General features: G+C 45.7%; 1 protein-coding gene across 1 annotated transcript; it reads right to left on the bottom strand.

The window, feature by feature from the left end:
• Positions 1-47309: 47309 nt before the first annotated feature.
• TPCN2 (two pore segment channel 2) lies at positions 47310-283504 on the bottom strand. Its single transcript, XM_086959528.1, has 25 exons — positions 282914-283504; positions 239464-239519; positions 228185-228261; positions 206893-207070; positions 203333-203449; positions 161210-161316; positions 145271-145343; positions 134093-134192; positions 131709-131774; positions 128568-128632; positions 125049-125152; positions 120114-120195; positions 117243-117329; positions 112901-113020; positions 108729-108788; positions 108515-108643; positions 107338-107387; positions 89019-89118; positions 77672-77743; positions 64687-64760; positions 63269-63362; positions 61520-61602; positions 57338-57419; positions 50350-50441; positions 47310-48344 (listed from the first exon to the last, which is right to left on the bottom strand). Exons 1-25 carry the CDS (start codon positions 283056-283058, stop codon positions 48266-48268), a joined length of 2292 nt encoding a protein of 763 aa, XP_086815654.1. The 5' UTR covers positions 283059-283504; the 3' UTR covers positions 47310-48265.
• Positions 283505-288358: the final 4854 nt, after the last annotated feature.

Raw genomic sequence — 288358 nt, 5'->3', positions numbered from 1 at the left:
GTGTTTCCTAGTTCCTAGCCGCTCCGCGCGTGTGTGAGTGTGATGCAATAGAAGGTTCATGAGTACATGGTTTGGATGAGTCAGGCGCGCAACACCCATTGGACTTACCTGGCTTCAGCCCCCCCCCCCACTCCCCCACCCCCACCCCCCCCTCCGTCGTGTGTGGCAGCCCGGGATGAGACAGATCCCGGGCACACACAGATCCGCACCCGAACGTTTCACAGGTCTTTAAAAGACCATTTGAATGTTAATTGGGCCTTGCAGTCGTTTGACCCCCTTCTAAGAGCCCCTGCAGCTCCACTCTGCCTACTGTTTAAAGGTTCAGCCCCCCCCCAAAAAAATTCTTAGGCCCGCCCCCCGAAATTCGGCTCTAGTTGTGCCTCTGGGATGAGTGGTCAGTTGGAATGAGTGGGGCTCAGCAGGAGGATGCTGCTCCCGGTGGGGTTGTACCATCTTACTTGTAACTGAATAAACCTATATATTCTACACTACTGGCTAGTTTACCTACACAGGCCTTTCTTCGTTTACAAAAGTGGCGACGATTTTTAAAAGAACCATGCGTGAAGAGCCAAGAAATTACACCAGAAACTAAAAGATGGCCAGAGTCTGAAAAGAAGCCTGACAAGAAGCGTGAGCAACGCCATGGATGCCCCGCCATGACTACCACAACAGACAGCCTACACATTGTATGTTTTGGGCGTTGGACTTTGTGAGGCTTGAAATCTGCCAGACTACAGTGAGCCTACATAATTGAAGAGCTGATGTGTGACCTGATGTGCAAAACTTGCCAGCTAACCGACACATTACTGAAATGCTGTTTGACCTACGGGGGCTTTAAGACAGACTGCCTGCATAATGGAAGTTTTGGGTGTCGAATCTTAAGGATATATAATCTTACACCCTGCAGTCATCTGTGATTAGAACAGGCAGCACTTATTCTATGAACAGCCAGTAACCTTGATTTGGGAAGTGCACTTACAATGAGCAAGAGCTGTGACTGATTTTGCTGAGGAGAGAAGTGTGCTTATGCAGGATCAGCAGAGGTAGTAGGTACAAATATTTGGGAACTGTTAACCCACAGTAATGTGTCATAGAGAGTTGTGTGCATCCTCTGTTTGTAGAAATGGTATTCAGGGGCATTATTTGAGCCCCAGGGAGCGTTCACGCGTGACAGGCCTGCTGCTTTGTGTGTAACGCTAGGAAAAAGGGCATGTTGTGGATAATTAGAAGTTGTTCTTAATCAAGTGGACTGCTAAAGACTGTACTTCTATAACGGTAAACAGTATTTAATTGCCTAGTCTGGGGTAAAATTAACAGGCCTTCCTAAAGCAGTGTATAAGATTACACTATTCTGTACCAAGTTCGTCGATAGATCACAAAGTGCTGGTGTCTCATGACCTAAGTAGTTAGACAGAGTTCCTTAGATGGGCTAGTCTTTAAAGTGCGTGTGCTTTTCTATCTAATTTCTAGTCGTGGATGTCCTAAACCTCGCACTTGCAAATTGTTTTCAATTGTACTAATCAGGTAAAGAATCTTGACATTTTTTGGGAGTCTTCCCAAGTGGAGTTAGTGCTAACATTGTTGGTCTAAAGGCAGGCTGGTCTTTTCCACGTTATGCCATTAAAACTTAGATGCCAGAAGTCCATAAATGTGACTTTGGGTGTTTCAAGGGATGTATGATGTTAGCACGCACACTTTTACCACGCATACCATTACCACGCATTTTTTACAACGCGATACCTTTACAACGCATAAATGTGACTTTGGGTGTTTCAAGCTGCCGTCGGGCAATGCCCTGCTAACGTTATGTTTTGTTGGTCCACGCACTGCATGCTCTTGTGCCTTTTTGTTACTAAATCGAAGAACTTTGTGAGCCGGCAGTTTAGTTTTGTTTCGACTGGATTAAAGCACAGTTTAACAGCCTGCCTGCAGGTTCGAATACCGTGCTGCTTAAAATATGGACGAAACAGGCTATGCCTGACATCCTTTAGGTTAGGGCAAAAGCAAAGAACACGAATAGTGTCTTCCTTGCTGACTCCACATAGGTGGCAGAACTGCGGGCTGTCTTTCCTTTCCCAAGGGAGCAGATGAGGAGTGATCGGGATTACTAGGAAGAGTAGCTTAAAAAAATGTTTCTTTCGTCTTTATTCTGACTCTGGTTTTAAGGTAAGATTGTAGTAGCAATATTCTGTTGTTGCTTAGCGTTATCCAGACATGTGCTTTTTTGGCGAGTGCCTCCTTGTCCTCGATGCGGATATAATTTGTGTTGATTGTTTCACGATTATTTTAAAAGACGAAAGGTCGGTAGGGATGTCCTAAAGTGTAGTGTAGTTCCTATATTCCCAATAGGCTCTGCGTATTGGAATAATATATCCTATAGATTTGACGTAGGACTTATGTCTACTAGGTCTCTATTGAATATACTAGACTTAATTGTGATTGCGAGCTAGCTCAGAGGGCACTAGAGACTTTCTCGAATAAACAAGAAGGGATTAGTTTCTGACAACCGTAGAAACATGACAAGTTTGTTTCCCAAGAATAAAAAGTATCTCTAGAGTCGCGGAGACAATAGATGGATATTTCACTCAGTCAATCGTGCATACTTCGTTTCAACAGAGGCGCAGAGAAAATAGAGAGACAGGCGTTTTCAATAAAAGTATTTATTGAACAGTCTTCTTTCTCTTGCAAGTAAAGTGTGCTGCTACAACCGTTATACTGGTTGCAAAGTATAATGCGTACGGTAAGAAGAGTATTATAAAATAATACTGTAAAAGTATGGTATGGTTTCTGAACCATAAAATACATACATAAATAACAAAGACTAAAAGTACTCAACTGGTGCTTATAAAATACGCCTACCCAGATGTACCCAACCGAAGTCTAGTACGAGGGAAGAAGTAAGTATGGTGTAGCATAGGTTTAGTTTGTTTAAGCCAAGAATCTATCCAAGATTTTTCTTGGGGTCTAATCAGTTCCGTACCTTGGTTTTAGAATGGAGGAGGTCTGGTACCTCTGTCTCTCTCGGACTCGATTTCCCAACACCCCGCAAGGGTAGCTTGGAAACACTGAAGCTAGATTCTCAGCGAGAGAAAGGCAGCCTCTCTATTAGTTCGTCAGCTGGAGGGTCAGCTTCCTTCGGCACTTGCTGTAGCGAGCTGTGTCGGGCAAGTAGATAGTCAAACTGCTCCTGAAACACTGTGTGTTTGCTAGGGCAAGTGTAGGCATATTTATACCTTGAAGATGCCTTGTTTGATGTATGGTTGGACATTGTAACTTCATCAAAGAACCCAAAGGGAATGGTAGTTCTTTGAAAACGCCATGATTTCTAGGACAAATCAATATTCAAGCAAGGGGAAGTCCCTGACTGCTGATGCTGAGTTTTCCAAGAAATCGTTGTGGCTTTTTGGAACTAGTAGAAGTAGCCATGCCTGTATTTGAACTGGATGGGCTATGTCTAAATATGGGAATGATTTCTATGCCTATATAAGGGCAAGGTGAATTGTACCTACATAAGGGCATGAATCAGGTAAATTACACTAGGGTACTAGGTGGTGGAGTAGCTCTTCCCAGAGTTTGGAGCTTAAGGACCCAACCTTCGCGCTGCAAATCTTGTGCCAGCTGGTTATGTATGCGCCCCTTCTATCCAGTGCTTGATTTAGAAGGCCAAATTCCAGCCATATTTGCACTGGGGAAACGTATTTTGGCAGTTTGAAAATTGCTCTGTACGAGTTGGCTATCACTGTGTCCAGTATTACGTCATCCTTTCATTGAAGGGATTCACTCCTGTACGTAAGTGTTGGGTGCAGCTTTGCACGCCGTACCTGCAAGGGGTCAAGCGTTAAGGCGGTTAGTTTGTCTTTATTGATTTTATTGCCAGATATGTCGCAGTTCCCTTACCCTGCTGGGACTCCAATTGGGGTTGGAATGTGTTTTGTGATCCATAAGTATTCTCAAGTATTTATAGTTGGTTACCAATTCCAACTCTTAACCGTTTAAATGCCAGTTGATCTTTTTCAAGTAATTTACTGCCATGATCTTAGTTTAAAAAAATATTTTTTACAGGCATTATCTTTCTGAGAAGGTATAGGTTACGTTCAAAAGATGTTGAAGGCCGACAGGGGTCCGGCTTATCAATATCAAATCATCCACGTACAGCACATTTGACAGCGATATTTTCCCCAGTTTTGGTGCATACGAGGGACATTTGTCGAGTTTTCCTGGTGGGTCTGCAAGGAAAAGATTGAATAGAAGCGGGGCTAGAACGCAGCCCTGCTTTAGCCCTTTTGTAGTCGGAATTTGTTTAGAAAGATCCATTCCAGCTCCTAGTTTTACCTTAATCCAGGTGATCGTGTGCAGTAGTTTTGTCTGTTCCAGAAGCAGTTTCCGTATTCCCCGATTTTCGCCAGAGCTTGAGGTGGTCAACGTGATCGTTGGCAACAGTGTAATTGATGAAACAGAGGGATAGGTGGGAACTGGCCTCTTTTGCTGCATCCAGTGCCATGATGTCTGTTGTGGTCCCTTGGCCCCAACAAAAACCTGTTCGGTTGATTGGGATGGAGCTTTTGGATGCCCATGATGTTAACACCTCCAGTATGGTTCCTGTAAAATGGTTTGCCTCTACATCAATGAGGGCAATAAGCCGGTAGTTGTTTTGGAATTGGGCTTATTATTCATCCTAACCAGGACTCCGGTAATAATGTAGTGTCCTTTATGTCTTTAAAGACCGGTATTAATGCTGCACTCGAAAATTTTGCATCAGCTTTATACAGCATTGGTGGAATGCAGTTTGGACCAGGGGCACCTTTAGGTCTGCCCCTGGCTATTTGCATCCTAACATCAGGTGGTGTAGGGTGATAATGTTCAGATTTGGCAGGGGGAGGAGAATTTAAGCCTGGAACCAGTTCCCCCTCCCAGAAGGCTATCGCTGTTCATTCTGGGTCTGGGTCTTGCAGCGTGACTGTTGTGTAGCTATTGCCTGTTTTTTCCCTGTTGGTGTCGCAGCTGCGCTCCGTCGTGTTCCCCGTTTCCTTGACGAACTTATCTTTATCGGCAGTTATACTATTAAAATCTGTGAAAAGGTATCCTGCCCATGCTTCCTCCATTATATTGGAGTTCATACCAGGGTTGTTTGGATTCTTGATTCTTTTAATTATTTGCCAGAAATTGGCACTGTTTTTTTGTTTAACTTCATGGAGCAGCTTGGTCCATAATTCATCATTTTTTTCTTTTTTTCTTTTCCCATTTCTTCCTCTTTAACAGTGCCTTCGCTTTCCGGAGTGCAATTTGCAGGTACTGATTTATTGGATTTTTGTGCATCTATCTCAATGTTCAATTTCTGGTTTGTTTTAGCTTTTTCGATTCTGGACTAGCTGGTAATCTAGTCAATACTCCCTCTAATTGGCATAGTCATTTCACTGTCCCTTTCAATAATTTGTCACCAACAGTCGCTGTAAAACTTTGCCATGCATCAACTGGTTTTGTTGTAAGACCTGCTCCTTGGGTATATACAGGTACATGCATCAATATTGCTTTTTGCGATTCCTTAATTGCGAAAAATAAGGAATCGCAATTAAGGAGTTGCAAAATGCAATGCATCAAGAAATCGCTAAATAAATTGCGATTTCATTAATATTCCTTAATTGCGACTCGCAAATTGCGAGTCGCAATTAAGGAATACCTCCCCATTCATTCCTATGGGCCTAGAGGCCCATAGGAAGGAATAAGAAGACATTCTCAATTTGCGATTAGCAAGTTCAAGTTCAGGAATTTGTATAGCGCACTGGAGAAGTGTGGCTCAGGGGTTAGAGGCGGCAGACCCGGAAGCTGAGATCGGCCCTGGACCAGGGTTCAATTCCCCGCCTCGGCGGGTCTTGGGCTCAAAAAATTCCACGGACTCGATAATTCTCGCTCCGGTGCCTTCTCAACTCATGGGTTCACACTCTGCGACTCTGGGCAATAGCTTGCTTAATCTCCACAACGGCCCCTCGCGGCGGGATGCCTGGCTTTCACCTTGTGGATACCCTGCCGGGGTTATCTCACAGGAGAATACCAGGACGGGTTCCCTAAGCAAGCGCCGGGAAACCCTTTGTGGGTAGCTGTGCGCTATATAAGCTCAAATACATTTACATTTACATTTACTACTCACCCAGAGGGTCTCTAGGCGGTTGAGGGATGGTGGGTGCGTTATTTATCGAATAGCCAGGTTTTTAGCTGCTTTCTGAAGGAGGGGTGGTTCTGGGTAAGGCAGAGGTGAGTGGGGAGAGAATTCCAGGTTTTGGCCGCTAAGTAGGAGAAGGATCTTCCTCCCATGGTGGTTCTGTGGATGCACGGAATTGCAGCGAGGGCTTGATTGGATGATCGTAGTTGGCGGGTGGGTTTGTAGAAGGACAGTCGTGTGTTGAGGCATTCGGGTCCTAGGTCGTAGAGGGCCTTGTGTGCGTGGGTGAGGAGACGCAACGTTATTCTCTTGTTTACGGGGAGCCAGTGGAGTTCCTTCAGGTGACCGGAAATGTGAGCTTGACGGCGGATGTCCAATATGAGTCTGGCTGAGGAGTTTTGGATGCGTTGGAGTTTTTTCTGTAATTTGGCTGTGGTTCCGGCGTAAAGGGTATTTCCATAATCCAATCGGCTGGTTGTCTTTCTTGTTTCGGTGGGGATCCAACTGAAAATTTTTTTGAGCATGTGAAGGAAGTTGAAGCATGAAGATGAGACGGCATTGACTTGTCTGGTCATCGAGAGTGAGGAGTCTAGGATGAAGCCCAGGTTACGTGCATGATCTGTAGGTATGGGTGCTGTACCCAGGGCCAGTGGCCACCATGAGTCGTCCCAGGCAGAGGGGGATGATCCTAAGATGAGGACTCCGTTTTGTCAGAGTTTAGTTTTAATCGGCTGTTCTTCATCCATTCGGCCACTTCTTTCATTCCTTCGTGTAGATTGGTTTTGGCGGTGTTTGGGTCTTTGGTGAGGGAGAGGATCAGCTGGGTGTCATCTGCGTAGGAGATGATGTTGAGGTTGTGTTGTTGTGCGATGGATGCAAGGGGACTCATGTATACATTGAAGAGGGTGGGACTGAGGGATGATCCTTGTGGTACGCCGCAGATGACTTCGGTGGCCTCTGATTTGAATGGGGGGAGGCGGACTCTCTGGGTTCTTCCGGCGAGGAACAAGATGATCCAGTCCAGAGCTTTTCCTTGTATTCCGACGTTGCTAATGCGTTGTATGAGGGTGCTATGACATACTGTGTCGAAGGCGGCGGAGAGGTCAAGTAGGATGAGGGCAACTGTTTCTCCGTGGTCCAGTAGCGTTTGGATGTCGTCTGTAGCTGCGATGAGGGCGGTTTCGGTGCTGTGTTTAGCTTGGAAGCCGGACTGTGAGGGGTCGAGGGAGTTGTTGGATTCGAGGAAGGCGGCGAACTGACTGTTGACGGCTTTCTCAATGACTTTGGCTGGGAATGGGAGTAGTGAGATGGGGCGGTAGTTCTTAAGTTCAGTGGGGTCTGCTGTGGGTTTCTTCAGAAGGGCGCTGAGTTCGGCATGTTTCCAGCTTTCCGGGAAGGTAGCGGAGTTGAAGGAGCAGTTGATGACATCGCAGAGATGGGGTGCGATGATGGAGTCTGCTTTGTTGAAGATGTGGTGGGGACATGGGTCGGTTGGAGAGCCTGAGTGGATGGAGTTCATCAGGCGGATGGTGCCTTCAGTGGTGATTGGGTTCCAGGTGCAAAGGTTGTGAGGGTGCTGTTTTGGTTCGGAGTGGGTGGAGTGGACTGTTCTTCGGACTGGTTTTCCGAATCGCAAATTGAGAATGCGATTTCAAGGGTGCAGGGGTGTCCAAAGGACACCCTGTTGCACCCCTGAAATCAATCTGTGCACATATGTTGTGCACACACATGTCCTTAGGGCATGTGTGTGCACAACATGAAACTTTAAAAATTGCAAAAAAGTGCATTTTTCAAAGTTTTCGCAAATTACCATGAGGTTCAACCTCATGGTAATTTGCTTCCCCTAATTGCGAAATCGCAATTTTTTAAAGTTTCATGCATTGCATATAAGGAATCGCAAAATGTGATTCCTTAATTGCAATCGCAATTTGAGAATTCGCAGATATTAGCGAATTCTCAAATTGCGAGGGCCTTCACCCTTCATGCATTCCAAAAGCAGATTTTTCTATTGCAAACGGCCGATTTTTGCGATTCGCACCGTTTGCGATCGCAAAATCCTTTGATGCATGTACCTGATGGTGTTTTAGTCATGAGGGGTACTGCATTAATATTGCTGGGGTTGCATGGCAACTGCTTAAGGTTTGAGACTCATTCGATGTTAACTCCTGCGTGTGGCTCGATCTTGAAAAGTGAATTGGCTTTTGTCACTTCTTGAGGCAAGTGGTCACTGTGTTCCTTAGTCCCTATTCTGTAGATTGCCACTTTGCCAAGCATATTTAGCGATGTATTACTCAGCATTAGAGTAGATGGCTGTTCCAGGGTCTTTCAGAAAAGAACATTTTGTATAGGTCTTGGGCTGGTAGGTGCACAGCTTTTTTCTCTGGGGCATTAGAATGTTAGTTGATTTTGAGCCGTGGGCATAATACGTGCGCCTCTCCGCAGATGAACTTATAAAAACACCCCTTCTAGGTGATATGTAATCATTTGTATTTGTGTTTGCAGTTATACTTATGCTTGTGCTTCTGCTTGCCTTGTCGCGAACGTGGTCATGGTCGTGTTCACACATGATCTTTGTCATGGATCATCTCTAGTTGCAAGGCTACTTTAAGATCAGTTTTCCTCCTTTTTGACTTAAGTTTTGGCTCTAAAAATGCTTGCCTAACTCTGCCAGACCTCATAGCCCCCCCTTGTTGTTTTGCTGTTGCCAATACTAAATCAGGGCCCCAGCAAGGGGACACGGTTAGTTCACAGTTGGCTCCTGGTTGGCTCCTGGCTTGAACACTGTTGGACACTATTGGATACTACTGGTGCAGTTCCACATAGGGCGCGCTTGGAAAAAGGCCCGCGCTAGGCAACGAGACGCAGAAGCAGGGCAATAGTGTATTGCTGATCCCCCCCCAGTTGCTGGCGAGTTGGTGAACTAAAGTTGAAGTTTAAGTTATGAGAGGCAGATGAGGGGTGAATGAGATGATGGACAGAAGACAGAAGGGCAGAGGAAGGATTAGCCGGTACTCATGCATGTACGTTGTGCAGGACCTCCGGTGAGAACAACAAAAACCGCACTGCACCGGTCTGCTCTATGCTGCCCCACACAGGTCTTCTTACTGGCGGTAAGGTTTGTAAGGGCGGCAGGGTCGAAAATGCAGGCTGCCGGTTTTAGATTTCTGGCCTCTAAATTGAGAGGCGGTGAGAGGCAAGCTGAATGGCCGGGGCTTGCAAGCTCACAGTGGCCGGCTGCATGAGCCGCATGAGTTGCAGGCTCCTCTCTCTCTCTGCACCCGCTGATCAAGCCAGTGGGAGATGCAAGAGAGCAGTGGCTATGGTTATAGCAAGCTTCAAGAGGCCCCCCTTAAAGCATAGGGGGGGGACCTGGCCACTATATAGTGAAATGAAGGAAAGGGAAAGATGTTGCAGTGGCAGGCAGGAGCGCAAGAGCAGGGCACACTGGGCACCTTGAATTAGGTTTTTGTAGGGAATTTCGAAGATTTGTTTCGTTTTATTATTAACACAGATTAGTACATGGACTTGGCAGAAAACCACAAAGTCCCTTAATGATTTTCTTTAGGGGTGAGTGTGTAGATAGAGGAGTCGGGGGGAGAAGGGAGTGTGTGTGTGGTTGTGTGGGTGTGTGTGTGTGTGTGTGTGTGTGTGTGTGTGTGTGTGTGTGTGTGTGTGAGCACGTGTGTAGATGCACCCTTAGCTACTGAAACCAAAATAAATCATTATCTTGCAGTCAAAAATGGTCAAGTTAAGTTTCAACAGATAACACACTAACGTAGAATATTGAGCAACTTGAAAATAGGTGCATCTAAGCAATATATAGCAGAACCTTTGTTCTGCTTCTGATGGTTTTTAGGTAATTGTGCAATGATAGCAGATCAGTCCAAAATTAATCCAGTTCAATGCAGCATTTCCATCCGTCTGAAAGAGGATCTGTATGTCGTCAGCAAAAGTAGTCAGTGTATGGCGAACCCATGATATTAGTCTAGCCAATGGGTGTAACTAGGCACTTAATAACACTGCACTAAAACAGAAGTCTTGTAGATCTGCAAAAAAAGCCCAGAAGGAGGACAGAATAGGAGGCAGCATGAGGCAGTGGTAACAATTTTCCAAAAAATCCATAATCTTCCAGAAAATGATGAAAGGCTTGCCTGTAGGCACTGTGGGTTAGTGCCTGGCACGGAAATCTTATACTATATGCAGGTCATGAGTTTTAAACGCTTAAAACCCATCCCCAACGTTCATTCTATCGGGGTGGATTAACAAAGTAAAATTAAGGTGAGAGATATAAACACCTAAGCCATAGAAGGCATGGCATGAACGACTATGATGGCACAAGGATCTAGGCAACAGTTTTGTTATCCTGAAAATCTGTTGTTATTCCAGTGCTGCTGGACAGCCCTGACCTGTATCAATTTCAAGAGTCTCAGCATTGGATTGATAGACACTGAAGGGTTTTGGCCAACTAATGTATATTTCTTTCATAGACATAAAACCTACCTACAGTCACTATACGTGAGCTACGTATTATGTAATGCTTGCAAACGTCCAATTTATCAGCCTGGGTGAAGGTAGGGATAAGCAGACAGAAACTGCCATTATGAAGATTGTGACTACTGCTGTCTTTGAGCAATGCAAATACTTTAATGCATATGGGTGTATCCGCGGGAGTGTAACCAATGTTGCAGTATGGAAAGCACATAAATGTTTTGCATGACCCAATGTTGGATGAATGTCCATGAGAGTGACAATATATAGAAACTGCTTGAAAGGCAAGATTATCTACCTGACTGTATGCATAAAAAGCTATAAAAAATTGATTTAAAAGAAATAGAGGTAGAATGTAGATACAACAGGTTGTGGTGTAGATGTCTAAGAAAATACAAAAATACAAACATTTGGAGGTAACAAAGTTAACTTTCTAGATAGGTGAACTTTGTGAATTGAGGTAATATACATTTTTATAGTCAATTGTGTCCCCCAACGTGAACCCCACCGTCTCCATGTACGAGCTTAAAGTGCATGTAACTTCCCTCCTCGACCTGCTATGAAGACGCAAATACATTTGCGTCCAACGTTAACATGTCCTCTTTCAGATCCACCATGAATGGATTGATAATTCGGTTCCTAAGTATGCCTTGCCAACGTCTTTTCATGGTGCACTTTCACGTTTTTCCTAGTCCTGCAGAGCTAGGCCCTGATTTCTGTCATCGAGCCCTTTCTGTTCTCTGCCTCCTGAAAAGCTGCAACGTGGGATGCCTCCCTGACCTCTGTCCTACTCCCTGCGCGGCGAGCGGTGCCCGGCTCGGCCTGCTTGCCTGCCAAAGACAGTATTTTGCCTTCAAGTTATCAGTATAGCCGAGTTCAGCTCCTCGAAAACACATTCCAGTCTAGTAGAATAGATAAACATTTCCCCGGCTGCAGAGCAAAGGGCCCGGCCTCTCTGTCTCCATGCAAGTAATTCATTGCTCCTGTTACCATGGTAGGCCCATGGCCCCTCGCATTACACGTAGACACGTAGTCACATATGCACGCATTAATAGTCAGTATAGAGTAGCCTTTGCCCAAGAGACCTTTTCTTCTAGATAATATAGTTCCCCAAACACATGATATCAGATATGATTTAGGAACGAGTTGATCTGACATGCCAGACTTCTGTCTCTTTCCTCTAGTGCTAAATGTCAAGTCCCCTGCACCCTCCAGTCTCACGTCAGTCACACGTCATGCTGCTGCGCGCGCAGCCTTGCTACAGATTTCTGCTGACACTGCAAGATTCCATTATGTATCCAACCACTTGTGACACTTTCATGTGACGTTTCTAGCACACACCTCTGTGTACGCCCTAGTGCACGCCTTCTGATTACGTATTGCTACGCACATGTGTTCTTATCTCGTTTCTCTCAGCTGTTACGCCTTCTGTATTCCTCACCATTATGTGCATTAACTATAAAAGTTGTACTCTGTCAATAAAGTATGCTCTATCCCTTCCTGATCCTTTATGGTGAAAGGAACATGATATCCTGGTTCGAACCATTCCATTTTATGGAATAAAAACCCTTATAACTCAGATGCCACGGACTTTTGACTCTTATTTTCGATTGAGTTATTTTATTGAACTTTACTGCATAGAAATTCAGCCGGTAAATACTTATTTACCACATTAATTTGGCGCCCGAATAGGGACCCCTCCCCCACCCCACGCGCCGGTAGGTGCGTTGCAGGCTTTGCCCCCTGCCCCAGCCAAGACGGACAATTACGCGTACCCGCAGGATTTCCTGTATCTCCCTCAGGCCTACGGAGGTGACGGAGACTGCGATCAGCACCCAGACGAGGCGGTGAGGAGTGCGGAGGATCCCGACCAGAGCCCAGCCAAAGAGAACAAGGTCCGAGGTATCTAGAGGCCCACCAGTTCCGAAGTATCTACGTCACGAGTCGAGTCCAGTCCGGTCCGGTCCAGTCCAGTCCAGTCTCCGAGGCCTTCCGTTCCGTGCTTCCCGGTGAGTACCGTTGCTGGGGACGTATCTAGACGGGTGCATTACCATGTATCCGGTAAAGACGGGTTTGGGTACACAGACCCGGTCTGCACTGTTTTAGCAGTGTATCTGTACTGTTTAGCAGTATATCAAGACATTGAAGGGTTCGATTTTGTTCTCGTTTTAGAGTTCTAGGGTAGTCAATATGTGTTCAAAATGTTTTTATGTGATTAATATCGAGGTATGAGTGACTGTTTGATATACATTACTGTGTTTCTGTGTCAAAAGTGTGTTCAGGTTCAAGTAAGTATCGAATATCAAGATGCCACTGTTCAGCAAATTAAGACTGATAGGAACTAGGAAAGGGATACTAGAGGAAGCAATTCCTGTCCCACCCAGGGACACTCCCGGAAATTTTATGTACCATAAGCATGGCTTAGATGCCATCTTATACCTAGATTTATGGGCCGATTATACTAAGAACCTAGAAGAGAAATATAGATGGCCCGTTACAGGGACATGGGATGCAGATTGCATCATGAGAGTAGAAGAAGCACTATGGAAAAAGAAAGCCAGACAATCTCAGAAGGATGCCATAGAATTGTGGCGTAAAGAATCGCATAAACGAACAGAAAAGGAATTTAGAAAAGCAGAAAAACATAGGGAAGACTCAGAAAAAGCCAGAGAAAATGAATTAGTTGAGGAAGGTATACGAGTCAAAGCAGAACAAGTAGACCGACAGCGAAATACTCTTGCGAATGGTATGTATCCTCTTTTGGCCGAGGGTTTACCTAAGGCCACCCCGGAAGTACCGAAAGATCTGCCCCCTCCATTAGTTCCGACTAAATTACGCCACAAGACCGCAAAGGTCATATTCCTTTCTTCCTATTTAGACGACGTAGCTCCCGCATATACAAATGCACGTGTCCATGCACCACCTGCTGACGGCAACCTACCCCAAGATGATCTACACCCACTTCCGCAACAACAAACTCCACCCCTTCAACGTCCTGCGCCTGTTCCCCCAACACTTCCCGCACCTATTGTTACTCCCCCTCTCGTTCTTCCTGGCATTCATCCACTAAATCCTTTTGGACCTGGCACCTCAGGAGGTGCGACAGGAGGTTTTCAAACACCGCCACCAACACATCGACTGACTTATAGGGATTTAGCAAAACAACGTACACCTCAAACAGCGAGTTACGACATTCTTAAAGAGCCCCTTACAGACTGTAGATATGATCCAGTACCCGGTAAAGACGACAGAATGATGCTAGCATCAGTACGTCTACGACGAGTTGCAAACTATTTAATGTTACTACCAGGAATGATTGATCATCTAGACAGAATATATCATTTTGTCCAAACGGGGGAAGGTCCTGAAAGTATTGGCGAGGCTATGGCATACCAGAAAGTTGATACTCAAGGTATGATATTACGCTTCTTCATAAACTGCTTGATAAGAGATCAAGATAGGCCTGGTGTAGACAAGGAAGAGATGAAAGCACTTAACAAATGGGGTCAGAATATAGCAGACGGAAAGCATGATAAACAGAGTTGTATAGACAACATGTACAGAAGGATCCGAAAAGCAGTAGTACAAATACATGAAAGAAGAAAGCCTGAAAGAGAAATAGATACAGACAAGAATGAATCCTCGGAGGAGGACGAACAACCAGAAACCACAGCAGAAACATTGCAATTACCAGCTAGAGAAATGATAGCATATGTAGGGAAGGGGAGACCCTTTAATAATACAATACGTCCGATACGTCCAGAAAGCAAGAGACTTTTTCACGCTGCCATGTCAAATCCAAGGACCCCTGAACATTTGTTTCAGGCTACCGATAAAATACTTCAAGAACGAATGGGTACCATGTACTCGATTCCATGGATGAACAAGAACTAGCCCGGTCCGCCGTACAATGGGCTGACAATTCTAGTACGTATAATGATGATGCAGTAGCTCAGACTTTTTTGAACCTTTCCCCTGATGAGCAAAAATTAGCTAGTGTATACATGATTCAGCATCTCATTACCTTGTTTAAAAGCCAACATTCTGATCCAGGTCCCTTACCGGATATATTAATAGAACTGCTCTCTAATAGATGGAGAGGCCTAGGTACTGATTTAATTAAAGAAATTCTAGAACATAGACACAAGTATAGTGCTTTTCTGAAACCACAGTTTATGTCAGCTCCACCACCCTCAGAAAGAAAAATGTTTTACTTTGATAGACAGAATCCCTTAAGAGAAGTACATCCAGTAAGAAAAGATGATGACACATTAGAACGTGTATTTGTATATACACCCCTCACTAAAATAGAATTGCTAGAAATGAAGAAACTAGTACCCTGTCACGATAAAGACCCTGCAGGTTTTCACCGAGAAATTAAAGATATGCTACTCATGGGTGACTACACGTACTCAGATATTATGAAAATGTTAAAAGTACTGTTGCCTGCTGGCATTTACGAGAAACTCAAAGAAAAAGAATGGGAGGTGGGAGATAAAAAGAATAATTGGACCGAAATAGAAGATGAGGAAAATGGTCGCACTCCAGGGTTAGGCCTTGGGGAAAAAGCTAAAGCATTACCAGGATTAATTGTACAGGTTTTGCCAAGTTTATTGACAACGAAAAAGGAAGACTGGGACGCAATCTCAGCCTGTAAACAGAAACACGATGAAGACACTAGTGATTTTTATTCTAGATTCGAGAAATGTTTTATTATTAATAGTGGCCTGAAACCAAGTAGCGAGTCATACCCGCACTTTTTTGTAACCAAATTAGTCGAGAATTCCCTGCCCCAGGTTAAGAACCGTGTATATAAAGTCGAAAGCACATGGCAAGCAAATACGCCATCCCAAATGTTACAAATGTTACAGTACCACCAGAATAGAATTAGAGAAGAACAAGATCACGAACAAAGACGTATGAAAGATACGAAAATGAAAATGCTAGTTGCTCAGTCAGTCCCAGTTGACGGTCAGAAAAGGGGTATGACACAGTCTAATAATTCGGCGGCTCCCGTTAAAGGGACATGCAACTATTGTAAACAGCCAGGTCACTATGTAAATGAATGTACAGTCCTGAAACACAACATAGCCACAGGTAAAACTAAAGAGAGACCCCGTCAGCCTAGACAGGATCAGATCCAACATCAGGTCCAGCAACATGCTCCACAGAACACCCAGCCAATGCATGCTCCCCAACAGACAGTACAGACAGTAGCGGTACCACAACCACAGCCTATTGCCGCGACACAGCAAGTATCACTACAGATGTACCAGTATGCACAATCTGATTATCCCGATTATCAGCGATACACATGAAACAGCCTAGAGAGGGAGGTTGGCTTGCCTCTTATTGAAATCCCTGTAGATCAAGAGGGTCCTTATGTACATAGTCAAGTATTAGGAAAGGATAGAAAGTTTCTGATTGACACAGGGGCAAGTCGAACAACAATAAGTCACGATGAGGTTCCAGGGGCACCCCTCTCAGGCTCACAGAATGTTTCCCTTGGTTTTTCAGGACAGCCTATTGTTAATGAAGTATCGAAACCTGTTCCCCTAGCAGTTGGTCCATTGTCACGCACTACAGACTTACTACTCACGAAGTCATGCCCGGAAAACTTGTTAGGTATCAAGACACTGAAAGCTCTAGGAGCTGTAATATGTTGTTCTCCGGAAGGAGTTAGACTGTTTTTACGTGACTTCAAGGGTCACTATGTGTTACGAGATTCTGATGACAGATTGAAAAATGTACCAGAACATTTGTGGGCGAAAGGCCCAACAGATGTAGGTCTGTATGTACATTACACCATACCGAGTGACACTCAAGCCAGGAGTTGTACTGCCCCGAATCCGACAATACAAGTTACCACCCGATGCTGTAGTGGCTTTACTGGAAATCATTGAAGAGCTCATTGCACAGAGAGTGGTTGTCGAAACCGACTCCAATCTATGTAATTCCCCTATCATTCCGATTCTTAAACGTACTGACCCGAATGCACCACCAGTTTATCGGTTGGTGATTGATCTGCGAGAATTAAATAAATGCATTGTGCCACAGTACCCTGTGGTCCCCGACATCTCATCCTTATTGACTGCTATTGATTCAGAGGCAATGTTCTTTACTGTAATTGACCTCAAGAACGCCTTCTTCAGTGTCCCCATAGATCCGGAGAGCCAATATCTTTTCGGATTCTGTTTAAATGGCCGAAGCTTCAAATTTGCACGCGCACCTCAAGGATTCACAGAAAGCCCCAGCATCTACAGCCAAGCATTGAAAAGACAACTGGACAGTATTCAAATGCCAGTTAACACTGCCTTGCTGCAATACGTCGATGATCTGCTGATCACCGCTCATAGCAAACCTGAATGTGAACATGCATCACTGACGGTTTTACATTTCTTAGCTGACAAAGGACACAAGGTGTCCCCTTCAAAGTTACAATTCTGTGTTCAGCAAGTAGTGTACCTTGGGCACTTGCTGTCCAAGAGGGGGAGACAGCTAACACCTGACCGTATCGAGTTAATTGCACACTTACCGCAACCCACGACACAAAAGGAAGTGCGGGCCTTCATCGGCCTCACCTCTTACTGTAGGCAATGGATTCCCCAGTACGCATTTCTAGCCAAGCCACTTATACAGTTAACAACACAGGAGGCAGCGACTTCGACTGTCCTCCCTTGGACTCAGGAACACACACAGGCTTTTGATGAATTAAAGAAAGCATTATGTCAAGCACCAGTTTTAGCAACACCTTGTTACAGCAAACCTTTTACGCTCTTTGTTACAGAACGTGATGGCACAGCTTTGTCTGTCCTCACACAAGACCAAGCAGGTTCACATAAACCTTGTGCTTATTTTTCGAGTACATTAGATCCGGTAGCCCAGGCTCTGCCTGCGTGCTTAAAATCAGTTGCAGCAACAGCCCTAGCAATCCGACAAAGTGATTCCATAGTGTTAGGACATCCCCTGACAGTACAAGTTCCACACTCTGTGGAAGTTCTTTTAAATAGAACACAGACCCAACACTTGACTATAGCACGACTGACAGGTTATGAACTGACATTGTTCCAGCCACACATAGAAATCAGACGCTGTAACATACTCAATCCTGCCACATTGTTACCTTCGAACATTACAGATCCGGCTCCACATGACTGTATAGAGATCATTAATGCAGTAACTAAGCCCCGACGAGACTTGACAGATGTTGCACTGACTAACCCAGACCTGACACTTTACGTGGATGGTTCATGTATGAGGACAAGCACAGGCGAATTAGTGGCCGCATATGCAGTGACCACTGAAACTGAAGTCAAAGAAACACATCGCATTGATACACTGTCTGCTCAAGCTGCAGAACTCATTGCTCTGACCTGAGCCAGTATAATAGCCAAAAACAGGAATGTTAACATATACACAGATTCACGTTATGCATTTGGAGTTGTACACGACTTCGGTGTACTCTGGCAGGAAAGAGGTTTCTTGACCTCTCACGGAGCCAAAATCCAACATGGTCCCCTCATTCAAGAATTATTGGAAGCAATACATCTGCCTTCAGCCATAGCTATCATGAAGTGCAAGGCACATACTAAAGTTACCGACACCATTTCCCAGGGTAACGACCTGGCAGATCGAACAGCAAAACACACAGCTCTGACTCATACACATGCAGCTGACATGACAAAGACAATAGTTCTGACACCGACACATTGCATGACAGTTAAGGATCCCGCACTAGATGTAATTGACATACAGACACATGCTACTCCAGATGAAATAAAGAAATGGACTGAACTAGGAGGGATCCAGACAGATCAGGGATGGATGACGAAGGGAAAAGCCACATGGTTTCTCCCCGACTCTATGGTTCAAGTTATGATCAACACTGCACATAGTCCAGCACACCTGGGAGAAAAAGCCATGTTAGACAGTTTACAGAATCTCTGGTACAACAAACATTTACGAGCAGCAGCAAAACAGAAAGTGCGTACTTGCATGATCTGTTGTCAGTTCAATCCAGGTAAAAGCATCTCCGTAGAGCAAGGTGGATTCAATCCTCCCGATTACCCTTTTGAAGTCCTCCAGATGGATTATATCCAGATGGAACGATGTCGAGGATTCAAATATGTCCTCGCAGTTGTTTGTGCACTTTCCCGTTGGACAGAAGCATATCCAGTCCCAGATTACACTGCTCCGACCACTGCCAAGCAGCTGGTTCGTGAATTCTTCCCACGGTACGGTTTGCCTTGTGTCGTGTACTCAGATAACGGCCAACCATTCTCGTCCGAATTAATGAAGCAGGTTTCACTCCTGCTAGGATATCAGTGGAAATTCCACTGCGTCCGACATCCCGAGGCAGCTGGTCTCGTGGAACGCCACAATCAAACACTGAAAACACGTCTTGCAAAAATCTGTGCCGAGAAAGGGGCAGACTGGATAGTCGCATTGCCAGTTGCATTGTTTTACATGAGAATGGTTGCACACTCTAGAACAGGGCTATCCCCGTATGAGGTGGTCTTTGGTAGGCCACCGAATATGTGGGGGACGCCTATGCCTCGTAAAATTACTGATGTTGATAGTAACATGTTGACAGATTACCTTGCCTCCTTGATGTCTGCACTACAATCTTGTCGTTCACAGGTAGCTGCAGCCTTTCCCGACAACACCGAGGTGAAGCCGCACGAGATTACACCGGGGGACTTCGTTTTTGTGGGTAATTTCGACAGGAGAAGTCCGCTGGAGCCCCGCTGGCAGGAGCCGAAGCTTGTCTTATTGACCACGAGGACGGCAGTGAAGTTGGAGGGCCGCAAGGGATGGGTCCACATGAGTCATGTTAAAAAACTTTACGGATCGCCGCCAGAGACGGACTCTTCCTCCCCCTCTAAGGACTGCCCAGATTTCAGTGACTCTAAACTCCCCCTGGTAGAGAAAACTCCTCAACAGGAATATCGTTTAAAGCTGAGGTCTAGCAAGTCAGACAGTTTAATTGTTTAAGTACTCCCCTAGGTGAATCGGTTAGACAGTTCCTGACATGTACCCGTTAGACCCCAATAGAGAGAGAGATAGACAGAAACAGCTCAAGAAACGAGAATATTGTAAATCTCTTCGTAGTCACTGTATTGTGACATTGATTATGTTTTTTCTGAGTCTTACGATTATTGCTGCAAGTTTTCTGCTACACATGTATTTCCCTCTTTCCATACATGCACATTTCTTTTCAAACAGCACTGTCGAGCATACCTTCAGCGAATTACCCCCGCATGAGTTGTCTTACCGACTTGCGCTGCGCAACAATACTTTTATCAGTATGTTACATCATTCTCATCAGACCAGCAATGCTACCAATTGTTGGATATGTGGCCGACTTCCTCCCTATCAGAAATACAAAGGAGTCTTGCCCCTCTTCCCGTATCCGTTCACACATAATGGTTCCTGTGGTGCCTGGTTTAGTTTAATAAATTCTTTAGACTCTGCGTCCATAGTCTACAAAGGCAGTTGGGTATGGGGAAATCTGAACACAGTTCTGCATAAAGCATGTTACCCTAACAAGGAGGGTCTCCCACAAAGGACAGGGACCGATGTAGAAAATGAAGTACATGGATTAGGTAATTATACACTCAACCTCATGATTCTAAATGTTCAGTCTGATACAGGCCCAGACTTACCCTCTATGTCAGTATTACCCATCAAAGGCGAATTATGTGTCAGAAAGAATGGTTCAGTACCTCTAGGTCATAGTAAATGTACTACTGTGATCGAATTCAGTGATAAAGGCAAGTCTACATTCAAAGCTACCCGCCATTCCTATTTCATTTGTGGTCATACAGCCTATATACGTTTGCCACTAGATTAGGATGGGACATGTTACATTGCATTCCTTCTGCCACCTGTTTTTCTAGCTCCACCTGATTATCATAGAAACTCCCATCTAGTTCATAGACCCAAGAGAGATCTCCCGCTTGTCGACTATACTGAAACGGCATGGGAACGATACACAGATTTCAATAAAGGTTTCTTTCCCTATTTAGGTGCTGTCTTTAATAGTAAATCTATACGTCACTAAACCAGAACCCTCGAAGCAGTAGTGAATGAAACTACTTCCGCCCTAGGTAACTTGACCGAGGAACAGTCTGCTATGAGACTTGTCATTCTTCAAAATCGTCTCGTCCTTGACGTTATCCTGGCCGATAGGGGCGGGGCCTGTAAAGTCCTCGGATCGAGCTGCTGTGTTTTCATTCCAAATAATGCACCGTCAGTATATAAAGCCATTACACGTCTCCATAAGATTGCAAGTCAGATACATCAGAATCCAGGTACCTGGACTTGGTCCGGTTGGTTCTGGAGCGTGTTATCAGCCTGGGGATGGAAAGTCCTATCCTTCCTCGGAATAGCCCTTCTCATAGTGTTCAGTTGTTGCCTATGTTTACAATGTGGGCCGGCGATTTGCGGCTTGTGCGCCACATCCTGTTTTCCTCATCCAAGTCCACGTTCTAAATCCCGCCTGAAAAAGAAAGAGCAAATGATGTTATATCAACAAGTAGATAAACTAATGAGGATAGATATATCATGAAGGGTCCGTAGGGGACAAGGAGGGAATGAGGTAATATAAATTTTTATAGTCAATTGTGTCCCCTAACGTGAACCCCACCGTCTCCATGTACGAGCTTAAAGTGCATGTAACTTCCCTCCTCGACCTGCTATGAAGACGCAAATACATTTGCGTCCAACGTTAACATGTCCTCTTTCAGATCCACCATGAATGGATTGATAATTCGGTTCCTAAGTATGCCTTGCCAGCGTCTTTTCATGGTGCACTTTCACGTTTTTCCTAGTCCTGCAGAGCTAGGCCCTGATTTCTGTCATCGAGCCCTTTCTGTTCTCTGCCTCCTGAAAAGCTGCAACGTGGGATGCCTCCCTGACCTCTGTCCTACTCCCTGCGTGGCGAGCGGTGCCCGGCTCGGCCTGCTTGCCTGCCAAAGACAGTATTTTGCCTTCAAGTTATCAGTATAGCCGAGTTCAGCTCCTCGAAAACACATTCCAGTCTAGTAGAATAGATAAACATTTCCCCGGCTGCAGAGCAAAGGGCCCGGCCTCTCGGTCTCCATGCAAGTAATTCATTGCTCCTGTTACCATGGTAGGCCCATGGCCCCTCGCATTACAAGTAGACACGTAGTCACATATGCACGCATTAATAGTCAGTATAGAGTAGCCTTTGCCCAAGAGACCTTTTCTTCTAGATAATATAGTTCCCCAAACACATGATATCAGATATAATTTAGAAACAAGTTGATCTGACATGCCAGACTTCTGTCTCTTTCCTCTAGTGCTAAATGTCAAGTCCCCTGCACCCTCCAGTCTCACGTCAGTCACACGTCATGCTGCTGCGCGCGCATCCTTGCTACAGATTTCTGCTGACACTGCAAGATTCCATTATGTATCCACCCACTTGTGACACTTTCATGTGACGTTTCTAGCCCACACCTCTGTGTACGCCCTAGTGCACGCCTTCTGATTACGTATTGCTACGCACTTGTGTTCTTATCTCGTTTCTCTCAGCTGTTACGCCTTCTGTATTCCTCACCATTATGTGCATTAACTATAAAAGTTGTACTCTGTCAATAAAGTATGCTCTATCCCTTCCTGATCCTTTATGGTGAAAGGAACATGATATCCTGGTTCGAACCATTCCATTTTATGGAATAAAAACCCTTATAACTCAGATGCCACGGACTTTTGACTCTTATTTTCGATTGAGTTATTTTATTGAACTTTACTGCATAGAAATTCAGCCGGTAAATACTTATTTACCACAGAATTATAAATAAACATACAATAATCCTTAACCAAACAGTGCTCCCTGCTTGACACTAACCCCAACATTTTTCTTACTCACATCATATTGTCTCCTCTGTAACGTTGATCCCAAACCTTCTGGTTACACCACTCTTACATTACTGAAGCCTTCCAATGCACTACTCGGGCTTTCTATTACTCTCACCATTAACATCTCAAATAACCTAACTTTAATCCCCACCTGTTACCCCAAACTTTACCTTCCTTCGAGCTACACTTAGCCCTAACACAACCTCTAAAGTTAAGCTAATCCTATTTGAATATATTAACTTTTATCTACTCTGTTTTATTTTGTCACTACACATTTAACTGTAAATTTTCTTGCAAGCTATAGCTATAACGCAAAGTTATGAATTCATAAGAATCTTTACATGCACATCGGTGTCACCATGATCATACCTAATGTACCTACAACTGTCAATGTACAACTGAACAGCCAATAAGAAAAAACAATATTCACAAAGGAAATACATGGAAAACGTGTAACTCACAATGGAAAACATCACTACATGGTTCCCTAAATGCCCTGGCAGAAAAAAGGAAAGGACATTGACTTAGACAGTTGTGGGCGGTGAGCAACGCATACTCTCAAGAACAGTCCAACAAATACAACAAAACAAGCAGTGGTACCAGTCTGCAGAAGCCCTTTACTAACAGAACAGCATGACATGTTATGTTATCAGTATTTTTATAGCACACTATCATCTGTGAGGATATCCTAGCCCTTTGGCAGGTGTGTAAGGCTGGCCTTGGGGGTCTTACGTTAATAGCCAGGTCCTCAGGTTCTTGAACCTGAGGGGTTCTACAAGGGGAAGGGAAGAGTAGGCTCTAATATGGAGGGGGATTTTCTTCCACTCTTTATTAGCATGAAACGCAACTGCACAACATCCTGATCTGCTCTTGCGTGTGATATGGGCTAGTGAGACTACGACTGAGCGGAGGGACCAGGTAGGTAGGTGGAACTGCAAGCAGCTGTTTAGGTAGGTTGGCCCTTTGTTGTGTAATTCAATTTAAGTTTGAGTGAGAAGCTTGAATCGTGCATGCTTATCTATTAGCAGCCAGTAGACTTCCTACAGGTTTGGTCTGATATGACACCTATATGGCTCCTGGGTACTGAACAGTCAGAAGTCTTTTTGTGAGTTGGTTTGTTATTCCTGCAGAGGAGGTGTTATCATTGCCCAGTCTGCTGTTGATGAGGGCTTGAGTGATGGTTTTCCTGGTGTTTTTGGGTAGCCACTTGAATATCTGTTTCAACATCCTAAAGGCGTGGAAGCAGTGTGACGAAAATGTTGACTTGTGTGGACTTTTCCAATTTGTTGTCAATAGTGATTCTGGTGTTTCTTGCTTTCGTGCTGTGGGTTTGAGATCTACACTCCAACAGTGAAGCATCTTTCCAAAAATCACCTTTTCTGTCTTATCTGTGTTCAGCTTGAAGCAGTTGGACTTCTTCTGGTTGGTCACTTGAGTCATGCATGCGTAAGTTGTTCCTGGTGCTGAGTGTTTTGTCCAAGAGGGACAATATCAGTTACATATCATCTTCATAGGTCAGTTTGTTGATGATGTGTGGGCAGATGACGTTGGCTAGTATAGTTATGCAGATGTTGAAGAGGGTTGGGTTGAGCAAGAAACCCTGGAGGACTTCACAAATCAGTTCCAGCGCTTTTGATGAGAATGGTGGCATATAATAATAATTATAATACAAATAATTAAATGTATCCAGCACATGGTTACTCCAACTCGGGCGTCCCCGCACTAGCATTGCCACTCAAATGAGCCTACGGGTGTGAAAACAGATCACTATCTAAATGTAACATGAAAAATTAATTTAAACTTAGCATAGACTATCTCAGGATCTCAGAAGGTAGCCAGGAGAGTGTGAAAACCCCTCACCACGATGTGTTCAGTCAGTCTAAATAGATATGTTTTTAAATTCTTCTGAAAGGTTGTTTCGGAATGCTCCTGGCTCACATAATGGGACAGTGTTCCACATTTTAAAGAAATAGCCTCCCATGCATTCTCTTTTATTGATAGGGGCCACAACATATCCAGTACCAGCTGACACAAGTCTTCGGTTGTGCTGAAAGGGTATCACCAGAGGGAAGAGAGAGCAGGGTCCTTTGCCATTTTGATTTTGAAGGCATTTAACGGAGGCTAACATTATGCAAATCTCCTTTATTAACAGCTCCCATCAGCAACAATTGAAGAAAATAGAACTTCAATAACATTCTAATAGGTTGAAAAGTACCTCCGCATGCTGTTTTCTCCCTCCTTAGTGGCTGCTATACAAGATAAGTACATATTTTATACTACTAATACTTACTATGTGTTATTTTATCTTGAGATATCCCACCATCTTTTAGGAAAATAAGAATAATATCCCCTATAACCCTGGTACTATCACGTTCTACCAGGTTATTGTGTAATTTCCCAATGTCTTTTCCTAACCCTGGGACGGAGAAGGGTTGTTTTTATATCTAACGTCTTAGAGCATCGGTATTAAAGGTCCTACTACCTCCGTCCCTCAGCTTTTTTCCTCAGCACCTTAAGGCTGAGAAATACGCCCTTCCTGTGGACCGATCTTTTCTTTTAAAGACCGGCCCGTGCCATTTGTTGCTTCAGGGCCTGCTCTCTATGAAAAGCCTGAGCTCATGCTCCCTTGCCATAGCAGCTGGTGCTTCTAGAGAAAAAAAAATGAAACCTGCAGGTCTCTCTCACGTCAAAAAGAGATAAACAAACTAGGGCACAGCAATAAAGAAAGAACCTCACATTTAAAGGAAAGACCCTTAGGAGATGATCAGGCTAGCTCTGTACGAGACAGGGGCCATTTTATGAGATTGGGACACCCTGGTAAAGACACTACAGTGGCCATTTTTACTGATTTGGCAAACTGCTTGAATTCTGACAGTTGTAGTCCAACTAACTGCCAGAGAAGCTATTTCCTTACACTGAGCCGTGTAATCTTAAATAATATTTACCTTCTGCCATGTCCCTTGAACCTTCAGAGATTGCTATGAAGGATCGACTGTAAGCACTTAATAAGGTGCTGGATATGGTAATGGGGTCACTGGATGACACAATTAATAAATAACGGGAGCTTCTCTCCAAAAAGGGTTGGCTGGTTGCTGTCCCACGACACCCCGATGGGGCAGCTGAGGCTGCTAAGGCTCAGGGTGTTTAAAAAAAAAAAAGAAAAGCCTCAAAAGATATTTTCTCCACGCTTTGGCGGTGACAGGGATGGTTCCTCAGGCACTGCAGATGGGCAAGAAAAAGGCCAGAAGTACATATTTCGATTGATAGCGATGAAAAATTGCAGGATGAAATTAACCTAACCTACTCCTCCGACTCGGATATGGATATTGAGGAGATAAAGGTGAGGAATATGGTTACAACTGACGAGGCATCAAAGGCCTCTGAGTCAAAAATAGACATTGTGAACCCATTCAGAGAGAGTATGTTTGACCCGCTCAACATCAAACACCCCTTGTCTCCAGAGTGGGTTCAATCGCAGCATATTGCGGAGTACCTCTCCTTTTGACTTAGGAAGGAAATCCCAATTGAGGTCAGTTCCCATCTTAGATCTGAATGCCCACGTCCCTCCCCCTGGATAAAGTTGTGACAACCCTCAGAGCTAGACGCAAAGGTGGTGGCATTTATCGCCAAGAGAGTAAAGGTATCAATAAGGCTTCAAGTCCTGCCAAGACAGTCTACTTCATATTACTAGCCCACTCACAAAAATGTTTGAGACGGCTGAAGTGGCTTATCTTGAAAACATCCTCATTGACCCCATGGAATTGCGCCAGTGATCTCAAAGAGCCACCTACCTCTTGTGGAATGCAAATACTGCATTCTCCAATGAGAAAAGTAAAAGCATATTGCTAAAAATAGATCCCAAATTGGTCAAACTAGCCACTAGAATAGGAGGAGCTGCCTCCCAGGGTCTACTCTTTAGGCAAAACTTTATCAGGGACATGGCTTAGTACATGGGCGTAGACAGACAGAATAAATACTTTTATTTGATTTAATAAAAAAACATAAAAGGGTGGAAAATTACCATACATGAAATGTACATTTTGGAATAAAAACAGATGAGTATAAAACATACAGACAATACCATAAGTGAATTTCTGGACGGGTAATACTAAAACTTATTAAGTTAGTTAGTTTTCCATTTTTTCCAGTTCTGTTGCTGCAGGTTTCAGGAATTTTATGGCTCTACAGGACAGTTGGATTGATAGTTCTCCAAGGCATTGCATGACAGCTAGACAGCTACTCTACCTGACCTTATTTGTTCCTTCCTAAAGTCTTCCCGGAGGACCGTTCTTCGGGTCTCTGCCAGGGAGGGGCAGATGCATAGTAGATGTAGAAAAGACTCTTCCCCTCCTCCACATAAGCAGCGTTCCTTGGATTGCCTGGGGTATTTCCATTTTGGTGGCAAGTCTTTTGATAGAAATGACCCAGCCGCAGTAACGTTAGGTAGTGCTTTTTCTCCAGGAAAAAGTGGTCTAGCAGGTATTTTGGGGTTTCAGCTCCTGATAGCCTTGTATCATGGGCCAGGCGTTTATTTTTTATTTTTTAGAAGGCTGTTTTGTCTATTAATAAGGAGGTCCTTTCATTTCCTTGTTGACTACAGTTTTGAAACTGGAGTAGGTGGGGAGGGTGAGCCAGGCCTCCTCTAGCTGCAATGCAGCGAGGGAGTCCTTCAGAACACTGAACGTCGAGTTACTTAGCCTGGCTTGGGTTTTGATTTCCTCCCAGCAATGATGCACAAGGGTATTATCCTCTGCATCCCTCATTCTCCAGTCGTCTTTGGCTAACATGGGAGTAATCCGCAGTACTAGAAAGACATAAAAAAGGTTTTCCAGGGTAGAGTTTTTGGCAGTACCAGGAGAACACAGGGTTGTTGCCTCTGGAGTGGCCAAATCTCTTCAAGACCCTACCTGGGGCGTGGCGCAATATCTGCACACCCAAACTTTGCTCCATCCTCATCATTGTAACCACAGAAACAAAGACCTTGCGGGAGATGCTTCAGAGGTGAGCGCAAACAAAGAGGCATTTCAGCAGGTAAGAACTATGAAGATGCTTCCTGTATCCCTATGAAGGTGGGAGGCACACTAGCTCAATATTGTCGAAACTGAAATTTGGTGACTCAGGACCCTTGGGTCCTAGAGACAGTAAAGGGATACAAGTTCGTATCTACAGTATGAGAGGGAACGGAGTCAGTTTTAGAAGCCATATCTTTCTAGTGGAGAAGGACAAAGGGATGAGACCAGTGATAAATGAAAAAGAGTTGAATGAATGGGTGGTCTACCACCATTTCATAGTTGAAGGAATGTACTTCCTAAGAGATGTTCTAAGAAAAGGGGATTGACTAACCACACCAAAAGTCTCTCTAATTCACCTGAACGGGAAGACTTAGGCAATTCTGCAGTCTCCCCTATGGACTTGTCTCATCCCCTTGGTGTTTCACCAAGGTTCTTCAACACGTAGTGAGATAGCTGTGGGAGAGAGGGGTGAGACTAATACTTTACTTAGAGGATATAAAGATAATGGCACAGTCCAGAGAAGTAGTCTCACACCACACAGATCTTACCATGAACCTACTAGAACACCTGGATTTTATCATAAATAGGAAGAAAATCTTGCATGGTACCAAGCCAGGAAATTAGTTATGTCATAGACACAATAAGGGCTGAATTAAAATTACCTGTGGAAAAGTTAAGGAAACTTCACAAAGAATTGAGGCAACTCTTACGGAGAAATACATTTCCCATGAGGGCTCTTGCAATGATCCTAGGCCTTCTTTTCTCAATAATCCAAGCATTCTACCCCGGTCCCTAGTACTACTGGCACTCCAAAGACTCAAAGCTAAAGCCTTGAGAACATGTCACTCATTCTCAAATGCTGTCTGGACCTGGATTCAGAATAGAATTGGACGCGAGTTCAGAGTCATAGGGTGCAAGATGTGGCGACTCATCAGCAGGAGGACGCTGGACAGATCAGGAAAAGGAGTTGCTCATCAACTGCTGCGAATTACTGCCAAGTTTATTTGCAATTCGCTGCTTTACCAAAGACTTACGAAGTGTTCTGTGATGTGACGCATGGACAGTATATATGCGGTCAGATTTGTCAACAAAATAGGGGGGTCCTCACTCCGAGGGTCTTGCCGTTTTAGCCATGGGCTTCTGGAGTTACTGTCTGAGCAAGGGCATTTCAGTAGCAGCAGAGCATATCCCGGGATTGAGAAACTGTGTTGCGGATTAGTTCTCCCTGAATTTCAGAGACTCCAGCAATTGGAGGTTAGACAAGGACATTTTCCTCAGCATTCAGTCGACATGGGGACCCTTTGGGGTGAATCTCTTTTGCGGACAGACTGAACACTCAACTATCAAAACTTTTCATCTGGTAGCCTAACTCATAGGCCTTGGGGTGGATGCTTTTCTTCAGAATTGGCAGGGCCTAGCACCATATGCTTTTCCTCCTTTTATCATGCTACCAAGACTACTGTCGCATGTTCACAGGAACACGGTGGTCACTGTAGTGATAACACCACTTTAGAGGTCACAAGCCTGGTTACCAATCCTACTAGAAAGGAGCATAGATTTACCAATTTTAATTCCAACTTTCAGTTAAATAATTACAGGCTCAGAACCAGAGTCAGATCTTCTTGTAGAACAAGGAACAGTGACGCTGATGGCCTAGAGGATTTCAGGAGGCAGTGGCAGATTCCAGGCCTTTTGGCAGACACTTTCAGGCTTATATCGGAGTCATGGGCACCTGGCACAAGGAAAGCATCTAGAATGGCTTGGAAGAAATGGGTTTGTTGGTGTCTTCGTAGGAACTAAAATACAATATCAAATTGTTCAGTACATGTAGTTAATTATTTACATCAGGACTCTCTTATAGACAGGGCTCGAGTCGGCGGTAGACGCAGGTACACAACCTCCCCCCCACTCTTTTCATAGGGTGGATGCCGTCCCCCCTGACAAGAAGTTGGGCCCCACAAAAATATGCTGAACTTATACCAGTGTCATTTTCAGACACCAGGACACGTACAGCAGCACCTGCATGTTGCCTGCTTTCCATTCCCAGCAGCAACGTGCAGGCAGCGAGGGAGCCTTTTTTCACCTCCAGCTAGGCCGAAGTTAAGGGGCCATATAGCCTCCTTTTTTTGTGTGTATATGCCAAATGGTGGGCGCCTGTAACCTTACATTTAAATGTAAATGCCACAGAGGGAAACAAAGGCACACAGCTTGCCTTCTCTTCACAGGTACAGGAGAGGCATGCTTCTGCCTTTGTTCTGTCCCTGTATATAAATGCAGACACTGTAAGACTGTCAGATGGGTTAGTCTATCCCAGTATTTACACAAATAATTTAACCCCTTCGATGCTGATGACGGCCCCCAGCCGTCATGCACTACGGTGGGCGTGTGCTGATGACGGCTGGGGGCCGTCATAAACCCGCCCACTCGCGATTCTGCCGCACAGACGCAGAATCGCGGCTGCGCCAAAAGGGTTAAATAGCACTATTGTATTTATTTTATAGCGCTACACCGTAACGTCATGAGGTAATTTGCATATTGTCTTTCTTGGTCAGTCCCCCCACTACTTTTTATGTGACTTCTGCCCTGCATATAGAACAGTTAATGTGTACAGTTCGGCTATTGCAGCAGATGAATGCCTTGTAGACGGAGTCTCTGTAAGACAAAACTTACTGACTAAAACAATCAAGCGAACTATGCAGATACTAAACCCACCTCTTGCGAAATACGTTGCATTATGGGACGTTAGAGATAACATACATGTCTTAAAAATTTGGGGCAAGAATTCTGGGTTAATTCTGCGCAAAGAAATAGGACCTTTCCAGGGTATCAGGACTTTTTAGTTGAAAGACACACACTCTTAACAAAGTTGGCAGTGTGCAAGAGTGCATGGCTTGTTACCGAATCAGGCAGTGAAGCCTGAAAACAGAGCAAGGCGAGTTGGTTTTTCGCCGACATAACACAATCTGTAGCTACCTGTGAAATATTTTTCCTCCACAGAGCTATAGCTTTCCAGATTAACTAGAGCCATTACGAAATAAGAGGTACTAATGGGAGGCCCAAAAATAAAACATATCTTGCTAGGATTTTCTCCTCGCTGCAGAATTTAAGGAAAAACAAGGCCTCGGCCAATTTCACGGCAGTGATCTACACATTAATATACACACATGCAATGCGAGTGTACCATGCTACTATTTATTTACCCATGCCGCTGCACCCAGCTGCGTGCGGTGACGTGCACTGCTGCAAGAGCAAAAATGTTAAAAAGTTACTAAACGCTTCAAACAAAAATATTATTTGGGAAGAATAGTTATGTACATTTAGTCAGAGATGTCCAACACTATTTATTATCTATGTAAACAAGATACATTTGGATCAATTGTGTGTAAATGTGTAGATATTCTGAAAATGAGATCCAGATAGGACACCGTTTGATACCTCTGATCCAGTCATTCTAATAACATGCCTACTCGTGAGAAAATGGCCTCTAGCTGGGTCCCTGCTTCCGTCTCATTATTGCCATTCCCTTGTGAGGTGCATCACCCTGTGCACACGGCTGCGCCAGAAAACACATTCCTATTTGTGTCTGCCACATTGGGCTCACATTTTTTGTTAATTTAATTTCCTTTCAAGGAGGCTGAGCGCGCCGCTTTCATCGTGTCTTTGAGTGGATTTGCAAAAGTTCTCTTAAACATGTGCCCACAAATCCCGCAGTGGGAGTTCACAATAGGCACTTGAATAGAAAGACTGAAGAAGCCCCTTTGTCTCCGTTCAGGTATACCTGCTCTGAGGGGAAGCCATGTTTACCCAGGAAGTCTTGTAAGAGACTCTGTCTGTGTGTGGCGACAGCCCCTACGGCAGTCTGCGAATGTCCCACATCACTTAGTAATAGATGCAAAGGATGTTGGCACGTGCGCACCTTTTTTTTCTTCTAAAAGAGGCGTAATACAAAGTAAATAAGTGGGAGAAATGAAACGGTATCTTCCTTTGATAAAGGAATGTTAAGCAACAGCGTCAGCCACAATCTGCAGGGCCGTGTGCACAGCTGCCGCTGTGATGTGTTCTTGTAGCTGGCAGCAGGTGAAAAGATAAACCCTAGCAACACAAAAGAGAAAAAAAAAGCCTTAAAAAATTGTAAATTCCGATAACCTATCCTAAAGCGTGGAGAGGTGCGCCCGACCTTGCAGCTCGGGTCGTTGAAAGAAAAATAACTACGCATTATTTCTTTATGGGCTGGAGGACTGCACGGCAAACACTGGAAAGAGCTGCAGCTGGTGTTGACCTGTCCATTTCAAAAGATTTATATCTTAAGGGCGCCGCGTGGCCGCCGGGCAAAGGTCAAGGCCCATCCACTTCCGCTTCTTGACGCAGGCACGTTCCCCGGGCGGCACGTGCTCGCCGCGCGACGGTCTGTCTGCAGTGCAGAGCTGACACGTGCTAGGAGCAGGCCTGACTTTGCCACCTGCCTCTTTTATATGTCTGATGTTATTCTTCCATACATGCCAACATTGTATAACAGCAAAGTGGAAGATTTCAAGACACATTACCGGGAGAAGCCGAGGCAATACAGGCAGGAGATAACCAAAATAAAGCCATTTTTGGCATAAAAAAATCGTGAGTCTCCCACCGTGATTGGGTATATTGACGTGTGTATCTTTGAAGCACCGTGTCACAGCGGAACGGTATGTAGTTTGCTTTTAATTGTTGAAGCAAGATTGGTAAACATATAATCACGGCAGATAGTAAAAATGAGTTTATTGTGCACTAACTTTCAGTGGTTATTTAAGAAAGCTTAGGCAGTGCGGTTTGCCAATCCTGTGCTTTTGATGATTTATTATTATTTTTCTAAAGTCCTCATACGCCAAAGATATTCTCAGAGTACATTTTGTCGATACAATCCGCTACGCAGCAGATTAACATCGCCACCTGTCATGGACTCCGAAGATCTTAATGGATAAATCTTCCGCAGATACCCTAAAAAAAAATGGTCAGTTCAGGTCTTCCATCTTGCCATCCATGGGACTGATCCGAAGGTATTTTGTTCTGCAAAAAGGCATAATCATTGGACAATTTAGGTCAATGCTCACAGCTTATCCAACCAGGCAATACAGGGGATCCAGAAATGCTTTTTCCTTTTCCAATTTACCCTATCTAGGTTCAATGTATGTTTGATTGCATTCATCCAATCTAAATAGGGTGGTACGGTATCTTTTAACCAGGATTTAGACATTTCTCTACGAGCGAGTATAATTAAATAGAACAGCTTGTTAACGTCTCAAGAAAGTGATTCATAATTAGAAAAGGTGCCAAAAAAGATTAGTATTCCGCTCACCTGTATGTCAAAATTAAACAAAATTTCCATACCTTCACATACCGCACACCAAAAATTATGCCAAACAGGGCACGTTAAAAACATATGAAGATCATCCACTTTTTCCTGCTGGCACTTTGGACAGCAGGGAATAGTACCTTTCGAAAATTTATTTTTCATTTTGTTCTTATACATAACTTTTAAGGATGCTGGAAATTTCAATTGTGCAGTTGCGCCCAACTGCCTGAAGGGGTCTAATAATTTGCCTAGCTCCCACTGTCTAGTTGCCGTTATTGAAGAGACATCAGACCTGATCTGGAAAGTGATCCCCTCTTCTGATAAAGAGCTGCTTTTTAAAGCCCTATTAAGAATCTCATCCTTTAAAGTATACGTCAAGAAATGTATCAAAAACTTTCTTGGTCTGGTTTTGTTCGGATTCAGTCTAAATGGGTCCCTATGGACTCTCTGAATATCTCTAATGAGGTCTTGCTCCGAAGCTTCCACCGCAGTCGCTTGTTTGATGAGTTTAACTACAAATTCGGGGATGTTACTACCTTCAGCCCCTTCCAGAACTTTCAAAAGAAGAAGGTTGTTTCTCCTCTGAGCGTTTTCAATAGATTCTAGTTTTTCTTGATAGCCCTGCTCCCGTTGTCTTAAGTCATCGATTTTCTGTGTGTGTTGGAGGGCCAGGGTTTTCAAATCTGTGACTGTTGATTCAAGGGCCGTAGTTCTGACAGCTAGTTAGTCGTACTTTTCCTCTAGCTTTTCACAGAATTATTTAATTTCTTGTTGCTTCTTTTCCGAGACCCCAAAACCATTTCTCATCTCATGGCTTAGTGACTGCAGTATTAGCAAAACCGATTAGTCACTGGAAAGCCCCTCATCATCTTTATCCTTCCCCCTCAGTATCCTGGCTACTCCTCATTAAAGGAGTATACCCCTGGCTCTTGACCTCTTCATAATTGAGCGGATGATCTTTCCCATCCTTAGACGTTGTATCCCCATTACAAGATGTGAAAACTAAACATTAAAAAAATTCTAGGCTGAAAAAGAAGCCTAAATCCTTGCATTCTGGCCCTGCTTTCTTGGTACCCCTGGTTTCTTTTCCTTTTGGCAGCTCAGTATGAGACTCTAGCTAAGATACATTTAGAATTCCTAAAGGAAGCTGCACGCAGTAGTAACAAACTGGAGCCTTTTTTTCTACAGGCTCATTAGTAAATACATAGGTCACACTTCTAGTAGAAGATTGAGAAGTAAAAACATCGATGGGAGAGGCAGTCTAAGCACCACACTCTTCGGACAAGATAGCACAGATTCCACATGTGTAGCTTCATGCCTCCCCCTCTCTCCCCCCCCCCCCAGGTAAAGAACATTGCCATAATCCAGGCACGAGATAACTAAGGCCTGGACAACCGTCCTTTGTGTGGAGTCAGGGAGCATCTAGAGAATTTTATGAAGCCGTCTCAGGTTGGGGAAAACAAATGGCGGCCACCCTCACCACCTGCTGCCGCATAGAGAGGTTCTCATCAATAAGAAAACCAAGGTTACGAACTTGGCCAACGGGTTGAGGGAGAGGACCCATTTCTTGGGGTCAGTGTTGGGGGCCCCATAGGTCCTTGCATTTGCCCAGGATGACGACCTCAGTCTTGTCCCCGTTCAGCTTCAAAAAGTTATTACGCATCCATTCTGATACTTTAAGCAGTCCCTGTTTAAGGACTGAGATGTCGTTGTCTTCCATCGCGGAAAGAGAAAAGATGATGTGTGTCGTCAGCGTATGACAATAGAAAGACTAGCCTTCTCCACGATGGTGGCTAGCGGTCTAACAGATATTAAAGAGTACTTGACTCAAGATAGACCCCTGGGGTACTTCATACACTGAAGAACTTATTTTGTAAGAAGCTTTCGAGGAAAAGACCTGAAAAGTGCGGCCACTAAGGAAGGAGGCAAGCCAAAGCGGGACCCTTCACTCCCAAGGACTGGAGAGAGTCAAGGAGAGTGGAATGCGACCCAGTATCGAAAGCCACACTCAAATCGAGTAATACGAGTGCTGTTGTCTCTCCGCGATCCATACAATGATGCAATCTCTCAGTGACTCCGAGATGAGTCGTTTCTGTAGGAGTGGTAGGTCCTAAAGCCCGATTGGGACGGATGCAGGAAACCCAAACTCTCTACATAGTGAGCTAGCTGATTATAGACCTGTCTTTCCAAGATCTTAGAGAGCACAGGAAGCAAAGAGATAGGCCTACAATTAGACAATGTCAAAGGGTCAGCTCCAGCCTTTTTTAAGAGTGGAATAACCATTGCGTGCTTCCACTCAGGCGGGACAAAGGCCTCTCTCAATGAGGAATTAAGAAGCTCTTTTAAGAAATTAAGAGAGTCCGAGCGGAGTTGACGCAATATTTTAGTTGGCAAAGGGTCACGTGGAGAACCCAATTTAATACTTGTCAAACAGTCATAAAAATATTTTTTGTCAAATAGTAGCAAGCCACTTAATTTAGCTGCCGAGTCAGTGTCACTTACATGAGTGGAGTCCCAAGTCGGCATGGATCTGACAGGGAGGGAGCGAGGAGGAGCCCAAAGTACCATAGACAAGCTTAACCTTCTCGATGAAAAAATTAGCAATTTTATCACATTGGGCCTCATCGAGGATCGGAGGAGATGGAGTAGTGTCAGAGCCTGTCAACCTCTTAACCACCAAAAAAAAGTGCATGAGCACTTTTGGGCCTGTATGACAGTGTTAACAATAAAAGTGGCTCTGGCCAATTTGCACGATTGATGATAATCTTTAAGGGTTTTTTTATAAGCAGCTTTACGGGTGGGAGAGTAGGATTCCCTCAATTTCCTCTCAAGGGCTTTACACTTCGATTTAATAACTAAGGTTTTCCGTGAACCACGGAGTCGGAGGACGGTGGGGCATGGTATATTTGGACACAAGAGGCAAACTTGTATTTACAGGTGTGGTGAGCCAAGTCAATACCACAGGATCAAATAAGGACAGTGGCAAATTAATATCCAGCCGGTTCTTGGATAATAGGATGTTAAAGGTCTCAACATTCAATTTTCCCCAGCGTCTAAAACTCTCAAAAGAATCCGAGGAGACCCTGCTCTCAACCCCAGAAATCTCCAGATTGAATTGAACCGCAAAATGGTCCGTCCATTCCAAAGGAAGAGCAAGAAAACTGCAATAAAAAGAGATTAGAAAGAACGGGGTCAAGCAAATGACTTGCCACATGTGTGGGTCCTGAGTTACATAAGGAGATGTTGAGGGCCTCCAAGTCAGACAGAAAAGCACTGCTGATATTACATTGAAAATTTTCCTAAATGTAGATTAAGATCCCCAAGAATGGTAAAATTAGCGGCTTTCAGTAAAAGTGGAGTATTAACATCTGAGAAGGAGGCTGCCCATTTACCTGGGTTCCCCGGGGGGCAGTATATCAGGCGACCAGATAGAGTCAGCTGCGAATGAACTGCAAGTTTGAACGGAAGCAATATAGAGCAGGAGTCAGTAATATTTTACGACTCATTCCATCCTGGGGACCTACTCCAAGGGGTATCTTGCTTTTAAGCATTGCACCTAGTGAAAATCAGCAACACGGGCATTTAAAACAGTGAATAGGGAGGACACAGATCTTGCACTTGAAAGAAGGTCTGGGTCTAAGTAACTTTAGATCAGTGGCAGTATAGCTTATCAATTTGCCGTTACTAACAGGATTTTGGGCAGAGTCTCTGGTCGCTGGGCACGACAGAGCACGGACGGGCTTGCCTCTGGTGCGCCCGCAGCGCGCGCTAGCATCTGCCCTCATCAATAGCAGCACAGAACAACTAGCGCGTGAACAAAGATGGCACTCGCCCGGAGCCTTCAAAACTGAAGGACTACCGGTGAGACGCGGGCCACACGAAAATACAAAAGTGCAAATGCAAGATAAGAAAATAGAAGCAAAAAGATTAAAAACACTGAAGACTAATAAAGAATTATTAAAAACGAAAATCTCAGTAATGTGTAAAAGGAGTTAAAGTACTCCTGTAATTCATTTTAAGGTGCGAGTATGCAGGCAAAAAGTAAAAGCGACCTGGGAACAACCTAATCGGCAAGAACAGCAATTTTTGATCTTTGTGGCAATGTCTTTCCTAATGTCTTTTAAACATGTTGTATAGCATTGTGATTGTGCAGCATGGCTAAACGTAAAGTTGGAATAAGTGCTATGATGTACCCAGGGCTGGCGCTGTTTAGCTTATTTTTCCCCAGACATGACGGTCAACAGATAACGGGGTGCTGTGCACAAATTAAGTGGGGGCGGGAGCGGAAGAAGCAACACAGAAGTGGACGGTGGGTGAAGTCGTGGGAAAGAAGCAACAGAGAGAAGAATAGGGTGGGTGGGCGGGTTGACGGAGCAACACAGAAGAATAGGGTGGGTAGGTTGGAAGAGCAACTCTGAGAGGGGGTGGGTGGGCGTGTTGAAGGAGCACTACGAGAGGGGTGGGTGAGTTGAAGAAGCAACATGGAGAGGGGGTGGGCGGGTTGAAGAAGCAACACAGAGAGGGGGAGGGTGGCGGGTTGAAGATGCAACACAGAAGGGGTGGGCAGGTTGAAGAAGTGTCAAAAGAAGGGGGTTGGGACCAGGAGCCGTTGTTTAAACAGGTCCTTCACACAGGGCTCCTAGAGAACTGTGATGCAAAAGGTATGCAGTTCATAGAGGGGACAGGGGAGAGACAAGTCTTTCTTCATGAGGCCCTCACACACCCCGAAGGAAGTCATGCTACATCATTGGGCTTTGCTACTCCTTGAGCCGGCACTGCAATGCCAGACGGGCTTACCGCAACGGGGCTCTTTGCCGGAGATCTTTTGAAGAAGCCGTGGGTTGCGTGAGGGTAAGAGGGCAAGGTAGGTTTAGTGCACAGGAAGTGGATCTTAAAATAAGTCTGGATTAGTCATATTCAAAAACAATTTTAATGGTTCAGGTAGATCCGGCTTAGTTAAAATGTGTGGACACCCTATGTTCCGAGAGGTGTCGCTGTGTGTTGACTTGTTTTGTGACCTTGTTGCTCCTAACTAGTCGTATGGCACTTCATTGGGACTAGGTGAATGAATGGTGCACTACAAGTGGTCTGGCTCATAAGGGGTCAGGAGGTAACCAGACGCAATAGAGTGAAGCCCTAGTAGACCTATACTGGCCTGGCAGTAGAAGACCCCCAGTATAGAGATCTATGGTCAGACGGGTAAGAAACAGAGCACGTCGTAGCTCTGATCTGCTGGGTGGACGGCAACTGGCTGAGATCCTACCCTTTCACCTGTGGGGGTGGGTGGGCGGGTTGTAGAAGCAACACAGAGGGGGTGGGTGGGCGGGTTGAAGAAGCAACACAGAGAGGGGGTGGGTGGGCGGGTTGAAGAAGCAACACAGAGAGGGGATGGGTGGGCGGGTTGAAGAAGCAACAGAGAGGGGGTGGGTGGGCGGGTTGTAGAAGCAACACAGAGAGGGGGTGGGTGGGCGGGTTGTAGAAGCAACACAGAGAGGGGGTGGGTGGGCGGGTTGTAGAAGCAACACAGAGAGGGGGTGGGTGGGCGGGTTGTAGAAGCAACACAGAGAGGGGGTGGGTGGGCGGGTTGAAGAAGCAACACAGAGAGGGGGTGGGTGGGCGGGTTGAAGAAGCAACACAGAGAGGGGGTGGGCGGGTTGAAGAAGCAACACAGAGAGGGGGTGGGCGGGTTGAAGAAGCAACACAGAGAGGGGGTGGGTGGGTTGAAGAAGCAACACAGAGAGGGGGTGGGTGGGTGGGTTGAAGAAGCAACACAGAGAGGGGGTGGGTGGGTGGGTTGAAGAAGCAACACAGAGAGGGGGTGGGTGGGTGGGTTGAAGAAGCAACACAGAGAGGGGGTGGGTGGGTGGGTTGAAGAAGCAACACAGAGAGGGGGTGGGTGGGTGGGTTGAAGAAGCAACACAGAGAGGGGGTGGGTGGGTGGGTTGAAGAAGCAACACAGAGAGGGGGTGGGTGGGTGGGTTGAAGAAGCAACACAGAGAGGGGGTGGGTGGGTGGGTTGAAGAAGCAACACAGAGAGGTGGTGGGTGGGTGGGTTGAAGAAGCAACACAGAGAGGGGGTGGGTGGGTGGGTTGAAGAAGCAACACAGAGAGGGGGTGGGTGGGTGGGTTGAAGAAGCAACACAGAGAGGGGGTGGGTGGGTGGGTTGAAGAAGCAACACAGAGAGGGGGTGGGTGGGTGGGTTGAAGAAGCAACACAGAGAGGGGGTGGGTGGGTGGGTTGAAGAAGCAACACAGAGAGGGTGGGTGGGTGGGTTGAAGAAGCAACACAGAGAGGGTGGGTGGGCGGGTTGTAGAAGCAACACAGAGAGGGGGTGGGTGGGCGGGTTGTAGAAGCAACACAGAGAGGGGGTGGGTGGGCGGGTTGTAGAAGCAACACAGAGAGGGGGTGGGTGGGCGGGTTGTAGAAGCAACACAGAGAGGGGGTGGGTGGGCGGGTTGTAGAAGCAACACAGAGAGGGGGTGGGTGGGCGGGTTGTAGAAGCAACACAGAGAGGGGGTGGGTGGGCGGGTTGTAGAAGCAACACAGAGAGGGGGTGGGTGGGCGGGTTGACACAGAGAGGGGGTGGGTGGGTGGGTTGTAGAAGCAACACAGAGAGGGGGTGGGTGGGAGGGTTGTAGAAGCAACACAGAGAGGGGGTGGGTGGGCGGGTTGTAGAAGCAACACAGAGAGGGGGTGGGTGGGCGGGTTGACACAGAGAGGGGGTGGGTGGGTGGGTTGAAGAAGCAACACAGAGAGGGGGTGGGTGGGTGGGTGGGTTGAAGAAGCAACACAGAGAGGGGGTGGGTGGGTGGGTGGGTTGAAGAAGCAACACAGAGAGGGGGTGGGTGGGTGGGTTGAAGAAGCAACACAGAGAGGGGGTGGGTGGGTTGAAGAAGCAACACAGAGAGGGGGTGGGTGGGTTGAAGAAGCAACACAGAGAGGGGGTGGGTGGGTGGGTTGAAGAAGCAACACAGAGAGGGGGTGGGTGGGTGGGTTGAAGAAGCAACACAGAGAGGGGGTGGGTGGGTGGGTTGAAGAAGCAACACAGAGAGGGGGTGGGTGGGTGGGTTGAAGAAGCAACACAGAGAGGGGGTGGGTGGGTGGGTTGAAGAAGCAACACAGAGAGGGGGTGGGTGGGTGGGTTGAAGAAGCAACACAGAGAGGGGGTGGGTGGGTGGGTTGAAGAAGCAACACAGAGAGGGGGTGGGTGGGTTGAAGAAGCAACACAGAGAGGGGGTGGGTGGGTGGGTTGAAGAAGCAACACAGAGAGGGGGTGGGTGGGTGGGTTGAAGAAGCAACACAGAGAGGGGGTGGGTGGGTGGGTTGAAGAAGCAACACAGAGAGGGGGTGGGTGGGTGGGTTGAAGAAGCAACACAGAGAGGGGGTGGGTGGGCGGGTTGTAGAAGCAACACAGAGAGGGGGTGGGTGGGCGGGTTGTAGAAGCAACACAGAGAGGGGGTGGGTGGGCGGGTTGTAGAAGCAACACAGAGAGGGGGTGGGTGGGCGGGTTGACACAGAGAGGGGGTGGGTGGGTGGGTTGTAGAAGCAACACAGAGAGGGGGTGGGTGGGAGGGTTGTAGAAGCAACACAGAGAGGGGGTGGGTGGGCGGGTTGTAGAAGCAACACAGAGAGGGGGTGGGTGGGCGGGTTGACACAGAGAGGGGGTGGGTGGGTGGGTTGAAGAAGCAACACAGAGAGGGGGTGGGTGGGTGGGTGGGTTGAAGAAGCAACACAGAGAGGGGGTGGGTGGGTGGGTGGGTTGAAGAAGCAACACAGAGAGGGGGTGGGTGGGTGGGTTGAAGAAGCAACACAGAGAGGGGGTGGGTGGGTTGAAGAAGCAACACAGAGAGGGGGTGGGTGGGTTGAAGAAGCAACACAGAGAGGGGGTGGGTGGGTGGGTTGAAGAAGCAACACAGAGAGGGGGTGGGTGGGTGGGTTGAAGAAGCAACACAGAGAGGGGGTGGGTGGGTGGGTTGAAGAAGCAACACAGAGAGGGGGTGGGTGGGTGGGTTGAAGAAGCAACACAGAGAGGGGGTGGGTGGGAGGGTTGTAGAAGCAACACAGAGAGGGGGTGGGTGGGCGGGTTGTAGAAGCAACACAGAGAGGGGGTGGGTGGGCGGGTTGACACAGAGAGGGGGTGGGTGGGTGGGTTGAAGAAGCAACACAGAGAGGGGGTGGGTGGGTGGGTGGGTTGAAGAAGCAACACAGAGAGGGGGTGGGTGGGTTGAAGAAGCAACACAGAGAGGGGGTGGGTGGGTGGGTTGAAGAAGCAACACAGAGAGGGGGTGGGTGGGTGGGTTGAAGAAGCAACACAGAGAGGGGGTGGGTGGGTGGGTGGGTTGAAGAAGCAACACAGAGAGGGGGTGGGTGGGTGGGTTGAAGAAGCAACACAGAGAGGGGGTGGGTGGGTGGGTTGAAGAAGCAACACAGAGAGGGGGTGGGTGGGTTGAAGAAGCAACACAGAGGGGGTGGGTGGGTGGGTTGAAGAAGCAACACAGAGGGGGTGGGTGGGTGGGTTGAAGAAGCAACACAGAGGGGGTGGGTGGGTGGGTTGAAGAAGCAACACAGAGAGGGGGTGGGTGGGTTGAAGAAGCAACACAGAGAGGGGGTGGGTGGGTTGAAGAAGCAACACAGAGAGGGGGTGGGTGGGTGGGTTGAAGAAGCAACACAGAGAGGGGGTGGGTGGGTTGAAGAAGCAACACAGAGAGGGGGTGGGTGGGTGGGTTGAAGAAGCAACACAGAGAGGGGGTGGGTGGGTTGAAGAAGCAACACAGAGAGGGGGTGGGTGGGTGGGTTGAAGAAGCAACACAGAGAGGGGGTGGGTGGGTGGGTTGAAGAAGCAACACAGAGAGGGGGTGGGTGGGTGGGTTGAAGAAGCAACACAGAGGAGGTGGGTGAAGAAGCAACAAAGAGAGGGGGTGGGTGGGCGGGGTGAAGAAGCAACAAAGAGAGGGGGTGGGTGGGCGGGGTGAAGAAGCAACAAAGAGAGGGGGTGGGTGGGCGGGGTGAAGAAGCAACACAGAGAGGGGGTGGGTGGGTTGAAGAAGCAACACAGAGAGGGGGTGGGTGGGTTGAAGAAGCAACACAGAGGGGGTGGGTGGGCGGCTTGAAGAAGCAACACAGAGGGGGTGGGTGGGCGGGTTGAAGAAGCAACACAGAGAGGGGGTGGGTGGGCGGGTTGAAGAAGCAACACAGAGAGGGGGTGGGTGGGCGGGTTGAAGAAGCAACACAGAGAGGGGGTGGGTGGGCGGGTTGAAGAAGCAACACAGAGAGGGGGTGGGTGGGCGGGTTGAAGAAGCAACACAGAGAGGGGGTGGGTGGGCGGGTTGAAGAAGCAACACAGAGAGGGGGTGGGTGGGCGGGTTGAAGAAGCAACACAGAGAGGGGGTGGGTGGGCGGGTTGAAGAAGCAACACAGAGGGGGTGGGTGGGCGGGTTGAAGAAGCAACACAGAGAGGGGGTGGGTGGGCGGGTTGTAGAAGCAACACAGAGAGGGGGTGGGTGGGCGGGTTGAAGAAGCAACACAGAGGGGGTGGGTGGGCGGGTTGAAGAAGCAACACAGAGAGGGGGTGGGTGGGCGGGTTGAAGAAGCAACACCGAGAGGGGGTGGGTGGGCGGGTTGAAGAAGCAACACCGAGAGGGGGTGGGTGGGCGGGTTGAAGAAGCAACACCGAGAGGGGGTGGGTGGGCGGGTTGAAGAAGCAACACAGAGAGGGGGTGGGTGGGCGGGTTGAAGAAGCAACACAGAGAGGGGGTGGGTGGGCGGGTTGAAGAAGCAACACAGAGAGGGGGTGGGTGGGCGGGGTGAAGAAGCAACACAGAGAGGGGGTGGGTGGGCGGGGTGAAGAAGCAACACAGAGAGGGGGTGGGTGGGCGGGGTGAAGAAGCAACACAGAGAGGGGGTGGGTGGGCGGGTTGAAGAAGCAACACAGAGAGGGGGTGGGTGGGCGGGGTGAAGAAGCAACACAGAGAGGGGGTGGGTGGGCGGGGTGAAGAAGCAACACAGAGAGGGGGTGGGTGGGCGGGGTGAAGAAGCAACACAGAGAGGGGGTGGGTGGGCGGGGTGAAGAAGCAACACAGAGAGGGGGTGGGTGGGCGGGGTGAAGAAGCAACACAGAGGGGGTGGGTGGGCGGGGTGAAGAAGCAACACAGAGAGGGGGTGGGTGGGCGGGGTGAAGAAGCAACACAGAGAGGGGGTGGGTGGGCGGGTTGAAGAAGCAACACAGAGAGGGGGTGGGTGGGCGGGTTGAAGAAGCAACACAGAGAGGGGGTGGGTGGGCGGGTTGAAGAAGCAACACAGAGAGGGGGTGGGTGGGCGGGTTGAAGAAGCAACACAGAGAGGGGGTGGGTGGGCGGGTTGAAGAAGCAACACAGAGAGGGGGTGGGTGGGCGGGTTGAAGAAGCAACACAGAGAGGGGGTGGGTGGGCGGGTTGAAGAAGCAACACAGAGAGGGGGTGGGTGGGCGGGTTGAAGAAGCAACACAGAGAGGGGGTGGGTGGGCGGGTTGAAGAAGCAACACAGAGAGGGGGTGGGTGGGCGGGTTGAAGAAGCAACACAGAGAGGGGGTGGGTGGGCGGGTTGAAGAAGCAACACAGAGAGGGGGTGGGTGGGCGGGTTGAAGAAGCAACACAGAGAGGGGGTAACACAGAGAGGGTGGGTGGGTTGAAGAAGCAACACAGAGGGGGTAACACAGAGGGGGTGGGTGGGCGGGTTGAAGAAGCAACACAGAGGGGGTAACACAGAGGGGGTGGGTGGGCGGGTTGAAGAAGCAACACAGAGAGGGGGTGGGTGGGCGGGTTGAAGAAGCAACACAGAGAGGGGGTGGGTGGGCGGGTTGAAGAAGCAACAAAGAGAGGGGGTGGGTGGGCGGGTTGAAGAAGCAACAAAGAGAGGGGGTGGGTGGGCGGGTTGAAGAAGCAACAAAGAGAGGGGGTGGGTGGGCGGGTTGAAGAAGCAACAAAGAGAGGGGGTGGGTGGGCGGGTTGAAGAAGCAACAAAGAGAGGGGGTGGGTGGGCGGGTTGAAGAAGCAACACAGAGAGGGGGTGGGTGGGCGGGGTGAAGAAGCAACACAGAGAGGGGGTGGGTGGGCGGGGTGAAGAAGCAACACAGAGAGGGGGTGGGTGGGCGGGGTGAAGAAGCAACACAGAGAGGGGGTGGGTGGGAGGGGTGAAGAAGCAACACAGAGAGGGGGTGGGTGGGCGGGGTGAAGAAGCAACACAGAGAGGGGGTGGGTGGGCGGGGTGAAGAAGCAACACAGAGAGGGGGTGGGTGGGCGGGGTGAAGAAGCAACACAGAGAGGGGGTGGGTGGGCGGGGTGAAGAAGCAACACAGAGAGGGGGTGGGTGGGCGGGGTGAAGAAGCAACACAGAGAGGGGGTGGGTGGGCGGGCAACGGGGCTCTTTGCCGGAGATCTTTTGAAGAAGCCGTGGGTTGCATGCGGGTAAGAGGGCAAGGTAGGTGTAGTGCACAGGAAGTGGATCTTAAAATAAGTCTGGATTAGTCATATTCAAAAACAATTTTAATGGTTCAGGTAGATCCGGCTTAGTTAAAATGTGTGGACACCCTATGTTCCTTGAGGGGTGTCGCTGTGTGTCGACTTGTTTTGTGACCTTGTTGCTCCTAACTAGTCGTATGGCACTTCATCGGGACTAAGTGAATGAATGGTGCACTACAAGTGGTCTGGCTCATAAGGGGTCAGGAGGTAACCAGACGCAATAGAGTGAAGCCCTAGTAGATCTATACTGGCCTGGCAGTAGAAGATCCCCAGTATAGAGATCTATGGTCAGACGGGGAAGAAACAGAGCACGTCGTAGCTCTGATCTGCTGGGTGGACGGCAACTGGCTGAGATCCTACCCTTTCACCTGAGGTGGTGGGTGGGCGGGTTGAAGAAGCAACACGGAGAGGGGGTGGGTGGGCGGGTTGAAGAAGCAACACGGAGAGGGGGTGGGTGGGCGGGTTGAAGAAGCAACACAGAGTGGTTGTATGGGAGGGTTTGAATAGGTAGCACGGAGATTGGGTGGCTGGAAGGGTTAAAAGAAGCAACAGACGGGGCGATGGGTCGTAGGATTAGCAGAGAGATTGGGTGGGTGGGAGGGATTTGAAGAAGCAGCACTAAGATTTTCAAGGAGCAGCACAGAGATTGGGCGGGTGGGAGGGTTTAAAGAAGCAGCATGAAAATTGGGAGGGTTTTCATTAGCAGCACAGAGATTGGGCGGATTTGAAGAAGCAGCACGGAGATTGGGCGGGTTTGAAGGACCAGCACCGAGATTGGGCTTGTGGGAGGGTTTGAAGAAGCAGCACCGAGATTGGGCAGGTGTGATGGTCTGAATAAGCAGCACGGAGATTGGGCAAGTGAGAGGGTATGGAGAAACAGCACAGATATACTTTAAAGAAGCAGCATGGAGATTGGGTGGGTTGGAGGGAGGGTTTGAAGAAGCTGTACAGCGATTGGTCGGATAGGAGGGATTGGTTTAAAGAAGCAGGATGGAGATTGGGCAGATGGAAGGCTCTGGAGAAGCGACCCAGATTTTTTGTTTGAAGATTCAACATGGAAATTGGGCGCATGTGAGGGTTTGAAGAAACCGCACAGAGATTGGGAGGGTTTGAACTAGCAGCACAGAGATTGGGCGGGTGGGATGGTTTGAAGATGCAGCACGGAGATTGTCCGCATGTGAAGGTATGAAGAAACAGTACAGAGATTGGTAGGGTTTGTAGTAGCAGCACAGAGATTGGGCGGGTAGAAGGGTCTGAAGAAGCAACAGATTTTTGTGAAGAAGCAACACGGAGACTGGGTGGGTGTAAGGGTTTGAAGAAGCAACACAGATTGGGTGGGAGAGGGTTTAATGTAGCAACAGAGATTGGGCAGGTGGGAGTGTTTTAAGAAGCAGCATGGATATTGGGATTGTGGGAGTGTGAGGAAGCAACATGGAGTTTGGGCGGTGTGAGGGTTTTAAGAAGAAACACAGATTGGGCGGTGGAGGGTTTGAAGATGCAACATGGAGATTGGGTGGCTGGATATATAATAGGGAAAGAAGAAATCGTATCTATATCACAGTGCAAGCAGCAGATTAACCCTAATCAAAAAGAAGCAAATCTGTGATTGGTCCACGCTCCAGAGAAAGAAAAGTAAGTGATGCCCAGCACGAGTAGGCCGATATGGAGGCAGCAAAGAAGAGTGACATTTAAGTCAATGAATAGAGATCACTGGGCAGGCTCCAAGCAATTTATTGTAAACACCCCTCGCAGTGACAGTGTTGGTAGGCAAGACCTAAAAATCGCGGGGAGCAGGGTTAAAATCTAGTTCAATGGCCGAAACCAGGCCTAAACTCCAGGTGTTAATTCATAATCCCACTTGAAAGTCAAACCATAAAACTTAATCCATAAGCCCATGCCAGTCTCAAAGTCTAAAAGCGGTACAAAGGGGGTGGTGATGGACGGAGCATCTGAATCAATCAAACACTCACGCCCAGTCAAAAGATCTGGGTTTAATCCATCACCGTTCTTTAGCCCAGTCTGCCACCCCAGTTCAGACATGGCTATATGCAAATCAGTCCGACCCTGTGCTTCATGGGAACAGTCCAGCCCGAACTGCCAAGCCATGTCTTCCCTGGACCGGAAACAAGCTTCCGAGGACCGGTTTCTGGCATTCCAGCCGTCTTTGGCCTGGCTTGCTTGAATCCAGTGGCAAAGTGAGCAATGGACTCACGTCTGCCATACTAAAAGCTGCCAAAAGCGGTCCAAAAGAGGGTGGTGATGACCGGTCTTCGGAAGCTTGCTTCCGGTCCATGGAAGACATGGCTTGGCAGTTCGGGCTGGACTGTTTCCATGAGGCACAGGGTCAGACTGATTTGCATATAGCCATGTCTGAACTGGGGTGGCAGAGTGGGCTAAAGAACGGTGATGGATTAAACCCAGATCTTTTGACTGGGTGTGAGTGTTTGATTGATTCAGATGCCCCGTCCATCACCACCCCCTTTTGTACCGACTCTCGAAGTCAAGCCAGGTAAAGGTCAGAACACAGACTAATAACGCCTAAATTCCTCAACGTTTGAAATCTAGGCTCACAGCTTGCCATAATGCGATTAGACGTCTAATGCTAGACTTCAGGGAACACAGAGGAAATCAAAGGTTTGGCTTAAGCTAGGGACAGCTAACTAGGTGGTGCACATAATTGCAGCAGTGCCTTCACCAAATACTGTTTACAGAAATGTGCTTGCAGACCTTCATTTAAACAAGTTAGCATCGTATCAGTGAATCAAGTGTACTGCCACCGCTGATTATACCTTGAAACCAGGCGTGACCTGTGGCCACAGCGAAAATAAATAGGCAGATTTACCCTTACAAGTCAGTGGGTTATTGTAACAGCTAGTAAGGGAGAACATTAGTCAAGTGGCAGGGCAACATCATCTTGTACATTCTTGGGACTGAAAGAATTATTGTCTCACAGTGTAAAAAATATAATTTTATTATTATCAGAGGGACTACAGGTCATATCAGTAAATTCCTCAGACTGAAAAGGTGAAAGATGAATCAGATAGTGTTAAATAAACTAGGCTGACCTCTTGAACCAAGATTATTGGAATTATAGGACTGCAGGTATGACCTATCATCTCCACATTGCATTCTGGGATATGTAGCAAAGTGGGTTTTAATTCAAGTAGTAGCCCCTGACTCCAGGCCTGGAAAAATCTGCCCATAGTGATCAGTGACTACATAAAGTGGTAAAATATTTTCTTACAAGATGAAGTAAGCCAGTCTAATGAACTTTTCTAAAACCAACATATACAGACACAAATGTATCTGTTTCGATTGCCCCACCCATGTGTAAGGCCATCACTAGTAGTGACTTATAGCGATAAATGTGCATTCTTAAAGTGGTTAGATTAAATTTAAAAGTTAAAGTGCTTAATATTTGCAATACTCTAGACCCCAAGTCAAGATGCACATGCAGTCTTTAAAAAATCAGAGGCACTAATTGTAACATTTTAAGAATAAAACCTAATACATCTGTACACCTAAAACAAGTAGCATTCTTCTCAATGCCAGTGGAATTCCAAAGAAAGTAAAAACAGCAGCATTGCAACCCCAGCCAAAAATGTACACTAAAATCAATAGTATTGAAGTTTGTAATTCTAAAATAAGATGGTATCCAAATGAGCGTCACTGAGCTTCTGTACGCAAACCAGACTATTCTTGTTCCTCCTATTCGTCACCACAGAAGGAGGATGGATTTGGTTGGCTTGGTGGGTTTGCAAGACCCAAGTCCAGCCAAACATTGTGTCCATTGTTTCAAGTTTGCTTCCCAGAAATCACTGCCTTTTGAAATCTGAATTTACTTCCGCACTATATTTCTGTGCCCAGCCCTGGCATCACCGACGGGCGAGCATCTTCTGGAGGTCACCGCGACAGATGCAGGTGTGGGTGATGATGAAGCTGGTCCATCAGCTCTTCCTCCGTTGGTTCTTCTAGATCCTCCCTAGAAGTGGATACAGGTGAAGTAGAGACATTAAATAGTCTGCATGTGTCGGTATATACAGTATTTGGGTAAAGAAAACCTTAGTAACAATGCTTAATCAAATCAGTGCCTCATTTTCATGCCAATCAAACCTACTTCGAGGTAGATCATGCCCACAGATCTTGTCACTGTACACTAGTCCATTTCTATCATACTGAACTTCAATTATTATTGTCATCTTGGGTCAAGTAAGTAATTTGATGTAGAACCTCTTTGTTCGGCTAGTTCACAGCTCAATATTCTTTTTCATAACAGGGAACTTGAAAAGAGAGGCCTGGTCAACTCAATTCCTTATTCTCCTAAGCGGTGTGAAATGCTAACAGGTTACATGCCCATTGTCCCCCCATCCTTACAGACTTGGTCACTAGCCGTGCTATACTGTATAGGAGCTGCTTTTACAGCCTGCCTATTCACAGAACTCTTTCTCACACAGGGTTCTCTCGCTTGCCCTCTTCAAATGTGAACTCCCTTTTGTAATATCTTCCTCACAATTTTAAAGAAGACTTTGAATCCATAACTCTGCATCCTTCCCGTTGCCAGGGTGTTAGGTAACTAGAACCATTCTGGTTTCACAGACACACCAAACCACATCCATCACAGAGTTTTCCAAATCTACGGAACACTGAAACCCTCTTACTGACCCCAGGCTGGGGCCTAGATGTATCAAGCCGTTTGCGTATCGCAAAGTCCGAAATTCACAGAATTTCGGCCTTTGCGAATCGCAAACGGTCTATTTGCATGTTTTGGCATGCATCAAAAATTTGCAAATTAAGGAATCGCAAAAATTTGCATTTCCTTATTTTGCCATAGCATTTAAGGAATCGCAATTTTGCAATTCCTTAAATGCTATGTATGTAGCATTTTACAATTGCAAATTGGTTAAAAAAAATCGCAAATTAACAACAACTTATAGTTGATGTTAATTTGTAAATTCTTTTAAAAATGCACAATTTGGCATTTTTGAAGGTGGCATGTGACGCACACACATGCCCATACCATAGGGCATGTATGTGCGCCATATGCACACACATGTACATTTCAGGGGTGCAGCAGGTGTCCTCAAGACACCCCTGCACCCTTGAAATTATTCTCAATTTGCAATTAGCAAATTGCGAATTGCAAATTGAGATTAATTTCACAATCATTCCTATGGGCCTCCTGGCCCATAGGAATGAATAGGAAATTATTCCTTAATTGCGAATTAGCAAATAAGGAAGATTAAGAAATCGCTATAAAATAGCGATTTTTTACATACATCCCATTTTGCGATTTCTAAACAGCGATTCCTTAAAAATCGCTATTTAGAAATCGCAAAATGGAAACTTGATATATCTGCCCCTAGGTGTCTTACCTTGTTAGAAAGTACACTCCTTGGCTTTGTTGAGGGTACTCATAACCTCTGTGCATGTAACTTTAGTTCCTTAACACAAGAGGGGTTCCACTACCTTTCCAATCATTGGACCATGGTTCACCATACCAGACATTAGGTTTACTGTTGTGTCTTTTTGCAAACAGCCTCTACTTTTACTAGTGATATGTGACTGATGTACACTTCAGCATGTCTGATTGACCAGTTTCTACAGTAATTGCATTGCATTTGATACCATCTGTAGACTCTGCCTGACACTACATTGGTCCTATAGTGTTTTTATACTCCCAGGGAGCACTCTGAGATAATCCATTCATTCATTCATTCATTCACCCATTCAACCTAGCAATGGCACGTTGTAGCTCACCTGAAGTCCTCAGATTTTAGGGTTTCCCTCTCACCCGAGGGATTAACTGTCCTCAGTGGAGTCCAACTAGTTTGGACAGGATACCAGGAACATGCAACCCCTCATTTCCTAACCATTAGAATGGCTCCGGGTGATACTTTAAGGATACATCAAGAATACTTTTGATTCAGTAGAGCGTTTACAGTGAAGAATAAAGAGCAGTTGCATTTCCGTGAACACAGGCGACCTACCTGAACATGTACTGAACAGTCATGTGATACTCGTAGTGCTGGGACTCGGTGAGGGAGTGTCGCTGGTTGCGGTCCCATTTGTGAATGAAATTCTAGAATAGAAAAAAACAGTGTTACAATGTGCTAATGGATAAGCTGAATTTTGTATACAACTGTAATAAAGTGACTCCAGATCCAACTATGAATATTTTGGCAATTTATTAAGAGAAGATCCAAAGGAACAAGAAGCTCAGATGAAGAAATTCTTCCACTAACCCAGAGCGAGTGCCATTATTTGGAATCTTGGAACGTCGACTGATCTAAAAACAAAGTGAAGTGGCAGCAACTCACCCAGGAGCACGAGACACTTCATGCAGAAGAAGACAGTAGAATCGTACAAACATCTCAACAATAACATTTTTAGACCTAATGAACATTACATGGAGATAGCTGCAAGATATGTTGACATCTGTGCACTACCATTCAAAACATTTCAAGTGCTGAGCTCACTGAAAGTGGATGATCCACTGCAGAGTCCCCACAATGCACAGGACATGAGTCACTAACAGGATACATGAGGCCAGTAGACCAAGAAGGCTCTGAAATATCCACACTGGAACACAGAATTGGGCCTGAAACAGCAGTATCATACTCTGAATGCACTAGTTCTCTGCAGGGGTGGAAGTCTGTATGCCACTATACTTTGGATGTCCCTGTAAAAGCAATCCTCTGCTCTGGCTAAAGGTGGCATTGGGCCATCCTGAAAGAAAACCCCACAGGTGGTCTGGGATTGACTGAGGCGAGTCTGCCATCCAATAGTTGAGGTATGGGCCACCATTTGAAGAGGGGCTGCAGCCACACCATCGCCTTCATAAGTACCTGGGGGCAAATATGAGGGTGAAAAGTAGAATGGTTGTTTCTTGGGTGCCAAGAAGAAACAAAAGTAGCACATTTTGCCCCTCTCCACTTCGGGGACTCTTCTCCAGTGTCTTTTTGGTCAACCTCTTTGGCAAGGAAGGAGGCTGGTATTTCTGTATTCTAAGTAAAACCAGGCAGGCGGGGAGGATGAAAGAAAGCACAGTATACCCACATCATACCATATGTAGAACCACTGATCTGTGGTAACTACACACCAGCATGGCAGGCAATGTATTATGGCCCCTACTTGCTGCAAATGTCCTACCGAGAAGGAATCTGAGAAGCTTGGCAGCAGTTCAGGCAGGTGAGGCGGAGGACAGACCTTACTGATTGCCATATTCCCTAGAGCGACAAACGCTTCACCGGCTGCCGAAAAGGCAGAGATGGCTGTTTCCGGGCTATGACAGTCCCTAAAAGTAACCTCTAAACTTCCAGCATTGTTGGTGGAACTGGGAAGTAGAACATAGTAAGCCCAAGGAAGGGGCAGTATGCTGGGTATCTCCGAACCACTCCAACTCTGAAACTCCCTTGCTTCCAAACAGCTTGGAGCGGTCAAACAGCATTTCCATAAGAGTTGCCTAGAGCTTACCCAAAAAGTGTGCGGTGTGCACCCACAAATTACAGCAAATCATCACACTAGTGCCCATGGCACGGCAAAAACAGTACAAGGTCTCCCGACAAGCCCAAAAATGTACTTGTCCTTGTCCTGCCTGTCTGGAGAAGAAATTTTGAAATTCCTCTGGGAGGGCGGGAGGCTCTCACTAGTCCTATCCCAACAAGAAAACTGCATCTGGAGACCTTGATACCAAACTAGCAGTAGAGGAAACACTCTTAGTGAGAGTGTCAATATGCATAGAGTCTTTGTGAGGTTCGGCAATAGAGAAGGCATTCAAAATCACCTGGTTCAGCGAAGCCTGAACAAGGATCTCCGGGGAGGGGGCATCAAAAAGGCTAGATACAACAAGAGCAGGTTGATGACATCTAGCGCAGAAATTGATTTTTCTAAATCCAACTCAAATTGGTCTTAATTGCTTGAAAATACAGGCATTGACACAAAGGCACTGCCAGACCCTTTTCCCACACCAAGGCCTGTGCTTTAGTGATTTCATAGCAAGATGTCACTTGTGATTTAGCCAAACTCTGCTCCAGATCTGAAACTAAGCAAACACAAAGATGATGGACGGAGTGCTGAAATATTTCAGACACTCACCCCCAGTCACAGATCTGGGTTGAATCTATCATCATTCTTTAGCTCACTTCGGCACCTCAGTTAAGATTCAGCTATATGCAAATCAGTCTTGACCCTGTTCCTAATGGTAACAGTCCAGCCTGAACGGAAACAAGCATCCTGGGACCGGTTCCTGGTCCCATGCTCTCCATGCCACTGGAGGTAAGCTATCCTGGCTGATGTTGGCTGAAAGCCCAAAACCGGTCCTAGGATGCTTATTTACAGTCCAGGGAGGATCTGGCCTGGCAGTTTGGGCTGGACTGTTCCCATTGGGCGCAGAGTCAAGACTGGTTTGCATATGGCTGGGTCCAAACTGGAATGGCATGCCGAGCAAAAAATACATTGAATTAGGCACAGATTTCGGGACTGGGGTGAATGTATGACATAGTTCTGCATTCTGCCCATCAATTGTTCTTTTCCCAGATCTGAAACTGGCATCTCTAGTATCAAGGCCAGTGACGAACTGGTCATAACAGGATGGAACCAGTCAGTGAGCACCGGGAGGGCCCCACTGGTGAAGTCCTTCTGGTGGTCCAGGAGGACGTAGATTCATCTGGAATAGCTGCATCTTTGCCTCCTTGTAGATCTCAACCTGCCGCAGAGCTGAAGATGGCCTGGAATATTCTGGGGGCATTAGCTCCAGCTGGGTCCTTGGAGTGGTATCTGAGCAATCTCTTCCTGGAGAGATAGTGAAGGGGAGATTACTCTCGCCAGGATGTAATCTGCTGCCGCCAAATCTTGCCTTTCAACTGCCTCTTGAACTTAGTCAAGGACAGTGATCTGGGCTCGAACTAGGAATTGGAGTGTGACAGGTCTGGCTTCTTGTGCTTTGAGACATACAACCACAGCTTCTGCTCCCGCTCCCTGATGGCTTTCGGATGCAACAGGGAAGTTCTATTACATGGTTGAGCCCCGTTTTGATGCAAGACACGAAAGGCAGTGGTCATGCGGGTCTAGAACAGAAATATGCTTTTGCAGCTGCAGCACAGCCAGAAGTCTGTTCAGGGAGACATCTTAGTTAGCTCATTGGAAGAGGTGTGGCGCAGCAGCCAGGGTGCCAGACTCTGGACCACAGGGTTCACGGTTCTATCCCCGGCGGCAGGTTAGCCCAGCACCATGTGACTCTAGGCAATAGCTTGCTTAATCTGCCCAGCTACCCCCAGCGCCGGGACACCACTCCGGAGGTAGCTGTGCACTTTACAAAAAAATACTGGCATTGGGAAAATTTTATATCTGAGGCTGATCAAATGCCAATAGAAGTTCAGGAGCCGAGCTCCTGATCCATATCCAAGGCAGTGGGAAAAAAACGGAGGCAGCGTGCAAGCCAGAGCCTGGACAAGCCCACTGCACAAACAGATGGAGCCACCTATTACAACAAAGCAGAAATCTCTGGATATAGTTTATGGATCCAGTCTGGCCCTTGGAAATTCAAAATGTGGGGATTTAAAAGGTGAGGAATCTGCGATTAACTGGAGTATCCACCAGGAGATGTTACCAAAGTTATGTAACTTGTTCTTTAACTGCAGAAAACCTCCAAAGCGTTTATATTTTGTCATTGATAAGCATGTGAGTATTATGTGGTTTGTGTGTTTCATATTGGGAATAGTATTCGAGGTGCGTATGTGTGCCCTATTTTCACCCTTAATATAGAAAAATAAAAGCCTTTGGAAGTGAGTTAATATGAAAGCTGACCGGTCGCTAGTGTAGCCCAAGCCCGCCTTTAACTTATAGAAGCAATATCCACCATCCCCACAGCCAAAGATTTATCCAGAACTATTCATGCTTGGAAGAATTAAAGATCCCATCTTACTCATTTAGTATGTTTAAGACCAATGTAATGTGTGGTTGTGAAACCTCTCCACCGCAACCCATTAATTGCAAATTTCCTCACAGATTTTCACATTTACTGTTTTTATACTTTTGTCTCCAAGTCCTTTTAAACAGTACGAGCACTGTACTTCAATTTGGCAACTATGCTGCTGCATAATAGGACAGGCGTGCAACATTAAGAGGTGTCAGGTGGCTGAAATGGAATGATGACAAAACACTAATAAGATGCACTAGAAGCTAACCACATCCAACCACTTGTTACAAATTCACTCTTTACGACTTGGAGAAGCCAGGTAGTGGACTCTTACATGAAAGATTTCATATAATGTGGGTGTGTGCAAGTGTGGGGGGTTGGGTGTGACATTTATTATTACAGTGATAGTTGTGGCTGACATAATTTTATAAATGTTTTCCTATATATCGTTTAAGAATTTGTACTCCGATATTTATTAATTCTTACCAATCAAGAGTTCATAGCTTATAGGGGTTCATCATTTTTAATGCTCCTGTGTAGGTGATAGGCAGATAGTTGCTGAAAGTAATTTGCTACATTACAGCAATGTGGAGGCTAAGCCCCATACGTGTTAGAATTACTACAAGAACAGAGTTCATTTCTGTCGCTGGCCTTTCCATATTAGCAACAGATTGAGAGTTGAAGTCTCCTTCTGCACAGCATAGGTGCTGGCAGCAATGGTAGTTGAAGACTCCTTTCTTCTGCCAAGGCCAAGGTTAAACAAAAAGGGGGGGGGGGAGAGAGAACTGTAAGGAAGTTAGTCACAGGAGCAATCCTCCACCTTCAAGTTTTATTACACAAAGGACTCAGATTGTTACATGGTTGCAGGTCACACAGCAAGAGTGCACAGTACATCACTAAAAGGTGTGCTGGACTGTTACAAAGCAAAGATTCCGCAACAAAATTAGCTCTTCAGATTGCACGAAAACAACTCCTGCTGAAACCCAGGGACACATGGGTCGTCAAGCCTTTGGCAGCAATTGCTGCAGACTCTGCTGCCTGGCGGACGCCTGTGGGGCTTTTAAAGAGGACTCACCCTGAGCTCATCTATGGGCCTCCTTTTCGGCAGATCTGAATGGTGCTGGAGAGAGCCTGACGGACAGGGAGTTATGGAGAACCTATCAAGACATCAGCAACTCTGGAGACTGGTGTGAAGACAATTAGAAAAACACTTCCAAAACATTTCTGAAAGATGGGGCAATGTTCTAGACCAACATAGAAATGCTTTACCCTTCCTGCTCGTGTCCTCAACCGAGAACTGTCACTGCTGGAATTCTGCAGATTCTTCGTGAGCAACTCACTGTGCCTTTACAGCGGCAGAAGCGGATCCAAGCACTGTGACTCAACTTCCTTGGCATTACACCATTTCATGACAGGCACTCTGTCACATGGCTGTATTCATCACTTTGTATCACATGGCTCAATCAATCATAGCATTTGTATAGCGCGCTACTCACCCGGAAGGGTCTCAAGGCGCTTGGGAGGGGGGGGGTGGGGTCCGCTACTGCTCGAACAGCCAGGTCTTGAGTTGTCTCCTGAAGGCGAGGTGGTCCTGGGTCAGCCGAAGGTGGATGGGGAGGGAGTTCCATGCCTTGGCCGCCAGGTAGCATAATGATCTGCCTCCGGCGGTTGCTCTTCGGATGCGTGGTACGGCGGCGAGGGCGAGGCTAGTAGACAAGTAGCTGGCGGGTGGGCGTGTAGAAGGCTGTATTCTTTAAAGCTTCTACCACTAAGTGCCCAGCTTGAACTCACCAGGTGCAACTACCATGTGAGGTGACGCTTGTGTTTTTATCCACTTGCCTATCAATTGTTCTGAATTCTTTGTTAACAGTGCCCTATATTCCTTTTCTTTTGGTGGGATTTTGTTTATGACAAGCTGAATGTGTAATTGTAGAAAAATTCTTTTAAGTAAACAAAACAAAGTCCTATCTCATGTAAAGCGCTCGGATACCTCCGGGTCTAGCGAGCTCTATATAAAAAATTTCAAATAAATAAATACATGGTTTCAACCTTTAATACCTCTGTGACACAATTTACATAACAGTACAGTTCAAGGCAGCAAATATCACATACACAATCCTACAGAATACAGCAATGCTACCAAATACGGATCCAGTGACAGCTTACAGGAAATCTAACTCTCCAGGCTATCCTGTGGGAAATGGCTCATATGTTTCCATAACCTTGGCAAAGCAATCATCTGCCCTGGCTGCCATTAAGCTTGTCATAAACAAAATCCCACCAAAACCATCTGCCCTGGTGAATGTCTATGCCTGTATGTGGACTCTAATACCATGTATTTGGGTTTTCCTCGTTTCGGCCACAAATGACTAAAACAGCATGCCCGTGAGTGATAGATGTGAAAATATATGACTGACAGAAAAAGGAAAAATTGTATTCATACCATACAAGTCTATATTATGCTGTAGTAGGATACATTTCAATCAGTCTCATGTTGAGTAACATCTTCTATCAGAGAAATACCCATAACCTAAGGTATCTATAAACAAATGAATGCCTATCATAGCAAATGGTAAAATGCAGACTTGTTTACCTACATTTCTAACTATGAACATCCTTTAGCAGAGGAGTCTCTTAGCAAGGTTGCTGTGATGTGCCCAAAGCAATTGTAGGACCAAGACTTTATAAACTTCAGAAGTCACGACTTCTGGGAATTTGACACGTGAAATATGCATAAAACTCCAAATGTCATTTGGAAAAAGTTAAGACATAGGTTTAAGCAATCAGGTTTTGGAATAAAAAGTGGCTTGAGAGCAAGGAACTTATGCAGCACTTGAAGAGGAAGTCGTAGCAAACTGATGAATTGGAGAACATAAAAAAATGTGAGACGATCTATGTGCTTGGTGGCTAACACAGAGTGATTATACATTATTAGAAAAAAAGAATATACATAAAAAGAGTGATTAGTAGGACATGGTTTATACGCTGTAGAGAATCAATAATCAACTATTGTGGTACGTACTCTTCTGAATTCATGTTGCATGGAAGCTGGTCCTTACCTCAAGTATCAAGGCCACAAAGAGATTGATCCAGATGACGGAAGACATCAACCACCAGGCGACAAAATACAGCTTTGACCACCTACAATAATACATTTGAAAATCTGTCAGATATTAGTTGTTTTTGCCAAAGAAAGGGATTACATGAATTGTACAAGTGGCTCAGTCATTTCCATATTTATTGTTCATCTGCAACTCGCCCCAATCGTACAAGTGAGATATCCTTCTCTCAATAGGATGAAGGAGAAGAAGCAATAACGCAATAAAAATTGAAATGCCCAGAAACATGCGTTTCTGTACCAAAGTGAATCCTTCTACATAGTATCAAATCACCCTCAAAACATTGGACTTGTGCTATACCTTCAAATAGCCTCTGCATCACAAGCTGAAAAAAAAGGTGAAACAGATGCTAAATCAACAGGCATCCTAACAAATCGGTGTTCCCCCTGTGGCAAGTAAGATGTTTCACCAGATGATGTAGTTTTATTTGATTATATAACTTTTATATATAAAATAAAGAAATATTTAGTGTGAACATGATCCCAAGGTAATGTCAGAGTGCTCCACAAGTAAGGGAGGGAAGACAAACATGGATGTACATGCGTCAAATAAACATATCAAACGTGACCGTTACAAAGGGTGCAGAGAACATCGCAATAGCTAAAAAAAAAAAAAAAAAAAAAAAAAAAAAAAAAAATCACAAAACTGGGAGGGGAAGAGCAGAATAATTAAGGAAACCAAAAGATCAAAACCCATTTAAAGTAAGAACTTGTTCATGAGGAACCTTTTTACTTCCAATTTGAAAGCAACCGCGGAGGAGATTCTGCTTACTTCAGGTAGGAGAGAGTTCCAGATCCTCTTTGCTGAGCCGGAGAGTGCTCTTTGACAGATTCTCTTTTTGCAAAAGATCTGAGGTTTCAGGAGCAAGGAGTTAGCACTTCTTGACGGTCTACCGACTCCAGATAATTCTAGCATTTAGGTAAGATACCTGGTGGTTTTGAAATGGAGGGCTTTGCGAGACAGGCAGGCAATCTTAAGCTGTATTTTTCATTCAAAAGGCAGCTAGTTTAGAGATTATAAGACTGGGGAAGTGAGTATTTCTTTTTGTGCCCATAGTCAGTCTGGCCGCAACATTCAATGAGGCACTAAGTGGGGCCAAGGTATATTTAGGGGGGCCACAGAGTGTAGCACTGCCATAGTCTAGCCTTAGCAAAACCAGCGCTTGGACCACTTGCTTGAAGTCAGCTTATGGAATGAAAGGTTTGAGATTCCTGAGTAACCTCATCAAGTGAATCACTCCCTTGCACACCTTGCTAATAGGATTCTTCATATTTAAATGCTTGTCCAGGGTGAGTTGGCGAGATTTGGCGGAGTCAATATTGTGGGCGGAGCATATGAAGGCACTGAGATGGTGCATCCAGAGGTCTAACTTGGCGGTATGGTTCGGAGGAGAAATGAGAAGGAATTCAGTTTTGGAAGTGTTGAGCAGGAAGTGGTTCTCGGTTAACAAGTTTTGAGTATTCAGGAGGGTAGTGTTGTGTATAATCAGATTTTCCGGGGAGGAGATTTTCTGTTAGAATTGCGTGTCATCCGCTTACATGTGGAAGAGAATGTTCATTGAATTTAGTGCATTAGCTAGTGGTTCCAAGAGTAAGTTGAAGAGTATGGGAGAGAAGGCGGACCCTTGTGGGACCCCATGGATACTGGCATGGGCTGGGAAAGAGTGGTTCAACTTTATTCGTTGGGATCTGTGATCTAGGAAGGACGTGAACAATTGCAATACCAGACCAGAGAGGGCCATTCTGTGCTCCAAAATATATAAGAGATTGCCGTGATTTACAGTGTCAAACGCAGAGGAAAGGTCAAGGAGGATTAGGAGGCAATATTTATTTCAGTCGAGCATTTTTAAAATGTCATCATAACATGAATGAGAGCCGATTTGGTGCTGTGCCTACTCCGAAAGCCAGATTGGTGTTGGTCTAGGAGTTGGCAATTCTCAATGTGAGGGCAGAGTTGTGATTGGATACATTTTTCAAGGAATTTTGCCAGAGTAGTGATGTAGGAGACAGGGTGGAAGTTGTTAAGGTCAGCACCATCAGCATTAGTTTTTTTTAGTATTGGTGAAACCTGGGCTGCTTTTAGGCAATCAAGGAACGTACCTTGAGTCAGTAAAGCATTATTAATCTTTGTCCAAAGGGGGGTGACAACTTCCTTGATTTCTTTGAAGATGGAGGGTGGTAACGGGTCACTAAAGTGATTGGATAGGCTAATACTCTGGAGAATCTGGTTAATGTCTCTTTCACTGAAAGTAGTAAAGGTGCCCCATTAGGCATTATTCTTGGTGTTCAGACTAGTTAGTTCGAGCTTTCCTACGAAGGCCGGAGGGTGCGCAAACCCATCAGATGGCAAAAAAGCCATCTTAGAATCCAGTATTGAGGAGTCTTGACTTCTCAGTAAAGAAGGCAGCCAGAGCATCGCAAGAGTGTGGGCCGAGTCCTGGGTTAGGGTGATAGGAGCTTCCACTGATTAACAATTTCAAAGAGGTTCTTGGGGCGATTAGAGGCTTGATTAAGTTAGGATCTGACAGTCATCCTTGGCGCTCTTGATTGGTTTGTTATAAGTGTTCCTTATGATTCTAAGTACTGTAAGGAGATCCGAGGACGGTTTGGAACTTCAAGATCGTTCAATTGCCCTTTGGTTGCGCCGTTCAGAATTTAGGTTGTCATTAAACCACGGTTTGGAGATTTTTGTTGAAGCATTTTTTTTGTTGGAGAGGTGCTTTGGAATCCATGACACTTGAGGTAGTAGAGTTGTAAAAGTGTGTTAGCAAATGAAACTTTGACATGTCCGCTTGGGAGGTAGAAGCAAATTTACATGGGTTGCTAGTTCAGCTGTATTGATATGTCTAAGGTCCCTTTTCCATATCTTCTGCATCTACGGTTGAACCTTCCTCAGGGACACCTCTCTGTTAATATAATAGATGCTGTGATGGTCAGACCAATCAAAGAGGTTAATGTTATCCAGTGTGATGGTGTTTCCTTTAGAGATTATGAGCTCGTGATCACATAAGAATGATTTAAGGCATGTAACAGCTTTGTCAATAGGGTTAGACCAGTAAAGGTTGAAATCACCGAGGAAGATTTGGGTCACTACAGGATCGACATTGCCGGAAATGATTTTCATTACTTGTTCGATGAAGAAGAGATTGTCCCCCCTCCCCCGGGGGGTGATGGATTGTATAAAGTTTGCATACAGGGATGTGGGTACTTAAGATGTTGATACAGAGGTATTCACTGGAGGAAAGCGTAGAGGACTCAGAAAAAGAAACAGAGAGTGTACTCCGATGTATACAGGCTAGGCCACCACCCAGCTTCAACTCACTGTCATGTGAAGGAGGCACTAGAAGGTCTAAGATAGGAGTCAAAGAGGGATTCAGCCAGGTTTCAGTGAGGATGAGGATATCAATATAATTGTGTTGAATGAGGTCGAAGCTATCAGGGGTGGGTTTACTGGCTGATCTGCAATGGAGCAGTACACATTTAGGACGTTCCGGTGTGAGGGGGAAGGTGTCTGCGTGATGTTTATTCGCTTGATGTTGTCTTTATTTAAGACTCTGAGGTTGTGTTGGGGTTCTCTGTTCAGGTTAGCGTGAATGGCTTGAATTCGACCGAGAGGAGTCTTGTTGGAGTCTAGGGTAATGGAATAAGAGAGATGAGCAAGTAACTGATAACATTAGATGCAAGACCGGACTTCATCCTTCTAGGCTGGGAGTGGGGACTCTGGGCAAATTACCAAGGGAGAGGAGATAGCTGATCAAGGGGAGATGCTCAATCAAGAGAGCTTTCAGATCATGAAGTTCAGCAGTAAGAAGGTGCAACTGGCGGGCTATCTCATCAAGGCGCGCCACCAGGTCTGGAAGCTTGGTGAGGGTTAAGGATGTGTAGGGGGATCCGGTAGAAAGGTGGGGCCATGTAGGAAGCCGGAGAGGACTTACAGGGGTAAGTCCTCTCCGGCTTCCTACGTGGCCCCACCCCTCTTCCAGATCCCCTTACACATCCTTCACCCCTCACACAGCTTCCAGACCTGGTGGCGCGCCTTGATGATATAAGCCAAAAAGTCATGCATGCACATACATTCCTATATGGAAAGTATAATGAAAGCAGGAGGATAGTCAGCACTTACGGTGTTGTGTATCTTGAGAAGGCATCCAGGAATACCTGCCAGTTATTCACCACCATCACATCCCACAGGGTCACAAGAGCAGCCTGAGATACAAGGATACAAAAAGAGAAAGGAGGAGCGAAAAATGGGTCATTTGTTGATTCCCTCGGCTGCTAGCCAAATCTGTACCTAAAGGGGCATATAGTAGGCTGCCAAAGTAGCTTGGCTGTACATTAAGGAGGCCGGCCATATCGGGCATATTCAACAATGAGCATTGACAGACTTGTAAGCAAAAAACAGTTCCATATGGCTGGGACTATATTGTTCAGAAAGCGAATTTGGAGAAACAGTTGCCAGCGAGTACTATTAGGTACTACTCACCCACATAGTAGTTAAAGCAAGATATTATTTAAAGTGCTATGAATAGGCTAATTGGGGAGCCAAGTGCTGGAAAAAAACTGTGGAAAATAGTGCAAGAAAAAACATGTAGTTCCTAAAATTCTACCAACACCTATATTTTTGTATTAACTTCCTTTAAAACAGCAGTTCTCGGACCACAGAACAGCACATAGAGTACTTAACGCATCTGCTATTCTAGGGCCCGAGGGACTTCTTAGCAAGATTTTCAAGTACTAATCGAAAAATACAATAACACACAAATAAAAAGACCGAAAAATACCAGATTAAAGTAAGTTGAAAAGGTCAGATCACAGAAATGATACCGCAAAAACGTCAGGCAAAATGTTGCACTGCTCCCACCTGAAGGTTGTGAATTGTACCAAACTCACGTAAAACTCATCCCATGGCCATGTTCACTGTGTAGATCATTTCAGAATCCTAGTAGCTGGACTTTAGACAGGTGGGAGTTTCCTCAACACCTATTAAAATGCAGTGGCAGCTCCTCCGCTATGATAGAGGAGCTTCGACCCACTGCTTTTAAGCAGTGGGGACCAGAAACATAAAATAATAATAACTTTGAGTTTTCATGTTATGCTGCTTCCTGCTGCTTTGCTTGCGCCTCTGCTCTTGGAGCAGGGAAGGAGTGGTTTTCCCATTCCTAAGTGCACAATGACTGTTTGGTCGGCCCTCTCAGGCTCTCAAACCAGTAATGCGCATCTTCCCTGTTCTCTATGCAGGCTGCAATATAGCCTACATGGAGAACATGCCCAGGCCCCCATTTCCTGGTTGAGCGCCAAAACAGGACGCTCAAAACCAATCAACGCTGCAGCGTTGTGATAGGTCAGGGGAGCCTTAGTGCTTTCCAATAACAAGGCTGCATTGCAGCATTGAGATAGGTCAGCGGGGCCTTCTTCCTGTTACTCGATGTGCAAAAGGAGAGCAGGAGCAGAGATGCTGGACCTGGCCAGCGGCAACGTAAGTTTATTTACCACCCCCCATCCCTGCCAGACACCCCCGTGGTCGATACTCCCACCCCCACCCCACCACCCACAAGCCATGCCGGCCACCATTGTAATACGCTCAGGAGTACCTGAAATTTGTATAGGTGTTTTTCCAATTCCAACACCTATTGGTGATGAGGCACTATGTTTTGTAAGATGTTTAGTACTTTCTTAAAGTTCCAAAAAAGCCCTCCGAAGCCCTTATGTCCTCATTGCAAAAATAGAAGCCATCTCCACAAGGGTGCTAAGTGATCTAGAGAATCTCTGAAGCATAGCTTTCCGGAAACTGCCAGGGAGGAATTTCAAGTACAAGACTTCAAACTAGAAGATCAAGAGCAAAAAATATATATATATATACAACCATACTTACAGCAAAATCATCGAAGTTGTTTGGCCAATACTCCAACTGCTCAAAGGTGCCGCATTGGCTGGTGAGGTTGTTAGTTGTTGAGTTTACAACAGTGCTGCAAGATGAGAACAGTGCACAATGATGTTTCTTTCCAATGACTGCCAATGTTCAATAGCAAACAGACTGTATTGACAAACCTTTAAAGTACAAAGGCAATCAAGTTACTCGTGAAATGTTTTCTGGGCTAGATAGGATCTGAATGAAGTCATTCTAGGTTAAGGGTGAGCACACTTAATATCATATTTGGACTACTGTCAATCAATGAATCAAAGGCAGGAAAAAATCATCATATTATTCAGTCCGTCTTCCAGAACGAAGAGGGACAAGCGTCTTTTAATAGGGAAGGGAATGACTCCTTAGCAAGTCACCTCTCCTAAGGTGAGGCCACTGGGTTGGACTTCATTACAGCTCTAGCGAATGGAGAGTTGCTTCAGATGGTCTGTACTTGGGGGAATGTTTTCCAGAACAGGACCAAAACAGGATCTGCTCCTGTGGCTTTCTTTGATCCAGCCACATTCATCATTATAAATATATATTTGCTGATTGTTTTGTGACAGATTAAACCTATAAAAGGCTAAAGAATCCCCCATAAGCAACACAGATCTGAAAAAATAAGGCTGTCAACAAATAACCTATACATTTCGTCCTAGCGCCTTGAGCACCTGACGGGTGAGTAGAGCGCTTTATAAACCCCTGACTGATTGAATGATTGAACGTCCATCTAAGTGTGCAAAGGTAAGCGGTCCACTCATCCCAGAGATCTTCAATATATAATCATTTAGCTTTAGTAGAAGGGGATAAGGAGGTTAGGCTAATCTGTCTTATAACATGAAAGGGCTTTTCTAATGGTATGTGCTTTGTTTACCATGCAATCACTTTTTTCTATCTATTGGTTTTCAAATTGTAATGCAACTACTGCATCTTAGTGCATGATAGTTTAAAACTTGCTCCTTGTCTCTTTTTTATCTTATGTAGAAAAGTGTTGAGTCGAAAAGCGAAAGGGTGTGTCCTGTTACCGCAATCTCGAAGAGGAGTGGGTTGTGTTCTGGGGTGCCAACTCACTTGTTTCTCTGGAAAGGTGAGTCAGACTCTGGCTTATAGATACGGAGGTAGTGAGGTGAAACACTCCCTACTTGCTGATGTTCTATGGTCCCAAGCGTAACTCTGTTACTGAGCAGAATCCCTGCAACATAAGTCGATTCTTCTAGCCCTCCCTTCTAGTGAAAATTGGGTCATTAAGACGATCCACATACTATGCAAAAATGTATGCTACATTTATGTTGGAATATAATTATTTTAACAGACGTTAAAATTCCTAAAATTTACACAGTCATACATTTGAATCCATACAATAATTACGTTGCTTGGAAGAGCCTTACCTTCCATTTCCTGGTGGCACGACAGCACCTTGGAAAAGCTCGATGCCAATGATGGCAAATGAGTAGTAGACCACCTTAAAAGAAGAACAGTATATATCAAAGGCACACAAATTTCCAGCTATTTAAAGATTTGCACAGCTCCATTCTGTGCATAGCATTTAGCTACCATTTCCATTAGCTCACAATACCCATATATACTATGATGCTATTTATATAGATACTGGTGCAGTGTATTTCAAATAATAAATTGTGCATCTTGATTTACAGAGTGAAAAGCTGCCTAATTTGAGATCAGTACCTCATAATTCACCCCTCAGCCACACTAATCCTATATGGCTGTTATGCCAGGATAGGCATAATGTAATCTTTTACATAACTTTTAACATAATGGCATATTTAGTTACCATAAGTAAATGAAACCCCCGCTGTGCACAGCCTTTGCCCATGCCCGGTTGGCTTCAGGAATGCAGCTAACCCCAGTTTAGTAGTTGGCTACAAGGCCTGGGCGGGGGCCAGGATCTGTGGCCACCCCCCCACCTCCCCCAAGGCAGCCAACCCCACACTGCACACGGGCTTCGGCCATGCGCAGTGGTCATATGGTCTGGGTAAATGCCAGATTTATTTTATTTTTTTAATAAAGGGGAAGGGGTGGAGAAATTCCATCTCCCAGGGCCATACATATTATCTAAAAGAAGGAATGCCAGTGCACACCCCCTCCCAAACCCTTATTATGCCCTGGGGACACATACCCATGGGCCATTTCTAAAAAATAAAAGTCTGGGGGTCCGCGCCCCTCCTTCCTCCAGCCATTTTGCCCTGGGAAGCCCATCCCAACGCCCCCCCAGTGCTGCAGATATCTAAAAGAGGGGGGGATACACAGACCCTCTCCATGAGCCATTATCAGGCCCAGGGAACCATCCCCATGGGACAATTATTTAAATAGAGGGAAGGGGGGCATGTGTCCACCATCCCCGGGCAGATTTCATCCCTGGAGACCCCATCCTCCGGGGCCCAGCGTCATCTGTATAGGAAGGGGCACATACCCTCCCCCTTCACCAGGCCAATTTCAGCCCCGGGATCCCATCCACCGGGGAACTTCATTTTTAGGGGGAAAAGGGAATGCAGCCCCTCTCTCCGGGCCTATTTCAACCCCGGGGACCCAATCACCCAGGGCCCCGCACAGTTAATGGTGGGTGCCCTTGTGCCTACCCAGGCCACTCACCAAACTCTTATTAGGGCACGGCATTGCTTCCGCCAATAAAGAGTAGCTCCTACGGCACCTCCCAACTGACAGGAGGAATGTTTTGATTGGCTTCCCTGCCTACATTAGTGCGTTCAATATAAGGCAGCACATTTAAGATTTGCTCATATGGGTTTGCAACTGTCTGTATGGCGGTGTATGTGGGTTTGTGAGTTGGTGTGTGAGTGTTGTAGTGGGTCTGTGTGGGTGTGTGAGTGGGGGGTGTAAATGGGTCAGTGAGTGTCTGAATGGGTCTGTGGGTGAGTAAGTATCTGAGTAGGTCTGGGAGTGGTTGTATTTTTTTTTTTAATTTATGGCCGAACTAGTGGATCCACCGTGATAATACACAGGGGGGCATGCGGAGGGTCGCGTCAGATCTGCGACTCTGCCCAAGTGGAAAAAAAAATGTGGGGGCAATTTCTTGCCAAAAATGGATCCCTCGCAGGCCCCTATATTACAACCATGGGGTCAGGGTACCTCTACCCTAACCGTAATACATTTGTGAATTGTCATGCCTGGGTTCGTTCCCCAATATGTAAAATAGCAGCTGCTTCTACTGAGGTTGTGACCAGCCAATCACGGCACTGATGTCAGCATGTAGATTCGCAGAGCGCCGTGATGGATCTGCGTCCCCAGAAATACAAATTTGATTTCCCTTTAATATTTCATAAACAACTGAACAGGTTTGCACCAAATCACAAAAAGTTCTGTCTAGAAAGATTTAGCTTTCTGACAAATTTGGTGTAATTCAATTCAGCGGTTCACGCTGGAGTCATGTCTAAAATCTCTATGGAATTAAAATTTGAAATATATATATATAATTTTTTTTTTTTACTTTTTCCCCTTTTTCTTGGCCTCCGATTGACGGATCACCCTGAAACATTCCCTGCACAACTTAACACAAGAGGGCATTTTATTTTTCTTGAAAATTAGACAAACCGCACCAAACTTATTAGCAAACCAAAAAACGCATTTCAGATAGAAAATCGGTCCAAACTATAATCACCTACTGGCAACTGCCTGTAGGATGGAGAATATATATCTTATATTGGGTGCTCCAATGTGTCTGGACACAGCTATACCACTCTGAAGAGCTCGTAGTAGAGTGAAACACATGTCAGGGGTTGCTTTTACTCATTTCAGGTTGGCTTGGTTGGTATTTTACCAGTTCAGAGCTGTAATGCTGTGCCTGGAGTGGTAAATGGCTTTTGTCATTTTACAGCTCAGCATGGACGGCACTGTGCTACTCCTATGCTTAAAGACTTTGTTGTAAAAATGGCAAAAAACGTTGTCCCTTTCTATTTCGGCGTGGATGGCACTGTGCTAATCTAATGCTTAAAGACTTTTATAGAAAAGCAGACATTTGAGGTGGGCAGCTCTAGAGTGTCGCTGGTGTTGAGTGCCCTATGCAGGAGCTGCTTTCCACCTAAACTTGAGAACTACCCAGATTTCTATGCTGCTTTTTTGCATATATATATATAAGCTCCTTTTTCTTATTTCATAAAGAAAAATGCACTTGTGGGGGTAGTTGAAACGATTTTTGATCACAGTACAACAAATATATACATATATATATACATACATATATACATACATATATACATACATATATACATACATATATATATACATATATATATACATACATATATATATACATACATATACATATACATATACATATACATATACATATACATATACATATACATATACATATACATATACATATATATATATATATATATATATATACACACACATGACGAAGCTGCAAAGCGAAACACGTCTGTCGGAGGTGAGGAGTTTGTAATAAAGGATTTTGGAATTGGATACCTGTGTGCTTGCCATCTTTCAATTCAAACGGAGTTGAACAGTGTTGGAACATATATACACATATATGCGCACAGATATCTTTCCGCACTTCAATATTAGCCACCTTTCAAATATTGCAGCCTACTGGTAATTAACCCATTCCGTGCTCATGATGGAACCACACCGTCATGAGTCACGGGCGGCATGTGCTCAGGATGGCGCGCTTCCGTCATGCAACTACCGCTCCGCCCCAAGGCATTAATTCCCCGCCTGGGCGGGCGTATTAATGAGCGGGCGGGGACGTGACGGAACAACGCCGTCATGAGCACACGCCGCCCGTGACACATGACGCCGTGGTTCCGTCACGAGCACTGCAGCGCTGCGCTCACCCTCTAGCCCCCCGCGCCGCGACAAAATTCACGCAGTGGCAAAGGGGTTAATACTAGGAACGGGTGGAAGTTCGTTCCTGCTCTAGTAGGAAGGCCAGTAGCTAATAGGGGTAACCTACATTGCTGTGCCACGGTTCTGTGGAGGGGCGGGGAAGGGGTAGTCTGTGTGTGGTGTATGTGTGTGTGTGTGTGTAAGAGATATTTTGGTGTGGTTGTGGGTAGAAATCTAGTCTATGACTTCGTCACGATTGTCTACCTAATTTGGTTTTCTGATGTTTGGAGGATGTGGCATCCTAAGGCTAATTACGCAGTGCATCGGTCTGTTATCTTATGAAGTGCATGCTTTTATACCGGACCACAAAGAGCGATAGCAAAGTCGCAGGTCAAGTTGCTCTCCAACTGACACTGGACAGATGGCCCATTGGTTCAGCACTAGTAAAAACACTAGACAGTAGTACTCATACAGAGTTTACTGTTGAATACAGGAATGCTGCTCCAAGAGTGCCATCTGGTGGCAGTCAGACGAATAGCACGCGAAATCTGCTCGCGTGATAAAACTGCTTAAGACATAAAAGCACATCAATAGTGAACAATGTATTCGTGAGATCTCGCTCCTGTTGTAACCTGTTACAAGCACCACCTGTTATTTTTTTTACTGTTTCGATTGGTTCATTTCCTTTGTACGTCTGCTTCTTTTCAAGCTATGCCGATATTTGCCTGCATTCTTTTCTTTAATCTGCTCTTTGATTTTTAATACATTTTCTGACGTCTCTTCCTCGTGCCATTGTTTCTTTCTTCGAAACTTTCCATCTACTTTCATCCTCCTCAAAACTTTTCTTTTTGTCAGCTGTTTTCTTCTAACTTTTTGTGAACCTTTGTAGCTCAGACCTTTTGTTTTGCTGCAAAAAACATGTCCGCAATTCCTTTTTTCCTGCTCTTACACTTGTGCAGTTCTCCTACCCTGCCCCCTTTCTTTTTCCGCCTCTAACTTTTCCTCTTTCTCGCTCATGTGTACCGGTTCCCCTCACTGGGGTGATATATTTGGATCAGATCTGGACGGTCCTGAACGCACTATCTGCACCACTTGGATCCCCACAGGAGGGGCCGCTTTTGCTTGCGTGACTAGTTTTTATTGCAAAGTGCAAAGGCTTGCACCAGCATATTACACAAGAACTGAGATCAAGAGATCTGCAGGGTGATGGCCGGAAACACAGATGTGTGTGAGTGAAGGACAGTGGATTTTTGAAAACGCCCTTAAAGGGTCACGAACAGTCTCTAATGTTGCTACTGGGTAGAGTTAATGGCCAAGGTCGTTGCTCAGATGCCCAAGACGGTCGGTCCGGCCGACCCCCAAGACGGTCGGTCCGGCCGACCCCAAAGACGGTCGGTCCGGCCGACCCCCAAGACGGTCGGTCCGGCCGACCCCCAAGACGGTCGGTCCGGCCGACCCCCAAGACGGTCGGTCCGGCCGACCCCCAAGACGGTCGGTCTGGCCGACCCCCAAGACGGTCGGTCTGGCCGACCCCCAAGACGGTCGGTCCGGCCGACCCCCAAGACGGTCGGTCCGGCCGCCCCCTAGACGGTCGGTCCGGCCGACCCCCAAGACGGTCGGTCCGGCCGACCCCCAAGACGGTCGGTCCGGCCGACCCCCAAGACGGTCGGTCCGGCCGCCCCCTAGACGGTCGGTCCGGCCGACCCCCAAGACGGTCGGTCCGGCCGACCCCCAAGACGGTCGGTCCAGCCGACCCAAAGACAGTCAGTCGGGCCGACCCAAAGACAGTCAGTCGGGCCGACCCAAAGACAGTCAGTCGGGCCAACCCAAAGACAGTCAGTCGGGCCAACCCAAAGACAGTCAGTCGGGCCAACCCAAAGACAGTCAGTCGGGCTGACTCCAAAACAGTCAGTCGGGCTGACCCAAAGACAGTCAGTCGGGCTGACCCCAAAACAGTCAGTCCGGCTGACCCCAAAACAGTCAGTCCAGCACCAGCTGCTGAAAAGGGAAGCACATTTTGCAGGGGATCCTGCTAGAGTAGAATTGTAGATGGCGGGTACAAGTCTTGAAACCCTTCAGTGGAACTGGTTATGCTAAAGAGCTCGGGGTCAGATACCTCAGCGGGCTAATGCGCCCAATCTAGAGATCTGTGCTTGACCTCGTGATCATAGTATGAGGGCAGAAGGTACACTCATACTTTCACCCTTCTGTAAAATAAGTGCCATTGAGTTGGATAACAAACAGTTATACAGCTCCAAGTTGCCCCACGGGGTGATTGTGTGCTTTACAACTACATAGGTTATGTTGTATTAAGTATAAATAGAGCTCTTCCTTAATTCTAATCAGGGTTTCCAGTTGGTCTCTCGGGATGAAATTGAATTAAGGCTGCTAGTGCAAGGACAGATCTTTACATTGGCCTAGTTACCAGTAGTGGCTGGCAGGGAGAGGGGATCGAGGGGTGGATCAAAAAAACAAACAATTAAAAAACACACCTACCTTTTGATTTCTCTCTTCTGTCAAAGCTACTCTTCCTGGCGAGTCCCCAAAGGAGGAAGCACACAGGCTCCCCTATGCCAATAACAACGCTGCAATGCAGCATTGTGATTGGTCTGACTGCTGTGGTTTGGCGCTCAGACAGGCAGTGGGAGCTTGTGCATGTTCTCCACCTAGCCTGTGAACATGCAAACTGCGCGTGACTGTTTGGCCAGCCACAAACAGCCAGTCAAGCGCACTTAGTGTGCCACCACTCCTCTCCATGTGACACCAGCCCCACGCCAACCCCACAGCTACGAAAAATAGGATGATAACTTATTACATTTATATTTTTGTCCTTTTTTTACAGCTCTGAGAGCAGTGGGGTGACGCTCCACCGCCTTAGGAGCAACTTCGCTTGTTACATCCATCATGGGGCCAGTCTAGGGAGGTCTAATCGGACTCACAGCGGCACCCTTTCTGCTGCAGAATTCCACCCAGTAAGGTTGCAAGCTCACATATGTTGCCCGAAGGCTTGCACAATTTGAGACGCTAAAAGTGCCATACATGCCCCCTCTGCTGTACAACGTAAACACTAGGTCGCTGTGTGACATTATCCTAAGACATTCCAAAGTGCCACCAGTAAGGCCCAGATTTTGGCTTCTTTTTATGGAAAATATCAGGCCACCTTGGAGCACAAGTGTGCCAAGAGAAACCAGAAGGAAACCAAAGATTAGAAGAACTAGAGATGACATGCAGCCGAGCGAGATGAACCCTATAATACAAGCCAATTGAGGCAAGGGTCTACCCACAGCAAGTGTTGCGGAACAGTTACACTAGAGCCAAAGAATGCAGCCTTGGCCCCAGTCATGTCCCAAAGGCTCAGCATCTTGTACTAATGATCCGCGTCGTTGACTGAAAGCCCTTAAATTACAATAATATAATTAGTGCGACATGCTCCATAGACACGTATGTTTTGAACGAGCGCATCTTGAAGGTGCTTGAATGCAAAGATGCAATTCTAGCTGCAAATAGATGCTGCTCCCGGTGAGCTGTACCGACTCCCAGTAAGGTTATGTTGAGTTAAGAGTAGCCTTCGTGGCTTACAGGGGCTTTCGGCAATTCGGGAGCCAGGATGTCTTCAGCGTACATAGCTTAAAAAAAACAGTGTCTCAAGTAAAATACCAAATTATCAAACCTTCTATAGTCCACCTTTTTGATTCCAGTTTGTACTCCTCTTGCCAAATATACGTCGGGTGAACATCAGGTTAGAAACATTTGTCAGGCGGTAGTCCTCGTCCTGGCCATTTAAGAACTTTGTTTTCATTGAAGTGTGAACTGCATCATCTCTATGCTTTGCTTAATATTACATTTATATAGAGGGCAGTATTGCACTAACCATAAACTACTGAAACTTACTAGAATTCTCAGAAACATTTTGTGATTCTCTTCCGTATCCTTGTTGAATCGAGATTGGTTCCCAAAGCTGGCTAGATACATAATCTGCATCAGCAGAGGAGGCTCTCAGCTCCGGCTACGAACCGGGCAAAGCGGGACAGCAGTGGATGCAAGAGACAACTTCTCTCCTCCACCACAAACAGCTCAGCGCCCGGGTGGGTGCCATTTTCTATGGAGAAGCTACGGGGCTCACTGGGTCGGTTCAGGGGCAGACTGTGGGTCTGTTGGAACACCGAGAGCCTGCTTTTGGCTGCCGCTTAGCCCGCACGCACAAAGCCACCACCCACAGTGTGTTTAACTGGGCTCTGGTGAGAGGCCCCCTCCTCCTTCCCTTTAAACTTTGTTTTAGACTTTGCTGCCTCCCGCTCTGCAATTAGCTGCCTTGGCGCATCGGGTCTTTCTTCCTGGACCCCTGATCTCCAGATTAAACTCCTCTGCCCCAGCTCCTCATGGACCATGTGGCTGTGACTTTGCTGCGGAATGCCTTTCTCCCCCCGGACGTGCTGGCTAAGGCAGCCCTCTTCCTTGACTTTCGGACTTGGACCTTTATGCTCCTCGCCATTTTCTTTTTATGACTCTTCTTCTACCTTTCTCCTCTGCCATTTTAGTGATCTCTGACCTCCCCCTCTGTCCCAGCGACCTTTCTTTTGTCTCTCCTGTTGCCTCTCACACACTCCTCACTGTCTTACTCATTACTATCTGCTTCCCTCTCTCGTTTGTCTCACTTTCCTGCCCTTCTCTGTCCCTCCCTTGGTGCTGTGACTGCATCCCCCCTCCGACCCCACTTAATGGAACTCTGCTTTTCTGTATATAGAGATAACTCTACTCATTAGTATATGCAGTAGACCTTTGTACTCTCTACCATTCCTATGTGACTCAGAGTATATCCATTCATATCCCTTCCCTATGTAATCACCAGTCTCTTCTCTGTGTGACTTTACATCTAGTACATTTCAATTTTTTTCTGTGTGTATCTTTTATGTAACACATGTAATCCTAAGTCCTTACGTTTTGCAACTGGTTCTTATGTAGAGCGCTCCAACACCTTCAGGTAAAGTTTGCGCTATATAAAATCGCATTAAATAAAATAAAATAAATAAATAAATAAATCTTTTTACCCCAGTCCGTGCAATATTTCTTTACAGGTGGCCTTATAAACGCCAGATCAATGTGCAAACATAGCCAGGACATTCACGATCTTATCATTGACCATGACCTTGATTGTCTCATGATCACTGAGACCTGGCTCACTGATGACAGTAACCCCGACATTGCCATTGCCCTCCCTCTAGGCTTTTCCCTCCATAGACAGGATAGACAGAAAGGTAGAGGAGGAGGTGTAGCAATCATACTAAGTAACACCTTTAATTGCCATACTTTTTGCCTCGACCCTCTCACCGATGCAGAGGGACTAGGCTTTTCCATCAAACTCAGTCATTCTCTCTCCCTCTCCGGTGGCCTAATCTACCGCCCTCCTGGCAACGCTACTAAATTCCTCGACTCCCTGAACGACGCTCTTGGGCACTTCCTACTCCGCTACCCACATTTCACCCTACTGGGGGATTTCAACCTGCACCTCGAGACCCCAACCGACTCTCATACTAGAAGCTTCCTGCAGACATTGGAAATTTTCAATTTACCACAAAACGTGAAGCTGCCTACCCACTCCCTTGGCCACACCTTAGACGGGGTATGTTCCAATTTCCCGTCCATCACCATCCTGCCCCCTTTACCTCAGATCTGGACCGATCATTGCTTGATCCCTTTCCACATCGCCAGCCACTCCCCTCCTTCCAATAATAAACACACTTTCCACCACGCCCCCTCCACAAATTGGAAAACTGTTCAGAAAAATCTTACCCTTCATCCATTCTCCCCCACCAATACCCCCTCCCTTTCCGGCAACATCGATAGTGACGCTGTTTCCATCAACAGCTGGCTTTCACAAGAAATCAACAAACTATGTCCACCTAAGAAACTGAATAATACTTCGAAAAATACGAAAATCAAAGCCCCCTGGTACACACCTGACCTAGCAGCCGCACATCTACTCTGCAGGAAAGCGGAGCGCAAATGGCGAAGAACTTATGATAACGACGACCGTAGTCATTACATTCTACAGAGGAAAAATTATCTCTCCTCCATCAAAACAGCTAAAAGAACGTATTATGTAAACGCAATTAAAAACGCCAGCCAAAAGCAAAAAACACTTTTCTCAATTGTAAAAACCTTCACCAACCCCAAAGCCCTCCAACCTGAAATCCCTCCATCACAGGAGCTCTGTGACAAGATCTCCGACTATTTCGAGAACAAAATCTCTTCCATTCAAAAAAACTTCCCCCCCTCCCCTCCCGCACATGTAATTCCGGACCCGGACAATTCGTGCGCGACTGCTAACAGTCTCAAAAACTTCACCCCGGTGACTATCTCAGACCAGAGAGGCGATCCTCTCCTGCAAATCGGGCTCCCCCTCCGATCCCTGTCCCCCTAAGATCCTCCATCTTATCATCGATGAAACCAACCCCATTATCAATAAAATAATCAACCTCTCCCTCAACTCCGGTGCTGTTCCACTTTCTTGGAAAAAAGGAGTGGTCAAGCCGCTCATGAAAAAAGCGAACAAACCCCCTACTGACTTGACTAATCTCCGCCCCATCACTCTGCTACCCGCTTTGGGTAAAATTACAGAACAGTTAGTCCATAAAGAGCTGAAGTCCTTCCTAGACTCGCATAACCTACTGCATCCCCAGCAGTCCGGCTTTCGGCCCAAACATTCTACCGAGACCGCCCTTATCGAGCTGACCAAGACTATTAAAATCCTTCAAGACCAAAGGAAGAAGGCTATCCTGATCCTTCTCGACCTCACGGCGGCATTCGATACTATCTCTCATTCCATCCTGATCAATAGACTTAAGGATATCGGCATCACCAACTCAGCCTTATCCTGGATCAAATCTTTTCTCAGTGATAGGTACCAAACCGTCACCCTTGGCCCCTTCCAATCCAATGAGAAAAAGGTATCCTCCGGAGTCCCTCAGGGATCCATCCTAAGTCCCCTTCTCTTCAACATTTATCTCATTCCACTTCTCACCCTCATAGAATCGTTCGGCATAACCGTTACCTCCTATGCCGACGATACTCAGCTCATCATCCCCCTAGATGACAATTCCAACAAGGCAGAGCTCAATTTTAAACACTGCCTAACAGCTGTTTTTCAATGGATGGATGCCAACCATCTACGCTGCAACTCAAATAAAACCGAGATCCTCCCCATTGGAAAGAATGCCTCTTTCTGCCCTGCCTTATGGTGGCCTGACAACTCCACAGCCCCCCCTCAGACGGTCTCGTCAGCCAGAAACCTTGGGGTCCTCTTCGATTCCGACCTCTCTTTCGACCTCCACGTCTCGACTGTAGCAGGAAGATGCTTCGGCATAATCAAGTCCCTAAGAAAGTTCTTTGAATTTCTCCCCCTAGACTCCAGAAAGACTGTGGCGGTAGCCCTCATACTCTCTCGAGTAGACTACTGTAATGGTCTTCTGGCAGGGACTAAGAGGTCTACTCTCTTGAAACTTCAAAGTGTTTTGCACACTGCTGCCCGCCTTGTCTTAAAACTTCCACGCAAATCATCAATCTCCGCAGCCCTTAAAACCCTGCACTGGCTCCCCTTGCACAAGAGAATACTCTTCAAAATTCTCACCATAGCCTTTCGTGGATTCAACAAAACCGGCCCCTCCTATTTGTCCAGACGTTTCCCTCATTATAATCCGAGTCGCCCCCTACGATCTTCTCATGAAAACTTCATGACCCCCACCAAGTACAATCTGAAGTCTAAAGGCGGAAAAACCCTCACCACCTTAGCCATTAAGGCCTGGAACAGCATGCCTAGACATCTCAGACTTCAGACTCTTGAGAAGCCTTTCAGAAAGCTCCTCAAAACCTGGATTTTCAATCTTCCCGATGACTGGACAAAGGCGGCCATCTAGTCCCCCTCTCTTTTCACTCTGCGATCTGGCTCAAGGACTGACAGCGCCATGATGCTCCTTCCGGAGCGAACGCCGCGCTCTACAAATACCCTTCCAAATTCCAAATTCCAAATACATCCCCCCTACTACCTCCAACATGCTCTAGAAAGTCCCCCTCTATGTGAAGCACTGACACTCTTGGTTCGTGCAAAAACTAGTAAATAAACAGACACAATTTTGGGGAGGCAAAAACAGCTTTCACAGGGTCACGTAAATTCATAAAGTATCTTCTAAAGTAAATGCACAGGTTTTAGGGTCCCCCTGCTGCGTGATAGGTGTTTGAAACCTTCCTGGATGAATAACACAAACAAAAGAGAATAGTTTTTATAACCATAAGTTTATTTTTTACACTTTTCCTCCTTCACTATGGAATCTGCAATACTAGTCAAACGAAAGTAACATTTCCTCCGTCCACCCAGTGTAATAATCTGTAAGACGGACACAATTTTCTGATTAATTCTCATGTGAGCATCCTTTCCAGATCGTTGAAACGCTTCATGGAGTCTATTGAAAAGATTCACCGTAAAAACGACTGCTACGTCTGCTTCCTCGCTTAAGATGAGGGTACATCAGTGGATCTGCTCAAAATGGCGAGATTATGGAGTTGGCATGATGGCATGCCTGCAGCTTTATCTAGAGTGGACGGCAGGGTGGGCTTTATTTTGTAGTGTATTTAAAGCCTTTGCATAGTTATCGATGTCAGAAACATGCAGTATTGCATTATATGCATTCACAGTTCTCTATATTTATATGTAAAATAAATGAGATACCAGTATTTGTAAAGCGCGCAGCTACCTCCGAAGTGGTGTCCCGGCGCTGGGGGCCCTCAGGAAGATTAAGCAAGCTATTGCCCAGAGTCACATGGTGCTGGGCTGGCACCGGGGATCGATCCGTGAACCCCGTAGTCCGGAGTCAGGCACCCTGGCTGCTGCGCCACACCTCTTCCACAAACATACCTTATATGTGTTATTATGAACGTTAATTAAGTAATTCCCTATGAGCCATCTGTAATCAGACGTATCGTACAACGTACTTCTACAACCACACCTGACGATTACTGGTAGCCTCTTCCACTATTACTCTGTTACATTCTCTGTGTCAACACTGAGCGACGCCGCCCTTCTTGGGAATGCTGCCTGATCAATACGGTACTGTCTTCGATTATGATATGATGATCCCTGTTTTGGTGTTTTTGTCACGCCTGTTCAAATTCTCTTCACACGTAGATGATGCCGCCCTCAGCTGAGGTGTTGCCGCACATTGCACTGTTCTAGATAATGGCACCAATTTTACTATTCGCTTATGATATTGTCTTATTTAATCTATGCTCATTACATTGAAATATCACCACCCTCTTCCTGGGGAGGTGCTGTATCTTGCATTGCTCTTGTTCTGTTTTATTTTACATGTTTCAACGTATTACTATATCCTCTCCAACAACTGTAAAGCGCTCCGATACCCGTGAGGGTCAGGTTTGCTCTATAAAACGTTTCAAAACAAAATCAAATGTGATCTTCTCAGTGATGAGTCTGAACCAGTCCTCCAGACGGTGAACTTGCAAGCCAAATTACTGGGTGACAAAGGGAAGCAAACTTACCACCAAGATCCCTGCAAAGGCGCGGAGATTCTTGATTAAATCCACCAGAGTCCCAGCCACCAAGGCCATCATCTGAAAGACAACACAAGATAGAGGTAATGCAGAAATCTGGGAATGACAAGTGATCGGTAATGCAGTCTTTATATTTTACAACCGTATGGTTGAAATATTGCGGTCAGTGAAGGAAAAAAGACTGATAATACCGAACATGGCAGCATAGAATGTATCCATTTAAGAGGCAAAGCAGCAGTGCAAAGATCGGACGAGTATCCCTTTATCATGCCGAGTCGCGATATGGAAGGAGTCTGACTAGAGAACTTAAGTCTACATTTAATGCGCGGTTAGTCCAGAATGACCTTTAACACCACAAAGGACAGGTACTTATTATGTAAATCTATTTCAGCTACTGTAAGACCAGAAAATGCATTTACATGGGTGACCGACGCCTGTCGTACACTAAGGACTCCACTGTTAAAACCTCATGCGCTAAATCATTTTTTAACAAAAATGTTTAGATCTATTGATCGGCAAACAAACCCTAAATTCAGCAAACAAACTGTAAAATATATATTGATATACAAAACTGTTCCAGTTATTATCCTTTTTTCAATGCACTCCCTTATGAGAAAGAACCTTTAAGCCGGTACAAATACTGCTAGAAACCACAAACATATCAAAAACCCTCAGGATGAATATGCCTGGTAGTGTGATAACCAGTGCTTAATTTGTGCCGGTGGTTGCATGTGATGGGCACTGGCACTCATTTTTGGAGACTGCGACTTCAATCTGATCATCAGACTTTGACTCGGAGCAAGACAGAAAGGCGAAGAAAGGAGGAACAGACAGATAGTAAAACACTGCGATCATCGCTTACCGAAGGTAGGTCTGGAGATCCCCACCAGGATCACAAGGAGCACGTGAAGCAGAGTAGGTGCCTCATCATGCCATGTCCCCTGCGATGCACCTTGCTCACTATTGAACCTTTGCGGAGGTACGTGTACCTCCGCTACCTCTGACCATAGGTTACTGTGAAACCTTAGCCCACTCACCACGAACACTTGTGATAACCGGGATTAAGTGTCTGGCCAATTTTTGCCCAGGTTTTTTACTCCTCTAATCCACTAGTTTAAACACCGACCCTAGCGGATTCTGTATGTCTTTCTCCCCCCCGTGTAGGAGCTTTTAGGCCCACACCCAGCCTGTAGATTACTCGCTGCCACCGGTAAATCATATCCTAATTAAATTGTTTGTTGGATACATTCCTAAAGAGACACACTTTACTAATAGCATACCATTATCCATAGGTGCCATCTCCCCACTCTTTGGTACTCATATAGATCCCACTTCCAAGACGTTAAGTCTGCTGGTTCCCTTAGGGGTTAAAACGTCAACATTGTCCTTTTGTTTGTGTCACACTGATGACAGAATTTATATCTGCATCTTTCGGTTATGATTTCACATTTTTGTGTTTGCCAGATAACTGGCAGGATAGGTTGTCATCACGGATTGCTGATTGATATATATGCACTACCTTCCCTTTACACACCACCTGCACTTATCCCAACTACGCACCCGGCAATTCACATTGTATGCACCTGTTATTTTTTTTAGCAATTCTCGGCACCAGCACGGGAGCCACGGTTGCATCAAAATTATGCATTTTTTTTTCTATTTCTTACTTTTGATGTAATCGTGGCTCAGTGAAGCAATAGATTTAAATATAAAATGATTCAAATAATTTTACTTAAATAATGCTTCAAGGGAGTAGGTTTGACGCATCACTAAAGAAAAAGTTACTAACCTTCACTAACTTTTTTTTTCAGATGGATACTAGATCTTCTGGTACATTCCACACCTTATGAATCCCCTCCAGCGACGAGATCGAAGCCAGAATTTTTTTTCCCTAGGAACAGACCTGCATTGCTGCCATGTGGCAAAGCTTCTACCGTAGTTTTGTGTGCCCAGGGCGTGACAACACTGGAGTATATATGGTGCTAACTGGCACATTTATGTTGGTTCCAGGTACTTTTTTGCACCCTATAGAGGCGCGCCGAAAGGCACTGAAATCCCACAAGTTACATTGACAATAACTGTAGATAACAAATTGCATAACTTGGAATCTTATTAATGATAGCACTGATTCAAGGGAGGGTGGTGAGGAATGAGCCGAAGATAGTTATCCCACATAAATATGGTCACCAAAGATTAATAAATCTTCTTGCAGATTCCTCACCTCATGAATGAGTCTGAAGAAATGCCCTCCAGGTGTATCGCATTGAGTAGTCTCAACAAAACCACAGGCCTGACAAAGTATATATCATCGCGAGCCTCAGCCATGAGGCAATAATGCTTAGCAAAAGTATGTGAGAATGACCATGTGGCCGCTCATCAAATTTCAGACACTGGGACACCAATAGTGAGGGCAGTGGAAACTTACGTGGCTCTCATGGGGTTGTCAAGGCCAAGGCACAGCAGAGCTTAATTTGAAAGGTAATATATGTGAGATAATGCACTTTGTTGCCTCTTTTCAGTTCTAAGCGCCTGAGAAGCCCACAAAGAGCAGTTTATGTAACAAACCAGGCACCTGGTATCTAGTTTAGGCAGAGGGTCCTCCTCCTTGAAGGTGTAAAGAGAGTACAGGAAGAAAGGTGGAAGAGGGATAGACTGGCCCTTGTGAAATGCTGACACAACTTAAAACAGAATGCTCTTAAAGGTAGCCCATCTGAAAGGGCCTACGGGTTCATGGACTATGTTGTAAGCTCTCGCCACCAAGAAAGTAATTGTGAGCATATTTGTACCAGGCATTGTACATCGACTCGAATGGAGATGCCATACAAATTCCAATCCTACTGTGGAACAATGAATTGAGTGATGAGAAACCAGTGAAGTAATTTTCAGGTAGAGAAACGCAAATACCAACTAGAATAAAGAAGGTCTTGATGGCAGAGGGCCAAGCTGGGCGAAAGACTGTAGAAACTGCAAAACACTACAAAGGAGGGACAGAAAGAGTCTCCAGTGTTCAGACTTCGTACTCTTTCAACATATTCCGGCAATTGCAACCTGCATAAACGGATTTAAAGGAAGTTTATTTTGGGAGCAGCCAAATGAATATCAGCTACTTCTGCAGGTAATCAAAAGCCCTCTGACACCGCTCAATCTCCATGCATGCAGCTGCAGTGTTTGGGAACTGGAACAAATTAAGTAACCACCCTGACTGGGATAGGGAAACCGGGCCAAGTGCTAAGCTTCAACAGGTCAGTGCACTAATTAGTTGTTCCTGGCCCCCTTGCACTTTCTGCAGGAGTCTGGACAGAAACAGGATAGACAGGAAGGATGGAACAAACTCCATGACTTAGTGAATCTAAAGGCAGACTACCTCAGGGAACCGCTCTGTGGGAGCTGTAAGTCACCAAACCGAAAACACTACCTTTTGAGAGCCGTGGTAAAAAGATCCATGGAAATCTGGGAAAGATCAATTCTATCACTTCGGGATGAAGTACCCACTTGTGGCCCTCTGGCGAGAGGCATCTCAGAGTATCTGCTGTGAGATGGGCCACAACACAGAAGAGGACCCTTTGCCAAGCTCTACCTCAATTCGACATTAATTCCCAACACAGGGTTGAAGACCCTACCAACACTACTCGGTCTGTTGATTTCAAGGGTGGTGGTCCTGTACGGCAGAACTGAATACTGCATCCTAATATGGAAGTGAGGAAGGCCTTCAGAGAAAGGGTGATTGGTCACAGCTACAGCACGTTTATGAGCAGATGCAGCTCTGAAACTGAATCAAGGAGATGTGTAAGATGTTTGTTAGAGTTTGACTCAGTATTAGGCAATGATGATGCCAATGCTACTCATGCTTTTTGCGCCATCGCAGTGCGTGAGCAGACTTCCTCCGAAGAAGGCTCCGAGGGGTACGAATGTCTCCTTTCTGGGGAGGTATTTAAGCCACTAGCATTTTGTATTTCCAGGAAAAGACCAGCACTAGTATTGTCAGGAGGGATGCGATAATCATCCTATGTGCCGACAGTCTGTTTTGCTGCTTTTTCAGTGCCAGAAAATCTAAAAAAGCTCCTCCATCCAAGCAAATCTTTGATGGCTAAACCCTAGCAGAGCATCCCCCAGGACCCAAAGCACACTTGTCTCGCTGTTAATTTCTGGTGATTTTAAATGAGGAGATTGTGCAGAGGTTGGATGTAAGGGCAGTGCCAGTGACCACTCACATGGCACAGGATTGTAAGCATCAGCTTTTTTGACAACAGCATCAAGATCACGACAGCCAAAACTGCCAAACCTAATGTAACAGGCAAACCCATGGGGAGTGGACTAGATGGTAGTACAGCTATCTTGAATAAATCCAGCATGGCCTGAGAACGGTTTTACCCTGTACAGGACGAGCAGATCAAGTAGGGAACGCCAACTACTTTCATATCAGAACTGTATGCGATGATGTGAAGACCAGTGACGGAGTTAGACTGGGCAACTTTTGGCATGATTTCCCCTGTCTTTTTTGCTTCTGACATCCTGTTTGGCTGTGTACAAGTGCTCCATGTGGAAAATGTAATGGTAATTGGTCTCTCAGTGATTGGTATATTTGATTTACTAGTAAGTCCCTAGTACAGTGAAATGTATGTTCCCAGGGTCTGTAAACTAAAAATTACTAGTTGACTTGCAGCACTAATTGTGAAACCCAAATAAGCAGCGTTGGAAACATGTCGCAGAATTGCCACAGCACTCTCTGTGTGCAGTTTTAAACTTTGATTTCGACCTGGCAAGTGCACCCACATGCCAGACGCAAACCTTCCATTTTAGTACATGTCCTGAACCCCTTAGGTATGCCTAAGGTAGACCCATAGGCAGGGTGCATCGTATTTTAAAAGGAAGGATAGGTACTGTTGTGTTTCTTTGTGGGTTTTTTTTTTTTGAGTTATGTAGCACAAACTCGACCAGAAGGTCACAGATTGCTTTATATGAGCACCAGTTGAGTTACAGAAGGACAAATGATTTTTGTTAGGAGCGGGGAGATTAAGTGATTTGCCCAGAATCACAGGATGTAGATCATCCTCGCCGAGACGCACACCCGGTTATCACAGAATCCCGGTCGACTGCTTTAGTAGTTAGGCCACACCCTCTCCCAACTGACCTGGTAGTGAAATAATTTCATTTTTCACTACAGCAAGGGCTATTTCTCCCATAATTTAGCATTGGAGCAGCAATGTAACATGGGTATCTTACAATTAGGAGTGGCTAGAAAGTTGGAGTTAAGGGCCTCTGGACTCACCATTTAAAAAGACATCTTTAATTAGTAATATTTTTTAATTTGCAGGTGTGAAAATGCCACTTATAGAGAGACGGTAACGTTTAAGGAGTTAGGTCCCGGGACGTGAGGGGGGCTGGACCCTTTGATAAATTGTAAATATACAAATTGCTCTCCACACACTTGTTTTCTGCTTATTGATTTTAAGCACATAAATCAGGACTACTTCTGAATATGTGGGTTTATTTTAGTTTCACCCTTTGCTTTTCAATATCAAGTACAAAAGTTCAATTTATAGCATGTTTGAAAAAGACACGCAACATGAAACATTAAATGACAGATATACAAATCAATAATTACCAACACATTAAATCCAAAACATCAAATTTGAACAAACATGAAACATATATGCACATTATTATCATCTGACGGCAACATCAATTTTTAGAATGCCGATATCAAAAAAAGATACTTGTTAGTATATTCTGTACAGTCATTGAAGGACAAACAAGTTTCGAAAGAGGGCCAAATGGATACGAATAAATGAGTCCAAGTTGCAATTAATCCTAATTCGTGGCCTTCTAGATGCCGACGCGTTTCGAACCCGCTAATTAAATAAACGGGATCTCGTCAGGGCCTTGTCACTTCAGTATCTTTTGTTCTGTGCAAAAAAGGAAGAAGAGAACACCTTAGTTCTGTTGTTCCCACCCATTTTTAAACAAATCACTACACCTCTGCCTGTGAAGAAATCTGTACCTGTAGCGTTGTGGCCGGGTTCATACAGGTTCAACAGCCTTCTTGTGTTTGTTACTGTTTTTGGGAACCCTGTGGGGATATTTGTAGCTATTAGAAAGTTCAGGGTTGGTTGGTGATCACCCTATTTAATTAGCGGTGCATTAAACCATATTTTTTACCTGCTTTTTAATGCCGCTGCTCTTTAAGAAATGTCCTCTGTCCGTTTAGATTGTCTATTCTCTGATCTTTATCTGCTCTCTCTGGCTTCCGCTCCCTATTTATTAAAGAAATTAGAGTTATTTAGAAGAGATAGTCTCTCTTATTTCTAAAGTGTGTGTACCAAAAAGGCATCTACCTTGAGGGGGCGTCCCTCGGCGCGCGTGGATTTACTCTTCTGTTGATGCGGGAGGGATTTTTTCAATCTATTCAAAAAGAAGGGGAATTGTGTTAGTCTCATGTGCGCTTGCGTTTTTCGGGAGCAGCATGTGAGAGTGTCACGGTCGATGCTGTCTCCTACCTTTGATTAGAGGAGCGAGGGGAGGCATCTGGCAGTCTGCAACGCTTCTATCGCTCTGAGCTTCCGCATTGAAGCCGGCGTTGAATTGGAGCAACCATATGGAGGTCAGCGTCATGCATTCTCGTTGATGACGCGATCCGGGAATTGCATATAAAAAGAACCAAAGTCTAGGCCAGCGTCTGGTCCGCGCTGATGTACGAATCCAAAAACCTAAAAGTGACCTGCTCTCCCAATGGGGTTTGAAACCGATACTGGGACATCACAAATGTGGGAACTGTGTCTCCTGCGATACCACGATTGAAGGCATTGAATTCATGCACAAGAACACTAAATGGAAAAATGTAGGTTTCACTAATTGTCGGACAAGAAATGTCGTATACGCAATTCTATGCCCGTGCGATAAAATTTATATCGGAAAAACAAACCAACAAGTGAATACCCGCATCACACAGCATAGATCTAGACTCAAAAATAAGGTAGCGAATGCACCCATGGTACAGCATTTCACAGAGGCCAATCATCGAGAAACCGATTTTAAATGGACTGTACTGTATAGCATCAACCCAAATAAATGTCCCCCTGACACTGAAAGTGTCCTCTTGACAAAAGAGGCATACTTAATCCTTAAATTTAACAGCACCCAAAGCGGGTTAAATACATTGTCAGAAGTCTCCAGGCTGTAATCTCTCGGAGGATGAAATACTGCTTCGCACGAGTCACCACATGAGCGAGGGTCTGACTAACATTAATGGAAAGCACCCACACGGACACCCTGAACTACAGATCCCAGAATTCCCGGATCGCGTCATCAACGAGAATGCATGACGCTGACCTCCATATGGTTGCTCCAATTCAACGCCGGCTTCAATGCGGAAGCTCAGAGTGATAGAAGCGTTGCAAACTGCCAGATGCCTCCCCTCGCTCCTCTAATCAAAGGTAGGAGACAGCATCGACCGTGACACTCTCAGATGCTGCTCCCGAAAACGCGAGCGCACACGAGACTAACACAATTCCCCTTCTTTTTGAATAGATTGAAAAAATCCCTCCCGCATCAACAGAAGAGTAAATCCACGCGCGCCGAGGGACGCCCCCTCAAGGTAGATGCCTTTTTGGTACACACACTTTAGAAATAAGAGAGACTATCTCTTCTAAATAACTCTAATTTCTTTAATAAATAGGGAGCGGAAGCCAGAGAGAGCAGATAAAGATCAGAGAATAGACAATCTAAACGGACAGAGGACATTTCTTAAAGAGCAGCGGCATTAAAAAGCAGGTAAAAAGTATGTTTTAATGCACCGCTAATTAAATAGGGTGATCACCAACCAACCCTGAACTTTCTAATAGCTACAAATATCCCCACAGGGTTCCCAAAAACAGTAACAAACACAAGAAGGCTGTTGAACCTGTATGAACCCGGCCACAACGCTACAGGTACAGATTTCTTCACAGGCAGAGGTGTAGTGATTTGTTTAAAAATGGGTGGGAACAACAGAACTAAGGTGTTGTGCTCTTCTTCCTTTTTTGCACAGAACAAAAACTACTGAAGTGACAAGGCCCTGACGAGATCCCGTTTATTTAATTAGCGGGTGCGAAACGCGTCGGCATCTAGAAGGCCACGAATTAGGATTAATTGCAACTTGGACTCATTTATTCGTATCCATTTGGCCCTCTTTCGAAACTTGTTTGTCCTTCAATGACTGTACAGAATATACTAACAAGTATCTTTTTTGGATATCGGCATTCTAAAAATTGATGTTGCCGTCAGATGATAATAATGTGCATATATGTTTCATGTTTGTTCAAATTTGATGTTTTGGATTTAATGTGTTGGTAATTATTGATTTGTATATCTGTCATTTAATGTTTCATGTTGCGTGTCTTTTTCAAACATGCTATAAATTGAACTTTTGTACTTGATATTGAAAAGCAAAGGGTGAAACTAAAATAAACCCACATATTCAGAAGTAGTCCTGATTTATGTGCTTAAAATCAATAAGCAGAAAACAAGTGTGTGGGGAGCAATTTGTATATTTACAACTTATAGAGAGACAGCATTTTCTTATTTTTACCATACAGTGAATCTTCCGGTCTGCAGAATACACATCTGAGTTAGAATGACAGTTGGGCTGTTTGTGCATTCACTCAAGACAGTCCCACAAAGAGAGCTGAGGTTCGTCCTGTGTAGTCTGATTTCCCATCACTAGCTGATGGGTCTTCCTGAGCTAGAGTGGTAAGAGGTGTGACATCGACACCTGAATAGGGCTGTGCCTGCCTCACACAAAGCCATCTACACCCCCCTGAAGTGTGTCTGAATCCAGGGCAGGGAAAGGCAGGGTCTTGTGCACTACAAAGACTGTCCTATGAAGTTTGCCTACTTTAAGATTAAAATAGGTGTAGGTACTGGTCTTGTGACCTCATATCCTCGGAACACTTCTAGGTTGAGACTATTCTGCCAGGAAGACGAGCTGGATAGGATAGGAGGTTACTGCCACTTTGCTGTTTGCTTTGCGGTGTTGGCCTGCTGCTTTGCTGCTTCTGTCCTGGGAGTGAAAGGACTGGACTTGCTTTCTACATCCTGCTTTCAAGGTTCTACAAGGGCTTAAGTTGAGCTTACCTCCCATTAAGATGTCTCAGGGCCATAAAAAGACCTCACCTGCCCGTACCTGGGCTCTTCTGTGAGAGTCCTGACTTACCAAGTGGTGCCAAATCCAGTTAGAGGGCCCATGAAAGTATATTCTGGCGATTTCAAGGAGAAAATCCTTGCATCAACTCACATTGTCATTCGAGTCAGCGTATCTCTGCAATACTCTGCCTGCACAGATGCCCTGCCGGATACATAAACCGCGGCTTACAACATAGGCCCCAGCTTTCTGTCGTAGCGCATCAAAAGAGCAGCCGCTACATGAGTTACAAGCACCGCATCACCCAAGGATGTGATGCACCCCTCTAACTCCAACGCAGCACCTGCATTATCGCTGTGGAATCAACGTAGTGCAACTTGATTTTTGACATATTGTCATTCGGCGCCGATTTCTTCATAGTCACCGACAGCAGTAAGGAACGGACACGTCATGTCCACAATGGACGCATTACTTCCCCTGAAACAATAAGGAACCAACGCATCACCTACCCAGCTAGCAGTAAGGAACCAATGCATCACCTCTTCTGTAGCAGTAAGAAACTGATGCATCACCTGATTTTTCGATGCTTCACCTCCCCGGCGCCTTGCAGCATCCTTGTTTTTTGATGCATCTATGGTACTTTGTCCAAAATAAACCAACCCAATCATTTTTATGGACTAAACTTGTCTTTTAAAAGTGATATCTTGACTTGTGTATGTTGGATGTGTGTGTGTGTGTGTATGTTGGATGTGTGTGTGTGTGTATGTTGGATGTGTGCGTGTGTGTATGTTGGATGTGTGCGTGTGTGTATGTATGTTGGAAGTGTGTGTATGTATGTTGGAAGTGTGTGTGTGTATGTTGGAAGTGTGTGTGTGTATGTTGGAAGTGTGTGTGTGTATGTTGGAAGTGTGTGTGTGTATGTTGGAAGTGTGTGTGTATGTTGGATGTGTGTGTGTATGTTGAATGTCTGTATGTATGTTGGATGTGTGTGTGTATGCTGGATGTGTGTGGTATGTTGGATGTGTGTGTGTATGTTGGATGTGTGTGTGTATGTTGGATGTTGGGTGTGTGTGTGTTGGGTGTGTGTGTGGTGTGTGTTGGATGTTGTGTGTGGTGTGTGTTGGATGTTGTGTGTGGTGTGTGTTGGATGTGGGTTTTGTTGAATGTGGTGTGAGGGTGTGTGTGTGTGTGTTTATTTTACACATTGCCATTGGGAAAAGCCTGACTGCTCTGTGTCAAGCTACCAATGGGGTGAAGCTCGGGTAATCTTAGCTGTGCGGCTCCCTTACTCAGAATAGAGTGAGGGTTCCTATTTGAACAGGGGGCACACCTCTGCCAACTAGAGAGCCCATTTCTAACAATGGGGAACTGCATCACATCTCTATGATCATGGTTGCAAGACCATTTCGTCCAGCAAAAAAACTGTACTGCCAATGGCATTTTTTGTGGTTTCATTAGAAAGACTACTTGGGTCATCATACTCTGTCAGGAAACTTGCCTGATGGGGATAGTGACCACTCTAGGGAATTTCTACAGGCCATATCCAAAAATACCTGGGCCTCTCATTCTCGAATGGCCTTCTAATCCTTCAAGGAGCAGGAGTCGCAGTTCGATAGATCGTTATTGAATCTAACACCACATGTAGATATCTGGCCAAGGGTTTTTTACAGCATTTTCTGCAGAGTTACAACCCGAAACAGACTGAGCGATAGACCAACGTTGATGATGCCCAGTAAAAAGTTAATTGATGACAGCATGTGTGGTGGAGAAAACTGTAATTACAAGGGCAGCGCCACAGCATTATTTGAGGTAAAGGGCAAAGAGTAGTGGTAAGTTCAGAAAGGGACCAGGTGTGGTCGGAAGGGACAGTCAGTACTTGTTGCTTTGCTCGCTTGTGAGGTGGCACTATGTAAAGATAGACAGGGATGAAATTAAAGGTAGAACAATGGTCTAATGAGAATTGGAGTTGCAGTATGCAGACATGATAAGGTATTAGATTTGCCACATACCCAACTACAAATTAGAGGACAACAGAGCAGGTTTGTGCACAAACTGTGCAATGTGGGCAACCCCCCACCCAATTTTTTCTGCTACCGTACATCTAAAGTTCAACATTATGCTGTAGCAGCAGGATTCCCAAAATCTAGATCTGATGATGGACACCAGAACACTGGCTCAGTTTTAAGCTTATGAAATAGTACAATAAGTGGCCATTACCGTCATATTTGGGATGATCCGCAGGAACCGGAAGACTATGAACATATTCACCAGCCGCACCATCTCCCAAAGGGACAGGACCCCCATTACATCAGGCTTCCTACAACAAGGATTGCATGTTAGACAGAAGCAATACAGTGAACAACACCACCCACCTCTTCAAACAAGTCCACACCTCCACAAGACAGACACTTCATAAAGCCACACTACTACCCTCTTAAGACTACTTAAGAGAGCAAACAGACCCAGCCTCATTTGGAGCAGCAGAGACATTACTGCTACAAAAACCAAAATGTCAATTCTACATGAGACTTCATCTAATGTTGCTACAATAAATAACTTTGTGAAGCATATGTGTTCCCACCTAGAAATACTCCTCCCCAACTTTCAAAATGTACAGAAGATACATCTGTGTCCACCATACCCCAACTCTCAAGAGAAATGAGGCCATAGTAGAACCATAACAGCCCTACTACACAGAATACGTTAGTGTGTGCAGGCTATGAAACCACCACCTCATGCACACAAGCCAAGAAACAGAAAATTGGGGCTGCACAACAATCAGCAGAATGGTAGTTAACAATTGATGCTTTTTGCACAGAATGAATGCATGAATGAATAGGTTTCCATATAAAATTTACCTTCATGGCACGGGCTAAGCTGCAGCGCTACCCGCTAGCTACGGCCGCACAATGTGTGCAGTGTCATGCCTTTGTGACCGGGTGGAAGGCTGAGAGTGAGGGGGAGATCGGGAAGCAATCCCTCATGAGCGGCCAACGGCGTGTGTGTGCCGCAAGGTTGCTCCAAGGGAACGATCCAGCAACACACTGAGGTAGGTTCGTGAGAGGCCTGCCCTGGATGATGTGTGCATAAGAGGCCTGGAATTTTTTTTTTTTTTTAAAAAGAAACAGCTGCATTGAGCATGGGGACCATAACAGCAGAAGAGAGGCCTTTTTGAAGCAGGGTAAAAAGAGGATAATTGGGGAACCAAAAGCAATGAAGCAGCAACCAGAGAACTAGCGCAGAAGGTGTATGGCACTCGCATAGAGAGGCGCAGAGACGGGACAGCACTGTGCATGTAGACTGCTCAAAAGTGGCAACACTATACAAGCGAGCCTGCATTATCCAGGATGTGTTCTGACAGATAGTCCTGCCATGCCATGTCTGTGCAATAAACAACAAACACCACCCCCACCAGCTACCCACTCTTTAGTCACTGAGCTGCTGCCCTTCAGCGAGCTAGCGCACCCTACGACTCCCGTGCCACGCTGGCGGCAATGGGTCAGACGCCTACAGCACTGCTTCCAAGCCTACTGGGAAAACATACAGCGCCATCAAGAGGTCTAGTTAACGCACTTAAGTACAACCTTAACACACCGCACAACACAGGTTCTGGTGTGGATTTAGAGTTCAACCCCCCCCCAGGTCGACCCTGCCAGGGAGCATTTCGAGCTGCAGCAGGCTAAGCACTGGTGGGCACATGCTATATAAACCAGCAGGACGAAATTAGAGCCCAACTATTTCAAGGCTATAAGTAGCGGCCCTCCATAGACTCATTCAACCAGGGTACAGCATGGAAGCCATACTAATGTTGGCAAGGTCGCACAAATTGGCAGACAGCTGGGCCAATGAGGCGAGGCAGAAATGGTACAAGGGACAGTCCAGGCGTGCACGAACCACACCGTTAGCTCATAGAGGAGCAAGTATGCATCATACAACGATGGCCTGCAGCACCAGAGAGATGATGGTGTGGCAGCTGTGGCCTTGATCACAGAGTACCTGTCCTGCCCAAGGCCAGTCCTGCTCCAGATGGGGACACATGAATCACTGCACCAAAGTGTGCAACAGCGAAGGACAAGGGCTCCGGACAGATAACAGAGGCAAGGTGAGATACACTTTGTGGCAGCTGTTGATCGAGAAGGATGAGACAGAGGGCACATCAGTGTGTGGCGGCCAGAGACCATACATGGACGAAGACAACAGCTAGGTATTTACCACATTTGCAGGGAGAGAAGAAAACAGGAAGTGCTTCTGTCAATGTAATGCACTCAGTACAATTCGGCAACCTGCTAATATGCCTCAAGCTAACGCCAACAAAAGCGAGGATTTACACATATGGTGGTACGAAGCCACTGCCATTAAAATGAGTGGTGGAAGTCGCAGTGGCAAGCGACTAAGACAACACAAACACAAAACCTTGTTACGGAAGGAGGCACCAGTAGGCTGTTAGGTTGCCACACAGCAGAAAGCCTGGGGCTCGTCTTCTTTGTCGGACAGGTCCACGCATCACATACTATAGCATCATACTGGAGTTCCCTCAACTGTTCAAATGGCTAAAGGGTACTTAGGTTTGATTACATACTGATGAGACTGTGAGAACAGCATGTCGGCACTGGCGGGTCCCATTTCACCTGTGGCTGCTTGTGAAAAAGGAGCTGTGGAACCTAGATGAACAAGGAGTGACTGAGGTGGTCAACTCCGTAGGTCTCACCCATTGTGATTGCACCAAAACCGAAACAGCCAGGCACAATCGGACTATGCATAGACTTGCGTCTCCCAAATAAAGTCATCCAAACGGAGCAATGCATAACCCCCACATGGTGGAGGACATTGTGGCAGACATGAATTGAGCCCATGGTTTTCCAAACTGGACTTAAATGCTAGCTACCATCAGTTAGAACTAGAACCAGCCAGTCTGTGCATCACAACCTTTTCAATCCACATAAGTCTCTGATTGTATTGGAGGCTGAACTTCGAGGTCTCATCAGCAACAGAGGTATTTCAAAACACCATCTGGGAAACCCTCTCTGGACTGGTGGGAGTCCTGAATATGATCAGTGACATACGGATATTCTAGGATACCCTTGAGGAGCACCATGTGAGACTCAGCTATGCTTCAACAGATGCCAGACTGTGGTTGACTTTCCATCGTCAAAAGAGTTCCTTTTATGAAAATGTAATAGAGTTATTTGGAAAACCTCTTTAAGGAAAGGGCTGTGCATTGACCCAAAGACAGTGGCGGCAATTGGATAAGTATCCGTCCCTCGTAATGCACCAAGTTGTGGAGTTTCTTGGGTATGGACACTTATTGTGGGAGATTCTTCACTAATTTGCTAAACCCGGTCTGAGCCGCTGAGGACACAAACAAGAGCTGATGCTCTTTGGGAGTGAGACCTGCAAGTGAATTTGGTTTTCCGCCAAGTAAAAGTAGCACTACTGGCAGATGTCACAATGGCCTACTTTAATGCAAAATGTCACACAGAGCTGGTGGTTGATAAGAGTCCAGTGGAGCTTGGAACAGTGCTGCTGCAGGAGAAGAGTGAAGGATTCTGGGTCCAGATCGTATATGTCAATACAGTGCTGTCAGACACAGAAACCAGATACGAGCAGGTTGTAGTGTTAGGCGCTGGCCATTAGATAGGCATGCCTACACTTCCCCTTATTCCTCTTTGGGCAACTGTTCCAGGTAATAACTGACCACAACACTCTAGTCCCTCTATTTGCAGGGACATCTAGGCACATCCCGCCTCGCATCATGTGGTGGGCAGTGCAGCTTCAGCCCAACCAATTTTAACTACTGTACAGCCCAGGAATCAACAGTCCAGCTGACTATATGTTACGCCATCCACAAGGAGAACCTGGACGGAGATGGCTGAGTAATGCGAAGGGTGGAAGACTTCTTGAGGATGGTAGTGCAACGTACATATCCAAGAGCGCTGTCCATTGCAGAGATCAAGGAAGCAACACTCGCTGACACAATCAATCAATCAATCATTGCATTTATATAGCGCACTACTTACCCAGAGGGTCTAAAGGCGCTGGGGGGGGGCCTGCTACTGCTCGAACAACCAGGTCTTGAGTTGCTTCCTGAAGGCGAGGTGGTCCTGGGTCAGGCGGAGGTGGGTGGGGAGTGAGGGAGTTCCATGTCTTGGCGGCGAGGTAGGAGAAGGACCGCCCCCCTGTGGTGGCTCTACGGATGCGGGGGACGGCGGCGAGGGCGTGGCTGGTCGATCGAAGCTGGCGTTTGGGAGCGTAGAAGTTGAGGCGGATGTTGAGGTATCCTGGGCCTTGGCTGTGTAGGGCTTTGTGTGCGTGGGTGAGGAGACGGAAGGTGATTCTCTTGTTGACCGGGAGCCAATGCAGATCCCTCAGGTGTCCGGAGATGTGGCTGCAACGGGGGATGTCCAGGATGAGTCGTGCTGAGGCGTTCTGGATCCGCTGGAGTCTCTTCTGGAGTTTGGCGGTGGTTCCGGCGTAGAGGGTGTTGCCGTAGTCCAGACGGCTGGTGACGAGGGCCTGGGTGACCGTCTTCCTGGTCTCGGTGGGGATCCACCGGAAGATCTTACGTAGCATGCGCAGGATGTTGAAGCACGACGAGGAGACGGCGTTGACTTGTCTGGTCATGGAGAGGGAGGAGTCCAGGATGAAGCCCAGGTTGCGTGCGTGGTCTGTTGGTTTGGGTGCGCTGCCTAGGGCGGGGGGCCACCAAGAGTCGTCCCAAGCGGCGGGTGAGGATCCCAGGATGAGCACTTCCGTCTTATCTGAGTTTAGTTTCAGGCGGCTGTTCTTCATCCATTCGGCTACCTCTTTCATCCCTTCGTGAAGGTTGGCTCTGGCGGTGGCGGGGTCGTTGGTAAGGGAGAGGATCAGCTGGGTGTCGTCAGCGTAGGAGATGATGTTGAGGTTGTGCTGGCGTGCGATGTCTGCGAGGGGGCTCATGTAGAGGCCATTCTCAAATGGCCAAAGAAGCGCTCCTGAGGCAGTAACAGTGCAATTTCCTGGATGGGGGCCAAATCGCTGGAGGAGAGGGCACACAGAACTATGAGCCAGCTCTGGCACATAAAAAATGAACGGGGCACCAGCAGTGAAGGCCTGCTACTCAGGGGAGGGAAAATCATACCGCAGAGCCTCCAGGCCAGAACTGTCAAGTGGCTCATCAGGGCCTCCAAGGAGTGCTATAGACTACAGCAAGGTAGAGATAAGGTGTGGTTCCCTGGCATGGACGCATTGGTGGACAAAAAGTGTGAGGAAGCCACTCCTGTGCGATCAGAAGCAGAGATACGGACCAGCTCCAGGTGTCACAGAAGAACCATGTCTTTAGTCCCAAGACAGCATGGCCTTCTGGAGCTTCTCGGATGTCTGGCTAACCGCACTAATCCTGGACAGCTACACCAAGGACCCGGTGGTTGAGGTCATACAGTCCACCACATTTTCCAAGGTGATGCCAATTTTAGAGAAAGTGCTCGCCGTGGTGGGACTACCAGACGAAGTGAAGACGGACAATGGGCCTCATTCAAGAAGCACGAATTTAAGGAATATATGCAGTTACTAAGCATTAGAACGTGACCCTTCAATGGCCAAAAGATAATGGAGAAGTGAAGCATTTAATGCGCACCCTGTATAGAACGCTCAGGGTAGGGGTGGACATGGAGTGTTGCCTCCATCGGATCCTACAAGCCTATCGACAAACTCCCCACAGAATGACAAACTGTGCACTATGGTCACTGTCCAGCAGGGACACAGAACAGCGGACCGCAACGTGTCCTGGTACAAACGAGTGAAGTCCTTGGCTGGGACTGGAGAAGAGAACACTTGTTTCAGAGGCAGAGGTGTCAAACTACTGCCCCAAAGACACCCAGAACACCTTCAGGCCTGTGGGGCTATCACAGTCAACAGGAAGGTGCGCAGGGAAATCTTGCACCAACACCACACCAGCGGCAGCCAGAAGGGAGTAGTCCGGAGCCAGAAGTATGGAGTTTGCCCCCAACCCATCAGCAAGTCAACTACTGAGAGACTATTGCAGCGTTATGATTGGCTGAGGAGAGCCTATGCTGCTTCCTGTTCCAACAGAAGAGAGGCGGCGGCTGGCCAGTCGGTCGACAGGTAAGTGTTTTTTTTTTAATGCATCTACCCCCAACACCCGCCATTCCCCGCCCCCCCCTCCCCCCCCCTAGCCGTTCTCTCCTCCCCTCCCCTCACTATTGGTACACGGGACAAGCCACAACTGGTTGAATACAATTTGCAAGGGATGTAGAATGCCGCTCGGCCTCTAAAATACTTTGTTGCTGCTTTCACATCCCCAGGGTCAGGTGCGGCGCAAATGTATAAATAAATATAGAAGCGAGTGCTCGTGGTTACTCCTCGGAGCTGTATACATTGCGTGCAGGTCACTTTTTATGAGCGGTGCTATATGCTGGTTAGGCCTGAAACTTACACACCCTATGCCGTCCGCATTAGTCTCATCCAATCTTAAGAGTGGTGGGATGAAGAGGAGGTGTGGCTCTTCCTACATAAACACTACTGCATTAAGTTAACACTGTTCTAAGCCATCAATGTATGCCTACCTCCTGCAGTTCAACAAACCTCGATAAAACTAATACTGTTCTGCAGCAAAAAAACATTTAAATGTTTACACATACACACCTAGGCAAAAGATAGGAGAGGGAAGGGACTGGAGTAGAAACAGGGCAGAAAAGGTAGAGTGTTTCTGGAGCACAGGAATGAGGTCATTGCAGATTCTATATTTGCAAATACGCTAACGACATTTGCTAATGAGCCACTTTCAATGTTTCACAAATTAAATAAGAAAATATATATAGTGCTTTGAGCTAGTCTTCTACCTGTGTCTAGGGACACTCTATGCAGTTTGTATATTTGACGTTAGTATCTGTTACATTCATCAGCCTGTAACTCACGGAGGTAAACCCTGCCACTTCTACTCAGTTTGATAGGATTTCTTGGGCTAGGGCACCACTAGAGATTGCAACAGAACCAGGTGCCACTGAATGAAGAGGGCGAGTAGATGCTCTGGTCCATAGCAGACTGCTCTCTGTCATCAAATACCGTCTTCTGTCCCTCGGCACTGGTCTGACCTTCGTCAATCACTCGGGCACCAGGTGCGTTTACAACATAATTAATCATTTTAGCAGCTTGAATAAAAGATGCTGTCAACAAGGCGACCTGTGCTGTACAATGCGACACACTTCCATAAGATGGTTGCCGTCCAAGGATTTATCATAAAAAATGCATATTAACTAGTGTAATCCATTAATGCACAGAAGGGACCATTAGTTAAGCTTACCAATCAAGTGCCGAGGGCAAAGCCAGATGAGTTCCACTGTGCATCAATTTATTGGACGGTGCTCCCACCTGCGTTCTCGAAACACAGAGGGGGTCAACACTTTGCTTATTTTGAGCTGATGGTTTCAGGTGTTCAGCGCAGGCACTTAATTGGTTTTCAGTGTTCGGCACCAGCACTTATTTGGCAACACTACACTTATGACAGTCTGCCGCATGGGGGCGCTCCTCAGCTAATTTAGAGACAAGCAGAACGGTTGTTAAGGAATACAGTATGCTTTAAAATTATTAACACCTGCCTCCCCAGCCTTTCCTTTAGCTTTGGGGACCTGGAATAATCTAAAGTGACCACTTGCAGGCGAGAGAGAGGGTTCGTAGTTGTTTTGGGACCGCCATTGGCAGCGATGTCAGGGGCGCGGGTGGTGCAAGCTGCAGTGGCCCCCAGGTCAGGGCCCTGGCACTTAATATTTTACAAATTAAGCACTGGCAGAGAATCACTTCGCCTAATGGGCAAAATTCCCTGAAGAGTGACCACTTCGGCTGTAGGCCGAGAACTGCATAGAAACAGGCACAGTACTAAGTGATCCAAGGTAGTGGGTTTGAAGTACGTTCATGGGACACCTTTCACCCAGGTGAAAGGCAGAGACAGCGCAAGGCCCACGGTGTCTCCTCTCACGCAGCAGTAATGTGCTAGTTTTCCACCACATCACACCCCCACGAGTGACTCAGCGTCCACCATAGCCAGTTTCCATCTCATCAATCGCATCCGACGGTCACTCGTTTCCGTGACGTCACTGGCGTGCGTCAGAGAGACCGGCCGGCACTTAATTCTTGGAAGAGGAGCTTAGGCAGTTTGCGACTGTCCGGAGGGCAGCGCAGAGAAGGGAAAGAGACTTTAAATAGGTGCAGGCGCTAGTGTGTGTTCACAAGTGAGATTAGGAAAATCAATACCGCCACCTGCCCTCCCAGCCCTGCAGTGCAGTGCAGTGCAGGTCGAAAGAGCCGACATCCTGGTCCAAAGCTACGCAAACTTCCGCGGAAACCTCCACACCTTTACTAAATTGAGAGATTTCACGCGTGCCCACGTATGCTCAAACAATGTCAGTTTGTAACAATTTGTGTCACAAAAATTAAAACATATTCGTTCTTATGCAAGCGTTTATAGTAAAACGGACAGCTATGCTTGCAGGGGAAGGGTCTACATTTATTTGTAATCTTTGCTTGTTCTGATTTGTGGATATTATCTTGTAACGTGCAGAAAAGCTTAGCAGGGGCGAAGTGAAACAAACCTGGAAACTTTGCCAACGGCGAAAACAAATAACTTTGGAAATTTTTGCCAGCTCGACAACGTAGCCTGTACCCCGATATCACACAAGACCCAGAGAGGACAGGTCTTGTGTGAGGGCACAAGACCCAGAGAGGACATTTCTTGTGTGAGGGCACAAGACCCAGAGAGGACAAGTCTTGTGTGAGGGCACAAGACCCAGATAGGACAAGTCTTGTGTGAGGGCACAAGACCCAGAGAGGACATGTCTTGTGTGAGGGGGCACAAGACCCAGAGAGGACATGTCTTGTGTGAGGGCACAAGACCCAGAGAGGACAAGTCTTGTGTGAGGGCACAAGACCCAGAGAGGACATGTCTTGTGTGAGGGCAAGTGCATTAAGCAGGAAAAGGTTGTTAGTCACCAGCCTGTATGATCTGTAATTGGCTGCACACTGCTGAGCATTATGGTATTATTGTGGGTCAGGGTGGTTAGATAGGAGTTGACATTCACATTTATGAGTCTCTATACAATGTGTGTAAAGTCAATATATAGGAAGTGTTACTTAAGACACTGAGGGCTAACAGGTGTAGTAGTCAGAAGTCATTCATACTGGTAGCCATTGTGTAGCATGGGTGGTGGGTACACCGGGTTGATAGACCCGTGGCTCAATATTCTTAGGGGTGCAAAATTTTGAAAGAAAATAATTGTGGTGGAAGGCACATGAGTCACGTCGGTGCTGTTGTCTGTCAGCAAGTGAGGTCTCACCCACCTTTCTCCGCAGAAGGGCTGCACGGAGCTGTGCGCTCATGCAGCTCACATGGCTGCGGGGCAGGTGGAGGGCTGCTCCCGCTGTTTTCCAGAGGCATGGGAGCAGCGCTGCCCAACAGCGGAACGTCACTAGTGGTACCACAGCGCAGTACAAGGGATTAATTTCTGCTTTTTGGCAGGCAGAAGGAGCATTTCAAGCCCATGTTACGCTGGTTTGGAATGGTAGGTCGAGTCACCCGGGGTGTGGCATTTATTCATTCATCCATCCTTCAGTCTTTCACCATTCATTCTGTCATGCCATCTGTATACCCATCCATATCCAAACCTATCCAACCATTTCCAAACCTATCCATCATCTATCCTTCATCCAACATTTAACTCATCCATCCCTTCTACCACCCATTCATTCATCTATCCACCCTTTCACCCCATCCATCCTTTCACTCATCCATCCACACTTCCACCCATCCAAACAATTACCCTTTCACCCATTCTTTCACTTACTCATCCATTAATTCACTGTCACTCATCTTTCCATTCATTCACCATTTCCCTAATCCATCCATCCTTTCTTTCTTCCAGCTCTTCACCTTTCCTTTCACTCATCTGTGCATTATTTCACTCATACTTCCTTACATCCTTTTCACTTATCCATACACCCTTTGACCCATCTGTCCTGTCAATCATCCATCCATCCTTTCCCTCATCCATCCATCATCACTGTCTCTCCATCCCCCATTCACTTAGCCATCTCCTCACCCATCCTTCCATCCACCCACCCACCCACCCATCTACTCATGAATACATCCTTTGACCTGATCATTCATCCATCCTTTCACTCATCCATCCATCCTTTTGCTCCTCTACCCTCACTTTCACTCACTCACCCATCCTTACATTCACCCTTTCACTTAACAATTCATCAATCAATCCATCCATCCATCATTAGACTCATCCAATCATTCACCCATCATCCACACGTTCACTCATCCATTCACCCTTTTACCCATACATCCACCCTTTTACCCATAAATCCACCCTTTTACCCATACATCTACCATTCCAACCATACATCCACCATTCCACCCATACATTTATTTACCCTTTCTCTTATCCATCCTTCCATTCACTCATCCATCCATCCATCCATCCATCCATCCAATATCCATCCACCATTTCACTCACCCATTCACCATTTCACTCACCCATTCACCATTTCACTCACCCATTCACCATTTCACTCACCCATTCACCCTTTCACTCATCCATCCATCCATCCATCCTTTCACTCATCCATCCATCCTTTCACTCATCCATCCATCCTTTCACTCATCCATCCATCCTTTCACTCATCCATCCATCCTTTCACTCATCCATCCATCCTGTCACTCATCCATCCATCCTTTCACCCATTCCTCCACTCACACAACTTTTCACATTAATTATGAGTTGAGCCTTTGCGAAGTTGCAGACAGAAGAGGCCCACCAAGAACGCCACCCCAGCTGTAGTTCTTAAAGCAAGGGAGGAGTGGGAGAGGGTTCACCATTTCCCGGCACGTATGCAATCTGAAAACTTTGAAGTCATGAGTCATGCATGATATATATTGGCGGGTCGTGAGGTCACTGTGACATGGTGTTGTTTCCAGGGCTTTAAGTGGGATGAAAAAACTGGGGTGGGGGGGTGGAGACTCTCAAAGGGAGGTTTTCAAATCCATTAAGGTGGGTTAAAACACAGTAGCTAAAAATTGGTGATTAGCATAGTGTGCCGCCCGACTGGTATTCTGCTACTTCTGGTATTGCATCCAGATAAATAATACATTACGCCTACAACAAGCCAGTACTATTGGCTTGGTCGATGGTTGTTAGTTGCATAAAATAAAAAGTAGCAACGATGGCTTCGTTGTATATAATTTTGAAAAGGCTTCAGTTCTAAAATGATGACTATGAAAGAATTATTATAACCCTTTCTTTAACTACTTCTGCTGGTTTCTTTTCATGAACTGGATTCTGTAGATTTCTTCCATCTGGGGAGATGTAACATTTTTCTTTATGTCTGGTTAAAACAGTAAAAACAGAATCCGCTGCCCTAGATCGAGACAGTAGGAGGCCCACCACATGTGTTAACAGCCTGGACTGGCCCGATGTCATTCTGTATGTGACAGTCAACCGCACACAGAAGGACATTGGGCAGTGTGGGGCTGCTCTTGGTCTCAGAGGTGGAGTGCAAGACAGCCCCATCAGGGCGCTGAGGCTTCTCGCAGGGGAAGAGCGCTGCTCCCTGAATGCCCAAACATTGCGGACAAAAGGCATCCGTAAAAGGGATCATCCCGGACAACGGATGTGAGATCCAAATTGCAGCCAGTCCATGAAATGTATTGGCGGTTGGTCACCCTAGAGCCAAGTACTGGGCACCAGAAGGGGTCAACGCTCCTCTAATGTTCTTGCAACAAGGGTTTGTATGGTACATTGCACTTACATACATGGTGCAGACCTGCACACACACTTCACTTTGGAATTTAGTTTGTAGAGCACTGCAGACCAACATAGAACCCTGATTTATAAGTAACAAACAACGCATAGTATTAGAGCAGAATTATGAACCTAGAAAAGAAGCCGGCATTGTCAGAGCTAATCGATATGACTTCCCTATTAAGACCCAACTAAAATATTTTACAAAAGCGTGCTGCAATGAAAAAAAATTGTTCTATGTATAAAATGTGTATTCATTGAAAGTAGCTGTGAGATGTAAAGAGTTCCTAGTGCAAGGCAATGGAAATACTCCATAGTGCGGAATGATACAGCCAAAAGGTTGTTGGGAGCCAAAGCACATTATGTATAGTTTAAAGAAGTGGGAACAATAGGTGTGAAGACCGCTATGCTGTCATGCTAGACCTAAAAGTATGGGGAGGAAGTGAGTGGCACAGTAGATCAGTATTTCCCAAACTGTGGGTCACAGACCGATTTTTTGTGAGTCGCAAAAGTCCATGCAATAAATGAATATGCATTTAAAATTTGTGTTTATATGGTCACCTTTGACGAGCCACAAAGACGGAGGCCAAATGACAAGCTATTTCTTATGAAAAATTACTACGTTTTTTTTTTTTAAAACACACTGCATTGTTGTTTACAAACTCCTCTCACTTTGCACTCAGAGAAAGAAAAGTCAGGTGAATTATGCGACAGTGTTGCTGGGGTACAGGGAGCGTGAATAAAAAGACCATATGAGGTAATTTTTTAGTAACACAACATGTAAATACCTGTAAATAAACTGTATACATTGAGCAGTCAGGAAAGCAAAAGTGTACCACTGTGTTGGAAACAAAGATTATAGGTTCAAAATAAACCTAAACTCTAGTTGGTGTTAAACAAATTATATCAACTGAACCCCGATTTCCACACAATATAATTTGAGTGAAATGCAGTTTATCAGTAAAACTGTAGGTCTGTGCAAATTTAGTGTTAATTTGAGTGGAAAGTGTGATGCGTGTAAATGACAATAATTCCACACAATGCTTCAGTTACAGTAAAAAAATGGTCCTCCTCATGTCCATCATAGCGAGGTGGGGTCACAAATATTTGTAGCTCTAAAAGTTTGATAGTGGTTCTAAAAAGTTAGGCAAGCATTGCAGTAGAGCAGCCAGGCAGGTAAAGCAGACTGACCACTTAAGGGAGATTTGTTTAGAGCGTAGCGCCTATGGATCAAGCAGGCAAGCTGGAAACAAACTCTACCGTCCTAAGGAAGCCGATAAACAGGTTTGATGGTGGTAATGTCCTTAAAAGGCCAATCCTGTGTGGAGAATACAGTTTTCTTTGCCCATTTCCACATCTCCAAATCACCAATAGGCGTAGTATAATGTTTATTTGATGAAGTCAATTGGGGTTTTGAGACTTTTTGCGACATTTATTTTATGGGCCCTTTAAATTATTTTTGAAGCATTTTTTTTCCTCTGGTATCATAGTGCGGGATGCCTGAAATCCAAAAGAATAGCTCAGTGGGTTAATGCATGTGCCTCATAAAAGAGCACCGTCACTGATCCTGGCTGCTGCAACTCAACCTTCCACCCTTTGACAGTTAAAAAATGAGTTGCACTTCTTACTTACAGAGAAAAAAAATACAGGAGCTTGGAAGCAAATTTTATGAGGGAACAGGTTGCTTTTGGCATAGCAGAGGTCTTGGTGAGGAAGCGTGGTGGAATAAAGCCAACTGCAGTCTCAGCGTGGTCCTCACCCTCACCCCCACAACCTTCAGGGCTTCTTGGCAGCTGCACAGGGGTGGGCACAGTTTTGCAGGAGCGCGCATGAAGAGCGCTGCTAGTACCTATGATGAATGAATCTATTACCTCTGATGAGTAGCTAGAATATAGAAGTACAGCTCGGTACCATGCTCCTGCATTTATGTACTGTTAAGATGGCCACCAGAACTACTATCTGATCCCTGCGGGCCAGAGTCTGGCTGCTCCAATAAGCACAAAGTTCACAAAGGGAACATCCACCTCCCCAGGTGGAGGATCCTTTAGAGATCCCATTTTATCTATGTGAGCAAGGTAGATCTACCATGATCCAGGCTGATCCAACACCAGGACTGAAGTAAGCAAGGGTATCCTTGAAGCGCTACCCTCCTGGACAGCGGCATCTCTTGGACAGCACCAACGCGCCAGAAGAGCTTCTGTTGTGTATAATGCACACAGAGTCAACCCCAGATCCCATCTGCCCATGTCGAGGCTAGGTCTCGCCTGCCTATCATTACAACGGTTAAAGAGGCTTGTAACTAGAAGTCTAACTGCTCAATAGCTCAGTGGAGCATGTTGCATGCCCAATGGATGGCGCCGCACGCCACTTGCTGAATACGTTTCCGCTACTAAACAGAGGGCAACAGGAAACTAGTTCTCACAAGGGTGCAGATGTTTACTCATCATTTACTACACCCAAAAAGTGTATACTCCCCTCATGACTTTGGACCAGATGCCAGTCCTGCACATCTAATTTGCTGTACTAGATCCATCCAAAACATTTTTTCCCCAGGTTAGGTTTCATGTCAGTCTCTCTAGCAGCAGATACAGTATCAATGAGAGTTAGATCGGAGTGACCCTTCTTGGTACAATAGACTGGTGGCCTCTTTTGCCAGTGTATTTGGGCCTGCATCCACCATTGGGTATGAAGAGGTGCAGGTCCCAGGTCCCAGCGAGGGGCACGCCCAGGTCCCAGCGAGGGGGGACACGCCCAGGTCCCAGCGAGGGGGGCACGCCCAGGTCCCAGCGAGGGGGGCACGCCCAGGTCCCAGCGAGGGGGGCACGCCCAGGTCCCAGCGAGGGGGGACACGCCCAGGTCCCAGCGAGGGGGGACACGCCCAGGTCCCAGCGAGGGGGGACACGCCCAGGTCCCAGCGAGGGGGGACACGCGCAGGTCCCAGCGAGGGGACACGCGCAGGTCCCAGCGAGGGGACACGCGCAGGTCCCAGCGAGGGGACACGCGCAGGTCCCAGCGAGGGGACACGCGCAGGTCCCAGCGAGGGGACACGCGCAGGTCCCAGCGAGGGGACACGCGCAGGTCCCAGCTCCCAGCGAGGGGACACGCGCAGGTCCCAGCTCCCAGCGAGGGGACACGCGCAGGTCCCAGCTCCCAGCGAGGGGACACGCGCAGGTCCCAGCTCCCAGCGAGGGGACACGCGCAGGTCCCAGCTCCCAGCGAGGGGACACGCGCAGGTCCCAGCGAGGGGACACGCGCAGGTCCCAGCGAGGGGACACGCGCAGGTCCCAGCGAGGGGACACGCGCAGGTCCCAGCGAGGGGACACGCGCAGGTCCCAGCGAGGGGACACGCGCAGGTCCCAGCGAGGGGACACGCGCAGGTCCCAGCGAGGGGACACGCGCAGGTCCCAGCGAGGGGACACGCGCAGGTCCCAGCGAGGGGACACGCGCAGGTCCCAGCGAGGGGACACGCGCAGGTCCCAGCGAGGGGACACGCGCAGGTCCCAGCGAGGGGACACGCGCAGGTCCCAGCGAGGGGACACGCGCAGGTCCCAGCGAGGGGACACGCGCAGGTCCCAGCGAGGGGACACGCGCAGGTCCCAGCGAGGGGACACGCGCAGGTCCCAGCGAGGGGACACGCGCAGGTCCCAGCGAGGGGACACGCGCAGGTCCCAGCGAGGGGACACGCGCAGGTCCCAGCGAGGGGACACGCGCAGGTCCCAGCGAGGGGACACGCGCAGGTCCCAGCGAGGGGACACGCGCAGGTCCCAGCGAGGGGACACGCGCAGGTCCCAGCTCCCAGCGAGGGGACACGCGCAGGTCCCAGCTCCCAGCGAGGGGACACGCGCAGGTCCCAGCTCCCAGCGAGGGGACACGCGCAGGTCCCAGCTCCCAGCGAGGGGACACGCGCAGGTCCCAGCTCCCAGCGAGGGGACACGCGCAGGTCCCAGCTCCCAGCGAGGGGACACGCGCAGGTCCCAGCTCCCAGCGAGGGGACACGCGCAGGTCCCAGCTCCCAGCGAGGGGACACGCGCAGGTCCCAGCTCCCAGCGAGGGGACACGCGCAGGTCCCAGCTCCCAGCGAGGGGACACGCGCAGGTCCCAGCTCCCAGCGAGGGGACACGCCCAGCTCCCAGCGAGGGGACACGCCCAGGTCCCAGCGAGGGGACACGCCCAGGTCCCAGCTCCCAGCGAGGGGACACGCCCAGGTCCCAGCTCCCAGCGAGGGGACACGCCCAGGTCCCAGCTCCCAGCGAGGGGACACGCCCAGGTCCCAGCGAGGGGACACGCGCAGGTCCCAGCGAGGGGACACGCGCAGGTCCCAGCGAGGGGACACGCGCAGGTCCCAGCGAGGGGACACGCGCAGGTCCCAGCGAGGGGACACGCGCAGGTCCCAGCGAGGGGACACGCGCAGGTCCCAGCGAGGGGACACGCGCAGGTCCCAGCGAGGGGACACGCGCAGGTCCCAGCGAGGGGACACGCGCAGGTCCCAGCGAGGGGACACGCGCAGGTCCCAGCGAGGGGACACGCGCAGGTCCCAGCGAGGGGACACGCGCAGGTCCCAGCGAGGGGACACGCGCAGGTCCCAGGTCCCAGCGAGGGGACACGCGCAGGTCCCAGGTCCCAGCGAGGGGACACGCGCAGGTCCCAGGTCCCAGCGAGGGGACACGCGCAGGTCCCAGGTCCCAGCGAGGGGACACGCGCAGGTCCCAGGTCCCAGCGAGGGGACACGCGCAGGTCCCAGGTCCCAGCGAGGGGACACGCGCAGGTCCCAGGTCCCAGCGAGGGGACACGCGCAGGTCCCAGGTCCCAGCGAGGGGACACGCGCAGGTCCCAGGTCCCAGCGAGGGGACACGCGCAGGTCCCAGGTCCCAGCGAGGGGACACGCGCAGGTCCCAGGTCCCAGCGAGGGGACACGCGCAGGTCCCAGGTCCCAGCGAGGGGACACGCGCAGGTCCCAGGTCCCAGCGAGGGGACACGCGCAGGTCCCAGGTCCCAGCGAGGGGACACGCGCAGGTCCCAGGTCCCAGCGAGGGGACACGCGCAGGTCCCAGGTCCCAGCGAGGGGACACGCGCAGGTCCCAGGTCCCAGCGAGGGGACACGCGCAGGTCCCAGGTCCCAGCGAGGGGACACGCGCAGGTCCCAGGTCCCAGCGAGGGGACACGCGCAGGTCCCAGGTCCCAGCGAGGGGACACGCGCAGGTCCCAGGTCCCAGCGAGGGGACACGCGCAGGTCCCAGGTCCCAGCGAGGGGACACGCGCAGGTCCCAGGTCCCAGCGAGGGGACACGCGCAGGTCCCAGGTCCCAGCGAGGGGACACGCGCAGGTCCCAGGTCCCAGCGAGGGGACACGCGCAGGTCCCAGGTCCCAGCGAGGGGACACGCGCAGGTCCCAGGTCCCAGCGAGGGGACACGCGCAGGTCCCAGGTCCCAGCGAGGGGACACGCGCAGGTCCCAGGTCCCAGCGAGGGGACACGCGCAGGTCCCAGCGAGGGGACACGCGCAGGTTCCAGGTCCCAGCGAGGGGACACGCGCAGGTTCCAGGTCCCAGCGAGGGGACACGCGCAGGTCCCAGGTCCCAGCGAGGGGACACGCGCAGGTCCCAGGTCCCAGCGAGGGGACACGCGCAGGTCCCAGGTCCCAGCGAGGGGACACGCGCAGGTCCCAGGTCCCAGCGAGGGGACACGCGCAGGTCCCAGGTCCCAGCGAGGGGACACGCGCAGGTCCCAGGTCCCAGCGAGGGGACACGCGCAGGTCCCAGGTCCCAGCGAGGGGACACGCGCAGGTCCCAGGTCCCAGCGAGGGGACACGCGCAGGTCCCAGGTCCCAGCGAGGGGACACGCGCAGGTCCCAGGTCCCAGCGAGGGGACACGCGCAGGTCCCAGGTCCCAGCGAGGGGACACGCGCAGGTCCCAGGTCCCAGCGAGGGGACACGCGCAGGTCCCAGGTCCCAGCGAGGGGACACGCGCAGGTCCCAGGTCCCAGCGAGGGGACACGCGCAGGTCCCAGGTCCCAGCGAGGGGACACGCGCAGGTCCCAGGTCCCAGCGAGGGGATACGCGCAGGTCCCAGGTCCCAGCGAGGGGACACGCGCAGGTTCCAGGTCCCAGCGAGGGGACACGCGCAGGTTCCAGGTCCCAGCGAGGGGACACGCGCAGGTTCCAGGTCCCAGCGAGGGGACACGCGCAGGTTCCAGGTCCCAGCGAGGTGACACGCGCAGGTTCCAGGTCCCAGCGAGGTGACACGCGCAGGTTCCAGGTCCCAGCGAGGGGACACGCGCAGGTTCCAGGTCACAGAGAGGTGACACGCGCAGGTTCCAGGTCACAGAGAGGTGACACGCGCAGGTTCCAGGTCACAGAGAGGGAGTGTTATCTAATCTTCTGACATTCAAGTCAACACTTAGAATTTCGAACACATTCAAATCCAACACCTTACAATTTGCCTCCCCCCCCACAGTAAGTACATACTCAATATATAACTACTGAAACTGCTGCATCACAATAGTTCTACAATTGCAACTCACACAGAAAAATTGATTAGTAAGTCAGGTTTTGACAGAGACGATATACACTATGTGTCAGCACAATGCATGAGCATGGCAAGCACCCACGAAAAGTCTTGCAACAGCTTGATCTCATAAAACACCCAATACATTATCTCGGGTGCTAGACAAGCCAAAGCACACATCAAGCAGAAATCACAACTATAGCACAATTACTTGCATCCATAAAAAGAAAGCACATACCAGCCTGGATGAGGAAAACTGTACAGTGCAATAGTTGCGATCTCCAAGACCTTTAAATGACAAAAGAACATGAGTCAGAGCCACAGGGGGTACTGTATGTCCTCTCCATCAAACAGTGTGAAGAGCACTCAAACAGGCAAACAGACGAGAAACAGCAGCTACAGAAATAGATCACGCGTTGAAAAAGCTTTGGTGGGTATCAAGGGGAAAAAGGATGAAAAGCATCATGAATTTAGAATATAAATCTGCTGCGATCGATCACAAGGCGAATGATCAAATTTGGGTGAGCAGGAAGAGAATTTAGGGGCATCATATACAAATGTCTGCCGATCACATTGCACCCCTCATTTGATACTGTGCCTGTGAACCGATAGCTACCAACATAATGTGTCCACACTTTACGAAGTGTATTAGTGGTGCTTGGCTGAGGGGAGATGAGAAAACAAGGGGTTGGCAACGATTAATCGCTAGCCCATCCCTAAATCATATGGGGAGCTGGAGTTCCAGTGTTGAGCCAACACAGAACTGGTCACCAGTTTCCTTGGCAACGCTACTGTGAGCAAAAGAATGAGCAGTTGGTACCAATGTAGTGATCCATGGCAGAGTGAAGTATTGAGAGCTCCGGCTTCATGCGATCTCACTGTCCAGGCCACGACTCCGTGTCGCCAATACATAATGTCAGAAACAGTGCTTGAGCACTTCATGCACCATCAGGAGGGCTCACTAGACTTTAGAAAACATGGCAGGTTAGAACACCTCTTGAAGATGAAGGGGTTTGATTTTACAGGTATTCAAATATTGTGTACACCGTCTGTTAAAGCCTAACTTGGTGAATATCCAATGCTTGTGGGGATTTCTGTCACAGAGGGTGGCTTTGAGTGCCAACCGGATGAACAAATTTTGGTTATCGACAGTCATATTAGAACCGCAATAAAACGCAAATGAATAAAGCCGATAACATAGCAGACATGTATCACGTATGGTGCAATGGCGGTTATAGGCGTGCACGTTTGTCGATGGAGATATGGGACAGTATTAGAAGCATTTAGTTGTGAAATCGCGTGATGACAGTTAGGTTTGCATGACTATAGGGAGGTCGTGATTGCGCAATGTCAGACGCGCGGGATGGTAGTGTGGATGACTGCTTGTTTGTGAAACGAGATGATAAAGAACCTACCACCAGTATGACCGTCAGCAGCCCATCAAACATGTTACTTGGGTACGATACGTAGTTCTTGAATCCCAGCGAGAAGATTTTCAGTGCCATTTCCAGACAATAGTAAACAATGAAGAAGCAGTTGATCGCCTTGGGTTTAAAACAAAGTAGCTGGTTAGCACGAAACCAGAGGCAGCAAGGATAGCGCAAACAAATTCAGATAAAGCACGCTTACCCCCAAAAAGAAGTCATCCCGTTCGCTCCCAGGCTTATCCGCATCGATAACCAGCACCACCTGTGGCAGAGGAAAAATACAATTGTACTTTCCGGGTGGTATCGAAAGTGCAGAATACACCTGAGATCTGATATATACACACACACACACACACACACAAACACACACACACACACAGGTGGAGTCTGGGTGGATGGACTTAGGTAGGAGAAGGAGGATCTTAAATGGTTATGAACAAGTAGGTACAAGCGCCTGCAGTCAATGCACCGGGACTGCAATGCTCTACACTTTGCAGCAAGAAAGATTGAAACATCTTGTGATCTTAATGGACTCAACTGAATAACCCGTATTCACTAGGATCAGGTTATGAGGGCAGCAGATGGTCGTTAATGCCCTGTAGTAACCCGCAATGGGCAATTCAAGCAGTCAATTACCGGATCTGTGACCACACAAGGCAAATAGTCACCAAGATCCACAATGCTTCCTGAGAGCAAGCGATCACCTGAACACTGCATGGTCATTGTCACTGTGCCCACCAGGCACATGGGAGGCAGAATCACGCAGGCTGCACCTTTTTGTCCAGAAATTATCCCTTGCATGTCTTGTCCACCCACCACCTGCAATCTAATGCAATGCCACCCTTCGCATAGCTTTGATCTATTTACAAATGCTTCATTCTTGTCCAGTTTCCAGTACATTAGAAAATATTTAATCATTCTATCAAAACATCGCTCATTGGAGAACATTCTGAAGATACTTACCCTTATTTCTGGGTTCTAGCGCCTCCACCGTGTCCCTCAGGTAAGTAAATTGTTCCTGCCTAAAAAAATGCATATGTATACACCCCAAAAATAGTTTGTCCACTTATCCCGTTATATCATTACGTGGAACCAAATCAAGGTAAGATTAGTTTAATATTAGATGAAGCTTATTAGAGCACAAACAGAGCCAAGTCAATGTCTAGATGCTAGCTTTAAACTGTCATATTTGGATTTTATAAACGGAAAACTATGAGCTTGTAAGTTTAGTGAAGAAAAACAACCTCGACAAAGTAGTTTGGAAGGAAATTCAATCAATTAACGAATTCCCAATGCTATAAAGAATGATCTTGAGGTGCTTCCTGAACTGGGTTGACAACGTGGATTGCCCGAGGTGGAGGGGTAGGGTGTTCCAGTTCTTAGCGGCCAGGTAGGCAAAGGATCTTCCTTCTTCCGGTCTTGAGGAACCGTCGGACTGAGGCCCGGATGAGGTGGGCAGAGCAGAGTTGTCTAGCGGGTGTGTGGTGAGCGTGGTAGTGGTTCAGATATTCTGGTGCTGTGTTGTGGATGGCATTGTAGGCATGTGCTATGAGCTTGAAGGTGATTCTTTTGTTAACTGGGAGCCAGTGGAGGTGTTGTGTCATGTGGCTGCAGCGGGCGATGTCAAGGACCAGTCTGGCTGCGGCATTCTGAATGTTCTGTAGTTTCCTGAGCTGTTTCTGGGTGGTGCCGGCAGCAAGTGCGTTGTAGTCAAGTCTACTGGTGAGGAGTGTATGTGTGACCATCTTTCTGGATTCTGTGGGGAGCCATTTGAATGTCTTTCATAGCAGGCGGTGAGTGTGGAATGAGGATACTGGGTGGATTTGGCGGTTCATTGAAAGTGAGGAGTCCAGTATGATGCAGAGGTGCAGGCGTGGTCTGTAGGGGTTGGAGGGGTTCCTAGTGTGGCGATCCACCAGGAGTTGTCCATGTCTGAGAGGGGCCAGGTCCCAGGATGAATACTCTAGTCTTGTCAATGTTGAGCTTGAGGCAGCTGTCTTGCAGCTAGGTAACAACTGCCTCCATTCCGTTTAAGTTGATTCTGGCGGCTGTGGGTATGTTGGTGATGGAGATGATCAGCTGGGTGTCGTCAGAGTTGACTATGTGGCTTCTCACAATGTCTGCGAGGGAAGCAAAGTAGATATTAAAGTGGGTGTGGCTCAAGGAGGAACCCTGTGGCACTACACAGCTGATCTCTGTAGGTTCTGAGAGGAATGGGGGTAGTCTGACTCGCTGTGTTCGGCCGGTCAGGAAGGACTGGATCCAGACCAGTGCCTTGTCAGTGATGCCAGCATCGTGATTAGCATGCAATGGGAGATGGTGTCGAAGACAGCAGAGCGGTACAGTAGGATGAGGGCTATCAATGGGCCCTGGTCGAGGAAGGAGCAGATGTCATGGGTGGCGGTGAACAGTTCAGTCTCGGTGCTGTGGTTACTACAGAAATCGGATTGGTAGGTGTCCAGGAAGGGGTTCTCTTCGTTGAACTTAGAGTTGGGAGCTGATGGCTTTCTCAATGGCCTTGGCTGGAAAGGGGGAGAGGGAGATGGGTCTGTATTATTTGAGGTTTTCAGGTCGAAGGACGGTTTCGTCAGCGGGGGTTGGTCTCTACGTGTTTCCAGTCAGGTGAGGTGCCGGTTTCGATGGAGCAGTAGATGGTGCAGCGTAGCTGGGGGATAATGGAGGCTGCTGCTCTATGGAAGATGTGGTACTGGCAAGGATCCAATGGTGCTCCTGAGTTGATGGTCTTCATGGTCTTGAGCGTATCATCTGTGGTGAGCGGAGTCTAGTTGAGCACGATCTGTTGGTTTGAGTCGCGATAGCGTGCGGTGGTGGTAGGCGTATGGTGGTGTCTTGGGTGTCAAAGCTGTTGTAGCTCTGTATGATCTTGTGGTAGAAGAAGGTGCAGAGTAGATTGCAGAGGTCATGGGAGGGTAAGATTTCTGGTCTCGCTGTTTGGCCTGGCAAACGTCCTGATGAGGTTGAAGAGTTCTTTGCTATTGTGTGCTTTGGCGTTTATTTTGTCCTGGAAGGTCGTTTTCTTTGTGGTTTTGAGTAGAAGGTGGTGTAGGTTGACAGCAGATTTGAAGGTAGCGTGGGTTTATGGGGTTTTGTTTTCCCTCCTTCTCTTCTTGAGCCGTGGACAGGTGCCTCTGGACCCTTGGAGGGTAGCAGTGAAGCAGCTGTCTACCTTGGAGTGTTGTTTGCCTGGTGTCTTCTTGAGGGGTGCCAGAGTGTCGGCACAGTTGGATATCCATTGTTGAAGGTAGCAAGCTACAGTGTTGGGGTCTGTTGGTGTCCATTGGTGTTGGCAGAGTGGTTGTGCTAAGACGTTCTTTAATGGCATTGTTCCAGCAGTGGCGGGGTGAATGAGGGTGATAGTGTACTGTGGGCTTGGTGAAGGCGAGATGTATGCAGTGGTGATTGGTCCAGAGGCATTCGGTAATGTGGCTGTAGGTGATGTTCCCACTGACTGAGAAAATGGGGGTAGAGTGTCGTTCTGGATGTATGGGTCTGTGCAGTCACTAGCTGCTTGAGCTCCAAGTTGATGTTTTTTTGGAGTTTGAGGAAGTACTTCCACCTACATGATAACCATTTTATGTGTTGTATTATTTAGGTGCTCTTCCTCAGTGTATGTTTAAATACTGTATAGTTCATCTGACCCTTTGGTAACCCATTAACTGAACATACATTTAAATCTGCATTTTGTTTTCTTAACAGTTTACATGTGAATATCCGTTTCTTTGACTGACCCACTGTGTGCTATGTTAAATTAAATTTGTAAAAAACCTATAATGATGTGCCTCTACTTTAGATCCTAAACAAGAATAATTTGAATGAAAAGAGAAGTGTAGAGATAATTTCCTTTGATTTCTGCTAAAATACACAAAATGTTTACACTTTGATACAAGATGACATTTTCCTAGCTGAACCAAATGGTCCAGGAAGCATTCTTTCCTTCTAGTACTTGGGAGCAGTCACACATTTGCATGTTAAGGTCTGTCGTAGCAGCTGACCAGTGTCCCAGAGTCCTAATCGCGTTAGCATTGTGGGCGCTCTGCAGTTGGACAAGTTTGGTTTTACAACACATGATCCCATTCTAAAAGCTACGACCAACATTAACTAGCACTTGGAGCCCAAGTCATTGTGTGGGGAATTGTCGGTGAGTGAATTAGAGCAAGAGAGTGCAGGGGAACGAAAACAGAATTATCTTGTGGAGGCCGGAGAGAGGCAATGTAGTAATTTTACAGGGACTACCATGTGGTTTATACATTTGAAGCCAAAGCTCGTCTGTTGACCAAGTATATCAATACCCTTTAGACACCCAACATGGTTCCATCTAGGTGGAGAAGCACCAATCGTCATCATAGTACTCACACAGATGGAAATTAAGTTGGCAAAGGCGATGAGGTTGCCCAGGTAATCGAAGTAAAGGTGGCTGCACATAGACTGCACCTTTTGCAGGAGTGCAGACTGGTACACAGGTCTTGGAGGATGCTGAAAAGAAAACAGAGGGGGTTAACTGCCAGTTAACATTACAATACAAAATTCAGAATACTAGGCATGTGGCTTTTATGCGCTCCAAGCAGAGCCAGGAGTTATCGTCCTGGCTATGTTTAACTGAAATACACTGTAGACAATGAAATGCGATGCATTATACATTAAATAAAAAAAAAGTGCTACCTAGAGAAATCAGCAGAAGTCCCACCAACTTCTGTGAAATAAGAGGTGCTTTTTTTACCCCTTAGAACATCTTTGCTCAATGAAATCCACTGCAGCTTTCTGGTGCAATGTCAGCATCACTCACATGGGATACCCGAGCATCCAGCAGAACACCTTAGACAGAACACAGCAACTGTGGTGCAGGGCTATCATGGACAATGGCTTGAAAAGAGAACACCGCCCTGATGGCCCCGGGCTGGTGAAATGCCACGCTGGTGAAGCTTTTGTTAAATATTCAAAATTATAAAAATCTGGCCAAGAAAACCACACAGGAAAGCAAGTAACGTGAGAAGGGAGTATGGTATGTGGGGGTGAAAAGAGATATCATGACATAGGCTCCAGGAGAAGTGACAGGATACAGGTGCATATACTCTAATATAGAGGGACTAAGGTATGGATAGGGAATGATGTGCTAGGATACAGATAGGGGGAATAGTAGGAGTTTCAAACAAAGAAAGTGTTTTCCATGAAGCATGGGGCGGCAATGAATGCACAGACTAATTCGGAGAGAATGCACTTACCCCCAAAAAGAAGTCATGTTTAGTCCCAGGCCTAGGATCTAGGTAAATAGTTCTCAATAGTAGTAGCGGTAGAAGAAAATAGACAAGGTTAGAAACATTAGGTAGGGTACAGGCAGAAATAGGGGTCTACGGTAGCGACAGAGCTAAGGGCTTATTGCAGGGTGACCGGGATAAAGAAACAAAAACAGATAAGTAGGGGCAAGGAATAGACTTTAGTATTGGTAGATGGATAATAAGTGGATCGAAAAGAGGGGAAAGAATTGCAGAGATATCTTAAGGATTTTGGGGATCCTGGGACAGACCTTTTTTTACAGTGGCGGCTGCCAACAAAAAGTGGTGAGGCAGTGAGCAGGAGTGAAATATATAGAGTATTTTAAATTAGGAATTACTTACTGCACCCTCTTACAGCATTGCGTCACACTGCACAGCTTCCCACCCAAATCCAGACACTGCTTGCACGCTAAATGAGGGCTGCGCTGGGAGTGGCCTCTTTAAGCTGAACGAACGCTCGCTCAGGCACTTGGAGTCTGTGCCTTTTCTCCACCTGGCTGTACAAGACAGCTGGATTGGGGAAATGTAAGTGCACATGTTGGTTCGGCTAGCCTAAGATGGCCAGCCAAACAGACATGTGTACTTCTAAAGGACAATTCTCCTCCTCATTGCTACAGTCTTAGATGATGGACCTGCCCTAGACTCAGGCCACTCGGCTCAGCCAAGGGAAAATAAAATGATAAAACAGTAGAATGATAAAAAACGATTTCTTTTCTCCTGGCTCCGAGCAGTGGGATGAAGCTTCTCCACCATAACGGAGGAGCCACCCCAGCTATTTTAGGGGCTCCAGTTCAGAAAACCTTTGAATTTATGATTCAATTTCCGCTCTTTCATTACATTTTTTTTTCCTGGCTACTGACAGAGGGTAGGCACATTGGTCTAAAATAAATTCTAAATGTGTTTACATCTAATATTGAGAAATAGTTATCTGTGCTTTCAATATTGTAACACAGCAGCAGCTCACTAATATTATTGCAAATAATTACTGTGAACTCCCTCCCATTTCTCCTATGTGCGGTCCTGTTTTGCTAGAAAATAAACTTTTTTTCTGGATTTTGTATGAAACAGTTCTCCGCAAAATGTCTAACAGACTTGCACTCATCACCCACATTGAAAATAAATTAAAGGAAAGCGGTATATTTGAAAGAAAAAAAATTTAAAAAAAAGTTGAAGAATTATTTACTATCAGGGCAAAACTCTCAGCAGACCAGAGCTGGCTCTCTCAGGAGCCCCCTGAAATGCTGGGGCCCTGGGCCGGAGCCCAATATGTCCATTGCCCATGCTCTTGAAGAATATGTGAGAAAGAAGATGGTATGGGGATCACTACGAAAAGATAAAACAATAGATCAGTGATGGTGGAAAAAAGGGCTGTACATAAGGTCTTCACGATTCAGAATTAACCAGGTGGCCATGGACATCTTTGGAATGCTATTAATTTGAAGACAGGCTCTTGTTTCCAAAAATCCTTTCAAAGTTGTGATATTCCCTGTACTCCAGTGTTTGCATCAGTGGTCTACCCAGCCTCCACATTAGCAGCTAAAGCGGGGGTTGCCGCTGTACCGGATGGCCTGTAAGCCCGGTCTTTTTAAAACCGTGATCATTTCTTTAGAGTTTCTTCAGTTTGCATGGACAGATGGAAAGTCATAAAAATCACTTTATGGGAAAACATGACAGCGATAAGTGGTGTGGGCTTAGGGATGCCAAATAAGACCAGCGCGGGGACAGCGAAAGAAAAATTAGAGAGAAGCAAGAAAATGAAGTGTATCAGAAAATTGAGGAAAGAAAGATCATAGTGTAGATGGAAAGAATATACAAAGGAAAGAGACCAGAAAGGAATGGCAAAAAGAGGGAAGTATGAAATTATGGAACACAATTTAGAAGGAAGGAATAGAGAAAGGAAGTTAAATTGAAAGCAAGATTGAAGGAGGAACGAAAAGAAGGGTACAACGGGTAGAGATGGGATAATGAAAGGTTGAAAGAGGAATCAAAGGGAGAAAATATAGAAGGGTGTAAATATGGGCTGACAGAAGAATGAATAGAGTGGTAAAAATAGTGGATATGTGAAAGCAGGGACTGGTAGTTGAAAGGATGGACTGACAGGATGAATGAATTGATGTATCATAGAGGAATGTAAAGTTGTAAGGAATGCTTCATGGGAATCTCATGCATGCATGCTACACTTGTTGGGTACCATTAGGGGTATGGGCAAAAGTTGGGGGGTTAATTTCTGGCTACTCCCTTGGCCTGATTAAATATTCCAGAACTTTCCATAAGCCTGTCCAGCACTTTATCTAATCAGTCAAGAGTTGCCAGGGGGGCGGGGGGGGGGGGAAAGAGGGGATGGGTCAATCCGAATCACTGACTCTAGGCTGTTCTGGTTTCATTCATGTGAAATCTATTCATCCCTACCTCATGATTGCTGCTTGTCCAAGTCATGGATTATATTTGGATCCTACCACCATGTGCAGGATTAGAGGAGCAGCAGAAAGAAAAACTATGTTCTTCCAGACTCCCTTGTGACCCCACTGCAATATTTCAGATATTACACTTTCATTAACAGCAGAATCTCATGAACTACAGTATCTAGATTACCTCTATTAATCCTGAATACAGCAGCGGCTCCTCTGTCAGGGCGCAAGAGAGTCGGCCCACTGCCGAAATCACTGCTCCCGGCCAGTGTCTAGAATCAGGGCAGGGGTATTGCTGCTGATTGACGGCAGGAGAGGAGTGGTACCCACTCCTGTTTAAAGTGTGCATATCACTTTGGCTGGTCTTGGCGATGGCCAGTCTGACATTGAACTTTAAACCTCTCCAACCCAAGCTGTCTTAGCCAGGTGGAGAGCAGGATCAGGCCCACAGTGGCTGAGGGAAGAGTCAAGCCGCCAGCCCCCTGCAGCCAATCCTGGCACTTCTCACATGCTGCTTATTATCAGCAGCATGAGAGCAGTGTCTACATTGGTAGAGAGGAGTTAGCTCTGAAGCAATGGAATCCCACAGACTGGAAGCACACGGAGGACCAGAAGAGGCGAGCCAGTAGGCAAGTAATAGTTTTATTTTTAATTTTATGGATATGACAAACTGACGGGCACTCTGAGAAAAATCGCTGTTTATAATGAGCAAGGATTGTGAACTTAGGCACGGACTCAGAAAGGATTGTTGATTTCCAATATTTCCTGTCAATGGGTTACAACGATTGCTTTTTTCCTCCTCACCGGATATATAAGCTGCCACTGCCTGAATGGTCAGAAACAATTGTTACAGGTATATTCACAAAAGCCAACAACAAGATCTTTACATTTAAGACAGAAACAGAAAAATAAACACAGAAAGAGCTACACATGTAGGATTCACCAAGACAGACAAGGTGTTTCAAAAAACTTACAGCTTACAACGTTGACTTTCAGTGGTTTTGACACTTCACTCACCTCTCTCACTGTGTCTCTGTCCAACTCAATGAACAGTTTCTGGAATTGATCAGAGGAAATTAGCCCGTTTGAGGAGGCCCGCACGTGCTGCAAGCAGAAGCACAGAAAAATAGTATTGTTTTAAAAGCAAGTCCTTTCCTTCCAAACTCATATAGAACATATTCGAAATACAGGCTCGGTGGGAGATATTAAATTATATCTTTTTCCACATTATTAATTGTGCAAACAACACACTGATTCTTTAACAGTTGACCTGGAGGAATAGAGAAGAATTGATTACCCACTGCACCGATAGACAAATGAATATACAGTCTTCCGTACACCAAAACAAATTCCACATATCTTCTAATCCATCTCTATATAGATTATGTTGCATATGCATCAAAATAGTCAATAGCGATTCTTTAATTGCGATTAAGGAATCGCAATTAAAGAATCGAGATTGCCTATGCTTCTAAGAATCGCAAAAAAAATTGATTCCTACACATTCCTTGATTGCGACTCGCAAGATGCGAGTCGAAATTAAGGAATGGATTCTCATTCATAGGAATCAATGGGAATTGCACGTGCAATTTGCGTTTTAAGGGTTCCAAAGGACACCCTGTTGCAGCCCTGAAAATTCCATTTATCCACATGTTGCGCACACACATGCCCCAAGGGCATCTGTTTGTATCACACAGGACTTTGAAAAATGCACTTTAGTGCATTTTTAAAAAAAATTGCAAGTTACCATCAACTTTAGATTGACAGTAAATTGCAATTCCCATTTGATAAATCACACATTTTTATTGTTTAATGCATTGCATTTAAGGAATTGCAACTTGTGATTTCTTAAATGCAATCACAATTTAAGTAATCGCAAATTTTCCAATTCCTTAAATTGCGATTTTTGCATTTGGGAAGATGCATCCCAAATGCAAAAATACCGGTCGCAAAAGGCCAGATTATGCGAATCTGCCAGTTTGTGATTGGTTTTTATGTTGATGCACGTGGCCCTATGTGACTTGCCAAACAAAGCAAGTGCATTACAGCTTTTAAAAAAAAGCAGATTAGCTTTTCAGAACTTGGAAACAAAATATATAAAATGGGAAGAAATTAGGAAATATGTTCTGTGTACATATTTAGCATCAATAGTAGCCCCGTAATTATTTCTGTTTGTTAATGCTCAGGGTTATTACAGCACACGATGGGCACCGTGGTAGTCGCTTTGTTATCCATCTAATTGAGATTTTATAAATATTAATCTTAAGTGGTGTTAAATATCACTCTAGTCCGTATTGTTATAACATGCAATATTTCATATTGTGGTATCGAAAATCCATATTCCTAATAACATTTTGTCTGAACAGACACACACACTAGGATTTCTCCAAACTACAAAACAGACCCACCCATACCAAAAATTAAAGCGGGCATTAACGGACCCCCTTAACAAATGTAACCGTTCTAAGTAGCATGTTTGTGTAAAATCACTATCACCTGAGACGTCCATACAAATGGAACCAGAGGTTTTTCAAAGGAAATATACTTCATAACAAACTCCTCGCTTCATATTAACTCGAGTGTATTATGTATTTTGTGTTCACATTGTTCACGTGGGTGAGGAAGAGGATACTCTGGCACAGTAAACCAGGGAATGATGTGTGGAAGGTGCAGTGCTTCCGGAGAACAGATGCTTCTCGACTAGTAATTGGAGCAGTGATGGAGGGGCTGAGCCTGTACCCTGGGATGCTGAGTAATAAGACAAAAGCATCACAAATATAAGGTTGTAGTTCAAGAGCTGCCAAGGTGGATCTCCTCCTCAGATTGCACATCCCTCTAATCCGTGCTTAATTTGTGCCAGTCTTTTGGCACTAGCACTTAATTCTCAACACTGCACTTATGACAGTCTGTCACATGGTGGCGCTGCTCATCTCATTTGGAGCAGCACTGCTGTTTATGAATACAATATACATTAAAAATAAAGAACACCTGCCTCCCCAGCCATTCCTTTAGCTTTGGGGACCTGGACTAATCTGAACTGTAGGTGAGAGAGATGGTTAGGAGTTGTTTTGGCAGAAATGACGGGAGCAATGGCGGTGCCAGCTGCACTGGCCTCCTGATCCGGGACCTGGCACTTAATATTTTACAAACTAAGCACTGCCTCGAATGCTTCATTTCTGTATGGTCAGTACTGCTACCATACCCTGGCTTGCTTCATCAACTGTCTTTTAGACATACTTATGAATAGCAGCTGACTTGGCGCACTTATATGTGGGTCTGTCCCAAATACTCCCAGGGACCGACCCCATACTTTTTGCTGCTGAACTTCATTTGCCATATTTTGGGTGTGGTAACTAACCACAGGATTCATGTTTCACATAAAGACAGAAGCCCTTACAGTGCCAAGGGCGTTCGTGCCACCTCCCCGACAGGTTAAGGGGCTTTTATTGCGTCTGATTACACACTTGTGCAAGCAGTTGAGTTTTTGGGAGGATGCGGTGTAAATTAAATTTCGCATTATGTACTATTTGCAACATTTCGCTACTTTTTGCAGGCGTGAAGTCTCACGTTTTCATTAGGGGGCGATAGTTTGAGCAAAGAAATCTATTGGAAGGGTTTCTCCTTGTAAAAATCCCTCAACGTATTTTGGGCAACTTTAGACCGTGAGGTATGCCCTACAATTCAATTATACGCAGGATACCACATTGTGAATTTAGTAAAGTTTCCTGTTAGTTAATTTTTTTTTAAATTGAAAAACACAATTTTACTCACATTACAAACACATTTGACATGGATCCCCGTTAGAACCAGTAGGTGTCGCTAACAGTACCATTCATGCAATCAGAACAAAATTATAAGCATTCTATAGGATAGAACGCTGAGGCCTACCTGAATGATGGCAATCTTACAGTAAAACTCCATGTCCACCTTCTGCAAGACTTTTAAAAACATCTCGCTGTTGACAGCAGCTCTGTCCAAGACACAAATTCAAAATAAACAAGGAGACCCAACAATGATTGTATCACGTGCAATAATTAAATGTTTATAATATGCCGGTGGGACGATGAGTTTCCATTTTTATTGCCAGATTAATTTCATAATTGCAAAAGGTTCATTGTCAGTCAGGTCATATAGAAACTTCCTCATTGCAGTGCCATGCATCCTTCCATTAGATCGGACGACTACGTCGTTTGCACCCAACTTTTGAAAATTAAAAAAAAAGTTTGTTCGAACCACTATGACGGGACCAAACTACACAAAACCACTCGGAGGTTAGAGTTGGAAAAATAAGCCAGGGAAGGTAGTTGGGCATCTGAGCGTAGTATTGATTGTTTAAATGTAATTCCAAGTTTACATAATTGACCCAAAGTAGGGAAACAGTGCAGTAACTGAATAGATTTGAGTGTGGTAAGAGCACCGTGGCTAAAAGTCCAGCTGTAGGCATGTCACTTTCAAGACAGATGTAAAGAACATTTTTTAACGAATAGAGAAATCTTTCTAAGAATGAGGCGGATGAAATCGTTTTGTGTTTCGTGCTAGATGGAAGGACTTTAACGTTTCAAAATTAGGATGCACGGTCTGTGTTCTATGCGTGTATGTGTGTTTGTTGCGTTTTCGTTCTGTTATAATTAGGGCTTCCGGTTCTAAGGAAATTCATCTGTATTTGCCATTTGCTTTACTTTATTTTGACATCTTGTCATAACGTTCCACTACAAACATACAACTTTCGACGTGTATCTCTTTTAACACAATAAAAGCATGAATTATATTTGCCCAGTCTCATTTTTATCTGTATTTATCCAGATTAATTTGGGGGTTTGTGAAAAATGTTAGCTGAAACTAGTAGATTTCCACATTTATTTAGCCAATAAATGTATACTCCTACTTGAACACCTGACAGGTTTCAATGATGTGAATCCCCATAACTGACAAAAACAGTAAACTTGTATGAAAACATTTGCATTTTAGTTTCACCCTTGTACACGCCCACTGCTCTTTAAGCATCATTAAGAAACATTCTCATTTTTTTATTTACTTACCTCTCAATGCACAGAACTATTGACCTAGCTGTCATGAGTAAGCATGGGCGGAAAATCCGTTACGCTCGTGGATTTTCGGTAAATTCGCAATCCGCGAACGCTCGCGAATATACCGAAAATCCGCAAATTCGCACGCAGCGGATTTTTTTTCTTTGCGGTGTAAGTTCGCAATTGCGAACATGTAGGTGCGGCGGGCAGCAACAATCTCGCACTCGCGAAATTACAAAAATTGCAATTCTGCACAAGAAATCTACTAGCAAGCAGCATAGACCTTCTGAAAATGTTGATTTTTATCAGAATAACTCCTCAGGTTGACATTTGCCTGCACTTTTTTGGATTTGAGGCCTTTTGGATTAGAAATCAACTTTCTCATATAAGCTTGGTGGGGCATTACAGTTGCTGTAATGCTGTTCTGCAGAAAAACGAGTTTTGCAAAAGTGAAAGCAGGTTCAAAAGTTCAAGCTCATCATTAGTAACCGTTCCCTGTAGTGCTTCCTGACAAGGGCCCCTCCAGAGTTCAGTTGCTAATTGCAACAATTGTATGACCCTGCTCTGACCCTCACAGCAGGCTCATAGAATAGCTACAAGTAGGCCACAAAGGTCCTGGAAAAAAAAATTGCACTGCAACAGAAAGCAAATTACAAATAAGGAAGCAGGTGCCAGATTGGAATTTTAAAACAGTTACACATTAATAAATCAACCCCAAATTAATTCATGTCAGTTGAAGCAGGCAGGTGTGCTTGCTTTTTCCCCCCATAATCTACATTGATGATGAACCAGAGGGTGGCATTGATGTACCAGAGGGTGGCATGAGTGAAACAGAGGGTGGCAGGGGTGAAACAGAGGGTGCTGGGAACCTGTGATTATGAACCAGACGTAGAAACAACAAAATCGTGACCGTTGCGAGCCGACATGTAAGTTCGCAATTGCGAACTGTTACAAAACCCTCGCGAACTGTCAGAAATCCTTGCGAACTGGCAGAAATCCTTGCGAACACAAAAAAAAAATCTGCAAATTCGCGGATTTTGCGGATTGCGAGTTCGCAAATTCGCTAAATTCGCGAACGCCAGATTCGCAAAATTCGCCCATGCTTAGTCATGAGTGGCAATATTTAAAATCACTCAAAAACCTAATTTCTGTTTTTATCCACGTTAAACAATAAACAAACAGGGAAATAGATGGCTTTGTCTGTATTATGTGTAAAAATGCAAAACTGGGAACCTTGGTTCTTATACAATACACATGTAACCTGTCCATGTAAACTAGTTTTACTGTTATTTGATGAATTATCTTCATCAGCAACGTTTTAATTATGAAAAAAACTCCAGACACCCATTGTCCTCTTTAGCGGTCATTTCAAATTCTTTTCAGCACTTTCCTTGGTAACAGGACCTAGTGTTGGGCTCTAAAACAAAAGGTCTGCGGAGTAAAAGAGGAACTACTCAGAAGGTGGCAAGATACAAGCACTCTCTCCTTGCAATGTCTTCATCGCTTCCTTGCTGTAGGTTGTTCATGTAGTTCTTCTATTAACCAAGATGTGCTTATAAAACCAGAATATACACCTAGTGTGTCCATGGGGGGTTCTACCTGCTGCAGGAGGCGCTATGCTTCGCGCACTGCTCCTACTGTGCTCCCCCCACCCCTCACACATAGTGTATTCAGGAAACACTAGGATAGGGTCAAGTACTCTGTCATGTCATTCTGATTTACTGCTCTAGAGTGGTCACCAGAACTTTTTATCCCCTCACTCTAAGGGAGAGGGGTACACAGTCTAATGTAAGCGTTTCATTTATTTGTTTCACTGCATAAGCAGCCACTACCTGGTCAAAATGTACAAATAGTCAAAACAAGCATTGCTCTATTCCTTTGGTTACTCTTGGGCATCTCCAAAATTAACTGACCGCTCAACATCCAAAGCATCGCCAGGACATTTGCAGCTGGCTCAGCATCAGGACCCCATTCTTCGCGCCATTGACCCTACCGATTGATTGAAACAAGAGAAAAACTCCTACCTACACGCCCAGTCCTATTGGGGTTGGCAGCAGAAAAAGAAACCCAATCTAATGCAAGTCAACTCCCACCAGTATCAAAGGGAGCCAGGTTGTCTATGGTCCGTGTCTCAGCTCTCCTTTCCTCCTGATCAGGAGATAGGTAATAAAGATGTGAAGCCCATCATCGGACCCGCTCCTGTTACCCTTCCTTGTCTGCAGGGGGGAAGTCACAAATCTGCACATTACGGAGAACCCCAAGAGCTGCCTGTGCTTGAATGGAGCAAGGACTAAACTCTTTAGCAGAGGAGTGGTCCTCGAGTCTCTTCAGTTTGGCATGCGGCCAGTCTGTGCCCCATCTATCTCCACCACAGGTCACAAATCTGGTGATCGCTTGGGATTCGGGCATCAACGTCAGCACTCAGATTAATGACGCCATCAAGGAAGCAGTGTCTCCACAAAAATCCTCATGCTCTTTCAAAGTGATCACAAACTACAGCTAAAGGCAGCTACGGTAAAGGGCAGGCTGGAACTGCTGCAATGGAATCTACACCGGTGACCCAAAAATTACACTGAGGGGCTATGAAGAGTCCATAACAAGGCAACCAGAATCTGCACACACTTATGGAGTCAGGACGTATCTCAAGATGTGGTACAGGCCCTACTCAACTGGTGATTGACACTGTGCACTATCTCCAGCCATGTACACACTATAACGCATGTGTGTGCAAGGCAGCAAACATGCAGTCGAGAAAACTAGAGAGAAAGAGCATGTGAACGAAAGTAAAAGCTGGAGAGAATAAGAGATAGGGAGAGAAGGATAGCTGGATAAAGAAAAAGTGGTAAAAAGAACAAACTCAAGAACATCTATAAAAAGCAAGAGACAGTTATTATAAGAATGCTATAGAAACATGCAAGATGCATGTCCAAGTATTGGAGAAGAGAAAATGAAGTCCTTTATTAATGGGGAGGATAGAATCTAGGGAAGATAAAAAGAGCATACGACTGCAGAATAAAGAGAAACCTTAGAAACAAATAAAAATGAAGAGTATATAATGATATTTATATAAAAAAAAAGAAATCTAGTATGCAAGCAGCAAAGAAGTATTAAAGTGCCATGTGATGTAAATAAGATAGAGGAGAGACAGATCAGTGATTAATGAAGACACAGGGACAGCAAAGAGCCAATTTTTTTTTTACTAAGAAATGAAAGGTAGAAGGTCCATTACGGAAAGATGAAAATTACAAAATGACTTAGAAAAGGAAAAGATTTAATAATGAAAATGTCCCCAAAAAAAAGGAGAAGGGGAAATACATGCTGACTTCATTACTGAGGAGTGTAAATTCAGTGGTTCTACAAAGACGACGAGTCAACATAGGATACGCCAATGATTTAGATAAAGGAAAATTAAAATGTTCCCAATTATTCGGGAAAGTCGGTGTGCCTGCCAGGAATAATAGGGAACGTGTAAGAGTGTAAATAATCTGAAAGATAGAGTGTCCCTTGATTGTGTGTGAGGAAAAAGGAAGAGGAAAAGAGGTCACTAATTACAGGAGATGAATGAAGGTGTGCAGCTAATTAATGGATAAGAGTAATCAAGGCATGGCCATAGCCTTTATGAGGAAGAAGGAAGAAATGCAATTGTTTGCTGGACAGGATAGGAATGACAAACAATTGAGTGCAAGAGGATTGCAGGAGTACTCCTTCAGCAGAGACAATAGAAACCTGAGGGGGTCCTACGGTTTGGAAAGACAAATAGATGGCTCTTCTGGATAAAAGGATTTTTACCACTTACACATGGCTATTGGTCTGCCCCAGAGCCTCAGTGTGACAGCAGAGCACCTCGAAAGCCGCTCTTATCCCCAGGCGCCGTCTGAGAAGGGAAGCCTGAACAGATTTCTGAAAAAAGAAGGAAAAAGGAAAACTTGTTCACTGACTGGGTTCCATTCTCATTTGACAGAGACTTGTAACAAGCCCAAGTTTTTCTCCCCAGGACCAAGTCGGACAGCTCAAAGGTTATGGGTCTGGGAAATGGGATATGAGGTGGGGTGCACACAGGATTTCACCAGGAGGCGAGTAGAACATGAAGGCAGAACCAGACCATAGCCAGGGACTCTTGCTCGCCATGAGAGGCGGTTGCATAAAACGCAGTACAAAGACCTAACAAATCACATCTGAAAGTGGAACACAAAAGATTGAGATCAACATTTCAGTGACATATTGCAATATGTTTAGCATGAAACTGTGCTTCTGGGTGAATAGCGACACAGAAGCACAACAGGAGCACATGATGAGGGCATAGCCTTACCAGACATAGAAAATACTACATGGCCTCACAGTTAATGGAGATCGAAAAATGGGCGCTTTCCCTCGTCCCCAAAAAATACAAAGAATGGACCCTCTGCAGATCAACAGGCATGTGGTAACCCTTGGGGGTACCCCTTCTGTTCTATTCTAGTTCTTTCCTCCACAATCCTCTTCAGTGATAGGAACCTGGAAAACTGCAACAAGGTATATAGGTTTGAAATAGGAAATAAACAAAAAACCATCATGGGACAGCGACCTACTACGAGACGGGGGCAACGTTCTGGGTTTTAAAAAAAGGGACCGAATATGAATCAGTAAACTGGAGGAAATCTAGGAGAAAAAGATGACAGATGAAACTATAATCACTCAAAAGGGAATATAAGCAGAGGGACATAGAAGCATACAAATACTGACAACTTAGACATGTCCTTACAGTACGCATAGCATATGGAACACGTATCACAGATTGGTCTCAGAGCACAGGGTCTTTTCAGAACCTCTAGCAAAAATGTCAATATCACCAAAGTAAGGAAACACCTGTTTGCGTGAACACTGCTGGTCTTTTGCTCCGAGTGCCCAGAGGCCTGCTAACCACACATCAGTGCTATGACCCTGAAGAATGTAATGTTAGATTTGATATGCCCAGTTGGCATAAACGACACCTACTTATAAGTCCCTAGTATATGGTGCCAGGCATACCTACAGCCTGCAAGTGATTGTATTCCACCATGGATGCTGCACTCATTGTGCCACCCTGGCTGAGACTGTGTGGAAACATGTCTCTGAGCCTGCCACCCCAGACTGTCAGAGCACTTTTAAACTGTTAACTTTTCCACTTAACTGTATGGTGAAGCCCAGACCTTCATTTTAAATACATACATGCCACCCCTAAAGCAGGCCTATCGAGTCCTAAGCCTGGGTACCGCATATTAAAAAGCAGGAAAACATTTTTATATGTCCTATTAGTAAAAACCCCAAATTGTCGTTTTTACTGTGAAAAGGCACCAACCACACAACTGTGCCTACTCCTGAATGGGACTACTAAAATTGGTATTTCAAGATATCACACTTATCACATTAAACCCAACTTAATGTCCAAGTCAAATTTAATGTAACTTAAGACCATGCTTCTTTTATAGAGTGGTCACTATGTTGCCCAAATATTCTGGTGCCAAACACGGATGCTGGCTACTGGACAGCCGTCTGACCTCCTGGGAAGAAGTGTGAAGAAGGCCCAGGAGCCTGCCATTGAAAGAGGGGTCCACCTCTCTGGCAGGAAGCCACATTGGGTGTGAGCTCTACAGGCAAGCTTGAAAGGGGAAGCAACCTTTGAAGGCCTAATGGTGGACACATGAGGGGGCTGCCCTTTCTCCCCAACGCCAACCTGTCCAACATGAGAGGAGAGACCAGATGCCTAACCATCTTTTGTCGGTGTGTAGTCTACCTCTAAGTTGAGCTACCATGCTCCACACACCAAATGAGGATTCTGCCATTATGGGAGTGCACAGAATAGCGCAGTATCAGGTGGGAAAAGATCCTACTATCCCATTGGCTAATGACCGCAACGTCCAGAAAAGCACTTTCTGGGCATAAATACAGCACTCCTGGCACCTGGACCCGAGACCACATCCAGACTGGACAGAGTACCAAAGAAGGACAGCCCTATTGTCCCCTGGAACTGACAAGAGATGCTGCACCAACCACAGGCTTGCACCTGCTGTTACTTGGGCTAGCAAAGACAGGACTGTGCCTGTGGTGCCTGGCTCATGGAAAAGTTACTGTGAGCCCCAGACAAAAGGGGAACTTCAAGAGTCAGTTGCTGGACTTACTGTTACAGCAGCAGGGTCACCAAAGCTGAAGTAGCTCATTCTGGTCAGTGAGTAGCCACAATCGCTAGTACGCCGCTGACTGCCACTGTGCAGTGCAAACATAGCCTCAATGCTTAAAACTGGTATCCGACACCACTGGACCTGGGAAAATAATCAGAATGCAGTTTGGCTGCCCAAGATGGACACTAGCCTTCATCAAAGGGTACTGCTTGTTTCGCTGTGACCAGAAAACAGTGCTCGAGTGGGAACTGGACCTTGGCTGGACCAAAGAGGACTACGAAGGACATCAACCTGTGTGGCCAAAGTTGCCCTACTTATACCATCACCTGATTAGTCCTACGAAAACCACCATCGACCACACAGTATCCGCAGCATTCCTTGCATCAGGACCACTCTGTCTAAAGCGGTAAGCCCGTAGTGCCAAGAATTGGACTTAAGACAGCCTTTGTGCCAAGGCAACTGTCCTACTACTCCTCATTGACCCTCCTACCTTCCCCCGGATGGATGAGGGCACCCTAATGGGGCCAAGGTAAACCAACAACTCTTTAAAAGTTTTATAGTTGCTCTTATCATTGCTTGTGACCATTTGTGAATGAAAAGCGGAGATTTACATTTTACTTAAAAATCTGCATCTCCAAAAACTTCTGGTGGATTTTGTTTATTTTGGTGTCTAAACATTCATATAAATAACATTTATTTTTATAAATTGGTGCTGAATTTTTCATTTCATGTGGCTTTCTTATTTCATGGTTTTGGTATTTCTAAATGCCTTATACTTGATCCTGTGTTTAAGCCCGACTGCTGAAAGCCACAGCTTCCCAGGTTGAGCTAAGGTTTAGCAGATGAGCTAACTGGACCCAAGCTGGCTTCCAGAGTGTATTTAATTTGAGCAACCACACCATGTAATACACCACAAGTCCTCATAGGCCTACACCTGGCTGCAGGGACTGGTCTAAGACCTCATGCAGCTTCCAACCATTAATAACAGGCTATCACAAAATGTTTAGAAGGAAATAATGCAAAACGTCTGTGAAATCCTACCCAAGCAGTGATTTGTCATGATCACTACTACAATATCTCCTAGCACAGGTTTTATTTATTGATGCTTTGACATGGTGATCTTTAATATTTTATTTATTACTCGTATTAAATGGATTGCAATAAAAAATGCAACTTACCAGCAGGTAACCCCTAAATTGGTTGTATATTATGGCCGTCAGCAAATTCATCAAAAACAAACTTCCTTAAAAAAGACAAAGAGAAGATCTATGGTGAAATGTTCTTCCTACTAATCTGCAGTAGTGTCAAAAACAAAGGATGTAGCCAACTCATTTTATAGAGACAGTGATAGGAGCAGGACACTACCCACCATGACAGCCCTCATTTAAACATTCAATGTATTTATTTGTTGTCCCCAGATAAGCAAATAGATGCTGAGATCGATGGGTCTCCTGCAATACCAAGGCTACTTTCAGCTCAAACATACATGGGAGCAGGGTCGGCGAGGTGTGACCCTGCCACCATGGACTCCACTTACCCACTCGGAGAGGTGAAAGTTGGATAAGGAAGCAACAGGGTATGTACGGGTGGCTGAGCATCTGAGAGGAGCACCGATTGGTTAAATTTAATTCAAATTTTATATAAGTGAGTCAAAACAGGAAAACAGTGCGGACAGTGAAAACATTTTTTAGTGTGGGAAGAGCATGCTGGCTAAAAGGAAGGAGTAGTCAGGTGACCTTCAAGATGAGATCTACATAACATGTTTGAGAAAATACAGAAATCTTTCTAAGAATGGTGCTGTTGAATGGTTTGTGTTCTGCTTCGTGTACCTGTCACCATTGACTCCACCCCTCACAATTTCATTGCGGAAGCGATGGAAGCTGAGTGATCCCATGGAGGAAAGTCAGGACCAACTTGTATTGAAACTTGAAAGAGCCCATCTTAGCAGCTTTAATGAACTTTAAGACTTGTCCCATTCATAGCTTTCTGAATGGCCCAGGAAGGGCATCCCAGGCTTGGACATGTTCTTGAGGTTTAAAATGAACTGGGATAAGCACTGCATAAAAATCCTTTCCCGCGACTGAGAACGTTTTACAAAATTAAACACTGTCTATTGTTACATTCACAGTATCATTTTTCATTCTGCAAGCCACCAAGTAGAGGATAGTTGGTCCAGAAGAAGGAAGGAAAAAAAGGCTACACCAATAGGAGAAGTTCGAATATTTTTCACAGCTGGGATACCCAAGATAAAAATATCTCAAACCAAACACAGTATCGCTTTATTAAGGGTTGTTTCGGTACAGTTCAAAGAAAATGCCAAATTGGGGGCAAGATTTTATTGTCCCATTACCCTAATGACTGATCACCATCCAGTTCAAAGTGCTACCTAAAATATATGGTCGAACCCATCCTGGTGTTATGTCCGGTTGCCGTCAGCAAATTGTTTGACTGCGAAGTTCACAGCGGATAGTTTTCATTTAAGTGCGGGAACTTGGAGACCGAAGCGGCACAAGGCTTTATCACGGGCTGAACACAGCCTGATTACCGTTAAATGAAAACTATCCGCTGTGAACTTCGCAGTCAAACAATTTTCTGACGGCAACCGGACATACCGACTGGTGCCGTGACCCTTATACAGTAAACCACCCGATAAGGACCGGGTTGGAATTATCACCGGTTCCCCGACCACGTGCCTCGATCATTAGGATCAGCCCTGAAGAGTCACAGCCACATGCTGTGATGAAACACGTGTAGGCTTAAGTGACAGGCACAGTGATTCCCAAAGGGTGAACACTGTTGATGAATAAAAACTTTTGAAAATTTACGTTTGGTTTGATCTATCCCGAAGGAATGAATACCTGAACATGAGCATATCATTTAGATACGTATAGTGTGCTCTGGATCCTTGCCCAATCAGAAGAAGGAGGTTTGTGTACCTCTTCTCTTTACAGAGGTTAAGGTTTTCCTCTGTCCAAGAAGCACCTACCTTGATACCACAACAACCTAATACTTTACCATGAGAAGTTGAGCGCCAAAATTTCTGAACACTCAAAAAACCTACTCATAGACTATTCAACCATCCTGGTGTTTACAGACCAGGATGAGACCTGATGGTGAAGCATGCCTCTACTATAGTGGGACAGGTTCTTTCAAAAGAAAAAATATTTTTCAGTATTGGCATGGTGTCTTTTGAGGCAAATTTTTATAAAGTCTGTCCAGTAGAGTATTAGGCCAATAAAGAGCATTTGAGGAAACAGTAGCGGGAAATGCACACGTGTAAAGTCAGTATACTGTTCTGATGATACATTTTGTGTTTAAACAATATCCAATCTAAAAGTGGAAGGTGCATATTGCCTTGCAGAGTCGAAACACACTCATTGGCGCCCTGGTTAGCTCACGCGGAGCTGGGTGTAACATCACAGCAACCGTGGCAACTACTGCATCTACCTCTAGAGCATCTTAGTAAGGTGGCTACATCAAAGGCAGCTGGCGAATCAATGAATGGCCATTTCACGGATAGAGAACACGTTACATCAAGTAGGGGGCTTCTTGGGGTCTCGCACTGTAATAAAAGTCCAGCAGGTCTACAACTGGCTTTGTGCCACCTCTGCTCAGGCTACTCTTAATGGAAGAATATGCTAGCCCATACTCCAGTATGGGCTAGTAGGTGTGCGCTTGACTGGGTCGAGAGTAAAGGGAGAGTTTTTGTATTGCATGGCTTATTTCAGTAGTGTGGGGCCTGCAGAGTCTCAAAAGAAGGCACAGATATGTTGAGGTGTCTGTCGGCAATATGGTATATTAAGACAAATGTATTTTCTAAACAGCAAGTTCACCTATTGCACACTTACCTGTGTAGCTCAAATGTACTCATTATTGGCTTAAAATTCTTTTTTCACTGATGTTCCACTTAAATTATTTTCGTACGTTTTTACTTTACTTTTTGTAAATCTTTTTAGCTTTGGGTGCTTCTTTATTAACTTATTCATTTTATGGATTTTGAAACATTGGGAGATTAGTATTGTTGGACTGTAATTCCCAAAACGAGTTTGTATTTTCTAGGGTAATATTTTTTTAATTAATTGCCATGTTTTTAATGCATTAAAAAAATTTGTGTACCTTTTATGGTTCTATTGAACAGAGAAAAAAAAAATATGACGTCGAGAGGTCTTTGTGGGACCTTAGGACCCAAATAAGCAGGCCTTCAAAGAAGTTATGAATGTAGATTTCTGCAAAACAATATAGATCTATGTACAGCTGACATGCACAAAAAGAAACAAACGCCCACAAAAAGAATTGAGCAACAATTACACAGGTCTTACCTATGACTGTGAATACAATGAAGAAGAGGGAATATGCTCGGTGTTTGGAATACGCTGGAATCATTACTGCAAGGAAGAGAAAAACAAAGGAGTTACACTGTTCTAAAGTCAGTGTGAGTGGAAAAATCCGAAATATTCAAGCACTAATTACTATGTTTGTGGCAATGGGAAACACTTGAGAAAGTGTACCAGAAATATGAGAAACCACAGGTAGGTAATTAGGTCCCCCAATTATAAGACTAAAGAAACTTAATTTAAAGTCCACATAACTGCTGTGTAGCACCAGTCATTGTGTAGTAAAGTCAATCCATGTAAGCATAAAAAAATAATGAAGGGAGTGGTTGGTCGGTCACATTAGAACCCAAGTCTCTCATTTAAGGGTGTTTCTGATTATACGGTCATCTCCAAAAGTTACATGTTCACCCAAAAACTGTGGGTCAGTTACAATAAATCAATTCTACATCTCGACAAACCATTGCAAAGTAGACAGGTGTTCTATATTTTTTCGCCAGTTGGTTTGTTAGACTCAACTTGATTTCTTCCAGTGTGTAATTTGAGCCGGTGATTTCCGGGGCTCGGCAGCGGCACTTATGACAGTCTGCCACAAGGTGGCGCTGTCAGTTAAATTTAGAGATCAGCACAACAGTTGGTATATTATTTCAATACACAATAAAAATTACTAATACCTACCACCCAGGCAGTTTTTAAAGCTTTGGGGGCCTGGTGTTATCACACTTTTAAGTGTGACGATTAGTAGTCTGTTTGTGCTGGTATTGGCAGTTCTGGAAGGGGCAATGGTGGTGCAAGCTGCAGTGACCTGATGAGGGACTAGGCTTTTTTTTTTTTTTTTTTACAAATTAAGACCCTTGTTGAAGCATGAATCCACTTAAAATGCTTTTACCCGTCTGGACTTTCTGCTAAACAGTCAGATGCATAATGTAATCACTGGTGCATTCCAGTTATGTTTGAACAGATGAATGAAGAGGACTTTACAAACCTCTAGAGCTCACGTCTGCTCGGGCCTGTGCACTGCTGTGCATTGGTCTTCTGCGTTCAGGTGTGCTGCACAACTGCAGTTCGCCTCACAACCAGGTTTTCACCCTGGGTTTAGAAGCACACGAATAGCAGACAGACACATGCCATACCCCCCTAATACCCTTACCATTCACCAGTCATTTCAAAGATGCCAATAAGCAAAGATAGTGTGGGGTAATTGTGTTAGCCGCTATAGTGCTGTGCACCCAACCTTCAACTATGCGCAACTTCTCAGACGAGACTGGCTCCTGTGTGCAATACTGGGTGCATTGGGGTTCTACAGTTGTAAATTTTTGAAGTTGGTCTCGTTAGCAAACTCTTGAGTACCAGTGAAGTCAATCACAGATGGAAATGTACAAGACAATAAGTGTAACTGGTCAGCCTATATTTCTAAATTTGGTAAAAATGGGTCATCAGTTGCTGCTCCAAAGTGGAAACCCCAATATTCCGCCCGAAGCATTCTTGCGTAAGTGGATGAACATGTCTAGTTACTACATGTGTGCTTAACCCTTTCTCAGTCAGTACCATCCAAGCACAAAATAGCGGAACTGGTCCCTAACGCACTAAAGGAATGACTAAATACTTAGATCATGCTTGTTTCGTAGCGTTCCTCGCCCTTGCAGAACGCGCAACCAGTTGGCCCTGTAACTTGTATAGATTTGCTTTTGGAATCTATAAGTTTCTCTCTTACCCCAGTGAATGCTGCCTGTATATATTAACATTCCTTAAGGGTCTTCAGCAGGTGAGCTGTTGGAACTTGGACTTAAAGTGGGGCTCAAACAAAGAGGTGGGAGTGGGTACCCAAGACTTGTGGTTTAAACTATTTTTAATGTCCACGGGATGTCTCCAACCAGTCACAATAACCCAGATAAGGTCAAGGCAGGAATTCAAAGTGTACTTTTTCTGCTACCTTCTCCTCTCACTCCTCTCCCCATCATGTCCCTTTCTCGGTCACATCCTTGTGAGCAAAGGCCTGTGATGGAGGGACAAGTTACTGTTTATTTTGTTCCACCCGCTCATTGCGAATCGTGTGCTTAAGTAGAAGACTTCAAGTGAACTGTTTCAAGGACAGTATCTTTACAATAAACTACATATTACATAGGACTTCAAGTAAAGGGCGCATAAAATGTAAACATCTGCAAGTAAGATAACGCTGTGCCTGGGTGACATTCTGTTGCAATCAAGGACACAAAGTGGGCATGAATGTGTGTTCAGTGACTGTGATGACACTGACAAGGACCTTTCTGTAAATGTCATTGATCATTTTTAAAATGATGACTCATCCAAAGCTGAGTGTCCTCTCCCGCCCAGGCAACACGTTGGGGCTCAACGTGGAACACTTGACTCACCATCAGGGTTGTTTGCCGTTGTCAGCAGCACCAAGAGAGAGGTCATCGAATCGGGTAAGTTGCGGAAAAATCCCATCCATTCCTTGTCTATTTGAGCATCCTGTGCACACAGTGAAACAACATGTTAGAGTAGAACGTTGGTGCTTTCGTCACAACATAGGTCTCACTCTCCACTCGCAGTAATGGGCGAGAATCCACATTTACAAAGCATTAACCCGAGTTTCTGCTAACAGAGCAGCCCCCCAAGCACCGCAACATCATTGCTCGTGGTTTCATAAAGCATCAAGCCATTATAGCTGAGGCATTACGTTGAAGTGTTTGCAGGATGGAAGGTTGCCTTTTTGTCCAATTCTGCCTCAATATTTTATCACTATTGCATCAAGAAAATAGGAGCATGAGGTGGAGAACCACACATTTTAAAGACTCACCAAAAACGCAACAACACACAAAACATGCTGGCAAGGTTTAGGAAATGCCAGGAAACACTTCATTTCAAATGACAATAAGATTTTTCAGCATATTCTCTGATTGTAGGTGTACCCTCCACGCAGCCTTTCACTGGGAGAAATATTTCAGTTAGACTGATAGTAGGGATCATTTTATAGGCATTTTAAAGAGCATAGCCAGAAGGATTTGGCTTTGAAAGCTTTAATTTGACTGGCCAGATGGTAGCATGGTTGGCTTTAGATTGCTGATGAGGAAGGTTTTTTTTCTTCTTGTTTTGTTTGTTTGTTTATTCAGCACACATTTAGTGTGCATTGTGCAAGGTAATGACGTGGTACTCAGTTTGGAGGTGTTTGTTTACCGACTACAGTTTTCTTTCCTGGTCCAAAATACATGTAGAGGTTCAGCCTTTCAGTACTTGATGATTGCAGGCAGTAGCTCCATAGTAGTGTACAAGTTCACTTGTCGTCTGGGCTGCAGTCCTGTCCATCAGATTCATGGCGTTTTCTGTGAATAGGGTGGGCTGCATGATATGTCTGCCCGATGCGCCTCAAAGGATTTAGATCTGGGTGCTCCGCAGCCTTTAAACATTGCAGGGCAGCAGGCACTTTTACATGAGAGGAACTGAACACCGATCATTACCTGCTATCCTCAAGGTGGTTGCTGACAGCGTTGCTGGATTTATCAATCCTTTTCATGGTTTACGGAACCCACACAAAGTTGTTCATATGATGGCAGAATTTATTCTCAATGCTAATTGCAGATTCGGTGTGAGGGCTGCTTTAGTAATTCGGGAACGTAAAGTGAAATCTAGAGTTTTAGAAGTTAATTTGGGTTCTCGCTGTGGTAAGTCATGTCTGTGGCTTCAAAGTTATCATAACATAGAGGGTTGATGGAGGTTTAAGGGCTGGTTGTTGAGCTAGTGTTCTACAGACAAGCACACACCACAGAGACGCATGAAGGTTTCCAGTTAAGTGTTCAGGGGAGATTAGGGCTTAAAATCGGTTGCAAGTCCAGGCTTCTTGTGGCACCTGGAACAGGACGTGTCAAGTTTTTGGGGCACGTCCCCTGGCGGTGCTAAGGTGAGGGAGAAGATAGTAGACTAGGAGAGTGCCCCCAAAGTGGAACTGAGGGTGAAGGAACAGGAGCGTATGTAGGTGGCTGAAGTGTGCTATGTCTGCTGCTCCTTGGGGTTCACCTCTGTGTTGTGGAGAGCCGCATTTGTTGGTGTCTAACATAGGTTGGAGAGACCGGTCGACATTTAGAAAGTTCCTGTAGACCGATCTGCCATGTCCAATGCTTTGAAATAGGTCTTTTCAACTATCTTCTCCCTCACCTTAGAACCGCCAGGGGGCGTGCCCCAAAAACTGGACACGTCCTCTTCCAAGTGCCACAAGAAGCCTGGACTTGCAACCGATTTTAAGCCCTAATCTCCCCTGAACACTTAACTGGAAACCTTCATGCGTCTCTGTGGTGTGTGCTTGTCTGTAGTACACTAGCTCATCCACCAGCCCTTAAACCTCCATCAACCCTCCATGTTATGATAACTTTGAAGCCACAGACAGGGTCGGATTGGGATCACAATTCGGCCCGGGCACTGATGAAAAAAGTGGCCCACATTCAAGAGGCGTGGCCCATATTTAAGGGGCGTGCCCTTTCATGAAACACCATTTGCACAGACAAGGAATGAAAGTGGGAGGATACTGTTCTTGCACACAACACAGGGCCAAGGTGACAATGGCCTACATGCTGAGCAACTAAAAAAAATAGCAAGGCCCCTTTTTGTCACAAAATCATTCCAGCCCTCCAGCACAGGAGCACCTGAAAAGCAGCAAGGCCCCTGCTATTACTAACCTACTCAGCCCTCCCCAGACCTTCAGCTCAGGAGCACATGAACAGAGGTAAGGCCCCTGCAATTAGTAAATTAATCAACCCTCCCGGCCTTGGGAAAATGTCCTGGCAGGGGAGCACAAAACACAGCTTTCTGGGTCATCCAAGGTAGCCAGGTAGCCAGGGGGGAGGCTGAGGTGAAGCTGTTGCATGGGAAGTGCCTTCCGAGTGTGTTCTGGCAGTTTGAGTATTTACCATTTACTGTAGTATTACCCTTGTACCTGTGTATGGTACTGTAGAATTGCATGGGGTAGTCTAGTGGTTGGGGTGGAGCTAGGAGGGAGGAGCAGGAACGGGAGGAGCCAGGGGACAGGAACCGGGCAGTTAGAATAGGGACAGGGTCAGGAGAGGATGTAGAAAATAAAGCTCTCTTAAACATAAAGAATTGTCGGTCGTTATTGCCACTACGACGCGACAGCTGGCGACGAGGGTGGGATCTGGCGCATCTGCCACCCACAGAACCCTGAAGGAGTGCCCTGTCCCGAGCAGCGTGAGAAAAGGAAGAAACGCTGCCGTGGGAAGCGAGGCTGCCGCCTAGATTGAGAGGCCAGCAGCACATGCCCTGCTCCACAGTTAGGCCACTGTGTAGAGCGCAGAAGGAGCGGAAAACAAGAAGCGCTGGAGCACTGAGAAGAGGTGCGTCCGATCGCGCCAAAAACGCGACTCACCCCCAATGCGTGCAAGTTGGCACGCGCTGAACGAGCAGAAGTCGGGAGCTCACCCCGACTCTGCCTACCGCCATAATCCACGAAGGAGTGCCCCCTGATGCTGCCTGGTGCCCTCGGGAAAGCCCTGCTGATCAGCGCTACCGAGCGCCAGAAAGACAGAGTTGGAGCGATACACGACATCGGGACCTCACCCCCGATGCGTGGGACTCAGCAAGTTGTCGCCAATTGAGTGCGGGACCCAGAGAGACAAAGTGGGAGCCCATCCCCACCTTACCTGAAACTCCGCGGCTGGGAAAGCTGTGTGGAGCGCTGAGCTAGCGTGAAGCTCCGTGCCTGGCCGGTGTTCGCGCGCTGGCGGTGATCACGCCAGATGCGTGAGGAAGCGGAGATGTGGTAGCGACGTCGGGAGCTCACCCCGGTCCTACCCGCTGAGAAGACATCCTGATCCTGGAAACGAGGGCCCGACCTCCTGCGTGGACCTTGCCCGACCGGTGAGTGTCTGAAGTTACCGGTGGTTGAATGCCCGGTGCAGGAGCCAAATCTCGTGGGAAACGAGATTTCAAGCGCGGCGGCCATCTTGGAGTCAGGCTGTCCCCACCAATCCCCTTTCGAGGCCTAGAAGCGGCCATTTTGGAGTCAGGCAATCTCCAGTTCGATGAAAACAAGCATTGGCACCTATGGTGTATCAAGCATTGGCAAATGCAGGAAGGATAAAAGAAAACAAGCACAGATAAGTGCAAGAGGTGCACCAAGAAAACAAGCACGAGTGAACGCAAGAGAAAGTCATCAAACAAGCACGAGCACATGCAAGAGGTTCAGCAAGAAACAAACACAAATAAATGCAAATTTCACGTGCAAACAAACACGAGCAACCGCAAGTCTTGAAGGAAACAAGCACTGGTGGATCGAAACGAACAAACGTTGATAAATTCAAAGTGGCAGCAATCCAACAAGCATTGGTAATTGCAAGAGACAAAGGCAATAGTAAAACCGCAACAAGCAGAAGCAAGTGCAAGGGTTCACAATAAATAATCATGAACGAAGGTAAAGAGAAAACAAGCACGAGTCGACGCCCGAGACTAAACAAGTAAACAACCACAAGTACATGCAAAAGTGCAATTTGTAGACAAGCACAAGCAGATGCCGGAAATACAAATGAAACAAGCACGAGCTAACACAAATAACAAACGAAGACTATCTTGAGCACAATTGAGCACTAATACAAGCAACAAGGAGCGTGATGAATCGAAGTAATTTTAACAAACCAGCACCAGTAATAGGAATGAAACAAGCATTGCTACCTACAAATGAACAATAAGGAATCAGTCTTAGCAACCTTAAATGAACGGATGTTGGCAAAAGAGGAGAAGCAAACATTGATCCACACAAGCGAACAAGCCGTGGCAGGCGTAATGAAAGACTACGCATCGGCCAGAGGAAATAAACACCAACAAATGCCATAGCCAAGCAAAGTAAACGGTGAACACAAACACGCACTAATACCGGTGACAAGGAAGCGAATGAATAAAAGCAACTGTCAGCAACAAGCACTGGCACCTACACGATTCACAGCGCGCCAAGCACAAGTCGGTACCGGAAACAAGCGAAGACTGCACTGAACATAAACAAGCACGGATGACCACAAGCTCCGAAGTCAGCGAGCACAAACAAATGCAGATCCCGAAGGTAAGAAGTACGAGCAAAGACAAGCGCCAAAGTAGACGTTTGGCACCAAGTGAAGACAAACAAGTGAGCAGAGTGAACAGTCCTGTAATCAGAGCAGATCAGAATCTTCCTCCCTCATGGCAGTGGGAAAAGCAACTCAACGGTCTAATCCCTGTATTGAAGTGCCACCCCCAGTGATACAGACTGACACTCGGAATCTGGGTCTCGAATGGAATCGGTGGCTGGACTCCCTGGACGATTTTCTTGATGCAATCGATGAACAAAGGGATGGACAATGTCTGACACTACTCCTCCAGCTAGTCGGTCATGAGGGCCGTCGCCTAATCAGATCATTTCCCAAAAGGGACACAGAGAGCTATGGAAGACTCCAAGTGAAGCTACGTGCCCATTTTCATGCACTGGTGGAAGTGGATCATGCTCGCATCGCTTTCCATACAGCGCGGCAGGAACCAGGAGAACCACTGCCGAGATTCATTACCCGGTTACTAAGTCTGGTACCCTGTTGCCACTTTAACACATTTACTAATGAGGAAGCAGTTCGGCTCCGAATAATCGAAGGTTGTTCAAGCGCAGACACAAAGCGCAAGATTCTTCAGGAACAATGGTCGCTAAAGAGAATCATCAGAGGGGCCGAGGCTGGAGTGCGAATAAAAGCAAAAGACTCCTCGAAAGACGTGCAATCAAATGCAAGACGCATGGATGTCTGGAAAGAGGCACCCCTCATGCCTAAGGGAGAGGCCCAAGTAACAAACAAAGCTGAAAAGAGGGAGGGCGAATCAGAGTCAAGAATCCAGAGACAGAGCGTCATGGAACACTCCAAGTCACCATCACAAAAGACCAGGATGAATCAGGATCGCGAAAGCGGTACGGATGCAACCTCATGGAGCTATTCAACCTCAAGGAGTCAGTCAACAGATGAGGACACTGATACAACCTCACAAAGCTATTCAACCTCAAGGAGTCCGTCAACTGATGACGAGAACGATTATGAAACAGATGAAGTGTCAAGCAGGACAAATCACACCCATGGACAAGATGGCAGATTGCTCAACAAGAAGGTGAGAAAGATGACCTACGGAAGAAGGGACCTATCCCGTCAATGCCGGGAACCAGCACGCGGACAACCCCGGCCATCCTCCCGCCATGCACTAAAGTCTACAGATGAGTCCGAGGAAGCATCAAGCAGTGAGACAAATCACCCCAATGGCACGGACGTTAACACAAACAACAAGCGAGAAAAAGAAACCAACCACATGAGGAGTAGCAAGTCACTCAGACACCGGAAAGGGAGAGGCATGTGCACTACAGACAGTTGTGTCAACGAGAAAGCGGAGAAGAGACAATTGATGTCCCGTGTCAGCGAGAAAGCGGAGAAGAGACAATTGATGTCCCGTGGGAAGGGTGAAGACCAAATGCTCCGAGACCAAACTAATGACGTAAACGATTCCCCCACAGCAACAACACAGAGGACACAAAAGGAAACATACCCACGGAAATGCTCCGTAAACAACTCCGACTCCAGGAGCATGTCATCCCAGAATGCCAACTCAATAAACATATCAGTCACGACGCCCTCAAAAGAACGTCCTCAGAGGAAATCGGCAACCAACTCCTCCGAGTCGGAAGACATGTCTGTCCGATCATTTGGGTCAACAAAATCATGGTCCCGACCACAGCCATGGCATCAATCACCCGGACGCACAACAGAACCAAAGGACAACACGTCACGTCAGCCATCGCCACCTCAAGACATGAATAATATACCGTCACCCCTGATGGGGTCAGAGAGGTTGACTCAAAGAACGGACGGAAGGAGAACAAAGAAATGGGACAATATCTATCAAGTGGTAAAGGATTACCCCGTCACCCCGCGGGGAGGACCGAACGTAGTGACAGAGATGAACTGCCACCGAATGAGAGACAAACAGACACATGACCGGGTGGTCAAGGGTTTCGCCAGCCTCAAACACGAGTGGGAAGGGAAGAAACAAACAGAGGCAGCACATGAGTCCAAGAATCAAGACAGGACACCCATGTCAGATAATACGCTAATGTCTGGCATGCCTGACGGTGAACAGAAGAACAGTGCTGTTCCCAACCTGACCGATGGTGAACAGAAGAACAGTGCGGTTCCCAACCTGACAAGACAAAGAGAAACAACTCCACAGGTGGGAGCTCAGAAGAAGATCAGCCCATCGTCCGCTCCCGAAGGAGATCAATCGGCAATAGACCAAGAGTCACCAAGGAAGGCAGACGGTCACTGCCGAGCTGAACCAGCAGCAGTCACACAACAAGAAAGAACCACGATAACTGCGGAACCGAATAATAAGCAGCCCACATGCAATGGGTTGCATTCTCAAAAGTGCATTCCTGCGGTTAAGGACATCGTGGCCAAGACACCGGAAAGGCTGATCAAAGTCAGGACGACCAAGGATTCGACTCTACTGATGCTTGAAGAACAAGCTGTTCGTCAACCCGTGTGGTGGATTGAAGACTTACAAATAATGTGGAAACTAAGTTCATTTTGTTAAGAAGGGGGGAGATGTAGAATTGCATGGGGTAGTCTAGTGGTTGGGGTGGAGCTAGGAGGGAGGAGCAGGAACGGGAGGAGCCAGGGGACAGGAACCGGGCAGTTAGAATAGGGACAGGGTCAGGAGAGGATGTAGAAAATAAAGCTCTTAAACATAAAGAATTGTCGGTCGTTATTGCCACTACGACGCAACAGGTACCCTTTTCTAACTTGCACACATCACTTTTCTCTTGTAACACACTGTTTGCTACCTCTCACTTTTGTTTTCTTTAGATACTTGCACAAGTGCCACCATTGCCTACGTAACGTTTGTTCTTGTGCTGGAGTGTCTGCCATTAATTGCAGTATTATACCTCCACTTGTATTTTGTACGCTTTTGTAACCTGCACACATATCTCTTTTTCCTCCTGTAATGTATCGTTTGCTCCTCTTGTATTTTAGTTGCTCACTATTGTCACTTTTGATTCATGTAACTTAACGTTTGCTTTTGTAATTTGTCCACTTATAATTTTCTCCTCATGTATTATTGCTGTTCCTTGTGTGAAGCGCTCTGACACCTTCCGGTAAAGTCCGCGCTATATAAAATCGCATAAATAAATAAAACAAAAAAATTCCAAACATCACCAGGCCCCCACAGCAAGACCCATTCTTCCTCGCCCACTATGCCCTGAATGTGAAGGGCTGTGGGCGAGGTGTTAAGACTAACACCGTTTCTGGGCTGCATGGGCGGCAGGGGGCCGAGGTGCAAATGGCTCAAAGGCCTGAGAAACACCTGGCCCCCAGGGAGGCCGATTATTGCAAACAATCACCCCTCCCCAGCCCAGCCTCAGCTTGATTACTTGGCAGGGTAGGGGTGAAGGAGAGCCCACAGCTGACAATCGCTGTCTGGCCTCACAGCGAGGCTGCTTTCATTTTCTGTCTCTGTCTCTGTGCACTCTGTGGGCCGTTTTTTTTTCTCCCCTTTCCTAGTCCACTCTCTGTGGACTGGGACAGGGGAGAAAAAAAACGGCCCACAGAGGGCACTGAGGCACCGGCCCTTCGGCCCAGTCCCGAATGCTCGCCTTGCCAATCCGCCCCTGGCCACAGACATGACTTACCTCAGCGAGAACCCAAATTAACTTCTAAAACTCCAGATTTCACTTTCCGTTCCCTATTAACAAAAGCACCCCTCACACCCCAATGAAGCTGCATTTAGCATTGAGAATAAATTCTGCAATTGTATGAACAGCTTTGTGTGGGTTCCGTAAAACGTGAAAAGGATGGCTTTATCCAGCTACGCTAAAAGCAACCATCTTGAAGATAGCAGGTAATAATCAGTGTTCCTTTCCGCTCATGTAAAAAGGCCTGCTGCCCTGCAATGTTTAAAGGCTGCGGCGCACCCAGACCTAAATCCGCGCACCCGGCAGGCATATCCTGCAGCCCACCCTATTCACAGAACCCTCCATAAATCTGATGGACAGGACTGCAGCCCAGACAAGTGAATTTACACACAACATGGAGCTACTGCCTGCAATCAAGTACCCAAAGACTGAACCTTTACATTTATTTTGGACCAGGAAAGAATACAGATAGACAAACACCTTCCCACTGAGCACCTCGCCATTACCTTGCACAATTCACACTAAATGTGTGCTGAAAAAACAAACAAAAAAAAGAAAAAAAAATCTACCTCATCATCAATCTAAAGCCTACCATGCTACCATCGGGACAGTCAAATTAAAGCTTTTAAAGCTAAATCCTTGAGGCTATGCTCTTTAAAATGGCTATAAAATTATCCCTACTATCAGTCTTACTGAAATATCTGTCCCAATGGAAAGACTGCGTGGGCAGTATGCCTACAATCTCTACCATACACTTCTATGTTGGCATGTAGCTCATCCCGTTTGTTTCAAGGGCCACTTCCTGTGGCTGCTGCAGTTGATCTCTTCTTCAAGAGTGTGATGCAGCAGGTGTCTTAGTTGCTGCCTCCTTGGTTCCTGTGCAAGTGGCATTAAACTTCCATTTATATTCTCCAATCTCTTCACGAGATCAAATTATTGGCAGATGGCAATGGTATTTACAAAAGAAAAAGAAAGCAAGAAAGAAAAGCTTCCTCTTGAGGCCTCCTGCACAGTGAGTGATAAAGGCACTTTAAGGCCGTCCTAGGACTGCTAGAGGCACTCCACTAGTTTTACCGAATTACCTTTGAGTTTAAATTCTTCACCGCAGGCTTTGCGTTTACCATTAAGCCACTCTGTAGCTCACCATTCTACCCAAGACCCAGATCAATGAGGCCTCCCTCTCCTAAGGGTCATGTAGCTGGTAGAGCGTGTGCAGTGTCTTAATCCGGGTATCTGCATCTATGACTGTGGGTGCTTTCATCTGTGACCCCAAAAAAGCCAACTCTTGTGCCATTTCAGCAAAGGCGGTTCACCTGCAATAGCCACTTGAGGTTTGCTCCCAGCTCCAGATATGGAAGTGAAACATGAGACTGAGTTCTGGTTTCAGCTACTAACAAGCCACAGCCAACAGGTGAGTGTTTTCAACTGCAGACTCTGGCTTACAATAGGCAGCCTGGGTGCACTTTCCTTTCAGCTTCAGACCTTCAACGGTCAGTTGTTGTACGCTTTTAGATACGGACACTGACCTGTCACAGCAAACGGGGGTTGGTTTCACATACAACACCTGACCTGCAATAGCCAGCCAACCGATGTGACCGCACGGCTATTAACCAACCACAGCCAACCAAAGTATGCCATTTGCTATGGCCTAAAACAGCCATGTGTAGTGTGCTTTCCGCTTTGTACTGCATGCCCAACAGAAGAGTGCTTCATCTACAGAACTACAAGAGCCACCATGTTCCTTCTAGCTGTGCCCCACTATAGACAACTCTGTGCTTTCAGATCCTTAGCTACAAAAGCCCACTGCTGCTTGCTTTCTTCAACTGGACCACAAACACCTAGTGACATATGGTTTGCGCTAGCGTGCTACAACCACCAACTTGTATTGCCTTCGCCTCTCACCACTCATGTCATGAAATGATTCTCCCAGGCCTGCATAAGCTACCAAGATAGTGTTTGTGTTTTCCTGAAAAATTGATAAAATGTCCCTAGGGTGGCAGGGGTTGCTAAATCGATATCAGACTCCAGCTGGAAGCCTACCAATACCAACACACATGCAATTTCACTTCCATTCCCACTATGGCCCACTGTAACCAACCAACCACCCATCCATCCATCCATCCATCCATCCATCCATCCATCCATCCATCCATCCTGCCACCACACCTAGACAAACCCATTTTGGATTCCAGCTGACCATCCACAGTTAACCAGCTTCTAAGAGGGCTCGCCACTTAATACCTGGCTCAAAGACTCTTATGGTGCATGGTCAAGAGTAACACAAGGACACGGGGTGAATACAGAGCCCCAGCTGTGTGGAGGTAAGGTTGTACCAAAAAGACTCATTACGAGGGCCAGGTATGATAATGCGGGCACCTGAGCACCAGGGGTCAGAATAATTCAGCCAATTTGCGAGTTGGATTCTGAGGAACCACTAAGAAATGAGACTCTACATTGTGAAAGTAGCAATTCCACGTCTGATTTCCTCCCTCCCCCCAGCCCCGCCCCCCACCACCAGTTACTCCTCATTGGCTCAAACTTTAGCAGCTGAAGCGTTTGAGTGAAAGTGAAGAGATCTGTGTTGTTTCTGCAGCTTTCAGAATTCTGATATCGGAATTGAAAAGCTACTTGGGCTAGCAGTAGTTCTAGTTTGGCATATATTAATCTCCATTTAGCAGAGGTAGTTTTGTAATGCCCTGCTATTGCGAACCTCCAGAAGCACCGAAATAAACAGAATTGGCACTTCAAGGTGCTTGAAACCCAGGCAACACTCGCTCATGCCTTTTAATGGCGGCCTCAGGAGAAGTCTAAGACACAAGACAATCCTCAACAAATCAAGAAACGATGATGGATTACTTACCTTTTCCCTAGCAAAGAGCAGCATGGCAAACATGGTGAAGAGGCAGAGGTGAAGTGCAAGCAGCAACATGACACTGTTGATGAAAAAAACACAAACACTGTTTACTCGTCATTTTCTTGTACAACGAGGCTGGCGGAATAGTCTGTTCAAAGCAGGTTTGATAGTTAGGCTGGAATTTCACACCCATTAATAAGAAACTAGTTACTTAGTGGTTACAACAGTTACGCAACTTAAAAGTCGTCTACAACCACAAACTATGCATTATTCCTCCATCTAGGGGTGTGTCCTGGAATTGTATCCCTTAAAACAATGTCATATCCTCGAGCTTTGATCATATGTGTAGTATGACTCGCTGTGCCATCGTCGACCGGAAGTCATCATTGCCCACATAAGTGGCCACCATTTTAGATCATTTAAATTGGATGCTCAATAAAACTGCCACCGTTGTAAACGTGTGTTTAGCTATCCAAGAAAAACGCTCACCGTGAGAAAACCTTTAAAGATGGGGAGGTGCATGATACATTTGGCGCCATGGACCACGCCAATATGGCTTAAATGGCCTGATCACAGATCTGCTTGTGCTGCAGTGACCTGTTTACATTCCAGCATTGACCCATGAATGTCAGACTAGGACAGCTAGAGGTAAGAGCTACTACCCCTGGCTTGCCATTTGCTATCCCTGCCCTACCTACTTACTGCTGAGCTCAGCAACCAAGAACGGAGCTGCAGGAACAGAAAGTTTATAATGATCCTTCGTGCAAGCAAAGAAAATGGGTGCTCCGCTTCTAGGGTGGGTGGATCAAGACTTCAGACTGAGAGCAGGGTTCTGAGACACCCCCAGACCCTAAAGCAGTACCTTTAAACGCTGCTGCCTGGAGTGGATGTACAGAGGGTTCTGAATACTTTCTGCAGTTTCCACTCGTGTAAGCGCATAGTAAGGGCGCTATTGTGGGACTGGGACATGGAACTAGCTTGGGGTCCTCAGCTTTCCTTATTGTAATTTGTTTATTAAACATTAACCTCTAAAGTAGTGAGCGAGACAATTTTAATTAGACACATTACAAATAATTATCTGTATTACTTATTTTACAAAATTGGTTAACTTTAGTGTGTATTGTCCATAACAAACATTAACACCGTCACTGTAATTGCTTCAATGAAACTCTGTAGTTACGTCAATTACATTGCATATTTTTCTTTTTTTTTTAAATCACATAGTATATACATATTGCTCTCGAGGATTTCCCAATGCTGGACACAAAAAAAAGATGCAGCATGCATCACGGCTAGCACTGACCAATGACATCATTTCTGTGGTTTGTTATTGTTTTTAAAATCAAAGTATTTGTCACCTACTAAGACCCTGAGGTAATAGAAATTTTCAGGTAGCCAAAATGTCCCCCAACTCGCACCCTATCCATGCACCCATGTTCCTTGTATGTTGTGTAACTTCTGTTCCGTACATGCTAGAGGGACGCAAATACATTTGCGTCCAACGTTAACATGTCAGCTATCCAGCCATGCATAAATATCCTGTTAATTAGGCTTCTAGGCCTATGATGCCAACGTATTTACATGGTGCAGTTTCACGTTTTCGTCCACGTTTTCCTGGCCTAGTCGTGTTAGGCCCTTAAACGAGGCTGAGTTCTTTTCTCCCTCTGAATGCTGCCGTTAGGTATGCATCCCTGACCTCTGCCTTACTTCCTGCCTCAGACGAGCGGTGCCCGGCTCGGCCTGGTTCGCTTGCCAAGATGTTTTACCTACAAGTTATCTGTCCAGCCTCCTCGAAAACACATTCCAGTCTAGTGAAATAGGTAAACATATTCCCGGCTGCAGAGCAAAGGGCCCTGCCTTCCTGTCTCCATGCAAGTAATTTACTGCTCCCGTTACCATGGTAGGCCCATGGCCCCCGCACTCTCCATGAAGATCCGCATGCACGCACTCGCATTCAGTGTTGAACGGCCCCTGCCCGAGAGACCTTTTACTCCAGACACTACATCCTCAAAACATACGATATCAGATATGCTATAGGTACAGGTCGTTTTGACACCCGAGACATTAGTCTCCTCTACTCGTGCAAAAGTCAAAGTCCCCAGTTCTCCCCAGCTTCACGTCATGCTAGCTGCGCGCGCATATAGGCTATAGGTTTCTGCTGATTCTGCAACTTTCTCCATGCTTCCACCCACTTGTGACGTTTCATGTGACGATTCTCTGACATATCAAGTGCACGCCCATGTGTACGCCTTCTTACACGCCTCCTGTTACGCACATGTGTTCTTATCTCTTTTTACCTGTTACGCCTACTGTATTGGTTTCCATTGTACCGTTTTACTATATATAATGTGTACTGTTAATAAAAAGTTGAATGTCCCTTCCTGAACCTTAGAGGTGACGGAACATGATGTCCCATCCTCTAGGATTATTCAATTAAAGCCCGTATGACTCAGATTCCACGGACTCTGCCTCTCATTTGAATGAGCTGTCTTGTATTGATAATTATATGGAAAAATGATTAGGTAAAATTAATTTACCACATAATTTGGCACCCGAACAGGAACCCCCCCCTTCCCCACTCGCCGGAGATGTCCCGCAGGCCTTGACCCCTTCTACAGCTGCGACGGAACAAGTGCACTTCTGCGGGTTTTCCTGCTATTCTCCCTCGGGCCTACGGAGGAGACGGTGACTGCGGCCCAGCATCCAGACGAGGCGGTGAGGAATGCGGAGGATCCCGACCAGAGCCCCTAGTCGAGAGAGCAAAGTCCGAGGTGTCCAGAGGCCCACCTGTTCCGAAGCGCATGCGTAGGAGAATCGTCACCTGACGCAGTCCAGTCCAGTCCAGTTTCCGAGGCCTTCAGTTTCTGCTTCCCGGTGAGTACCGTTGTTGGGAACGCATCTAGACAGGTTCATTAATTTGTTCCCGGTCAAGACAGGTCTGGGTACACAGGCCTGGTCCGAACGCGTTCACTTAGGTGGATGCGGTATGACGTGTCTCTTTATGGGACCGGTATTGTCTGTACTGTTTTAGCAGTGCATCTAGTAATCCAGTGATTCAGTATTTTAGGGTTGCAACTCTAGTTTCAGTCTCGCTTTTATGTGTACTCTATGTATCAGGTACCATGTTTTTTTTGCATGTGTCTTAATGTTGTGGTATGAATGATTGTTTTGCTATTCATTACTGTGTTTTACTGTGTCCACGTTTAAAGTAATCCGACCATGCCGCTGTTTTCAAAGTTACGTCAGATAGGGACCAGGAACGGGATATTAGAAGAAGCAGTTCCAGTTCCGCCTAGGGACACTCCTGGACATTTTATGTATAATAAACATGGCTTAGATGCCATACTGTACCTAGATTTATGGGCAGACTACACTAAGGGTCTGGAAGAAAAGTATAGATGGCCTGTCTCAGGGACATGGGATGCTGATTGCATCATGAGAGTAGAAGCATTGTGGAAAAAGAAAGCCAGACAATCCCAGAAAGATGCCATAGAATTATGGCGTAAAGAAGCGCATAGACTAAATGAAAAGGAAATCAGGAAAGCAGAGAGAAGCAGAGAAGAATCCGAAAAAGCTAGAGAAAAAGAGTTACTAGAAGAAGGGAAGCAGAGTCAGACAAGAATCAATCCTCAGAGGAGGAAGAAACAGATAATCAATTAGAAAATCAAGAGACAATAGCGTACGTAGGTAGAGTGAAACTCCCTAAACAGTATTCTTTTGACAGATCCATTCGTCTGGAAAACAAGAAACGGTTCCTTTCTCGAATACCAGAACAATCTTCTCTTGAACATGTATTCCAAGACACTGATAAAATACTGAAAGAAAGAATAGGTTATCATGAACTTAGCACAATGCGTGAACAAGAATAGCACGGTCCGCAGTACAGTGGGCTGATAATAACAGCGTATATAAAGATGATTCAGTAGCGCAAACATTTTTGAGTCTTACTCCAACTGAACAACGTTTAGCTGGTATGTACATGATCCAGCATATCATTATGTTATATGAGAATCAGCATTCTGATCCAGGTCCCCTACACAATATATTAGATGAATTACTCCTGAATAGATGGAGAGGCCTAGATACCGATTTGATTAATGTGATTCTTGAACAACGTCATAAATACAGAACATTTTTGACTCCACATTTTGTTCCCGTTCCACCCCCAGTAAGCCATCCTTTTCACATAGACAGACAGAATCCCTTACGAGAAGTTCATCCCGTACAGACGACTCCGGGGGGTGCGCTTCAACGCGTATTTGTATACACGCCCTTAAGTAAAATGGAATTATTGGAAATGAAGAAAATAGTGCCTTGTCATGAATGAAATGTGATTTATTCACGCGCTACTATGCCCAGTGGGCGTCAAGGCGCCTAACTCAAAAAGAAATTAGCTGCGGCAAACAGAGACACGAGCTCACTGATAGGCTTTAGAGAAACACCAAGTTTTCAGAGCTTTCTTGAAAAGATCAAGTGAGGGCTGTAGTTTGATCTCCAAGGGAAGAGTGTTCCAAAGTTGAGGTGCAAGGATGGAGAAGGCCTTGCTCCCCCATCTTGCCATCCTAGCGCGTGGGACTACCAGTTGATTAAGCTCTAGCGAGCGAAGACATCTGGTAGGAACATACCTAGCGAGCAAAGAACCCAAGGCATCAGTCGGGCCTGCCCTCAGGGCGCTATAAGTAAGACAGAGAAGTTTAAAAGAGACTCTGAAAGGGATGGGCAACCAATGGAGACTCTTCCTTGCCGAGGTCGCAGAGGACATCCACGGCAGGGCCAGAACGAAGCGCGCCGCGGCATTTTGAACAACCTGCAGGCGTTGAAGAAGGCCCTTGTTGGCCCCGGCATAGAGTGAGTTGCAGTAATCCAGCCTTGAGCCAACAAGGGCGATCACAACCTGTTTTCGTGCCTGTGGGGAAAGATAATACGTGATTCTTTTCAGAATCCTGATGACACCCCAACAGGTGGCCACTGTCCTATTCACCTGCAGTTCCATGGAGAGCTGGGTGTCAAACATGACGCCTAGGTTCCTAGCAGATTGTGTTGGTGTGGGGCAGATGCCTAAAGATGAGGGCCACCACTCACCTGACCACATATCCTGGTCTTTGCCGAAGACCAGGACCTCCGTTTTGTCACCGTTCAACTTTAATGAGTTGAAAATCATCCAGTCTGCAACAAGTTGCATACAGGACTTGAAGTTGGACGCGGTGACATTCACGGAGTGAGTCAGGGACACCATAATCTGCGTATCGTCGGCATACGACACTACCTCCATCCCCTGAGATCTTACAAGTCTTGCAAGGGGGGCCACATAGATGTTGAACAGGGTCGGACTCAGTGCCGACCCCTGTGGCACCCCACATTGCAACGACTTGACAGGGGAGAGGTGATCCCCAAGCATCACTCGTTGCTCTCGCTGATGTAGAAAGGAGTTCAGGAGACTCAGGGCCGGTCCTGCTACCCCTGCCTCCCTTAACCTAGATGTTAAAGTACCGGGAGACAGGGTATCAAATGCTGCTGTAAGATCCAGCAGAACTAGTACGGTAGTCTGTCCCAGATCGACTTTCCGACGGATGTTATCTGCGACCTTCGTCAGAGCAGACTCAGTGCTATGTAGCTTTCTAAAGCCATGTTGGGACCCATCCAAGAATCCTGATACGTCCAGGAAGTTGGAAAGATGACAATTCAGATGGGCCTCCAACATCTTAGCAGGGGCCGGCAAAAGGGATATAGGCCTAAAGTTCTTCAGTAGACCAGGGTCAAGGGTGGGCTTTTTAAGGAGAGGTTTTACAATGGCCCTCTTCCATGCCACCGGGAAGATACCTTGCTCCAGAGCTCCATTCATAATTTCCAACATTGGAGGAAGAATAATGTCCCTACAGTCCTTTAGTATTCTCAATGGAACCGGGTCCAAAGGAGAAGCAGATTTTGTTTTGTCTAACAGGAGGTTGAGACCCTCCAATGAGAGCAAGGGAAATTGGTTCAAGACTTGGGGAGAAGTCGCATCCCAGGATTCCAGATGTTTAACTCGGGAGAGGTCTTCTTCACTAAGAGTGTCCCTCTGTGATTGAAGAGCCACATAGATGTCATCTATTTTTTTATAGAAGAAATCTGAGATGTTATTACATAGCTCCTGTGAAGCAGGAGCTATGTAATGATAAAGATCCAGCAGGGTTTCACCGTGAATTAAAAGACATGTTACTCATGGGAGATTACACATATCCCGATATTATGAAAATGTTAAAAGTACTGTTACCGGCAGGTATCTACGAGAAACTCAAAGAAAAAGAATGGGAGGTGGGAGATAAAAAGATTAACTGGACTGAATTAGAAGACGAAGAAACAAGACGTACCCCAGGTTTAGGTCTTGGGGACAAAACTAAAGCATTACCAGGATTATTAGTACAGGTTTTGCCGAGATTATTGACAACTAAAAAGGAAGACTGGGATGCAATCTCAGCCTGCAAACAGAAACAGGACGAAGACACTAGTGATTTTTATTCCAGATTTGAGAAATGTTTCGTTATTAACAGTGGCCTGAAAACAAGTAGTGAATCATATCCACATCTTTTTGTGACCAAATTAGTTGAGAATTCCTTACCCCAAGTCAAGAATAGAGTCCTGAAAGTCGAGAGCACATGGCAAGCAAATACACCTTCCCAAATGTTGCAAATGTTACAGTACCACCAGAACCGAATTAGAGAGGAACATGAACATGAACAGAGACGTATGAAAGACACGAAAATAAAAGTACTAGTAGCCCAGACTGTTCCAGCAGACGGTCAAAGAAAGGGTACAGCACCTCCAGGTCAGTCTGCAGCTCCCGTTAAAGGGAATTGCAATTATTGCAAACAGCCAGGTCACTATATTAATGAATGTTTGGTTTTGAAACACAATATTGCTTCAGGCAAAACGAAAGAAAGACCACGTCCGCCTAGAACAGAACACGTCCCACAGCATATCCCACAGAATACACAACAGCCACCACAGCAAGCTCAACAGACAGTAGCTGTACCCCAACCCCAACCTCAACCACAGCCTATTGCTGCCACTCAACATGTCACGCAACAAATGTACCAGTATGCACAGTCAGATTACCCCGATTACCAGCAGTACACATGAAACAGCCTAGAGAGGGAGGTTGGCTTGCCTCTTATTGAGGTTCCTGTAGATCAAGATGGTCCCTATGTACATAGTCAGGTATTAGGGATCCACACAGATCAGGGATGGATGACAAAGGGAAGAGCCACATGGTTCCTCCCCGACTCTATGGTTCAAGTTATCATTAACACAGCACATAGTCCTGCACACTTAGGAGAAAAAGCCATGTTAGACAGCATTCAAAACCTCTGGTTCAATAAACATTTACGAGCAGCAGCAAAACAGAAAGTGCGTACCTGCATGATCTGTTGTCAGTTCAATCCAGGCAAAGATGTTCCCGTGGAACAAGGTGGTTTCCACCCTCCCGATCATCCTTTTGAAGTCCTTCAGATGGATTATATCCAGATGGACCGATGTAGAGGATTTAAATATGTCCTTGTAGTTGTATGTGCCCTTTCCAGATGGACAGAAGCATATCCAGTCCCAGATTACACTGCCGCGACCACTGCTAAGCAGTTGGTTCGTGAATTTTTCCCGCGATACGGCTTGCCCCGTGTCGTTTACTCAGATAATGGACAGCCATTCTCGTCCGAGCTCATGAAACAGGTATCGCTCCTGTTAGGTTACCAGTGGAAGTTCCACTGTGTACGACATCTCGAAGCAGCTGGTTTGGTCGAAAGACACAACCAGACCCTGAAAACACGCTTAGCCAAAATATGTGCAGAAAAAGGTGTAGATTGGATCATAGCATTGCCAGTTGCACTCTTCTATAAGCGTATGGTAGCCCATTCTAGAACAGGATTGTCATCTTATGAAGTAGTTTTTGGGCGGCCTCCCAATATGTGGGGTACGCCTATGCCAAAAAAAATCACAGATGTTGACAGTGTTATGCTGACAGATTACTTGGCCTCCTTGATGTCTGCACTACAATCTTGTCGTTCACAGGTCGCGGCTGCCTTCCCAGACAACACCCAAGTGAAACCGCATGACGTTGTCCCCGGCGAGCACGTCCTCGTGAGGAACTTCAACAGGAAAAGTCAGCTGGAGCCGAGGTGGAAACAGCCTAAGTTGGTTTTGATGACGACGAGGACCGCGGTCAAGCTGGAAGGCAGGAAGGGGTGGTTGCATTCCAGCCACATAAAGAAGATTTATGGACTGTGTCCAGATACTGTGATTAAGGACTGCCCCCTCCCGGACATTGACTCTAAACTTCCCCTGATAGAGAAAACTCCCCAAGAGGAGTACCGTCTAAAGCTAAGGTCTAGTAAGTCAGACAGCGTTTAATTGTTTAAGTCCCCCTTGGGTGAAGCGGTTAGGCAGGTTTCTGACATGAATAAGATAGACCCCAGTAGTCAGAGAGGTAGGCGTATCAAAAAGAGAGAACAATACTGTAAAAACTTGCACAGCCGTTGTGTGATAACGTTAATTCTCATGTTTCTTCTGAGCATTTTGATAATATGTGCAAGCTTCTGATTACATGATTTCTTTCCTTTAAATTCACATGTACATGCTTCTTCTAATGATTCCGCAGAGCACACTTTCAGCGACCTGCCTCCGCACGAACTGTCCTATCGGTTAGCCATGTGCAACAATACATTCATCCGTATGTTACATCATTCTCACCAGACCAGCAATGCCACCAATTGCTGGGTATGTGGCCGACTCCCTCCCTACCAGGAGTATAAGGGAGCTCTGCCCCTCTTTCCTTATCGTTCACACATAATGGTTCGTGTGGTGCATGGTTTACTTTAATGTCTTCCCTAGATAGTAAGTCCAAGGTTTCCCAAGGTAATTGGATATGGGGGAACCTGAATACAGTCATGAATAGAATATGTTTCCCAGACCAAGAAGGTCTTCCCCCAAAGTACAGGGACCGATCTAGAAAATGAAGTGTATGGATTAGGTAATTTTACACTGAACCTCATGATCCTGAATGTGCAGTCTGAGACTAATTCGGACTTGCCGTCTATTTCAGTTTTGCCAGTAAAAGGTGAATTATGTGTTAGAAAGAATGGTTCAGTACATCTAGGACACAGTGATTGTAATACTGTGGTCGTATTCAGTGATAAAGGAAAGTCTACTTTCAAAGCCTCACGCCATTCTTATTTTATTTGTGGACATACAGCCTATGTTCATCTGCCCCCTGATTGGGATGGGACGTGTTATATTGCGTTCCTCCTGCCACCTGTTTTTCTAGCTCCGCCTGATTATCATAGGAATTCACGTCTTGTGAATATTAGACATAGAAGAGACCTACCTCCTGTTATTGATGATTCTGGTTCTACATGGGATTATGTTAAAGGATATTTCTGGTTCATAGGTCCTGTCCAGAACAGTAAGACAATACGCAGGTTAACGAGAACACCTGAAGTGGTAGTGAACGAAACTACTTTTGCTTTAGGTAACTTGACCGAAGAGCAATCTGCTATGAGAATTGTTGTTCTTCAAAATCGCCTTGTCCTTGACGTCATCCTGGCAGATAGGGGCGGGGCTTGTAGAGTCATCGGATCCAGTTGTTGCGTGTTTATTCCAAATAACGCGCCATCCGTGTATAAGGCTATTACTAGGCTCCACGAAACAGCTCACCTGATTCAACAGAATCCAGGCTCCTGGACTTGGTCCGGTTGGCTCTGGAGTGTGATATCCGCTTGGGGATGGAAATTGCTATCATCCCTAGGTATAATATTGGTCATAGTATTTAGTTGTTGTCTCTGTCTGCAATGTGGGCCAGCGATTTGCGGCTTGTGCGCCACAGCCTGTATTCCAGGTCCAAGTTCCCGTTCCCGAATGATAAAAGATGAACAAATGATGTTGTATGAACAGATAGATGGTCTTATGAATATAGATATATCTTGAAGGGTGAAGTAGGGGCCAAGGAGGGAATGAGGTAATAGAAATTTTCAGGTAGCCAAAATGTCCCCCAACTCGCACCCTATCCATGCACCCATGTTCCTTGTATGTTGTGTAACTTCTGTTCCGTACATGCTAGAGGGACGTAAATACATTTGCGTCCAACGTTAACATGTCAGCTATCCAGCCATGCATAAATATCCTGTTAATTAGGCTTCTAGGCCTATGATGCCAACGTCTTTACATGGTGCACTTTCACGTTTTCGTCCACGTTTTCCTGGCCTAGTCGTGTTAGGCCCTTAAACGAGGCTCCGAGTTCTTTTCTCCCTCTGAATGCTGCCGTTAGGTATGCATCCCTGACCTCTGCCTTACTTCCTGCCTCAGACGAGCGGTGCCCGGCTCGGCCTGGTTCGCTTGCCAAGATGATGTTTTACCTACAAGTTATCTGTCCAGCCTCCTCGAAAACACATTCCAGTCTAGTGAAATAGGTAAACATATTCCCGGCTGCAGAGCAAAGGGCCCTGCCTTCCTGTCTCCATGCAAGTAATTTACTGCTCCCGTTACCATGGTAGGCCCATGGCCCCCGCACTCTCCATGAAGATCCGCATGCACGCGCTCGCATTCAGTGTTGAACGGCCCCTGCCCGAGAGACCTTTTACTCCAGACACTACATCCTCAAAACATACGATATCAGATATGCTATAGGTACAGGTCGTTTTGACACCCGAGACATTAGTCTCCTCAACTCGTGCAAAAGTCAAAGTCCCCAGTTCTCCCCAGCTTCACGTCATGCTAGCTGCGCGCGCATATAGGCTATAGGTTTCTGCTGATTCTGCAACTTTCTCCATGCTTCCACCCACTTGTGACGTTTCATGTGACGATTCTCTGACATATCAAGTGCACGCCCATGTGTACGCCTTCTTACACGCCTCCTGTTACGCACATGTGTTCTTATCATCTCTTTTTACCTGTTACGCCTACTGTATTGGTTTCCATTGTACCGTTTTACTATATATAATGTGTACTGTTAATAAAAAGTTGAATGTCCCTTCCTGAACCTTAGAGGTGACGGAACATGATGTCCCATCCTCTAGGATTATTCAATTAAAGCCCGTATGACTCAGATTGCACGGACTCTGCCTCTCATTTAAATGAGCTGTCTTGTATTGATAATTATATGGAAAAATGATTAGGTAAAATTAATTTACCACAACCCCCCCCCCACCCCACCCTATTAAAATTATTAAAATAAAATCAGAGGTCCAGGAGGAGGAAACTGTTGAAACGCCACGACATAGATGAATTAAATACAGAACAACCCCTGTCCTGTCCTCTCTCTACAGCAGACGCCTGCTCCCTGCCACTGGAATACATAATCTAGATCCAGTGGAGATGGCAACTAGTTGCTAAAATACAACAGAAACTAAAAGAACATATTTGTATTGAACAGAATTGTATCCTTTCAGTTGTGGCTCACACGAGAACACATTTGTGTACCGTGCTGCTTCAGAATTAAATAACTAACTTTCTTCCAGCTTGATACTTTCTCAGGGAGCAATCCATACGAGTAACATTATTACTAATGAGCGATAACAATTCCCCTGCTTCAATAGCTATTTTTAGATCATGCTGCTGATTATTGGAAGTGCAAATATCAACTACCGCAAAACTACAGAATTTATCAGACTTGGAGGATAAGAGACACATGTAACACTGTTAGGAAAGATTTCTGGATAAACTCCCATTTTTGCTCCTTAAGGTTCAACCGGTCAGGGTGAACCAGTGCTTTGCGAACTCCTAGTCAATCTGCACAAATGTACGGTGAGGGTAGCTTTTCGGAGCAAGAAAATAAAATCATTAAGGTACAAATGGTGATGACAACTTTGTACTACTGCTGTCCAACTATACATGCTTCTGCATCCCCTTCTGTAATACTGAAAGCGTTGGTGTGCCAACGCTGTCATGAAAGGGTGTTTCCTCATTTGCATGAGGACACGACCCCAAGCAAATGAGGAAATCTCTTTGCCTCTTCACCCCGCAAAGGTAGAGGCAAACAGGCACTTAGACGGTGCACTCAGAGTGCGCTACCAAAAGGTGGTGCATTATCAGTGCACTTAATAACTGTAAGAGCATGTCTGAGGGGTCCATGGAAAAGCGGTCCCATGGACCCCTCAGACATGCTCTTACAGGCGAGTGCAGTCACTCTCTGCATCTGCCTGCCAGGTGATCTCCAATTCCTCCTCCAAGTGCAGGTGGGTTGCCATTTGCACACAGAGGCTTTGAAGCAGCCACTCTATATTATTTTATTCGCTGCCTTGGGGGCAGAGCGAGTCTGCAGCTGCCCTAGGAGAAGGGCTTTCATTGTAATAGGGTGCACCAAGCGCACCAGTTTAAATAAGCGCCATAGTGCAAATAGGGACAGTGCACCCTTTCAATAATATGGCTCCTGATGTACTCTGTTGCAATCGTGACTCCTCCATTGGAGCAGAGGAGCGTCACCCCCCCAATCAAAATGCTACGAAGTTGAAAAACAATGAATAACCCTTTTCTTTTTCACAGTTCTCAACCGATTCCGAGCTTCATGGTGGGAAGGGGCCATTGCTGCCAATTGGCAACAGGGGAGGAGTGGTGCCCACTCCAGTTTAATGTGCGCATGTTACTTTGGCCAGCTGTCTTGAGACGGCCAGACTCATGTGCACTTTTAAGCTCTCTCGAAACTGAGTGGTCTTAGACAGGTGGGTGGAAAACAGGTACAGGTCCCCAGTGCCTGAAGTAGCATCGAGCCAACCCAGCCCAACCCAGCACTTCACCCATGCAGCTTTACATTATCAGCAGTATGAGAGCAGCGTCTGGAGTGGTTCACCAAGGAGGACCAGAGGAAGCAAGCCAGTGGGTTTAGTATTTGATTTTTACTTTTATGACCCACTGAAAGGAACTGTGAGAAACGCTCTGCTTTCGGCCTCATCTCCAGAGCGCTCAGTTGTGGTCCGTTATAAATATTGTTCATTACGAGCCAAGATGGAGACCATTGGCTCTGACCCTAAAGGCATCCTCAATGTCTCAGTGTCAGTCAGTGGGTCAAAAAGATTGATTTATCTGCCCTACCACTTATGCCAGTCACCAGCCACCACTGCTCTGTTGGGCAGTAGTACTCTATGTAGCTGGAAAAAGCGGTGCCATCCTGCCCTGTATGTGTCTCGCTAGACAATCCTGTGTTTCCCTACATTTAACTCAACAAACTGGAAATACCACGAAGAATCGCCATCAGTTTCCCTCTTTTCCATCATTAAAGTTGCACTCTGATTACTAGGGAACAAGGATGGAACCGTACCAGGATTGAACCCAGAGTGCCCGTATATGCATCCCTTGCAGGAAGCCTAATCCCGTGCAGGAAAAAAGAACTCTCAAATAAATAGTGACTGGCACCTATACAAAATGGGAACCACCAGAGAGCGGCACCAATAGATAACATTGACCAAGAGGCCAAAGGCATAGAAAATCTAAATCAATACATAGCAAATAGAATATATGAAGCGCCATTGCATTTTGGCACTGCCACAGCATTGGTAAAGGACTGTACTCTCCACCCCTGCCCTCCAGGTGGTATCCACCACAACTGCAACCTCCCCAAACACCGAGTGTTGCTCTCCCCCAGTTACACTTCCAAAAAATGATTCTGCACATATTTTTATTTTCTGGCCCAACTCGGATTGGCAAACCAAAACATGATGTGGCGGCATCATTTTGTAGCAGCATGCATGCTTGGTGTGTGCGCCTACAAAATTTAGTAACTGACCACGTCATACTTTTTTCTTTCTTATTTAGCCATACTGCAAAGCATCGGGGACGCTGGACACTATGGCTAAAAACAAGTGATAAAGTCAATAGGTTTCAAAGGCAAGACGGATTGGTAGGTCTTGTCTAGAGTAAGTTCATTTTACTTCTTCTGTCCAGAGTAACTGTTGTAAAGTAAATAGTCTGACTCCAAATCCAACATAAGGGTGAACCTGTACCTGTTAACATGAAGATAGATGGACTCAGTGCGTAAATACTTCCGCATACTTTCCACACCAAGATTTCCCTTGCCTAAATTCACATATATAAACTAAAACCTATTCCCACAACCTCATTAACACCGAGCCAGTTAATCGTAGTTCCTTTAAGTTATTTAAGTCATCTTAATACAATCTGTAGGTTGTTTTTTTTGTGTTAATTATTGCATCTCTCACGTCTTAGCCTGCACTTCTTGTTAAGCAAAAGCCTCTAAAACCTTAGATCTTTAACCCCTTGCGTGCGGGACGTATTCCCCGCCTGTGCTGACTCCGCCTTGCGCGGGCGGAGTCATGACGGAACAGTTCCGTCATCAGCACAGCTCAACCGATGCTGATGACGGAACCGTTCCGTCATCAGCATGGAAGGGGTTAACTACAATATTTTCTCTCTGAAGCAGTGGTCTTTTTAACACCACGCCGCTGTAACAAAATCTAAATATGTGGGACTCCCCCGTCATAAGATTTCACGAATATTCTATTAAACTGACAATGTTTAAATATGTCTAGACCTGTTTAAAACATGCAGTTATGTTACCGTTTTAAAAACACAATCAAATGCATGATCGCCAAACATACTATTCTGGTCAGGCAGGCCTCACTAGCATATAAAAGTATCCACAGTGTGATTGCTAGGAATGGGAGAGGAACTTTGCACAATATTTGGAGTCCCGTCCCTTATGACACCTTCTCCCACCCAGGATATTTATTTATTTAATTTATTTTTTGCATTTATACAGCGCGCTGTTACCCGAAGGTGTCCTGGCGCTAGATGAATCCTCCTAAAGGATCAGGCCAGGATCACGTTAGTGTGAGAACAGCCAGGTTTTAATGCCTCTCCTGAAGGCCATCAGGTCCGTCATGGTCCTCAAGGCGAGGGGCAAGGCATTCCAGGCCTTCGTTGCCCCCAAAACAAAGCTCCTGCCTCCCCACCATGCCTTCTTTATACGAGGAACTTTGACCAAGCGCAGCCCAGCTGACCTGAAGTGTCTGGGAGGAAGATACCATTAATAGTACTGCTTCAAAGGAGGTTAGGGATGGCCAGATACAAAGTGGCTTACTGTCTTTTTTTACGCTGAAAACAAAGAACAGTTATCAGCATAACGCTGCTTTTGACCAGAGCGTGAACCCCGCCCCCGCTGGGATCACTTGAGTACAGCCTAGGAGGGACCGCCCCCGGTTAGAAAACTCCTGCTCTAAAGGGAAAAAAACTTGGGATTCCTGATGTTTGAATTGCGCAGTCATTGGGTGCAATCACGTGCTACCCCACGAGCATCGTGAGACAGTGGCTGGCTGTGGGGGGAGGGGAGGTGAGGACTACGAGCTCTGGGTATGGGGCACTAGAGAGGGTCAATTTGATCTCATGGACCAGATATAGGCAGTTGAGCAGCTAAACTAAGCCAGAGTCAGGCTAGAAAAAAGAGCGGGCAGGGGGGCAACCCTAGATGCGGGACAAAGAGTACAGCCGGAAAACCACTCATTACTTTAAAGAAAATATTTACTACCGAAAGAAAATGAGTCTAGATTTTGGTATAGCTTGTACAACTCATGATTTGATTTGCATTCCACAAACTTTATGTCCAATCCTTTCTACCTCGAGGTTGCGTAATAGTATTCCTACATTGCTGGCAAAGTGAGTTTTTGCCTTCTATGAAATGGAGGATGTACACCACCTGGAAAGCAGGGAGGCCAAGCCACAGAAACAAGAGTAGTGCTGTCAAATAAAAAAAACACTAATTGCAGAAACACCAGCTACTCTTGTCAAACTCCAGGTATGTGATATGACTGCAGAACCAATAAGGGGGAGCAGATGCCCTCAAGAGCATACAACGCACATTATGGTACAATTTATAGAATGCGAGCCCCAAGCTGCATGTGTGCTGTTCAATGTCCCAACCGTAGTCAAGCCCCCTCCTGGTACAGGGGTCACCTGAGGAAACTGACCTACCTTGCCATTTCAGGTAGTGTCCTCCTGATGCACTTCAGTGTCTTTTTCATCAAAGAAGAGTTCTGCAGAAGAAAGAAAGGTCGAATGATCCGCCTCACCCGGACACCCTGCAGAGATGGAAAGAAGACCAATCATGAACAGCACTAGAAGGCACAACAAATAAAAACAAACAGAAGCAGCACATGTAAAGGGGGAAAAAGCAGTGGTGCTGATGGCTTTTGAAAAACATTCAACAAAATGTACACTTGACTTTTAGAGTCCGGTTATTAAAGGCGACACCAGAAGGGGAGAGAATTTGAACCTTTTTAGAGACATAATGTAAAATAGAGAGGGCTCCCTTCACGAGCTAAGAGTTGAGGCTCTTTCCATTGGTATGCACGAGAGAGAGAAGTCCCAGACAGGTCACCAGTGTGAAGGGATGTGTGTCATAGCACCACTCTGGGCCAGGCTAAATCCGAGACATCTCATGAATCAAACCCCTGAACAAGCCGGGGTGCAGAAGACCCTGGCCTATTTAGGTCTAGCCTCTCAATGCGCATGCACATTGAGTGGAGCGAGACTATAGGCGCTTAAACAAGGTTTAACTAGACTGGCGATTTGATGCTGTGCCCGTGCGCTTTTAGGTCAATGCGCTTGCGCATTGACCTAAAATGCGCGTGCACATCATCAAATCGCCATCTGTTCCCCAGCAGCTCTTCCCGCTCCGCCCCACAAGCTTCCCCCAGCGTGCGCTCTGCCTCAGCCGCACTCCTCCCACACCTTTGAAGTGAAGCTTAGCTTCACTTCAAAGGCACCTGCTGCTTCACACCCTCATCGCCGCTCTCCTCGCTCCGCCCCCTGCTGCGGCCGTGTCGCATTTCTCCTCCCCCCTCCCCACAGCAATGCCCTCCGTCTTGTTTTAAGAGCCTGGAACTCTCTTCTCGTGCAGTGCAGGCAGGGTCTAGGGATACTCTTCCCAGGGAATACAGTGCATTCCAAGAATCAAGGTATCCTTAGTCACCAGTAACGGAGTCCGCCCCATCCTACCAGCATTAAGACACACCCAGCTCTGTGCAATGACTAAGTGCAGACGACTCATCCCAGACAGACAGACAGACAGACAGACAGACAGACAGATAGATAGATATCCATATCCAGAGCCTGGCAGCCATTACAGATACACTTCAGATTACTGTTAACACCAGCACTGGTGTACGGAAACGAATAGACGTACATTGTGACTGTAAAGGGACAATGTAGTGCTTTATGCCTGGTTGTGCATTGTTCTCAAATCTCTAGAGTGACAGATTTGTTTGTGAGACAAAGATAAAGTGATTGCTCAGGGTCACACGGTGCTAGTGGCTGCTCAGGGTCACACAGTGCTTGCTCAGGGTCACACGGTGCTAGTGACTGCTCAGGGTCACACGGTGGTAGTGACTGCTCAGGGTCACACAGCGCTAGTGACTGCTCAGGGTCACACAGCGCTAGTGACTGCTCAGGGTCACACAGCGCTAGTGATTGCTCAGGGTCACACGGTGCTGCGTAGTCAAGTGTGAACAAATATATTTGAACCAAAATCTCCCGCTTCCACTGCCGACAGGCTCGCCTCCACCAACCAGTCCAATCCGTGAAGCACCTTCAGGAGCTGGAACATGAACAGAAATCTTTCCAAAATGAAGGCTACTGGCTCAAACCCCCAATTTACAAACCTCTCCATGTCTCCGACAGACCGTCTCCACAGCCTCCAACCAACCTAAAAGTGAATACACCCCAGTATCCCTTCTGTTCACTGCCCAGCCCCGTGCCCGTGCTGATAACATTAACAAGCAACCAGCTATTACAATACCCGCTTGTGCATTTACTGTGCTTGTCGCATACACTCGTCTAGGTAAACAACTCCAGGAAGCCGATCCGGTTTACTGCTCACATTTAATGTACGTGCCGCGTGATCCCAAATCTGGGGCTGTGGGATCGTGCCATGGATTCCAGATGCACTTAGAGTCGATTCGATACATACTCTGAGCTACGTGAGAAGAGATGTAATCTCGGCTTCCCTCTACACTAAACTGTGATTCTGGGCAATTCACTTCCTACCCATGCACCCTTATCTTGCAAAAGCAGCACCGTTCAACAGACCCGAGTCAGACAGGAAATTCCCGAGTTTCAAAGCAAACCGTGGCTTTATTTATGCTCTCTCCCGCCTAAAATTAACTGTTTTAATAGGAGTCAGTGGGGAAATATATACCCCTATTTTTCTCGGCGCAGCTCTTACATCACTGGAAGGTTCCAGATGGAGGCGGACTGAACAGGGACACGATTCCACTCTTCCGTACCGTCCCTCTACCCACTGGGTCGCAATTACCTGCTTGCCCCAATACTTTATCACCTTCAGTGTTATCTGGGGCGAAGGTGAGTGCCACGGCGCGGTTTTCTCCGATATACCTGCTTTCGCGCATGCAGTCTGCTGACCTGGAGACAACTTGCTCGCCCAGTTCTGGCTGCTGCCTCGCTGGCCGTCTAATCAGAGGTACTCCGCTGTGATCCCGTCTTCTGTGACCTGAGAGTCCTTTTCAGGTATGGGGGATGCTGGAGTGAAGCCCAGATTATCACCACTGATGCCCCTGAGGTCCGGAGCCTCTGCACGTCTCTTCTCCCTGCCTCTTGCCTTTGACTCTGGAACTGCGTACCCTCCATTGACTTCTTTCTCTTATGCACTTAATTCTTACTCCCCGGTTAGCATCGTGGACTTTTGTCCCTCTGACTTTTGGCCCGCCAGCCAATGTGTAGCTGACCATCGTATATCTCCCGGACCTGGACCCACCATCTTGCTGTACTTATGTCCCGCCCCCCACCCCCCCTTCCCTCCGTTCTCACCCCGACGCTCCTCAGACGTATTTCCCCTTCCTTCTGATCTGCCTTACCCCTCCTCCCTCCTATCCCCGCACCTGCTTTCATAACACCACTTTTGTTCCCTTCTACCTTCTCTCCCCCCCTTTGAATTTTCCCACTATCCTTGTTAACGTCTTGCAACTCTGTCTCTAAATTACTGTACCCGGACCTTATGTTTTTTGCTATGTTTTTCTTTTCTCTTGAGTTGAACGTCTTTCTCTTTTTTCCTGTTCTACATTTACCCCCTCCCACCTCAGGTTCCCTCCCCCACCTATCCTTCTAGTCTTATTCTTATCCCCCGTTCTCCCTCTCTGCCGCCGATGATTTGGCATTCACTTCGAAATTTTTGTGTAAAATGTCTAAATGATTATTGTAGTTACTTCTGTTGTTCCCGATGTAAAGCGCTCTGATACCTCCGGGTCCAGCCTGGGCTATATAAAACTCAGTAAATAAAATAAAATAAAAAATAAATGTCATCTCAGGCTTTTGAGGAAGCTTGGTGTTTACTCTTCTTTCTGCGACTTCAAAGTGAGAGCGTCAATATCAAGTTGATAATACTTCGCCTAACCTAAAATTGCAGGGCAGCCACGTCCACCAATCATAACTTAGAAACATGATAGATCTCTAAAAATCATTCAGACCTCTCTGAACAGCCAGTCGCAACCTTTCAAGTCACACTCAAATCAGTCTATAACATAGCTGCCCGAACCATGGAACAAGCTACCGACCCAGATTAAAGCAAGTCTTACCTTCATGTCTTTCAGAAGAGTATTCAGCAAATTCCTCTTCCCAATGCACAAATCTCATTAAGCAGTACAAGCTGCCATGATTGAGCTTACCTTGACTTTGCCCCGGGGAAACCTTTGTGAAGCGAGAAATCCTGTATGCAGCTTGGCTGCCCAAGCTTACTTTTGCCAAACGTCTGTACCAGCCGGATCACCACAGGACCGCTCCCGCCTCCCGCTGGTTTTGGGAGACGGCCGCAGAGTGGAGAGCGGGGGCCGGGGAACTACATCCCCCAACAGGCCCTGTGACAGCACCACCATCAAGAAGCGCCAGGAGGCGCATAAAAGTCGCGCTCACCCTCCCTCGCGGGACGCCGGGCGAAGCCCTGGCCAAGGGCGGGCCCGTTTCAGCCCGTTCCAGACTGATCCAGGCTGGGCTGGGCCTACTCCCTTGGTTTTTATCTGCCAGACGTGCTATTCTCCAGTTAAAGGTATTCTCCTTTGCCATTATGATCTTTGGAATTAGCCCCTGAAGTCTGTAACCCTACTATAATGTCTACGACAAGGGGATCTAGAAGTAAGACTGCCCTCAGAACTGCACTGATTACAGGTCCTATTGATAAGTTTATATCCACCACTACTGAGGCTATTAACCAAAATATTTCCCTCTTAGAACGCAGGGTATCCCAGGACCTTGCGATCGCTAGGAGATCTTCATTGGGCCTTATAGCAGCAGCTCTAACCCCGCTCCCAACAGCTGCTCCTATTCCGATTTTAATTCAGTCTGGAACGGCAGCAGCACAAGTACACTCTATCCCTAATGGTGTTGATTTGTCGGCCACGAACCTGTCACTGGAACTGGATACGACAGGGAACCTTTAGATCACCCCGGACCTTGAGCAGATTATGGCTGAAGATTCTGCACAAGTAACTCGGCTCAAGGGGGCGAGAGAAGGTGCCGTACCCAAGCAGCCAGTACCGACAAATAAAGGGACTAACGTCAATCAACACTCTGAAACCAAGAAAAAGAAAGGTTCAACAATAGCTTCAACTACGAATGTTACCTCCAGTACCAATTCTGTATCATCTGTTTTACCTAACTTATATTGTCCCACTTTAGCTAACGTTCAGGAGAGTGGTCCTTGTGAGACGGATTGTGATTTTTCCCAGCTTTTTGAAAGATTTAGGGACCTACTTAAACATCACCTCCAGCCGCTGGAACGGAGTATTATGGCAATCGAAAAACAGCTTGCCATACTTCTTGTTAAAACACCCAGCCAGCCCAGGGCAGGAATTGTCAAACCTGGGGGGGTATCCTCAGCGGTCTGTCCGGGGGTTCCCCCAGCTAACACCGATAGACCGTCTGTTACGTTTAACGTACAACCCAAAACAAACAAGTCCACAACTCCCAAATCACCTGCTCTAAATACTTGTGTAAATTGCACAAAATCCAAGCCCAAAGTCAAATCCTTACCCCAGACATCTTCATCCAGTCAGCAAATCCCCTCTGCTCATACCCCTCTAGTTACGCCAACTGACGCCAATCATATTACGACCAATGCGTCCTCACAGCAATCGAACAGTAAACCTCTGGTTCCCCCTAAAACTCATTCCCATGAAGGTAAGAGGGGGCCCAGATCTAAACATCCAGTTCATCTGGCTCCCGAGGCATCTCCATTTACCGTAATCTTAACAGGAGTACCTGAACTCACAGCAGGAACAGATGAACCTCACTGGTCCCTCCGGAATAAAATCCTCCAGTGGCTCAGTATTAAAAGGCCACTGAAGCCTCCCAACACCAGCAGAATATCATCTGTACGTAGGGTACCATGGGTGGGGAAGAGCCCCAAGTGTATTCAGGGGGATTGCGTCATCGTTACATGCGAGGATGCATCTACTGTGAACCATATTTGTTCATGGCCAGATCTGGAGAAGAAAGGGGCCATCGACACGCATCGACTCTGCTTTTTCTACCCCCCCACATTTAACTATCACTACCCAATTCCACCGCAAAACTGGGCCATGACCCAAGAACATCCATGGAATTATGGAGACCCATGGCGAACCCAACAGAACAGGGGCAGGGAATGGGTACCTCGCCGTTGGTATCCCAACAAAAGTCATTTTGTAGACAGCGGGTGGCAAGGTATTCAGACAACCAACAGATTTGACTGTCTGGAGATGGTTGACTGACATTATGTCCCACCACCATCAAATCAGCCAGACAATAGGCAGTCAGGATCTGGCTTAAGTGTGCAATCGGTCCTTGCCAGTACACAAGCAGTCCCTACTGCGGCACCCGCATCTCTTAGCGGACATGCGGTTTCACAGAAGGTCTCTGCATCGGAAGGTACCTCCATCCAATCCCTCCCTCCCAGTTACCTTTCCACCAATACTCAGTCCCCCACTAGGAGGTCAGTAATTGGGCACCCCAGGATAATAGTCCAGGCAACTAAGTCTGCCGATCTTACCCTGATCTCCTGGAATATTGCAGGAATTGCAGGGAAATTAAACACCCCTTTTTGGCCCAGGTTTATAGGAGAAGGATTTGATATAGTCCTCCTCCAAGAGACCTGGAGCCAGGAGCATATAAACATAGAAGGCTATTCTTCTTATTGTCTCAATGCCACTAAAGCCAGCTCAGGCAGGGCTAAGGGGGGCCTTTTGATACTCCTATCCAATAGATTCAGTAATTACAAAGTTAGAAGCAGTACGACTGTGGGAGTTCATAGCCAGGTATTGAGGATTGAATGTGGTAAGGGAAACTATCTGGTCCTTGTTAATTTTTATAATAACATCTTTGATGTCACCAGAGGAAATATTTTGTTCCCTTTGGAAAAAGAAATTGCAAAGGTCCTGGGCATTTCAAATAAGAGGACGGACATCCTATGGGCTGGGGATTTTAACCTGCAGCCATGCCACCTATCAAAAGGGAATCCATGTGGTTTTGGAATGGAGCTGGATAACCTTAGTGGGGGTGTGGGCAAGAGCGAGGATTTTCCCCATTTTCCACATTGCCACTATGGCTCCATTTTAAATAAACTGTTATTTAAACTTGATCTATACCTGTTAAACTGTAACAAAAACAATCTATATGCCATCTGCCCCACTTTCACAGGGAGAGAAGCTGGGACATTTATTGATCACATCCTGTTCTCTAGCAACGGTGACTACTTAAACCTGCATGTCAGAGAAGAAAGTCTTAGTGACCACAATAGCATTTGTGTCACCCTTCCCGGAAGGGGTGCCAACTAGGGACTGGAGAAACCTGTACCACTGATATAGTTCCAAGCAGACCAAATGGCCCGAGGATCAAATGGACAGGGGCCAATTCTGCGGCCAAACAAAGGGAGGTCATAGTTAGCTGTAAAGCTGAGATCAGTTATTGCTTAAAAGATGTTATTAATCCTGATCTCTTGTTATTACAATTTATCAATATCAATATTGTTATTGAGGGTATTTTCAGCAGGAAATCATCAACTAATAAAACTGTAAAACTGGGATGGTTTGACAATTCCTGTACAGTAGCCTTACGGGAATTGAAGCTTGCCTTAGGGTCTAAACCCTGAGATAGCAACAGAATTAAACAAACAAGGGCCAACTACAAAATGGCTATTTTTAATAGGAAAAAGGTCTTACAGAGAGAAGCATGGGACAGGCTGAATGAAGCAGTTGAGACTAAAAATAGCAAACTCTACTGGGAAATAGTCAATAGCCCATTTTTAAATACTGAAGGCATTCCGGAAATTACTTCTCATGTTGCATGCGAGGAGTGGATTATCCACTTTACCAATATCTTTAATCCAGAAGGGATACCATTAACCTTACCTCCCGCTGAATCGTCCACATGGACACCTATACCCTTGGGGATAACCCTGGAAGAGGGACATGAAGGACTTGCTAACAGTAAGGGGGGGGAAGGCCCCGGGCCCCGATGGGGTCCCTATTGATTTATTAAAAGCTGAACCTAACCTGTGGGCCCCCATTCTGGTGAGGACTTTCAACTGTGTAGCTGAAGGTAATATTCCCCCTTCCTGGGGCCAATCGGTTATCATCCCCTTATTTAAAAAAGGTAGCAAATCCGAGGCCTCCAATTATCGACCCATTTCTTTATTGGACGCCTCAGTAAAGGTCATGAGCAGAATTCTGCTCAAAAGACTAGAAACTTGGGCTGAAGATATGAACATTTTAACTAAAGTGCAATATGGTTTTAGGAAAGGCATGGACACACTTGAGCAATGTGTAAATTTGGATCTTTTAATTAACAAATACACAGTAGCTATAAAGGGCAACCTTTTCTTATGTTTTGCTGACTTGAGCAGCGCGTTTGATTTAGTTGATCACGGTATTCTTTGGCAGGTTTTACTGGAGTCAGGGGCACCGAAAGAAATAGTTCACTTTTTGGCAAGGCTCTACGAGAAACTTTCTTGTAAAGTCCGATATGGTACCCTAGGCGAATGTACACCGTTTTTTAAAGTTTCAAGGGGCATCCGCCAGGGATGCGTGTTAGCCCCTCTTTTATTTTCCCCGTTTATCAATTGTATTGACCGCACTTTGGCCGCTATACCAGTCAAGTCAAGTCATAAAATTTATATAGCGCACTACATACCCAGAGGGTCTCAAGGCGCTTAGGGAGGGGAGGAGGATTACTTGTCAAATATCCACGTTTTAAGTTGCTTTCTGAATGCTAGGTGGTTCTGGGTAAGGCGAAGGTAAGTGGGAAGTGAGTTCCATGTTTTAGCTGCCAGGTATGAGAAGGATCTACCTCCCATGGTGGTCTTGTTGATGCGAGGTACAGTGGCGAGGGCTTGGCTGGAAGATCGTAGTTGGCGGGAGGGGGTGTAGAAGGACAGTCGTGAGTTGAGGCATTCTGGTCCGATTTCGTAGAGTGCTTTGTGTGCGTGGGTTAGGAGACGGAAAGTAATCCTCTTATTGACGGGTAGCCAGTGGAGGTTTTTCAAGTGACCAGAGATGTGTTCGTTACGCGGGATGTCTAATATGATCCTGGCTGAGGCGTTTTGGATTCGTTGGAGTTTTTTCTGGAGTTTAGCGGTAGTACCTGCGTAGAGGGTGTTTCCGTAGTCCAGTCGGCTCGTGACCAGAGCGTGGGTGACTACATTCCTGGTTTCGGTAGGGATCCAGCGAAATGTTTTTTTGAGCATGCGAAGAATATTGAAGCAGGATGAGGCGACGGCGCTGACTTATCTGTTCATTGAAAGTGAAGAATCCAGGATAACGCCCAGGTTCCGTGCGTGGTCTGTCGGGATGGGTGCTTTTCCAAGGGCTTCCGGCCACCAAGAGTCGTCCCAAGCAGAGGGGGATGTACCTAAGATGAGGACTTCTGTTTTATCTGAGTTCAGTTTCATACGGCTGTGTTTCATCCATTCGGCAACTTCTTTCATTCCTTCGTGTAGGTTAGTTTTGGCGGTGCTAGGGTCATTGGTGAGTGAAAGGATCAGTTAAGTGTCATCCGCGTAGGAGATGATGTTGAGGTTGTGTTGGCGGGCGATGGCCGCGAGGGGGCTCATGTATACGTTGAAGAGGGTGGGACTGAGTGAGGATCCTTGTGGTACGCCACAGATGACTTCAGTGGCCTCGGACTTGAATGGTGGAAGGCGGACTCTCTGGGTTCTTCCAGTGAGGAACGAGGTGATCCATTCAAGTGCTTTTCCTTGTATTCCGGTGTTTCTGAGGCGTTGTAAAAGGGTGCTGTGGCAGACTGTGTCGAAGGCTGCAGAGAGGTCGAGGAGGATGAGGGCGACTGTGTCTCCATTGTCCAGTAGAGTTCGAATGTCGTCTGTTGCTGCGATGAGGGCGGTCTCAGTGCTGTGTTTTGCTCGGAAGCCAGATTGTGAGGAGTCGAGGGATTTGTTGGCTTCGAGGAAAGCGGCGAGCTGGTTGTTGACAGCTTTCTCGATGACTTTGGTCGGGAATGGAAGGAGCGAGATGGGGCGGTCATTTTTGAGTTCGGTGGGGTCCGCTGTGGGTTTTTTCAGAAGGGCGCTGAGTTTGGCGTGTTTCCAGCTTTCCGGGAAGGTGGCGGAGTTGAAGGAGCAGTTGATGATGTCTCGGAGGTGCGGTGCTATGACTGAGTCTGCTATGTTGAAGATGTGGTGAGGACATGGGTCTGTGGGGGATCCTGAGTGGATGGAGTTCATCAGGCGGATGGTGTCCTCAGTGGAGATTGGGTTCCAGTCGTTAAGGGTGTTCAAGGGGGGTGAATGTTCAGCATATGGTTGGGTGGGTTGGTCTCCGGGTTGGTTGTCGAAGCTGTTGTGGATGTCTGCAATTTTGTTGTGGAAGAATGAAGCTAGGGAGTCGCAGAGGGCTTGAGAGGGGGTGATGTCGTTGGAGTTGGCAGAGGGATTGGTAAATTCCTTGACGATGTTGAAAAGTTCCTTGCTGTTGTGGGCGTTGTTATCTAGTCGATCCTTGAATGCTGTTTTCTTGGCCTTTCGGATTAGTTGGTGATGTATGCGGGTGGCGTTTTTGAATGCGTCCTTGGTGTTAGTGGTTGGGTCTGTTTTCCAGGCCTTTTCAAGGGAGCGGCAGAGTTTCTTGGACTTCTTAAGATCATCGTTGAACCATGAGGCCTTCTTGCTGCCAGGTTTGCTTTGACGTTTTTTCAGTGGTGCTAGGATGTCGGCGCTGTTGGATAACCATAGGGTGAAGTTGGTGGCGGCTTGGTCTGGGTTAGAAGAGTGGGCTGGGGTGTTTAGAAGGAGCGATGAGGAGAACTGGTCGATGGTGATTTTGTTCCAGTTTCTTTGCAGAGTTGGTTGGGGGTGGTTGATGGGTTTAGGCTTGTTGTAGGTAAAGTGAACGCAGCTGTGGTCAGTCCAAAGGAGAGCCGTAGTGTGGCTGAAGGAGACGTGATTGCTGGAGGTGAAGATAGGGTCGAGAGTATGACCTGCGATGTGGGTGGGGGAAGTGACCAGTTGTTTAAGTCCGAGGTTGGCGAGGTTGTCCAGCAGGGTGGTGGAGTTGCGGTCGTTGTTCTTCTCAAGGTGAAAGTTGAGGTCTCCCAGAAGGATGTAATCTTTGGAGGGGAGCGCGTGTGGAGTGATGAAGTCCGTGATGTCTTCACTGAATTGTGCGCGGGGTCCTGGTGGTCTGTATAGGAGGGTGCCTCTGAGTGTGGTCTTGGGGTCGATGTGGATCTGGAAGTGAAGGTGTTCAGAGTTGGCGAGATTGACGTCTGAGCTGGTTGAGATGTGGATTGATTTTTTATGGACGATAGCGATTCCTCCTCCTGTGTGGCCGGTACGGTCCTTGCGTGTGATCTTATAGTCTTCAGGGATGGCAATGGTGATGTCTGGGGCAGAGGAAGCGTTCATCCATGTTTGTTAGGAAGGCGACGTCCGGAGAGATGGTGTCTAGTAGATTCCATAGGTCAATGGCGTGCCTGTGGACCGATCGGGTGTTGAGAAGGATGCATTGTAGGCGGGTAGGGTCGGGAATCTGAGGTGTGAGCGTAGCGGAGTTGGTGACGGTACCGATGAATTTGCAGGAGTAGCATGAGAAAGGTCATGGGTCCAGCAGACGCTCCGCTGATTGGAGGCAAACCTGTCACAATCCTACTATATGCGGATGACGCTGTCCTTTTATCCCGCACTCAGATAGGCTTACAGCGTCTCATTGACAGTTTTATGCTGTTTATTCAAAACAGGAGACTCCGCGTAAATAAATCTAAGACGTATGTAATGTTGTGTGGACAGTCAGCTAACAAATCGAAGTCCAGTTTTTATTTAGATAGTGGCAAAATGTTACAAGTCAAATCATTTTGTTACTTGGGAATCACCTATGCTAATGACGGGTCTTGGAAACCCGAGCTTGATAATATCAGGATGAAAATGTTGCGAACCACCAGCAGCGTATTCCGGTTTGCTTCCAAGCTCGGATCGAGAAGCATCCGAGATATGATTAACATATACAACATACGCTGTGTTCCCTCTGCACTGTATGGGGCGGGTGTGTGGGGTCACATTGATGGCACTTCCCTACAAAAAGATGAAAATAAGTTTTTAAAAAGAGTGTATGTGTCCCCCATTCTGCTTCCGTTCAACTAATTCATGACGAGGTCGGGATCGAGTTTATTTCTGACTTAGCAGCCGTTCGTCCACTCTTATTGTGGCGCTCTATTTGGGCTAAGTCAGAGACTCGATTCACTCAAGAAATTATTCTTGACTGTATAGGATTGGACTTCTCATCACGTATCCTTTGGTTGAAATACATTCACTTCTGGTATAAAACTATTTGAAATTGACGTTTTCCTTGACCCCGAATTGGCGGTTGAAATCCCCAAAAAAGAAAGTAAACAAACTTTTTTAAAGTATAAAAAGAAAGGGCGAGATGAGGGGTATGGCAAGTTGGCCACCGTGAAGTTCTATAAGGAACTAAATTTACCATCGGGGTTCCAAGCCTATCTTTCGAATGTTTCCCGTCCCTCTCATCAATTTGTCTTAACCCGTGTTAGGCTGGGTATTGTACATCATCTTGTTGCGTTCCCAGTACAGAAACTTAAATCAGAAACTCCCTGCCCTTGTGACAACATTTCTCGCCAGAGTTTGTCATTTTCTACTTTTTTGCAAATTTTATCACTTTTTAAGAATAAGGTACCTAAAACCCATTTTTATTAAATATACCATACGGTCTTTTAAGAATGCCCTAGCACTACTATCATCCCTGGAGAATGTGGACAATTGCTTTTTTGTTGCCACTTTTATTTTGCAATGTACAGCTGCCAGGAAATGTATTGTACTGCCATAATTTCATATACTCCTGTCTGTACCTATTTGTCTTTTTTACAGTACTTTGCAACTAAATTCGTAACATGCCTTTTTACTCTGGGTTTGATTTAAAATGTATAGCTGCCAGGAAGAGCACCCTGTGCGATAACTACTTTATTCCTGTCTGTACATGTATGCTCCCCTTACCTTTTTAGCCTTTTAAACGTCTTTATTACTATAAAACGTGGATATGTGTCCTTGTAGTTACTTTTATTTGAAATGTACAGCTGCCAGGAAGTGTCTAGTGCTGCTATAATTCTACACTTTCCTGTCTGTACTTACTTGTCCTTTAATCATACTTTGCAATTCACAATGTCCCATGTCTATGGCTTTGTGTTTGCCTTAAAATGTACAGCTGCCAGGATAAGCACTATATGTGATAATAATTTTTATTCCTGTCTGTACATGTATGATCCCCTCACCTTCTAGCTTTTTATTATATCTTCAATCATGTATTGATGCCCAGTGCCTGTCAGTATATGTCCCCCCCCTCTCATGAAATATTCCGGAGTTCACTTGTATAACTTTGTCTTTTAAAATAATTTTAAATGTAATGAATTGTTTTATAAGTTTATGCTTGTATGATTTGTACTTTCAAATCGAATAAAAGCTTATGTCTTGACTTTGCCCCGGAACAGAGAATTTGAAATTTGATTCACCCACACGAGTCCCCCAATTATGAATGAAACAGTGTTAGTAAACGCCTCGAGTCTCTCTGGCAAATTCTGTTGCAGTCACCATGAACTGCAGTATTTATTACACACTCCCAACCTTCGTGTTAGTACTCAAATGCCTTGAGACTATTCAGTTTATGTGTACAGCACACGTTTGATAAATAATGTTCAGTTGCGCCATGAGAGTCAAGTGGTTAAAAGCATGTATTGCTTTAACAGCAGTCTTTATTCTGCCTTTTTTGCTTCTACAGCCCCTCACCCTCACACCCCCCCTCACCCTCACACACCCCCTCTCCCTCACACCATCTCACCCTCATTCCCCTCACCCTCACACCATCTCACCCTCATCCCCCTCACACACCCTCACCCACCCTCACTCATCCTCACACACACTCACAACCCTCTCACTCTCACTCAGCCTCACACCCTCATCCTAACACACCGTCACACACCCTCACCCTCTCACCATCACCCCCCCTCAGCCTCACACACCCTTACCCTCATCCCCTCACCCACCCTCAGTCACCCTCACTGCCTAACCCTCGCCCTCTCACACGCCCTCACACACCCTCACCCTCACACACCCTCACACACACCCTCACCCTCACACCCCTCACCCTCACACCCCTCACCCTCACACCCCTCACCCTCACCCTCACACCACTCAGTGCTGCAACACATATTGTGTTACAATAGGTGTCACATTTGCGAAAGACAAAACTATTGGCATTGTAAATAACAAAGCTATTAATTTCGCTATTTTCAAAACAAGCACATAAATAAAAAATGTGTCCTTTACAATACCAATAGCTCAAACTTTCCTAATGCGAGACCTATTGCATTGCTGTGCTTCTTTCCCCTGCTGCACTCTCCTGCTCTCTAGAGATGTGGCTTAACGACCAGAGCTGCCATCTAAGTCACATAAATACAAAACATGTTGCATTCCAAATTCTATAGGAGTCACATTCGCGAATGTTATAACTATTGGCGTTGTGAACGACAAAGCTATCAATTTAGCTATTTTAAAAAACCAACAAATAAATAAAATATTTGTCATTTACAAGACCAATAGCTCCAACTTTTCTAATGTGAGACCTATTGCATTTCCAATGCTTGTTTATAAGTTGGCAAGATTTTGGGGGCAAGATACCGGGGGCCAGAATTAAAGTTGGCGACCATCCTCTCTGCACGAGAGTCGGGGCATTATGCATTTTCCCCCAAACCGGGCATCATTGCTGAGATTCATAGTTACCAGGTGCTTTACCAGGCAGTTTCTGCTGATATCGGATAAATAAGTGTTGGCATTTTGAGCCTGCCCCCGGCAGACCGAAAGGGTCAGCGGAATTGGAGGTGAGGGGGAAATGGGCAGGGTTCCAGGGCACGTTTTCATCTGCTCGGGAGCCGGGGGTGTGGGAGCATTGTCTGCGCCCCTTGAACTGCTGCAGGGGGCAGGTGGGTGCCAGTCAATGCTATTACCCACAACCCCTGCTCTGCAGAATTTGTCACGTGCACAGTGTTTGGGAATTTTCCAACCAGACCATTCCAGACTTGGACACACTTTGATGGTGGCTTGAGGTACTTCACCCAGAGTTATCCCTCCGATGAAATACCCCAGCTCTTAATGTGGGCCTTAATGATTTCTATTTTGCAAGTGCTGACATTGCCTAGGGGGCAACGGGATTTCAGAAGATTAATGTAGAATCAGACGTGTATATGTTATATCTGCATCATGAGCCAAACATACGGAAGCGACTGACCCTTCGTGGGAAATGGAGCTCTCTGGCTCCAAACTCACACAGACCCAAACTTCCGACATCAATTGTATCGATCCAAGCAATCAGATGATGCACAATCTGCATTAATCCACCCAAACAAATAAAAATCTGCATCCATCAATCCGATTAGCGCATACGCAATCTGCATGTTGCAGTTCTGGCACACTGGGGTTAGCTACAAATATCAGTCATGTCTCCATTCCTTCACATGGGCGCTTTTTTGGCAGATCTGCTCGTAGTCGCACCTGTGCATGTGCCAGGGCGTTCCATCAGTGCTTCCTATCGCACCAGTGGCTTGGCAAACCGTGCTTTAAAGCAGACACTGCTGAAAACATATTCGCTCGCATTGTGAAGGGAAGGCTCCATGCAGTGTCGTTAGTCAATATATCCAAGATGCCAAGACTCGAGCAATCCACAGTGTTTTACTTTTAATGTAAAGAATGGTTGTGAAGACGCACCATCTAAACTGGAGACATGGACTTGTTCTGCATTTTTCTGAAATACAATTGAGGGTCACCTCATTGTCCCCGCCATCCTGCACAGCCTTCAGAAGTTACAGAAAAATCAAGAACTCATTATCAGCGAGGAGTCGGGGTTGCTGATGAAAGAAACGGGTGGGAAGGCACAATTGGGTCATACTCGCTTACATGATCAGGATACTGGTGGGATTAAATGCTAAAAAATATATTGAGGATAAAATTATGGTTCAACCCCTCCTGGCCTGGATCAAGATTTGGACAAAGCCCCAGGCTAGCCTCAGCAGACAGATCATCAAGGATTGCCTGAGCCGGGATAGAGGGGGGCAGATTCCATGGCTCAAATATGTAAAGGACACCATGGAATGTATTGGCTGCAAGAATCTGTTCTCTGAGCCGGAATTGATGACCGCTCAGAACAAAACCCTGGCCAAAAACCTATTTATGGCATGGGTAACAGACAGAAGGGCCCACGTTGAAAACAGGAAAACATCCGTGGTGGCCCATGGCTTATTAATAACTACAATATTTAGAATGAAACCATACTTAGCGGTAATGTTCAATGCGCAGGAAAGATTTTACATGACTAGATTCCGTCTGAATCTCCTTCACCGTTTATTGGCCGTTCCCGCAGGATTCACACGTACAGTAGAGCTGAAGGGTACCTGTGGCTGCGACACTAGGTCTCCGCAGGATACCCTTCACTTTGTTTTATTATGTCCTTTTTATTCAGAGCCCAGAAAGAAGTTTTTAGTAAGGATTCTGAAAAACCAAAGACTGAAACATGCCAAAGTAGCCCTCCTTTTTTTGCAAAAAGACCCAGATCCATATACTTGGTTATGTGTTAATAGCTTTATTAAAGTTGCCTTAAGACTGAGGAATACTAGGGAAACAACTGTCCAACCACTACTACATAGACCGAACCAACGTAAGTATGAGACCCCAAATGATTGCGTTTTTTGATCTATTTTTAACATTGTCATTTAAAATGCTTTTAAATATTGTATGTATGTATTTTCATGTTCTTTAATGGTATCTTTTTAAGTCCCGAATAAAGAAAATTTGAATTTAATAGGGAACAAGGATGGAACCTTACCAGGATTGAGCCCAGAGTGCCCGTATATGCATCCCTTGCAGGAAGACTAATCCCTTGCGGTAAAAAAAAAAAAAACTCGCAAATGAATAGTGGCGGGCACATATAAAAAATGGGAACCACCCGAGAGCGGCACTAATAGATATCAGAAGGCCAAAGGCATAGAAAATCTAAATTCTAATACATAGCAAATAGAATATATGGAGGACCATTGCATTTTGGCACTGCCACACCATTGGTAAATGACTGTACTCTCCACCCCTGCCCTCCAGGTTGTCTCCGCCACAACTGCCACCTCCCCAAACACTGAGTGTTGCTCTCTCCCAATTACACTTCCAAAAAATGATTCTGCACATATTTTTATTTTCTGGCCTAACTCGGATTGGCAAACCAAAACATGATGTGGCGGCATCATTTTGTAGCAGGATGCATGTTTGGTGTGTGCACCTACAAAATTTAGTGACTAACCACGTCAGACTTTTTTTTCTTTTTTATTTAGCCATACTGCAAAGCATCGGGGACGCTAAACACTGCCTGGGATTAAATGCTAAAAAGAAGGCCGGAACAAAGTGCTGTGAGATGCACTCCCGTGGGCACATTTAGACTAACTACTCCACCACCAAAGTTTCAGAGCTGCTGGAAAGTTGGATGTTATTTACAGGTTGCAAGAAGCAGTGCGGATGAAGCGGAAAAGATAGCGTATGCACCAGTGTCTTTGGGATACAAGTAGCACACTTTTTTTAATGACACATATGTTTTTTGGAGTACCAATGAGACCTGCACTGTGCTGGCTAAAGTTTAGTGTGTTATTGTGTGGAGAGACAAATGCCTGGATCCCAGGTAGTAGAGTCACAGATGACCAATTCTTTTTGTTTCGTGTGTGTGCGAGAGATGTAGAGGCCAGTGTCCAAGGAAGGTCAAGAAGACTACAAGGTTGTGTATGCCTATTCTGAAAATGTGACACAGATCCAGCTCTCGCAGCCCTATGCCCTGTACCGGACATCACATGAGTACATAAAGAGGTTCAGTCGCTCCTATGACAGCCAGATAGTGCCGTAGAGTGCCGCAACTGATATATGTAAATACAGCAAGAACGGCTAATCAGTCTTTGGAAGAAAGTAGTAGTTACTTGGAACATTTCCTGAGGTTACCCTTTTAGGCCTGGACAGCCATGACCGACTGCCTGTAACAATACACAAAGTAATGTGCTTGCAGTTAGCCCTCTTCAGCTACTGGTTGGTTCAGGTTAGTTTCAACTGTGCTTCCAATCAGTGATTGGTTGCATCCCGTAGGGCACACTATTATGGTTCCTGTGTAGGATTCCACTTATGTTCAAAAAAGATGAAAAGATATCCAAAATGTATTCATAAGGATGTTGTTTACTTTCAAAGTTCACAATTGTAGGTAGAAATTCTTTTCATTTCTTTGAAGTTCAATAAACAAAAACTGTATTATTCCATATCGAGTTCGATTTTAGCTCGAATGCATTTCGGGTGCTGTGCCCTTCGTCTGAGAGAGTTTCTAAAGTGCAAAATAACATAGCTCAGTTTGATTCTACATAAACACCATGAGAATAGCATTTTATCAGCCATTGCTTTGTTGAAGTGTGTGTCAAGTTTTAGATACTCAAGGTGGTTTGTGTTTGTCGTTTATGGATTACTGGAACGGCACAGTAGTCAGTCTCCTGGCTACACCCGATATTATTCCCTGCTCCTGCCTTCACCCTTGTGTATTAACACCTGTTACTGTCAGTCTCTCCAAAGATTTTGCCCCTTACTGTTATTGGTTAACACATCTCTTGGAATGCTCAATACTAAATAGCAGAACAGCGTCTTTTACAAAATGTGTTTCTGCTGCAAGCTAGGAACTACTTCTGCTGCAATAATATATTGCTGTGCACGGCCGGGGTGGGGGGGGGGGGAGGAAATTGAGGTCCCCTGGCCTTCTGGGGGCCTCAGGACTAAAGTGGACTTCTTCCCCCAAGCAGTAGTGCGCCAGTAGGCGCATTTGCAGATTGGTGGGGCCACTGAGCACCTCTAAGCATTCCAGCTGTGTGGGTTGTACTGGAGGTAACACGAGGGCTCGTTGCGCCCCCCCCCCTCCCCAAGGACTCAAGAGCCAAGGGGACTTTATACCCCAGGAGGCGCATTTGCAGAGTGGTAAAGAAAGGGCATTGACCTTCTACCAGGTGTTAGAAATCCTGCTATGTGGGACTTACTGGAGGTAACAGGAGGGGAAGTTGGCCCCACAAGGGCATCCTTGGGGGCCTAGAACCCCTCCTGTTATCTCCAATAAGTCCCACAGAGCGGGATTGCTAAGAGGTCCTCGGAGGCCACGCCCCCTTTCTCCACCACTCTGTAAACGCGGCTCGTGGTCCACTACTGGTTGGGGCATGACGTCCACTTTACTGCTGAACTCCTGTAAGACTTACAAAACGTGATTCCTGAGAGCTAGTCAGAGGCCCAGCTCCCCTTTCTTCACCACTCTGCAAACGTGGCTACTAATTCAACCTTAGAAATGTAATGGAAAAAAAACAAAGGTTACAGAGACGTTATAGTTAGGGTCAGATTTCACTCACACAAAGCCAGAGAAACTCAGCAGTTATAGTTAGTGCGCTAACTATAACTCACACCCCTACAATGCACTGCTTATGACCTCACATTAAATCACTCATGACATGGTCATTTATATACATTTCACACTTAAAATAATGCTATCCCATCCTAAACCGCTACTTTAGGTAACAGAACCAGCTAGTAAAAAGGCAGTCGCTGACAACACAAAAGGAAAAAAAACTGGCTGCGTTAGAGTCAAATCACTAGTGCCTGCAGCCTTGGCATTGTGCCACCCCAATGAGTCGGCTGCATAAATACCAGGGTGTAAACAGATCAGCAGCACGACTTCCCATGTTTATTTGTTCAAAGCCTAAAACAAATAAATGAAGGTTTTCATCTGCTGGCAGTGAACCAATCGGACAACTGTCGGCATGCCAGGTTCACCATCTGACTTGTAGATGACTTAGTATCCGCAAATATTTTGGACGTCACCTAGCTGGCCTCCTGTGAACCCTAGCGCTGTGCTTGCAGCCTCTGGGCTCAGGGGAATGTAAGAAACTTGCAAAACTATTAGCAGCAGCAGTTGGAAGTGGAGCCAGTAAATTGGCGTCTGTCTCACCCGCTGCCCCAGAGCATGTGAAGAAAGCAAGCAAGATAGGAGAGAGTAGGGGAGAAGGAGTGGTAGTAGAGGAGATGACGTAGAGCGTGAGCTGCACATGCGTGGTGGGACAATAATTTACCAGCCGACTGCGTCTGCCGCCAAGAGTGCAGGTCACAGGTGAGACAATTAAAACTAGTCATCGAAAAGTCGCAATAATGATCACAATCACATGTCTAGTCCTATGTGGTGGGGGCTGCGGTATTCAGGAACCCCGGGGTTACAAGCCTCGAGCCATTAAGCAAATGCCAGTGCCCAAACCCAGCTTAATATTCGTAATGGCCAGTGTAGATTCGAAGGCGCCCAGCTACAAATTCACACTGCAAGTGTACATCTTAAAGCGCTCCACTTCCTAGTCACAACAGACAGTGTAGATTCTAAAGCGTTCTGCTTCGTCGTCACAAAGGTCAGTGCGCATTCTAAAGCGCTCCGCTTCCTATTCACAATGGCCAGTGTACATTCTAAAGCGCTCCGCTTCCTATTCACAACGGCCAGTATAGATTCTAAAGCGCTCCGCTACCTATTCACAACGGCCAGTGCACATTCTAAAGCACCCATCTTCCTATTTACAATGGCCAGTGTATATTCTAAAGCGCTCCGCTGCCAATTCACAACGGCCAGTGCACATTCTAAAGCACCCATCTTCCTATTTACAATGGCCAGTGTATATTCTAAAGCGCTCCGCTGCCAATTCACAACGGCCAGTGCACATTCTAAAGCACCCATCTTCCTATTTACAATGGCCAGTGTATATTCTAAAGCGCTCCGCTGCCAATTCACAACGGCCAGTGCACATTCTAAAGCACCCATCTTCCTATTCACTACTGCCAGTGCACATTATAAAGTGCCCAGCTTCCTATTTACAATGGCTAGTGTATATTCTTAAGCGCTCCGCTTCCTATTCACAACGGCCAGTGCACATTCAAAAGCACTCCGCTTCCTATTCACAATGGGCAGTGATAATTCTTTGTGTGTTCAAAATAATTTTATTACATTTTTTCAGAATAACAAAAACAGACAATACAAAAAATATTACCTAGGCAATAATACCTCAGCAAACTAAGAAAAAACATAAAAAACATCCAGTAAATGTAAAAGGTATCTAAATTTCTTATACTCAATACGAGTAAAAAGGGGAGTAACAAAAGGTGAAAGAAAAAGGAGGGAAAGGGAATATGGGTACACCATTATATCATCATAATATAAAAGTGTTACTGATAACATACAAACAATATAGGATTATGATACAAGAGAAAATATAATATGCGGAAAAATAGAATTATGATAACAAATAAGTATCAATAGGTGACCAAACAGTTTGATAATAAGGGGAGTTATGATTAATCCCAGTTAAAGATAATTGTGCACCTCTTCTTGTAAAAATGACCCAAGACCACCAAGCATGAACTGAAAAACTTGAAAGATCTTTCCAACAAAAAGTAATTGACTTTAAAGAAGCCAACATTAAGAAATTAAACAGGTTTCCTTCTAAATCAGTAAGAGTATGCACAAGACCCACCGATTTATAAATTACTAATTTATAAGAAAGGACATCTTGAACAGGTAAAATCTTTAGTGTAATGTTCCAAACATCAGACCAAAATTTTGAAATTAAAGGGCATCCAAAGATCATATGTTGTAAGGATCCAACATGCAATTTACAATGCTAACATATTTCAGATTGTAGTAATTTAGCACCAAATACACGTGTTGGGGTCCATAAACAATTGAATAGGATATAAGAGTTAGTTTGGTAAAGTGAAACAGGTAGCCATCCAGAAATACTATTAAGCCAAATAATTTTTCAAGTATCATTAGATAAAGAAATGGAAAGTTCATTATTCCATAATGTTGAAATTATATTGAGGCTATGGCCTAATGAGGTAGCCAATTTTTTATACAAAAGAGAGACTGTATGTGACGACGAAGATACAGCTTGTAAATAAATTATTAAATCTGTTTAAATAGTAGATGGCATACCATGAGGGAAAGAATCCAAAATTGAATTACACAAAGACTCCTTTAATAAAATCAGATTTAGGTAACTTAAATTTCAATTGTAAAGTATCAAATGGAATAAAAGCATTATTACTGTATAAGTCTTTAAGGTAGAAGATACCAGCTTTAATCCATGAATTCCAAAAATTCACATTTCTATTCAATTTAATAGCATTGCTATGCCATCATGATAAATCCACAGAATGGCCAATAGGAGCAGAGAAAATTAAATCCAAATCAATAAAAATGTATTTCGAGGATCTAATAATAATGGAGTGATGCAGGATTGTAGATTTATTGGAGCTGGTAAGCAAGGTGGGAAATGGAGAAGGATTAACAAGCGATTTCTCTATATTGAACCAAATAGGAGGGTTAATTATAGAGGTAGAGCAAAGCCATATAGAACTTTGTTTCAATATAAATGCTTTATGATCCATAAAAAAGTCAGGTAGGCCAAAACCAGCATTACAGTTAAGTAGTTTTGACTTTTTTATAACCAATTCGAGGTGATGTATTATTCCATAGAAATTTGGATAAATATTATCAACATCATTATAAAATTTTAACGGAAACGGAGTAGGAATCATAGCAATGGTATAAACAATTTTAGGAGCAATATTCATTTTAATAGAATCCATTCTACCCCACCATGAGAGATGAAGTGAGGACCATTTAGAAGTTTTGTCTTTAATATAATTTAGGATAAAATCACTATTCATGGTCAGTGGCACTTTAATGAAAGATGAAAATAAAATGCCAAGATATTTCAATTAATTTTTTTGCCAAATAATATCACTCATAGGTAACATATCAGGAGTGCAAAAAACAATTAAGGGGAAAAATTCTGTTTTATTAATATTAAGTTTATAATTAGAAACTGTGGAATATGTTGTAATGATTTGGAATAAGAAAGGGATCGAAGAGATAGGGTCACTAATAAATAATAGTACATCAGCATAGGCTAAGGTTTTCATAGTAACATTCTTCAGCATAATGCCTTTATTATCACAGTTTCTAATATGGTGAAGGAAAGGTGCAATTCCAAGTAAAAATAAAAGTGGTGAAAGAGGACAACCTTGCCGTGTGCCTCTAAAAAGGGAGAATTGAGTGGATATTTGGCCATTGATAAATAGCCTAGCAGTGGGAACAGAATATAATGCGGAAAACATACGAATAAATAAGGGACCAAAATTAAATGACAAAGTCCAAAATAAAAATTGCCATTGGATTTTATCGAAGGCTTTTTCTGCATCCAAAGCCATAATTCCTGAAGGACCAATTAAAGTAGGACTTTGTTCAATTACATGCAGTGAAGCTCTTGTATTATTTACAGAATATATTCTTCATAAAACCTGATTCATCCGATTGAATAATAAAATCAAGAATAGGGGCTAATCGAGAAGCAAGGATTTTAGCATACTACTTCAAATCTTGATTAATTAAAGAAATAGGACGATAATTGGATACTAGGATGGGGTCTTTATCAGGTGTGGGAAGTACTACAATTAAAGCATCCGTAAACGTGCCTGAAATGGTACCAGAAGAACCAAAAAAAAGTAAAGAGTTGGAATAAGTAAGGTAGGAGTTGGGATTGGAATTCTTTATAAAATTCAGCTGGAATACCATCAGGGCCAGGGGATTTATTTTTTGGGAGAGATTTTATGGCTATTAAAATTTCCTCAGCAGTAATGGGTAAATCTAATCCAATTTTGTCTGATCGTGAGATTTCGGGCAAATCATAAGTATGTAAAAAAGAATCAATTAATGAGGAATCAAGACAATCTGGCTTATTATATAAATTAGATTAAAAGTGCAAAAATTTATTAATACCATTGAGATAATGCAACTTTACCATTAGAACCTTGAATAGCAGTAATCTGCATTTTATCTTTCTTAATACGCAGATAATTCGCTAGGAGCATCCCAGATCTATTGGCATTAAAACAAAATCTAGCATTGGATTTAGAAATTTAGACCCCAGCTCTTTTACTAAGGATCGAATTAAATTCATATCTAAGTTTTTGCAGCTTAAGCCGAATTTGAGGATCATTGGACGTAATAAATAATCTTTCAAATTTCGCTTTTTGCTTTACCAAATGTTTAATAGGAGCATTAAAAGTTTTATTCTCATAGACCATGATAGACAAAGTAACACCCCTGCTATATGCTTTAAAGGCGTCCCATCTATTGACCATAGAAGTGGAATCTTCAGGATTAAACTAAAAATAATCTTGAATGGCCTGTAAGATTTTTGGTTTATTATGGTCATTAAGGATAATGTTCATATTCATACGCCATCGAGATTGTTTTGCAAACGTGGAGGACAGATTTAAAACCAACGAAATCAAGGCATGATCGGAGAGATCAATATTACCAATCTTAGGATTCGCAGTAGATTGACTGAGTTGCTTAGAAATTAGAAAAACAATCACTCCTAGAACATGAATTGTGGGGGTTGGAGAAAAATGTAAAACATTTGTCAGTAGGAAAATGCAAACACCAAATGTCTGTCAATTTGGTGGTGTGGAGAAATGATTTAAAAGCATGAAACACCCTAGGAGGACGGAATTTAGTACTAGATAACCTATCTAAGAGTGGGTCAGCAATAACATTAAAATCCCCTCCAACAATTAACGGAACATTGCCCAACTTTAAGACTTCTGTGGTAATATTAGACCAAAAAATAGGGTCACCAGCTATAGGACCATAAATATTAAGTAAAAATAAGACTGAATCATGAAGTTTAATTTTAACTATAACGTATCGTCCTTCCAAATCTGCGGTTTTGCTTAAAACCTGACTATGTAATTTTTTTTCAAAAGAAATAACACCATTTTTTTAACCATTAGCAGAGGACGAAACAATAGTATCTACCCACTTTATGTTCATATAATTTAATATTTTATCATCAATATGGGTCTCTTGAATTAAACAAATAATCAGCCTTACAACCACCTAAGTAATCTAAAATGTTGGTATGTTTAACAGGATGGCGTAAACCTTTAACATTGAGAGAAACAACTTTAATATTATCAACATAAGCCATAATGATGAGATGAAAAAAAGGAATGAAAGTAAGGAAGTAAGAAGAGGTGAAGAGAATAGAGATAGTAAATAGAAGAAAACAGTAACTAACTGTGAAATAGGAACAGGAAGAAAAAATAACAGGGAGAAAGGGACAAACCATCTTGTTGTTGTGCTTTTCCCCTGGCCCGCCTCCACGTCCCCGCCTCCCAGCGGACCCTCCCACCCACGGATAGAGAGCTCACCTCCTCCCAGGACTGATTGTGACCGCCTGGACATCGTCCTGAACGGCCGCTCCCCTCGCTCCCTGCTCCCAGCCCAGTGCAGCGCCCACAGCCCACAGCTGAATCTGGTTTTGCCTGTGACTCGCCTGCAGAGTCTGGTATCGTTGATCTGACCTGCTCAATTCGCTCAGTGCATTTTTTACAGGCAGCGCTTTGTAACTTGTATGTGCATGTAGTTTTGGCAGCGCTTTTTAACCTTTAAGTGCATTCATTTTAGACAGCTTGTTTTTAAATTGTCAGCGCTCTTACCGGGATTCTCTGTGTGAGCACGCTGGTACTTCTTTGCATTCGACATTACCAGGCTTCGCATTGCGCCCTCCCAGTTTCACTTTCCAGCCACCCCACCATCTTGTTGTTGTGCTTTTCCCCTGGCCCGCCTCCACGTCCCCGCCTCCCAGCGGACCCTCCCACGCTCCGCCCCCTCCACCACCTATGTCAGTCAGATGGTTCCACGCGCAGCGTCCACGCGATACGGCCACGCCGAAGGTGCGCCAAAGGTAAGCCCGTCTACGCCCATCCGCGCCTGGACCGCGCCCAGCGCCAGACCCCCTGGCCCTCGCATTGCCCAGCCCTCCTGCATTACCTACGATGCCACCACCATCCTAGCCCTTAACCCCGGCCGCTACCCCAACTGCGCCCAAGCCGCCCCTGGACACACCCATGGACCTTTCTCATGCTACTCCTGCAAATTCATCGGCACCGTCAACAACTCCGCTACGATCACACCTCAGATTCCCGACCCCAACCACCTACAATGCATCTTGCTCAACACCCGATCGGTCCACAGGCACGCCATTGACCTATGGAATCTACTAGACACCATCTCTCCGGACGTCGCCTTCCTAACAGAAACATGGATGAACGCCTCTTCCGCCCCAGACATCACCATAGCCATCCCAGAAGATTATAAGATCATACGCAAGGACCGTACCGGCCACACAGGAGGAGGAATCGCTATCGTCCATAAGAAATCCATCCACATCTCAACCAGCTCTGACGTCAATCTCGCCAACTCTGAACACCTTTACTTCCAAATCCACATCGACCCTAAGACCACACTCAGAGGCACCCTCCTTTACAGGCCACCAGGACCCCGCGCACAATTTAGCGAGGACATCACGGACTTCATCACTCCACACGCGCTCCCCTTCAAAGATTACATCCTTCTGGGAGACCTCAATTTTCACCTTGAAAAGAACAACGACCACAACTCCACCACCCTTTTGGACAACCTCGCCAACCTCGGACTTAAACAACTGGTCACTTCCCCCACCCACATCGCAGGCCACACTCTCGACCCTATCTTCTCCTCCAGCAATCATGTCTCCTTCAGCCACACTACGGATCTCCTCTGGACTGACCACAGCTGTGTTCACTTTACCTACAACAAGCCCAAACCCAACAACCACCCACAACCAACTCTGCAAAGAAACTGGAACAAAATCACCATCGACCAGATCTCCTCATCGCTTCTTCCAAACCCCCCAGCCTACTCCTCAAACCCCGACCAAGCCGCCACCAACCTCACCCTATGGTTATCCAACAGCGCCGACATCCTAGCACCACTGAAAAAACGACAAAGCAAACTTGGCAGCAAGAAGGCCTCCTGGTTCAACGATGATCTTAAGAAATCCAAGAAACTCTGCCGCTCCCTTGAGAAGGCCTGGAAAAAAGACCCATCCACCAACACCAAGGACGCCTTCAAAAACGCCACCCGCATTCACCACCAACTGATCCGAAAGGCCAAGAAAACCGCCTTCAAGGACCGACTAGATAACAACGCCCACAACAGCAAGGAACTTTTCAACATCATCAAGGAATTTACCAATCCCTCGGCCAACTCTAACGACATCACCCCCTCTCGAGCCCTCTGCGACTCCCTAGCTTCATTCTTCCACAACAAAATTGCAGACATCCACAACAGCTTCGACAACCAACCAGGAGACCAACCCACCCAACCATCTGCTGGACCTTCACCCCCCTCGAACATCCTTAATGACTGGAACCCAATCTCCACTGAGGACACCATCCGCCTGATGAACTCCATCCACTCAGGATCCCCCACAGACCCATGCCCTCACCACATCTTCAACAAAGCAGACTCCATTATAGCACCGCACCTCCGAGACGTCATCAACTGCACCTTCAACTCCGCCACCTTCCCGGAAAGCTGGAAACACGCTGAACTCAGCGCCCTTCTGAAAAAACCCACAGCGGACCCCACCAAACTCAAAAATTACCGCCCCATCGCGCTCCTTCCATTCCCGGCCAAAGTCATCGAGAAAGCTGTCAACAACCAGCTCGCCGCCTTCCTCGAAGCCAACAAATCCCTCGACTCCTCACAGTCCGGCTTCCGAGCAAAACACAGCACTGAGACCGCCCTCATCGCAGCAACAGATGACATTCGAACTCTACTGGACAATGGAGACACAGTCGCCCTCATCCTCCTCGACCTCTCCGCAGCCTTCGACACAGTCTGCCATAGCACCCTTCTACAGCGCCTCAGAAACATCGGAATCCAAGGAAAAGCACTAGAATGGATCACCTCGTTTCTCACCGGAAGAACCCAGAGAGTCCGCCTTCCACCATTCAAGTCAGTGGCCACTGAAGTCATCTGCGGCGTACCACAAGGATCTTCACTCAGCCCCACCCTTTTCAACGTATACATGAGCCCCCTCGCGGCCATCGCCCTCCAACACAACCTCAACATCATCTCCTACGCGGATGACACTCAACTGATACTATCACTCACCAATGACCCTAGCACCGCCAAAACTAACCTACACGAAGAAATGAAAGAAGTAGCCGAATGGATGAAACACAGCCGTCTGAAACTGAACTCAGATAAAACAAAAGTCCTCATTTTAGGTACCTCCCCCTCCGCATGGGACGACTCTTGGTGGCCAGAAGCCCTTGGAAAAGCACCCATCCCGACAGACCACGCACGGAACCTGGGCGTCATCCTGGATTCCTCACTTTCAATGAACAGACAAGTCAACGCCGTCTCCTCATCCTGCTTTAACATTCTTCGCATGCTCAAAAAAACATTTCGTTGGATCCCCACCGAAACTAGGAAAACGATCACCCACGCTCTGGTCACGAGCCGACTGGACTATGGAAACACCCTCTACGCCGGTACTACCGCCAAACTCCAGAAAAAACTCCAACGAATCCAAAACGCCTCAGCCAGGCTCATATTAGACATCCCGCGTAAAGAACATATCTCTAGTCACCTGAAAAACCTCCACTGGCTTCCCGTCAATAAGAGGATCACTTTCCGGCTCCTAACCCACGCACACAAAGCACTCTACGAAATCGGACCAGAATGCCTCAACACACGACTGTCCTTCTACACCCCCTCCCGCCAACTACGATCATCCAACCAAGCCCTTGCTACTGTACCTCGCATCAACAAAACCACCATGGGAGGTAGATCCTTCTCCTACCTGGCAGCTAAAACCTGGAACTCACTTCTCACTTACCTTCGCCTTACCCAGAACCACCTAGCATTCAGAAAGCAACTTACGTGGATATTTGACAAGTAATTCCCCACCCCTCCTCAAGCGCCTTGAGACCCTCTGGGTATGTAGTGCGCTATATAAATTCTCTGACTTGACTTGACTTGACATATCAAGAAAGAAACGCACATGCGTTCTACAAGTATGACTAGTACCGTTGGAGCCCACAGTATATAAAAGCAATTATTGTGTCAGAACATAGGAACTTTTTATTGAAGTCAAGTATTAGAGTCATGAGTATCCATGGAATGGTGCGATTGTGGTTCTAAAAAGTGACGTAATCAGCTGGATGGTGGAAGGATTTTGAGAGATTGTCTTTCCAAATATGCATAGTAGATGGGTCAAAAAGACCATATTTGAACCCAAGACTCCTCAGTTGAGGACGCAGCTCAGAAAATTCCTTGTGTATTGCCACAGTCTCTTTTACAAAATCCTGGTGAATGAAAATGTTATTCTCATTAACCATCAAGAAAGGAATCTCCCTCGCAGCTTTCCGAATCAGGACTAAGTGGTGATGTGGATAAACTTTGAAAATCATTTGACGCAGTTTAGAATGCTTAGGATTGCGAGGTGAAGGAAACCTGTGAGCCTTATCAATCTCAAATTTTTCTGGAATTTTGATTTGTAGAAGGCCCAGCAGCAAGTTCTCTAAATACATCCTACAGTTATTACCCTCCACTTCTTCTGGCAAATTAAAAATGCACAGGCTGTATTGCCTGTTACGATTTTCCAAGTCTAAAAGTTGTGTAGACATTGGCAATATTTTTGCAATAAGAGGGTTAAAAGTGTCAAGCTTAGTTTTATTATCCTGAATTTTAATGGCATTATCAGAGATTTTCATTGATAAACTCGCCATTTCTTTACGAATATTTTTAATTTCTCTCGCAATAGAACCAGTATTATTGCGAAGAGCTTGAATTTCCTCTAAAATCAGTGATAATGAAGGTTCTGCTGATTCAACCGCCTTTGATTTAATTGGTAGAGGGGAAACTTGTTTCCTTCTTTTGGAATGAATAGGATTTTTATATTACATTTTAAATATGGTATGAAATTCAATCGTTTAAGTGAAAAACGAAAAATAGGAGCAGAGATAAAATGCAGCAGGAAGAAATCTGCAGCAAAGTTGGTGCAGCAGCTGTACTGGGCTGTGGGGGTGGCTTGGCCCAAGCCATACCCTATCCTGGAGAGTTATTCCGCCCCCCTGACATACTGACCTGGCTGAGCTGGAGAGCAGAGCTGGTAGCAGAAGCACAGGCAAGTCAAAACGCTGCAAATTGAATAAAAGCCGTCCAAAATCATCAAATCCAACAGGTAGGGCCTTTAAAACATAAGCGACCTCAATTTCGCCGATTTTCTGACACACATTTGGCGTTAAATAGATAAAAACGGGTCAGATGCACCGGAGCTCCTTAATTGGCGGTCATTTTGTATCGCACACTCGCGCATCTCTGGCCAGTGTATATTTTAAAGCACTCCGCTACCTATTCACAATGGCCAGTGTACATTCGAAAGCGCACCGCTTCCTATTCACAATGGCCAGAGCACAAAATAAAGCGCACAGCTTCCTATTCACAAGGGCCAGTGTACATTCTATAGCGCTCAGCTTCCTATTCACAATAAACAGTGCACATCTAAAGCACCCAGCCACCTATTCAGAACGGCTAGTGCACATTCTACAGCGCTCTGCTTCAGAGTCACAACCGCAAGTGCACATTCTAAAGAGCCCAGCTTCCTATTTACAATGGCCACTGTACATAATAAAGAGCTCAGCTTTCTATTCACAATGGTCAGTGTAGATTCTAAAGCACCCAGCTTCTAAAGCACCCAGCTTCCTATTCACAATGGCCAGTGTACATTCTAAAGTGCTCAGCTTCCAAGTCACAATGGCCAGTGTACATTCTGAAGCGCTCAGCTTCCTAGTCACAATGGGCAGTGTACATTCTAAAGCGCCCTTCTTCCTATTCACAATGGCCAGTGTAGATTCTAAAGCACCCAGCTTCCTATTCACAACGGCCAGTGAACATTCTAAAGCATTCAGCTTCCTATTCACAACGGCCAGTGTACATTCTAAAGCGCTCTGCTTTTTATTTACAATGGCCAGTGTACATTCTAAAGCGCTTTGCTTTTTGTTTACAATGGCCAGTGCACATTCTAAAGCGCTCCGCTTCCTATTCACAATGGCCAGTGTACATTCTGAAGCGCTCCGCTTCCTATTCACAATGGCCACTGTACATAATAAAGAGCTCTGCTTCCTATTCACAACGGCCAGTGTAGATTCTAAAGCACTCAGCTTCCTATTCACAACGGCCAGTGAACATTCTAAAGCATCCAGCTACCTATTCACCATGACCAGTGCCCATTCTAAAGCGCTTCGCTTCCTATTCACAATGGCCAGTGTACATTCTAAAGTGCTCAGCTTCCTAGTCACAATGGGCAGTGTACATTCTAAAGCGCCCTTCTTCCTATTCACAATGGCCAGTGTAGATTCTAAAGCACCCAGCTTCCTATTCACAACGGCCAGTGAACATTCTAAAGCATTCAGCTTCCTATTCACAACGGCCAGTGTACATTCTAAAGCACCCAGTTTCCTATTCACAATGGCCAGTGCACATTCTAAAGTGCCCTTCTTCCTATTCACAACGGCCAGTGTACATTCTAAAGCACCCAGCTTCCTATTCACAACGGCCAGTGTACATTCTAAAGCACCCAGTTTCCTATTCACAATGGCCAGTGCACATTCTAAAGTGCTCCGCTTCAAATTCACAATGGCCACTGTACATTATAAAAGTGCTCAGCTTCCTATTCATCATGACCAATGTAGATTCTAAAGCGCTCCGCTACCTATTCACCCTGGCCACTGTACATTCTAAAGCACCCAGCTTTCTATTCACAACGGCCACTGTACATTCTAAAGCTCCCAGCTTCCTATTCACAACGGCCAGTGTACATTCTAAAGCGCTCCGCTTCCTATTAACAATGGCCACTGTACATAATAAAGAGCTCAGCTTCCTATTCACAATGGCTAGTGTACATTCTAAAGCATCCAGCTTCCTATTCACCATGACCAGTGCCCATTCTAAAGCGCCCTTCTTCATATTCAAAACGGCCAGTGTGCATTCTAAAGTGCTCAGCTTCCTAGTCACAATGGGCAGTGTACATTCTAGAGCGTTGTGAGGAGGAGCTGGATGTACAGTCGGGAACACCTACATTGGACACATTGGAACATTTTCCCGATTACCTTTCCCCGTCTTCTCTCATGTTTTTTCAGAGCTGGACCGGGGACCGCTGGCCCTTTAAGGTGTCAGGCTGCCCGGAGGAGTCGTACAAGTCACGTGGGGCGGAGTCCTTCAAATGGGATGCCACCGAAGGAGGAAGTCGTTCTGCAGGACCAACGGACGAAGAACGCCAGGAGAGGACGCTTGCTAGAACCTACTCGGTGTGACTGCAGAACAGCGCTGGAAGCCTACACCCGGAAGAAGCCGACGCGAGGGAGGAAGAGAGCCGGAGCGGTGAAGAACCCGAGGACGGAACAGACGGGCAGCCATACCCTAACTGGCTACACGACAACTCGAGCCACGGCCCTGGAGGGACGTGGCTCCACAAGGTACAGGGCGCATTTCCTCTGTCTGGGGCCGCGCACTGGAGGGAGTGAAGGGAGGGGAAGCTTCAGAGTAACAGGCCAGTCTACAGCGTAAAGCAGTAGCGCACGCGTGACTCACTGGTGACGGTTTAAGTGACAGCTCCCCTCACTTCCCGCGTCAAAACCTATGTTCTCCGAACCACCCCCTTACAAGATTCTTTTCTTTTTCTTTCCTTTTGGGTATCGGTGACCAACGGCCATCAATCCTGACATCAGAAATCGCAATAGAGAGGAGATCGAACCAGACTACAAGTCCCAGAAGGCTTTGCACTGGAAAGTGCTGTATCTTGGTTGAACAGACTGTAAAGACATTAAATACTAACTGTTTCCCCTAGAAACCCTTCTTTGCTAATAAACCCACTGAACCAGATACCTTGACTCCTGGTCTGCTTCTACACCACCCCACAAGCGTCCAGCTTCCTATTCACAACGGCCAGTGTAGATTCAAAAGCGCTCCGCTTCTTATTCACAACGGCCAGTGTACATTCTAAAGCGCACTCCTTCCTAGTCACGACGCCAGTGTACATTCTAAAGCGCTCTGCTTCCTAATCACAATGGCCAGTGCACATTCTAAAGTGCTTCGCTTCCGAGTCACAACAGCAAGTGCACATTCTAAAGCGCCCAGCTGCCAATTCACAATGGCCACTGTACATTATAAAGCGCTCCTATTCACAATAGCCAGTGCACATTCTAAAGCGCTCCGCTTCCTAGACACAACGGCCAGTGTACATTCTAAACCGCTCCGCTTCCTATTCACAAAGGCCAGTGCACATTCTAAAGCGCTCCGCTTCCTAGACACAACGGCCAGTGTACATTCTAAACCGCTCCGCTTCCTAGTCACAACGGCCAGTGTACATTCTAAAGCGCTCCGCTTTCTAGTCACAATGGCCAGTGTACATTCTAAAGCGCCCTTCTTCCTATTCACAATGACCAATGTACATTCTAAAGCGCTCCGCTTCCTAATCACAACGGCCAGTGTACATTCTAAACCGCTCCGCTTTCTAGTCACAACGGCCAGTGTACATTCTAAAGCGCTCCGCTTTCTAGTCACAATGGCCAGTGTACATTCTAAAGCGCCCTTCTTCCTATTCACAATGACCAATGTACATTCTAAAGCGCTCCGCTTCCTAATCACAATGGCCAGTGCACATTCTAAAGTGCTCTGCTTCCTAATCACAAAGGCCAGTGCACATTCTAAAGCGCCCTTCTTCCTAGTGACAGTCTAAAGCGCTCTGCTTCCTATTCACAATGGCCAATATAGATCCTAAAGGAGTTTTCCAGTGTCGATTCTTTTGAAAGCTCTATTCGAATAATAAGTAATACAAAAACAGCGATACAAAATATTGCAATACAAGATGAAAAACCTATCAAATGAGTGGGTAATATAAAGAAGAAGAGAAAGCTATTTTTAAGGTTCTAAGGGAAAGGGCCCAGTATAGTTTCTAAAGCACCGACTTTACACACAACGGAATACAAACGAAGACTAAAGTTAACTGCGGCCAAGCTTGTGCTGTGCCGCACGCTGGATTTACCTCAGCCTGCAATCCTTTTTTCAGTTTTCATATAGCGCGAACTTGGCCCAAGGGCATTATAGCGCTTTACATAAATACTTATTGAAGGCATGGGAAAATTAAGTGTGTGATTTTGCTCAGATTCAAATGCTTGAGCCGACTAGGGACGCAAACCTGGTTTCTCAGTACTAAAATTGATACCTCCTCTCCCATGTCTTATTATGGTGCAAGGTGAAACATGAGTCATATCAACATATGGGGAAATTGCCTTAGAAATAAATTAAGGGGAAAAGCTGTGCAGTTACAGCTGTGAACTCAGACTCCTGCCTTCTTCTTTAAGCTGTGTCAGAAAGGGCGGGACACAGGATGCGCCTGTGGTGTAAACTGCACATGTGTGGTGGGACGATAATTTGTCAGTCTCCTACGCCTGCCACCTAACCTGCATGTTAGAGGGGAGACAAGTAAAACTAGTAGTCGCTATAAACAACACAATCACATGTCTTGTTCTCTGGGGAGGGGCAGACGGTGAGGGTGATGGAGTCGGAGTAAGGGTGGAGTGTTGGATTTGGCCATTGCTTTCACCCAAAAACCTGATGCAAGTCTTTAGCACGCTAGCGTTAGGCGGCAGATGGAGGACCATTCCGGGGAGAGTTTACCGAAGGTCATGACCTCGTTTTTGTCCGAGTTAAGCCTCAGAAAATTGGAGGACATCCAGGTACTGACAGCAAGCATAGCCCTTTGGAAATTAGCTGTCACCACTGGGCCGTCCTTATGGATCGCCAGAACCAGTTGGGTGTCGTCTGCGTAAGATGTAAGTCGCAACCCATGGGCTTTTATTACCCTCGCACCACCAGTTAGGTCATCTACTTCACTGACCGTGTAAAACATGACTTCAGTACTTCCACTGTAGCCAGACAGTGGAGTTTTATCACTGCAATAATTCGCCCTCACAAAATAAACACCTTTCAACAAGCTTAAGCCTCTCTTAAATATTAATACATCAACCCTTGCTGTCCACAGGCTAAGTACAAGGTATTTTAATTTCTACACGTCTTATTTGTAATGTTAACATTTCCTTATATAGACTAACACTGAAGAACAATTTTTAACTGTGGCAGGCCTAGCTGTTCTTTGTAAAAAAAAAAACAGAGTACAGAATAAAATCTGAATAAACGTCTGAATCTCTGAAATGGGACTAGCTAGAAAAATAATTGAGAAGCTATTTTAATAGTTACTAAGTATCCAATTCAATGGCGAAATCAAATTTTTAATACATATTAAGGGAAAGCAGCATTTGGAATGTTACCTTTTCCATGGATGAAGTTCCTAGGGGCCAATTAGCATTTACTCACCAATTTCTACCAGCCAGTATTTAGCATTTGAATAGGTGTGAACAATGTGTGAAAAGCCTCCTATAAGCAAACAGGCTGACCTGAATTGGCAGAGACGACTACTATATACTTCACAGAATATGCAGGGTGGGGTCTGTAAATTATCATTTTAGATATCACAGTGTCATATCCTGGTTGATGTCCAATTCTGCTTGATAGGTCTGCAGGGATCCGTCTTTTTAGGACCTTTTCCTGCTGATTTCTAAGTGTTATATGCTAAGAGCTAGAGTGCGTTGGGCAGATGCCTGCAGCTACGCATCCGATGAGACGGACTAGCAATCACAAGACTTTTCCAGCTTTTATTCAAGTGGAGATACTACATCAGAGTGTGTGCAACTTCATCGGGAACTACGACAGGATAAAATCTGAATATTATTTCTAACCAGTGTCAATGGACCATGAAACTGCATGTAATGCAGACCTTAAGCCCGCCGACACCCTCCTCTGCTGCCTGCTGAGTGCCTTCAGATGGCCACCAGCACTGCTTCCCTTCTTTCCCTGTTCCCCACCTGGTGACAGGCGAGCACCCGTCCCACAGGAAGGGAATAAACACGAGCTGGGACCAAATACGGGGGGGGCTGCTGCTGGCTCTCCAGTCTCTGGTACAGCGCAACCAGCAGGTGCGAGAAATGGTGAGACCAGGGTGGCCATATTGGAGATGAGAAGACAGTCGTTGCACACCTCTGCAGTTCAGCCTCCCCTAGCATGCGGCGTTCAACCGATCCACAGTAAATAGGTCGTCCTGCCGCACCTCCCTTATGCCTATTGTAGTGCGGGGGCTCAACTGGGAAGGTTGTCCCACCTAGGGCACGTTTACTACAGCCTGGCTTGCTCTCCCTTTATAGCGTGATCGTGGGGATATCATTATGTTAAGACTATATTCTTTGTGCTCACTTCCTGCCAATACTGACAGATTATATCCACACGGAGTTTAAATTGTACATATTTCATACACACCATTGTAACGATTTCTTTTTGGGTTTATACTCCTGTATCTGTTGTGTATCTTATATGTAATCCATGCACTCTGAAGCCCTTATGAATGTACTTGGTTCTATTGTAAAGTGCTATGACACCTTTGGGTAAAGTAAGCGCTATATAAAACGCATAAATAAATCAAGGTGATCTTCCTGCTCACATTCTCCACTTTACTGTAGTGATCGCTGTGTTTGTGCTCACCTACTACAATTGCCCAACCAGGATTCTTTGTATATGCTTTGCAGGATTCTTTGTATATGCTTTGCAGGATTCTTCGTATATGCCACCTGGCCAACCGCCAGCATTACTTGGCGTTCTCCTGCCTCGGCGTTCACCGTCGCATTTGGCCATTGCTTTCAGTCCTTCAAAGTCTCAGAGTTGTGGGAGAGAACCAAGTACACCTATGCGGTTTACTGGAGTTTTTCCTTGAAACCCCAGTATGTCCAGGACTGTAGTAATCTATTGAAAGGTCAGCAATTCAAGCTCATTCTAACTTCTCTCGTCTAGCCTTACAATAGATTTTCCATGTCATACTGGAAGTGTAGGAAGCCTTATCTAATGAAACTCACCTGCCCAAGATGCCTTGCTCACGCTAGGAAGACGCTGCTTATTTTTCTCCCTCAAGCTCATTCTGCATTCTCCCTAACAGAGAGCATTGCTACAAAGTCAAATTCCAGACTTGTGGTCGCATAACATTATTGGTGTGAAGGCTTGGGCACTAATATCAGGACCCTAAACCTCGTTTTTAGTCAACATGTGCCCTTAGAGTTCCGGACGACTCGACAGCAAGATGAACTGCCTTCACCAGTTTCGACCTGGCTGGAAGAGTACACATGAAGATCCGACTCACCGTGAATGCCCCAGCACTTCCATACTTTATAAAGTTTGCATACAAATTCAACTCCACACCAACCACTGCAGTTTTCAACAACAGAGAACTAAAATCTACATTGCCTGGATCAAAAGATCAAAAGAAGCTCCCCGGGTACTACTACTGCTCAACTGTATTGTATTGTATTTTATTATGATTGCATTTATAAAGTGCTTACTACAATAAAGAAGCACTGAAGCACTTTACAGCGAGTAGCATACTAATCCGGAACCATAAAATACTGGTTAATTTAGTTTTTTTTGGTTAGTGAGTTTAACCTTCTCAGTAGAAACCCTTATATGCATTAGCTCAGTTTGTGGGGAAATACGACATTTCTAGAGGGAGTTTTGGGAATATTAGCCCATATGACCGATTGGTGGGGTGAAAGTAATGGTGAGGAGGCTCCAACGACCTAATTAGAAATCTGTGGTAGCAGGTGATTCAGGGGTAGGTATGCTTGGGTGAATGATTGGTGTGGTGAATAAATAGTGCAAAGGAAAGTTAGATTGCAGGCAAGTGATTACCAGTTTGAGAGCAGGAGGGGTGTATGGCGAGCAGGAAGGGGTAATGGGCACTAGAGTGAGATGGGAAATTCACAAGGGTACATATAGAAAAGTCGGTCCGAGGGCATGCAGCTTTGTGTAGGAGTTGATATAGGACATGGTGCTCAGAACAGAAGAGGAGCAGGGCATGCAGAGGATTGTATATATTGGATGGTCATAAATCATTTTGGGTTTTGTGCAGGTATTACACAACATCGTGGGAGAAAGCCTGCTGGAGTTCATGCCATCCTCGGAAGCTTGTTTCCGGTCCAGGGAAGACATGGCTTGGCAGTTCGGGCTGGACTGTTCCCATGAGGCACAGGGTCAGACTGATTTGCATATAGCCATGTCTGAACTGGGGTGGCAGAGTGGGCTAAAGAATGGTGATGGATTAAACCCAGATCTTTTGACTGGGTGTGAGTGTTTGATTGATTCAGATGCTCCGTCCATCACCACCCCCTTTTGTACCGCTTTCCTCATTAGCCGACAGGTCCGCCAATAAGGGAAGACACCAGTCCGAATCTTGTCACAGAGTGGGATGGGGTCAGTGAGACTGCCGACACCAGCCCAGTCAGTGAGGAGGTGTCACTGATTGACACAAGGCCCTGGACACTTCAGAGCTTAAAACTGAAGCACCCAAGTCCGAAGCAATCGTTGACGCACCATGTCATCATGAGGGGGAGGGGGCCCTTCGAGGCACTTTTGCCAGGCTGAGGAAGTCACACCCAGTGGGCCGTGAAATAATCTGCTAGGTAAAGGTCAGCTCAGGTAGCCGGAAGCCTACATATTTAACGAGTCTAGCTCCTGGCTGCCCGACCTGTACCAGAAGAGTGCCCGTCAGGCTGACCTGTGTACAGCCTAACAGACACTCTTCTTGCCATGGAAAAAGGTGGGGTGCATGGCCCCTCAGCCCGTACGGATGGGCCACTGCTGGTAAAGATGATTCTGTGAGTCTTCCCGGGAAAAATCCTGTTTGATGGACTGAGAGTAAGTGGTGTCTTCTAGGATTAGCGAGAAATGCTGCTCTATCATGAAGTTTGCCAATAAAGGGTCCATCAGAAATAGCTATTAGGGTCTTCTAGGTTCAGGTTCTTGATTATTGGTTTTATCTAGGATTTGTTAGGTCTTGTTAGAAGATTCTCTGTGGGTGGAGAATCAGTGATTATATTCAATGTTTCAATAGGCGCATATATATTAATAGAAATTTCATGAACATTTCTGGTGACCTAGGTCTGCAGGACAGACAGCTGGACCAGTGGCTTATACAAGCTACAGAATTTCCATCACTGCTATTTTTCAGAAAAACATTAGAGATCCATGCATTTTTTCTGGAGCACTCGTGACATCTCTGGGGGACAGCTGCTACTCTTGTTTTCTTGAGAGTGGGGGGTCGTTTTTAGAGTAATTTTAGGGTTTTAGAATCCTAATAGCATTTATGGCATTCCTTTGTTTGGCACTTGGAGCAGAAGTTCCTGCATGAATATTAGATTTTCTTTGCTTTTTTGATGTATGATGTACACTTTCTGTTGTGCGTTTGTAGATGCTTTTTGTCAAGAGGGTTCTTTGATTTGCGAGTGTAGTGTTGCAGTGCGAGATTGGTCATTTTATCTTGTTCAGGTCTTTATTCATCAACAATCTTTGTTGTGGTCATCCAGCCATGTACCTTCTTTACTGAATCTATGGTTTCCAGTCATGTGCTTGCGTCTAGATGAACTTCAATGCTTATTCAACTTATTCAAGGGTCTGTAGGTTGTTGCTAAATGGGTTGAAGAGATGAGTCTTGAAAGAATCTGTTATGAGAAGGAGATGACCAGCCGACCTGAGTGGTGAGTTACCCTGCATTGTTACTAGTGGTAGAGTAGCAGATTATCAGGCCCAATATATGCCCTATTCTAAGGGCAGGCCCGGTGACAATTTGCGTTAGGTTTCGCATGGCCAAGCATAGTAAGAGGACATTTGGTTGAGGAATATAGGGTTTGTCAAACCAGATGTTTAAGTCACCAGGGAAGGATAGGATGGAGTGGACGATAGATCCGATGTTGAGTCTACTCAGGCCTCAATAAAAGCTCGATTATTGGGTGGAGGTCTGCATAGAAGGGGGTAGAGGCAGGTGAATATTGGACTAGGGTTGTGTTTAATAGGAAGAGCTTTACAGCCCTATATTATATTATCTGTGAAGATGAGGGGCCTCCTATCTGTCATTACTGTGATGCCATATTTATATTGTGCACTGTGGTTATGGATGTGAAGGGAGTGATAATTTAGGAGTAGGAATAATATGCAGTGATGGGTGTAAGGTGGATATGCAGGGACTATAGATGTAATTTGGGGAGGTGGAGTATGGTGGAAGGAGGAATCATCAATAGTAGTGTTTGACTACAGTGGTGTCCAGGCGGTGTTAAGGTTCTAGAATGGTTATAGACTGGGAGAACGGTTGTAGTGATTGGGTAGTTTGAGGAGTGATATGGATAAGCATTGGGAAATAAATGCATGGGGAAGATGAATGGACGCGAGTGGTTAAGTAATGAAGTGGGGAATAAAGGTTATCTGGAGGGGAGGATTGAGTGTGTGGTTGAATGTTTATTATTATAGATACATACCAGGAAATAGAGAACGTTACCAGAGTACAAACCCTAGTCTACTTTAGGGACAGAGCAGGAGTAACCTGATCATTTCAACATTACTCAAGGGGATGGTTTCTGGTTTTTTTTTTGCTACCCTTGTCTTTGTTTAAAGAACTGTTGACTAGTCATGCCCTTTTGATTGTGTCCGATTACAATCGCCTTCTTCAATATATTAACCTCTTCGATGAGTCGGACGGCCCCCGGCTGTTCGACGACATAGTAGGCGTGTGCGGAGGACAGCTGGGGGCCATCCGAAATGCACACACGGCATTTTTTTCAGCACTGCGGCGGAATGTCTGCGGCGGCGAAGAGGTAAAAAGACAAAACGTCCACAACACATTTAGGTTTACTGTTATGCAACAATAAACCCACTAGTCGACCTCTAACACCTACTACTTTCTTTTTATCACTTGTAACAATGTGGGTATACTCAGGGTAGTTCTCACTAATGTAACACCACAGGATGCAGCTGCTGGCTTTCATTCCCTGGATGCTCCCATCTTTCAGAGAACTCGACCTCAGACCGAAACTGCCAAGTCACTCTGATTACAGAGTCATGTTCACTGTAACAAAACTAAAAGACAAGATTCCTCAGCTTGTTCTAGGGCTTATTGCCAACTAAGGTAAAGTAACTCACAGTGAGTAAAAGAACCTGCTGCAGACAGATTTAAGTGCTCATTTTTAATTCAAAGCGTAAACTCGAATTCAATAACTTTCGAAGAATTAGCTTGAATGAATACTTTTGAAATGTTCGGTTTCCGATGGGAATGTTGATGGCCTGACGTTTTTTTCCCTACGGATGTTTCAGTATGTTTTAATATATTTTTTTTAACCCCTTTATTTTCTCTTTGACGTGTCTCTTTGCATTTATCCCTACTGCCATATCAAGACTGAAGTAATTTCCTTTTATTCTCAGAATTACTTTTTCTTGACGGTTGTGGCACAGGTTGCAAAAGAAACTGGAAATAAACGTGTTATGACTGAGCCACTACTATGCCAGCTCGGTGCATCTCTCTCAATATTCAAGCACCGTTGCAGTCTCCAATAGCGTGACCAAAGCAGTATCCACAGCTGTCTCCATCACTTTCTGGATAGTAGCTATACATAATCCATAGTGCACAGAGTAAACTCAAGTACAGATCTGTTTCAGTGATCATATTTAGCCTGACATTTTGAATTATAGATGGGAAACAGTGAATTACAGGGTTGTTAATCACCTAGTGGTTCTGAGTGGCATCAGACAACTTGAGTGAGGCCTGTGTCGTCTTGGTCATCACTCAAAACCCCAAGACAAAAAACATCTATAATTTCCTTTTCATCCATCTTTAATTTTGGGTTATGCATCACCCCCAAAATCATCTCCTCCTGTGTAGAGGCAGAGTAGAAATGGGGAGGGGGACAGCCATAACATGGTCCGTTATGTATCCATGTCCCAAAGGTAAACACTCATTTGCCACGCTTTACCACCCCCCCACCACCTTCCGCCACCCTCCTGCAGCTGTGCTTTCTTCTTTCAGTCGAAGCAGACAAGCAGCGCAGACAGGCTCTCAGGAAGGCCTGTCAGTCTGGCCTGGAAGACTTTTATGACGTCACAACAGTAGGTAATGAGTTCTGTTATCCACTGTTGCTGTCATGGCAATGGTTTTTGACGATACTGAAATTAAGGATAGAGGCGCTCTATGAGAGCCATACATGGCAAGTAGAGTGCACTATACCTATATTTGGAAAGATGGATAGTAGGATATTCACTATCTGACATGAAGTATGGCAGAAAACAGAGCCTTAGATTTCATAGGTCTCAACAAGAGAAGAAATAATGAGAAAGATACGAGCTGTAAAATCTGTGAATAGAAATGGGAATTTAGGGAGTGGTTACAGCACACGGTGCGCATTGTAAGGATGACGTGGTTCACATAGGATAGTTTCATAGTTTGGCCTGGAAGATTGGCGTGATGTCTGTACGATTCTGCCTATGTGAGCCACACAGTTTTGTTTCCCCGACACAGGCATGGAAACAGCACAGCTACCAATGGGTGAGCTACTCGCCCTCACAAGTAAATCGACGTCTGATACCAGGTGAAACCAGGACAGTTAACACTTTCAAACAGCTGTGTATAAAATGTTCTTACCTCTTTACAAAGCAAACAAAGAGATGCAGTCCAATCAGCAAACGATACTGCAATGACCAGAATGTAGGCCATCAGCCACTTGTTTTTCCTAAATTCCTCCAAACCTATTAAATAACTCTGAAAAAGACAGAATAAAACGCATCAAGTTAGCAACCAAGAGAGCAGAAATCACAAAAGGAGTACTGCAGGTGAAATCAACCAAGTGCAACACAGCTTGACTAGGATATGCTTGTTAATGCAGTGGTAGGTTTATAGTATGATGCCATGTCCAGAATTTCAACCCACAAGAATAAGTCCCAGTTTCTTCATACCATCTCACACTTCTTATAGACCAATTCAGCTGCAGATAATGTATTAAGATTGAGGGCCACATCTTTAGTTTATATGGCGTTGTAGGGTGACAAGGCCATCACCCCGCGCCTCTTGGAGAAAGTAAATCCCATTTACTTAATGCAACAGTAATAGTCTTCCCTACAAAGGGGACCACAGCTGCCACCTATCCTCATATCCAGAGGTTTAATTTTAGGTTTTCCCATTTTCTCAGCCCATTTCACTAAACAGTATGTGACCTGTATGTTCATTTGCGCATTATGTAGAACTGCCTATCGGTCCCGCACACTCAATGCGGTTATATGAAACATGGTCAGCTGAAAGTCACGTTTTTGACGTGGGCCAGTTGACCTCTATGGAGAATCCCCATCTGTATTACGAAACTCTTTACAGTGTTTTTACAGGGTCTTTGGTTTAGTGGTGGAGGCCAGGGTATAAATGACAGCCCGATTCACAAAGGTAAACTGAGACGAAAGTCTAACTTTACAAATTTCGGTATTCACAAAGGTCATTTATGACTAGTAAGGTTACACTTTTGTCTCACTTAAACTTAAGACCAAAACTTAAGTTTAACTGAGACAAAAGTCTAACTTTTGCAGCTCGTAAATGCCCTTTGTGAATACCGAAAGTCATAAAGTTAGACTTTCGTCTCAATTTACCTCTGTGAAACAGGCTCGACGTTTTGAAACGTATGTGTCAGGGTCGACGCATTCACGTACACAGCTGAATAATGGCTACCCTTCCGCTCAAGAGCACAGGGTAGCACATTTAGGAACCGGACTTTATTACCACTGATAAATAGAAGAGACAGTACCAGCAGTGGCACTAGTCTTTGAACTCAGAGGAGTGAGGAATCCATGCCCTAGCACCATCAGGTACACCGTGTAACGTTGGGCACTCTGCGCCGCTTATACTGTGCTCTTACTCCAGATGATTAATTCGAAGTATTCTAGGTTGCCAAGTTGAAATGCAGTTGCGACACGTGTTGCGCTGCAGTTACATTGTGGACTTTTTGCTGTAAAAATACTATGTACTTATATTACCAAGCAGGCACTGGCGTACAATCATATTTCATCGCCTCAGTGTAAACTAATGGGAGAGGCACTGAAACTCTGCGGCTCGGATAGTGTAACTTGTCACCTAAAGCTAATCGAGACAATTCTTCTCTGGATGAACAGACAGAAAACCCAGCATTGTTACTCCATAGCCCTGAAATGGAGAACATAAGGAAACAGAACAAGTTGCCACCCATCAAGATCTATATAAATCTACACTTCACTCCGCCCATGCAGCGTCTACAAATCACGGTTTGTTCCAAGAAAGTACAAAACAGGTTTTTCGTTGATGAAATATGAACAATATATTAGGCAGAAGGGATAGAAGTCCTAGATAACATGTTATGTCTAGAGATATAATAAATCAAATAAAGGGGAGGGATAGTAGCCAGGTCGCCCTCCACTCACTGATCCATACACAAATGACCCAATTACATAGAACACTACAAACTGTCAATGTTATTTTAATCCCAAGAAAGAGGGCGGTTTTGAAATATATCCGGCCCAAGGTCAGGCTCCGCTTATTTATCAGTCGTGCCCAACTCCGAGTGTGCTGCGTTCTAAACGTTTAGAGTTTGTTAACTCCACACGCACAAACTCACATCAAAAATAGAGAAGGAAAAAAAAGAGTGTGAGAGGTCAGAAAGTAGTTCAGGTAAGTATCACTTAAAGAGCTACAGGTTGGCACTCACCACTTGGCTCACGTGGTCATCATCAGTAACTTTCATGACCAAAACAGAAAAGGGAAAGTGAGAAATGTATGCCCAAATCTTGAGATTGTGTGAGAAGAGGCGAAGAAAAGTAGGTTGTGGATGATTGCATCATCCCTCAGCCATTTGGACCTCGTAACGAGCTAATAAAAAAAAACACATCTCTAAGCTAAAAGGAGTTGTGGGTCACTTTCAGTTCTACATACTCTACTTCTCACAGTGACAGCACTCAGAACAGCAAGTTTAGACCATCTTAATTGGAAATGTCAACAGGTTTCATTGGCTTGCCAATTTGTAGGGCAATTTCATCATGGACGCCACTCCACCTTGCTGATGCTTCAAAAACAATCAAGTGGTTGCCCGGTGGATACCTACCAGCAACGTACTCACACAGGAGAGCAGTAGCGGATTTTAACCACATTTCCCCATCAGGTAAACTGCACCCACCAGTCGTCAGCCACTTTACCAGTAGTCTGGGTTTCAGCCGCCTCCTGGACGTGGTGGTGGGTTGACTAACTCTAAATGTGTAGAACGCAGAACACTCAGAGTTGGGCACGACTTATAAATAAGCGGAGCTTGACCTAAGGCCAGATATATTACAAAACCGCTCCCTTTCTTGGGATTATAATAACATTGAACGTTTGTAGTGTTCTGTTATCAGGTCATTTGTGTATAGAGATATAACAAAGCCATTGAGTAATATGGAATTTATTCACACATTGCTGGTATTACATGGTCTTTTGTCAAGCAATTTTCTAAGCTGAAGGGGCAGCGGTCATGTAATTCCACCACCACTACCACTATTTAGCTCCACGTAACCCAACTTTACTGGTCCCGCACTGCATCCACAAAGAAAAGGGTAGGTATTTGTTGTTTTTCTGTAACTGAAAGACTGACAAGTCGAATTTTCTGTTCTCCTCTCTACTGTCTATAGTTTTCTAGTGCGGTCAGGTTTTGTTTTGCATTAGGTAGTTACATTTTCTAAAGACCACATCATATTCTAAGCGATGTGTGAGTAAATCTTACCAGTTTTGTAGTTTCAGGATCAGGCTATGGAAACTATCATGGTTACTGGACACAGGGGACAGTAAGAAAAGTTTGGTTTTTTCAAAAGTTGATCGAAGACGGTTGTCGATATTCTTGAGTATCAATACCTTTTTCTATGTTCTACCTAGGGTTTAGCAACTCTGATCTGTGCGGATATCTTTCACCCCCCTTTCTCCCTCCCTCCGCGCCCTACCTAGGTAAAACTCCCTAGCTCCACCAGTCATATGTGCCTTCCAACATAGTTAATAAAATAAGCCAAACTCTAAAACTATCCAAGAGGCTCAACCTCGCCTGTAAACAGCCATCACCCCAGATGCCTCTAGAGCGTGAGCAGCAATGGGTTTTGAGAGGCCCTCATGTATGGACCCCCATCGCATGCTTACTCCTAGCTCCTTCACCTCTACATACACTCACTCACCTTCATAGACACATCGGTGATGAAGATCAGGAAAGTGAGCATTTCGATGCTCTCCGTGAGACCGCATGGCGGCTGCCAGGCCAGGCCACGGTAACGCACATCAGAGGTACTGGTCAGCGAGGAAGGCCTTTCAATGAAGGCCAATGCCAGGTTCACAAAAATGGTGACATTCAAAATCCTATGAACAGAAAGAAATAATACAAGAAAAATAAACACAATAACTAAACAAAAAAAATGACAATCAGTTCTACGTGGCTGTTGGTTTGGCCGTTTTTTTTTTTGTTTTTTTTTAAACGCCTGTAGCCTCTAAAATTAATAAACACTCCATTTCTCCACAAATTTCCCTCAAAATGCTAATTTCATCTACTCTACCCATCCTTAATCCAACAAGGTTTTCTATCCTGGACTACTTTGCCTAGAAGTTAATGTAAATTACGGTCTATGGTTGTTCTTTTGGTAGCTTAGCTAGTTGGTTGTTTTCAATGTGTTCAGGAGCTTTTACATGACTCCTGTCGATTTTATGTATTTACATTCCTTGACTGGTTATGGATTGCCAGCCATTTGTGCATTATTACTTGTTATTGATAGTCCTTAAAAAAAATCATACATATATATATTCAAATCGTAAAACATTAACTTTGTGGCGCTCCTACACCTCACTTGATCTCTTCTGAGAAACCATGCTATATGATTTTGAACATCTTGCCAGGGTGACTTTATACGCCCCAATTTAAGTACAATTAATGCCAGTAGAAAACAAATACTTTACCTTTTCCTTAAAGTAATAGCGCCAGTCAAAATGGAAAGAAAGTTGACATCTCAAGCCAATTATTAGACTACTTATGCCAGAACTGGACAAAACAGGGGCTATAACATGGTCAGCTGTAAGTAAGCAGCTCTTGGACAGAGAGCCCAGCCTACCTAGTACACCACTCAGAGGGAGGGAGGATGGGCAGTCTCAACGCCACTCCTATATAAATCCACAGAATCAGCTAAACTCATAGCAAATCCCGAGAGCACACAAACGTGGATTCACAGTAGGGGGCCCACAACACAATCAATCACTTTTTAAGAATATCACATGCTGATTGGTTGGATGCGAGTGGGTAGTGCGCATATTTGTTTCATTCAGGAAAAAAAACAGGTTAAAGTGACGTTAGAGTTAAGTATTAGAATGTCTTACTTCACATTGAATATACCTCAGCAATTCTTTGAAAAAGGAAGTGATGTTATAGTTAGGCAAAACATTTACATTTAGTGTACATTTCAAACTTAATTACAAAAGAAACTAAACACAAATTCACCAGTTCTGGTTAACTGAGGGAACTATAACTTGTGCTCTCATACACAGTGTTGTCATTGATGGAATTTCAAATGTTGCATTGATGTCAGTAGAACATGTCATGTGTGATGCAATATGTGAGGCAATCAGCAGTGCATGGCGAGGGTACAAGTTACAGTTACTTCAGGCAAATGTCAGTGTTTTTTTTTTAGTTTAAAGTATAATATTTTGACTGCCATTTTCACTTGGTTATGACTGCACATTACCCTTTGTGTTCTTACAGTGAATGTCTCAGGTTTTTTAATGTAAAGTAATATTTTATTACCATACTGGACTAGGTATACCGCATGCTGCTTACAGCCCGCCATGGTCTTGTAGCGCACCAAGGCCTTACCCTTTTAGCTTGCACTTTCACCGTCCCACCACAAAATTACACAAGAGCTGGGCTACACTTTGTGGTAATACCACAAAAATATTTTCATTTGAAATCAGGGCCCCACAAGAACCAGATCGATGGTTAGGGTACCCCTGTCCAGCCCCTTTATTTTTATTTCTTTTCAATTACATTGGGACCTGGTCACAGATTCTAAAATGGTGGCTGACACTCTCTCCATGTTGTGGTCAACCAACCAGAACATGTGGTTTGAGCTTGCTGCGGAGTCAGTGTAAGTGCATTTGTGTATACACACATTTTGAACCCTAATTTCCCCCAAACTACTGTACTGATTTATGATAATTTTCTTGTAAAATGCATGGCTCTGGTTAAAGCTCTAGCTTTCTGCCAAATTTTGTGTCATTCCGTTCCGCCATTTAGGCTGTACCGCTGTTCAATATTCCTATGGGGAAATTGCAAGGGCAAAATACATTTGGGACATCCTCCTCACCCCCTCCATGCTCACCGAAATGGTTAGCAATACAGTGGCCATCTCTAGTATATGAAGCAAATGCATGGGTATCTGAAACATTCTGTCCCTCGAGGTATTTGCACATTAGTACTAGATAAATATAGCAAGCGGACGACCCTGTCTGAGGTAACAACCAATGCAACAGTAATATTATTTACTGGTAGCCAAGGATGCAGAGAACTGCACTTCAGAGGGCCAAATCAGAACTACCACTAAACACCACCACACAAGGGCAAGCAAACTTCAATGTTTAGTGCTGATTGTGAAGGTCTTGCTAAAGCAACAGTACTACCAGATTGGTCTACAACATGACGACTGGTCATGCCAGATTAGGGCGTGGCCTTCGATATTGCCACTATAATCCAGCATTGCTGATAACGGATCCTACGCCACAGGTATCACCAGGCACCAGTTAGGGCTTCATACCTGATCCATTGCATCATGCAATGTGTCTTTAACGCTTCTATTGCTGAGAAGGACCTCGAAATCCCAGCAGGCTAAGTATTGTCTTATCAAAAACTAGGAGTGGAAAAATGGAATCCATGGCCAGGAGCTCACACAGAGCAGTGAAGGATCTTGCCATTTTGACAAAGGACCGCCCACAACATGTATCTGCTTTGTTGGCAGATCACATTGGAGAATGATCTGCCTCCATCATGGTTGCAAGTAGGCGTTCTTGTCTTGTTGAGGAGATACAAATCTTCAGGGCAGGGGTTGTGTCCCAGCCCATGGGGGCCATTGGTGAATATTCATGCCCGGGACAGCCAGGCCCCACCTAAAAACGCGGTAGTCTTCAGGCAGATGGACTCTTCCGCCCTCCAGTGCATAGGCTACTGAGCCGGGGGCTTCTGTAGGCAGAGCCATGAAGCAACCTAGCAGGCGCCCACCTCTCATGGAGGAGGGAGAAACGTGAGCTCAGCAGGACTGGTGCCCTGGTTTATGGCTGATCTCCTGTAACAAACCTAGACGACTTGGAAATGTATGCTGTGGTTTACTTTACATAGCTATCAAGCCACATTTTCTACAAAAATGTAAAAAAAATTGCAAGTCATAAGGCGCTCAGCTGTTCAAAATCCTCTGCCACCAACTCATTACGCTGGTTAGTGTAGGTCAGCGCAGAGTTGAAGGAAAATCATATTTTTTTTAAGTACATTTAAATGGTTAGTCCTTAACCACAAAAAGCATTTAAACAGCGGAGACTCCATGGTGGCCAATCCGTGCCATGTTCTCATGAGATCGATGCTAGCTTTGATCATGTACACGTCAAGCATAACTGACCACGCAGCTTGGTCAAGGCAAGAGTACATGGTCTCTGCACGTCATTAATTCATTTAAGGGTCATAGGTAGCGTCACAGCTCGGTCCTCTTTTCCCGCTCATTAGCATGCACCTTGGATCAGTGTGCACCTTCCCAAGCACTGATGCTGCTACGACGGAGCGCTTATGGTCTGGACATGTGTGTAGACCCACCCTAACAAGGATGCATCGTTTGTGTACATTGGGTTGCTTTTAGCTACTTGGATAAGGGGAAGTTCATTTTTGTTTAGTCACCAATATTAACTAGAGGTTACACAGACCGAGGCCTCCAGGTCTTGTGAGAAAATGACACAGTGGGACTTCTTGCAACACATGAACCGGGCGTTCCCCACAAACCACAACTCGCATCCTTTCTTGCGCACACCAGCGATGGTGAGAGCCAGGCCTGCGATGGTGACTCACCGGTCACCCATGTCTGCCTCATACCGTGGGCACAACTAGGAAATATTTCCAAAGCCAGGAGAGCCACGAAGGGTTTCTTGGAGCCCATTGTGACTGCACGTGTAACAATTTAGAATTATAACAAATTCCTATTAGGGTTTAAGATAAATTACCAAGATTCAGTCTGTTTCCAGGATAGCGCATAATGAGAACCGGTGCAACAGGTGGGCTGATAAAGAAGAGGGGAGACTACTGTTGCTCGTTAGTTCTACGATAATCTACCCATATTTGTGCACCCTTTGTGTTCAAAGTAGGTCCAAGGCCGCATACCAGATTTCCACATAAGTTGTTTTTTTTTTTTTTTTTTTTTTTATCAGGACCTCTTTATCTTTGAACTATACGTTTCTCACTTCAGACCCACTTTATGGAAATGTATTTTATCCAGATACCCGAAAAGTCTGGTATTTGATCCAGCCCTATGCTGGATAAAGCCTATAGCATTCGAGTCTGTTTTATTTTTCAGGCCTTTGTAAAGAAAGAAATTGAAAGACCAAAGGGTGTCCAGTGTGGGTGCAGGAGACCCAGAGATATACAAGCTTTTCGATGCACTCCTATAAAAACCACAATTACCTACAATGAACATAGGTGGAATTTTTTCACCTACTCGATTGTTTTTAAATTGTTTTTATTGGCATTTCAAATACATTACTGGATGCCTGACGTCCGAACTTGAGGTAGTCACACCTCTTTCAACAATACTGCACTACAACACTCCACATCCAATAGGGTACGATCTTGTATAGCACACATCAAATCAGTATACATTACTTCATGTGTACATTACTGCTGTTCGTCTAATCCAGTTAAATAGTCAAATAAATAATGCCAGTAGTCTTTCGGTCTCGCTCGTAGTGGTAATTCTTCCTCAAACAGTTTCAAATTGTCTTTGCAATAAACCATATCTTGGATCCAGTGCTTGGTTTTGGGTGCCATTTTACCTCCCCAGCAGATCGCAATTCTCCTTTTGGCCAAAAGGAGGGCTATTACGCAAAACGTACGTCTGCGTGCTTTGACACCCGGCAACAGGCCCAGTAAACATGTGTGAATAATACAATCAATCTGGATGTTCACCATATTGCTCAGCAGATCAGTTACTGACTCCCAAAATTTCGCCACCCCCTCACAATACCATGCCATATGTATAAAATCAGCGTTTTCGGTCCCACATCTTTGACATCTAGAGTCTGCTCTCAGGCCATATTTGTGTAATCTTTTAGGTGTGTGGTATGTGTGGTGTAAACATTTAATGTGCATCAACCGCAGATTCCCATTTGGTGTCAGTAGTTCCGTGATCGTGCCTGTTGTGGACCATTCTTCCTCCGTGAGCGGGTTGTCTAAGCAGCTATTCCACTTCTGGAGCGCCTTGTGCGCTGTGACACCCAATTCAGTCTGCAGTGAGATATAGAGCTTGGACACCAGGTGTCCAGGGTCGGTTGTTGTGAGTATCAATTGTAGGGTCAATAGTACGTTTGGTTACCGATAGTTAAGTCGGGTAATGTGCTTCAAGTGCCTTTTGTAGTCTATAGAACGTGAATTTGAAGAGCATTGATTGGTTCTGTACGTATGCAAGGTCTTCTAAAGTTTTGGCCACCCCTTCCTGGTATAAATCCCCCATGGTGTCTATGCCCACCTGCTTTAGGAGTTCCATCCCCACCTTCTCCTGTGTAACCGAAATATTCGGATGATGTAATGGCAGTTCAGGGGTGTAGATTGGCAGCTTATTCACCTTTTTAGCTATCAGTTTCCAAACTTCATTTGTAGCGTCTATGTTGTTAATATCTTGCTTATGCAATGGGGGTCTGTCGTGTGTTAGTATTGCGTCTAGGGGAATGGGGTGGGCATCTCCCTCTTCAATGGCAACATGTGTAAGGAATGGGACCTTGTGGTACCAGAAATGAGCATATTGGGCCTGTGCGCACAGGTAGTAGAGCAGGAAGTCAGGGACCTTTAAACCCCCCACTTGCAAACGGTAAAGTCAGCGTTTGGAGGTCGATCCTAGCAGTTTTACCCGCCCAGATTAGTATTAGCATCATGGATGTAATTGTTCGAAACACTGCCATTGGGGGCTTGATCAGTATATTATTAAATAGATAGAGTAGTTTTGGGAGTACTACCATCTTCACAATCGCTATTCTATCCGCCAGTGATAGCGTTAATTGTATCCATCTGTCGATTTTTTGTTCTAGGCCTGCGACCACTCTTCCGTAATTTGTGCAGATCACTACTTCGGGATCCCTATGAAACCACACCCCTAAGTATCTAACTGGGTCTAATTGCCAGTCTAAAGGGTATTCAGTTTGGAATGGAGTAGTGCCGTCGGTGAGCGGGATAATGGTCGATTTAGCCCAATTTGTTCTTGCCCTGAGTGGTGTTCAAATTTAACGTATTCTCTCAATAATGGGTTCATATTTTCTTTCAGATACCGCACGTACAATAGCATATCGTCAGCATATAGCGATATGTGGAGTGGTCTCTGGGGAAACTGCAATGCGGAGTAGTGGTGGCCCGGTCGTATCTTGCAACCTAGGGGCTCTTCCAGCGCTATGGCGAATAGCAGGGAGGACAATGGGCATCCCTGCCTGGTGCCCCTCTCTATGAAAATTGGCTCTGAAACATATTGGTTAACCCGAATGCGTGCAATGGGCGCAGTGTTAAGTAATTTCACCCACTGCAGGTACATCGGTGGGAAGCCCATCCTGCCTAAAATTGCGTGCAAATAGGTCCATGCGATTGTGTCGAAAGCTTTCGCGGTGTCCAATAGGATTCCCGCAGCTTTGATAGTAGGGGTCAGGTAGTGTGATAGTGCAAATAAGGTTCTGGTGTTATGAGATGTGGAACGGGTCAGTATAAAGCCCGACTGGTCGGGCAAGATCAGTCTGGTCATCAGTCGTTGTAGTCTAGCTGCCAAGAGTTTAGAGAGTATTTTTGTGTCGGCATTTATAATTGACAGTGGTCTATAAGATTCGCATGTCTCTGCCTCTTTGTCCGGTTTCAAAAACGCTAGTATCATAGCTTCCCTTAGCGAAGGCGGTAATGTCCTTTTCTCGTGAGCATCTCCAAGCATAGCTACGATATGTGGAGCCAATTGGTCCACATAGGCTTTATAAAACTCTCCTGTATTCCCGTCTGGTCCGGGCGCTTTTCCATTAGGTAGTGATTGTATGACATCAGTCACCTCCTCCACCGTCACCGGCAGGGAGAGGTATTCCCTCTGCGCATCAGACAACCAAGCTAGAGCCACATCTTCACAGTATGTCGCTATTTCGGCCTCCGACGCCGTTTCACTCGCTGTGTATAATTTCCCGTATATATGCATAAATGCCTCCAATATCCCCTTCGCGTCATGCCATAGTTCACCTTCTGCGTCCCTCACCGCTGTCACCACTGGTGGCGGTCTCTGCGCAGTTATTTTGGCTACCAATATCGCACCCGGCCTCCCACCTTCACCATAGCTTCTCGCTACCCGTCTTATGAAAATAGTTAAGCTCCTCATCTTGACGCTTTTGATATTTGGATATCTCAGTTCTGATCTTGCCCAATATATCCGGATTTCAAGTCCGCTCTAATTCCTTCTCCAGTTCTCGTATTTTCCCTTCCCCCTTCGTTAGTTACTGCTGTAGGTCTTTCAAGATACCCACATTGGTGCTGATGCATATACCCCTTATGGTAGCTTTAAAGGCTTCCCATAGTAACCCAGGGTCATCTGTGGTGGGTGCATTGAGCTCAAAGTATTCTGTTATGGCTTTTTTAATCGTTTCTTTATAGATCGGGTCTAGTAAGAGGTTTCCCATTGAATCTCCAGCTAAATGGAGGGGGTATATAGTTGGGCAGTGCTAAGGTCAACATCACCGGGTTGTGGTCCGACTGAGTTCGGGGGAGATAGGTCACATCTACCATCCACTGTAACATTTCTGGGGAACCCAGCCAATAATCTATTCTTGACCAACTACCATGCGCCGCTGTTGTGTGTGTAGCTTCCTCCAGAGGTCCACTAGTTGCTTGTCCAGCAAGAGGTCATGGAGTTTCTTTAATGCTTGTTTATGTGTCTCCACCGATGTATGTGATCTGTCGACTTCGTCATTTAATGCTACGTTGAAGTCCCCTCCCCATACCAGCGGGACCTCTGGGAGTTCATTTAGTTTCATCCAAATGGCATTGCAAAATGCTGGGTCGTCAACGTTTGGTGCATATATATTCAGTAGGTTGACTTTTTGTCCTCTAAGGGTGCCTGTAACGGCTACATATCGTCCTTCTCTATCAGTGTGTACGTGTTCCGTTATGAAGTTAGTTTAACCCTTTCCTTAACAGTATCAGGACGCCTCTACAGTATGAGGAATATGCAGCCCCATATGTCGATTCCGCCCATCTGTTGCCTATATTTGTCTGTGCATGAGGATCAATATGTGTCTCCTGTAGGAAGGCTATGTCGATATGTAATCTCGTGAAATATGCCAGTATTTGCCTAATTTCCTTGGGGTTTTTCAGGCCTCGCACGTTCCAGGTTATTATTCTTAGCTTATCCGACATTTGATTCTCTGCCATCTACACTCTCTAATCTTATGCTGTTCAATCCTTCACTACTGGCAGGGTGTATACAATATATTTGCTGTGTTATGCATCTCAATACATTCCCTGTTCAGATTGAGGCAGTGCTTCTCAAATGCAGTATTTCGAACCAAACAGTCCCAACTCCTCCTCACCTCCCCCCGCCCACTTTAGCATCCCAATCATGCCAAAGACATTACCCACTATCAACTGTGAACTTGACAAAACCATGGTAGGGGGTCACCCTGTTGCGGGGGGCCACCTGGGTCACACAACCTCATCCAGCATAGTGGATGTGGCCAGGTTTGCAGTATTACGGCTATATCGGCCCATCTCTGTTCACCCCACGTGCAGGAGTTTTTTGTGCCATCTACACCAATATCATTTGTTTAATACCACTCTGCTTCTGACATTTGAAGGAGCGGTCAAGTCAGGATCACATGTTCATTTTTATGAAATGCCATAGCAGTCAGACTACCTGCGTGATTGCCTCCGCCCTTCTATAACACACTATTGTATCCTACAGTTACTGTTACCTGGTCCAGAGGGTATTATGGAGATACAGTACCACATCACGCCACCTCTGCTAGTCGAGTCTGGGCGATTGGGTCTACCAATCCAGTGCACTCTGCTAGTCACCCACTCTTCCGGTCATATGTCTTACCAGGCAAAATGGCGCCAACGTGCTTCCAATCTGTTCCCTGCTACTGTACATGTCAGGCCCGCGATTTTTCCGCCTCCTAGAAAGTTTGGTGTGGCGTCCTGTCGAGTGGTTTCTTCGTGTCATGTTTGTGGCCTAAGAGTGGTCGGTGTACGATGATCACAACCTGCTGCGGTCGCATCTGGTATGGTTCCTACTTGTTGGACACATCTTTGCTGCTTTACTCTGATTCTTGATTTTGCTCCTGTCTGCGTTGCTCACGACGCCGCTGTCCTATCTTCTTGATGTAGTCGTTCACCTCTTTTGGTGTTTGGCATATCACAGTTTTTCCGTCTTTTGTTATTTTCAATCTGGCAGGGTATAGCATTGCATACTCAACACCCATCTCTCTTAGTTTCTGTTTCGTCGGTGCAAATTCTTTACGAGCCATTTGGAGTTTAATCGTAAAATTGCAGTTTCTTTCCCTGATGTACGATTGTCTGCTTCTCCCTCGCCATCTTTAGGACTGCATCTCTGTAATTCAGAAGACGTGTGACTATTGGCTGCGGTGGAGCCCCCAGTTTTGGTCTTGGTGCTAGTGTTCTGTGGGCACATTCCACAATAAATACTGAAGACAAGTGCTCAGCCCCAAAGATGTTTTTCAACAGGTCTTGCACATATGATTCCATTTGGACAGTGTTGGTTTCTGGCACGCCAGGGATTTGGACGTTATTGCACCGGGACCTCGCTTCCAACTCCTCAGATTTGTTTTTGAGGACTTCTAGCACTCTGTCCATTTCTGAGCATTTGTGTGCTAGTGCGGGATTCATCCTCCACTGTCGAGAGGTGGGTCTCTGCCTCTTCAAGTCACTGGCCATGTTTCTCCAATTTTGCAGCCATATTATCGACCCTCTGTGTGATGGAATATAATTTTCCGTGGACGTCTTGCAGGCTTTTTTGGATAGCCTTTAGTGTTTGCTCCATTACATTGTTCGGCTCGTTGTCATTATCCAGTTCAGTGTCCGAGGGAGCATTGGATGCTTTCGCCGTCTTCCTGGTGTCAAAGGCCATCTTGGATTGGACTTTCTCTGGTTTGCCCATAGTTTCTTCTCCACTGGCTCTCACTGCACGCTGTATTGTGCTTTTCCGTTTATGGTCGCTGTCTACCGGTGTTGTTTCACGCCGCTGGTCCCAGATGTACCGGCTGTCGCGGGCGGCTTTTTGCTCAGGATATGTGCTTTGCTACCACACACTGCCTCTCAGAAGATCGGCGTTTCCAGCCCACGAAAGGGTTACAATTAGCTGGCACCTGCTCAAATATGAATGCCCTTTGTCCACTGGTCGTATGTCAGCTGGTTAGCAGCAGCCCCCGTCAGGTCCCGCCATCCCACAGCCCAATTCCTGTCGAGTCGTGGCCTCCTCGCTATTGCTGTTCCGTACTCGCTGGTTGGGGCAATATGCTGTCTGCACCACTCTCCCCGCTTTGGGCTCTGTGTTATGCGCGTTCGCCTTCTCTCCTAGCGTCTCTCCGTAGTATTGACTGCGGTATGTAGACAATGTATTCTAGCTAATACCTGGGATAGGCTGTTATTTGAGCGCTCTCTCGTGTGACTTCAACAGTATTATTGTCTCTTTTATCGCCTCTCCCTGCTAATTCCATCTATTACCTTCCTGTCGGCAGTTTTGTGTTTCGTTTTTGTTTTCGCGCTCTAACTCCCTATGGGCGCTGCCATCTTGCGGTCCAGAGGCTTTCTAATTGATCTTGCGGATATATTCGCGTTGGTGTGGAGTGTTATGGTATCGTTTTATTGCTTCGTGCAGCTCTTCTCATTCGGCTCGGAGCTGTGGCGTTTTGGGCGTTTCGCGTCGAATCTGGGGGTATTGCTCACTGCGGTTTCCAATCGCCGCCATCTTACACCTCGCACTGTTACTGATGGCGCTGCCTGGGATTTTTACGTCATCTGCCTTACACTGCTAATCCGGTCATTCAGACCCTGTTGGATGCCTCTGAATGTCTCCGCAATTGCGCCGGTAGCCACGCTGCAATCCTACCGCCCATATGCCGCAGCCTCCGTGTTTCGTGTAGTATTCGCTACACCAATCCGCCATCTTGGGCCGAGTTGCATCCCAACACCGCAGGTCTCCAGGGCTTATTACTTCTCATCCGGCTATCTACCTCTCACTTTAGCCTCATCCTGTTCTTCCTGCAACGTTCCGATTCCGTTATTTGCCGATGGTGTGTTATGGGGCACTCGCCTTTCGTTATTAGCCAATATTACATCCTGGCCGGCGGAGCTGTCTCAAGAGGCAGCCATTCCGTTGTGCGCCCTCTAGCGCCCCCCCACCTACTCGATTGTTAACCTGAACATCGAACATATCTTTTTCTTGGATACTGACGGTCAGCCAGGGAAAGACACCCCTGGGATAGATAGTCAGACTTCTACAGCTTAAATATTTTTTTAATGCATTGTTCGTGCTTCAAAATCCTTTCAATCTATGAAAGGATTGTGAGGCATGAAAAATGCATTCTGGGCTGTTTCCCACATCATTGAACGGTGGGTTAAAATTAAACTGTTCTCTGTAGCTCCTCACACGGCTAGTTACACTAAAACCACAGTTTGGCCAGAGGGAACTTCTACAAATACGTCCATGGCTTCTCGAAGCGCAGCGCGTCGTCCATCCCTGGCTCCAGTCGGATTCTGGCGATTAGCCCGATTCCGAACAAACCGGATCATTGAGGCCTTACTTGTTTCATCCAAAAAACACAGCGGTCTTTTTATGTTACTTCTATTAAACGGGGAAGGTCTTTAGAAGATTTTTTTCTGATACTTATACAGCACGTAATACTACTATGTAGGTTTCTTGGCACTAAAGAAACGGCGAGACGAGAAAGAAGGCCAGGGCATCTGAGGGCCGTGAAGCACATCTGAGCCGCGGGCTGCATTGCCTTCCTAAAAGTAAGATCATTATCAATTTACATCAAGTCTATCTCAGTGGGTTATATTATGAAAAAGTTTAGAAAGACAACACCTCCCCGGCTGTCAGGACACTTTGTTAATGAAGATGAAGCTTTTATAGAAGGCCCTTGGCTTCAATGCCAGACAGCGAACGCGGCGTCAGAGTAAGGAGACCCGATCAGGTGCGAGTAAAGGCGAGTAAAGAGACCCGATCAGGTGCGAGTAAAGAGACCCGATCAGGTGCAAGTAGAGAGGCCCGATCAGGTGCGAGCAAAGAGACCCGATCAGGTGCGAGTAAAGAGGCCCGATCAGGTGTGAGTAAAGAGGCCCGATCAGGTGTGAGTAAAGAGGCCCGATCAGGTGTGAGTAAAGAGGCCTGCTCGGGTTTCCTACGCTGGAAAATAAGTTTATCTGCTGCTTTTTGTGGCCATAGCCCCATTTTATGTCCGAAGCGCCTCGATAGCTGGATAGCTGCTCTGCTGTCCCAGTCAAAAGCGCTGATGGTAGGAAATGTCCACTCAAACCAAGCGGTGGCAGGGCTAGCTGGATTTGATTTGATAAAGATTTATAATGCGCAAAACAATAACCCGCAGGTATCAAGGCGCCTAACAATAACATCTAAAGAATGGAAACATCATCCTTACACATAGGCTTGCAGGAAGAGGAGAGTTTTAAGGGCACTTCGGAATTTCTGTAGGGAGGGTAGGGACCTGAGATACAGAGGGAGATCATTCCACCATTTAGGGGCCAGGGTGGAGAAAGCCCTGCCACCCCACTTGGCTCTTCGTATGCGGGGGACTGTCAGGAGCAGTTTCCTGGAGGAGCGCAAGTCACTTCCAGGAGTGTAATGGGAGATGATGGGACCAACTCCTGTATCGCTGTTCTTTGCAATGGCTCTATAGGTCATGCATAGGACTTTAAACTGTACTCGGTGCTCTACCGGTAGCCAATGCAGCGCTTTCCTGGCCAACGTGGCTGAGGAGCGTCTGGGAACATCCAGAACAAATCTGGCTGCAGCATTCTGGACTACCTGCAAGCGCTGCAGCAGGCTCCTGTTTAGCCCCGCATACAGCGCATTACAGTAGTCCAGTCGTGAGCCGATAAGTGCGACAGCTATTTGCTTTCTGGATTGCTGAGAGAGATATTTCCTGATTCTTCGCAGGGTGTGGATTAAGCCCCAACAGGTGGAGATGGTTCTACTAACCGGTCTGCCCATATCCAGGGCAGGGTCTATCATCACCCCAAGATTCTTAGCAGATGTCGTGGGGGGAAGGGCACACTCCTAGCGAGTCAGACCACCAGCTGCCTGACCAGATGTTCTCTTTCCCTCCAAACACCAGCTGGACACACAGGCAGCACCAAAGTAGGATCTACCATGCATTCACTGACCCAATAGCATCATCCTGTAGTCATGACAACTTGGAGAGCAAAGTAAACACCTCCTGTGATGCTTTTAAGTAAAAAAAAAAAAAAAAAAAGGTCTGACCTCCTCACTCGTGTGAAGGGGGAGGGGAGAGGGAGCTGACCATGCTACAAGGTGTGGTGGACGCATGTATGGGCAGCCCAGGCCGGTTATAGCCAGAAAGGTCCTTGGGCAGACACTCCACAGCTTAAAACACAACAAGAACTTCAGAATACAGGCCATGATCTCAGGATGCAGGTCGGGCCTCCAGTACCCCTGACAGGTTCAGGGTTACCCAGAGCGCACAGGAGTACACATCGATGGTACTCAAAAGATGGACAGCCACCAATCCTCACCTACCGTAAACTGCGCTAACACATGGATAATACCTACAAAAGTAAATGAGAAAAACATCTCACTATTTCAACATAATGGTGCCGGTTCTAACGAACAGCACCAGGACCTCACTTTTACAGAGGGAAAATGCCCCATAAATGCAAGCACATTTGGGTTTTTGTGCATAAAATACCAAAGGCAGGATGTTATGCCACACTTTTAAGGTATAACTCTTAATAGGTGCGAGTTACTGCAACTAATAAACTCCACCTGCCGTGTCGGATTGCATCGTGCGTGGTTAACAATGCCCCAGGAAGGAGGGTGCAATATTTACCGGTGCATGACTTGCAGCCATCTGCCTGGCGCAGCCCAAAATAATGCCCCAAGTATTTATTCACCAGACTTCCTGGTCATGAGGAGCTTCAATTTCTGGTTAGGCAGCATGTCAATCGTCCCCTCCTGAGAATGCCTCGAAGAATGCAAAAGACCTCAACTAGATCAAGAGATGCTCAAATGCCAGGGCATGAACACTGCCTTCGAACCAGCCACACAAGTCAACAACCACATACCCAGGCAAGTCACGTGCTCCACTCACACAACCAGATGCTTGCCCCTGCACAACAAACTACAGAGTTTAGAATGTCCTCAGCTGCTTTTTAATGAAATGTTTAACTTTGATATACATTTTGAAATCGAGACCTCTTTACTTTGAACTACCACAATTTTGTGCCTAAGGCCTCCTATTCGCTCTTCTCTGATGTCAAGTCCAAATGTGGCGGGTGGCGAGTGATCCAGCAGGACCGGGCTCCCAGCATGCCTTGGGCTGGTTGGAGACTCCGACCCTTGGAAGCAAGCAGAGATGCTGCAGGGTAACTGGCTTATTGCAACCGAGGAGGGACATCCACTCCACACAGGGGATGTTCTGCACAAAGTGTCCACGCAAGTCCAGAGAATGACCAGGGATCCGCTGGCCAGGATGAGGACCGACATAAGGGACAAATGGAAAATGGGATGGATGGCAAATGTATCTCTTAGTGGGTGATTACTTCCTCACACAGGCCAAAAACCAGATTACCTCCTCAGCTCTGCCCAGGTCTACACCCTACACCCAAAACCTCATGAAATTCAGGTCAAAATTAAAAGCCTGTTCTATCAGCACAGCGACTCGTTGCGTAATAAAAGAGCCATCCCCGCAAACAGAGATTGAGGATCCAGGAAGCTGAGCATCTAGGCCTGGTACCAAGGGATGTCCATGAAGAACCCGTGAGCACCAGCTACGAACAAGAGAGACTCCTGCAACGAAGGCAACAGAACTACTGCCTGATGAATCATGTCCAAGAGCAGGAAAATAAGCCACATGTATGATGGGTAACACTGAAGACCTGACACCACATCTACAAATACCCCCTCAGTCTGCTCATGGGTGAGCACTTGGCAACCCGCTGAAACAGAGCATAGACCCTCCGCAAGAGCGCCTACAAGCAATGTAGCGTACACTTTGTAGGCAAAAATAAACGAGAGAACCCTCCTGAATTTCCAGCCAATCAGAGAGCTCTGTGTGGTATTCCATGACTCTGTCATCTGGAATCTCTTTATGTCATTTAGAATGGTCTGTGGGTCTTAGAGTGTTTTCCCCTGACTGTGACAGTTACTGCCTGGCTGAGGGTATGAAGACATGTCCTGCTACCTGTGGTTGTCAAGCTGTTCTTAATGTGAATAAATCTACTTGAACCTACTTCCAGTGTAGTCTGCATTACTACACAATTACTGGCGACGTTGGGAGCAGTGGATTTATGAAGACAGCGTTCACTTATTTCTCCTGGTCTTCAATTTTATGCAAAATTTACTTTTGCCAACTTAAAGAAACCTCATTTGCGGTGAGAAACCTCAACTATATTCCAGTGAACTTTCTAAAGAAATTTTCGGACATTGACATTTCTTCTGAAAACGTAAGTGAGCCTATTTAAGTTTCTTCTGGATTTTCACCTCTATTTTAAGCATCTACTGCTTCATCATCTAATTTCTACTCCTCGGCCGCATGCATTGAGCGGTTTTCACATTTAATAATTAAAAATACTTTGGTTTGCGCTTTTGAACCATCACTCGTTTTGGAAGTAAACATATCAAGGAACTCACCTCGAGCTTCTATCTCGAGCACTCCAAGTTAGTTTACACTGCCGATCATTTGCAGTGCATCCTGGGACACGAGCGTCATCGCGCATAACTACACGCTCACGGCGGCCATCTTGATGCAGTTTGAAGCAATAGCTTCGCGTTCCTAAGCAACAACGTTGTTTTCCTTCGAGGATTTAACGCGAACATTTGAATTAAACACTTTCAACTTCATATCTACTTAAACGCTTTCCTCTACTTTCCCACGGTGATTTGCACACCTCTTTGGAATATCGCTGCAAATTTCCACGGTGATTTGCACACCTTTTTAAAAAAAAAAAAAAATAATAATTTTAAACTTTAAAACTTATTCACTTACACTGTTCCAAAAATCGTAAATTGTGTACTAACATTAAAGTTTTATTTTTAGGATGTCTAATATCGCAGCACCACCTCACTTCCTTCAGGTTGCAGGTGATCCTCCTATTGAATGGGACCTTTGGTTCCCCATGTTTATTGCATATGTCGATGTTTTAGAAAAAGATGATTGTTCGCCTAAAAGAAAACTTGCCCTTTTAAGACATTGTCTTGGTGGCGCAGGGATAAAAGAATTTGACAACCTACCACCTTTGGAGGATGCAGGTGACATGGATGTATTTAACAAAGCTTCTAAACAAATGAAAATTCGTTTTGGTAGGAGGATAAATACAGTGATGGAAAGGTTCAAATTCTATTCTTGCGAACAGAAATCTGAAGAAACAATTGAGGATTATGTTGCTGCACTTCGCTCACTTGCTTGCACTTGCTCCTTTGAAACCATATCATATGAGCAAGTTCTTAGGGACAAATTATGATGAAGACAAAGAGTAAAAAGATCTAAGAAAGACTTTGGTTAGGGACTGAGACTACATTGGCTGCAGTAGTTAATATAGCCACGGGTATAGAACATTCAGAATTTTTTGTATATGAAATCAGGGGGAAAAATATAAAAGCAAATGTCCCTGAAGTTGAAGTAGCCATTGTTAAAAATAAAACTAGTTCCGTTCCAAGTACCTTCAACACCAAATCCAATATTAAAAAAGAATATGTAAGAAATGCTAATGATAATAAGGGCTTTGTTAAAAAAAAGTACTATACTCTGTTATAGGTGTGGTAGTTCCAACCATGTTGGAAATTACAAAGGTTGTCCTGCTTGGGATAAAGTTTGTATCAAATGCAAGAAGAAAGGGCATTTTGGTAATGTGTGCAGGTCCGGTCAAAGAATTAATTACATTTCCCCTGAAGAAGAGGAAGTTCTTAATAGTCTGAATTGCATACTATCTGTTGATGAAAGTTTTGAAAGGAATTTCCCTTCTTGTACAATTCTCTTTGATGACAAACCTATTGAAATTTTAGTTGATTCTTGTGCATGGTACACCATTATTGGTAAGAATATCTTTGAACAACTATGGCATCAAAGAGAACTTTTGAGCCCTGATATATATCCGGGTGGTTACACGGGACGAAAGATTGCCTTAGAGGGTTTTTTCTGGGCCAAATTATCTTTCAAGAACTGGGATATTAGAGCAAAAGTTTATGTTGCTACCAAGGGGGTGTCCATCCTTGGTTGGCCTCATCAACGCGAGTTAGGAATCAAATTAGATCCTAATGCAACTCCACCAGTCTATGTTGATGAGCCCCGTTTTGCAAAGCCTATTACTGATTCCTTGGTTAACTTAACCTTAGATGCATCTAGTAATGGTTTCACTAAAAGTGTACTCGAGAAATTTTCTGAGATTTTTAACGACAAATTGGGGAAATACATTAATTTCAAACACAAAATTATTTTAAATGATAATGCTGTTCCTGTCAGGCATAGGGTAAGAAATGTTCCTTTGGCGTATAGACCCAAATTAAAAGAAATACTGGACGATCTAGCGAAAAGAAACATAATTGAGCCAATAGAATCCTCCCCTTGGGTTTCGCCCATTGTGATTTCACTTAAGAGCTCAGGCGAGCTTCGTTTATGTGCGGATCTTCGCAGTCTTAATAAGGAAATATGAATAGACAAACATCCTTTGCCAAACATACATGAGCTAATTGCTGCATTATCAGGTGCTACCGTATTTTCCTCAATGGACTTAGCTAGCGCTTACCACCAAGTGGAATTGCATGAAGACTCAAGGAAATTAACTGCTTTTGTCACTCCGGAGGGTATGTTTCAATATCTACGCATGCCTTTTGGATTGGCGAGTGCAGCCTCCGTCTTCCAGCGTCTTATGAAGGAATTATTGTCAGAATGTAAAGGAGCCATAGCTTTTCAGGATGACATTTTAATTTTTGGAAAAGATTACATTGAACATGATGAGAATTTAATTTGTGTCCTGGATAAGGTTCGAGCTAAGGGTCTTACACTGAAATTTAACAAATGCAAATTTAGACAAGATAAGATTGAGTATCTTGGACATGAAATTTCAAAGTATGGCATCAAACCCAAAGTTAACCATGTCCATAATATTGTCAATGCATCTTCCCCTAATTCTAAAGAACAACTGCTTTCTTTTTTAGGTTTTACTGAATTTTACGGTAAATTTGTATAGAACTACTCTGATATTGTGCATCCTTTGAGAATCCTGCTAAAAAAAAATGCAAAGTTTGAGTGGGGCAAAGAACAAGAGAAATCCTTTGAAATGTTGAAACGGAAAATTGTTGAAGCACCATTTTTGAAACCTTACTCAGTGGGTAAGGAGTGTATTGTCTATGTTGACGCAAGTAATGTTGGCTTAGGTGCTGTTTTGATGCAAAAGGATAAATCTGGTGAATTTGTTGTATCGTATGCTTCTCGAGCGCTACGTGATGCTGAAAAGAACTACTCAACCATTGAGAGGGAATTGCTTGCTTGTACTTGGGCCTCTCAGCACTTCAGACAATTTTTATGAGGGACAAAATTCTCTTTGAGAACCGATCATAAACCTCTGATCGCTATGTTAGCTGCTGGTGGTGGAAGAGTTCTTACTGCTCGTCTAGCGAGACTTGCAGCCAAATTACAAGAATATCGTTGTGAAGTAGTGTATGTCCCTGGACGTTTGAATGTTGACGCAGATTGCATGTCACGTTTTCCCGCAAGTGTAGATGTAGGAGATAGTGTTGATTGTGATGTTGTATACTCATTTGCAGATGTGAACATAATCCCAGACCAAGAGAGTTCTTTTGTTCTTTCAGAGAAAGATTGGTTAGAAGCCATGGAGAAAGATGTTACTTTGAATCAAGTTAAACAGTTCTTGATTAGAGGCTGGCCTGAAGAAAGGAAGCTTTCTGGTGATTTGGGGTCATTCTTTAAAGTTAAGGGCGATTTAATGCTATGTCAGGACATCATTGTTAGATCTGATAAAGTGAGGTAGTGTGGCTCACTGGTTAGAGGCGGCAGACCCGAGAGCAGAGGACGGCCGCGGCAGGTTTCTGGACCAGGGTCAGCGGACTCGATAATTCTCTTGCCTCGTTGCCCACTCTGATCAGCGATCACACTCGGCAACTCTGGGCATTAGCTTGCCTCATCCTCACTAACGGCCCACCAGACCGCCGGGGATGCCTGGTCTCACCCTGGAGATACCCATTAAGGGACCATCTATCAGGGAAGCCTGGAAGGGTTTCGCAGCGGTCGAAGCGCCTTGGGACCCTACGGGTAAGTAGTGCGCTATATAAATGCCAATACATTTACATTTACATAAAAATTATTCCCCCCATGAAACTGAGAGAAACTATTTGCAAAATAGCACATGAAGGGCACATGGGCATGTCCACCACCAAAAGAAGGATCAGGGAACACTACTGGTGGCCTGGTGTTGATGCTATGGTGGACCGTTGGGTCAGAAATTGTTCTTCATGTTCTTTGAGTGACAAATCAGTGAAGAGTGTTTCTGTTGACACTACTCCCATCGAGTATGCCAATGGTCCTTGGCGAAGGCTAGGTATTGATATTATTGGAACTTTCAGTTACCAATCTGGTAAAGAAATGTTTGCACTAGTTCTTATTGACTACTTCTCAAAATGGCCCGAATTGAAAATTGTTGAGAAAACTTCTTCAGAGCATGTAATTAATTTTCTTGATGAGATTTTTGCTAAGGAAGGCTTACCGGAAGAATTGGTTTCAGACAATGGTCCACAGTTAATTAGCAACGAATTTGAGGATTTTCTTAGAAATTGTGGTATTACTCATAAAAGAACCTCAAATTAATTTCCACAGGCCAACGGCCAAGTTGAAAGGTTCAACAGAGTCATAAAAGAATCTTGCCAATTAGCTGTAAAAAGTGGGTTGAAGTGGAAGAAAGCTCTTCAAGCAACTTTATTAACCTATCGGTTGTCTCCCAATTCAGTGACTGGTCTGTCTCCTTTTGAGTTGTTACGAGGTAGGAAACCAGGTTCTCGACTTTTGCCATGGTGGTTAAGAGGTAATACTCCATATGAAATAGATTTTAAAGAGTTGAGGGATAAAATTGGAAATTGCCAGGAGAAAATGACCCAGCATTCCGAAAAAAGGAAGTACAATAATTGCAGTATAAAAATAAGTGATCTAGTTCGTGTAAGAATGGGTGGTTTGTTTCACAAGAAAGTTTCTAGATGGTCTGATCCTGTCAAAGTTATTGAAATTTTTAGCAAGGTGGCAAAATCTGGAATTTGCGTAGGATTTCCCTCTGTAAATCTTCTGTTCCTTTCCCTTCTCAAAAAGCTTCTTTTCCTGAAAAACTCATTTCAGACCATAATTCAACTGGTTTTTCTGGTATGCATGAAGCTTTTGATCATTTAAAAAATGAATCTGTAAATAATTCTCATGTTGTAATTAATCCTAATGTTCCACCTGTTCCAACTGTCGATATAGACAATCAATCAAATGTAGAGTGTGAAGAAGTTCCTTTAAGACGCAGTGAGCTTGTGAAATGTGTTCCTTCAAAGTTTAAAGATTACATCAGAAGTTAATTTTTTATTGTTACTTTGTTTCCCTTGGGGTTTTAGTTTTTTTTGTTGTTTTTTTTGTTTTTTTATTAAGGGGGGGGGGAGATGTGTGGTATTCCATGACTGTCATCTGGAATCTCTTTATGTCATTTAGAATGGTCTGTGGGTTTTAGAGTGTTTTCCCTTGACTGTGACAGTTACTGCCTGGCTGAGGGTATGAAGACATGTCCTGCTACCTGTGGTTGTCAAGCTGTTCTTCTTGTGAATAAATCTACTTGAACCTACTTCCAGTGTAGTCTGCATTACTACACTCTGGTCTGCTCATTCTGGACCGACCCACCCAAGGAGACCACTTTAGTTCTATATGACCAACAAGCATTCATATGGAAATAGATGTAAGCTACAGCAGTAAAGCACAGTTACTCACCACTGGTAAATGCTGGAGTAGTACCATCTGTACAGCCGCAGGGAGTTTGCATCAACGCGGTGGTTTATGGATCGATACTAAAGGGAGGAGGAAAAAACATATTTAGACAGAGGGCTTGAGACCTATGGTTTATAAAAAAACAAATGCTCTACTAGTTAGTGAATGAGCACCCCAAACAAACACAATATAATAAAGACTGTAATAACGCCTATAGGAGACAAGCAATGCAATTATGCAGCAAATAAGATAAATAAGTAGTGAGTGGTCTTAAATGTTGTGACTGCTTATTTTTCGGGCCTATATGGGCTCTGGTGAAAAACACTACTTCAGACAACCAAGTAGGAGACTGCAACTGACAGAACTATAAAAGCAACACAAGACACTCTCGTTTTCGTCAAGTATCTGCAGAGGCAAAAGTTGTGTTTTCAATGCACTAACAGCAGTTGTAAATGCCTATCTTTGCAGGTATTGCCACAGCAGCGCCAGACCTGGAGCCCTTCCAAGGCTTCCTTTCAGCTGTAAGAGCCTGCGGAGGCAGGAGGGAACCTCTGGCACCGGGAGATTGTGCGTGTCAGAAGCAAGGAGAAGACTGGTGATGGAATTAGGGGATAGGTTAGTTCAGTAGTTTGGCACCAGGGTCGGACAGGCCTTTTATTCCCGGGCATTTCCCCGGTGGACTGTAGCTCAGGTGCAGTCCTGTTGCTTCTGTCAATTTCATCAGACCCTGCTAACTGCAGAAGGCATGGTATAGGAGGCGGTAAAATTGACAAAAAGGGGTGAGATAGGGAGAAAGTATAAATCAAGAGAGTGAAAGAAAGGGAAAGCAGCAAAAGGGAGAGGGGGAGGGGGAGGGGGAGGGGGAGACACTGGTTTAAGCATGTCCCCAGTGCTGCTTTGGTTCCCAAGACCCTATCCCGGCACTTGTCGGCACAGTATTTTGTGCTGTGGTCTGAATGTGGGGGGATATTGGTTTTCGGAGCTGGGGCACTAATTTCAGAGGCCAGGGGCAGAGGGTTGCCATGTCCAGAAGCACATTGGTTCTTAAGGGTAGGCGCTGGAACACCCATGTTAGAGCCCTGTCCCATCCAAGGCCATTGAGAACTGTAAATCGAGCTTATGTAGGTTCGTTTTTGCCTCATGTTCACAAGGCCCCGCATCTTCACAGGCTCTGCCTAATACTTTACCCATTAACACCATGGAGGTGAGCCAGTTTCAGGGCACAGGATAGGCTTGAAGTCAGAAGGGATAGTAACTGCTCTCTTGCACAAATTAGGCCCTCATACACTCACTAAAACAAGCATTGGCATAGCCAATAGGTCTCGCCTTTAGTCAGAGATATTGGCAATGTTTTTAAGGTATCTTGTAGTGCAATGTAGCTGCTGTGTTTATTGCTGTAAAGTTTGTGTGCGAGTTGTGCTTGGTGTAGTGGCGTAAGGGCAGTGGCAGGGTGTGGAATGTAGTGGTGAGTTGTAATATGATGTGTGCTGGTGGGATGTACATGTGTAGTTTGTTTTGCTAGTGTGCATGTTGGTGGTATATGTCCTGGTGGGCTGGGGCAGCTGACTTCTACGGACATCACGTTCTACTTACGAGCCAACAATGGACCTATAAGATGCACAGGACTGTCACCCGCTCGTTTTGAGGAGAATCACTTTATTGTAAATGTTTTGCGGATGTCCTGTAATTTCTTGCCAACTTCTCAATAAAGTAGTTTAAAAAATGGGGGGGGCGGAGCTTTTCGATCAGTTACATTTCAGCGCCTCATCAGGGGCAGTAAGCGCTATGAAAATCTACAATAAAGCTATGTTTTGGCTTTCAAAAGTTTTATCTTGAATCACAATGCGCTTGCATGTATTTATTTGTTTTTGTAGTTTTTATATAGCGCTAGCTCTACCCAACGGTATCCGAATGTTTTTCATAAGTTCTAGTTCCATTACACACAGTCACGTTCATTTTTTGAAGGAAATTAAGTGATTGACCCAGGATCACAGGATGTGGAGCTGAAGCGGAGACTCAGACCGCTCTACAAATAACAAACAAAGAAGAATGGGGGTTTGGGGGCGCAAACAGGCAGCGCAGGCCAATAATGATAATGAAAACAAGCAGCTCAAAAGGAGTGGTGGAGCGGGTACAGGAATGCAGCTGCCGCCCTGCGTGCCGCTGCTCGCACCCGAGAGCAAAACGCTGTGGGAGTTTACATTACAAAAAGAGGTGAAACATGCACCCATTTGCGTGCTTCCATTAGTGAAAGACACACGCAAAGGCCCATCCGATATGTGGGAGGAGTCAGACCCACACGAAAAGGTTTGAGTACTTACAAGAAGCCTCCCATAGAGCATAGCATGCGCGCAACACTAGGCTTGACTTAAGTAGGTTGCAGGCTCCCAGTCCAAGTTGCCTACAGATTGATAAATAGTGAAATGACAAATGCTCTTTAATTCCTAAAAAGTAATTTTTTTCTTCTTATTTTCTTTCTAGCAGAGGCCATTCCCATCTACAAGCAGTGTCTGAAAATGTTTAAAATAATGTTTAAATAATGTTTAAAAAAAGAAATGGAAATATTGCATCCTATCAGTAAGTTCAAGAAAGAACATTCGATTAATTTCATAATAATCATGTGTATGTAGATGGCTACTTTTAATACCGTGCGTAGACTGATAAAATACGTGTAGAAACGATTATTATATCCTTTGCATCGCGTATATTTATTCCCTTAGTATACTCCCCACTGGCCCAGTTCCAGGCAGCTTTGAGTCAACTCATTTGGTTACTTCCCCCAAAGTATAAATCTGTGTAATCTGAATATCTCAGGTTCTAATCCTGGTGGACATCTCTGCCTTTCATCCTTGTGAGGCTGAACACAAACAAAGGCCAGTGTGCTGCAAACTGTTACAAGCGTGACCAGGGCAGAGAGAGGCTTCACGTTGACAAGTGAACTACCAAAGTAAGCGAACATGTATTAATCGGTGACAGGTACAAGGACGATAACAATTTACAAAATGCAGCTATCAGCAGGAAGCAGAGTGTAACATAGGCTGTGAACGCCAGATATCTGCAGGTTTGAATCTAGAGGGGCCGATTTGAATTTCATCATTCCTAGGCCCAAATGGCAATCAGCAGAAACAGCAATGTTCCAATACTAGAGTGATTTTCCAAGCCCATGGGCTTCGGGGAGTGTGTCTCTGTTGGGAAGGAATAGCTGACTGACCAATCAGCCGGATCTGGTTTTATTGGGCGCAAGTTGGGTTAATCTCTTTACATTCTCAGCCTGCCCCACTCAATCTATCCTATCCATAACACCACACAAGCCATTCCCTCGCCACCCTTCAAACAACTTCCTGCTCTAGGCCCAAGCAGACAAAACTGATCTGCAATGCACATAGGAGTCGGAAAATTGCAATTTTCTGGTTCCTAAAAAAATCTCATGCCCTTTAACAGCAGCCTTAGGAAGGTCTCAGCGACTTAACACTGAAGCACAAAGAAAGTATGGACAGCCGTTTTCTTTCTAATATATACATATTATTGCTTTATTAACGATTCATTTCAAATTTTCTAAAGTTATTTTGATTTCTCTTGTCGACCCCAGCAAGGAATTATAAACAGTATTGTTTCCATAATATTGTCTCCGTACTGACGGCACAATTTACAGTTTGGCAGACGGATTACTAGGGCACAAAGATGGCAGATATCTCGTCCATCATACTACAAGTGTATTGTATACGAAGGCAGATCAGATAGCTAACATACTTGTAATATCTAACACTTGTAATAAAGCAGATGGGATATCCAACACACCTGTAATGTAAAATACATTTTTACTGTATCAATCTGAACATCGGTCCTTCACTTTTGTATCCCCCCGCCCCTCTACCCAAGATGTTGAATCTTGCACTTTGGTATTTTTCTATTTGTTTCAAGTCAGCACAGACTTGTTTGATCGAGTCTTTTTACACACCTGGTTTTGACCTACCTGCTCTTTGCCCGTCTAGAGCTTAGCAGTGTCCACGTGTAATGTTTATACTCGATTGTCTATCAGCGTATGAGAAGGAACAAGCAATGCCCATGTGAAATGTTTAAACGGGTTTGTTGGCTTGTCTGTCAGGAACAGGCCTTATCCTACCTACCAAAACCGGGATGGTGCCTTTTGTAAATATGTTGCTCATCTACAGCCCCTGCAACGTGTATAGACACCCTTGCAGCTCTTTGTACAATGTCCACTCTTTATAGCAAACCCAAGAAGATGATGGTCGGAGGGCTGATACGTTTCAACCACTCAACCCCAGTCACAGATCTGGATTTAATCCATCGTTCTTTTGCTCACTAAGCTACCCCAGCCTGGACATAGCCATATGGAAATCAGTCTTGACCGTGAACCTCATAGGAACAGTCCAGCCTGAGCTGCCAGGCCAGGTTCTCCCTGGACTGGCAACAAGCATCCTGGGACTGGTTTCAGGGTATCACCCCTCATCAGTCAGACTACCTTGAATCCAGTGGCACAGGGAGCAAGAGACCCACATCTTCGCATACCATTGGCCACTTAGGGTGAACGTAGCAAACAACAAGATGTTGGACGGAGGGCTGTAACTTTTCGACCATTCACCCTCAGTTACAGATCTGGGTTTAATCCATCCTTCTTTTGCTCCCCATGCCACTCCAGTTAAGGGAGAAGGGGGAAGGGGAAGAGGGGGAGAAGGGGAAGAGGGGGAGAAGGGGAGAAGGGGAGGGATGGACAGAAAGTGGTGAGACACACTGAGTTTGAGGCCAAGAGAGGGAAGAAATATACACAGTGTCATACAATGTAGAGGGGCAGAGTGAGAGAATTCATATACATAAAGAGAGAAAACATCAAGAGAAAATATAAAAAAAAAAAATACACAACACACATAGAAACATGAAGCAGCCCTCAGATAGCTCGATCACAGCATTTGACAGAAAGTGATTTTATGCATACTAGAGGCGCACCTTCGCTCACATAACTAGACTGCTTCCTGCTCCACTTCTCGGTAACCTGCTGATCATTTTCCCCCACCGGTTCTCACTGCCAAGCAAATCTTGAGGTTCTGTAAAATCTGCCTTGTCCTGTTATGTTATGGTTCCGTCACGATTTTGGTGATGTTGTACCGTATTTAGCAAGTACGGCTAATATTGAGTGTATTCGTCATGTTAACTAGCGAGTTCATTACGTATTCAGAGATTTTGTTCGTGCCTCCATTTTGGTGTTGCCATCACGTAGGCCCATGGAGGTAACTAGATGAACGTAGTTGCATGGGCTTAGTTGTTAATGCTTTTCTTGACTCCAAGGTGCATTGTAAGGAACTGACCTCTTTATCTGAAACTGACCCTTTGCAAGGCCAATTTCCTTGGTTGATTGCTATCTGAGATTGCAAGTCAAAGTTCAGGACATCGTTAGTATTTAGCTTTTCTACACATGCCTTATCTTGCTCATTATCTATCATTGTTTCCTTTTTATGTTCCTTCGTTACATGCATTGTGCTTTCAATTATGGGTTTGTCCGGCTTGTGGAGCACGAATTTGGAACATCCTAATAATTAACTTGTGTGGTTGGTACAATGTAAAGTGAGCCTTTTTGGAATATGATAATGTATAGAAATGTGTTTCTATTGGTCAGAATTTGCTGCAGTGGGTGTCCATTTGTAATGTGAATATTGTGTATAAATACTGATGTCTTGCTCTACAAAATTGAGCAGTGTCTTGAGTTGTACACCGTGTTGTGTTGCTGGGATTACTGCTACTAGCTGCAGCTAATAAATTTTCTCTCTGACGCCACCTAGAAGTTATCCATGTCCGTTTGCCAAGACAGGAGAACCCGAAGACTTTAGGCGTGTCCCTGGCGCCGCTGGGTTCTAAAAACGCGGTACTTCAATCTATAAACTGATATTCAAAAGAAATGCATCCCCCTTCCTAACCACTTCTTACTGTGGCCCCCAGAGATATTTTCCCCGGGTGTTCCTCCCTAAATCCTTGGAACAGAGTCACAAATCCAGAAGTGCAAACCCAGACCAATGTATACCAAACGAGGTAGGATCTGCTACAGGCTGAGAACATGCTCCATGCAGCCAGGCCGGAATACCATCAGTAAACATGCAAGACAAACGTTCTCAACCTCCTAGAACAAAAATAGATCAAAAAGGTTTCCAGATTATTAAAGACCAGTAACACTACTTCCGGCCTAGGCAAACCTAGCTTACCATCTTCACAAGACCTTTGCGGCAGAGTATTAAATATAAGTCAAGTGATGTAATGCAAAATGATGGGTGCTCCTGCAGAATTTGAACATATATATTTATTCATCTTGAGCTGAAAGAGGGACCCTGTTAAGGCCTGGGACAAGTTGCACTACCGGGGATTCAGGAGCCTGCATTATGCCCCTGTTATTTTTGGTGTTGATTTATCCAACACAAGAAACACTCTGATGACCACCCCCAGACACTCCAAGAATATCATAACAAGAGCTTCAGTGCACCACTGAATCCAGAATGGAGGAGAGCGTCATCAACATTCATCGCTCCGATGTTACCACTAAATTCTGGGCACCGAGGAAGAGCAGCCGGGCGTGCAAATTTCTACTCTGTAGGGAAAAACTCTTCAGAGAAACAGACTTACCATACCCCTTACCATCTTACCTTGTCCCCGCCCTTAAACATATCATCGCCCCATACTGGACTACAATCATCAACTCATCTCTCTCCACTGGCTGTGTCCCCACTTCCCTTCAACTTGGACAAATCTCTTCCTTAAATCAGGAACCCCAAAGCTGACCCCAACGACCTAAACAACCTACGCCCAATCACTAACCTCCCCCTTCTTTCAAAGGTCCTGGAAAAATGCGTCCTACTACAACTAGATAAACATATTGAAAATTTCAACCTACTCGACCCCTTTCAATCAGGTTTCAGGAAAGGCTGCAGCACCGAAACAGCAATGCTCAATGTCATTGATGACATCCACCACACACTTGATAATGGCGAGACCCGTCTTCTCATCCTTCTTGATCTCTCTGCTGCATTCAAAACAGTGAACCATTCCGCCTTACTTAAAGTGCTTAAGACCCGCTTCGGCCTTAAGGGCACTGCCCACAAATGGTTTGTCTCCTACCTACAACAACATAATCAGCAAATCAAAATCCAAAACCGTCTCTCTAACCTCACTCCGGTCTCCCTTGGAGTCCCCCTCGGATCGATCAATCAATCAATCAAAGCATTTATATAGCGCACTACTCACCCAGAGGGTCTCAAGTCGCAGGATCTATTCTATCTCCCTCCCTCTTTAACCTCACTGTCATTTTTAAACAAGCAGGCATTAACTACCACCTCTACGCCGATGACACCCAAATTTATTACAAGATTAAAAATCACGCTGACATCCTTCACCCGACCAACACCCTCACCAAGATCCAAACCTGGTACCATTCCAATCATCTAAAACTTAACCCTAACAAAACCGAAATCATTCTCTTCTACCCTAAAAATAACCCTCTTCCCGTTCAGTCCTGGATATCTGACCTCAACGCACTCAACTGCTCACTCACCCTGTCCAACTCCGTCAAATCTCTTGGTATTTCTATCAACAACACACTAACCCTTAACGTCCACAACAAAAACTACGCTAAAGGAGCCCTCTGCACTCTCCAGTTCCTCAAAAAAAAAAAATCAAACCTTTTATACCTACCGATGACTTTAAACTTTCAGTTCAATCACTAATCCTTTCACGTGTAGATTATGGTAACGCCATCCTCAACGGAATCCCCAAGGTCCACTTTGCTCCAATCAAAGCTGTGCTCAACCTTGCAGCCAGGCACATCACTGACTGCAAACATTCGACCATATCTCCCCAGCTCTTAATTCTCTTAAATGGCTCCCTATTGAAGGTAGATCAGCCTACAAAACTGCTTGCATCACTCAAAGTCCTCCACCAAAACACTCCAGAGTACCTCTCCAAGAAACTCCTCAGAGGCTCCACAGGACCTCTGAGAAGCACCAACATCCTCCTTCTTATCCCACCACTGCATAAAAAGAAATCCACACAATCACGCTCCTTCCCGGTAATGCCCCTATCATCTAGAATTCCCTCCCAAAAGCCTGCGCTGTAACCCCTCCTATTTCAGCTACAAAAACGACCTAAAAATTCACCTCCTGTATTATTACTGGGGATCATAACTTGGGAACTGCACTTAATCTCCAATCTCACCTTTTTACTTATTGTCAGTAATATTTATCCTTTTCCTGTTCATCCTCCTACAAACTATTTGATTTGTACAGCTCCTGCACCTATTAATCTATTATGTGTGTATATCTCACGGATTGTTTTCACTATTCTTTTATCTACTTGTATAACATATTTGGCCAACTTAATATTGAGGGTCCTAACCTGTGACATGCACCTGTCTCTCCAAATCATCATGTTATTTTTGTTTGGTAACTATTTGTCCTTGTTCCAACATCATCTTCCTAATTACTGGTGGTGTATAGCTTTTTCCACATCTATGTATTCGTGATTTGTTTTACGCTACAATTTGTATCACTTTCTTTTTATCTTCGTGTATGCCATTGTTTGCCTCATATTAGCTTCTTGTGTAAAGCACTCTGATATCTCCTGGGTCTAGCCAGCGCTGTATAAAACTCTCAAAATAAAAAAATAAATAAAAAACCTTCCACTGCACCCTTATCTAGTTTCAAGAGCAATTCATCCCCTCTTCCTTCCTAGAAGAAGTTACCCAAGCCTTTTGCTGGAGTAAAACGACAACCATTTCCAGAGTGAGAAAGGGTCAGATTGGACTTTGTGAACGTCTATAAATGCATGTTTGAGCATTGCCAACTTTTTGAAACAAACACTATTTACTATTTGATCTATCCAATCCCCACCCCTCTTGTGAGATTTACTTCTGAAGATATTTATGCATTTGTGGTAGAAAAGTCTGAAACAGTAAAGCCATTATGCCTATCAGTAGCCTTTTGTGACCGCCTGACGAGTGGCTATGGAGCTATTTTCATCATAAAGGGACCTTTACAGCGGGTAATGGCTGTGTGTAGGTTGAGACATCTGCTTTTAGCGCCCAAGAACTGATTCGCAAAGAAGCTCTGGTGAACATTGACTAGGGAAGGGTGGTGTGATGGGTTCTCCATCAAGCCCATCCTCAAATTCTAGAGTCCAGAAAGTGGCAGCGTGCTCAGCAGACGGTTGGCAGAGGAGGGGGTGGGGGGGGGGGGGAGCACACAGTTCACGTAACTCATGGCTTTCCATTGGCTAGCAACAGCAGAATGGGCATAACATACCCAGTCTTTCATATGCATTTTCATGAGAAACATCTCTTAACTTTTATATGGCACCTCATACCACACTGTAGTAGTTTCTAGGACAGGAAGTAAATGGTACCCAATTTACTAACGTCAGATGGCCAAGAAGGTCTCGATGGGATTGGAACATGTGGTAAGGGGGTTAAAAAAGGATCAATGGCTAACGTTACCTCGTTGATGTGCTCCTACTGTGAGGACAGGAGGTTCTGGGAGAAAATATCGCACAAACTGTGAACAGCCCGACTCTTGGCAGTATCCACTTGGGTTGTATTCAAAGGAAGAGGGCAGCACGAAGCACCTCCCAGTAGGAACACTACGTCACTTCAAGTACCAGCAAGCTGTGCGAAACTGCCAGAGGGCGGACACCGAGAATTGGATAAAGTGCCCTTCATGCTTTGCGCTGCATCTGCTATCCTGCCTTTGAAAAAGTGATTGATTTCACAAAACGAGTCAGGCATTTATCTGCGAAGAAATGGCTGACATGATTGTAAGTTTCCAAGATTAAACACGATGAAAAAACCTACCTGTAGGTGGCTGGTCCTTTGGGGGTAACTCTTTACGATTGAATATATATATATCTTTTTTTTTTTTAGAGTATCAAAGAAAACAGGAGTGTTGTACAGTGGTGATGGTATGCATAAGAAAGTGGAAAGAAAGATCAAAAAGTAAAGGTCAACAAAAAAAAGGGGGGGGGGGAGTGGCATGTATGCAAGGTGGGAGGGCGAGTTGGGCATGGGGGAGGAAGGGAGCCCTCAGAGGTGTCCTGGTGTCCACTGCAAAGCTTGAGATGCAGTGGACAGGTTGCAGTGTAAACTATCCAGATTTATAGAACTGAGCCATTACTGAACCGGATGTTGCTTGCGGACATTGGCGGGGAGCCCAAACGTATCCAGGTTAGTGCACCTTAACCGAAGTCAAGAACAAAGAGACTGAAAGTGAACGGCAATTCTTCAACCAAGTGATGCCAGAGGACAATCCCATGTACAGCAGGGTTTACTTTCGCACGAGCATCACTTCATCTTTGCTCCAAGAGCTTTCCTCGGGCCCCTACTTGGGAAATATGTAGCTACGGTGGAAAATTATTAGAAACCCCTTGGAGTAATCTCTATTCTTGAGGTGGTCGCGGTTTCTCTGTGCCGGGCGCCCATCTGCGGAAACCTTGCCACTTGACTTAAAATGCTCCATCGCACTCCCAGATCTCAGATGGAAGCTGAAAGCTCATTGGTTTGGTTGGGCAGAAGGTAAGACTAGTGTCAAGACCCCTGGGCTACTGGACGACTTGCAAACATACGACACCTGGAGGAACACACTTGGACCAGCGTGTCTCTGTTCTGCAGGTAAGAAGGACAACAGCTTCAAAAACGTCACTTCTAATAAACTGTCTAAAAATGACAAGTGCCTTTTCAGAAATATTCCCACTTTTGACAGTTCCTGCCTTGTAGAATATTCTATTCGCTTCGACAGATCTATTCTCGTTCCATATTCGAGTGCTGTAAACCAAAACTAAATTTGACTGCCGCTTTAAGGCCTTCCTTTTCCCATGCTGCTGATTTAGTCCGGCTGCTGAGGCAGGTCTGTGGCGTTGCTCTTGGCAAGACAGAGGAGGGAAACTTTCCTCTGAATTTGCAAGGCACAGACAGGGCTTTCAGCCGCCCAGATGATGTCGGTGCTCCGGAAGAGCCATTTTATTCTCTCCACTTCCGGGCACACGGCGATTGTATTCAGATGTGGTGGTTTATGAGGCAAGATGACTACCTGCTGAGTCATGGGGCATTACGGAGCCTCTAAGCACTCGTGATAAACCATTACAGGCAACTATTGACATCATTGTCTTATTACAGGCATCTTCTGACCCGAGAACACGCCTGCACTAAAAAAAAAAAATTGTAAAAGGTAGTTCATACTCATGAGTAATGTATTTCTATATATTCAACAAACCATAATCAGATGATGCACTTTGCATACCTGGATTGCGTCTTCAATGAATACTGCCGCCTGCTTCATGTATAGATCCTCTGCATCTGTGAAGAAAAAAATTGAAATCAGAAATTCAGGGCCATAAATAGGCAGTCATGGCACAGGAACAGGTTGGGAAAGGTTAGAGCCAGTTTACTTTGAGGTTACTGCAAGCTACAAAGTCGAGGAGAAGGGTGGCAGGACAGGTATCTGCCCCAAGGCGGGAACTCCTGGACTGAATTGGGAGAAAAGTAGTGAAACGGGGTCCGCTAATTTTTATTCCCAATAAAGGTTAAGAAATGCACTGATGACACAGATGCTAAGGTAGGATTACGAGAGTTGTGACAACAGATTTACAGGACAGGGATCTAGACAAGATTACATAGACAGCACAAAAGCATGAAAGACAACTGTACGCAAGGGTGTATGGCACGTAGTACACCTGGGCAATGGAATCTGGAACAAGACACCCTAGAAACCTCTTTCCAGATCTCCTTCAATGAAACTGATAGTTTAAATGTGGTACACCATGGTTCTCAATCTTCGCTGTGATAGAATAAATGCTAATGGGAACCAATAAAGTTGAATTGAATTAGTAAACCACATTTGTTGGGGGGGGGGGGGGGAACGGGGGGGGATTGCCCATAGTACACACAATCAAAAGGAGAGCGACAACTATAAATCGAGATTCAGCTGTGCCAAGGGAGACATTAGGAACCTGTGCAACGCTAACACTTAGGTTGCACTATCAGGGCTTGGTTGCACATTCGCTTCATCTAGCAGGTCTAGGCTCCAGAACTACTGCTCCACAACAAACAGCTTATCTCATTGAGGAGCTTTGCATGTCAGTGCCAGAGGGTCCAAGGAGGACTGGTGATGGCTGAGTTTCATCTGTTGAGATGAGGATCATAGCTTTTTCTACAATCCACCATAGCTCTTGTACGCAACCCGGACTTCCTCCAGCCGCCACTGAAACCCCGCGCCTCCTAAACAGTTTCCTCTGGAAAACCTTCTAAACACAAAAACCTTCTGCACTAAAATGTAGCATCACCCAATTCTGTTAATTTAGGATATGCATTGACGGCATCTTCTATTTTAGTGGGACTTTTCCTCAGCTTCTATCTATCCTATAAATATCCAGATGTTATTTACGCCCTAGGGTACGCATTACTGTTGCAATACCTTAGAGCTCTTTGCCGATGCAAGCATCTGACTCCACTCAACTTCCCGAGCGATCCCGGCATCACATATACAGTGAAGGATCAATAGCTGTATATATAGATATCTCTCACAGACATACCTCGTCATTCCCCGCTTGCAAAGGACCTTGCTCCCTATTTCTGCAGTGTCACAGATCCTTATTTACTTGATCATGTTTCCCGCTTTTGCATGTAATACTATATGTACTGCAGTGACGTCTGCAATGATCTTTTTGCACTGCAGAGATTCTCTTTGGACTGCAAATGCTTTCCATGTATAATATTCAGACGCCCTTGAGGCCTTTATGCAGCAAGGGACTGAGGGTCAGCCAACTTCAGTCAATGGCCAACTTGGAGTGATGCATTTCTGATCTTACACAAGGAGCACACCTACTCACAGTAACTCCCTTCATAGCAAAGTGTGCCTCTTGAGACAAAATAACCTTGCTTTAGAAAGGATCACAAAAATCATGACCAAAAAAAAGCATTGACAAAGCTAAAAGGCTGGCAGCCAACACCAGACATAATGGGTTTTCTAATGCTGGCTGTTCGGATGTCGTTCAGTCCATCTCCAAGTTGGGTGCTTTTTTTCCTTACTTACACCACACATCATTTTTGCAATCACTTAATATTACATATTTATTAAAGGAAATCTGGTTTCTGCATCCTGCTGTCGTTAGGTTACACGATTCAGAAAAGGGGGTGGTGATGAACAGAGTGTCTGAATTAAGCAGACCACTCTTACCCAGTCCAAAGATCAGGGCTTGATCCATCACCGTTTTTTAGCTCACTGCACCATACCAGCTCAGAACCTGGCTACATGCAAATTAGTCTGCCCTGGCCCAGTGCATCATGGGAACAGGGCAGACCAAACTACCAAGCCAATTCTTATACTGGGAAGAAACAAGCTTCCGGGGACCGGTTTCTGGCATTTCAGCCGTCTTCGGCCCGGCTTGCTTGAATCCTGATGGTGCAATGAGCAAGGGACTCACATCTGAGTAAACCCTTCCACACTTATGGCGGACAAAAACGATTCAGAAGGTAGGTTACAGGCCCATTTATTGAATTTTGACAATAAAGAAGATACCATGTCAATAGAAACAGAGGTTTTGGAATGAGGAAACGCACTAGAGGACCGATCGAATTAGTGCAGGGAAGCATTTCTGGGTCAGTGTACAGAGGAAATTAGTGAGGGAGAGACAGTGGGCGAGGCTGTGATACCTGGGAAAATGCATGACATAGCTTGGACTTGCATGCAATTAGTCCAGTGCATCCATTTCTATTCACACATATAGTCTTTCTACAAAGAAACTCAGGCATGGGTACAGGACAAGAGCAAATCAGGTGCAGCGGCGTACCACCGGGGTCATCGCTCATCCCTCCTTATTCAATATCTATGTGGCCCCTCTCGCTAAACATATTAGATTACATGTTTTTCAACCAACTCCTACACTGATGACACACAAATTGTGGTGTCTACCACGAGTAACATTGAGGAGGTGACTCGTCGATTCAATAGTTGTATGCAAGCAGTGGCTAGCTGGATTGGCAACCACTTCCTCAAATTGAATTCGGATAAAACCACATGGGGGAAGACAATGAAAGCTCGAGCCAGGATCGAGCCTGATTTGCCGAGGTTTCATGTGGCTTCCGCCTGCCTCTCTCCACCCAAGATGAGGCGTCCTGGTCAGAGCAGACTGTGGTACTGGGGTCAGCATCCGCTCAACATCCAGTGAATCTGGGCAAATCATTTAATCTCCCAGTGCCTATAAACAATGCATGTGCTCTTGTGTATTATAACTAGTGCTCATTCAAAGCACTCAAATGAACTTTGGGAGAGTTTGGCTACATTTTAAAAACTGCAGAAAATTGCATAGAGATGTAAAAAGAAAGCCTTGGCAGGAGGCAAGACAAATACAGATCAATTTATTCACATCAACTCTTTGTAAAGTGAAACCTGAAAAACTGAACATAGTGTAGCATCCCGGCTTCAATTGTATTATCTTAGGAAAATGATTTATTTCACCAAAACTCTTTTTTCATTATAATGTACGAAAGCACTTTCAAATACGTGAGTTCAGATTTCTAGTTGTACAAAAATATATTTTCAATAAGCACATCCCAGTGCAGTGCAATAATGTGCCCCATAAGTGTCAAAGTTCCCACATGTTAAAGAAATACACTTTTTAGAATACGAGACTTTAGCATATTCTACATCTTCTTTGGAGTAAGAGTTACATAGCAAATATTTTCAGGGCTCGGTGCATGCATGGGCTCTACAAGCCGAGCCAGACCCTTGCCTCGCCTCTCCCTGTTAATTTGCTGGCTTGCCCACCTCCAGTATGATTAAAACACAAACAACTGGCAAAAGAAACCTGCAGCCCTAAAATTGCCAGATACTCTGCACGGAAGAAGCACTGCTAGTAGTTCGATTATGAGTCAGGTAATACAGCGGTGATCCTGGAGGAAGGGGGCCAATAAACTATTTTGCTGCGTGCACAACCACCTAGCTCTTACTTCACACCTGAGCACACTCCACCTTATCCAGCCCCATAATGTGTGAACAAACGAGCCACCGTTTCCCTTCAGTCTATGGTTGCTGTACATATCAGTGCAGCTGCAACATCTACTTACAGCTGGGCTGACATGCCACTGCATGCTGCACAGAGCCCGGCGAACATTATCCCAACATTACTGCTAAACACCCACTGTCAAAGCAGGTAGGTCTGGCTTTGGCAGACAGCCTTTATTTTGTTTTGTCAATGCTCTTTTTTTCCAATAGTGTTTGAAAAACTATTTGGGGATGCTGAAAAAGTCATGCTAATTATAAAAGACACATTTAAAAAAAAAAAAGCCAGAAGCAAAATATTTTATTGGCTGCTTAAAGCAGACTTTGCCATGTACTGACGGTACTGATGTGAACTACTTTGGGTCGATGTGCTCGTTGTGAAAGTAATTAAATACCATCACTTAGAAATACAGCCAATGACTGCAGTGAGCTTACCCATTGCCCTATGGGCAGAGAATAGTGTGACTGACAACATACCAATGGCAGAGGCAGGCAATCTTAAAGCACCTCCGTGTAATTATGTATTTTATTATATATCATTTTGTTAAAGGTTTTAACGGTCTCAGACCGCCAGCGCCCACAGCTATTATCAGAACCCTGAGGAAAAGTAAGTGCCGATTCTCAAAAATGAGTGTCGGTGGCCCCACTGTCAGCCACTGGCTCAGATAAATCACCAACTGCATTGGAACACTATTCTGTAACCTCCCTTCCCACAGTCCTATATTAACATTTTAAATGTTAACAACTTGGGACAGATACACACATACTTCAAAAAAAATAAACTTTAAAAACACCAAAATGTTGAGGAATGATATAGAAGATTGAATCTTCTGAATGGTTAGTGCCTGTAGTCTCGGCACCCAAAGATGGAGGGAAGAATATCAGAATATGTGTTGATCTTCCTGATCGTAACAGGAATATCTGGTAGGACAGGCAACCTCTACCCCACAATGTAGAGGAACAATCACTGCTAGGAAGGCTAAGGTGTTCAGTGCTCTCGATTGGTTTTCAACCTACCGTCAAGTTTTGTTGAGCGAGGACTCCAGGCACTTAACCTCACTCTTTACACCCCAGAGTGGTTACGCTTCATCAGGATGCCCCTTGGGTTGTCCTCAGCGGCCTCCTGTATCCTACACATAATGGGAAAGTGTTGGAGGGTGTGCAACAAATGTTTCTTTTTTAGGATGACGTCCTAGTTAATGGTAAAAACTGAAGCAATCATGAGGATGTTTGGAGCAAGTGATGGTGAAACTACAGAAGAGCAGAACGGCCCTGAAAAGAGAGAAATGACAATTCAGAATGGGGCCAGTAACTTACTTGGGCCACACTATCCCTGGGGAGGGGATCGGTCCCAAATTTGATTTGGTCAAGCCTATTGTAGAGGTGCGGATACCCTGTGACAAAGATTATCTTTGGGTTTTACGGAATACTATTCCAAGCTAATTAAGGGTTTTGGACACTAGTTCATCTGATGAGACAACTCCTTAGGAAAGAGGAAGAGTTTGAGTGAAATGAAGAGAGTTGATTAGTATGTCAACATTAGGACAGTTCGATGTCCGTAGAAGGACCATTTTGACTACTGATGCCAGCTTGAAAGGACTGGGAACTGTTTTGTCCCAGCTAGATATTGGGGGAAGAAAGAGGGATTGCTTTTGCATCCAGGGCATTCAAGGGATCATAAATTCACTACTGGGTTGTAGAGAGAGACTCTGGCATGCACACAGGTGGTGAAATACTTCAAATTTTATTTGTGGGTGCTGCCTTTTAAAATACACAGTGACAATAAACCACTGGTAAATTTGTTGTCATGTAAGGGGGTGAGCACCCAGACTACCAGGTGGATGGAAGGAGTGAGAGAATTGAATGTTGAGGTACCACGTGTGAAGGGTTCACAGAACAAGTTGGCAGACAGTCTTTCTAGACTACCTAGGGTGAGTGATGATGTGAATGTTGAAGGAGATAAAGTGTTGTGTGTGGGTCAAGAAGCAGTGAAGGAGGAAGAGTGGGACTTAAAGAAAATGATAAGTGACTTTGTGGTGAAAGGCTGGCCAAATGCAGAAGTTCTTGCTGAAGTTGAAAAGCGATAGAGTCAAAGAAGAGTTGTAACTAGAACAAAGTGATTTATGTAGAAGTGGGAAATGTTCCACTTGAAGGCATGAAGGTGTAGTTGGTGTACTTTGCACACAAGGATCATTTAGGCAGATATCTCACTAAATCCAGGCTGAGAGAAATGTATGGGTAGCCAGGTATGGTTGAGGATATACTTCGGGATTGCAACATCTGTGCCCATGCGGACAAGGGGGGGAAGTAATGCAGGTGCCCCTTTCATCTGTATAAGTTCGTAATGAGCCCTGGCAAAAGTTAGGAATGGATATATAGGGGCCCTTTGATTTGCTGAGTCTTTCAGAGAGGTTTGTGTATTGGTTGTCGATTATGCCACGAAGTGGGTAATGGCTAAGTGTTTCAATAATGTCACTTCATGGACCATTATTGATTTTTTGAAGGTAGAGGTTTCTAAAGAGGGCATTCTATATAATGTGGCGATGGATAATGGTGTGCAGTCATGTCACAGGAAATGAAATATTTATTTTATGCCATGGCAATATAGTATTGTCGTACAGCACTCTACCACCCTCAAGCTACTGGTCTGGCTGAGGCAATGAATAAGTTAGTGAAGAGCAACGTACAGCAAACTTTGCAGCTTAGGGGATTGTTGGTAGAGATCTTAAGAGAGACCCTGTGGCCACACAGGTTTACCCCCAATAGTGTGGCTGGGATATCTCCATTTGAAGGGTTGAGGGGTAGACTGGATAAAACTAAGTTATCATCAGCTATGTGTTTCCTTGGAAGTGGTGGTATGGTTGGTATTGCAAACAGCGAGAGCATTAGAGAGCACCTGCGTATTTACAAAGAAAGGTATGATGCTGTGCATAAAATCAAGAGTGGAAGAAGGAATGTTGGAGACATGGTTTATGTCAAGATACCTAGATTTGTAAAGAAGGGCTCCGCAAAATTTATGCGACTGTATAAAGTTGCTGAAATTAAAAAAGAAAGCGGTTATTTTGACACTGGTGATGTGTGGAGTATGTTGCAGTTAGTGAGAGCAATGGCAAGTGGTGGTGATACTATTATGTTGGATAAATCTGATGATCATGTCAGAGCAGTGAACTCCAAGAAACTACATGGTGGGTAATGTAAAATTAGAGACCGTGCTGTGCGTCGCAGTACATCGCAAACAAAACCTGGGCGGCTGTGTAATTTCGTCTAAGAAGCTTGGTACCATACTGTTTTGTGATTCTATAGTATACCCAGTCACTATTGTACTGGTTGACACACATATATTAAACGTTCTTTTTTTATTTTCAATGTTAGAAACTTTTGTAACCAACGTACATTCTGTATTTTTTATGGATGGCAGAGCAAAGTTATTTCATCTCGTATTTTGTTTAATCAGTTTTGCATTTTAATTCCCAGATCCATGTTCTTGCATTTGTCCTTTTGTTTTTGAGTTATACATTTTGTTTAGTCACGCTGAACTGTGATGTGTGTTGTGGTCGATCTAGAGACCGACAAGCTTGAAAACAGAATGGAGCGCGCAGCGGTTGGGTTGGGAGGAAGGAGACTGCAGATAGGGAGCAGACGGTTGGTGATGACGCGATAAGTCTCAATAAAAGATAAAATACTGGACAGTGTCATTTGAGACGCACCAGAACGCGCTACTCAAAAACAAATGTAAAACGCTTTTCTGCATTTCAACTACTTTAGGTTTCGGCTGCAAAAAAGCTGCACAAGCAGCTTTTGCGCAGGAGAAATCTAATGAGTTACAGTATGTTGCTCTGGAATCCGCCCGCTGTTTCATTGGCTAGCTCCATAAATGGAGGCTAGCCATTGGAACAGAGAGGCGTCCGTCATGGCCGGACCAGATTCGGGGGCGTTCGAGAATTTTTGGCTTTTGGCTACGTCATGCCACGTCAGCCAAAAGCCGGGAACGCCCCCGAATCTGGTCCGGCCGGGCCGTGCTTGCTGCTGTCCTGCCTTCCTCCATGTCCCTCCTCCCGCCGTCCCCCCTCCCGCTCTCCGTGTGGTCCTGCCTTCCTCCGTGTCCCCCCTCCCGCCGCCCCCCTCCCCCCAGCTCTGTGCTGCAAAATGTCTCTGGAAATGTTTTTCAAATGTTGGCAACTATGCCTAAGCGATCGCTCATGAGCTGAAAATGTGCTTCAAGGTTGTGCTCAGCGCCGCAAATGTCAGCGGGTGCGGTCGTGTGAAATGTGTTCTGTCAGCATCTTAGTCTCTAACGGGGTCTATGTAAAGTTCTACCGTTAAGGTTATACTATTTTTGGTTTATGCATTAATATTAATACAATCTGGTTTCCTTAAAAAAAAGTATTTTAACAAGGTATGGTAGAATCTGTATCACCGTTTGTTTTGATTGTGACATTCCACATGAAACACTGTATCCTTCGCCGCGAGAATCCAGGCGCTAGCACGCACTGCCCGGCTTCTGGATTGGCCGATAATAGTGTACCGTGTGCAAGGCCCTCGGGGCTTCTGCCAGCCGGGACTAGCCGCGCCGCGTTATCTGTGCCGGAAAATGTGCCAGGTCAGTGACCTCCGGAGAACCGGCACGTAGACTGAATGGGCCGGGGCGAGCCTCGTTTGTTGTGCCTCGGTTACCATCTAGCGGCGGTGTGCGCTTGCACGTCGGAAATGTACAGATTCAGCACCCATCACAGGGTTACATTTTACATCGCACGCTATACCCCGATACTGTAGTGCAGGTGACAGGTGCTCGCATAACCAAAGAGACCGTATATAGGGTCATCAGAATTTTATGGTAAAAAAAACCAGGACATTTAACAGATAGGACTGCAATTTTAATTCAACCGAGAGCACAGAATGACAGCGCTCAGCAACACACGTAAATCTACAGAAGAGGCCGTAATTGCATAATTAAAATGCAATTTTTAAAGACCGGAGAATGCCTGTTAAATAGCTTTCTTATAAAAGCTGCTAACTATTCCTGCTTTGGAAAACCTAAAAAGGCAATACCCACCATTTTCAGTCGACCCTCTCCAAAATCTAGGACCGGAGCTACATTTCCCGAAATCTGCCAGGACAGCTGGTGAAAAAGAGCGACTGTCCTGGTGAATCCGGAATGCCTGGCTATCCTACCATATGCCAAACGTCCATTGCGCCTCGTAGCTACCCACACTGGTTTTGTCCTCCTGTTTTTAGGTTTCGACTGCAAAAAAGCTGCGCAAGCAGCTTTTGCGCAGGAGAAATCTAATGAGTACAGTATGTTGCTCGGGAATCCGCCCTCTGTTCCATTGGCTAGCTCCATAAATGGAGGCTAGCCATTGGAACAGAGAGGCGTCCGTCATGGCCGGACCAGATTCGGGGGCGTTCCCGAGAATTTTTGGCTTTTGGCTACGTCATGCTACGTCAGCCAAAAGCCGGGAACGCCCCCGAATCTGGTCCGGCCGGGCCGTGCTTGCTGCTGTCCTGCCTTCCTCCGTGTCCCTCCTCCCGCCGTCCCCCCTCCCTCTCTCCCCCCTCCCGCTCTCCGTGTGGTCCTGCCTTCCTCCGTGTCCCCCCCTCCCGCCGTCCCCCCTCCCCCCTCCCCCCCTCCGTGTGCCCGTCCCCCTCCCGCTCTCCGTGAGCCCGGGGCACATTCTTGTTCACATTGAAATCCAACTGCTGTTTGTTCGTTCGTAGTGATTGAGCAGCGCACTGTAAACTCTATGTAAACAAGAACAAAATGAACGAAACGCAGGCTAAACACACCAGTGTTTAAGATCTTTGATTATGCGTTTTTCTCAAGTTTGGAGCTAAAGCTATTTAAACAGAAGCCATGCCCGGATTTAATGCTGCTTAAAACACCTGTTCTATGGTAAATCCAGAAGTCGGCTTCAGGAAGCTCGGGTTTAAGAAGAAGCGCCGAGGCACCATGGCCCCACGGCGTCGCGCCGGCTGTAGGGCCTGGTTTTGATCGTGAGTCTTCAGGCCGGCTCAGAGGCTTTTCTTAGCGTTCTAGCGTGAAATGACGCACACTGTTATCGCGTTTGCTTGTCAGTGACTGGAAAAACAGCATTCCGGGGACTAGTGGGGCGATCCTTCTCATAGAGAAGTGGAGAGGCCTTTGAAGCGGTAAAACATGCCGCGGAGTTTAATCCGGGTCTCCCGCCCGAATGGGCGGAGTATAGATACTGAGGGAGAATGTCGGCATTGTAATGTATTTGTATCGGAGCATGTATAAAGCGCTTTCCGGTAGTGGAATTGGGAAGAAATACTCTCGGAATGCTGAAATTGGCGGTCAACGAGTGGCAGAGCATAGGGGGTGGAGTCACGAGGGGCGGAGCTTGAGTTTGACAATCATAATCCAAATAAATGACTAACATATCCACCACTCAAATTACTTTCATATTTTCACTATACTAATTCACCACTAATCCTTTATGGGTTCCGTAGTAGAGTGCTACTTGCCATAAAAGCGCTTTGACGCCTCGTCAGGTTAGTAAGCGCTATATAAATGCAATTACAATTTCAATATAATAGAATTTAAAGAGGTAAAATAAATCTAGTGGTAAACACAGTTCTGAGAGAGTTCTGTGTTTCGTACAGTCACAGTTATGACTCAAAGCAGCATAGAGAGTCAATGTGCCACCTGCAAAGCACACAGTGTAAAATTAACATGAAGATCACACATTTGTATTTTATTTAGATAGGTAAGTGGGCTACTGCTTTTGAGACAGATATAATTTTTTTGCGTTACTTCCAGTTCATAAGTAAATGCGAATCCATTATGTCTGTGACATCTCCTAAGAACAAAATAGATATATTTTGCGTTCGGTCTGTACTAATCTGCAAACATTTGTAACAATGGAACACTGGGAGCTTAATTACTTTTCCTTGTACCTAAAGGGCATGTAGGTTATGTGCCCTTGGTAAATTCATTGACTGTTTTGGAATTATGACAATGTGAGTATGAGGAGGATACATGAACAGAAGGGTATTTTATCCCACCAGTTTTATAATTAATAACTGTGTGGGCTGTGAGCTGTGTGGGCTGTGAGTTGTGAGCTGTGGGCTGTGAGAGCTGTGAGGGCTGTGAGCTGTGAGAGCTATGTGGGCTGTGAGCTGTGTGGGCTGTGTGGGCTGTGGGCAATGTAAATAACAATGCCATTTATTTATAAGTTAAAAAAAAAAAAGAAATGTCATGAGCAATGCCAATAGCTCTAACTTTTCCAAAGGCGAAACCATTGCATTGTAAATGCTTGTTTTAATAGTTCTCATCCGTGAAATGCGGTGGGCTGATCAATGCGGACGGACAGGCCCTAAAGCCAATGACTGACGGCAGCTGAATCACAGTAGCCAATGACTGTAAGTGGATGTCCAAAAGCCCCTTTCTGTACGCACAGGTTTTTTATATTTCTATGGGTTGTGTTAAAAGATAGCCCTCGGCAGAGATTTAAAGTGGTCTATTTGTGAGACCTAAAAAGGACAGAGTAACAGTACTTTTTTGTGGATTCTTCAGAAGCAGTTGTCCTAAGAGCTTGGTCTATGTACTAGCAGGCTGTCTATGCATTATTTTACCCCAAGTCAATAAACAACTGTGGGATTGGTGGTAAATATTCCCACAGTGCCACTGGACCAGCATCAAGTAGCAGGTTCAGCCATCAGTTAACCAACAGCAGGGAGCTCTGTAGGCCTGGATAAGCAAGAGGGCATCCCTTGGAACCGGGCATCCCTTGGAACCAGGCTCACTGCAGCACTCCAAGTCTCATCACCAGCTGTAGGAGGCCGAAGGTAGCGGTCAGTGCCACACTAACAAAAACAAAGAATACAGTGTGGATTTAACAAATGCACTGCACTGAGGAATGCAGAGACTCACTGGTGGATCCAAACCGAAAGGTGGGTGTCAAGAGGAGGAGAGAAGATGGAAAGTGTGGGCGATCATTCACTGTACCCTCTCCATCTCCATTTGCCAGCTCCCACAAGGAATGTTTAAACACTGAAGGGCGTCTACCCCACTACGGACAACTCTCTTGGGTACTTCATGGACCCTCTGTCTTAAAATATCTTACGTCCAATGCAATATGAAGAAGAAATCATAGAGAAGTTATATGGTACTCCTAAGAAACTACCTCAGTGTTGATGTTTTGGACGTGGAGGCTGTATGTATCAACACCAGACAATCAACATGACAGTGATGTATAAAAACAAAAGTTTAGGACAGAAAATCTTAATTACATTAAATTGTCTCCCAAGGTCGATTGTTTGCTCTTTGCTCGCAGTGTTGGATCCATAATGCGAAAATAAAATCCTAGCATCAGAATACCACGTCAAGAAACCCCACTGGGCTGGATGGTCTACTCGCATCCATTAGGCACAACTTCTGATTTTTAAGAAAGCAAGATTCACATTTTGGAATAATGTTAGCAGGTATTTAATTCTCATCTATTTCGGTGTGCCAACAGATGTCCAAGCCCACCTAGATCAGAGGGATTCCCATTTCAGAGCATTTGTGCTCCTAAAAGTCCTCCCCGCTCCCGTTGGCACTAACAGTGGTGTTACACCTAAAGGAGATTTTGCTCTGAAATGCGTTCTCTCCCCTAAATGGGATTCCTGCTCCTAATATATGTTACAACACTCGTGATGATACTGCACCAAGAGTGACTGTCACCTAAATGTGAATTACCAATAAATGTGTTACCATATTGCTGCTTCCTTACTTTAAACATAGTGATTTTGCACCTAGAGGTGGGTTTGTGCTCTTAAATGTTTTCCACACCCATGCAGATGTGACATCAATGATTATTATGCACCCATTGTGTTCGCAAATAAATGTGATGCCAAACTAACAAATTTCACAGCAAATGCGGCATCTGTTCCCTGTGTATCCACGGATTTGGCACTTAAATGCGATGCCTCACTCCTAGCCGACACTGCACCAAGACTGACTTCGCACTTAAACATGTTTGTACATTTAAACGTGAGTTTTACTTTTAATTGTATTTTTACACAAAAGGGTTTCCACATTTTGTTTCTTTAGCACGAAGGGTGAATGATCCCCACTAAGAGGGATTTTAAACTTTTGTGCAACCCTGCGGATGATGAACCAGGAGTGATTTTTGCACCTCAGTGAGCTGTCATCCAAATACGAAGTGCTATAGTTGACCACCACCTACACCTATTTTAAATTCTTAATTACCACATATTCTCAGTTCGGGGTATTGCCCATAGCTTCATATAGCTACTGCTGTATATTCAATCTGCTTTTTTCAAATTAAACACCTCAGAGACCCTACTCTTCCAGGAGAACATAAATTATACCCAATTACTGCAAACACCGGCGAACCCAGAAACAGTGATAAGTACTGTAGGCCCTGACTAGACCCCACCCTATTGTGATGTTGAAAGTCCTAAATGTTGAACCCCGGCTAGGGATGTTGACTCCCACACGCTGCCTCTAATGACATCAATACCCCTAGCTACCCTTCTCAATTCCTCTCACGCCTCCCCATTATTATGCCCATGCACCTTCGGATATGAAAAACAGCAGAATGAATGCATAAAGCAAATTAGTCTGTACCATAACAAGTACCAAACCTACAGCTCACGATGTACAAGGCCAGCAATGTTTTTCCCCAAACCCGCACAAGAAGGAATAGGGAAGCGCAAATACATGGTGGAGACGTAGTTAAAGCGAGAGGTGATAGATGCTCCGACTACTAATGCTCAGTGGTTTTCAGTCAGTCTACGACTCCGTTACCCTAGTTAAAAGTAACCATTTTTTACTCATAAATTACCCTTGGGAACCAATGAGGATTCAGAGTCAAAGATAATCCTGAGGTTTTATGACCTTCTCTCCTAAATAAAGTCAGAAAAAGGACAACTGTGACCAAGCTGGAGCGACATGGACAACATTCAAAAACAATCTTTGACTGATGCTGCTCACAGTCTATACCTGGATGGGGGCTGACAGAAGGCGTCATGCCTCTGGGTGTCATTAGCGTAGCATTAAACACCAGATACCCATAAATGGGAGCCAACAAGCAGCGGATGTCCACAGAAGAGCGCCGAGGACCCGGAGGAACTCTGTGGGACACCCCAGTGCACCCTTCAGCTCTCAGAGCCACAGAGGGCCTGTTGAACCCATTGGGAGCGGTCTTCCAAGAAGGTAAGGATCCTGCTGGAGATGCTAACTGCAACTCAGCGCCATCTTAGGGGCCATGGACAGTTCTTAAAGAACAGACAGAGTGCCCGCTCAAACGAAGGATACCATCTCAGAATCCCAGAGGCCAGGCAGCACAGCAGGATGAGAGCTCAATCTAGAGGGAATTCTTGACGGCCACGAGAGGTTTAGAGCATGTGCTGCTGAGGGTGATTTCAGGAAACTGTTCGATCAAAAGGGCATGCCTTCTGAGACGATTACACCCCGACAACAAGGGAGTATAGCCGTTTCAGATGCATGTGCACAGGGGGTAGGGGGTGTCTGTCACTGTAGCAGCCAACCGATTAACAGGGAGAGCCGAGCCAGAGTTAATCCAAGGCTTTGGCTTGACTAAGAGCTTGTGCACAAGCCGAGCCTTGAAAACATCCAGTATGTAAATTGAGCAACATAAATCAAGAATAGGATTAGGTCTCTTCAAAATTGGGGGGCGTGGTCTCACGCCGGAGGAAGATGTCCCCTTACGAGTGAGCTTCGTGCGACCGCGCATCTTCTGTGCCGCCCACAGCCCTTATTCCGGGCACAGCGGGAGCTTTGATGCCGGATTGCTGCTCGTAAAGAAGCGGAGACACGATTGATATTTCCTGTTGCTCTCCAGCTGCCACGACAATCCAGCGCCGACGTGCCAGACTTTTCCTTAGAGTTATGTGAGAGGTGGCCGCCATTTTACAGCGGCCGCTCGTAGCACGTTTATTCAAGGTAACAGGCGTTTCCCTTCTTAAACGCGCGGCAATGTGTGGCTCCTTTTATAACTGCAACCTATCCAATTTTTATATTATATTATAGGCATTTTTTATGTTTTTAAAAGCATCTAGGTCAACAAATGTGTTTTTTTCTTTACCTTCATCCTTATGAATATAATTACCCGCTTCATATTTTCTCTTCCTGCATGACTTTCTCTCAAAATAAGGAATTACTATAATTTTCCTCAATATCTGCTGCTTTTATGAGGAATATTTTTTTTTTACTAACTTTGGGTGAATTCTTCATATTTTTTTACATATTTGGTCACACCCCTTAGCCTCATGATGCATGGCTTGTGATTTACTAATTGCCATGTAACTTATATCATATTCCTACATAGTGAATACTTGAGTGCTGAATTGTTTCTCTCTGGAGCCTTTGTCATTTAAGTATTTCATTAAGCGTATGGGCAGATTGAAAACCTTATTAATTAATTCTTGCACGTCTCATCATTTCAAAATGGCCAATGAATCTCAAACTTCGGTAAGCCTCATCAACAGGTACCAAGCCCAAGAGAGCTAAGAATAATCCTCCATCACCCATCTGATCCTCTCAAAATCCTGTTCTATTATTTAGGATGAAGTGAGAGGGCTTAAGTCCTTTATGACTAGGACTAATGAAATACAGCAACAAATTGAGGATAGATGGATTAGTATGGACAATAAGTTGTTGGATATGGAGCAACAAATTAGTGATCTGCGCGATGCATCTACCAAAATCCCATATTTGGAACAAGACATTCATCGTTTAAAGCTGCATACAGAGGACCTTGAAATTCGTAATAGAAGCAATAATCTACATCTTTATGGTCTTCCAGAAAATCTTGAAGGTCCGGATATGCTTCTTTTTCTAAAGAAATTTCTGCCAGAACTTTTGAAACTTCAACCAGAGACTGCATTAAATATCTAACGTGCTCATAGACTTGGCCGCCTGCAGCCCCATGCTTCCAAACCTAGAGGCATCATCATGTTATTCTTTGAATTCACAGACTTAAAGCGAGTCCTCTCTGCAGATAAAACTAAGCGTTGCCTCATGATCTGGTTACAACATCTTCATTTCTCAAGACTTATCTAATGCCACTAATGCAAGAAGGAAATAATTTTTGGCTCTACGTCCTCAGATGAGACACTTGAATATCAGATATGGGTTCCTTCATCCTTGACTGTGTACAGTTACTCATAATGGCTCCACACGTTCGTTTGATGATCCTCTTAAATTGAATTAAACTTCAGAATATCTCTACTGATTTTGCGGGAGGTTCTACCTCTCGGCCTTAATGTTCCTAATGTTCCATTTGTCTGATTAGCATACTCATTGTGGCTGTTCGCGACATATAATTCTATTATATATTTATACACATACATACATACCATACATACCATACATACCATACATACCATACATACCATACATACCATACATAGGCAGCCCGTCCCGACGTTGTCCTGGTATGAATTGCTGTCGGCCAGTAGTATATTGTTTTGTAGGAATTCGTTTTGATAGCATTTCTTATCTGTGACAGGCCTGTGAAACGCTCCAATTCACAGTGCACTGCTGATGCACTTTAGAGTGCGCGTTCAGTAGTGAGTGCACGTTCAATAGTGTGTGTACTCTAGTTTCCCTACTTTATTTTTCCTTGCAATATTATATAGCGCGAACTCGACAACATGGCATGAGCACAATTTACATTACAGAAGAACACATTCATTTGTGGTAGGCACGGGGAGACAAAGCGATTTGCCTGGAATCACAGGATGTTGAGCTGATACCGAGATTCGAACGTAGCTCCCCAGCTCTAAAGTTCGCAATTCTAGAACTTGTGGCGAGAGGTTTGTCTAAAAGTGTATGTCGGTGCTGGCCATCAATAAGAGAGATCTGTGCATTTTTCAAATGGGTGGTGAAAAAATAGGAGTATGTTGCTGGAGATGTGGGCCGCCGTGCCACCAATGTACTTACCGGGGGAGGGTAAACAGCCATTATTCCGCAACTTTCTTTCCGCATACCATCACTCCGCATACTTTCATTACGAAAGTACCATGACTCCGCAATGCCATTATAACGCATGGCATTACATTTTATATGCCTTTACCATGCATACATTTATGTTATGTTATGTTATGTTATGCGTTTTTATTTGGCGCACAGATGCTCCAGCTAAGGAGCGTCCTGGCGCCCGACAAGGCAGCAGCACAACACAACGAAAACAATAATCAAACAGTGTAAAAGCTAAGGAAATAAAGTTTTCACCGCACGGCGGAAAGAGAGCAGGTCCTTCTCAGCATGAATCGCCGGGGGCAGGGACTTCCACAGAACCGACGCGCGAACTTGAAATGAACGCCCTCCTGCCCTACTCCGTTTAAAGCGTGGCACAACAGCCAGTAACAAGTCCGCAGATCTTAAGGCTCGGGTTGGGGTGTAATGAGCTAGAAGAGCCATAAGAATCGTTGCTGGGGACCCCTTCAGAATCTTGTAAGCGACACAGAGGATCTTAAACTGGATCCGCTGGGCCACCGGGAGCCAGTGCAGTGAACGCAAAGTGCTAGAGGTAGGGCAGAATCTTGGTAAGCCTACCACCGATCTAGCTGCGGCGTTCTGGGTCCGTTGTAAACGCCCAATCTCTGCCTGATTCAGTCCAACCAGTAGGGAACTCGCATAATCCAGCCTAGAGATGACAGTGGCTTGGATCATGAGCTGCCTCGTGGGGGCATCGAAAAACTTAAGCACTGGACGAAGCCCACGCAGAATACCAAAGCAGCAGGCTGCCGTACGTTTGGTATGACACACAAACGTAAGGGTAGGGTCCAGCCAGACCCAGAGGTTCTTAAGCTCGGCGACTGGGATGGGAGCAGGACCCAGGTCCCCTGGCCACCATCTCTCTCCCCAAAGTTCCGGTTGTTTGCCAAAGACCATGACCTCGGTCTTACTAGCGTTCAGCTGGAGACAGTTGGACGGCATCCAGCTGGCGACCGCCGGCAGTCCTTGTTGAAACCTGGGGGCATCGACTTCGGCATCCCCGCTGATCGTAACCGCTAGCTGGGTGTCATCAGCGTATGACACCATCGTCATGCCCCATTGCCTGACAACCTCAGCCAGCGGCCTTACGTAAAGATTGAACAACGTAGGACTCAGCGAGGAGCCTTGGGGGACCCCCAGGTTCAACGGATGGAATTTGGACTGGTAAGGTGGGACGGTCACGCTAAAGGCCCGATTGGCTAAAAACGACCGGAACCACTGGAGAGCAATGCCGGTGACACCAGCCTCCTCTAAGCGCCGCAGAAGGATCGGGTGCGAGACGGTGTCAAAGGCAGCGCTCAGGTCTAGTAGCACCAGCGCTGCCATTTGTCCCGCGTCAAGCACGGAGCGAAGATGCTCCACCATATAAAGCAGAGCCGTCTCCGTGCTATGACCGGCCCTAAACCCATTCTGCGTAGCATCGAGGATATCTGCATGGCGGAGATGTTCCGAGAGGACAGCGTTGACATGCGCCTCAGTCACCTTGGCCGGCCACGGCAGGAGTGAAATTGGCCGATAGCTCTCAGGCTTGCTACCGTCCAAGCTAGGTTTCTTGAGGATAGGACGAACCATGGCTCGCTTCCACTTCAGTGGGACCTCGCCAGATGTGAGTGACGAGTTGATCAGAGAGCATAGCGGCGAGATCTCATGTACCGCTAGGTCTTTGAACACAGCTGGGCAAAGCGGGTCCTCTGGGGAGCCAGACTTCACCTGACGAGCCAAAATGTCGAGACTATCAGGTGTTAGGATAGGAAAGGAATGCAACCCCTCAGATGTTAACGGCTTAAGGGTGGATTAGCCGCGGGGGTGGCCACCGGAAAGGCTCGATAAATGGCATTAACCTTTTCCAGAAAGAACTCTGCCAATTTTTCACAGTGCTCCACCGAGCTCTGGTGCGTCGAAGTTACCTTTTTGGCCGTGAGGTCTTTCAGCACCTTGAAAATAGCCTTAGACGGGTTCGAACTCGTCCTAAATTGTGCAGCATAGAAGGCGGCACGGGTTCTGCACACTGCCCGGTGATACAGTTTCACCGTAGACAGGTAGAGAACCTTCTTCATGCTGTTATAAGACTTGCGCCAAGCCCGCTCTGCACGCCTACAAGAAACCTTCAGTGCCCGTAGCGAGTCATCGTACCAAGGGCTGGCTTTGCCGGTTCCAGTTTTACAGCATACCATGGGAATGAGTGTGTCTAAAGCCCTAGAAACCCAATGACAAAACCTGTCATAGACCTGATCAGCCGACCCCGTGATGTCAAATGAGTCGGCCGATAGGAGATGGAAAAACTCGTCCAGCTTGAGTTTATTCCAACGACGTCTTGGAATAGAACACACCATTGGCTTAGGTTGTATAGCCGGTGTAGGGCAATGGATCTGTATCAAATAATGATCAGTCCATGCTAGAGGTGTGTAGCTGGAAATGCAGGCTTCCGTAAGATTGGTAAAAAACGGATCGAGGGTATGACCCCCTGAATGGGTGGGCTGTGCCACCAGCTGAATCAGCTGGAGCGCCTCAAGATCGGCCACAAAACTGGACACCGTGGGGCTAGCTATGTTGTCAAAGTGCAGATTTAAATCTCCAATGATGGAGAAATTGGAACACCCCGCAGCCAGTTCACTAATGGCGTCAGGTAGCGCCGCTCTAAAAGCCACTTCACTCCCTGGGGCCGATATATCAGTAGCCCCGACAGGGTGAAATTAGGTGTAATAGCTACCTTAAACATTGCACTTTCGCAACCCGGGATTTTTTGACCATGCCACGTACATGAGTAGCAGGACTTAACCGCAAGGGCTATTCCCCCGCCTCTAGAAGCTCGGTTCAAAGTGAATACTGAGTATTCCGGCGGGAAGGCCAGGTTGACAACGGCCGAGTCGGCATCCTGCAGCCAGGTCTCCGTCAGGAAATTCGTTCTAAATGCATGAATGGTAAAAGCATGTTTTTTTATGTTTGGATAGGGTAAGTATGGGTATAGGGTTATATGTTTTGGGGTACTGAGGTATATGTTTTGGGGTGTTTTAAGGGTTCAGATATAGTTTTGGGTTATGGGGTACAAAGGTAGTTTTAGGGTTTAGGGATAGGTATGGGTTTTTGGGTACAGGAGTATTTTTAGGGTTCAGGGCGAGGTTTGGGTTATGTTTGGGTTTTGGGGTACAGGGGTATTTTAGGATTCATGGCTAGGTTTGGGTTTTGGGGTACAGGGTTATTATAGGGTTCAGGGGTAGGTTCAGGGCTAGGTTTGGATTTTGGGGTACAGGGTTATTTTTAGGGTTCAGGGGTAGGTTTGGGTTTTAGGGTACAGGGGTATTTTAAGGGTTCGGGCTAGGTTTGGGTTATTGGGTGCAGGGGTATTTTTAGGGTGCAGGGCTAGGTTTGGGTTTAGGGGTACAGGGTATATTGATAGGGTTAAGATGGGTTGGTGTTTAAGGGTGTTGGGGTATTTTAAGGAGTACGGGTGGGTTATGATTATGGGGTGCAGGGGAATTTAGAGGGAGCAGGGTGGGATTAGTTATTAGGGTGTAAAGGGCAATAACATAAAATAATAAATAAAAATATTATGAATAATGCAATTTAAAAGAATAAATGTTGTAATTAAATTTAAAGAAGAAGTGTATATATATTAAAGTAAAGTCTAAGGCCTAGATGTATCAAGCCATTTGCGATTCGCAAAATCGCAAACGGTCTTTTTGTATGTTTTGGCATGCAAAAAAAAAAACGCTAAATAAGGAATCGCAAAAATTTGCGATTCCTTATTTTGCTATAGCATTTAAGGAATCACAATTTTGCGATTCCTTAAATGCTATGTATGTAGCATTTTTTAAGTGCGAATTTTGGATAAGAAATCGCAAATTACCACCAACTTGTAGTTGATGGTAAGTTGTGCATTGCAATTTGGCATTTTTGAAGGTGGCATGTGACGCACAAACATGCACATAGGGCATGTATGTGCGCCATATGCACACACATGTTAATTTCGGGGGTGCAGCAGGGTATCCTTGAGACACCCCTGCACCCTTGAAATTATTCTCATTTTGCGATTAGCAAATTGAGATGTATTTCACATAGGAATGAATGGGAAATTATTCCTTATTTACGAATTCGCAAATTGAGAATTCGCAAATAAGGAAAATTAAGAAATCGCTAAAAAATAGCGATTTTTTACATACATCCCATTTTGCGATTTCTAAATAGCGATTCCTTCAAAATCGCTATTTAGAAATCGCAAAGGGGAATGTGGATACATCAACCCCAAAATATCATGGTGGTCAAAACAAAGCGGGTAAGATGTTAGCTAACTATTTGAAGATTAAATTTGAACAGAAACTCATTGGTCTCAATTTAAATGAATCAACTAACAAATTGGTGCCGTCAGATGAGGATATTGCTAATGTTTTTCATGAATATTATCGATCACTTTATTCTGACAATACAAATCCATCTAATCAGAATTTTTTGTCGGGCGTTCCTCCCCCACCTTCTTTACCCGATAAATTCACTTCGTTGGAGAAAGAGGTTACTGCTCAAGGAATAATCAACGCTATTAAATCCTTTAAAAAATCCAAAGCTCCTGCACCAGATGGTCTTACTGTTGATTTTACTATACCTTTTTCTTCCATTTTTGTCCCTAAACTTTTGACATTATTTAATTCATTTATTGATGATGCTAAAGCATTCAAGTCATTTATGGACGTCCTAATAATTATCATCACTAAACCTGACAAAGATCATTCCCTTTGTAAAAATGTCCGTCCTATATCCTTAAAAAATGATGATTGTAAAATATTTGCCAAAATTCTTAATCCAGACTTGAAAATATTATTCCTTTATTAGTTAAAACTGACCAAGTTGGATTTTTGAAGGGCAGGTTAGCTTCAGATAATGCACGAATGTTTGCAAATATTATTTCTTATGGTAGAAAATCTCAATATCCTCTTGCAGGATTGTCTTTCGATGCAGAGAAGGCTTTTGATCGCATTAATTGGCAGTTTATGTTTAGGACCCTTCAATGGTTTGGCTTTGGCCCTGCTATTATTTCATATATTAAGCTATTATATTCTTGTCCAAGGGCCAGTATTTTTGTTATTAATCACTTTTCTATTTTTTTTCCCTTATCTAGAGGAACTCGCCTGGGTTGTCCCCTTTCTCCCTTCTTATTTGTTTTAGGCCTTGTATCCTTCCTTGAAGGCACCCGTGTTAATACTCAAATAACTTGGCTTCTATGGAATTATAAGTGAATCCAGTTATCAGCATACGCAGATGATATATTAATTTACATGTCAAATCCCCTTACTTCGCTCCGCCCATTCTTGGATGAGGTTTGGTTATACTCCAGCGTTTCTGGTTATAAGTTAAACCTCTCTAAGACAGATGTTTTAGCCCCTTATGCTATCAATTTATGTTCACCGATACTAATTGCATGGTGTCCCACAAAAATTAAATACCTGGGTATTTGGTTTTCTGCTTCTTTAACTACCACAATTAAACATACGTTTAATGCATTAAGTACTAAAATTCAGTCACTCTTTCTTAGTTGGACTCCCCTTTATCTTTCTTGGTGGGGCCGTCTGGATACTATTAAAATGATGATTGTCCCGCATGTCTTGTACACAGTTTCCATGCTACCTATCCGGATCCCCATCTCATATTTTTCTCAAATTAACTCCATTTGTTAAAAATGTTTATGGCATAAAAAACATCCATGAATTGCTCTTACAAAACTCACTCGTCCTAAATCTAAAAGTGGCATGCATTTTCCAAACTTCATAGCTTATCATTCGGCTTTTTTGATTATACAATCCTTTGCTCTATCCTACTACTTTGCAGATATCCCTCTTCCCAGATGGATTGTTTTTGAACGCTTATCATTAAAGGATTTTTCCTTTAAAAACGTATTGTATATGTCCAATAGTACCTTCATATCCTCAAATCCTATATTAAAACATTCCCAGAGCTTACTATACAACACATTCTCCTCAGGACTAACCCCATTTCAATGTTTTTTATCCTCCACAATATGGTATAATACAATATGGTATCTCAAGTATAAAGGTAAATCATTTTACTACAAATACTGGAAGGAGAAGGGAATTGCTTTTGTATACCAATTGATTCACCAAAATTCTGTTATTTCCTTTCCTGATTTACAACTACAATTTCATTTACCTAACTCTTATATTAATGAAGATGCCGCAATCTCAACTGCCTTACAATCAAAATTAGCCACTTATGATCTACCAGCTGATACACCATCTTTTACACCAATCACCCCATTATATGTTTTGTTTCAAACTAAGACCTAAAGCAGCTCTTGTCTGCAAACTATTGATGTCACGTGTTGTGGGGAGACCTAACCCCCATATTGAAACTGCTTGGGTAGCTGACCTGTCTCTTTCCCTTTCTATCAAGACTTGGGATAAGTTATGGTCTAAATTATTTAAAGTTTCTCCTGCTGCTCGCCTAACCCAATCTTTGTATTATATTTATAATAGGGCTGTTATTACTCCTGTTTGCATTTCCAAGTTTTCTCCATCCACGTCTCCATTCTGCAGGTCTTGTTCTAATGATACTGGGACGTTGAGACATCAACTTTATGATTGTTCAAATGTATTAATATATTGGAAACCTGTTTGGACTATTTGCATGAAAATTTTAAAATGCGATCTTCCATTATCAATACAAAATATATTTTTAGGTTCTTCCTCACCTGAGGTTGATGAATCCTCCTCTATTTCCATGTTACTTAACTTATTTATTGCATTAGCATTCAAAGTTATTTTATTGTCTTGGAAAGACAATTCCAAATTATCTTCATTAACTTGGTGGAATTTTATTTGTGATGAACATAGGATTGCTAATGTTTCCTCCATCTCGCTCACAAAATTAAAGTTGATCTTCTTTGGCTACAATTTACATTATATCTTTCTTCACATGCTACTTTACATCAAGTCTCTTTCCCGTTAAACTTGTTCTATACATTTTTTTAACTTTCTTCTCTTCTGTCTTTCTTTATTTTTTTCTTCCTCCTATATCTCTTTTTGTTCAATTTGTCTTTTTTAATCTCATGCTGTTCACATATTGCATTTACATATTGATCATTTTTTGATAATACTGTACTATGTTCATATATTCTATGAATGCGTTGACCACTAGTTAACTAAGTAGTAAGTCACTGGTCATGTTTACCCTACACGTAGCCTAGACGGTTGTTGTGTGTGAAGCAACATTTTTGTGTGTTTAACCACATCCGTGCGGTGCAGATTTACCGCCGGTGCTGGGCCCTAATGAAAACGGGCGTGGTCATGACGGAACGGTTCCGTCATGAGCACAGCTCGACCGATGCTCATGACAGAAACGTTCAGTCATTAGCATCGAAAGGGTTAATGAAACACTATTTGTGTTTGCAGAGCGCAAATCCTGAACTCGCGCGTTTGAAGGTGGTCTCATATCGTGGGCGCAGCCAGAGCCACTGGTACCGGATTAATATAGTGTGATAGGCGAGTACTCCGTAACACCAATAAAACCCACCCACCCTAATATCTCCCTAGAAGGCGGGGTACCGGTGTAAATAGCTGCTCAGGTCTCCTTCGATTGGTCCTACTTCTCTTGGGGGGGGGGGGGGGGGGGGGAAATGGTAAAGGGAGGCTGATTGGGTGGTCGGACGGTAGCCTTCTGACAATGTGACCAGAAGGCAGACAGCTGCATCCCAGGGGCAAGGCAAGGAGGAGACAGCCTGGTGGGTCAAGCTGCGCGTGCCACCCTCCCCTGATGAAAATTAAATGCTTTTAGTTTCCTTAAAGCTCCCTGTTCTCATGGTTGCTATGTACCCTAACTTCTACGTTTTACTTCCTCCCCTCTCCAGTACCCTCCTGCTCTTGACTCAATCCCCCATCGCCTGCCCCTCCCTAAAGGCCACCTACCTACTAACCACACACCATATCCCCCGCCTCGAGAGAAACTGCCATTTTGGGTTCGTTGGGATATCTACACAGGCGCAGATTAGGATTGTTAAACATGCTGGGGAGGGTATCACTTTGCCTGATGCTGATTTTTTTATTGTTAAATATGTTTGAGAGAAGTACCATATAGGGAGACAGCAAATAAAGTGATGCTCACTAAGGGTACAACCTATCACACAACAGAAAACAGACTATCGACCTACAACCTCGGCCGCAGAATAAAGTACAATAGTCATAGATGACAACAGGGTCGCAACTAGACCCAAACTTCGAGGGGGGGGGTAGAAATGACAGTTCAACCGACGGAGGAGGGCGAACACTTTAAATAATGCGGCCGACCTATCCTTAGAGCCAATTAAAAAAATAGAATGATAAATTGTGCATATGAAACATGTCGGTCAAACCCCGTAAGATTGTAACAAACATGTTTTTATGGATTTGACAAGGTTGATAGGCTGCTGACAGACATCTTTAAAAAAGAGAGTGACTGTTTTGACAATCAAAAAGCAAGTACTACAGATTAGAATCCCAAAGTGCTTTGGAACCAGTCTTTGCAAAAGTACTTGAAGAGGAGGAGTGATTCAAATGGGGAGGAAAAGATGCAGGTACTCATCAAACTGAGCTGGGATGGGACATGCTAAAAAAACATTTCTGCCATCTGTCAAGTATTCTTTTTGCGCTTCCATTGTCCTGGTTAGTAGTCTCACATTTCCTATATGTGCAGATTCCCTCTGAACATTTGACACAACACAAATAGTAATTAATAGCCAGCCTGCTGCTATGACCCACAGAAATATGCGTTCCGTCCATTGCATTCATAGTGATCTCGGCCCATGCCGTGTGTTCTTTGGCCAGAAATGTGTGATCTTGGCCCAGCACTGATCTTAAGCCATCACGGTCTGATCTAGAGCCTTTGCTGTGATTCAGGCCAGCACCCAGTGATTTTGGACCATGAATGCACCGTCTAGTGTCAGTGATGTATGCTCTTAGCTCAGCCCAGGCTGACATGGTCTCTGCCATTTCAAGTCTCTGCTCAGTGCTGTGTTCCCCACAGAGGACACAAGCTAAGAAAAGATCAGGGTGAACTCACAAAGAGCACCACTCAGATCATAATGGCGTATATGGAGACGCACAAAAAAGGGGGAGATTTTTAGCTTATAATGATATTTTAACTTGCTTACGCTATTGCCTACATTCTCATGAAAGCCCTGGGCGCCAACCAGAGGCGGCTGCATGGTTCAGGGGTGGCGGGGCAACGATGGGCAGGAAAAAGGAAAGAAATAAGTACCTTCTTGCCTCTTTCTCGGCACATCTCTCCTTAGTCCCTCGCTTCAGCCTGGAACAGAAAGCACACCCAGGCTCCCCACATCTAATCACAACACAGCAATGCAGCATTGCGATTTGTCCGAGCACCCTGGTTCGCCACTGAAACAGGCAATGGAAGCCTGGACATGTTCTCCACTCAGGCTGCAATACAGCCTGGGTGGAGCACATGCAAATTGTGCATGAATGTTTGACCGGCCCAAGACATCTGGCCAAACATTCATGTGCACTTACTAAGTGTGCTCACCACTCCCCCTGCTCCGGTCGTCATAGCAGCCCATCCCCGCCCTGCAAAGGGAACGAAGCAGGAACAGATAAAATGAAGTTATTATCATTTTATTTTTCCTTTATTTCACTGCTAAAAAGCAGTAGGGCGTGGCTCCCCTGCCTTAGCGGAGGAGCCGCCACTGGCGCAACCCCTTCCTTCAGCACCATAGTTTTCTAGTGATCCTCATTTTATGGACTCAACCTCATTTTCTCGTTCGAGTCATTGTGCATATTCAGGCAGCCTCTAAAAGGACTGACATCAGAGCATGCCCAAGGACCTTCATGACACATTCGACAGATAAACCATGCACATTGGTCATTACTGTGGGTGAGGTTACGCCTGCGCAGTGCTGCAGGCCAGCATTGTGATCATAGCACTGTGGGATATTGGGCCTTTATAAGCTAGTATGGTAATTTAGGCCACTGCTGTATATTGGACAAGCGCTATGTTATATTAGGTCTGTGCGTGGTGACAGTAGGGCCACATTGAGCGATACTGACAGAATACGTCATGATCTTAGCCTACCACTGTGTATTTAGGTGCACTGGTGAAATAAAGAGAATATCCCTTGGGTAACGCAATGATGCAAGACCACAATTTGGAAAACTAATCAATCAAAATTGCTTTCATGCCCAGTCATCTCAACCCCACATTTCAAGATTCGGCCACATATAAAGAGGAAGAAAAAACTCTACGACTGGGTAAAAATCAAATGACATGTATTTATTATGCCTAATACAGAATTTATCAAGATAAAAACACGAAAATATCCAATTCATCAAAAGACAAAATGCATGAAAACAAAGGGAGTGAAAAAACAAGAGTTTTTTCACTCGACCCTATCTTCACCTCCAGCAAGCACATTTCCTTCGACCGCACCACAGCTCTCCATTGGACGGACCACAGCTGTGTTCACTTCAGCTACAAAACCACCTTGACCCACAACCTATTCCTCGGAGAAACTGGAAAAAAATCACCTCCGACCAACTCCTCACATTACTCAACCAAAACCCTCCCACCCTCTCATTGGACCCAAACCAAGTGGCCACCAAACTCAAGCAATGGATCACCCACAGCGCTGATGAATTAGCACCCCTGAAAAAGCACCAGATCAATTCAGGCAGCAAAAAGGCTCCCTGGTTCAATGAGGACCTTAAAAAATCCAAGAAGCTATGCTGCACCCTAGAGAAAACATGGAGAAAAAAACCCAACCACCGACAACATGGCCACCCTCAAGGCAGCCACCCGCAAACACCACCAACTGATCCGATCCACCAAGAAATCAGCATTCAAGGGTCGTCTCGACAACAACGCCCAAAATAGCAAGGAACTTTTCAACATAGTCAAAGAATTCACCAACCCCGCCGCAGCATCTAACTATATCACTCCCTCCCAAGACCTCTGCGATGAGTTATCCTCCTTCTTCTACAACAAAATTGCCGACATTCACAACAGCTTCGAGAACACTCCCTGCGAACAACCCTCCCTACCCCCCTCAGACCCTACACCGCCAACTAACAACCTCAGCGCCTGGAATCCAATCACCACCGAAGACACCATCCGCCTAATGAATTCCATCCACTCTGGCTCGTCAACTGACCCCTGCCCCCACCACATTTTCAACAAAGCTGACTCCATCATCGCACCCCATCTCCGTGATGTCATCAACTGCTCGTTCAACTCTGCCACATTCCCAGAAAGCTGGAAACACGCCGAACTCAGCGCCCTCTTGAAGAAACCCACAGCAGACCCCTCTGAACTTAAAAACTACCGACCCATTTCCCTCCTCCCCTTCCCCGCCAAAGTCATTGAGAAAGCCGTCAACAGCCAGCTGGCCGCCTTCCTTGAATCCAACAACTCCCTCGATCCCTCTCAGTCCGGATTTCGAGCCAAACACAGCACCGAGACCGCCCTCATTGCAGCGACTGACGACATCCGAACACTACTGGATAACGGAGAAACAGCGGCCCTCATTCTACTCGACCTCTCCGCCGCTTTCGACACAGTCTGCCACAGCACCCTTATACAACGCCTCAGCAACATCGGCATACAAGGAAAAGCCTTGGACGGATCATCTCATTCCTCGCCGGGAGAACTCAAAGAGTCCGACTTCCCCCATTCAACTCAGAGGCCACTGAAGTCATCTGTGGAGTACCACAAGGATCATCACTCAGTCCCACCCTCTTCAACGTTTACATGAGTCCACTCGCCTCCATCGCGCGTCAACACAACCTTAACATCATCTCTTACGCCGACGACACCCAGTTAATCCTTTCCCTCACCAAAGACCCTAACACCGCCAAAACCAATCTTCACGAAGGCATGAAAGAAGTAGCCGAATGGATGAAGCATAGCCGCCTAAAACTCAACCCAGACAAAACGGAGGTGCTCATCCTAGGATCTTCCCCCTCTGCCTGGGACGACTCTTGGTGGCCTTCCGCTCTGGGCACAGCACCCACAGACCACGCACGCAACCTGGGCTTCATCCTAGACTCCTCTCTCTCGATGTCCAGACAAGTCAACGCAATATCATCCTCCTGCTTCAAAGTACTTCGTATTCTCAAAAAGATCTTCCGCTAGATCCCCCTCGAAACAAGAAAGACTGTCACCCACGCACTGGTCACGAGTCGACTGGATTATGGTAACACACTATACGCCGGAATCACAGCAAAATTACAGAAACAACTCCAACGCATCCAAAACGCATCAGCGAGACTCATTTTGGACATCCCTCGCCAAGATCACATCACCGGACACCTAAAAGACCTCCACTGGCTTCCCGTCAACAAGAGAATTACATTCCGTCTTCTCACCCACGCACACAAGGCCCTCTACAAACTAGGACCCGAATGCCTCAACACTCGACTGTCCTTTACACACCCACCAGTCAACTAAGATCGTCCAATCAAGCCCTCGCCGCAGTCCTGCGCATCCGAAAATCCACCATGGGTGGCAGATCCTTCTCCTTCCTGGCGGCCAAGACCTGGTACTCACTCCCCACTCGCCTCCGCCTTACTCAAAACCACATCTCCTTCAGAAAAGAACTTAAAACCTGGCTAGTCGACAAAAATTGAACCCCCCTTCCCCAAGCGCCTTGAGACCCTCTGGGTGAGTAGTGCGCTATACAAATCCCTGAACTTGAACAACTTGATCTTAACTAGTTGCACATCCGTTATGATCGCATCAAAAAAGTTGTGGGCTTAAGCACTCTATAGTTGGCTTTTTGGACACCACTATCCCCAAAACAGATTGTGTGTGAAGGAATGACGTTGACGCGTTTCAATGGAGAAAACCTTATAAATCCATCTTTTTCAAGACTCTGGTATTTAACACTCTGTATCTTGTAACAGTTTCATGCAGATACCGCTGTATAAAAGAAACGGGGGTAGAACCTCCCTTGTTAAAAAAAGATAAAAAGTCCCAGCTTGGCGAGGACCTCCCACAAATTTATTATTGCAGTAGGTTTAAGTCACAGATGTTACATTATTGTATTATTTTTTCTTTGAGCAATCTTCTCTTGTGATTATACATTTCAAAAAAGGGGGTAGGGGGGGGATTGTATCTTCTCGCTTGTTGAGGTCGATATGGACACCGTGGATTTTATTATCTGTTCGGAATGCTTGATAAGACGGTCCCTTTTCTCTTAAGGGAATCCGTGGATAGAAAAGGACGGCGTGTATTCTTCTTCCTCGATTAAACCGGGCTGTGGACTGGGCCAGCACTGCATATGGACATGGGTACTAGTACTAATGCAACAGCATTTGTTTACATTCATTACATTAACAAATAGAACATCTCCAGTTCTCTTCTCTGGTTTTGTGCCAAAACCCCTGCAGGGACCCCGACTGGATGTAGCTGCGCACTGTGAATAAGGTGTGAAAGTGTGCCTTTGTTTACAAGGTGACATGGGGAAGACTTTTACCTTTAGATATCCCAAGAAAGAGTTGTGTGAAGTCCTGCTGGTTAGAGGCCCTAAACCTGAAGGAAAGTCTTCTCTAAACCAGGAATAAAGCCAACCCCGCGTCAGCACTGCTAGCACTATCTAGTTAATGGTCAGCGCGCCCCTGGCATCTGGTGAGAGAGTGTGGAACAGAAGCATTATTAATGGCTTCTACTTCAGCAGAGCTGCCGCTTTCCTAGGTCCATGGGTGACGTGCTGGCCAGGCCGGGATTTTTCTTTGAATTCTCGGACTTGCAGTCCAGTTTTATATTGGACCAAATAATCTGCAAGTGCCAGAGTGCAAAGAAAAAACCTGGACTTTGGGTCTGGACTAAAGCAGCAAATCACACAAGGATCTGGAAAACTTGACAGTTGGGAGGCGCTGCTTTCTTGCTGTGAAAGCAGTAACCTGATTGGTGGGAATGGCCTCACTCGGCGCTCCACAGCACCCTGAAGCCTGCACTGACTTACCTAGCTGTCTTAAAACAGCTGGATTAGAGATGTTTAAAGTGAACGTGAGGCTGCAATATCAAGAAACAGCCAAAAAGACATGTGCACTATGAACATAAGTGCATTGACAGCCAACCCTCCTCCCTGCAGCTGTGACATAGCAGCGAGCCTGCCATGTCCTGACGCCTTACTTGGGACGAGGAAGAAAAATAAAATGATAATAAAGCATCATTTTATTTTTTCATGAGTTATTGGGGTGGGCGGGGTTTAAGTGGGGCGATGCTCCCCCGCTCCAACGGAAGAGCCGCCCCTGCACCCGAATGCGCCAGGCGTAATGCAAATGAGCCCGAAGTTTGGGAACAACGAAATAGGAGGGGGGGCGGGGGGGGGGGGGAGAAAAACTCTCTATTGAAAGGTTGTACCTAACCCAACCATGAATGTGGGGAAAAAACTTTGTTTTAATTGCCCTCACACACCCTAGTGGTGTCATGCTTCACATTTTCATCTCCTGTCGTCCGACCCTCTAGGTGTAATTGAGTCAGCAGATCAAGGCTTTGATAGCTTCTGCGACTGGGTAACTAGGGCACTAGACTCCCTTATTCCGTTAGTTTTGTGTAAATCTGGGGCTAGGGATACCAGCCCTTGGTACGATGATTCGCTGCGGGCACTCAGGACCATCTGTAGGCGTGCAGAGTGGGTTTGGCGCAAAACGTATAACAACGAGAAAAAAGTTTTGTATTTGGCCACTGTGAAACAGTACCATCGGGCAGTTTGTAGAACCCGTGCTGCCTTTTACGCCCTACAATTTCAGACTAGTACGAACCCCTCCAAAACTATTTTTAAGGTGTTGAAAGATCTTACCGCCAAAAGGGTGACGGCGACTTACCAGAGCTCCTTGGAGCACTGTGAAACTTTAGCGGCTTTCTTTTTGGAAAAGGTCAATGCCATCTATCGTGCCTTTCCATTGGTTACGCCGGCCGCTGACATACCTGTTGAGCCTCTGGTCTCGGAGGAGCTACACTCCTTTCCGAGCCTAACACCTGAAAGCCTCAGTAAGCTGGCTCAACAAGTGAAGTCGGGGTCCCCGGCTGATCCGCTGTGCCCGGCCTTAAAGATGTAGCCGCACACGACACCTCGCCGCTCTGCTTATTGATTAATACGTCACTTACATCTGGCGTAGTTCCACGGAGGTGGAAACAGGCTGTGGTTAGGCCTATTCTCAAGAAGCCTAACTTGGATGGCAGCAAGCCCGAGAATTAACGGCCTATCTCACTCTTGCCGTGGCCTGCCAAGGTGACCGAGGCGTACGTCAACTCTGTCCTCTCGGAACATCTACTTCAAGCTGACGTTCTTTATATGACGCAGAATGGGTTTCGGGCTGGGCACAGCACGGAAACGGCACTACTGTATATGGTGGAGCGCTTACGTTCCGTGCTGGATGCGGGTCAAATGGCGGCGCTGGTGCTATTAGATCTGAGCGCCGCGTTTGACACCGTATCGCACCCTATCGTTCTGCGGCGTCTGGAGGAGGTTGGCGTCACTGGCCCTGCTCTCCAGTGGTTCCGGTCCTTTTTAGCCAATCGTGCCTTTAGCATGACCGTCCCGCCGTATCAGTCCAAATTCCACCCTTTGGACCTGGGAGTCCCCCAAGGCTCCTCGCTGAGTCCTACGTTGTTTAATCTATACGTAAGGCCGCTGGCTGAGGTTGTCAGGCAATGGGGTATGACCATGGTGTCGTACGCCGATGACACCCAGCTAGCGGTCACGATCAGCGGGGATGCAGAGGTGGATGCCCCCAGATTCCTACAAGGACTGCGGGCGGTCGCCGGCTGGATGACGTCCAACTGTCTCCAGCTGCACGCTAGTAAGACCGAGGTCATGATTTTTGGCAAACAACAAGAACTCTGGGGAGAGAGATGGTGGCCTGCGGATCTGGGCCCTACACCTACTCCAGTCTCTGAGCTTAAAAACCTCGGGGTCTGGCTGGATCCTTCCCTTGCGTTTGTCTGTCACACCAAACGTACGGCAGCCTGTTTTGGCATCTTGCGGGGACTTCGCCCCGTGCTTAAGTTCTTTGATGCCCCCACCCGGCAACTCGTGATCCAAGCCACAGTCATCTCTAGGCTGGATTACGCAAGTTCCCTCCTAGTGGGTCTCAATCAAGCAGAAGTCGGACGCCTTCAGCGCATTCAGAATGCCGCAGCAAGAGCGGTGGTAGGATTACCTAGATCATGTTCCACCACCACTACATTGCGATCGCTGCACTGGCTTCCCATGGCACAGCGGATCCGGTTTAAGGTCCTCTGTGTTGCCTATAAAATTCTTAAGGGATCCCCGGCTGAAATTCTCTCCAACCTCCTGGTCCGTTACACCCCGGCCCGAACATTAAGATCCTCCGATTTAGAATTGGCTGTTGTCCCCGCTTTAAGCTTAGCAGGGCTGGTGGACGCTCCTTTCAAGTCCGTGCTGCGGTGCTTTGGAATTTCCTTCCCCCTGCAATCCGTGCCCTTAGGGATTTGTTATCCTTTCGTCGTGCGGTGAAAACTTTTTTATTCATTTATTACTCTGATCCCCTGGCTTTGTGTTCAGTTGTGTTGTGCTGCTGCCTTGTCGGGCACCAGGACGCTCCTTCGCTGGAGCAGCTGTGCGCCTAATAAAAACGCATAACATAACATATTGGGTCACCCCGACCCCTAAAAGTCAGGGTGGGCTCAACCACAGTGTTGGGAGCTCTTTTGATACACAAGAGACAGGGGGGGTTTAAAGAAAAAACACCTCAGGCAGATCCCCGGTTTCCCTTTATTCTGGGGTCTGTCTGGGTAATTTTGGATCTTTGTTGGAGTATTATGGTCCTAAGACCCTAGTGCCGACATGTGTCAGTCCGTAGTGGCCATAGAGGTCCTGGACTTTCTTCAGGGCAAAACTGACCCCCTATGTGAGGGGAACTAAAGGATGGGCGGTCCCTATCCTATCAGTGAAGCGAGGGCAGAGTAGCTACTCCTTGTGAGACTGGCTCCACTCAACAGCGTCATCCTCAGCAGCCCAAGCCTACCAGTCACAAGTATCCGGACTATCCTTGGTGGTGGAGAAGTGCTAGTACCTAAAGGGATAAAAATAAGAAGTGCTGGTATGCAGTACATGTGAGTACCTGCCAATTTAATGCTCTGACAAGACAACCCTTTGTTGTCAGTTCCCAGAAAAGGTTATTCTGTGAAATTAGAAGTTTATTGTGCGATCCGAGTAGCATTAAGTTGGGTAACAAACATCTGTTATTCAGCGCCAAGATACCCTCCTGGGTACGTTTGTGCATTACAAATACACATGTTATGACGCAAACCGGCACAAATGGCTGAGTTTGCTGGCTAGAAGTCGAAGAAATGCTCTTAAAGTTTCAAACTTTTCATGTGTGCTGCACAGCACACCGACATAGTGGGAAAGTGATCAACTAGGCCTAAGCACTGTAGTACTGGAAGGATATTTTTCAAGTACAAACCTATGCTTGACAGAACACACAAACACCCTTCTGCTATGACGCAAGGGTGTGTGTTTGGGGCATGTCAGCCTAAAGTGTGCCAGTGCAGGGAGAAAAGAAATCAGCATCAGTTCTTAGTACATTGTAGACATAGCGCAGTAGTTCAAGTTTCAAAGCTTTATTCGATTTGTAAAACAAACCATACAAGCAAAACAAAACACATACAAATGTAGCAGTAACTTTCTGCTGCACTGTCTTGGTTTGATTTTATATTGCAAGAGAGCGAGCTAATGCTCTAAGGCGTCTAGCCGCTAAAATCTGTCAGTACTGCATGAGGAAACAGCAGAGGACCCTCAGACGATGCCGATCATGACAGAAGGGTGAAAAGCCAGGCCTGAAGGGCCTTTCTGAAAGTCATGGGTCGCACTCCGACTCCACCCACCAGTGGGTGAACCCCAGGAGCATCATGGTAGATGCAGTCTTTGTAGCGTGTGCACTATTTCGAAGATTCGTGTGTTTTAGCAAGATTGCAGCACCAACTCTGGACACCGGTGTTTCGGAATTATTGTTCCTCATCAGCAGAGTGTAGGATACTCAGGGGGTTGCTGTGCAGGCTGCCAAGTGTTCTCAGGTTGATACCTCTCAAGGCGCGTGGCTGCGGGATCCGAGCTCGTCAGCTCATAGCTCGAGGGAGCCAATTTAACTGAAAGGGCCTTTCTGAACGGGAGCAGTTCCAAGGGATTTTTCAGGTGGATGGGTAAGGTGTTCCACAATTTGGCCGTTGTGTAAGAAAAAAAGTCCTACCTCCCCACCTGGAAAGCCTAAATCTAGGAGCCTCCACCAAACTGTCTTTGCAGAGGGAAGGTTTCTTTGCGGCATACACCAACTAAACATGTGCATAAGATAAAGTGGAGCAGAGTCGTGTGGGGCTCTGGAAGCGATACAGAGGGTCCTGGAAACATTTTTTTTCTTCATGGGTAGCCAGAGGAGAGGCATAAGAGCTTGTTTAACAGTCTGTCGTTTGGGTGCCCCGTCAGTAAACGGGCTGCTATATTCCGAAGATATTGCAGTTTGCTAAGCAAGCCTTTCTGTATGTTGACCCGGAGAGCATCACAGTAGTCAAATCTAGAAAGGACAAGGGCAGAGACACCTGTCTTTTGGAGATTCCGAGGCATAGAAGGGAGTATTATCCGTAAAAATTTTAATGTGTGAAAAGTATAGGAAGTAATGGCATTAATCTGAGGTTTAAAAGATGAGGTAGTATCATAAATTAGGCGCAGATTTGTTGCTGTTGATAGAAAAGTTAATAAATATGCCCCTATCTCTCTGCACATTTTGAGATAGCCTGTTTTTTAGGTCTCGGCTAAACGCGCGGAAGCACGTTGTCGCCGAGAACTTATTGTTAGCGAGTGTGCTTCCCAGGAGACACTCCTGGCCGCGCGCATCGCCTTGGAGGGCGATTTGAAACGCACACGCGATCGCGCTCGCTGTGGGCAGCTGCTGTCGTGCATTCACACAGACACACACCAGCGCCCATGCACGCACTTGCTCATACAGTGCCATGCTTCAAGGAAGTAAAAATAATGTGGACAGAACGAATAAAAAGAAGTTAAACATGAATGCTAAAGCTGTGACGGGCACTAAAAATCGAAAAGCTTAAATCAGATGTGTGAAATAATAACGTACCGAAAAAACCCTGAAAAATAACATGTGCATGAAAGCCAAAAAATGAAAAGCAAGTGTTTACCTGTGGATGCAGTCCGTGGGAAGCATTAATACAAATGTTTACATGCTGGCTTATGTGTTTAATCAAACGGAGAAGAGAGGATAAAAGCACAGTGCTAGTGCAATGAGTGAAACAAAACTGTGCTATATATGTCCTCCTAGATCCAACACACAGTCTTACATCGTAGGTGCCAAGAAATATATGAGAGTACCTACATACTGCATCCGGCCGTGAAGGGCATTTACACTACGGAAGGGAGAATGCAGAGTAGTGAGTGCAGAGTAGTGAGTAGTGAGTGCAGAGTAGTGAGTAGTGAGTGCAGAGTAGTGAGTAGTGAGTGCAGAGTAGTGAGCGCAGAGTAGTGAGTAGTGAGTGCAGAGTAGTGAGTAGTGAGTGCAGAGTAGTGAGTGCAGAGTAGTGAGTGCAGAGTAGTGAGTGCAGAGTGCAGAGTAGTGAGTGCAGAGTAGTGAGTGCAGAGTGCAGAGTAGCGAGTGCAGAGTAGCGAGTGCAGAGTAGCGAGTGCAGAGTAGCGAGTGCAGAGTAGCGAGTGCAGAGTAGCGAGTGCAGAGTAGTGAGTGCAGAGTAGTGAGTGCAGAGTGCAGAGTAGTGAGTGCAGAGTAGCGAGTGCAGAGTAGCGAGTGCAGAGTAGCGAGTGCAGAGTAGCGAGTGCAGAGTAGCGAGTGCAGCGAGTGCAGAGTAGCGAGTGGAGAGTGCAGAGTAGCGAGTGGAGAGTGCAGAGTAGCGAGTGGAGAGTGCAGAGTAGCGAGTGGAGAGTGCAGAGTAGCGAGTGGAGAGTGCAGAGTAGCGAGTGCAGAGTAGTGAGTGCAGAGTAGTGAGTGCAGAGTAGTGAGTGCAGAGTAGTGAGTGCAGAGTAGTGAGTGCAGAGTAGTGAGTGCAGAGTAGTGAGTGCAGAGTAGTGAGTGCAGAGTAGTGAGTGCAGAGTAGTGAGTGCAGAGTGCAGAGTGCAGAGTAGTGAGTGCAGAGTAGTGAGTGCAGAGTAGTGAGTGCAGAGTGCAGAGTAGTGAGTGCAGAGTGCAGAGTGCAGAGTAGTGAGTGCAGAGTAGTGAGTGCAGAGTAGTGAGTGCAGAGTAGTGAGTGCAGAGTAGTGAGTGCAGAGTAGTGAGTGCAGAGTAGTGAGTGCAGAGTAGTGAGTGCAGAGTAGTGAGTGCAGAGTGCAGAGTAGTGAGTGCAGAGTGCAGAGTAGTGAGTGCAGAGTGCAGAGTAGTGAGTAGTGAGTAGTGAGTAGTGAGTGCAGAGTAGTGAAGAGTAGTGAGTGCAGAGTAGTGAGTAGTGAGTGCAGAGTAGTGAGTAGTGAGTGCAGAGTAGTGAGTAGTGAGTGCAGAGTAGTGAGTAGTGAGTGCAGAGTAGTGAGTGCAGAGTAGTGAGTGCAGAGTAGTGAGTGCAGAGTAGTGAGTGCAGAGTAGTGAGTGCAGAGTGCAGAGTAGTGAGTGCAGAGTGCAGAGTAGTGAGTGCAGAGTGCAGAGTGCAGAGTAGTGAGTGCAGAGTGCAGAGTGCAGAGTAGTGAGTGCAGAGTAGTGAGTGCAGAGTAGTGAGTGCAGAGTAGTGAGTGCAGAGTAGTGAGTGCAGAGTAGTGAGTGCAGAGTAGTGAGTGCAGAGTAGTGAGTGCAGAGTAGTGAGTGCAGAGTAGTGAGTGCAGAGTAGTGAGTGCAGAGTAGCGAGTGCAGAGTGCAGAGTGCAGAGTAGCGAGTGCAGAGTAGCGAGTGCAGAGTAGCGAGTGCAGAGTAGCGAGTGCAGAGTAGCGAGTGCAGAGTAGTGAGTGCAGAGTAGTGAGTGCAGAGTAGCGAGTGCAGAGTAGCGAGTGCAGAGTAGCGAGTGCAGAGTAGCGAGTGCAGAGTAGCGAGTGCAGAGTAGCGAGTGCAGAGTAGCGAGTGCAGAGTAGCGAGTGCAGAGTAGCGAGTGCAGAGTAGCGAGTGCAGAGTAGCGAGTGCAGAGTAGCGAGTGCAGAGTAGAGAGTGCAGAGTAGAGAGTGCAGAGTAGAGAGTGCAGAGTAGTGAGTAGAGAGTGCAGAGTAGTGAGTAGCGAGTGCAGAGTAGCGAGTAGAGAGTAGCGAGTAGTGAGTGCAGAGTAGTGAGTGCAGAGTAGTGAGTGCAGAGTGCAGAGTAGTGAGTGCAGAGTGCAGAGTAGTGAGTGCAGAGTGCAGAGTGCAGAGTAGTGAGTGCAGAGTAGTGAGTGCAGAGTAGTGAGTGCAGAGTAGTGAGTGCAGAGTAGTGAGTGCAGAGTAGTGAGTGCAGAGTAGTGAGTGCAGAGTAGTGAGTGCAGAGTAGTGAGTGCAGAGTAGTGAGTGCAGAGTAGTGAGTGCAGAGTAGCGAGTGCAGAGTAGCGAGTGCAGAGTAGCGAGTGCAGAGTAGCGAGTGCAGAGTAGCGAGTGCAGAGTAGCGAGTGCAGAGTAGCGAGTGCAGAGTAGCGAGTGCAGAGTAGAGAGTGCAGAGTAGTGAGTAGAGAGTGCAGAGTAGTGAGTAGCGAGTGCAGAGTAGCGAGTAGAGAGTAGCGAGTAGTGAGTGCAGAGTAGTGAGTGCAGAGTAGTGAGTGCAGAGTAGTGAGTGCAGAGTAGTGAGTGCAGAGTAGTGAGTGCAGAGTAGCGAGTGCAGAGTAGCGAGTGCAGAGTAGCGAGTGCAGAGTAGCGAGTGCAGAGTAGTGAGTAGTGAGTAGTGAGTAGTGAGTGCAGAGTAGTGAAGAGTAGTGAGTGCAGAGTAGTGAGTAGTGAGTGCAGAGTAGTGAGTAGTGAGTGCAGAGTAGTGAGTAGTGAGTGCAGAGTAGTGAGTGCAGAGTAGTGAGTGCAGAGTAGTGAGTGCAGAGTAGTGAGTGCAGAGTAGTGAGTGCAGAGTAGTGAGTGCAGAGTAGTGAGTGCAGAGTAGTGAGTGCAGAGTAGTGAGTGCAGAGTAGTGAGTGCAGAGTAGTGAGTGCAGAGTAGTGAGTGCAGAGTAGTGAGTGCAGAGTGCAGAGTAGCGAGTGGAGAGTGCAGAGTAGCGAGTAGAGAGTGCAGAGTAGTGAGTAGAGAGTGCAGAGTAGTGAGTAGCGAGTGCAGAGTAGCGAGTGGAGAGTAGCGAGTAGAGAGTGCAGAGTAGTGAGTAGAGAGTGCAGAGTAGTGAGTAGAGAGTGCAGAGTAGTGAGTAGCGAGTAGAGAGTGCAGAGTAGTGAGTAGAGTGCAGAGTAGTGAGTAGAGAGTGCAGAGTAGAGAGTGCAGAGTAGTGAGTGCAGAGTAGTGAGTGCAGAGTAGTGAGTGCAGAGTAGTGAGTGCAGAGTAGTGAGTGCAGAGTAGTGAGTGCAGAGTAGTGAGTGCAGAGTAGTGAGTGCAGAGTAGTGAGTGCAGAGTAGTGAGTGCAGAGTAGTGAGTGCAGAGTAGTGAGTAGTGAGTGCAGAGTAGTGAAGAGTAGTGAGTGCAGAGTAGTGAGTAGTGAGTGCAGAGTAGTGAGTAGTGAGTGCAGAGTAGTGAGTAGTGAGTGCAGAGTAGTGAGTGCAGAGTAGTGAGTGCAGAGTAGTGAGTGCAGAGTAGTGAGTAGTGAGTGCAGAGTAGTGAGTAGTGAGTGCAGAGTAGTGAAGAGTAGTGAGTGCAGAGTAGTGAAGAGTAGTGAGTGCAGAGTAGTGAAGAGTAGTGAGTGCAGAGTAGTGAAGAGTAGTGAGTGCAGAGTAGTGAGTGCAAAGTGCAGAGTAGCGAGTGCAAAGTGCAGAGTAGCGAGTGCAAAGTGCAGAGTAGCGAGTGCAAAGTGCAGAGTAGCGAGTGCAAAGTGCAGAGTAGCGAGTGCAAAGTGCAGAGTAGCGAGTGCAGAGTGCAGAGTAGTGAGTGCAGAGTGCAGAGTAGTGAGTGCAGAGTGCAGAGTAGTGTAGTGAGTGCAGAGTAGTGAGTGCAGAGTAGTGAGTGCAGAGTAGTGAGTAGTGAGTGCAGAGTAGTGAGTGCAGAGTAGTGAGTGCAGAGTAGTGAGTGCAGAGTAGTGAGTGCAGAGTGAGTGTGCAAAGTGCAGAATAGTGAGTGCAGAGTAGTGAGTGCAGAGTGCAGAGTAGTGAGTGCAGAGTGAGTGTGCATAATGCAGAATAGTGAGTGCAGAGTAGTGAGTGCAGAGTAGTGAGTGTGCAGAATGCAGAATAGTGAGTGCAGAGTAGTGAGTGCAGAATGCAGAATAGTGAGTGCAGAGTAGTGAGTGCAGAGTAGTGAGTGCAGAGTGAGTGTGCAGAGCAGTGAGTGCAGGTGCAGAGTGGTGTGTGCTGTTGAGTGCAGAGTGCTGTGTATTGGCAATGTAAATGACAATGCCATTTATTTATGATTTAAAGAAAAAAAAAGAAATGTCGAGCAATGTCAATAGCTCTACCTTTAATGATGCCGAGACCATTGCATTGCAAATGCTTGTTTAATACTGTGTGCAATAGCATTTAAAAATGCATATGCACAATGCTTTCAGTCACTAGCTGGGACTTCGAGGCACTTTAAATGGTCACCACTATTCTACAAGTGCCCCAATCAGGATTCAGTTGGGCGACTGCCTAGTAACACACTTTATTTTTCATTTAAGGTATGTGCGCAGTATCTTATTTGTAGTTGTCTCAAGGTGAAGGGGAACAACATAGTTGCATTACACTTTGGTTTTAGTTTTTTTGCCACATCACCAACATTGTTTTCAGGATCAGAGTACACGTAGTTGTTTCTATGCACCTCACCTCGCTCAGCCCCACCCTCCACAATGGCTACATGAGCCCTCTCGCAGCCATCGCACGCAAGCACAACCTCAACATCATCTCCTACGCCGACGAAACCCAACTGATCCTTTCCCTCACCAACGACCCCGCCTCCGCCAAAGCCAGCTTCCAGGACGGAATATAAGACATCGCGGACTGGATGTAGCTCAGCCGCCGAAACTTAACTCAGACAAGACGGAAGTCCTCATCCTCGGCCCATCCATCTCCGCCTGGGACGACTCCTGGTGGCCCCCTGCTCTGGGCTCCGCTCCCAAGCCCACAGACCATGCACGCAACTTGGGCTTCATCCTTGACTCCTCCCTCACGATGACCAGGCAAGTCAACGCCGTTACTTCCTCCTGCTTCAACACCCTACGCATGCTCCGTAAGATCTTCCGCTGGATCCCCACTGCAACCAGGAAGACGGTTACCCAGGCCCTCGTCACCAGCCGTCTGGACTACGGGAACGCCCTCTACGCTGGGAGCACGGCCAAACTACAGAAAAGACTCCAGCACATCCAGAACGCCTCAGCACGACTAGTCCTGAACATCCCCCAACACAGCCACATCCCCTCCCACCTTAGGGACCTGCACTAGTTCCCTGTCAGCAAGAGGATCACGTACAGGCTCCTCACCCACGCACACAAGGCTCTCCACGACTTGGGCCCCGAATACCTCAACAACCTCCTCACGTTCTACACACCAGCCCGCCAGCTCCGCTCCGCCAGCCTCGCCCTCGCCACCGTCCCACAGATCCGCAGAACCACCACCGGAGGAAGATCCTTCACCTACCTGGCGGCCAAGACCTGGAACATCCTCCCCACCCACCTACTACTCACCCAGGACCATCTCTCCTTCAGGAAGCAACTCAAGACCAGGCTTTTCGAGCAGTAGCGTCCCCCCCCCCCCCCACCACACCACCTTGAGACCCTAGCGGGTGAATAGCGCGCTTTAAAAATGTTGATTGATTGAACCTCTGGATGGTTGAAGAAAAACCCTGCACGAGGTTGGCACTGGAGCCCATCGGCAGCGCAGCCCAGCACACACCAGCTACAGTACTGTGTGTGTCCTGAAGCTGCAGCAGCCCTAGCTGACACATCATGGGTGGTGGCATGGGGTGGGGACGGCGACGGCCAGGACCGAAGGATTACAGAAACAGCAAAGTTCCGAGGCTTGCTCACCCAACCATAAAGACGGAAAGTCTCCCTAATCGTCTGCGTGATAGGGCTATTCAAGAGGGTAGTATTGTAAAGATGTGGCGAATATGATAGGTGGCAGCCGCCAAGATGTGCCTAGGAGCACACAGGAGGCTCTGGGGCAGTGAACTGGAAAAGGCTAGGGTAGAGGTGGGCGAGCCCATAAAAGCTCGAGCCAGATGCCATGCCATGCTCTGCCCGGGGTACTCTTGGAGACTAGAGCCCAAACAAACCGAGCTCACATGTGACGTCTTTCTGCCCCCCACACTAATCGCAGGCGCCAAGAATTAAAGACAAGGCAGGAGGTATCACACGCCTGTGTAGTGGCGGCATCCCACAAAGTAAAACCAGACATTTCTGCATATCCAAATTGTGGGATTCTAGGAGTCGGGTTATTTCTCGCAGCTTCCTCTTCACTGAGACATATGGGAGTAGCTTCAGGTACATGCGTTCAAGATTAGGTGTTCTGTGCCAAAGCCTCGCGCACTGAAGATAAACTATGAGGCTGCAGCATGTAAACAAGAATACAGTTCACATAAAGGATGCAAGACAACGGATGAATAACCGGTGTTTATTGTTACCAAATCAACGGTATTCATGTTGTCGACCTCAGAATGATGAAGGGCTGAATGAACCCGCCGGGATTCGAAAACCACGACAATGGGATCGTACACAGGGGGGGCATTAGTCCACTGAGCCACCAGACACACATCTCAGTTCACTATTGGCATTTCTGGGGAAGGCGGGTATGTTTCTTGTCAACTATTACTTTGTAATGAATACCTTCAATGCAGCGAGGGATTATCGTGATGAGATAACGCTCTTAGTGCTTGTTTTGTAAGAAGATTGAGAGCAGCCCAAAACACTGCTCAGAAGCCCGTGGACAGCTGATTAAATGTCCACCCGCCTAAAAGTAAGGATGCGTATTCGGTGACTGACTCCACCATCACTCCCAGCCCCTTTAACTCACTCTTCCCAGTTCCTTTGGTGTACTACCGCAAGTATCTCCCCCCACCGTTCTCCTTTTGTACGTCTTCCTCCCCTTTTGCCCGCCATAAATGTGAGATGAAGAAAAAGAAGTGCCGGTCAACAAAATTACACCGGCTCAAATTAAGCGCTGATCCCATATGTCAAAGCAATACACTTATAAAAAGAAGAGGCCGTCATATTTTACATGGTGTGCGTTGCATGATTTACAGAACCAATTATTTTTCAAGGCTCGGCTTGTGCACAGGATTTTAGAGCCAAGCCAGGCCATTGGCTCGGATCTCTAGGTTTTTGGGGGCTCGCCCACCTCGTGTGAAAGTAAAGCGGTGTGGTAGAGCTCACAGGGCGGGAGTAAAGAACCACTGAGGATGCGATGGGGTGAATACTACCTCGGAGCAGGAGCCTCTGCCCACGGGCCGGCAGAGGAATTAAAGTCACAACATATTGTGAGTGTGCGCCTTAAACTTAAATACAAAAATAAGACATTTGGAAAGTAAAAATGCAATTAGCACGAAAGAAAGATCTGTACGGGAGGAACTACTCACACGTGGTGCAGACAGTATGAGACCTCGGTGAAGGCACCACTGCAAGTTCGGAAGTGTGGTTTCCCAAGTGCTCTCATTAAGCACCATGGAACAACTTGGACACAACTAAGCGCTATCAACTCCTTACCCATATGCACCACACTCGCACAGAACATTACCTGGCTCCAGCACGCACGTCACCGAGCAGCCCGACGAGGAGTAGGAGCAAGTCCTGGCTTTGGCATCCCGCTCAGGCGCCTCGAAGTCCGGGTTGGCGCACCAGCTGCGCTCCACGGTCGGCGGGAGCAGCGGCTCGGTCTCCATTGTGGCTGGGGACCGACTCAGCCAAGCAGGTCCGTACCACGAACCCCCTGGAGTCCTCCTCTACAGGATCGTAGAATTGTCAATTATTTATTTAAAAATATAGTGCGTCTATATCTTCACACTGGAAAAGTACGCGGAGAAGAAAAATATTTTTTAAAAAACGACTTCAAGTCTTTCTGGTCTGTTTTTGCTCAGCCGGCAAAGATGAAAGTAGTGATGCAACATCTAACTTTCTGATAGCATGTCGCACGAAAAAGCCCATGGAAACTAAAATGGTAGCCGGTCAGACTGGACCAGTCCTTCCTTCGCCCTGTGGGGCTCGTGGAGTGCGGGCGAGCAGCGTAGAACTTTACCCCGGGTTCAGCAAAGCCAGCACTTTCTCCCACAGTTTCCTGGACCTCACAGCGCCTGCCAGCACCGGTTGCCTTTATTTTGCAACCTCTTCCTGGACAGGGGCCGCTGGGAGTTGTAGTCTCGTTGCTCGTTCCTTCCTTTCTTGCCACTATACCGTGCATGTGTACGCAGGACATATGTAGATGGAACGGAAACCCATAGCATGGTTGACTCTGATAATTGTAGTTTAGAGTTAAGCATTACAAAATCCCAGCTTGTAAAGTGTTGTTGACTCGGGTGTCAACACCGGCTAAAGAAGTTGTACAAGAGATGGGACAACTTGCTTTGCATGTAGTTTTAGCGTCGGTATTCTGTTAGGGTGTTGGAGTTCTAAATCAATATTTTTCTTCATCTCGATACAACTTTTATATTAATCTGTATTTGTTTTTACAGATTAACTACAGTTTATAAATAGTTGTTTTCATTTGAAAACGTTGTTTGCATTAATGTGCACACGTAAATATTCAGGCATTTTTATTAATCTTAACTGCTTCAATAAATACTTTCGTGGGTTTTTACATTTTTCAAGAAGTCTGACTTTTTTTCTCCAATTTTTAATATATGTCAAATTTTATTAAAAAAACATCAACATTATGCGCATTTTTAAATACTTATTTTCCCTTGAAAAATCGGTTTTGCCACCTTCCATTTACTTATCCGAAACCTCCTCCTACTGCTATAAGCTCCAAAAGAACATAACACACTCCAGACCATCCCTCTTCTGTAACTTCACTATTCTTTCAATCCAACTAACAGACTAAAATATCCACCAATCAAAATAATTTCATATTTCCCTATACTAATTCCCCACTAATCCTGTTTGGGTTCCGGCGTAGCGTGGTACCCACCAGATAGCACCTCCACACCTGAGTAGGAGTAGCAAGCGCTATATAAACAAGCATTTGCAATGCAATAGGTCTCGCATTAGGAAAGTTTGAGCTATTGGTATTGTAAATGACAATTTTTTTATTTATGTTTTGTTTATGAAAATAGCGAAATTAATAGCTTTGTCATTTACAATGCCAATAGTAATGACTTTCGCAAATGTGACACCTATAGCATTTGTAATGCAATATGTGTTGTATTTACGTGACTTACATGTATTGATATTACAAATAACAATGGCGTTTACATTTTTTTCAATAATTAATACTTAAATAAAAGTTATTGTAATTTGTAATGGCAATAGCTTACAGTTTTGTAAATAAGTTTTGTGAAGATTATGTTCAGTGTACTTTATTGTGACGAAGAATCCAAGAATAGAAGTGAAATATTTACATCTTTTTGTTACATTTGTAATAAAGCTTAAAAGATTGAGAGAACATATTTGAACCAGGTGTTGTTGAATGGTTGCACAGATTGAGGCTATGGTGGCACTGAGTGATGTTGTGATGGCGAACGAGTGATGCTGTGGCGTTCAGTGTTGCTGTGGTAGCGCATTGTGATGTTGTTGTGCCCCTGAGTGATGCTGTGGTGGTGCGGAGGGATGCTGTATGCTATGCTATGTTTTTTTTTTGCTATACTATTTTTTGTTTTGTTATGCAATGCTATGTTTTGCTATCCTATGCTTTGAATTGTTATGCTATGCTATGCTGTGTTTTGTTATGCTATGCTATGTTTTGTTATGGTATGCGTATGTTTTGCTATGCTATGCTTTGTTATGCTATGCTATGTTTTGTTATGCTGTTTTGTTATGCTAAGCTTTGTTATACCATGCTATGTTTTGTTATGCTATGCTATGCTATGTTGTGTTTAGTATGCTATGTTTCGCTATGCTATTATTTGTTTTGCTTTGCTATGCTATGTTTTGTTGTGTTTTGTTAAACTATGCTATGTTTTGTTGTGTTCTGCTATGGTTTGTTATGCTATGTGTTGTGTTTTGTTATGCTATGTATTGTTATGCTACGTTTTGTTATGCTATGTTTTTTTGCTAACCTATGCTTTGATTTGTTATGCTATGCTATGTTTAGTTGTCTATCCTTTCTTTGTTTTGTTATGCTATGTTTTGTTACACTATGTTTTGTTATGCTATACTAAGCCTTGTTTTGTTATGCTATGCTATGTTGTGTTTTGTTATGCTATGCTATGTTTATTTGTGTTTTGTTATGCTATGCTATGTTTCATATAGAAAATATTGTTATTTTGCACACTTGCCTGCTACCTGCACTCACTGTACCATTCACACGCTCGATGCCTGCCGATTCAGGGCAAGGCACCGAGCTTCAGGGAATCTGTGGCGGCCATCTTGGGGCGGGACAGAGCAGCGAGAGCGCTCTAGTGTGAGGGATAAAAGGAAACAGCCCTACTCCGCGATAGCGGACGCGTTTTGAGCAGACGCGCCTCGTCATCGCCGGAGTCTAGCCAGAGTCAGCCCGTCTGTGCCCGTCCGGCCCAGGCCGGGACATAGGGCACGATCCTCTACCCACCTCACAGTAAAGATATGCTAACAGGTAACCAACTTAGGGCGTTACGCCCCTCTAGCCATGACACCTGTATAACTTTGAATCCTCTACTAGCTGGTGCACAAACATGCCCAGAGTGTGCCCTTACCCTGAATAACTATCAGCCCTATCCTGATACCCCACAGGGGACTGTTTTCAATTCCTATCAACAGAAAGTCTGTTCAAAAGAATACTTATTCTTTCTGATAAACTGCCGTTCACTGCCCCAGCATAAATTAGATATTTTTCACCTATTGACTGACATAAAGCCCATCGCTATATTTCTAACTGAGACGTGGCTCCACGATGGATCGGGCCCCGATGTTGCAACCGCCCTCCCCCCGAGCTATGCTATAGCTAGGAGAGATAGGGTAGGACAAATAGGAGGGGGTATTGCCATTATCTACAGCAGAGAGTATGTGTGCACTTTTGAACCTGCAGCTATTCCTAACTGCGAGGCAGCGTCTTTCAAAATTTCCCTCAGTCCAAATTTCACCTTTTCCGGACTATTAATCTACCGACCACCAGTAAAAAATCCATCTTGGTCAGATGACTTGGCAAATTTTATCCTACCCCAACATCTAAAAGCCCAAAATTACACTGTACTGGGAGATTTGAATCTCCATCTAGATGACGCCCAAAGTAAGACCTGTAAAAATCTAATAGATGACCTCATGGTGTTGGACATGACACTACGAAATAGCGGTCCAACTCACAAAGCCGGACACTTGCTGGACCCAATAATATCAAACATGAAAGAACTTTCATGGCTTGACACCACGCCTGTTCTCTGGTCAGACCATTTTCTTCTAAGTTTTGCCATCTTGCTAGAGCCCAAAAAAGGTCCAATTTCGACTCCTACAGAATCATTTAGAAGAAACTGGAAATTCCTAAATGTGGAGGACCTGAACAATGCTTTGAAGGAAAATCATCCTAATCTGGATGGAGATATGGATAGCATTGCAGAGCTAACACAAAAGTGGCTAACTGGCGCCGTTGATACTTGCCTGCCCCTAGCCCGTTGCAAAGGGAAAGTCCATCGCCCTCCTGCTCCCTGGTTCACAGAAGCCTTGAAGAAAGAAAAATCTAGCTGTAAAAACCTAGAGAGACAGTGGCGAAAAAATTACGACCTTTACCAAAAAGAAGTTTACCGAAAGGCCAGAAATTGTTACCATTCAGCTTGCATGAAAGCCAAAGTTTGCTATGTCACTGATACAATTAACATGGCCGTAAACAAATCCCAGACTCTCTTCAACACGGTAAAAGAGTTAGCTGGGGAGAACGCTAGAGCAGAACCTACCCCTCTCAACACCCAGCAATGCCAGGATTTGGCCTCTTTCTTTACGAATAAGATCGCGAACATCGTCTCTAATATTAAAAATGCTAACAAGTTAACAGACAAGCAAGGAAATACCACCCTAGTCCCTAGAGTAAACTGCCATCTTGAAGCCTGGCCTCCTATTAAATTAGACATACTGAAGGAACTACTAAAATCAATCAAATCGGGCTCCCCACGTGACCCTATTCCTGTCAGTATTGTAAACAAATTAGAGGATGCTGCATTAACTCCCATAGCAGAAATACTGAACGTATCCATAGAGCAAGCCATAGTTCCTGCCCTATGGAAACATGCGATGGTCAGCCCCCTACTTAAAAAACGAGGCGCAGACCCAATGATATTGGCCAATTATCGCCCAATTTCATTGCTACCCGCCTTTTCCAAGATCCTAGAGAGGCATATCCACAAAGCACTCTCAACTTATGTAGAAAACAATAATCTCCTACACTCGTCTCAATCGGGGTTTAGGAGTGGTTTTTCTACTGAGACGGCCCTGCTCGGGGTCACAGAAAGGATCAGGGAGCTTATGGGCGACGGCCAAACAGTAGCACTGGTCTTGTTAGATCTCAGTGCGGCTTTCAACACCATCTCTCACTCTATACTGCTGGACAGGCTGGGGGAGTATGGTGTCGAAGGCAAAGCTCTGGAATGGATTAGATCATACCTCTCCCTCCGTACTTTCCAGATCTCCTCTTCGGAAGCCTGCTCTGAGGTATTCCATTCTCCTCACGGAGTACCACAGGGATCTATTTTGAGCCCTCTGCTTTTTAATTTATACCTACGTCCACTGGCCAATCTTGTAGAAAATGTCGGCTTAAGTTTAATGACCTATGCAGATGATTCACAAGTTCTATTCTCACTCTCCAAATCTGACATGTCCTCTCCATCTGCACTAAAAGTAGGCCTCCAAGAAATTTTTTGCTGGATGTCAGACAACCAACTTAAACTTAATGGAGATAAAACGGAGGTACTCCTGTTAGGAAATAACAAAGATCTTTGGAATGATTCCCATTGGCCACCATCATTGGGTAAACTTCCATCTCCAGCCTCGCAGGTTAGAACCCTTGGGGTCACCATTGATGACTGTTTATCCATGTCCCAGCAAGCAAACAAAGTGGCAGGTATAT

The sequence above is a fragment of the Lissotriton vulgaris genome, chromosome 2_2 (genome assembly GCF_964263255.1).
Source record: "Lissotriton vulgaris chromosome 2_2, aLisVul1.2, whole genome shotgun sequence".
Classification (NCBI taxonomy): Eukaryota; Metazoa; Chordata; class Amphibia; order Caudata; family Salamandridae; genus Lissotriton; species Lissotriton vulgaris.
The sequence above is the reverse complement of the archived record's forward strand: the minus strand, read 5'-3'. Positions and strand labels throughout refer to the sequence as shown.

What these genes read in the sequence shown, in the direction of transcription:
- TPCN2 (XM_086959528.1), bottom strand. Translation starts at nt 283,058, where the DNA reads ATGGAGACCGAGCCGCTGCTCCCGCCGACCGTGGAGCGCAGCTGGTGC. An exon ending in TTTGTTTGCTTTGTAAAGAG is followed by an intron (nt 161,317 to 203,332) that starts GTAAGAACATTT and finishes CCATCTCTGCAG; the next exon opens with GGTGTCCGGGTGAGGCGGAT. An exon ending in ACTGTTCAGTACATGTTCAG is followed by an intron (nt 48,345 to 50,349) that starts GTAGGTCGCCTG and finishes ATCCACTTCTAG; the next exon opens with GGAGGATCTAGAAGAACCAA.